We start from the raw sequence: 288,358 nt of genomic DNA on the forward strand, positions 1-288,358 counted from the left end.
CATTGCCACTATATTTAGCAAGTAGAAAGGTAAAAGTTAACAAAGAAGCACCACATTCTCTCTTAGCAGTAACAGCCCAGAATGGCAAACAGGATTTCTATGCACATCTGATTGGCTGGAATGAGTCACACTGGCATACCTAACTACAGGGAAACCAGAGGACATAGTCTAGTACTGTTGCCAGGCAGAAAAGGAAATGCATTTCTGATAAAAAGGTACTATTCTGTGGCACAAACGGCATACAAGATAGCTGCCTGGGCCAGCCTTATTACCATGCTATGAATTTTACACAAGGATTCCTTCCCAGATCCTCCAGTCTAAGTCAGCTTCCTTTATTATGTCCTCATATAAACTCGCAATTTTCTTTCAGTGTGTCCCTCTCCAATAATATATCCATTAACAGTAATCTAATTAATATCTGCCTCCTCCACTAAATTCATGAGTAAGCATACCATGTGTGTCTTAACCTAAACATTTTATTCACTACCCAGTACTCACAGAATAGCTGACCAAGTCTGAGTCTACATTTGAAACCTGGACTTGGTAGAATCTAACTTCCAATGACATTCTTTCAATAATGCATATAGTTTAAACCTCCTTCAATTTTCCTGTTTTTGTGAGCCAGCATTAGGACCCAGAGTCCCATACAGGTCTTGGTCAGCAATGAATTACTCAGGTTTGCCTTAGACCCGTATGAGAGAGAAATCTTACAATTTTACCACAAAACCAAAATTATCAGTCAGTACTATTGCTGCCATGTAAGAATCAGAAGTGACTGAAAATATAAAAAATGAAAATCCCAAACCCTTTGCAACAGTGAGGGTATAATAGAGAGGTTCTTGGTTGCAGAGATCAAGCAAAAAGTCTAACAGTCCTTTAAAATCTTTATAGCACCTACATAAGAAAATTAAGAATTCCTGATAAACCCTGGGCCAAAGATGGCAAATTATCTTCCAGTATAAAGTCTTTCCCTCAACTCTTTAGGAATAGAACTCCCTAGGCTTTCACCAAGCCCATGTCATCCACCTACAGATTATATTTCCCAGCCCCCCTCACAGATTCATTTGGTTATGTAACTAAGTTCTTAGCAATGAAATGGGAGCAAAAGCAATGTATACATTGAGTCTTGCCCACAAAGTGATTAGATGGGTAATCCCTTTTCTATTGAATTTTATTTATACCTTCACAAAGTTGCAATATAAAACTGTGCTAGTGAGATAGATTCTAATCCTCACTGACTATGCAGATGATGGAGCAGATATGTAACCTCGCAGATGGTAGACCAATCAAATTGAAGTAACCTGGGTATTTGGGTGACCATGTGAAGCATAACAGCCTAACAGTATGTCTGCATGTAGTTTCTCAATATTCCTCAACTGTTAAGCAAGAATTAACCAAGTTTTGTAATAGCTTGTTAGAGACTTATAGAGTCTTGGTATAGCAGTTTAGCCTGTACTTTTACCAATGCAGAGGTGTTATGCTTGATGAAGCACAAACACAAGGCCAGAATACCAGCTTGAACCAGAAACACTTCCAAGATTTCTTTCTTTTAAGCTGGTTGAGTAAGAAATTCCAAAACAGGTACACAAAGTATCAAGATAAAGACATATTTTTGAAAACAAGGAGACTATAACAACCATATCTGATATTTGCCCCAACTGAGACAAAATATTTATAATATCTCAACCCATACAAAGTATTCATACTATGCTTAATATCCATACTCATGGAAAGTAATAAGTCTCAGTTAAGTTTTAGGACCGTAGCAACCCCAACATGTCAGAGAGTTCTGGTCATGGAAGAGATAAAGAAGCAACAACAATAATCTTTATACTTTTTGCAGATAGATTTCACCTCACATGGAGACATCAGGAAGCAATAGAAAAGCTAAGCAAAAAGCACTTGATACAATCATTTAAACCAAAGAATTCTGAGGAGATATCATATTTGTAATAAATCAGGAGACCTATGCATGTTTGTATGTTACTTCAAGTGGCAAATGTTCTGTAATGCATCAGTAACCCAATCCTCTTTACTTCTTCCTATAGGTGAGAAAACGAAGGATAGATAACCTTTGGTCCCGGACTTTAGTCTTCCTAAATTTCTCCCCAGCACATGAGATGAAATGAGTAGCAGAGTCCAAGGAACACCTAGGTGTGATGACTTTGATATGAACTGATTTTCTGTTCTCCCAAAGATCATGTTATACTTTCTTCTCCCCTTCCTTGCAGTCTTTCCACTGTAAATTACAGACATGCCCCTCTTCCAAACCCTCTTTGCTCAGAAACATATTCTTTCTTCAACCAAACCACTTACCCTAACTTCCAACTATGATGGAATACTGTGTAAGCAGGACAATGCACAGATCAAGAACAGCAATAATATATTTTTCAATATTTATTATTTAATATTTTTAGTTTAAAGGAATCAGAGAACTCCAAAGGCCTACAGGGCTTGAAGGGCCAAGATCTTGAGAAGACGGGGATTCTTTTTCAGGGTAAACCCAATTTTCTGTGTACAACTTTTCTCTTCAGGAATTTCTGACAGCAGACTTCACTAAAATATATAAAAGTCCCTCGGGTAGGAGAATAGGCTGGGCGAGGGTCAATGTTAAGGTAACCAGGACATAAGAGATCAAGAGCTTGAAAAGGAAAGAGGTTTGATTTCTGAGAGAATGGAGGTGAACAGAAGTAAGCATGGCACATAACAGTTTTCCCCTTGAGGCTTTTGTCGAATTCTTACTAAGCAGAGCAAGAGGCTAATAAGTCAAGAAAAAGCCACTGAAACGCAGAACAGTTTTTGGCACTCTCAAGATACTGAGGAGAAAGACCGCAATTTAGGATCCACCAAGAAAGAAAGGCACTGGTGAACTTTCCAAGCTTTCAGTTGTTACGCTTGGAGACGCACACCACAGGAATTACAATTAACAAGACATAGCCTGAGCTTTCTAAAAGTGCAATGCCATCTAGTGTAAGCTTAGTCTAAGTTTGTTTGTGATTAACTTCCCCATTCTAGCTCTTTGAAGAAGGATAGGGTAAATGCTGTCTAACAGAAAATCAAATAAGTCATAGCTTCTAAGATTTGACATAGGCAAATGTGAATTTGTTGTAGGTCTTTTTCCTATGGATGTTTACATGGCATCTCAAATAGGAAAAAGCCCATTTTCTAAGTGTCTGTCACTCATTAAAAGTATCTGATATGGTTCTGATAAAATTTGGAGCATGGTGGTTAACCATTATACCTGAAATCTCAGGCATATTTTTGATATATTGCAGTAATCATACCTTAGATGTTAATAAGAATTGAATCCTGAAGGAAAAGAGTGCTGTGTGAGAGTAGTTATATCACTGGATGTATGTTCCCAAACCCTGGCAGACAGATACTTACTATTTCCAGATACCTATAGTAGGTATAGGTATAGTAGGTATAGGTATAGGTAACCAGACAGATACCTACTATTTTCATGACAGAGTCATCAGTTAAATGTTTTCTTCAGAGCTTCTGAACCAGACACATTCTGGACTTAAAAACTTTGAATACAATAGTGATCAGGGGTGAAGTGCTGAATTGAATAAAAGGTGACTACAAGATAAAGACCCATCATCCTTGCCCATCATCTCCCTTTTCTGTCTTAATCCAAAAACTGGAGCTATACTTCTGTACTCCCAGTAGAAGTGTGTAGGATTTCTCTCTGCAGAAACTGACTGGCCTAAAAGAAAGGATCTATACTTACTGGCAGTGGGATTCTCCATCAAAATATCTTTATCCGCCACTTGATCACTCTGCAGTAAAAGCCACCAATTGATTAGGCCAGCCGATGCCCGTTTGTCCCTCATTCTAAAATATAAATGGATAGTCACGGACCAGACATTTCGACAAGGCCTTCAACTTGGGAAGAAAACCAAAAAAAAAAAACAAACAAAAATTCCCTTAAATCAATCAAATAGGGGAAAAAAAGGGAAGAAGATGAAGGTCAGGTGAAAAAGACTAAGCATAAAAGCCAAGAAAATTTAAACGACCTTTAATTCATAACCTCAGAATTAAAAGATGTGGGATCTTTGAAATATAAAAGGACATGATAAAATATAACATTTCTGAAGCTATTAGAAAAAACACTATGATGGCATAAAGAAAATAACAGAAGTAAAAAGAGATAAAGTTAGAAAAATCTTTCAGAAACTAGAACCAAAATATAAAACGAGAAAGAAAAGAAAAGCAAAATTAAAACAAGAAAACTAGACCTAAAAAATTCAGTAAAAATGCATGTGAATAAAATGATTATCAAACCTGCAGTGAATATGTATTGCCTATAAAATTAAAGAAAACAATGTCATTAATATGAAAAAAAAATTTTTAATAAATTAATAATAAAAGTTCATTGAAAAAACTGCACTTTCCAAAACGAATCATTTTGAAATAGACTTAAATTTCTGAGTTTCTGAATTTTATTTCAATATTAAATATTTAAATTTATTTTTGATGCAAACAATACGTTGTATGTCTGGGAATGTTTACTGGTAGCTTCTGAAATATATATATATATATATATTCCTTTATAGATATAAATATCTTTAGAACAATGTTCCTGGCCTTTCTTTGGATTATGGACAGTCTGAGGAGGTAATGAAAACTATGGAAGAGTGGATCCTCAGAAAAACACATAAGCACCCAAACGTGCATTAATTCCAGGCCTTTTTTTCCCCCTTCAACCTCGCCACCCATCTATGCCCTCCCAACCCCATCGTCACGTCCTCTTACCAAGATTAACTGGCATTCATACCAGGTTAAACCCTCTAAAAGAGATGTTGGATAGCGTGTCTCTCTCTCTCTCTCTCTCTCTGAACTAAGTTTCCTATTGAAATCTTCAATTTCACTCTTTTTCTGATGTTTTATTTGTCCTTGCTTTTTTGCTCCTTTAGTTATGCATACATTTTCTCCCTCCTTCTGTGTCCCTTGCATTGTAGCAGTAACTTTCACTGAAATTGTCCTTGTATCAAAAAAAGCAAGGGTTTTTATAAAAAGCCTTCATCAAATCATTTTCAAGCTACATGTGTTATTAGGAAAAAAGGCCACGCTGAGTTTCCCCCTCCCTAATTCGATGGCAAAATTTTTAGTTCTTAGCATTGTTATCTGTTTGAAGTGAGACCACAAACAAGCAAACAACAAAAAAACCCTCTCCCATATAAAAATATATTGAAATAATTCTGACTTTCATGAACTTAACGCAAAAACTATTTTGTAAGTAACATTAAATGCTTGTTTTTAACTGCAGTGTGTTTTTTAACTGTTCAAAGCTTTCCAGATACTTTGTGATGACCTTAACAACATGCATTTTCCTTTCACTCTTCTTTCCCAGTAGCCTCAAATTATAGATGACAAATAAATCTATCCTATTATACTACCAAGAAACCTGGTTGCAAAACATATACAAGAGTTGTTTTATTTTTTCCTAAGAGATACTAACTTTTTACTAAATTTCTGTGGCAGGCACTTTTAAACACTGGAGGATAAATAAGCCGCTAACCCTAACCTTACAAACTGTAGTATAGGAAAAAAGTAGATAAGACATATATACAAAAAAATTACCCTTCTATCTTCTCACTAACATCAATTTCATACACTAATCTTTCTAGATGCAAGATTATAATTGAAATGTTTTTTCTTGATACTACAGTATGCGTCAAAGAATCAGCATAAAAATGTGGTGGTAAAATTATTTTAATATATCAACTTCCTACTTTCACCTGTTAATGACCAGGCATTGCCAGAAAATTCATCTCCTATTGCAGGGTTTGGCATATTTAAGCAGTGTGTTTATACAGGGAAAATCCTAGATACCAGTGATCATTAAAAAAATAGGGGATTAAGAGGTACAAACTACTATGTATAAAATAAATAAGCTTCAAGGATACATTGTACAGCATGGACATATAGCCAATATTTTATAATAACCTTAAATAGAGTATAATCTATAAAAATATTGAATTTCTATGCTGTATACCTGAAAATAATATATTATAAATTAATTATACATCAATAAAAAATAGCCATAAAAATGATTTGAGAATAATTTTTAATTAAATTTTTATTAGAATAATAACACCTGCACCTAGTTTAAACATACAAAATAGTGTTTCAGGGCTTATAATGGAAAATAGCATTCTCCTAATTCACTAGTGCCATCTCCTCAGAATAGACTCTCAATATTTTTATCATTCCAATTATTAGATTCACACTTCTAAATAATAATACTTTACTGGTATATCTTGCTTTTTATCTTTCAAATGTATCTGTTGGCTATTAAGAAAATTATTTATCTATGTGAAATATCTCCTCTTTCTCCACACATCTAAATGTCTAAAGAAGTTTCATTGCCTTCCTTCTTCCCAATACAGTTACACCAAAATATTTGAGTAAATAAGTATTTAATTTTTATAATTGTATGACAATATAAGTATTGCCTATAGATAAATGACAGGGTTAGTTGGGATTACCATATACTTTTGTGTTTTCTCTGGAATTAATAATTTTTTCAATTTTTAAAAAAATTTCTTGTTTTCTTCACTTATCATTAATTACTCTTCAAATTCTCCAACAGATTTCTTAAATGTTTATCAGTGTATTCAAATAATATGAGCCAAAATGTGTAGTTTCCCTTATAGAGATCTTACATACAATCTTTGAAAAATCTACTTAAAACAGTATTAGTTGTCAACTACCACTGGTTTCCTTGCCCCACTCCTCTCTGTTGGAATTCTCATTTCTTCTAACAACTCTTTCCCTTTGAGATTTTAATAGAATATATACTCTATTAGTCATAACTCGTTTAGTTAAGCTGTAATAAAAAAATATCAGTGGCGTTACACAACACAAGCTTTCTTATCCCTCATGTCATTTCTACTATGGGTCACCAAGGTAGAAATGACTTAGTCATTTGGGCTGCTTTATTCTTGTGGCCCTGATATCTCCAAATGAGGTCTTCTTTGTCACAGTGGAGAGAGAGAGGAAAGTAGGAAATACAATTTTTTTTCAATTCAATACACCTTTTTTTTTTTTAACATCTTCATTGGAGTATAGTTGCTTTACAAGGGTGTGTTAGTTTCTGCTGTATAACAAAGTGAATCAGCTATACGTATACATATATCCCCATATCCCCTTCCCCTTGAATCTCCCTCCCACCCTCCCTATGCTACCCCCTAGGTAGTCACAAAGCACCGAGTTGATCTCCCTGTGCTATGCAGCTGCTTCCCACTAGCTATTTTACATTTGGTAGTGTATATATGTCAGTGTTACTCTCTCACTTCGTCCCAGCTTACCCTTCCTCCTCCCTGTGTCCTCAAGTCCATTCTCTACATCTGCATCTTTATTTCTATCCTGCTTCTAGGTCCTTCAGAACCTTTTTTTTTTTTTAGATTCCATACATATATGTGTTAGCATACAGTATTTGTTTTTCTCTTTCTGACTTACTTCACTCTGTATGACAGTCTCTAGGTCCATCCACCTCACTACAAATAATTCAATTTCATTTCTTTTTATGGCTGTGTAATATTCCATTGTATATATGTGCCACATCTTCTTTATCCATTCATCTGTCAATGACACTTAGGTTGCTTCCATGTCCTGGCTATTGTAAATAGAGCTGTAATGAACATTGTGGTACATGACTCTTTCTGAATTACGGTTTTCTCAGGGTATATGCCCAGTAGTGGGACTGTTGGGTCATATGGTACTTCTATTTTTAGATTTTTAAGGAACCTCCATGCTGTTCTCCATAGTGGCTGTATCAATTTACATTCCCACCAACAGTGCAAGAGGGTTCGCTTTTCTCCACACCCTCTCCAGCATTTATTGTTTGTAGATTTTTTGATGATGGCCATTCTGACTGGTGTGAAGTGATACTATTGAGCTCCCACAGGGTGCATGAATTTAGGATCTATAATTTACATAAGTAGTTAAGTGTTACTTTAGTCTCTTAAAAATAAAAGTTAAAAAATTATAATTTCTCTATATATTTCAAGTGAATTATTTAATATGAATGAGGCTCAGTTTGATATTATCATAAGTATTAACAAAAGAAAAATGGGAAAGCATAAACATTTTCCCTTCTACCTAAAAAGGGTTTGGTGCTGAAGCTATCATTGGTCTAGCAATTGCTGATCAAAAAGGCTAGAGAATCTAAAAGTAAAAAATGTACTTGGAAGCACTGTTTTCTGAGGGCTCATTCCCCTGAGGGCAGCAAAACACTGAAAAAAATTAATTGGCTCAAAAATTATATTGAGAGATCAAGAATAGGAGTTAGTAGTCACAGCTTGGGAAAAACAACTGAGAATAGATGACACTAAATGTAGCTAGATTAATAATTCTGAATTTTCCCAGGAGTTGTAATAGCACTCTGAGAAAAGTCCAGAGAAAGAGAAAAGTGGAAATCCACAGAAAGAGAAAAGTCTAGAAATTCACCATCTGCTTTTCAATTTATAATCCAAAAGGTGGCAAATGTCATTCCCACCACTAGCTCATTGGCTAACTGCAAGGAGGTAGGAAGTATAGTCATCTGGGTGCCCTTTATAAAGAAGGGAGTCTAATATTGTTAAGTACTTTAAAATATTTACAACAGAAAGAAAATACTTTGAAGCTTTTTGTGTCTGAAAACATTTTTATTACATCACCATTTTTGATTGGTAGTTTATGTCAGTATTGAATACTATAGAATTAAAAATACATTTTCCCATTATTTTAATTCTTCCAATGAATAAATAGTTGCTTCCAGTAGTTAAATCAGTCCACATGATTCTTGGCCCTTTGAATTTTATAATTTTTCAAGAATGTGTCTTATGTTAGACATTGAAAGTTGGCATAAAATATCAATCTGTGGAATAATTTCTGTCCTTTATGAAGATTTTAAATTTTTTGATTACTAGTCCAACCTTTGAATTCTTTCTGGAAATCTTATTATTTAGATACTGAACCAAGAGAATTGAGAACCTAGGTTAATTAAAAATATTTCAAATTTTTTGAAGCCTAAACTATATACCCCTGCCCTCACACTGTGTACTTGTGTCTGAATCTAAACTTCTTCAGCCTTAGTCATCTCAGAGTTGGTAAACAACCCTATCTACCTTCCTCCACATACCAAGGCATAAACATCACGCCTGTCCAAGTCTAACATCTTAAGTCAACACTTTTGTTTCCATCTTCTGATTCTTCCAGAAGCTTGTTCCTCAATCAATGACTTTTACGTTCCACCCCAACCTCCCTAAGCACTTGCATATTTTGTTTTCACTGAAGTGAAATTCACATGCTATAAGATTAGTTAGTTGAAAGTCAACAATTCAGTAGCATTTAGTACATTTACAATATTGTGCGGTCATCGCATCTATCTAGTTCCAAGACATTTGCTTCACCTCAAAAGAAAATATGCATTAAACATTTATTCCCCATTCTTTGCTCTCCCCATCTACACCCCAGCCCCTGGAACCAACCTGCACTATGTCTCAATGTATTTATTTATTCTGGGTATTTCATATAAATGGAATTATACAATAAAGTATCTTTTGTGTCTGGCTTCTTTCACTTAGAATAATGCTTTTGAGGTTTATCTATGCTGTAGCATGTAAAAGTCCTTCCTTTTTATGGCTGAAAAACATGCTATTGTACATATATATCACATTTTCTTTATCTATCCATCAGTTGATGGACAGTTTGGTTGTTTCTACCTTTTGGTTATTGTGTATAGTACAGCTATGACATTCATGTACAAGTTTTTGATGAGTACTTGTTTTCATTTTGGGGGGGTATATACCTAGGAATAGAATCCTGGGTCATACAGTAATTCTATGTATAATTTTTTGAGGAATGGCCAAACTGTTTTCCAAAATGGCTGAAACAATTTACATTCCCACAAATATTCACCAATATTTGTTATTCTGTTTTATTATTAAAACAGAAAAACAGGAACTGACGAGACAAACAACTGAATTAAATTCCAGAGAGTGATAAGCCTCACAAAAGAAAGACATCACCCACAAACTTTTTCAGCTCTGGGAAAGCACAGCAGGGAAAGGTGGCTGCCATACAAGGCAGGAAAAAAGAAATTGGGTAAAATTTTAACAAATTCATAAAGGAGTAGCATGAGATAGCATGTCAGTTTGGACTAACTGATAACTCCAGCTGTAAATAGAGTTCACATTTGCTTATAGGCTTTTTTCCATGGCCTCTTCTGAGTACTCATGAAAATAATTCAGAGCAGAGCAGATGCCCGGAGACAGATCCATGGTTTAATGGAGACGGAGAAAATTCTCTTCCCCACTTGGACCCTCTTGTGCCCCAGATTCTTTTTCAGTACAAAGTAGAGGTCTGCTGCCATTGAGGAAGGTGAAGGAAACTGTTTTCCACCCAAGATCCACCACAGATACAGGACAGAGATTGGCTTTCATGGAGAGAAGGGAAGGAATACTGAGAAACACCTACCCCCAAGAATCAGGCACATATGCCTAACTCTTAGGCACTACAGAGAAAATGAAGCGTCAGCTAACAAACATCACCAGTCTACCACTGGGAGAGGGACAAGAGCATGGAGCCAGGCCCCATTTGTGGCACAGACTTATATGAATTACTGGAAGATGAAGAACCAAAGCACTGAGGAAAACGCTCTGGCACCATAGATACTTCTCTAAGCATAGGATAAGAGCAGCCCATTGCTGAGGAATCTGAAGTCTGTAGTGAACTGAATGTAACAGTAGCAAAAACAAAACTCAAACTCAGTTCACGTACTACTATATAGAATCAATTGCCCATGCTAGTGGCCTGACAGAATAGGCATGCCCATTTCTGGATACAAACACTAGTTATCTCAGTCTTCTTTCACATACAATGTATAATGCATAAATATTACAAAGACACAGTAACAAGGAAAAGCAAACCATTTTCAAGAGATAAAGTAAACTATACAGCCACACTGAAAGATGATCATACTACTGGTACTATCACACAGGAACTTTAAAATAACCATGATTTTTAAGTTAAACAAACCAGCAGAAACACACATTAATGTATAGGGAATTTGAAAACTATAAAAATAATTAAACAAAAATGCTAGGAGGGAAATCATGATGTAAGAGATGAAGAATTCCTTTAATGGACTCATCAGCAGAATGATCATAGCTGGGGAAGAATCAATTAACTTGAAGATAGATCAACAGAAATTATCAAAACTGAAACAAGCAGACAGAAAAAAATAAAGAAGAAAAATCAGAACAGAGTATTTAAAAACCACAGAACAATATCAAAGGCAAGACATGTATGTAGTTCAGATCTTTGAAGAAGAAAGAGAAAGAGGTAAATAAAAAACTTGAGATAATGGCAGAGATTTTGCAAAATTAATGAATGGCATCTAACACAGATCCTAAAAGCTCCTATTGTTATACTATTTCTTGGAATTTAAAATCTAAAGTCCAATGTAGTCAATCAGATATATAATTGGAATAGAATTTGAAACACAATATAATTTTATAAGAATTTAAGTGATGAGATGGATGAAAGCTTTAATTTCCATCTTATAGAATAATATCAGTGTATTAAATGGCTTTAAATAACCATCATGACTACGATAACCTCTACCATACAGTGGTTGCTAAAAAAATCAGTTTTGTTGTCATTCTTTCATCTCTCTTGATATCTTTCAGTTAGCCATTTTTTTAAAATGCATTAAATAAGACTGACAGATGTATCCACAATTCTACTTTCTTTCTGTTTGTGAAATTAAATGTACAGAATTTATAGTTCTTTCTACATTAAGAAGCAATCTATTACATGTTGCTGTGCACTATCATATAAACACATTTTCTTTATTTTTCAATAGATATTGAATTTTATCCAAGTTAGGAATTTGCCTAAACACTTTTAATTTCTGGAATGATATATCGGTACTTCTATTCTGAAGGCAATGATAATGAAATTTTATAAATCGCATATCTTAACTCATGTGACAGGATGTAAAAAAGAGTATTGTTCCAAAAATGTTTCGAAACATTTTTTACTTAGAGTAGTTTTGCAATCATCAGAATACAAAGAATGCATTATTGCTGTAAACAAGGATAATATCATACAAATTGACAGCATTACTTATTTAAAATTATGAGGCAATCATCATCATTATCATCATCATCTAACATTTCTATTATGCTCATTATGCATCACACACTGTTCAAGCCTTTCAGATTTATTTTATCAGTCCTCACAATATCCTTATAATGGTTATTTTCTTTATACAGATACAGAACTTGAAGCACAGAAAACTTAAAAAAATTGTGTAATATCACACAAGATACAAGTGTTAGAACTGGCATTTAACTCAGGGAGTCTGAAGCGTTATGCTCATAATCACTCAACTGGTTCGTATATTTTAACTTAAGTCAGTTCAGGCTGCTCTAACAGAATACCATAGACTGGGTGGCTTAATTTATTTCTCACAGTTTTGGTGGCTGAGAAGTCCACGATTAAGGCATCAGCAGATCCAGTGTCTGGTGAGAGCTTACTTCCTGGTTTGCAGATGGACATTTTCTCATAGTATCCTCACATGGAGGACAGCACAGGAGAGAGAAAGCAAGCTTTCCATGTCTTTTTGTAAGGGCATTAATCTCATTCATGAGGGCTCTATCTTCATGACCTAATCACCTCCCAAAGGCCCCATCTCCTAATACCATCGCACCATCACTGGGATTTCAACACATGAAAAAATTCTCCAAAGATTTTCTGTTATCTACAGGCAGAAGTACTTCCATACTGTTCCCTAGGCCAAAAGAAAAAGCCACATGGCTCTCTAAAAGAGAATCAGACAGATTTCAAAAACATATTTTTGAGGTGGGTTAAGTCCTTGAAACCAAAATCTAATTACAGGGACAGATAATCATTTTATCTCTGGAAATTGCCTAAATTATAGTTGGATGATGAGTCCTTACAAGAATCTTAAATGCTATCTCACAACCATTATTATGTCATAAGATTTAACAATTGATCCTACAGCAAAAGGAACAGGAGGGAACCACTCTAAACTAACTACAATTAACATTTTCCAGACAATGTACTGATCAACAGAATCTTGGCAATGGATCACAAGACTGATATACTGTGGCCTGTCTTGGACAAAATAGAGAAGAATGAGAAAGAGGAAAAAAATACAAAGAAAATAAAATGGCCCTGAAAGCAGTTATCAAATAGGCTATGGTATTCTCTACTGAACAAAAGTCAAGAAAAATTAAACAAGATCATTTTATGACTATGGTGGAACATAAACCTTCTGTAATTATGCCTGAATATAATACAAAGAGAAGGATTCTATGCTGCCACAAAAATAATCAAACAGTCCCCTCTGTCACCTAAAACAAATGACTGCTAATCCTTTACCAATGACAGCTCTCGCTCCTTACTCCCACCTCCTACATGTAAATTATTAAGAAATAAAGTCATTGAATTGCTATTACTTTCTGGCAGTACTGAATCCTTGAACACTCCCCCAAATCACCTAAAAAAATCCATTCTAATTCTTTCATACCAAGATGCTCCATGGTTCCCTTTGTTATGCATTCTCCTTGCTACGGAAAATTAATACACTCCACTGTGTTTGAATATAGTCAATGTGTTCCTGCTGCTCTTTGCACCAGGACTCCAACAATACTTCAATCTTTTCTCTCCTTTACTATCCAAACCTAATCACTCATTGGGTGTTTGAAAATTTCCTTCTTAAGAACTTTTAGATATTTCAAAATTTTACATCTCCATTGTAACTACCTAGTTTAGTCCACGTCTATTCTCTTTTCTGAATTATCAATCCCTAACAGATCTCCCTAAACTCAGGGTTAGACCTATCCACAATGCAGTAAGAGTTTCCATTCAAAATCCACCTTAAAACATACAAATTGGATTTCCACAGCCCTTTGGATCTGATTTACAAAGATGTTTACTGTGCAGTAGTCACCTCCACAACCTTCTCACCAGCCATTCTTTTGCTCCAATCTTGCTGATTATTTACAATTAGTTGTTTTCTTCATGGTGTTGTTTACCTCTGGTCTATCTCTAATCTGCCCTCTCTTCACATATCCTTGCTACATATATTTTAGAACTCAGTGTATATGTCACTGTCTTCAGGAAGATGTTCCATAGTATATTTGCATTCCTCAAAGCACTTCCTACATATCAAAATAGTATCTTACAGGTGTCTTCCTCACCTCCCTTCTCTTTCAACCCTCAAAGTTCCATGAGGTCGACAACATGCCATTCTTTATCACCTCAATGTCTACATCTGAAAGAGGTTTCCAAATCTTTTGAAAATTTTATCGTATATTTTATTAAGTTCCATATAATGTAAAAAGATGGATTAATTAACAAATTTTTGTGTGAGAATAACTGGTAAGTGTCTGGTACATCACATACATGTGCCATGAATTTTCACAAATTAAATCAATACTGTAGGATTCAGTTAACTCATCAAAGAAGATGAAAATTCCTATCTCAAAGGTATTGCTCTGAATTTTAATTTTTGTATATTGATTGATATATTGAGTATAACATATACAATTTCCAGTATATGTAAATATATGTGCACAAATATACAGATGTTAGCTAATTTAATCCTTCATTTTTTTCTTTATAGGTATTCACGTGTACTTTTTTCTTTTAGATAAATTTATTTTAGACTAATAAATTCTAAATTCCTCTTTTAAACCCCAAGATCTTTAACCTTCAACAAAACTATTCAGTTCTTAAACATTTTCTGCTAAAGATTCCTTTACTTTCATAAAAATTACTGAAAACCATAAAGAGCTTTAATTTGTATGGGCTACATCTACTAATATTTAGTATATTGAAAATGGAAAAGTTTTAAACTATTAAATCATTTAAAAATAAAATCATACACCAACCACATGTTCATTTAAATAACATTTTTATGAAAAAACTACATTGTGAAAAATAAAAAATAGGGAAAGGGCACTGTTTTACATTTTTGAAAACCTCTTTAATATCTAAATTAGTAAAAGACAACTGGATTGTTTATCTGCTCTGCATTCAATCTTTTGCAAATATGTTGAAGAAAATCCAGCATCAAACAGATTATGTAGTAGGATATAAGAGGAGTATTTCAAAAGTCTTCTCAGATTATGCAGACATTATTCTTTGACACTACTCTGAAACTCAATAAATGGCGATTTCATGAAATGTATTCCCAATGCAGAATCCAAAAGCTTATTGATGTTACATTACAATCCATTGGTCTGTGAAATAGCTAGTGGGAACCTGCTGTATTGCACAAGGAGCTCAGCTTAGTGCTCTGTGATAACCTAGATGGGTGGGATGGGGGGATGGGAGGGAGGTCCCAGAGGGAGGGGATATATGTATACATATAGCTGATTCAGTTCATTGTACAGCAGAAACTAACACAACATTGTAAACAATTATACTCCAATAGAAAAAACAAATCCATTGGTTTGTTTTGTAATTTGAGTGGATCTTTTACCCAAGCATAATTTTGTAGCATCAAGCATTAGTCATTTGGAAAATATTAGTTCACTGAATAATAAAGATCTTCCAATTGTTAATATATTTCATTACACAATATTTTTCTTTTTTTTTTTTTTTTGCGGTACACGGGCCTCTCAGTGTTGTGGCCTCTCCCGTTGTGGAGCACAGGCTCCGGACGCACAGGCTCAGCAGCCATGGCTCACAGGCCTAGCCGCTCCGCAGCATGTGGGATCTTCCCGGACCGGGGCACGAACCCGTGTCCCCTGCATCAGCAGGCGGACTCTCAACCACTGCGCCACCAGGGAAGCCCCAACACAATATTTTTAATTACATTCATTTATATCACTACTATTCTCATCATAAAAGTATACTGAAGTACTGGGAGGCTGTCAAAGTCATGGTGAAGAACAGAAGTTTTCCAAAGTTCTAATTTTAACCAAATCTTACATTTTATCACTGGCAAAATATCTTCACTGTCTTCCTTGAAGTGACATCCATTTTGAGATCTAAATAGCCATAGTTTGCCTAGTGAAAAATGCTGTTCTATGAATAAACAACTGGGTCAGCTCACAACTCAAACAATCAAATTATTTTCCTGGAGACAACCACCATATTTTTACATGAAACATCATGTTTCTTTCATATTTTCCATTTTGTCATAGAGTCTATTGAAAATCATTTCACTCAAGGGTCAAGATTTAATAAAATCTTTTTCTGCTTTATCAAGAATATTCTTAAGTAAAACTGATATCTTAAAATATTGTTATAGTGTGGTGGTTACAAATACAATAATTACTAAGAACTGGAATGTACAGTGTTTTCACCTAGCTACATTTACAGGCTGGCTAGTTGTTGAATTTACAAGCAAATTGGAGCCAGTTTGTAGCCTGAGATAAAAGTTGGCAGAATGAGTCAAGTAGAAAACCCATGGAAGAAGGTACATTGAGAATCAAATAAAATACTTGAAAAAGTATTAACACAAAGAGAAGTAGAGAGAAAAATATCAAAAAAATTGTCCAAAAATTATAGATTGCAAAGTGATTTTGGAAAAGTTTGTAAACAGAGCCTGAAAAGATTCCCTAAAATATTAGCTAGTGGTAATCCAGATATCAAGCAGAGAAGGTAGTTGCATTGCTTCCAGGCTGCTGGTGCAAAGCAGCAGAATGGAAACAAGGGATTTAGAATGTTGAGGATGCTGGCAAGAACTTGTGTACAGTGTTGCACACTGGAATTTAGGCTACATAGAGAATGAGATAAGACAATAAGAAGACTGGCTTCTAGAGGCAGAAGAGTAGGTTAGGTAAGAGTTTTTAAAAAGTATCCAGTTTGAAGGTTTATTAACTTTTATAAAGTAACCACATTATATATATTATATATATAATATTATATATATAATATATAATTACAAATAATTACAAATATATTATTATATTATTATAATATAATATATTATTATAATATATAATAATATATAACCACATTATATATATTATAACCACATTTATAAGTAACCACATTAATGGGAGTGGATGAATGAAGTAACGTGTAGACATAGTCTAATCACAGTAGTAGTGACTATTAAGCATGAACTACTGACTCATTCACAAATAGGCACACAATTAGAATACTATATGAAGAAGCAATCCACCCAAAATGAGAGAAAATTATTGTGACTGAGCCACTAGATAGGTCACTTAATTGAATGTTACACTTTTGCAGAAAAGCCACCTTACTTAAATTTAAAAGAAAAGCTATCAGTTTGTTTCCAAAGGTATTTATCAAAAGAAAGAAAAGTGTGGGTATGGGGGATAGGACGTAAGTAGATGGTATCAATAGGATCAGTAAAGAGAAAGGAAGAACCAAATACATATACACAATGAAAAGGAGATTTTATATAATAGAGGAATATAAACAGTGTAAAAATCATAGTGGCAGTCAAGGCATCTTCAGTGTCCTCAAATGGTAAAATCAAGGTGTGTACTGATGCTGGTTCTATACCTAAGGACTGCAGTATATGAGGTCAGTGAGCAAGACACCCATGAGAGATTTCTGAGAAATTACCATTCTCTTAGGGGAGCCAGGTTTGGTATGAGAATAAGAATGAAGCTTGTTTTGTGAAGTAATCCTGAAGGGGAGGTGTGGGGTTTAATTTATGTAGGACACAAGGAAGGAGATGTCAGTAATAAAATAAAGGGGCATGTAAAGAAATACAAGGTAATATGTAAAATTATGTGATAATATTGACTGGAATTGACCTAAGTGGTTTACATTTTGGAGAATGGTTGATGCTGAAGAATGAGCATAATCATGGGTTTACCTAGATCCAAGATTTTTGAACAGATGTATGCACACACCAGGAAATGTCAGAGGTCAGGTGAGATTCATGAGTATTCCAACTCTAATAATGGTGAGGGATTTTTGAAGACCCTAGAAGTGGATAGAATTGTAACATGAGGTTTCAAGAATACATCTGATCTTAAAGAGATCATTTTTCTACGGGTTTGTCAGATGAAATACACTATTTCCAAAGAAACTCACTGCCCAGAGAATTAGTCCCTTAAGACTTAAGTGGTGACAAACTCATGATAAAGAATCACTCAATTGTACCCTTAGTTCTGAGATTCCATCTCTTGGTCTCATTTATATGGCTGTTCCATGTAACTCTATCTGAGTTGGGAATGTCACTACAAAGATATCCCTAAAATGAGGTAAAGACATTAGCAGATACATATCTCAGCTAGTGATTACTTAGCATGAACTACTGACTCATTTACAAATGGGCACAAAAATAGAATACTAGATGAGGAACATAAGAAGCTAAGAGAAAAATCTTGTGTAGGGATTAAAAAAAATAACATACTATTTTTAATCACTTTAATACAATAGAAAATTCCATGGAGTTAAAGAAGTGAAATTAAATCTTTGGCCAAATTGAGAAAGTGACTCACACTAGTATTTTTTTTTTAATTATTACTCTGTTAATGAAAAACAAAATATTAACTATTTACATGCAAATCTCAGAAACTCAATATCAGTATTGAACAGTTTTAACACTAGTGCCTTCAATACTACATATATATTTTTCCCTTGCTTATAAAACTTTTATTGTATCATATAAACATTTGCAGATAAGTTGATCTGTTTGCAAAATAACTATATATATTCAAACATATGCATAGCATATGCAAGGTCTTAGAGTATTTTTCTCTGTGCTCCTAAGAAGTTTTTATCTGTGAACTTTGTCATTGACTATTGATAAATTAATAGATTATAATGAAGACTAAAATTTATTTCTGTTAAAAAACACCCATGGGGCTTCCCTGGTGGCGCAGTGGTTGAGAGTCCGCCTGCCGATGCAGGGGACACGGGTTCGTGCCCCGGTCCGGGAAGATCCCACATGCCACGGAGTGGCTGGACCCGTGAGCCATGGCCGCTGAGCTTGCACGTCTGGAGCCTGTGCTCCGCAACGGGAGAGGCCACAACAGTGAGAGGCCCGCGTAATGCAAAAAAAAAAAAAAAAAAAAAACACCCATGGAGTTTATATATTCATCGACTACAACATGACATCATTTCTATGGAGCATTAAATAACGTTATATTTGATGAAAAGCTTTTATAATTTGAAGGGGGGTGGAATTAATGTCTTGGTACAATGCCTCTTTGTATTTGAAGCCCAGATAGTCCTGTTCAAGGAGTGGAAAACACTAGGAAAATGGTTTCTATAATCACAATATATTTATTACATAATCTAACAGAATAATTCAGCACTTGATTTATGTCCATAAAGCAAAATACTATAAAAAGTAAGGATATAAATACATTTTTAAAAGTCAACATTTATTATTATACATTCCATTTACTCCACTGCTCTTATGCCAGTTCCATAACGTGACATTTGACCCCTGGGGGATGACACACTTGGTATGAATTTAGTGTGTTGTCTGAACAGTCACAGGTAATTTTAACATTTTCAGAATATATTGATTTTACTGCTTCCATAAAAGATCAAAATTATATTTCCCACAGGGATTCTTAACTGCTATATTAAGATGTATAAAAATATATTTTTTAACAAGAGAGACAGCAAAAATGAAGTTCGATTTCATTTTATGACAGATGTCATAGAGACAAAAGGAAATTCTAAATTAGTCTTTGGATATTTTCATTATAATTTCATCCATCACAATATTTGAAGTGCACATAGTACAGATATTAAAGAGAGAATGAAAATATATTCACTGCAATTATCTACATAGCTTATCTTTCTCAATATCTTTCTACTTCCTGCTGGCTTGATTGAGCTTCCTAATCAGCAAAATAAAACAGTAAAATGGGTATACATACAATTACATTTTAGAATCAACTATCAATCAACATGAACTTTTATTTATGAATCAATATGAACTTATTACATGCAATGTGAATACTTCATTGTCTGGGTTTTTAATCAAGGAGTTCTCCATGATTTGGTGCAAATCCAGAAAGGGCATCCATTTGGCTTTCACATTTTCTGAAATCTTATTCTAAAAAACTTAACACTCCCCCAACAAAGTACGCTTTAAATGTGGTTTATTGTGAAGTTTCATCTTTTTCATCAGGAGTGTCTCTAATAAAGTAAAAGAAATGTTGAGGAATTATTGAGATAGTCTATTCAACCACTTAAAATTCTCAGCATGGTTTTAAGTACTCTAGTCACCTTTGAAAACAGGGATTCCCAGGTGTTTTAGGCCTTAAGAAAATATCTGAGATAAATCTCAAGAACACCTGATTTTGAGCCCCACTGCCTCGATTACTGTTGCTGCTTTTTTCCTGGTTTTTGTGGAAGGAACTGTTCAGATACCACATCAATACTGCAGCCATAAGTAAGACAGATGGCACAAAAACTGGTTTAAACTAAAAATGCAATAATGATTCAGTTTATATGTAATATATGTTAGTTACTCTTCAAATTCTATAGTGAAAAGTTCTTGGTGGGATAAATTAAGAGTTTGGGATTAACAGATACACACTATTATATATAAAATAGATAAACAACAAGGACCTACTCTACAGCACAGGGAATTATATTCAGTATCTTGTAATAACCTATAATGGAAAAGAATCTGAAAAAGAATATAAACATGTATTATACAGATATATAACTGAATAATCTTGCTGTACACCTGAAACTAACACAACATTATAAATTGAAGTATTAGATGATGGTTTTATATCTGTATCTATCTATACATATATACATATAAAATATACATGTATTATGTGTATTCTACATATACATATATAAAGTTTATTAAATTGTAGAAATGTGAATGCTAATAAGTAGTTACAATAGGACCAAATTTTATTAGTATTTACATCTATCTCTCCTTCCCCCAAAAAGAGAGAAAAACAAATATATTCTGCTTTTAATAACATTTGATGTCTACTCAACTATTCCCTATTCCTTAGTAGTTTTTCAGCTCTGCTTACATGATTTATGTTTTTTAAGTGTGAACAGATAGGATGTATTTTACTATAACTTCTTAACATTAGTTTATATTTAAATGCACTTTTAAATTACCTGATTAAGGAAAATTGTTCAGCAGAAACAATATTTATTTTTATTGCAACCTTTCTAACAACTCAAAATGATAGAAAGTTAAAGTGTGTTTTCCTTCCTTTTTATTTTGGTTTATTTTCTCTTAAAAAAATCACAAGGGGGGCTTCCCTGGTGGTGCAGTGGTTGAGAATCTGCCTGCTAATGCAGGGAACACGGGTTCGAGCCCTGGTCTGGGAGGATCCCACATGCCGCGGAGCAACTAGGCCCGTGAGCCACAACTACTGAGCCTGCGCATCTCGAGCCCGTGCTCCACAACAAGAGAGGCCGTGACAGTGAGAGGCCCGCGCATCGCGATGAAGAGTGGCCCCCGCTTGCCACAACTAGAGAAAGTCCTCGCACAGAAACGAAGACCCAACACAGCAAAAATAAATAAATTAATTAATAAACTCCTACCCCCAACATCTTAAAAAAAAACAAAAACACAAGGGTATTATTCACATATTTGCATTTTATTTTCTGATATAAAACTCAGATATGAACTTGGAATGTTTATGTAACTCTGTTTTCCATCTGGACCATTAAAATTTACCCTGAACCTGGCATGTGTTTATAAACTTCTTTTCTCTGGTATGATGTTTTAAAAATTAATAAATTAGGGACTTCCCTGGTGACGCAGTGGTTAAGAATCTGCCTGCCAACGCAGGGGACATGGGTTCAATCCCTGGCCTGGGAAGATCCCACATGCCGTGGAGAAACTAAGCCCATGTGCCACAACTACTGAGCCTGCAGTCTAGAGCCCGCACACCACAGCTACTGAAGCCCGCACACCCTAGAGCCAGTGCACTGCAACTACTAAGTCTGCGTTCTGCAACTACTGAAGCCCTCACACTTAGAGCCCGTGTTCTGCAACAAGAGAACCCACCTCAATGAGAAACCCATGCACCGCAGTGAAGAGTAGCCCCTGCTTGCCGCCAACTAGAGAAAGCCCACATACAGCAATGAAAAACCAACACAACCAAAAACAAATAAAAATTTTAAAAAATTGATAAATTAGATGTAAACATGGAAATATACATTAGGGTTAGGAAGCAGAAGGAACTGAAACAAAGGGGAGTTTTAAAATCAGAATGGAAAATTTTAAAAAAGATGCTAAAATGGATATGAGCTGGCAAAATTGCAATGTTTGAACAGAGGGGTAAAATGGTAATAATTCTAGGGAAAGACTATATTGGTAAGTTATTACCAGCTCTCTGCGATGAATAAATTAAAAGACTGAATATGCAAAGCTCAGAAGACACAAGGTAAAATGTAACCTTGCAAAAATAGTTCCTGAAACTGTAATTGGGGCATGGCTAATAATGCCAGATTAGTAATATTGTTGTTGCAGAAGATATCTGGCCTCCTGGCTTTGAAATACTATCTATAGCTTCATTCCAGACCTCCTGTCCAAATTCTGATTTTGTATTGCCAACTGACTACTCTACATCCTCATGCTTATGTCTATTAGACAAATCAAACACAGTATTTCCAAACATAAAACTCTTCCCTCCATGTTTGCCATCAAAGTTAATGGTAATTCCATTTTTTCCAACAGCTCTGGCCAGAAACCTTAATGTCATTCTTAACTCCTTTATTTCTCTCTTACACCTTATATCCAATAATCAGGAAATCCACTGACTTTACCTGAACATATATGCAAACTCCTTCCCATTCTTTCTACCTTCACAACTATCATCTCACTCAGCCACCACCACTTCTCACTTAAAATACAAAAACAGCATCCTGAAGTTATTCCTGGTGCTACACTCTGCCCTACCACAGTCTGTTTTTAACAGAAAATCATTTAAAAATATGCCACTTCAGTCTCCATTTCACTTAAATAAAAGCCAAAATATTTGTGATGTCATATGATATCATCCGCTCCTCAGTTCCACCATATATCACCTCTTCACATTCTCTATTCCATCCACATTGCCTCTGAAGTATACCAGGTCTACTGCTACATTTGCAGCTTTACTTTAGCCCTGTCCTTTGTCTGCAACACTCCAGCCTCAGATATCTGCATAGAAGTCCCTTACTCTTTTCAAGGAGTTTCTCAACAGTCAGCTTCTCAGTAAGTTCTATTCTTAACCACCAAATTTAATGCTGTAATCTGTAATATCTCACTCCACAAACTTGTGAGCCTTCTTCCTGCTCTACTGTTTATTTTCTTCCACAACACTTATCACCTTACAACATGCTAGATTATTTATTATCTTTATTGCATGTTATCTGCCTCTCATCCCTGAACTATAAGCTTCAGACAGGCAAAAATTTTTGTTTGATTTGGTCACTGATATATCCCAAATGACTAAAAGAGTATCTGGTACTTAGTGTGTACTCAATAAATATTTGTTTTCAAAGTTTAGAAATATATAGTTTATAATGATAACAATATACATTTAGACAACAAGGATAAGCGCAGTATACTAACGACATCTCTATGGATTTGTGTACTATAAAACCTAAGATAGTAAATAAATGCTTCATTATCTGGTTGTACAATAAATACACTAGACTATCCAACAAATAGACTAAGTCTACAGTTCAGTAATGTTTACAAAAATTATCAGACAAGAAAAATTATCAAATAAAATAGTGTAGGTAACAGAATTACTACAAAATTTTATTTCCGGGAGTATTTCACACAATTATCCATAGTTGAGGTTCAAAATTGTGTTCAGTAGACTAACTGCAACAATATCACCTCAAATGCTTGTTTACAATGTAAGTTTCTTTGGCTCTACCTCAAATTTATAGCACCAGAATTTGGGGGAGTGGGGTGGATATCACCTGGGAATGTGAATTTTTCCCATTTTTTCCAGGTAATATTTTGGAAGCTAGTGTTTAATACAATTTTTTTATTTAACTGAGAATAATGACACAAAATCTAAATGCATCTGTCTTCCCTACTTACATTTTAATTAACTTCTCGATATATGATACAATTTATTTGAGATTCACTCATTAGATATACAGAAGTTGTTTCTAACTTCCCTTGTAATATGCTGCTGCACCAATTATATCCTCCTCTTGGCTCTTCTCCCATATCCTCTGATATTTTACCTTCAGAATACAAACATGATAAAATCCCACCAATTTTAAACCTCCATGGTCTCTGAACTTTTACAAAGGACTAAACTGTTAAATCACACTTTCATGTATCAGACATCTTACCCAGTGTCAAGCTTTACTATAATTTCAAGGATAGAGGAAATTAAGAGCCACAGGTGGGGCAGGAAGTAGTCGAGGATTCTTAACACATCTTCCCAGGTCCTGCTTCTCTTTGTCAGATGAGGTTTCTAAGTGATGAAGGTGGTTTACTTTATTTACACGGAAGGAACTAACTCAGTTATGAAAATCTACATTTAATATTTAGATCGTTATGTACCTTATCTGATGTCTTTCTGGGAGAGAATCTCCCATAAATCTAAAATTTCATGTTTGTTTAACACAAGCAATCAGTCCATGGGCATCATGATAAAAAACAATCCCCAACTTTAACTTTCCCAATAAGAAAAATAATTTATTTTCCAAGTAATTGTTTATGAGAATGTTTATAAGAATATTAGACTGAGTCACCTGCCCTCTACACCCTCTCCTCATCATAGGAGAAAAATTTTTTCCAGGCCAGTTGCTTTCTTCTTTCCTTTTAGTTTTATACCCTTTTTTTTTTTTTTTTTTTTTTTGCGTTACGCAGACCTCTCACTGTTGTGGCCTCTCCCGTAGCGGAGCACAGGCTCCGGACGCACAGGCTCAGCAGCCATGTCTCACAGGCCCAGCCACTCCACGGCATGTGGGATCTTCCGGACCAGAGCATGAACCCACGTCCCCTGCATCGGCAGGTGGACTCTCAACCACTGCGCCACCAGGGAAGCCCAATTTTCTTATATTATTTATTATAATATCTTGAACTCTTTCTGTTGATTTAATTCTTATATTTTAAGAAATAAATGTAACTTACTATTATATTCATTTTTGTATAATTAAGGATTTACAACTATATTTTACAAGATTCTGTCAAAGAAAACAAAGAGATTTTTTTCTTGGAATTTATACCAAAAAATGACAAAATCCAAGGAAAAACATTTGTTTTTTGCCTTAGGGACACTACTGAGCTCCTAACAGTTTGTGTTTCTATTCTTGCTAAGCTTTCCATATCTAATAAAGTATTTTGTGCAATATCCCCAGGTTGGCTTTATGTTCCCTTCTAACTTTTTCTAGATTTTCCCATATCCTAATATAATTAATTTTTGTTATTTATTTTTCTCACCCTTTCTAGGTCACCAAGAACTAAGAATAGTGCTTGCCCAAGAGCTGGCAAGGAAACAGTGACCAAAATACAGTCAAAAAGAAATGAATTCCATCAGTAACTGAACATGGAAAAGGACTTTGAATTTCAGAGGATATCACAGTCCTTGCCCACACCCTGATTTCGGCCTGTCAAGGCCCTAAGCAGAGGAACCAGCCAAACTACACTTAGATTCCTAACCCTAAATCTGTGCTCTTAAATCAAGTTTGTGGAATTTGCTACACTGAAATAAAAACTAATATAGATTTTGGTATCTGTGGGGCGGTGCTCTAACAAATACTTTAAAAATGTGGCAGTGGCTTTGGATCTGGCAAAGATGAAGGCTGGAATAATTTTGAGAAGCGTGATAGAGAAGGTTTTTTATATTGCTTCTAACAGACTGTTAAAAACGCTGCTGATAAGACTTCTGAAGGAAGTGAAGAATATGCTTTTGCAAACTGGAGAAGGGGAGATCCTTGTTACATAATGGCAGTAAGCTTAGTGAAATTGTATCCTGCAATTATGTGCAAAGCAGAACCTGTAAGTGACAAATATGATATATAGTTTCAGAACTTTTTAAGCAAAAAGTTGAGGATGCTTGTCTGATTTCCTCTTGCTGCATATAATACAATGTGAGAGAAGAAAGGTAAATTGAGAAAAGAATAGTATGACGAAAAAAAAAGAACCAGGACTAGATGATTTTGAAAATGTGCAGTGATTCCAAGTGGCAAAATATTCCAAAAGTCAGAAATGGCTACTGAAAGTGTGGCATACAGAAATGACTAAGTATGTGACTATGTAACATTTTGTTAAAACCCCAGAAAGATGAAAGGTCAGATATTCAACATACAATGGGCTCTTTCCAGGAATGAAGGATGTGTCTTACGGACCTCAACCAAACCAGAGGATCTCTAAAGCTTAAGGGTGCTGACCCTTAGCCATCTCGACAGGAAGCCATGGTAGAGAAGGAATTAACTCTAAAATATCTGTGGATCTGACGTTTACTATATGGGGTAAATACACGATAAATCCATGGAAGACCCCCAAAATTCTTGAGAAAATTGTTTCAGTAGAGACACTCCCAAATTGGACTAAAAGAGACAGAGAAAGTACAAAGTGAAGGGAGGCTGTCAGACCATCAAAATTCTACTGGCAGGAAGCAAGTTGATAAAACAACTCAGCTGCAAAGATAGAGTAACTTTTTTGATAAAATAGGATGACTCAGAAATGGGAAGCTAGAACCAAGACGACAGAGCTGAGAGCAAAGGAAAATTATTCCTAGGCCTTAATACCTAATGAAGAGAATTCTAACATTTGCCTGGCTGGACTTCAGAACTATTTTGGACCAGTGACATTTTTGTGCTTCTATTTCCCCTCTTTTTTGATCAATGCCTGTTGTATTATTCTATACTTGTCTTATCATTGTACATTGGGAATCCTGGGGGCAGATAACACATCTCTGTAGTTTCACAGTCCCACATAAGGCTAGGGATTATGTCCCAGGAGTTGATCATAATAGACTATGCTCAGGAGCCTCATCATAACCTTAGATGATTTAAATGAGATTTTGGACTTTGAGTCGATGCTATAATGGGACTAAACTCTTGGGTCCTTGGGAGGGAGTCAATGTATGCTACATGTGAGAGGAATGTGAATTTTTTATGGTCAGAAGGAAGACTATGGTAGGAGAATTTTAGGATGGCCCCCATGATTCCCCCAAGAGCTTATTAACTATGTTATACAAAAATTCATAGCTCTTATTATTTGTTTTCTTTATCTAGCAAGTTCTGAGGATGGTGTGTTAAAATCCCCAATGATACATTATATTATATTTCTCCCTGCAGTTCTGTCAATAAATATTTAAGGCTATGTTGGTAGGTGCAAATATTTTGAAAACCACAGTAATACTTTTAAATTTATGAATCATTTTATCAATATTCTTCACATTCCTTAGGATATTTAGCCTTAAATATTTTTAGACATTTATTAAAATTGCTACTCTGAAGGGTAAGCTGGGACGAAGTGAGAGAGTGGCATTGACATATATACACTACCAAATGTAAAACAGATAGCTAGTGGGAAGCAGCCACATAGCACAGGGACATCAGCTCCGTGCTTTGTGACCACCTAGAGGGGTGGGATAGGGAGAGTGGGATGAAGAAGCAAGAGGGAAGGGATACGGAGATATATGTATACATATAGCTGATTCACTTTGTTATAAAGCAGAAACTAATACAACATTGTAAAGCAATTATACTCCAATAAAGATGTTAAAAAAAATTGCTACTCTGGCTATCCTCTTGTTCAATTTTTTTTTTTTTTGCCACTCCATGCAGCATGTGGAATCTTAGTTCCCCGACCAGGGATCGAACCTGTGCCCCCTGCCTTGGAAGCATGGAGTCTTAACCACTGGACTGCCAGGGTAGTCCTGGTTCAATTTTTATGGTCTTTATTTACCATCCTTGAAATTTTCTATATAATCATGCCTTTTCATTTTCTATATATCAGTTATATAATATATATTATTAGATGTTTAAAATTGAATCTGATAATTTGCATTTTCTAATTAACATTATATTTTTAATTTTATTATCTATTTTCTCTTTACCATTACAATGCTCACCAGGGAATCTTTTCAGTATCAACCAAATGTTCAAACTGACAAGACTAAAAAGGTCACATCTGGCATCAGAGTTACTTAAAAGTATACAGGGTAAGAGAAAACTGCTTGTCATCAGGAAAGTATCAAGTTTCCTCTATGTTAAGAATTGTCTTTGCAGCATTTATATAGCTGTCCAGGAGATATTCTCTGAGCTCTCAAGTAAGTTCAGGTGTCAGGAGACCAGAATCCCACCAGTGGTAATGGATTCATTTAGTTTGGAAATTTCAAGTCACACATGAGCTGGTATCTCTTGTAACAAGTCCAGAAGAATAGCTCTTAGAAAGGCATGAGCTCCATCATCAGGAAAACGTAAAGTTCAGGTTACCTCTTGATATTTATAGTTCCTCCAAGTTCAGTTTCAATTTAATAACCAGTAGTTAATTTTACCATAAGTAATGTTGCCTAGTTGATACTCCAATTTTAGCAGGTTTACAGGCAGAAAAGCTAGAAAGTTAAGAGTCAAATTCTTATGAAGAATAGAAAAATGTTTACTTAATATCTAACCAAAATTAGATTTTTCTTTTGGTTTTCAATTATATATATCAAAAGATTCATATAATATTTTACTGGTTTGAAAACTTCCATTATTACTTTATTATTCTGATTACTCCTAAATAACCCATTTTAAGTTATTTTTACTTATTCATTTCTTAAGCTTAGCAAAGTTTACATTTCATCTGAAAACTACAGATATACCTTCTGTTACTTTACTTTGCCCATTCTCTAGCATTATTTTACTTTAAGGTTTTAGTGAGGAATGCTTTAGATATTTTCTTTCTTAATGTCATTGCTTATCATGCCATCGGTAAACTTAATTTAGAATTATTCACCCATCCTTCCCATAATTCTCTGTGATTTGTTTCTTCTTCTACCAGAATACTTTCTCCAAGAATTCGTTCAAAGGAGCCTTCATGTGATAAACATTCTGAGGCTGTATATGCCAAGGGATACTTTTATTTCTCCTGTTCATTTAATTAGCAGTTTTCCTGGATATAAACATGATTAATCATACGTTTTCTTGAACTTAAGTGTGGTAGTCAGAATTATAATGTTATCTCCAAGATTCCTGCTTCCAGGAGTACATAGTCTATATAATTCCTGAGTTCAGCAGGATCTGTGAACATTATGTGATGTCATTTCTGTGATTAGATTATGTTGTGTGGCAAAAGTGAAGGTGTGATTAGGTCCCTAACCAATTGACTTCAGGCTAATCAAATGTGAATTATCTTGAGTGGTCTTGAACTAATCAAGTGAGCGCTTTCAAAGAAAACCTATTGGTTAGAGATTTTCTGCTTGACCTAGAAGAAATTAACTACCATCTTATGAGAGGGGGCCAAATGGCAAAGACTTGAGGGTGACATCAAAAGAGCTGCAAGCAATCTCTGACCAACAGTTAGCAAGAAAATGGAGACCTCAGTCTGGCAATTGCATAGGAGTAAATTCTGTCAAAAACCTGAATGAGCTTCAAATAGAAATCTGAGCTCCAGATGAGAACATAGTCTGGATAACAGCTTGAACTTCGTGAGATCATGAACAGAAGACCCAACAACTTACCCTTGCCCAGACTCCTGACCCCTGGAAACTGTGTGATCATAAGTTTGTGTGATCTTTTAAGGTAGTAGATGTTAGAGATTGATGGTGCCCCCACAAAAGATGTGCTGAAGTCCCAATGCCTAGAATCTGATACTTGTGAATGTGAACTTCTTTGGAAATAGGATCTTTGCAGATGTAATCAAGTTAAGATAAGGTCATTATGGCTGGTGTCCTTATAAGAGAGAAATGTGTATACAGAGAGAGAAGAACACAAAGAAAATCATGTTCCCTGGAGACAGAGATTGAAGTACTATACCTGCAAGCTCAGGAACACCAAGGACTGCCAGTTAAGCACCAGAAGCTATGAAGAAGCAAGGAAAGATTCTCCTCTACAAGTTTCAGAAAGCTTGGCCCTGCCAACACCTTGAGTTCATACTTCCAGCCTTCAGGGCTATAAGACAACACATTTACATGTTTTAAGCTACCCAGTTTGTGGTACTTTGTTACAACAGTTCTCGAATATTATTACAGTAAATTTGTCGTAGTTTGTTACATCACAATAAGAAACAAATATACCAGGTTTTGTGGAGCTGTCTGATGTCAATTTAATTCTTCTTTCATTATTTTTCTGAAATTTTAGAATATCTCTTTTGATATTTTTAATTTCAAAATATTTCCCATTTTTAACTTAATTATGTTTGATAACTAAAATTATTTTTCAACCTAAAGTACTACAACTGTCTTTAATTCTTGACAATTCTTGCTCATTATTTTTGCAAAATATCCTGTATTACATTCATTTTTTCACTCTTTCTGAAACACGTATACTTTAATCTCCTAAATATTATATATTTCATATTATGTATTTTTATTTTAATTATGTGTATGTATGTATACACTTTATATCATGGCAATAATATTAATAGTAAAGCACCCATGTATCTCACATCCAGTTTACAACTTAGAACATTAACAATAGTTTTAGAATCTCCTGTGTGCCTCTCCATACCATTTCTTTGATAGAATATCCAATGCTGCTTATTCGAGAGAACAACTCTTTGCTAAGTGTGTCATCCTGTCAGAAACTGAAAGTCCCATATTTAATTTCATAGCTTAGTTTAAGCAGTCTACTTCCTCATTCAAAATTAAAATCCCTAATTAACTCTTGGCTACTTCAGATTCTAATTACCAAGGCTTCCTTCTAGGGTTGGAATGTTTTGCTGGTTGGAAGTTTTTTTAAATGCAGGTAACTTCTCTCTCTCTCTTTTTTTTTTTTCCTAATCTGCTTAGTCTCTTTTTGTGGTAGTCTGAGATTATCTCAGGTAGTTCAATTTCCCTTGTTGGCTCAAATGATAAACTCCACATTCTATTTTAATAAACCATTTTCATTTTGATTGCCAACAGTTGCAAATTTTTGGCAAGGGCTGAATCCAAGCAATTCAAGTAATAGATGGGTTTTATTTACCATGTATGGGAGGTTTAAAAATTATGTTTGAATACCTTAAGTGGACATAAAACTGTTGGAGGAGGTCATTAAGAAGATGTGACTGCCCATTTGACCTGGACCTGGGCAATCAGAGGCTCCTCACCCCCACTCCTGTCCTTGGAATGTATGTTCCACTTGCTTTTCCTGAGCTAGAAGCTGCCCAGGGACACAGCCTTGAGACGGTAATATGGTGTTGAGACCAACCTGACTGTGTATGTGACTGAACCCAGTTAAGGCCTCTATATAAACTTTTAAGATTTGGCAAGCAAGTACAGAAATCTACACATCTTGCGGCCACCCAAGACAAGCCTGATAAGTAAGTTTCCTTGCTTACTAAACCGGCCACTGGGAAGAGATCAAGATGGCAGAGTAGGACATGGCACTCACCTCCCCCCATAAACACATCAAAAATACACCTACATGTGAAGCAATTCTCACTGAAAACAACTGGAGACTGGCAGAAAGACACTAATACAACCAAAGCTGTGGGAAAGATCTACACAGAGTCAGGTAGGAAGGGAAAAGAAACAATCATGTTGGGACCTGCACCACTAGCAGGAAGCACACAAGAGGAAAGGGATTAACTGAGCTCAGATATCCTCCCTGGGGAGTGAGCTGTTCAAACCACACATTGGGCAACCCAGCCCTGGGGGTCCAACACTGGATAGACAAGTCCCCTTAGGTGGTTTGAAAACCAGTGGGACTAACAGCAGGGCTGTAAGACCTATATTCTACTCATAAAGAGTGTGCACATGCTTGCTTACTCCCAAAACAATGTGGAGGAAGAATACTGACACTGCTCAGAACTGTGGTCAGTTTCCCATGACCACACTAGTATATGTCCCAACTCACAATGGGTGCCCATTCCAGCTTCTCGTGCTACACAACACAGCTCCACACTAGAGTGAAGGCTGCCGTGTGAGGAGAGTGCACAGTTGTGGACAAAAAAGCCAGCTCAGAACTGGTGCAGCATCCTCACAGGTTGAGGGCAACCATTACTGGTGTTCATGGGGGCAGCATATCAGGAGCAGTCTGGAACACTGGTGCACTGGGACCACCCCAGCATGAGCCCCAACCCACACAAGGGAGCTGATCTGGCCCCTCTTGCTCCACAGTGCATATCCCCACTAAGGCAAAGGTGCCATTGCTGAGAAGTATGTACTTTTGTGGGGGATGGATCTGGCTCAGACTCAACATAGCATCTCAGCAAGTGAGGGTAGCCATTACTGGAATTCGTGGAGGCAGCAGATGGGGAGCAGTCTGGACCTCTAGTACCCAGACTGCATCAGCACATGCCTTGGCCTGCACCAGCGCCCACTCCAGCCCATCCCGCTACAGTCTGCTGCCCTTTGAGGAGAAGGTGCCAATGCTGAGAAGGATGATAGTGCACACTTAGAGGGAACGGAACCAGCTCAGACCTGACTCTCTGGGCTCCAGAAACTTAGGACCCAAACCTGCCCCTGAAAGGGTGGTGTTGGCCAATGAGCAGAGGAGGAGCCCTGGCTCATACCTGGCTCTGACTCCAGCCACTCCATCTCTAGCCCCAACTACTACCAAGGTGATAGCTACCAGCACACCCTAGGGGAAAACATGCTTACTTCAGATCCTGCTCTCCCACCAAAGCTCTGGGCCCATGCACATTCTACAGAAATGCTCTCACACAAGGACACCCCTTCAAGACCAGGATATGTAACTATTTCACCTAATTTCATAGAGACAGAGAAAGTTAAGCAAAATAAGACAGAGTAAGTTATTTCAAATGAAAGAACAAGAAAAAAGCCCTGAAAAAATAACTAATGGACAGAGATAAGTAATTTAATAGATAAAGAGATTCAAAGCACTAGTAATAAGAATGCTAACTGAACTAGGGAAAAGAATAGATGAACACAGTGAGAATTTTAACAAGGAACTAGAAAATATGAAAAAGAACCAGTCAGAACTGAAGAATACAATAACCGAAAAAAAACACACTAAAAGAAATTAACAGTAGACCAGCTGATAAAGAAGAACACATGAGTGATCTGAAAGATAGATAATGGAAATCACCCAATTAGAACAGCAAAAACGGAAAACAAATTTTTAAAAAAGAGAAGAGTTTAAGGGACCTCTAGGACAACATCATGCATAGTAACATTAGCATTATAGCAGTCCCAGAAAGAAAAGAGGGAGAGAAGGGGGTTAAAAATGTATTTGATGAAATTATGGCTGAAAACTTCCTGAACCTGAAAAAAGAAGTAAGAATGTATAGGAAAGGAAAAATTCCACTAATACAGGCAAATATAGAGTAAAAGCTGAGGATCAACCACTTAAATAAGCTAGTATGAAGATTTTAAAAGACAATTGAAAAATGAACCATAACTATAATAAACAGTGAAGGAATAAATATGAAGATGTAAAATATGACATCAAAACACAAAATATGGGGAGGGGACTAAAAACTATAGAACTCATGGAATGTCTTTAAACTTAAACGACTACCAGTTTAAAACAAGTAGATATAGTTATAGGTTAAAATACATGAACCCCATGGTAACCACAAATCAAAAATGTACAATAGATACACAAAGACTAGAGAGAAAGGAACACAAGCATTAATTAGAGAAAAACCACAAAGAAATTAGAAGACAAATCAGAGAAGAACTATTAAAAAAAAAAAAAACAGAAAACAAGTAACAAAATGGCAATAAGTACATACCTATCAATAACTATTTTAAATCTCAATGGACTAAATGCACCTATCAAGAGATAGAGAGTGGCTGTTTGGATAAAAAACAAGACCCATCCATACACTGCTTACAAGAAACTCACTTCAGACCAAAAGGCACACATCGACTAAAGGTGAGAGGATGGAAAAAGATATTTCATGTAAATGGACATGATAACAAAGCTGGGATAGCAATACTTTTGTTAGACAAAATAGACTTTAGAACAAAGTCTATACTAAAAGACAAATAAGGGCATTATATAGTGAAAAAGGGATCCATACAAGAAGAGAATATATTCACCTAATATAAGGGTACCTAAATATATAAATATTAACAGACATAAAAGGAAAAATTGACAATAATACAACAATAGTAGAGAACTTTAACAGAATTTAACACAATATTGTCTATTGAGATAACACACTTACCTCAATAGACAATAACCCAGTCAGAAAGTCAATAAGCAACCATAGTATTGAACGACACTTTAGACCATTTGAACTTAATACATATCTACAGGATGTTCCATCCAAAAACAGCATAATACATATTTTTTCAAGTACACATGGAATATTCTCCAGGATAGATCACATTCTAAGCCCCAAAACAAGTATCAACAAATTTAAGAGGATAGAAATAACATCAAGCATTTTTTTCTGACCACAGCAGTATGAAACTAGAAATCAGTTATGGAAAGAAAAATGGGAAAAACACAAACATGTGGAGACTAAACAACATGCTGCTAAAAAACCAATGGGTCAATGAAAAGATCAAAGAGGAAATCAGAAAACACTTCGAGACACATGAAACTAAAAACACAGCTTGTCAGTATCTATGAAATATGTCAAAAGTAGCTCTAAGAAATGCAAATCAAAACTGAAATGAGGTATCACCTCACACTGGTCAGAATGGCCTTCATCAAAAAATGTACAAACAGTAAATGCTGGAGAGGTGTAGAGAAAAGAGAACCCTCTTGCACTGTTGGTGGGAATGTAAATTGATACAGCCACTATGAAGAACAGTATGGAGGTTCCTTTAAAAATAGAGTTACCATAGGAGCCAGCAATTCCACTCCTGGGCATATATCCAGAAAAGATGAAAACACTAATTTGAAAAGATACCTGTACCCTAATGTTCACAGCAGAACTATTTCCAACAGCCAAGACACAGAAGCAACTTAAATGTCCATCGACAGATGAATGGATAAAGACAATGTGATAATATATATATGTGTGTATACACACACACAATAGAATATTACTCAATCTTAAAAAACAGAGTGAAATAATACCATTTGCAGAAACATGGATGGACTTAGAGATTATCATACTAAGTGAAGTAAGTCAGAGAAAGACAAATTATATTATATCACATATGTGGATTCTAAAAAAATGATACAAATTAACTTATTTACAAAATAAAAATAGACTCACAGATAGAAAACAAACTTATGGTTATCAAAGGGGAAAGCGGGGGAGGGATAAATTAGTAGTTTGGGATTAACAGATACACACTATTATATATAAAAATAGATAAACAGCAAGGGCCTACTATACAGCACGGGGAAATATATTCAATATCCTGTAATAACCTATAATGGTAAAGAATATGAAAAGATATATATATATCACTTTGCCAAATACCTGAAACTATCACAACACTGTAAATTAATTATACTTCAATAAAAAAAGTACATTAATGTTTAAAATAAAAATAAAATAACAATACTTCAAAAAGAATAAAATACCTAGGAATAAACTTAACTAAGGAGGTGAAAGACCTATGATCTCAAAACTATAAAAAAACACTGATGAAGAAAATTGAAGATGATACCAAAAAATGGAAAGATATCCAATATTCATAGGTTGAAAGAATTAATATAGTTAAAATGTCTATATTAGCCAAAGCAATCTACAGATTTAACACAATCCCTATTAAAATACCCATAACATTTTCACAGAACTAGAACAAATAATCCTAAAATTTATATGGAAACACAAAATACCCTGAATTGCCAAGGCAATCTTGAGAAAAAAGAACAAAGTTGGAGGTATCACTCTCTGTGACTTCAGACTATACTACAAAGTTACAGTAATCAAAACAGTATGGTGCTGTCACAAAAATAGACACATAGATCAATGAAACAGAATAAAGAGCCCAAAAATAAACCCACAGTTATGGTCAATTAATCTATGACAAAAGAGACAAGAATATAAAATAGAGAAAAGACATTCTCTTCAATAACTAGTGCTAGGAAAATGGAACAGCTACATATAAAAGAATGAAAGTAGAACATTTTCTCATACCATATACAAAAATAAACTCAAAATGGATTAAAGACCTAACTGTAAGCACAGAAACCATAAAACTCCTAGAAGGAAACATAGGCAGAACACACATTGACATAAATCATAGCAATACATTTTTTTAGAAATGTCTCCTAAGGCAAAAGAAACAAAAGCATAATAAACAAATGGGACCCAATTAAACTTAAAAGTTTTTACACAGCAAAGGAAACCATCAACAAATCAAAAAGACTACCTACTGAATGGGAGAAAATATTTGTAAATGATATGACCAATAAGGGGTTAATATCCAAAATATATAAACATCTCGTACACTTAACATCAAAAAAAGAAAAACACCCCAATTAAAAAATGTACAGAAGAATAGATTAGACATTTTTCCAAGAAGACACACAGATGGTCAACAGGCATATGAAATGATGTGCAACATCGCTAATCATCATAGAAATGCAAATTAAAACCATAATGAGATATCACCTTACATGAAAAGACCACATCAAGTTATCAACAAAAAGACCACAAATAACAAAATGTTGGTGAGGATGCAGAGATTCAGGGACCCTAGTACACTGCTGCTGGGAATGTAAATTGATTCAGCCTCTATGGAAAACAGTATGGAGGTTTCTCAAAAAATCTAAAACTAGAAATACCATATGATCCAGCAATTCCCCTCCTGGGTATATATCTGAAGAAAAGGAAACCATTAATTTAAAAAGATACATGCACCCCAATGTTCATAACAGTATTAATTACAATAGCCAAGATATGCAAGCAAGCTAAATGTCCATCAACAGATGAATGAGAGAATGTGGTGTATATATATATATATATATATATATATATATATATATATATATATATATATATATATACACACACACACAATAGAATATTGTTCAGCCACAAAAAGAATGAAATTTTGCCTCTTGCAAAAACTTGGATATAACTGGAGGGTATTATGCTAGTGAAATGAGTCAGACAGAGAAAGACAAAAACTCTACATTATCACTTACATGTGGAATGTAAAAAATAAAACAAATGCATAAATATAACAAAAAAGAAACATACTCACAGATAACAGAGAACAAGCTAGTGGTTACCAGTGCTGAGAGAGACGGGGTGAGGGATAAGATGGAGGTAGAGGATTAAGAGGTACAAACTATGCTGTATACAATAATTAACCTACAAGGATATACTGTAAAGCACAGAGGATTTGGTCATATTTTATAATAACTTTAAATGGAGTATAACCTATAAAAATATTGAATAACTATGCTGTACACCTGAAACTAATTTAAAATTGTAAATCAACTATACTTCAATTTTTAAAAATTAGAAAAAAACCTGCCACCTACCAATCTAGAGTACTCTGCCTCTTTCATTGGTCTCTCCTTGCCTTCTGTATATGCAAGCTGGTTTCAGATTACACCCAGGAAGCTCTGGAGGATGTTCAATCCAACAGAAACACAATCCTCTACAAATTTTGCCCCCTTAATATCCACTGTAATTGCTTGCATTATCTGTTTTGTCCACAAATATAATAGAATTTATACTTTATGTATTAGATAGCAAATCTTAGAGTGTCAGTTTAGAATCCACAAAGGAAGGGGGAACAACAGAATTGTCCCAAGTCTCATAGTGCATTTTAAAGCTTAATTATTTATATCATTCTCATTCTCATTAAGAATTAGGTGGACTATGGGTTAATGAGTGAACAAAGCCTATATTATTCCTTTAAAATTCAGTTTCAATGTAAACTTAAACTTTTCCTCTTCCACTCCTTTATATCTTGCATCCAGTATAGATTTAGATATCCCTAATATTATTTCCAATTTCCCTGTTTTATGTGTATATATTTTGATTCATGGAAACATATTGTGACACACACACACATATATGTCTTATATATAATTACACATTCCATATATATATATATATATATATATATATATATATACAATTCTTTTTTTATATAAACTTAAAAATATTTATCTATGTTCCTCTGTCCATCTAATCTACTGTTTCTATTTGGGGCACAAAACTCATGTTGTACTTACATGTCATTTAACTATCCTCTAATCCAGTAAAGGACACAGACATTTTCTCCATCTTGTTGACAGCACAGATAATTTAATAGACATTGTAATGCATGTCCCATTATTGAACTGTAAAAGAAGTTTGGTGGGAGAGGAGAGTAGAGAGTGGAATATATATCTAGGATCACAATTGCTAGGATACAGGGTATCAGTAAAATTAATTAGACTGAGATGTGCCAGACTGTTCACCTGAATGGCTGCCCCATTCTACGTTCTCAAAGGTGAAGGACTATTTTACATATTTCTACATCCAAGAACACTTCATTAATTTCTATATAAATGCCCTTGTCTCCTGCACTTCACTCTTCTGAATGAAATGTCTGTGTGTCGGTAGGAAATAAGTGGACAAAAGGTAAAGTTATAATTACTCTACTGGTGCATACACGTTCTGTGTGTATATAGGGAGAGCAACACATTTCCACTGGGGAGAGGACAGCTTAGACGCTGGGAGGAATGAGGAAGAGGAAGCATTAATGATCTTTTGTCACTGATGATCTTTTAGTACTGCCCCTGCAGCCTTGTTCATGAAGGGAAATACTCTGGTAGCACTCTCCCAAGCTGAATTCCCAAACTTGCAAGCATCACAAATTTAATCAACTGCTTGGTCTGCAATGCTCCTCCAGATAATTCTGGCCATGACTTGCTTGCCATTCCCTTTAACCTTACTGAAAGGGTTATCAAAAAATTCAGGAAATCTCTCCAGCTTCTGTACCTCTTGTGCAAAACACTTCCAGATCTTCCACACTTTCACTCTCCATTATTCCACACGTGTGAAAAGAAGGCCACCTAGCTGGTGGCGCGGACAAATGACACATTAGATTAACTGTTTTCAGGCAGCAAACAAAAACAAGGATTAGACTCAATTATATAAACTGAATTGGGGGACCCTAAGACTTACCAGCGTGTTGTAAGGCCACATTAGAGACACTTTCCAACTGTGCCCCCTGTCTAATATAAGTCCCATTGGAGGGGGGGAGGCCCAATAATTGTAAACACCACTTTCTAGGTGTATATATGTGCTCCCAGAATTGTACATCTTATGTGGAAGCCAGGCATAAACTCTCCTGTCTTCTGAAACACAGTGACTTTAACCTCAGGGGAGCTCATAAGCAACTTACAAGCAGATTATGTAGCTCTCAAATGACTGAAGAAATTTCTCCCAGATGAGGCTGCCCTTATTTATGTGTATGCTGCAGGCAGTTTTCCCTGCAATAGAAGTTGTTCAATTAAGAAAGTGAACACAAAATTTGTCCCTGATTTTAGCTGAAGCAATCAATGACACTCTTGGCTGTGGAAGTTATTCAGGTCAGCTTTGATTGCTTAGACAATATAGATAGAGATTATAGTATTGCTCAGATGGCCTCTTCATGGGCCAAGTTAAACCCTGTACATCTTGCTCTAACTAGATTAATGCCTTAGGCTAAATGGAAAGGCTAATACAGAAACTTAAAAAGATAATCAATCACCTTTCTCTCTGAGTTAGACCCTAATAGTGTATAGCATTTGTTCAATAAGTTGATACTGGTACTCTGCAGGGGAAGGCTGAAGTCAACATTGCAGGTTGACTCATCTTGCTGGTTCTAGTCTTGTTGATAGTGGCCTTAATTATATACTGCATGAAACAAATCTGGTCCCAATCCTTGTCAATCAGATTAATCAGAGTAATTTACATTCCCATGAAAGATTCACCAGAGGTAATGCAGTGTAGAAATGTGAGGTGGATATTGCTGAAAGACATTTCTCCAGGGGTCTCTTGCATTTCTGCAGAGACACTGACAACTTCAAAGTACCCTTTCAAGGATGTCCGTATAGCAAAGAATTTTGGAAGATGGAGATATTATCTCCCATTGGAATAAAGGAAAGACTTGTCTCCTGTTGAGTGTAATAAAGATAATGTCTTTCTCCAGGGCAAAGTTTGGGCAGGCTTGCTTGCAGAATCTGATAATGAACTTGGGTTTCCTAAGCTCAGGGTTACTCAGTTTTAACACAAACCCACTGTGTATTCAGCATCCACTTTTGTCCTCTTCCACTTCACTTGGGAGACTGGGGCCAAAGTAAACTAATACAAACATAAAATTCATATTGCCTTCTGTGCTGTGAGTAATAAATCCTTCATCTCTGACAAAGGAGTCTCAAGCTATATTCCATGAAGCCAAGTTGTTAACTTACAAGTAGGGTAGAACGTCAGCCCCATCATAGTACATGACAGTATTATATGTTTAACAGATGTCCATAAAGAAATATTGCTCTTACATCTACTCTTTCTCCCCATACTACAAGATCTAATTCATTTTTTAAAAGCATAACTTGCATTGCCAAACACAAGCATGCATTGTGCCTCATAATATCTAATGTAATATAAAGTATGCAACTCCTTGTATCAATATGGCTTTATTCTACTGAAAAGATATAATCACATGGAACATTACAAAATTTTTAACAAAGGAAAGTAAATGTTGGTATTTGTATGTTTTACAAACAGTTATATCTTGTATAATTATTCAGTTTGGTTTATTTCAAATTGAATTTTGTTAATTTAACCAAATATTTTAGGAATAAGTTGTAAATGCTATTGAAGGAATCTTGTAGGAATATTAGAAAAAAGTACAACGTGAACTCAGAATCTAAAAGTTTTACATTCTACAGCACTATCTCTAGAAATCCAACACACTCAGCATCATTTCAAAGACTTTTTTTTCTAATCAATACACAGTGATGCCTGAGAAAGAAGCATCCCTTTTCTATGCTTATTTACATATATTTATTCAATGAATATTAAATTAACACAACATGGCTAATTTAGAGCTGTGCAAACAAATGTCCTGTTCAAAGAATGATGATGGCCCACTTCTAAAAAAAGAAAACTACATCTTACTTGTCTTTTATTCCTTATGCTCCTCCTTATGTCATTTTATGAACTGTCTGAAATCATGTTGAATAATATAGTTGTCATATTACTTTGGTTGGTAGATACTGTAATAGATGCAACAGATGCAAACTAGTCTTCTTAAATAAAACACAATTTTTGTATTTTTAATTTAAAACTATTTTATAAATATAGTCACATCATGAAGTAAATATGTAAGCATCTAAACATCAGAATATGCATTTGGAATAATTTTCAATTGTCCCAAAATATGATGACGTTGAGGAAATCAGGATGGCCCTTTTCTATTACTCTAAGCTGATGATTAGCAAGCAATTTATGTATAAGCATGAAAACGCTACATATATTTATTCTGTTAATTTTCCACATCCATTTTTCTTTTCAATACGTTTTATTTTGTCAAACATAAAGTTTAAACCAACCAAAATACACACAAAAAAATAATTTTATGCTATAGATGGAGAAAATCATTTAAGAGCACTGATATACCTTCGTATCTGACAAAGAAATGCAGTAACTGCTGATTTTTTCTAAGGCAATACCTATTGAGCCCCTGAGATAATTTAATCAATCAACATATTTGAGAATATATACTCATGTTTACTAGATACCATGATTGGTAAATGATAAACTTCTGTAATCCTTTCCAAAAAAGAAAATATACATATATAAAATTATATTTTATAAATGATTCACCACTTTTTAGACAAACGTATTAATGAGGAAAAAATAAGAGAGATCAACTCTAAAAGAAAGTACATCATACATAGCTTCAGGCTTCAAATAAACTTCTTTCATATCAAATAAATTGTACAAAATATTCTAGTCTTTACATTCATGGGCAGCTTGTATTACTATAAAAAAATGGCTGTAAATAAACAATGTAATAATTTTGAACTTAGATTTGAAAATAGTTCATTGTAAACAAATGCCATGCAAAAATTAAAGAACTGTCTTTATCATTTGTTTTGTTCTACTATGTTCACCTCACATTTGAAAAAGAAGAGGGAAAATCAGCATGAGAAAAAAAGTAGTTTAAAAGTGATCCCACACTAAACTCTATGAAAAGTTATTCATCTTGGATTAAAAAGAAAAACAACTGTGTCTCATGACAAACATCAAATTGTTTTAAGAATGACGGATGAATACAAAGGTATTTCTAGTGTACAAAAAACAAATGAAAACAAAGATAAAGGGAACGTTTCCTGACTCTAAAAAAATAGACATTGGTAACTATATATTCAATTATAATTTGATTTTCCTTGTTGTTTGTGCTCATGTATAATGCAATGATAATCTGTGAGAAGTAATTTCAAATATTGAATAAGACTATTAATTAATACAAGTGTTACATTTGACATCCACGACTTCTTTCTTATATTCTGTACAATACTTGTCAGGCCTATAGTAGATACATAGCGCTAATTCCTGCTTTCATCCAATCTTAGGACTGGTTGCTCTATTTTCAGTAAAATAATTTCGGATATGTTAACCATTAGACTATATTTTTGTACATTTACTTGTTCTTGCTCCAAGGGCCCACCGTCATTCAACACTTTAACAAAATTGTTTTAATTATATGCGCGCACACACACACACACACACACACACACACACGGCACATACAACAAGCCAGATGCTGAAAATGTGGTCAGACAGGATTCCTCAGGTCACCTGAATAATCTAGATCATATGAGTCCTCATATGAAAACACTATATTTTAAATAGATAATATGTGATGTATTTTCAAAACATAAAACTATATTTTATTAAGAAGAAATAGATATAAAGGGGAAAAAAAGTGAAAATAAATAAAGTTTCCCAAATACAAAATAACATAGAAGTTGCTTTAACTGTAGATGGATATATAATGGAGACAAGTCGGAAAGAATAAATGGAGAAGGATAAGGATACACTGTAAAATTCCTATGCAACAACCAGCTCTATGAAGAATACATGTTTGAATTATAGTGAAAATTGAGCAGTTGAAACCTTTGGGAGAAAACAATATGAGGTGTATACTACCTATACCTTGATAAGAAATGAAGTATACAGCCCAGAAATGAAGTATCCAGCCCAGATCCACTGAATTGAGAAGCAATAAAATATAAACTATTCAATTATACACCTGAGATAAAAATAAAGAGAAACAACCAAGTGCCAAAAAAGAATAAATAAATTCAAAAAAATAGATGTAAGAAGATACTATAGTTTTGAATCAGCTATAGATCTTGGAGAGGGTAGATTTTTTTTATACCCATGTAGCTCCCCTTTCTGGCTCCATAAAGCAGGAATTGGAATTGCCATGACAGATTTCAAAATATGTTTTAAAGCTATTGTTTTAGAATAAATTTTCTTCCACATAAAAAGTTAAGTGAGGTTATATCTTTATGAATAAATAATGCTGATGAGAAAGGGGGAAAATGTTTCTACAGGTATACAATTGATTCATTCTAATGGGGTAACTGACTAATCTGAGTCTATGGGAATCTACATATCCAACAAGATTGCCAGGTGATTCTTGGTCACACTCGTGTTTAAGAAGCACTGACTTGGGGATATGGTCCAATAAAAATAAAAGTATTCTATTCCAGATAGGTTAGCTCAAAGTGATTTAAAGGAAAGAGAGTTTACTCCATCTGATTGACCATCAACTCTCAGTTATTTTATATTTAATGCTGAACTAAGATGATATAGAGTATACACTAAGTAGAGACAGGAAAAACATTTTTCTTTCATAAGAATACCTAATAGAGAAATTATTCCAATAAGTCTGTTATATTTCAAAAGCTTTTTACTTATATTTTAATGGCCCAAGTAGCTAACTCAGTGTCCTATTTAAAAGCATGGTAGTTTCCAGAAATTTAATACTGAAATAAAATAAACTTCATAATCCATGGCAGATTTTTTTGTTATTTCTGTAGACAATGGAAAAATTGCTTTAAATATTCTCATGGATTCTTTCCTTTCTCCTGGGGACTCTTTAATGAACCAAGGACGTCACTATTTGGGAAACCAGTTTGATTATCAAGTGCTTAAATGATGTATCAATTCAAAATGATTTTGTGGATTCTGAATGGGAGAGATTTGACAGCTTGTTATTTTATAATAAATACTCATTAAATGTCATCTACACCAAGTAACTGAAAAATACACTCTGTGCCTCGTTCAATTTACCTTCCAGCATAGAATAGTTATAACTGGTTGAAATCAAGATGTGGGGCTGAAAATTTACTCATTTATCCTCCCCCAAACTGAGAGAAAATGAATATTTAAAATTGGATTATTTTGAAGTATGTGAGTTTATCTTCTGCAGGGAATTTGAATTTTGGTCATAAATGCTTACAGTACATCTGGCACATAGGATAAGGAAAATAAGTTCATTAGACAAATTGCAAAGGGTCACAATGGAGAGTGTGCCCATGCATGAATATGGGGACTGCACCCTGGGGTAGTACTGAGGCATGTTTGGCCCGCTGCTTTAATTTGTCCTACATGATTTGTTAAGCAAACAAAAGAATATGAGAAGCTTGTTTGCTTGAGTGTGCCAAGGCTGCAATCAGGCACTTCATCCATCCATTCCAGCCACCACCCCTGTGAGAGCTGCAGATGCAGAAAGGCTGGCTGCTGCACCAAGGTAAATATGGCACAGTAGCCAGAAAGAATTATGAACTACAAAAATGTGAACTGCAGATGCTGTACCAGAAGAATACACAAAGATGAAAAAAAAGAAGAAAATTTAAAAGGCATAACGTATTCATTGAAGGCAAAAACTAAAACTCACTTTCTTAGATATCTAAAGTTTGTGTATTTAAATACACTATAAGGAATTATGCAAACATTGTCATGAATCGTATGATAATAATATAGAAACTCTAACATGATGGAAACTAAATTTGTAGAGGAGAAAAACAGTCACCTGTGAGAGAAAATCGTGTGTCAACTCATACCATAAATTTGAGGCAGGCCTGAAATTACAAGTTGAGCCTCATAATTCCTAGTCTAATCCTCTTTCCATTGAGGCATGCTGCCTATCTCTCATCATCATCACGCTCTCTATATCACCAATATCACTCACCTTGTGTTGCTGTTCAACATGCTATTTGATTATTTATCAAATATTACTGCCTATTAAATTCAAGTTATTACTTGATGTTTTGATAATATATGAAATGAACAACCTTTGTTAAATTTCTCATTTTATTGAACAAATTATAATAGTAGTTTAAAATATTTTAATGAATGTAATATATATTATAATTTTTCCTGTGACAATATTGCTATTATTTAACCTTTTTGTTTTCAGGGTTTTTTTTAGTTCCTTAAAATACTGGACATACTGTACTCTTAATCCTTTTAAGGAATATTAATTACATTTTTTTAAAATGTTTCTTCCATTCTTTACATTATCTCAGTATGTTTTGGAATCTCTGGTTCGGTTTTTATATGCTGATCTTTCTCTTTCTGCTCCTGGCTTTCATCCTTGATTAGTATTTCATATTTATGAATAAAGAAATATGTTGCTTAGTATTGGTATTGGCGTTTTATTCCTTTGCAGGGGTGAAAGGTTGCAAACAACATGCAAATAGTACAAGGTTTGCAAAATGGGCAGGTTCTAAGTAGAAGCAGCCTTCCATTTAAATTATTTATTAGGGAGATGCTTAAGACTCTCCAACTCACTATAATCACAAGGAAGCTGCTCTGGGGTTGGCATATTTAATACTTATTTCAAAACTAAGTGACACTGAGCTCCTCTACTTTTTTTTCCCCTTGTTTATTTTGGGGATTGAAATTGTCTTAACTTCTGTCTGTTCTCCAATTCCCACACTAGTTCCCTTCTGTGGAATGGTTAATTAGAAAGTATTTCTTGGGTCCAGCTAAGGCCATATGCTACAGCCTGTTGCTCCTTGTACACAGAATGTATGCATTTTTGAAGACAGTTCTTTAATTCATTACAGTGATTTCTTCTCCAAAAGCCTATCACTGCATTCAGATTTTCTACTGCATTCCCTTCTGTGCAAAATTAGAGTTACACATTCTACTCCTCAGATGTCTTAGTCAATAAATCATCTGCTCTCTCCCCTCAGGAATTTGTCAGTGTTTCTCTTCAGTTGATGGTACTATTTCTTATTTTGATACTGATATACTTTTGTGATTACTATTTTGTATATAACGTCAATCAGAGTTTATGAAAAAGAAAGGGTAAATTATGTACTCTGCCATCTTGAATTAGATATGCATTTGCTTTTTATCTTTGTTTTTCATTGTTGTTTTGACCATACATTTTAAAAATTCATATAAATCTTTGTCTATCATTTCCTTTTCTAGGTTCTGTCTTTGTAGTTTTTATTAGGAAGATTTTTCCCTCTCTAAAAATACACAGCATTTTCTTACTTAATTTTAATTATCTCAAGGTTTTATCAATTTTTTTCTCTTTCTGTATGATGATTAGAAACAAAATGGACAAAAAACCCCACAACATTATGGACATCAACATACAATTTACCTACCTCTACTTGGAGGAAGAATTAGTGTGTTCTGCACGGTATTGTGTAATGAACAAAGGATAGAATTAAGATTGTGGGGACTTGGGTTTTTAAGTAGATTATACTATAATGAGAATGCATTAGAGCATTTATGGAACATCACAACCCTATAGTTTTCCCAACTGGCATGAGTTATAATCAGTGTAAATAAACTAAATATTAAGACATCTATACGTTTACATCCTCTATCTTGCCATTGTTTTCTGGACGAAAACTTCAGAGCTAGGAAATAATGGTGACATTCTCTGGCTTCAGGTGTGATCTGGAGTGGGCTATTACTATTAAAGCATCTGTAATAAGAAAGCTAACTGAATTAATGAAAAGAGTTGATGAACACAGTGAGAATTTTAACAAGGAATTAGGAAACAGAAAAAAGAGCCCATCAGAACTGAAGAGTAAAATAACTAAAATGAAAAACACAATAGAAAATCTATTTTGAAGATTTTCTTATAATGTTAGGATCTGTGTAGAAAAAGCACGTTTTCTGGACGCTATTTTAGTCCTTAAGTTCACTTTCCTTTCTTCCAAGTAATTTTACCTAGTGGAATAGATAAATTTGAGACCTTGTCTTATTAATGAAAGTAAATATGCAAGAATCAGCTTTCTTTTTTTCCCTGAAGATTGATATTAAGTGAATCTCTATAAGAAATCTAGTTTGACCACAACAAAATTTACTCCAAATGAAGTTCTATAGGGAAAGTAATTACAAAGAAAGAGAATCCCAGAGGTCAAATGCTTTTTGACAAAGAATCAAAAGCAATTTAATTAAGAAAGTATAGTCTTTTTAACAAATGGACTGGAACACCTAGACACCCATATGCAAAAAACAAACATCTAAACAGAAACCTTTCACCTTTCACAAAATCAACTCAAAATAATCATAGACATTAATGTAAAATACAAAGCTGTAAAACTCCTAGAAGATAAAATAAGAGAAAATCTCGCTAACATTGGGTCTGGTGATGACTTCTTAGGTACCACACCAAGCGTGAGCCATCAAAGAAAAAATCTGTAAGCTGAAATTTAATAAAATTAAACACTTCTCCACTGTGAAAGACACTGGAAGAAATATTTGCAAAACACATATATGATAAAGGACTGGTAACCCAAATATGCAAAAAACTCAATAATATGCAAAATTCAAAAAACACCTCAACAATAAGAAGACAAACAACCCAATTAAAAAATGGACAAAAGATCTAAACAGACACCTCACCCAAGAAGATATGTAGGTGGTAAGCACACTAATAGATGTTCAACATCATGTATCATTAGGGAATTGCAAATTAAAACAATAAGATACCACTACACACATATTAGAATGGCTAAAATCCAAAACAGTGCCAACATCAGATCTTCGTGAGGATGTGGAGAAAAAGGAACTTTTGTTCATTGCTGTTGGAAATGCAAAATTTTACAGCCACTTTGGAAGACACTTTGGCAGTTTCTTACAAAACCAAACATACATTTAACCATATGATCCAACAGCTGAGTTGCTTAGTATTTACTTTGCCCAAAAGAATTGAAAATTTATGTCCTCACAAAAGTCTGCACACAAATGTTTATAGCAGCTCTATTCATCATTGTCAACCAGGATAAACTTCAATAAGGTGAATGGATAAACAAACTGTAGTATATTCAGAAAACGGGATATCATTCAGCATAAAAAGAAAAGAGCTATCAGGCCATGAAAATACATGAGAAAATCTTACACAGATATGGCTAAGTGAAAAAAGCCAAACTGAAAAGGCTACATGTTTCCAACTATATGACATTCCAGAAAAGGTAAAACTATGGATTCTCTAAAAAATATCAGTGGTTTCCTGGGGTTTAGTGGGGAGGAGATAGAGAAAAGGAGGGATAAACAGGTGGATCACAAGGGATTTTTAGAGCATTGAATCTATTCTGGATGAGACTGTAATGGTGACTTCATGTCATTACACGTTTGTCAAAACTGGTAGAAACTGTAACACAGAGTGAGCCTTAATGTGAATTATGTACTTTAGTTAATAATAATGTATCCATATTGGCTCACCTATTTTAACAAATGTACCACAGTAATGCAATATGTTATAAAAGAGGGATAATAGGGCAAGTGAGAACATATGTGGGAACTCACTGTACTTTCCACTCAATTTTTTTGCTCTGCATACCTAAATTTGCTCTGAAAAAAAAAAAGTATATATTTTTTGAAATGGGCAAAGGAATTGAACAGACATTTCTCCAAAGAAAATAAATCAAAGGCCAATAAGCACATGAAAAAATGCTCATCATTACTAGTCATTAAGGACCCTTTAAAACCACAATGAGATAGCACTTCACACTCAATAGGATAGCTACTATGAAAAAACAAAAACAAAAAACAAGTATTAATAAAGATATAGAGAAATTGAAGCCTTCATACAGCGCTGGTGGGAACATGAAACGGTCTGTGGAAAACACTTTGGCAATTCCTCACAGAGTTAAACATAGAACTACCATATGACCCAAAAAATTCTACTCCTAAGTATGTAACAAAGAGAGCAGAAAATATTTTCACACAATAACTTATACATCAATTATCATAGCAGCATTATTATTATTATTTTTTAATGTTGAGCCTTCTTTTATTTATTTTTATTTTTGGCTGTGTTGGGTCTTCGTTTCTGTGCAAGGGCTTTCTCTAGTTGTGGCAAGTGGGGGCCACTCTTCATTGCGGTGCACGGGTCTCTCACTGTCGTAGCCTCTCCCATTGCAGAGCACAGGCTCCAGATGTGCAGGCTCAGTAGTTGTGGCTCACGGGCCTAGTTGCTCCATGACATGTGGGATCTTCCCAGACCAGGGCCTGAACCCATGTCCCCTGCATTAGCAGGCAGATTCTCAACCACGGCGCCGTAAGGGAAGCCCAGCAGCATTATTCTTAATAGAGAATAAGTGCAAAAATCTAAAATGCTCATTAACCGATGAGTGATAAACAAATGAGCCATGCCCATACAATAGAATATTATGTCGCCATAAAAAGAATGAAGTACAGATACATACTACCATCTGGAGGAACCTTGAAAATGTTACACTAAGTGAAAGAAGACAAACATGAAATGTCTAATGTTGTATGATATGTCAGTTATAAATATCTTAAATAGGAAAATCTATAGACAGAGCAAGAGGATTAGTGGTTGAGTAGATTTGAGGAGGGTGAGAGAATAGGGATATGATACCTAAAATATATGGGCTTCTTTTTCAGGTGATGAAACAGTGTTATAATGGACTCTGTGGATGATTGCTCATATCTGTGACTATACCATAAATCATTGAATTGTTCACTTTGAACGGGTAAATTGTATGTTATGTAAATTAATATCTCAATAAAGTTGTTTAAATAATAATGTTGGGAAAATTACTACATGCAAAGAAGCGGCATAAGTAGATTCATAAATAGGAAAAAAATCAGTCAATAAAAATAGAATCAAAATGAGAGAGAAGATGGAATTAGAAGACAAACATTAAAACTGCTATTATAAATATGCTTAAAGAGGGACTTCCCTGGTGGTCCAGTGGGTAAGACTCTGCGCTCCCAATGCAGGGTGCCCAGGTTCAATCCCTGGTCGGGGAACTAGATCTCACACGCATGCCACAACTAAGAGTTCGGATGCTGCAACTAAGAGTTTGCATGCCACAACTAAAGATCCCGCATTCCACAACTAAACATGCTGCAACAAAGATCCCATGTGCCACAACTAAGACCCAGCGCAGCCAAAATAAATAAATATTTAAGAATAAATAAATAAATATGCTTTAAGAAATAAAAATATAGATATAAAGAATTAAAAGAAAATATGAAAATAGAAACAAATGATATTAGAAAACAACCAAATGTTAACTCTATAGCAGAAAAGTATAATTTATGAAATATAATTTATGAAACTTTCACTTGGTAGTCAAAAACAAACAATTCTTTTGTTATATGTAGGACAATATCATGCAGTCTATCATATGAATAATAAAAGTTAAAAAATGTCTAAAAGTCTTCTTGTGAGAAAAAAAAGAATGTCTAAAAGTCTTGTGAGAAAAAAAAGAATACCTAGAGAAAATGGAAAAAGTAAAAGATTTTTAAATAAAATTTTCAACCTAGAATTCCATATTGAGGAAAAACATCCTTCAAAAGTGAAGGCAAAATAATTTTTTACATGGAAAAAGTTGAAAGAATTCATGGCCACCAAATGTGAACTACAAGAACTATCAAAGTATGTGCCTCGGGAAGAAAGAGAATGACGTTGCATTGAAACTTGGATCTACTCAAAGTAAATACCAAAGTATTGTGGATAAGTATAATAAAAGATGTTTTTCAGTTTATGATTTCATTAAAAGGTAATTGACACTTAAAGGAAAAATAACAATCATCGTGGGTTTCATAACATATAGGAAAAAACATGACAACAGCCAAAAAAAAAAAAGCAAATGAAAATACACCCTTATAAGAATTTACATTATAAATGAAATGATTTAACGGTATTTGTAGGTAGACTGTGTAGAATAAAGAGGCAAACTGTATTCTCTAGAGCATGGCGAAAAATAAATCAAAGAGATACAGATAGGAATACACAGAGGAGATAGCATAGAACACTGAAAATATTCAAAAAGGAGAAAAAACAAATAATAGAGGGGGCAAATGGAAAATCAAAGCAAGATAGTGGGTCCAGATATGTTATGTCCCAAGCCAGTTTCTTCCTCAAGCCTTAATGTTGCTTCTTTCAAGATATGTTCAGTTATCTCAGTTTCAAGAAGTGCTGATCATTTTTTTGGTTAATATTAGTCAACATCTTCACCCCACCCTACTTCTCAAGAACTTAGGATTCAGCTCTTTTAGCTGTAAAGGAATAATTTCCTTCTCAATGAAATGGATCTTTATGTTAACACTGAATTATCTCACTCTATGTATAGCTCATCTCATCCAGTTCTTAGATATTTAAAAAAATTTTTTTAGGTTTACATTTCCCTCTCATAAGTATTTACACCATAATTCCCAAGATGCAAGAGGTAAATTTGAAAGTTATTTCTGAGTTATTATTTTAAAACTACTTTCCATTTAGACATATGTGGTATTCTTTTTGTGTTGATTCTTAGAATCATATTCCTGTTTTTCTTAGTCTCTGGAATCCAGACTTTATACTCCCCTTCTTTTTCTGAGGACTTATTTCTGGATATTTGCTCATCCTTTCTGTATCTATTTAGTAATTGGATTTAGCTACACAAAAGAAAGACCTGCCCATAGAAGCTTTAACAAATAGGGGTTTATTTTTCTCATGCAGTTATAAGTCTGGTATAGGCAGTCCAGAGCTTATTTAGCTGCCAAAAAAAGTTTCTTCTATCTTTCAGTATTTGAGCCTCTGTGACTTTTCCCCTCATGGTACAATAACGCTATTCTGCCTTCAGTCTGTTAGTATGCTATGTTCCAAGGAGAAAGAAAAGGGCAGAATGAAGCAAAACCTTTCCCAGAAATCCACTTCTACTGACTTTACATCTTTTTGTCCAAAACTGTAATACTTGGCCACACTAGCTGCAGGAGAGTCTGAGGAAGTGAGGATATTTAAATGGACACATTGCCTTTCTCAACAAAATTATGAGTAGTAAAGAACAGAGACACTGGAAATCAGGATGCAAATAGCATAGACTACCTTAGGTCAGAAGGTTTCTTCCATAACTTCTTTCTGGATTCCTCAGTACAATAATTACAGTAAAATCTATTTTTTTATCTACATCAATATTTTATTCTTTCCAAAGAAAACAAAGCAACCAATTTCACGTATACGTTGTTCTCTCGTCAAAATATTTGAAAGGGCACCAAGTGTGCCTCTCTTCCATCTGAGGACATGCATATACTCAGTAGTCCTATAGCACTTTCTTTCTTCAAGAAACCTCAAGGTGATATGAAATCAGAACCCAGATACTTCCATTTCCCAGGTCCTTTTTCCTCTAGCCAAATACATTTTGTCCATTCCAGAGCCCTCCCTCACAGATCTGAACTATAAAACCCTTTATCTACATCAAGAATGTATTAAGGGATTCCCTGGTGGTCCAGTGGTTAGGACTCCACACTCTCACTGCCAAGGGCCCGGGGTTCAGTCCCTGGTCAGGAAACTAAGATCTCAAAAGCCGCATGGTTTGGCCAAAAAAAAAAAAAAGTATTAAATTTGCCAGTATGCTACATCATGAGGATTTATAAAACTATTTTTTACCTTATACATAGATATTTCTAATATTCTAAAGTTATGCTAAGAAAAATTCATGATATATTTTAATAAATTATTCAAAATGTATAATATTTGCTTATGATTTTATTATTTATCATTCTCCAGTATCTTATCACCAACTTTTTCTCTTTTCTGGGGGTCGGGAGGGCCGGGGGGGACTGACATAGCAAACTGCATCAAACTAAAATAAACTTTTGAATCAAATATTTATAGATTTTCTTGTCCGTAATTTTTAAATCAATTGGCTATTTGCAGCTCTTTAACTAGTTTTCCCATAATTAATTTCATATTTTTGATATGTTTCAAAGTAAATGCAAACGTTATTACATTTACCCCTGAATACTGCAGTATGGACAGAGTTCAAAATTCGTTCAAATTTTTGTTCAAGTTTAGGTTTTTTTTTAATGTAATATTCAAATACAATAAAATGCACAAATCTTAAGTGTACATTGGCTGAGTTTTGATGAACGAATAGTCCTATGAAAGCCAAATCCTTATCCAAGATAAAGAACATTATCATCACCTCAGAAATTTCCTTTCTTTCCCTTCCCATTCAATTCTCACTCACACTCCAAATGTAAGTATTGCTATGATCTTCCCCATAAGCATTAGTTTTATGCATCCTACAAATCCATATAAATTGAATCATTCAATATGCATTCTTTAGAGAAAGCATATTTCACTCAACAAAGGGTTTTTACAATGTACCCGTGATGCAGTATATATCACTAGTTTGTTCCTTTTATTTCTGATTACTTTTACTTTATTTATTCATTTATTTTAATTTAAGCAATTTATTTGAGCAAAAATTCATTCAAGTCAGGCAGCAACCAATATAGCAGATAGAAAGCTCCAAAGAGTTGTACAAAATGAAAGTTTTACAGGCAGAGGGGAATGGGAACAAGGAAGTTATACTAAGCAAAAAAAGTAGGTTGGTTATTACAAAGTTACTTTCCTTTCCTTTCCTTGAGATGGCAAGAGTAACTCAGATTACCTAACTAGTGCTGATCAGGTGATTCCTGATTGACTGGTTTAAGATTCCATTTCCCAGAGAGCTGAAGCTGTAATTAAGTTTAAGTCTTGTCTAGCTACGTGTGGCTTAGCATAAGTGTCTCCATTTTGGGCCTGTTGTCTTGTTTTTAACACATTCTATTAATTTTCCTTACCTTAGAAACTCGATGATCACCCCTTACAACTGGTTACCATGAAGAATTAGGTTGATGAATATAGTAGCTGTCCTGGGTGGTTTTCCTTTGCTGCTGTAGACCTGTTTTCCTAACAGTCCATTCCTTTTAATGTAAGGACCAATAGGGTGTTTTTTGGAAGTGGGTCTTGGTGTTGGTGGAACACAGAGGGAGCTAGGCTGTGGATCCCCACAACTACCAAAGTAAAGGCTCTTCTAATCTCCAGGGAGAACATCTGCATTTTTTCCTGGGTAAAGTCGCCTTCAACACTTTTGTTACACGTGTATTTTTTTTCGGCATCTGATATAAAGTCCAGAGTTTCCTCAAGCTTTGCTCTTTTATCTTGGGCTTGACAACCCACACTGGTTTGCTACCTAGACAAACAACTTTCTTTTGAGAGTGGTTCTCAACTTTTATTCAAGAAGTTAAAGCTTTCCAATACTCTACAGAACCCGGGAATGGGGAGAGGGAGCATCCACATGGCCACCTGTCATGAATAAATGTTGTTAGTAGTTAACCTGCCTGGGGGCCCGAGGTCCACACCTGCTCCTTATATTGGTTGCTTCTCTGCTGCAGTTTGTTCAGAGCTCTTTCAGGAAGAACTACGCTTTCCTCTGCTCTCTTGGGTGAGTGTTTCCCCTGGTTTTTATTCTTTCATCAGTCTGTTTTTCAGCATGTTGGACTGTAGTTTTTCCATTTCATATTTTCCAACCTTGTTTTGGTTTTTCTGCTTCCCTTTATGTTTCTTTTTTGCTCTTTCATCAGGACCTTAAGAGATACAGAAGGTAAGCAGACAGACTGGTTGTCTTTGTTTGGTTCACAATATTTATATTGTAGCTTCTTTAGGAAAAAACCAAACTAAAACAAGAGAAAAATCTTGTTAGGCATGATGACACAGTTTTGCGAAGTGCTGATAAAGTGTTTTAGACTTTAGAGAAATATTTAGCTACTGGAAACTTGTGAAATACTAGTTTGTTCCTTTCCACTTCTGAGTAGTAGTCCACTGTAGGAATGTAACACATTTGTTCAGCAGTTCTCCTGTTGAAGGACACCTGGGATGTTTCCATGTTTTTGCCTATTATGAAATAGAGCTGCTATTAACATTCATCTACACTTATTTTTTTGTGAAAATAAGTTATTTCTTTTTAATAAATACCCAGGAGGGGACTGCTGGGTCAAAGGGGAGTTTATTTTTACTAAAAAAGAAGGGGAAAAAAAGCTTCCAGATTGTCTTTTGGAGTTGTTTTACCATTTTACATTCAACCAACTATATATTGGTTGGTTGTTCCAATCAACAACCAGAGAGGTCTGGATATTTCACATTGTTGCTGACATTTGATGTTCGCAGTCATTTTAACAGACATTCTGATGGATGTGTGTAGTGTCTCATTGCAGTTTTAATTTGCATTTCCTTAGTGGCTAATCACGTTGACTGTGGTGCTTTGAGTCTACCTCATGTATGCATGGTTTCAGAGTCAGTCAGAGATTTTATCAGAATTTGTACATAGAATTTGGAGCTCCTCACCTCTATTTTCAGATCTAATATTTCAATTGAATTTTCTTTCAAATTTGCTATTCCTCTACTGATATTGCCTATGTTTACACTCATTACAAGCATATTTTCCTTTGCTTCAATGAACATAGTCGAAAGTTATTTTAAAATCTTGGTCTGAAAATTGCACCATCTGAGTTAACTAGCAATCGCCATTTGTTGAGAGCTTTTTCTTGATACTAGGTCACATTTTCCTGTGATTAACTTGATTTTTGTCCTGAACATTGTCAATAGTATGTTTGGTACATTCTAGATTCTTTTATACTTCTCCAAGAATACAAATGTTTCGTTTTAGTTTATTAGACTTAAATTGCTGACTCATGCCTGCATGGAGTGGCAGTTTAGATTTCCACTCGATTCCTTAACCTTTGGTTGCAATCTGCTTTCAATTTGACCCTCATGTGCCTTGTTCAGGCACCATTCAGTGAACACGGACTAAGTTAATGAAGGAATCAGGTTTCTCCTGTCTCTTCCCTTACTAGGGACTCCTTCCTCACTTTATAGCAGCTGTGGTTTCCTGGAGTTCCTTCACAAGGTTTCTTTAGCTTCACAGATTTCACATTTTTCTATTAGGCTTTTGGAACCTAGTGCTGCCACTTTTGTAACTATGGTAGGAATCACTCCATGTTGATCAATTCTCCCAAGTTTTGCTGCCTCTCAAAAGAAAAAAAAAAAAAAGCCTACTCTTTTAAAGCTATAGCGCCCCCAGGGAGTGTTGTGTTATTTTTTCCTCCCAAATTATTAATAACTTATTTGTGAAAAGACCAGTGTGTTAAATGCTTAGTCCTCTGTGGCCGACAACAAATTCTGGCAGCAATTATGTATAAAGACTTTGCTATGTCAGACTAAAACCCTGTCATTTAAAGTGTCACAAATATCAGTTAGTTACTAAAGGGGCTAGCCATCCTAAAAGTATTTTTGTGGACCTTTCATCTTTCATTTGAACTATATTACTGAACCGGTGTCAAATGAATTCATGGTATTTTTGTACCTGCTACAGGCAACCATTCTATTAGTCCAACTATTTCAGTAGTCCTTTTCATTTCTACAATTCTTATAAATGCTTAGACAAGTAAGGCATTTTAATAGAGGGTATGTAGGTAAACTGGAAAAATGAATATTGTGTCTACTATGTAGTAAATATTTTGCTAGAGAAGTGAATCGTACATATCTAGTCCTGCCTAAGTTTATCCCAGCTACTGTATTTCTCCATGTGGCTCTGATAGTAAAAACCTCAGATTTTAAGGGCTCAAATATAACTTAAGCAGTATAAGTAAAAAACAGAATCCAGTTACTACGTAATTGTTAAATTTTAAAGTTTTCATGGTAAATTAGTATTTTTTAATCAAGGTAAGTTGGAAGTTTAAGATATAATTATGGAGACAATGGGAGATGAAATAAGTGCATAAAATAAGTACAATATATAAAATTCCACATGCAAAAAATAGACATAATGATTTTCTTCATTTGTACGTAATATGGCATCAAGAATAAATATGCCTTGGGCTTCCCTGGTGGCACAGTGGTTGAGAGTCCGCCTGCCGATAGAGGAGCAAGGTACACAGGTTTGTGCCCCGGTCTGGGAAGATCCCACATGCCGCGGAGTGGCTGGGCCTGTGAGCCATGTGAGCCTGCGCGTCCGGAGCCTGTGCTCTGCAACGGGAGAGGCCACAACAGTGAGAGGCCCACGTACCGAAAAAAAAAAAAAAAAGAATAAATATGCCTTAAATTTTGACACAGGTTAATATTTTATGAACCTTTCTCTAACCTACTGATTAAAATCAATTTCAAGAGTCAATTTTTCTTTATTTTCATTTTCGTGTCAAATGGGTTTTATAACTTATGAATTAATAATGGCCCATCTACTCCAGATTTTAGAAATACTGTATATTATTTCTACTTAAGTAAAATGAATCTTAGGATCCTTGTGATTATTTTATAGGTATATCATTTTTGTTATATATTTTGCAATAGATTGAATTTAAAACTGCAATTCTTTTGAGTTACTTTATTACTATATTGATACACTGAAAATCACACTAAACTTAATACAGATTGATAAAGTCCTTCTGTTTAATGAACTCCAAACATTCTTTACGGTTCAGTCTACTTTCACAAAGTCTTTCACATATCCTTACTTCTTTGATACCACGCAACATCATTCAAGTGGTATTAAGCATGTGCTATCCTGTGACCTCAACCGTAGCATGAGTTTTATTTTTCACACCATATGTCCTATTGCCCCAAATAAACAATCTCAGGGAGATTACATTGTACTTTAAATTGTTTCTATAAAGAAACTCAAAAGATATGTATACATAATCTGTTGACTATATACCAAAAAAATGAAATATACCTGTTTGAAAACATGAAATATCTATTTTTGTCTTAATAGAATAACATTTAATAGAAATGTTACATTTCTGAAGATATAAACAGTGAAAGCATTCCAGAATGTCTACAGCTGAATTTAACTAGATATATATTTTGTTTTATTATGTCATCCTATGATTTTATTATGTATACATTTTAGGTTGTTGGCTGTTTTTGATTTGATTTTTTTGATAAATTTGCCACGTTACATTTTATATATTTAAAGTGCACAGTGTATTACTTTGTTAGCGTCTTGTTCTCTTGACCCTTTATCATTCATTACATAATTACCTTTCTTATTACCATTTTTGGCTTGATCCATTTTGTCTGATGTAAGTATGGCTATACCTGCTTTCTTTCAGTTAACATTTACTTGCAGTATCATCTTCCACCCCCTCACTTTGAATCTGTTTGTCTTTGGAGTTGAAATGAGTCTCCTAAGGCAGCATATAGTTTGCTCTTCAATCCATCCAGCCACTCTGTGCCTTTCGATTGGTGACTTTAACTCATTTATATTTAGGGTGATTATTGATATATAAGGACTCATTACTGTCGTTTTATGTTTTGTTTTCTCATTGTTTTGTATCTCTATTGCTTGTTTTTACTTTGTGTTTCTGTTTGCCTTTTTGGGTTGGTAGTTTTCTATGATGATTTGCTCAGTTTCCCCTTTTGTGCTTTTCTTCTAGACTTTGGTTTTGTGGTTACCATGAGGTTTGAATAAACTGTCATAAGATGAAACAGTCCTTTTTCTATTGATAGCAGCTTATCTTCATTTGCTTATACAGGCTCCATCATTTTTCCCACCCCCTTTTATATTTTTGGTGTCACAAATTATCTTTTTATGCTGTGAGTTTGTTACTAAACTGTAGTAGCTATAGTTATTTTTAATGCTTTTTCCCTTTAAACCTCTATGCTATAATTGTTTAACATCCTACTCTAAAATAGTTACAATTTTCTGATTCTGTCTTTTATCACTGTACTCAAAGTTTTGTGTATTTTTGTCTTACTGCTTTAAGTAGAAAAGCTCCCTTCAACATTTCTTGTAAGGCAAGTTTAGTAGTGGTAAAATCCCTCAGTTTTTGTTTATCTGAGAAAGCTTTTATTTCCCTTTCATACCTGAAGGATAACTTTGCTGAATAAATTATTCTTTGCTGGAAGTCTTTATCTTTCAATACTTTCAATATGTCATTCCACTCTCTCCCAGTCTGTAGAATTTCTGCTGAGAAATTTGCTTATGGTCTAATGGGGGTTCATCTGTAGGTTTTTCCCTGACTGCCTTTAATAGTCTTTTATCATTGACTTTTGGCAGATTCATTGTAATGTGTCTTGGAGGGGGTCTTTTCTCATTAATATAGTGATCTGTTATCTTCATGGACTATATGTCTACTTATTTCCCTTGGTTTGGGAAATTCTCAGCTATTATTTCCTTGAATAACCTCTCTGCCCTCTTCTCTTCTTCTGGTATACCTGTTACTCTTAAGTTAGCTCTCCTAATGGAGTCTGATAATTCTCATAAGATTTCTTTACTTTTTTAAAGTCTTAGTTCTCTCTCCTATTCCACCAGAATCATTTCTAGATTCCTATCTTCCAGATTGCTTATTAGCTCCTCCACCTGATCTGTTTCCATGTGTTCCAATGCATTCTTCATCTCATATGTTGAGTTCTTCAGCTCCAGAATTTTTGTTCTTTATAATTTCAATATTTTTGGCAAATTACATCTGTTCACTAATTTTATTACTGAGTTAACTGAACTACCTTTCTGAATTACCTTTCTGAGTTTTCTTGTAGCTCACTGAATTTCTTCATAACAGCTATTTTGAATTCTCTATCAGTTAGATGCCAATCTTCCATGACTTTGGCTGCTGGAAAATTGCCATTCTCTTTTCTGTGATACCATATTACTGTGATTTTTCATGGTATTTGATGAGATGTGCCTCTGCTGGCACATTTGAACTAAGGACACCTTTCCTTTTTTTAAATTTATTTTTATTTATCTATTTTTGGCTGTGTTGGGTCTTCATTGCTGCATGTGGGCTTTCTCTAGTTGCGGCGAGCAGGAGGCTACTCTTCATTGTGGTGTGCAGGCTTCTCATTGCAGTGGCTTCTCTTGTTGCGGAGCACAGGCTCTAGGCACACGGCCTTCAGTAGTTGTGGCATGAGAGCTCAGTAGTTGTGGCTCACAGGCTCTAGAACACAGGCTCAGTGGTTGTGTCACAGGGCTTAATTGCTCCACGGCATGTGGGACCTTCCTGGACCAGGGCTCAAACTCGTGTCCCCTACATTGGCAGGTGGATTCTTAACTGTGCCACCAGGGAAGTCCCTAGGGACACCTTTCTATTTAGGAAAAGCTTCTTTACCTATTTAGGTAAAGCTTCTTTACCTAGGGAATTAGAGGCCTTTCTCTTGTTTTCTAGCAAGTGGCACTATACCACATATTTTCTTTTGCTTGTTTTTAAAGGCGTTGCCTCCAGCTATATTTGTGAGTGCACACTTTCCACCCTCCACTCCTTCTGCCAGAGGGGTTGTGGGTGCCATTGTCCTTGCTTGTACCACAGAGGTCACCAGTTCTGTTGCTGCTAACAAAATTGCCAGGGTCACAGGCACCACCACCATTGCTGGGGTCACCAGGATTGCAGGCACCACAACCACTTCTGGGGGAGCTAGGGTTGCAGGTGTTGCCACTGCTGCCAGGGATGCCAGGGTCATGGGTATCACTGCTATTCCTGGAACTGGGATTGTGGGAACCACCACCACTGCTCCTCCAGTTCCACCACTGCTCCTCCAGTTCCACCACTACTCCTCCAGTTCTACCACCTCCATGAGGTCCAATCCACCCACCTTCAGATGTACAGATCAACAGACATATAACATTTTACAAGTTTAAGGTGTATGTATTGATTTGATAAATTTATATATTGTAATATGATTACCATCAAAGCATTAACTAACACATCTATAATATTACTAAGTATCACTTCTTTTTTGTGGTGAGATCATTTAATATCTAGTCTCTTAGCATCTATTAAGTATATAATGCAGTATTGTTGGCTATAATTACTATGCTATGCATTAGATCTCTAGAACTTATTCACCTTCTAATTGCAATTATGTATCCTTTAATAACATCTTCTGATGTCTCCGCCCTCTCCAGCCCCTGGTAATCAACATTCTACTCTCTGTTTCTACAAGTTTGGCTTTTTTAGATTCCATATATAAGTGATATCATACAGACTTTGTCTTTCTCTGACTTATCTCATTTAGCAATATGTTTTGTTAACGCTGAATTGGTAGTAAGCTGAGGTAACAGTTTAGAAGTAAGTCAAGGTTAGATTAGACATGACATGGGCAAAGAGACAAAAATATATCATTTCTGGAGAAAAGACTCAAAGAAGGTAAGAACCATATCTAGATCCAGAGATAGATGTTAGTCCTATTCCATAGTATTGCAGCAAGCTCAATATCCAATAGATATTTCTCTGGGAGAGAAATTAGTAGGATAAAGTACAAGGTCATTTTAAGGTTTTTGTCTTTTGAATATCTTACAGACTCAATTTTATTTTCTATTTCAGCATTTGCCAGATGGGTTAATGGTAATTAATGGTAATGGTAATTCAGCAAGAGTTGCATGAATTTATATACACTATAAATGTATTACTGTTCTTGAAATATTAAGTGAATATTTTGGTTAATAAATATATAGTATGTTTAAAGAAATGAATCTATATACTTATTATTCATAATGTGTTCCTTCAATCAGCTGAATCTGAAAATTCAAATGCTAGCATGGTAAATGGCTGAAATATTTTGGTATTTAAAGGGTTCCATGCTCAAAATGTGTGGAAAACAATTATTTTAAGTGAATGTATTTCTTATGTTATTTAGTTACTTATATAAAATTAACACTGTAAAGGAATTTTAGAGATCTCATTGATGGACATTTTGTAAAATATACCTCTTTAAATAACAAAACAAAACATGATGATTTAGACATATTGGTTCTATCTGCTGCCAACCTGAGTACTGTAAAGATATGTGTTCTCTAAAAGTGTCTGATGACATTTTAAGAAAAATGGCTTACCCTTTTGATATTGAGTAATCTTTCTTCTGAAAACCCTTTTCTATCATAAAACAAGGACCCCATTTAGAGACAGTTCCCTACATCAGGTTCTACAAGAGAATGATGATGATCAATATACATGGAGAGATCTAAATATGGTTTTTCATGAGTATATTCAATCAGCAATTGTTCACAACAGCATTATATATTTTCCAGACTAAGGCATCACTGTTGTTCAGAGAACACAAAAAATTGTTTTGATCTAACTTCTTAGAAATACAAAGTTTACTTCAAAAAAATCCTTATGAAAATAACTACTAGTTTCACGTACTAGCTGGTTAAATTATAGTATCATAACAGAGAGGTATGTGTGTATTACACAAGATCTGTCCTCATATTTATCCCATTTAGAACTGTGCCATATGTACAAACATAACATAGAGAGCTGTACTCTGAAACTCACAGAAGAACCTTATTGATTCTTTGTAATATGTAAAAACAGCATATTAAATTATAAATTATAAGTGTACTGTTAAATATATACTGCTTGCGTTTAAAGTCTTGATAGTTGCTAACTGAAACTTGAATATTATAAGACAGAAGTGTCTTTATCCTATAAAACCTCTCACAGGTTTTGTTTTAACGAAAATATTATTGGAGTTATTCTTCACTGATACTCCTATCTTCTCTTCATCCCACATTTCCATTCTCAGTAATTTAAGCCACATATTTGCTTTTGATTCCTTTCTTTCCTTTATCTACTCTCATCCTAAACAATTAATTATGAAATATTCCTTGTTCTACTTTCTTAATATTTCTGGAATCTATACCTTTTCTCCTTCAAGCCAATAGTTAGCTAAGCCCATGATCTCTAGCTTAGTTTACTTCAACAGCCTATGAGCTGGGCTACCTGTCTCTTGTAAATGAACTCTTCTGATTCACTCTCTGTATTGCATTCATTCACTCATTCATTTATCTAGTATTTAATATATACTATGGGACTGGACACTGTTTTGTGTGTATGGTTAATCTTTCTAAAACTCAGTTAATCATATTATTATCTTCTTTAAAACTCTTCAATGAGCTCATCTTTTTCTATGAAATCCAATTATTTAAATTATTTATCTCCTCATTAATTTACTATTTCTCATTACTGGTCCATTGCAAATGTTTATAGACGCCTTCTGTGGCTAAGATCTCCCTTTTACCTAATGCTTTGTCAAGACTCTTATGTCCTCCCATAGTATTCATGAAGAGCCCTCATCATACTGTATTGTAAGTACTTGACTGAAATGTCTCACCTCTTGAAAATAAGCTCCTTGAAAATAGACAATGTGCATTAGTATTAAGTACATGTAAAGTGTTTAGTAAAAGCATGGGGACAATAGAATCTCAATAAAGAATAACTGAACAGTCCTGATCACCTGAGTATTACAGTATATGCTAAACTTAATTTTCCATCATTTATGTCAAACTTCTGAATCTCAAATACAATATTAAAAATACAGATCCAAAAACATATTGGGCAAAACCTAGTCACTTTTTTCTGGAGTATCTGAAACATTCAGGCAGAACTGTAAACCAAGAGGTATACAAACCTCATAAGAAAGACAAAGGGAAAGCCTTGTGAGTGACAGATTGTTCACACTTTGGATGTGACCTAGGAAGTCATATGTATTCTGGCAGCATATTATGAAAATTCATTCTTCAATATTCTTATGTTGTAATTTTTATACAGCATCCCATATTGTATACTAATAAGCAAACATCGTATCATTTAATTTTTCTGTACCATATTTATGACCATCTCTTCATTATACCACTGTGAACTCACATAGATTTGTGTCCAGTAAGATTGACACAAAGATCCCAGGTCTAAATTCATATGAGAATTGAATTCTAGAATTCAATTGATTGTTGATTCTAGAATATCAAGGTGACAGCTGGACTCATTCATATAAACTTTGAGGTGAGTAATGGAAAATAAAATGTTTTAGTGAAATGTGTCCTCTCTCCCCTGTTTTAAGGTGTTTTGGGTGACTTGTGCTGGCTTTATGATGTGTCAACTTGGCTGAACAATATTCCCCAGAATTCTCTTCCTAGTATATTTCTAATTAGAGTAGGCTACAGGGAATATTTTATTGACATAGTTAAAAGAAACGTGACAGTAGTAATTTTTTACCATATGCACACCTTCTCCTGGTTATTCAATCAAACATTACTCTATGTGCCACTGTAAAGGGATTTTATAAATATTAAAGTCCCTAATCAGTTGATTTTAAGTGAATCAAAAGACAGCATCCTGCACACAACAAACTTAATCTGTTGGTATTTATTTAGTATAATTGACCTACAACACTGTTAGTTCCAGGTGAACAACATAGAGATTTGATATTTCTACACATTACAAAATGATCACCATGATAAGTTTACTTACTACCTGTCACCATACAAAAAGATTAATATTGACTATATTCCCCTAGCCGTACATTTCATCCCTGTGACTCATTTATTTTGTAACTGGAAGTTTGTACCTCTTAATTTTTCTCAAATATTTTCCTCATCCCACCATCCTCCTCACCTCTGGCAACTACCTGTTTGTTCTCTGTATGTACAACTCTGTTTTATTATGTTGGTTCTTTTTTGTTTTGAATTCCACATAAGTGATTTCATACCATATTTATCTTTCTCTGACTTATTTCACTTAGCATTATGCCCTCTCCATCTATCCATATTGTTGAAAAAGGCAAGATTTAATTTTTTTATGGCTAACTGTATAAATATACCACATCTTCCTTATCCATTTATCTATCAAAGGTAGCATCCACATTTTGCCTATTGTAAATAATGCTGTGATGAACACTGGGGTGTGTTTATCTTTTCAAATTAGTGTGTTTGTTTTCTTCAGAAAAATACCCAGAAGTGGAATTTCTGGATCAATTTTTAAGTTTTTGAGGAACCTCTCTATTGTTTTCCATAGTGGCTGCACCAATTTTGCACAGTGCACAAAGATTCCCTTTTCTCCACAACCTCACCAACACTTATTTATCTTTTTTATAATATCCATTCTGACAGATGTGAGGTAATATTTCATTGAGGCTTTGATGTGCATTTCCCTGATAATTACTAAGGTTGAGCATCTTTTCATATGTCTGTGGGCCACCTGTATCTCTTCTTTGGAAAAAATGTCTATTCAGGTTCTCTGCCCATTTTTTATACAGGTTGTTTTTTAATACTGAGTTGTGTGAAGTTTTGTGTATATTTTCGATATTAATCTCCTATCAGATATATCATTTGAAAAATATTTTCTCCCATTCAGTAAATCAGAAGGTGTGATACTTCCAGCTTTCTTCTTCTTTCTTAAGGTTATTTTGGCTTTTTGAGGTTTTTTGTGTTTCCATACAAATTTTAGAATTATTTGTTCTAGGCTTGTGAAAAATGCCATTGGTATTTTGATAAAGATTGCATTGAATCTATAGATTGCCTTGGGTAATATGGTCATTTTTAACAATATTCTTCTAATCAATAAGCATGGTGTGGCTTCACATGTTTTTGTTGTCTGTATTTTATGAATGTCTTATAGTTCTCTGAACACAAGTCTTTTGCCACCTTGGATAGTTTTATTCCTAGGTATTTTATTTTGATGCAATTGTGACAGATTTCTGTATTTTGTATCCTTTAAATTTACTGAATGCTTCTACTAGTTCTAATAGTTTTGAGCAGAAGCATATTTGGAATTTCAATATGGCATCCTGTCATCTGCAAACAGTGGCAGTTTTAAATCTTCTTTTCCAATTTGAATTCCTTTTATTTTTATTGTCTTATTGATGTGGCCAGGAATTCCAATACTATGTTGAATAGAAGTGGTGAGAGTGGGCATCCTTGTATTGTTCTTGATCTTAGAGGAAATTCTTTCAGTTTCTCATCACTGAGTCTGATGTTAGCTGTTGGCTTGTCATATATGGCTTTTATTATGTTGAGATATGTTCCCTCTATACCTGTGTTGTTGAGTTTTTATGAAATGGATGTTAATTTTGTCAAACGCTTTGTCTGAATCTACTAGGATGATCATGTGATTTTTCTTCAATTTGTTACTGTTTTTTATCACACTGATTTTTGGATATTGAACCATCCTTGCATCCCTAGGATAAATCTCACTTGATTAGGTTTTATGGTCCTTTTAATGTATTGTAAATCCTGATCTCTTGAGGATTTCTGCATCTTTATTTATGAGTGATTATTGGCCTGTAACTTTCGTTGTGGCATCTTTTTCTTGTTTTGGTATCAGGGTGATGCTAACCTCATAGACTAAGTTCAGAAGCATTCTTTCCTCTTCCTTTTTTTGGAGTAGTTTGAGAAGGATAGGTGTTAAATCTTTTTTAAATGTTTGGTAGAGTTCACTTGTTAAGCCTTCTTGTCCTGGGCTTTTGTCTCTTTACAGTTTTTGGATTACTGATTCAATTTCATTACTAGTAATTTGTTCATATTTTCTATTTCTTTCTGATTCTGTCTTGGGAGATTGTATATTTCTAGTAATTTGTCCTTATCTTCTAGTTTGTCCATTTCATTGGTGTATAAATCAACTAATTTGTAATAATCTCTTATGATCCTTTGTATTTCTCTAGTACATATTGCAACTTCTTTTTTCTTTCTGATTTTATTTGGGCCTCTTTTTTTCTGATGAGTCTGGCTAAAGGTTTATCAATTTTATTTATTTTTTCTAAGAACCAGCTTTTAGTCTCATTCATCTCTTCTTTTGTTAAATCTCTATTTCATTTATTTCTGCCCTGACTTTAACATTCCTTTCTTTCTAACTTTGGGTTTTATTATTTTTCTAGTTCCTTTAGGTGTAAAGTTAGGTTGTTTGACATTTTACTTGTTTCCTGAGGTAGGCTTGTATTGCTATAAACTTCCCTCCTAGACAGTTTATCCTGTGTCCCATATATTTTGAATCATTGTGTTTTCACTGTCATTTGTCTCCAGGTATCTTTTAAATTTCCTGTTGATTTCTTCAGTGATCCACTGGTTGTTTAGTAGCACATTGTTTAGCCTCCATGTGTTTGTGTGTCTTACAGTTGATTTCTAGTCCCACAGTGTGTCAGAAAAGATGCTTGAGATGACTGCAATCTTCTTAAATTTATTGAGGCTAATTTTGTGGCCTACCACGTGATCTATCCTGAAGAATGCTCCAAGTGCACTTGAAAAGAATGTGTATTCTGTTTTTGGATAGAATGCTCTCTATATATCTATTAAGTCAATCTGATCTCATGTGTTGTTTAAGGCCAGAGCTTCCTGACAGATTTTCTCTCTGGATGATCTATCCATTGATGTAAGTGGGGTGTTAAAATCCCTGACTATTGCTATATGACTATCAACACCTCCTTCTGTTTATTAATATTTGCTTTATGTATCTAGGTGCTCCTATATTGGGTGCATATATGTTTACAATTATATCTTCTTGTTAGATCGATCCCTTTATCTTTATATCATGTACTTCTTTGTCTCTTGTACCATCTTTGTTTTAAAGTCTATTTTGTCTGATACACGTATTGTTACCCCACCGTTGTATCCATTTCCTTGAAATACCTTTTTCCATCTGCCAATTTTCAGTCTGTGTGTGTCTTTAGATCTGAAGTGAGTCTCTTGGAGACTCACATATACATGGATCTTGTTTTTTTATCAATTCAGGCACTGTATGCTTCTGATTGAAGTATTTATTCCATTTACATTTAAAGTAACTATTGATAGGCATGTAATTATTGCCATTTTGTTCATTGTTTTCTGGTTGTTTTGTAGATTTTTTTTCCTTTTTATTTTACTCTCTTCCTATGTTTAGTGTTATGTTTGGATTACTTTCTCTTTTTTTCTGTATGTATTATAGTTTTTTGATTTCTGGTTACCATGAGATTCATATATATAACTTCTTAAATATATGTGATTATTTAAAGTTGATGCTTTCTAAATTAAAACACATTCTAACCACCCTACATTTTACTCTCCTCTTAAGTTTAATGCTTTTGATATCATATTTTACATCTTTTTGTGTATCCCTTAACTACATATATTCATATAGATGATTCTACTACTTTTGTCTTCTAATCTTAATACTAGCTTTATAAGTGGTTGACCTACTACCTTTACTGTATGTTTGCCTTTACCAATAAGATTTTTCCTTTCATAATTTTCATATTTCTAGTCATGGTCTTTTCTGCTTAGAAAGATCCCTTTAACATTTCTTTTAAAGCCAGTTTAGTGGTGCTGAACTCTTAATTTTCCTTTTTTGTAAAACTCTACCTCTCCTTCAAACTTGAATGATAGACTTGCCAGGTAGATTATTCTTGGTCGTGGGTCTTTTCTTTTCTTCACTTTGATATATTATGCCACTCCCTTTTTGCCTGCAGAGTTTCCACTGAAAAGTCAGCTTATAGTCTTACAGAAGTTCTCTTGTATGTAACTAGTGCTTTTCCCTTGCTGCTTTTAAGAGTCTCTCTTTGTCTTGACTTTTGCCATCTTAATTACAAGTTGTGGACCTCTTTGGGTTGATATTCTTTGGGACTCTCTGTGAGTCCTGGACATGGATGTCTGTTTTCTTTCCCAGATAAGGTAAGTTTTCAGCTATTACCTCTTTAAGTAGATTTTCTGCCCCCTTTTCTGTCTCTTTTCTTTCTGGGACCCCTACAATGTGTATGTTAGTACACTTGATGTTGCTCCAGAGGTCTCCTAAACTGCCCTCATTTTTTAAAATTCTTTTTTCTGTTCAGCTTGGGTGATTTCCATGACTCTATCTTCTAGTTTGCTGATTTGTGCCTCTGTATCACCTAATGTACTGTTGATTCCTTCTAGTGTATTTTTTATTTATTATTTCATTCTTAAGCTATGTTTGGTTCTTCTTCATATTTTCTAACTCTTTTTTTAAACTTATACTGTGTTCATCCATTCTTCCCCTGAATTCATTGAGCATGATTATGATGAGCTTTTATTGGGTAGATTACTTATCTCCACTTTGCTTAGCTCTTCTGTGGCTTTATCTTGTTCCTTCATTTAGGACATATTCCTCTGTTGCCTCTTTTTGACTAATTCTGTTTTATTTCTATGTATTAGGAATGTCAGTAACATTTCTGATCTTGGAGAAGTGGCCTTATGTGGGAGACATCCTATGGAGCCCAGCAACACACTCATCTCTGGTCACCAGAGCCCTGTGCTCTAGGGGTGTTCCCTATATGGACTGTGTGTGGCCTCTTCTTTTGTGGCAGGGATGATTACTGTGGGTGTGCTTGTAGGTGGGCTAAGGTCCCAGCGTTAATAGTCTAGAAAGAGGACTCGAAAATGGTGCTTACCAGTACCAGTGTCCTCACATTGGAAGAAGCTCCTACAAACAGTCGCCACCAGTGTCTATGTCCCCAAACGGTCCCATTGGCCTCTTGCCTCTCCAAGAGGCTTCTCCAAGATCTCCAAGTAGGTCTGAACCAGGCTCCTTTCAAATTACTGCCTCTGCACTAGGTCTCAGAGTGTGTGAGACTTTGCATATGCCCTTTAAGTACAGAGTCTCTGTTTCCTACAGTCCTCTGGCCCTCATGAAAGTAAACCCTGCTAGCCTTCAAAGCCAAACACTCTGGAAGCTAATATTTCCAATGCAGACCCACTGGACTGGGGAGCCCAATGTTGAGCCAGAACCCCTCAGTCTTTGGGGAAAGCCTCTGGAATTGTAATTATCCTTCTGTTGGTGGGTCGCCTACCTGGGGGTATGGGCCTTGACTGTACTGTGTCTCCACCCCTCTTACCTGCCTTGTTGTGTTTCCTTCTTTTTATCTTTAGTTGTAGAAGATCTTTCCTGCTAGTCTTCAGGTCATTCTCATTGATACTTCCTCTGTAAATCGTTTTAAATTTCATGTGTCCATGGAAGGAGGTAAGATCAGTGTTTTCCTACTCCACCATCTTGGCCACTGCCCTCTGCTGGAAGAACATTAAAAGAGGGCTTAGCACTTCCCTGATCAAAGACTACAAACAGAAGCTGGATCTGCAATTTCTCTCCTTTTCAGTGGATCTTCCTTTCTGGTTGCCCAGCTGTGCACCATAAGCTTCAGCTCATCTCATGGCATTTCATCCTGCTCATGATCTACCTTTTCTGGCTGCCTGCCCTGTAGACTTTAGGGCTTGTTTAGCCAGCCCCCACAACTGCATACAGTAATTCCTCACGATAAACAAACAAATATATATATTCACTTTCCTACTGACTCTGTTTCTCTGGATGAGCCCTGACTAGTACACACTAGCTTAAAAATATGACAACTCAACTGTCCATATCTATAATTACTCGTTAGCTTTAATATATTTTAAGAAACATGCCAGGTATGCTTTTTGCCTCTTAGCAAGAATTTAAAGAGTAAACATATCAGGTGTCTGGCTTACAAGAAGAAGTAGTACTGCAACTGTAGATCTCAAAGTCTAATCTTGGATTTTTTTAAGGAATGGTAAGTAGCTATATGATTTATGTACCTTCTGTAATATAATGGCCAGAAGTTTCCAGGCCAAAATCTAACAGCTTCAGTGATTTATATGAAACAAGAGTAAGAAACAGAACTAAAAAGTGCTTTAACTCTCACTAGGATGACTTGCCCTGAAGAAGTGATCTGATATAGGAACTACCATATAAGAGGAATTATCCTGAAACTTTACAGAATTTGCTTATTCTAACAGTTTTTTAGTGGAATCTTTAGGGTTTTCCATGTAATAGTATGTCATCTCCAAAGAGAAACAATATTATTTCATCCTTTCTGATTTGGATATCTTCTTTTTCTTCCCTAATTGCTCTGGCTAGGATTTCCAGCACTATGTTGAATAAAGATGGGCACACTTGTCTTGTACATATCTTAGAGGAAAAGCTTTCAAACTTTCCCATTGAGTATGATGTTAGCTGTGGGTTTGTCATATGCAGCTTTTACTATGTTGAGGTATGTTCTTCCCAATATGTTCAGAGCTTTTATCATGAAAAGGTGTTGAATTTTGTCAAATACTACTTCTGTATCTATTTAGAGAATCATACAATTTTTATACTTCTTTCTATTAAGGTGGTGTATGGAGTTTATTGATTTATATAGGTTGAGCCATCCCTGCATTCCATGGATAAATCCCACTTGATCATGGTGTATGCTCATTTACATATGCTGTTGAATTTGGTTTGCTAGTATTTTGTTTGGAATTTTTCCATCTATATTCACCAGGGATATTGGCCAGTGGTCTTCTTTTCTTGTAGTCTTTATCTGACTTAGGTGTCAGAGAAATTTTGTCTTTGGGAACAGAGAACACTTTGGGAGTATTCTCACCTCCTCAGTTTTGGGGTGGAGTTTGAGAAGAATTGGCATTAATTCTTTAAATGTTTGATAGGATTCACCAGTGAAGCTACTTGGTCCTGGGCTTCTCTTTGTTGCTAGGGTTTTGATTACTGCTCAATCTCCTAAGTCATTATTGGTATGTTCAGATTTTGTATTTTCATGATTCAATCTTAGCAAATTTATCCATTTCTTCCAGCTTATACAATTTATTGTCATATAATTGTTCATAGTAGCCTCTTATGATATTTTGTATTTCTGTGGTATAAATTGTAATTTTTTCTCTTTCATTTATAATTTTGTATATTTGAGTTCTTTTTTTCTTGGTTATATTTATTTCTGCTCCAATCTTTTATTTCCTTCCTATTGCTAACTTTGGAATTAGTTTCTTTTTCAAATTCCTTGAGGTATAAAATTTGATCATTTATTTGAGGTCTGTTTCTTAACATAGGCATTTACCACTGTAAACTATCCTTTTAGAACTGATTTTGCTGCATCCCATAAGCAATTTTATTGCTTTCATTTTCATGTGTCTCAAGTTACTTTCTGATTTCCCTTTTGATTCTTTCATTTACCCACTAGTTTTTCAAGGTTGTGTTTTAATTTTCAAGTATTTGTACGTTTTTCCATTTTCCCGTTATTGACTTCTTGTTTCATATTATGATCAGAAAAAACAACTGATAGGATTACAGTCTTCTATAAATTTATTAATATTTGCTTTGTGGCCTAAAATATGATCTAGAGAATGTTCTGTGTGCCTTGAAAAGTATGTGTATTGTGGTGCTGTTGTCTAGAATGTTCTATATATGTCTTTTAGGTCTATTTGGTGTAAAGTGTTATTCAGGGCCACTGTTTACTCATTAATTTTCTGTCTGGATGATCTACCCAATATTGAAAGCAAGGTACTGAAATCCCCTATTATTATATTACTGTCTATTTCTCTCTTTAGTTCTGTTAATATTTGCTTTTTATATTTAGATGCTCATTGCATTCTTCAATTCCAGAATTAGTTGCTCTATGGTTTCTACTTCTTTATAAAACTTCTCATTCTATTAGTGCATTTTTTCCTGATTTTATTTAGTTGTCCATCTGCAACCTCTTGCCTTTCATTAAGTTTCCTTAAGACATCTGACAAAGAATTCAAAACAGTTAATTTGTAGAACTCCATTTCTTTAGGGTAAGTTACTAAAGCTTAAAAGTTTCCTTTGGCAATATCATATTTGCCTGTTTCTTCACGATCAATGCACTCTTGCATTGGTGAGCAACTCCTCCCAGGCCCTGAGTAAATAGTGCTAGTGACAGGACCATGGCTAATGGGGCTGTAGCCTACTCCTTAGGGGTACAGAGCTGTTTCTGGGTCTTTAATCGAGACCACAGTTGGCAAGTCAGCCTCTTGGGTGCAGGTATGCCTTCTCAAAATGGATTTCCTAAGTTTTGGACTCCACTGAAGTTTCACAACTCCTACCTAGATCCCAAAGCTCCTACAAAGGCACTTTTGCCCATTTATGGTTGCCAAGTTATTGTTGCTGAGGTGAGATATCAATGAGAACCTCTTTTTCCTCCATCTTGCTCACTTCATCTACTTTTCTTCCCTGTCATTTTGTCTTCTATCTTTTCTCTTCAAAAAAGAGAAAAGAAAACTGTTTCAATTTCTTTCCATTTTCTTTCCTTTTATCAAGGTGACCAAGATAGAAGAGGCAAATATGACTGAGGTAGAAGTAACTGGCAGAATTGGGGAATGGTTAAACAAAGGGGTCATGAAAAAAATAAGTAAATTTATTAAGGATAATGGATACCAGCAGGGAATTAAAACATGAGAAAGATGAAGACAAGAATGAAGCCTGTGGCATTTGATTGGACTTAGATAAATTGGTGTGAGCTGTGTGTTAACAAATGGATATGAATAAACAAAGAAATAGATATAGGTCTCTTTGTGCATGTGTGTGTATCTTAGCTCTGTCTAATGAAAATACCTGGAAGCTACAAGTACATTTAATGTCTAGGTTTTTAAAATAAACGTTTCAAAAGCAGTAATAACAAACAGGAACTAGTATTGGGAATGAATAAAGTAGGGAAAGATCATTTTTACAGTATAATCACAATTAAGAAGTTCTACATAAATAGAATGAATTGTAGAATCAGAAAAAATAAAAATTTGGTAAACATAACAGTCCTATTTTTTCAGGCGACTATCCTCAGTGGATACTAACACTCATGGATGAAAATGTGTTGAGAAACATACTATATAGTCTTAAAATATCTCCCACAATTCCAATCAAAATTATGGAACATTTTTGTTTTCGTAGAAATTTACAAACTTATTCTAAAATTTATATATAAGTGGAAAGGGTCCACAAATCTAAGATTGGTTTGAAGATGATAAAGAAAGCTGGATGTTGTACAATGACAGGCAAATCTGTAGTAATTAAGAGAATGTGGTACAGGTGCAAGGAAAGACAAATAGCTCAATGGAGCAAAGAGAGAAACATACTGACTCCTATTGTCACCTGGTTTACGTCCAAGTGACACTGCATTGAAATGAGGAAAGGTGTTCTTTTTTGAATAAATGGTACTGGATCAGTTGGAATCTGTGTGAAAAATACATCTTTTCCTCCACAACACACAAATAGCAATTCAGATAGATTATAAAACTAAATTTGGAAGTTAAAACAATAAAGCTTTTAGAAGTTAACACAGGCAAATATCTTCAAGACCCTAGGATAGACAACAATTTATGAGTAAGTATGTAAGAAACAAAATATTAAAGAAAAGATAAATTATATGTCAAAAATTAAGAGATTCTGGGACTTCCCTGGTTGCTCAGTGGTTAAGAATCCTCCTGCCAATGCAGGGGACACAGGTTTGAGCCCTGGTCCGGGAAGATCCCAAATGCCACGGAGCAATTAAGCCCATGTGCCACAACTACTGAGCTTGCACTCTGGAGTCCGGGAGACACAACTACTGAGCCCAGATGCTGCAACTACTGAAGCCCGCAGGCCTAGAGCCTGTGCTCTGAAAAAAGAGAAGCCACCGCAATGAGAAGCCTGCACACCACAATGAAGAGTAGCCCCCACTCGCTGCAACTAGAGAAAGCCCGCACGCAGCAACGAAGACCCAACGCAGCCAAAAAAATAAATAAATACAATTACTAAAAAAAGATTCTGACCATCAAAAGACATTAAAAAAGTGAAAATTAGGCCTCAAAATGACAGATATCTGCAATATGTGAAAACAACAAAGGATATATGCAAGTCCATAAAAACTGCTACAAATCAATAATAAAAAAGCAGACATGCCAGCAAAGTCAAAAACTTCACAAAAGAGGATAAACAGATGACAGACGGCACATGAGAAAATATGCATCATTAGTCACCAGAGAAATGAAAATTAGATAACCACTACCAGAGGGCTAAAACAAAATAACAACAACTGATTATACCAATTATTAGTGATGATGTGGAGAGCTAGAACTTTTCTGTCCTACTGGTGGGGCTGCAAATTAGAAATCCACTTTGGAAAATAGTTTGCAGTATTTACTAAAGCTGAAAATAATCATACCACCACTCATCAATTCTATTCCAGAAATACATATACTTGTGCATCAAAGAGCATGTACAAAAATTTTTGTAGCATCATTATTTGTAATATCTCCAAACTAGAAACAATCAAAATGCCCATCAATAATGAAATGTAAAAGTACAGTTTGCTATATCCATATAGTGGATACCATTCAATGAACTGCTCCTACAGGCAACAACATGAATGAATCTCACAGACATAATATTGAATAAAATAAACCAAGCACAAATGATACATGTCGTTAGATTCTATTTATGTAATATATAAAACATTCAAATTTCATCTATAGTGATATATGTCAGAATATTTTGCTTGGAGACATCACTGATAGACTTCTGGTATACTGATAATGTTCTAGATCTTGATCTAGGTGACAGTTATATAGGTGAGTTCATTTAGTAAAACTCATAGAGATATATGCTTAATATTTTTGCATTTTACTGGATATAGAGTATGCTTCAATAGAAAAAATTAAATAGACAAGAAATCAAGCCCCAATTCATGCAGTTTGGTCAGCTTCATTGCAATTTGTGGCTCCAAGAAGACTGACAGAACTAAGCCAGCAGAAATCTTCTATTTCTTTTAATAAGTTAAAGAAGCTGTTATAATACTTTTGAAAATAAATATCAAAAAGATAAAACACAAATTGACAGCAGTGTGCGATGCTCAACATTTATTTAAGAAAAGTTTTAAAATTTTATGTCTCAGAATTTTAAGATTAGCACATTCATACTCAAAGAGAGGCTGTAACCTGGACTGAGTTTTTATACACAAGATAGAAATCCAGGGCGAAAAGTTGGAAAGGAATCACGGAGTGTCATATTAAAGTTCTGATCACTTACTGTTTAACTGTTTATATTTCATTTTATGATAATACACGTAAAAGATCAATTGTTCTAGAAACAGGAAGATAAATGCTTATTTTATCAAATATAAAGAAAACATTATAACTGTGCTAGATTATCTCTTCTATACCTGTCTCTAACATAATCTTGCTAAGGATAAAAACTAATTTTTCTGGAATCTTCTTCCCCGTAAGCTCTAGGTCAGAATTTGCCAATGAAAGTAATTTGTGTGAGATACGGAAGGGAGAAGTGAAGCAAAAGCCATTGTTTTCAGAGAACAGTCATAGTGCCTTAATCAGAGTGAAGCTGCAGATGACTTTACAAGCTCACACTGTCCCACTGTGGCAGACTTCGCAGAATTCTTCATGAGCTCTCTCTTCATGCTCCCACCTTTTGGCTAGACACATCGCATAACTGGATTTCTATTTGAACACCAGCTTTTCCTCTTGCTCTAGTGCTTTAGGCTCTAGTTGTTACTGTCTCACTGATCATCCAGCTGTAGCATTTCAGATGTTCATACTAGCCTTTCCTGCTTTTGTATAAGCTCTAATTCATTTTATTAAACCCCTCACTCATATAAAAGTTGAATGGCTCAGTTTTGTTAACTGAGAAGCCACTTTGATATTTTACACATTGAAGTTTTCCAACTTTACTGCCACATTCACATTTTTTAAGTTAAAGAACAGGGTAACTTACTGACATGTTATTTAAGCACTTCAAAACAATTTAAAGAGATGTAATTTATAATAAGCACAATGTACCAATGTTAGCAGTGAAAGCATATTTTCTATATTCTACATGCAAAACTTAGACTTTATTAACTTTTAATTAATGTAACAATCTTCTTATTTATAAAGGTAGACTGCTTCCTTTATCACTCTAAAAGTCTTCGGAAACTTTACCAGGTAATTAACAAACTTGAGTTACCGAAACAAAGATTTTTTTTAAATTCTTGTACTTCGTGAAGGTTAAAGAAATAATTTTGGTTTTAAAATATATTTTATGAAGCATAATGGTTATAGAGACTAAGATTTTGCAATGTTAGCATTTTGCAATGGTAGAAAGATGATAATTAGCAAAGGTCAAAAACTGTTCTTATTTATGATTAGCTGCAAATAAAGTAGGAATTTAAATGTGTTATCTGAATACCTTTGGACAATCAGATATTCATTGGTAAGAGTTTCCTCCTTAGTGATAAAATAGTCTGCAAATAGAGGTGATGAAAATACTATCTTTGAAGTAATTTTTGATGAAATCTGATAAAACTCAATTATAGAAAACTGCATTATTTGAGTAAAAAATTAATGAGGAAAGTGAAAGTTGCCCAAAGACACAGAATATGCATTTGAATCTTATGATCACAGGCAGGCATTATCTATTCAAGTTCTCACAATAATTCTTGTTTCCATAAAGGGAAGAGGAGGGCTTCCCTGGTGGCGCAGTGGTTGGGAGTCCGCCTGCGGATGCAGGGGACGCGGGTTCGTGCCCCGGTCCGGGAGGATCCCGCATGCCGCGGAGTGGCTGGGCCCGTGGGCCATGGCCGCTGGGCCTGCGCGTCCGGAGCCTGTGCTCCATAATGGGAGAGGCCACAGCGGTGAGAGGCCCGCGTACCGCATTAAAAAAAAAAAAAAAAAAAAAAATTAAAGGGAAGAGGAAAACATTACATAAAGAAGAAGAAGTGTAAAATAACATCTATTTAGGGCTGTCTACAAACGATTGCACAGCTTCTTTACATATGCTATTTCACCTTGTAATAACATAATTATTTAAAATAGATATTATCATTGCCATTTTATGAATTAAGGAATTGTGGTTCATAGCTCATTCAGTTAAGAGTTGGTAAAGGTGAACTTAGGACTACCTTGTACAAGAGCCTGTTGGAAATTTTTTAAATTAGTGTGACAAAGATAAATTTTATTCCTGTGAACACACTAATATATAGTGTGTTCTGGAGTGAAGGAGGAATCACTTTCTAATTCTGTAACCTTGAACAAGTTATTAACCCTGAGATAACACAAAGGATTCCATTTCCAAATCAGACTTAATGATTTGAAGATCTTTTCCAATATAAACCTCTCCTAATAATTTCAAAATAATTTTATTAGTACTTTCTGTTTAAAGATATCAAAGAAATCTAGAAGCATTAATAGGGCAGTTAAGTAATAAAGTTAAACAAGAAAGGGAGCAAGAAAGTCACCAAAGGAATCTTAGTAAATATAGCATAAAATAATTTGACAGTAGAACATATATTTATGTTAATAAGTGAAAATGGGTTTATTAAATTTTTTAAAAATTTCAAATTGTCCCACAAAACAAAACCCAACTGTTTTCTGTATGTCACAGATAAATCTAAAAGTGATTCAGAACGATTTACAATAAAGAAATAGGTGAATGCATATGTCTGTCATGCCACCACTAATAAAACAGAAATGAGCTCCTATATCAGACAAGGTAAAATTAAGACAAAAGTCTCAAATGAAAAAGAATTGAGAGATTTTTTTTTTCTACCAATGTCCTCTAAGGTCTTTTTTATTCCCACCTTCATTACTTTTGAAACCATACTAAAGATAAAAGTTTTTTTCAGACTGTTCACTAATTAGGTGAAAATTAACCAACCAAACAAAAAGCTCTGCAACTGATAAGCTGCTTCCTGTGAAATAACCCTGTGATTCCCTGCAACATTAATATAAATGACCAACTGACAGAAGACGATAGGACATAGTAATATTTTTAACTGGTGCTTATTCTGAACACTTATATTAGGATAGTTTTGATACCAACTACATGAAAAGGTGATAATTATTCCATGTTAACAAAAATTTCTCAATTCATTATTACAAGGATAAAAAAGTTAATAAATGCCTCTAATTGTGGTTATACATTTAAATGTCTATTTTTTTTAACAAAGTTGAACAACCACATTTCTATGGTGATTGCACCTAGTATAAAACAAATATGCTTATTGAAAAAAAATTAATCTTAACTTGATTCCAGTTTCAGTCTGAGTAGAACAGATCCAAAGTTATATTCTCGAACAGCATAAAGCATTATATTCTCTTAAGTGCCACGATTTGAAAAATTGACAGAAGCCTTGAGTTACAACCTTAAATTTCCCATTAATCTATTGGTAATTTTGGAAGATTTCATTTTACTAATTTCCTGTGATTTTATTTGTAAAATAAAAGTATTCATTTAAATGTCTGATACCATTTTCTGTTCTAATATTCTGAAGGATTTTCATGTTTTAAAATCTTTTTATTGAAGTATAAATGCTCATAATCTATTATTAGATTTTATTTTGTGGCTGTCCTTCCTTAAATTCATAATACACACATTACATATATAAGGAAAATATGTCAATTATAAATCTATAACTAAAGAAAATTTGCATAAAGTAATCATGCTAATTCTGAAAAATATTTTTTTATCTTTTCTCTTTTGCTTATCTTTAAAAATATTGCCTTGATCCACCGAGTTAATTTCACAAGTAGCTAACAGTTTTTGATCCTCCATTTAACAAAATAACTATACCTTTACCCAGATCAGTAAGCCCCTGAAGTTTGTTTAATCTGCAGATACTGATAGGTTTTATACGTATCACTGTATGAAAGCCGAACAATTGCAATTAAAATATTCTGATGCAGTCGAAGTATGCAAGAAAGTTATTACTATAATTTAATGATGTATCTATTCTTTAAATAAATAATTAAATGAGAGAAAAAGAGGAATGACAAGCTATTACAGTTTTTTTTTTTTTACTACCCTATAGCTCATTTTTTAAAATATATATTGGAGCACAGTTGATTTACAGTGTTGTTTCAGGTGTACAGCACAGTGATTCAGCTATACACATATCAATCCTTTTCCAAATTCTTTTCCCATTTAGGTTATTACAGAATACTGAGTACAGTTCCCTGTGCTATACAGTAGGTCCTTGTTATATGTTTTAAATACAGTAGTGTGTATATATCAATCCCATACTCCCAATTTATCCTTTGCCACCCCTCCCACCCCCGCACCTTTCTCCTTTGGTAACCATAAGTTTATTTTCTAAGTCTGTGAGTCTGTTTCTGTTTTGTAAATAAATTCATTTGTATCATTCATTTTAGATTCTGCATGTAAGCGATATCATATGATATTTGTCTTTCTCTGTCTGACTTACTTCACTTACTATGATAATCTCCAGGTCCATAGCTCATGTTCTTAACACTGTGTAGGAAAACAATAATTTAGGGATTAAAAATGTGGGATGCTATCTAAAGAAGATAGTGTCAATTAGAAAGATCATTGCTCAGAAATGGATGCAATAAAATAAAATGAAAACAAAAGCATAAATATCCTGAAGTAAACACTGGTAATGTCCTTTTAAGCAATAACCAAGAAAAAAATTTTCTCTTTTCTTAAATTTACTCATTTACTGAAATGGTGTTTATTGATTACCTCCTACTGTCTTTTCTATTTAATAATAATTACTGAGCACTGATCTAGTTATTGAAGAGTACATTGAACAAGACAGACAAATCTTCCCTGAAGAATTTTCATTTTATCGTGATGAGACAGACCCATGTCTTCATATGATCGTCCCTCTGTGCCTGTCTATATCCTAACCTCCCATTCTGATAAGGATATCAGTCATATTAGATTAGGGCCTATTCTGATGATCTCATTTTAACTTAATCACCTATTTAAAGGCCCTCCCTCCAAATATGGCGACATTCTCAGGTACTGAGGGTTCGGATTTCTACATAGGAATTTTAGGGGAACACAATTCAGCCCATAACAGAGCCCAAGGTTTTTATGGTGGATGATTAGATAGCACCTGCTCCCTAGCACATATCAAAATCCCAGACGCCCAGATAGAAAGCATGTGTCCCAGCATAAACACTGTCTTTACAGTCTAGGAACAGTGAACCCATGTAATCAGTTTGTGAGTGGTTCAACTGCCAAGTTCCCAGATGCTAGTCATGAGAGAATCTTGCAAGCAGGCTTCTCTAAAAAGATAGCAGGCTCAGGTGTAGTGTATTAACCCTTTTGTACACAGGCTGACAAGTTCAAGCTTATTTTTAATTTGTGATATATTTTGGGCTAAATATACACATATGTTTATTATGATTACTAAATGTTGCTTTAATTTTTAAAGGAGACAAAAAATATATTTTGCCGGTTAGTCCATAATAAGCAATTTGGCCACTACTTTCCTTTTATTCATTCCCTAAGCTTATATAACTTTAAATACATTAACAGAAAATTATCCAGTGATTTTGCTTAAAGTTAGCAGAGTAAAGGTTTCAAAATACAAGAGTGAAAAAAAAAAGAGCATGAAAATTGAGGGAAAAGTATCTATATTGTCTCTGAAACAAAAAAGAATTATAAAAACTAGTTTTAGCCATTACTTGAAACCACAACCTATGAGAAATATCTACTCAGGACAGAAAGAAGACAATAACATCAGGCACGTACCTTACCAAATCTCTGTTTGTGGTAGGATGAATTAGTATAACTGCTTTGAGGGAAACATGACAATATCTGTAAGAAAAAAAAACAACATACCCTTTAATCTAGGAATCTATTTAAAAGGATGCTTATTACAGAATTTTTGTAAGAGAAGAAAATAAAAATTCATAAATATAAGACTAGTTGAATAAATTATGGTAATTACACACTATACATGTGTAGTTAAAAACTAAATTAAATCACGGTTGTTCATATGGAATGATCTTCAAGACATTGTTCAGTAAAAATGAACACTAAATGCTTCATAAGATATGTCTGCATGTACATAACAATACACAGACTATATCAGTAGTTGCTTCTGGGTTGAGAGTCTTGGGATCTGAGAATAAGGGCAAATTAATTTTAGTCTTCAGATTTTTACCCACATATGTTATTACTTTACCAATATAAAATTCTTCATCTTATGCCTTCTGAGGGACATCAAATGACTAAATCAATCAATAGGATGAAAGCTGAGAAGGGCTATCATAGAAATCAATGCATCTTGGAATTTAAGATAACATAAAGGATTAGCTTGATAATTCAGATTCAAGGGACTCATACCCAGTATCAAGCTTTACTAATAATTTCAAGGATATATGTAATCATAAGGCACAGGTAACATTTAAAAAAAGGTCCAAGACCTCTAGCGCAGTTCTCCAAGTCCTACTACACCACATCAGATGCACTCTGGCCCAAGTTAACAGATGAGGTTTTTGTGAGGAATGCATTACTTCACTTTGATAGAAGGAGCCAGTTAGATTATAAGACATTTATATTTTATATTGGGTTACGCAGATTATATAACATTCTCCAACCAACCATTATCCATAAATCTTTACATTCCAGTTTGTTTACCATAAGCAATTCTAGACAATTTAGGAAAGTCCTGCTAAAAGCATTCCATAGAAAAAGATTTTTGCTATTGCTATTGTGTGGGTAGGGCCATTATTAGTATGTAGCAACAAAAATATACTTAGGACTCACTAAATGCTTGCTAGGTACTATGCCAAGTACTGTACATATAAAATTGAATAAGCAAATACTTGCTTTCAAGGAGTTTCCATTCTATTAAAGGGAGAGTGACAGGTAAAGAGACATTTTTGATGTATTGGGAAAAGTGCTAAAACAGAGGGAAGCACAGAGGAAGATAATTTGAAAAAGCTTAGAAATGTCAGAAAGGCTTCCTAGAGGAGAGAATACTTAAGCAGTCTTAAAGGCTGATTGCAATTAGCCAAGCAATGAAGTGCAAAGGGCTGTCAGGCAGAGGAAACAGCACAGCAAAGACACAGTCAGTCTTGAATCAGCAGGCTCAGAAGGGGAAGTATCTAGAATTTCTCACCTTCTGGTTTGGGTAGATACTGACACTGTCACTGAGATGGGAAATGCAGGAAGAATAGGGTCTTTGTTTTGTTCTATGGTGGAAGGTGTCGGTTGAGATTTGAATATATTAAATTTGAGATGATTGTGAGACATCCGTTCAAATTTAGGAGTCCTAAGCAACTGCATGGCATTAAAACAAATAGAGCAGATGTAAAAGTACAGTGTACGGATTTAAGAAACTGCCTCTGGGGCCACTATTTAATAGTGATTGTTATTCTTCTTTAATCTTTGAAAAAAATGAGGTATTTCTTGACAAGGCTGTTATAAAGGTTAATGTAGAGAGTGTTTAGCACAGAATCTGGAGTTAGCAAATTCTCAATAAATGGTAGGTATTATTACTAATGACCCCAAAGTAAGAGGATAAGAGTGTGCCAAGGAATCTAAGAGACTAAGTCCAAATTCCTGACATCAGATACAGTCTCTGCCCTCAAAGTACTCACAGTCTAGTTAGCTCCTTGAAGAAAGGGACCATATTTTTTTTCTCATCACTGTATCCTTTAGTACCCAGCTCAGATGACTGGCCCAAAGGTGTCAGGCACTTTATAAATTTTGGCTGGATGGTTGAGAGGAGAAAGAGGCATATAGGAGAAGAGCAAGAGAGGTGGAGAGTTGGCGAGGAGGGATTGGGAGAGAGAGAGAAGAGAGCTATAAATGAAAGAGGAAGACTAGAGGGGGGTCGGAGGACGGTACGTCCTGTGGGACCTGGAGTGGGGTGGGGCGAGGTTATGGGAACCTGGGGATGTGGTATGGTCAAGTCTGCAAGGGGGGTGGGGGGGGCGGGGCATGTAGAAAGCCAGGCCTCTGGCCCTAGAATGGGCTGCACAGTCACTCTTTTTTGTTTGTTTTCTGCATGGAACCAAACCTTCTCGGAGGCCAGGAGAAATTAGCCAGCTGGCACGCCAGCAAAGCTTTATACATTTTGATTCTGAGTTGGTTTGACTGAGGGCTGTAGGGTTCAGAGAGAAAAGATATTTCGACCTTGGCGCGCTGGGACCAAGCCCCTAGTACCGATTTCCCCAGCTCTGAGGCGCCCAGGCCTCCGGCGCAAGGGACCGGCCCTCGCGGAGGGCACTGCTGTTGCTGCGCCCGCACATTCGGAGCCTGTGACGCCGCGAGGGTGGGCAGCCGGAACTCGGGGTACCGGCCATTCCGGCCCGGTGGGGACTGAGGGACAACGACGGGAAAGGGGTGCGAGGGGAAGCGAGAGGGGAGGGCGGCAGAGGCGCAGAGGGGCCCAGGCCGGCTATGGAGTTGTACCTCAGCGCCTGCTCCAAGGCTGCCAATGTCGCCGCTACCAAGACGGCCGCCAGCGGCGTGGCCGCGGACAGCCAGCAGTGCGGAAACGTGAGTGTCAGTGAAGACCGGTCGTCCTTGTCCTCTACCAGGCCTCAGGCCTGCTGGGCGCGGTGGTGGGGCGGTGCCGCGGACGGTCACGTGCGATCCCTGTGGACCGTAACCGTCCAGCTTCTGGCGCCCTCGTGCGGCGCGGCAGATGGCAGGGCTTAGGCGGCACTGGCCCCAACTGGCGCGGTGGGAGGGAGCTGGTAACCCGGAAGCGGAGGTCTTTCCGGCTGTCTGGCAGGGCTGGACCCTTCCGTTCCTTAGGTTGGAGTTAAACTAACATACCTAAAGGAAAGACAAAAGTCTCCAATTGTACCTGACAGGTCGCGCACAAAACCCACTTTCCGGGGATCGGAGCGGCTCAACTACTGGATCTGCCTCTTGGGGTGAAGCTGCCTGTGATCCCAGGAAGCAACCCTTTATACTATACCACGAAATTAAGTGAAAAGGTAAAGTGATGTTTAATTGGCTTACGTTGGTTTCTTTATCCTTTTCGACTGCTGTTAAATTCAGGCGCTAGCTACATCAGGCGAAGTGCATTGAGGGAATTTGCACTAATGTTGCGTACCTATCCTATCCTAAGGTATTGTTTAGGATGCGTACCAAGCAACTTCATCTAGTATGATTTGGACAGAATCATGGGCTAGAAAGTTTAGATTCTTAGTTCTGTCTTAATATGATTCCATAAATTAACTTTATAATAACACTTCACTTATACCTATTTATTGAGATTTAATTCACTTAGAAATGTTTGGTCGAAAGGTGGAAGGTTATCTATACTGGCTGGCATTTAATTATATGTTATGATTTTAACCAATAATAGCTTGGACAGAATTCTCATTACAGAACACCTCTCTTTGTTTTGAGCTGAATTCTGTTTCACACACAAAGTGTGAAAAAAAGTAGAGTTGAAATGAATTAAAGTGTTTAGTCCTTTAACCTGACTTTAGGAAAACAAGGTTCTGTCTCCCTGAGGAGACTCCATGATTTGCCCCAGCCTCCCTATCCAGTCTTTTCTCCAGTGCACAACCTCTGCTTTTTCTAGTTGAGGTCTTTTATACCTACTCACACAGACCATGTTAATACTTCTGTGACTTTGTTCACCTTGCCTCCCAAACCTGGCATACCCTTTGCTCTTCTCCCCAACTGTGAATTTGGGCCATCTTTCAAGATTCCTTCTCAACCATTACAGCCCCCCAATTAGCTTATATTTCCTTATAATTTGCATTGCCCTTGGTTTGTATAATTTTACTCAACACTATAATTTTATAATTTAAATCTTACTGGGTTATAGTGTATATTGCCCTCAAACTCTTTCATGTTTTTAGTCCTCAGTGTGACCCCCTCTCTCAAACCTCCCCATTCCTTGATTCAGTATTTAACACTAAAGGAGGTTCAATACATTCTTTTTGAGCAGTTGCTTTGATCCGTATTGCAAAAAATTCTACAAGGAAGAATTCGGAGTTACCCCCTTACTCATCTAGTATTTATGATGTCATCAGAAATGAGTAGGGGCCCTTCATATTTGATACTTGCCTAATAAACATGATTTCTTAAAGTAAATTTTGTTTATGGAAAATACATAACTTCCCTTTTTAAAAAAAAGTCTCTTCTACTAGAATACAGCAAGTTAATTAAAAATATGCCAACCTCACACAATTTGACTAAGTCATATACACACAAACCAGCTTTCCTAAAGCATGCTTGAAACCTATATCACTCCTTTTTATTATGTAAACTTAGCCCTGTCTTCTGTCTGCTTCCTCAAATATTGTTTGCTATATTACCGTTTTCTCTGTCAAATAATAATTCACTTGTCAACTACTTTTTAAAAAGATGTTCTCTGTTCTTTATTACATTCATTTTCCCCCAGACTCTTCATTTAATCATAATTAGGCCCAATTTCCCTGAAGACTGACTTTGTACTGAAAGAAAAAGAAGGATATCAATCTCCTCAATGAAGTAGTGCTTTATATTTACACTTTTAGTTGTTTCTTTCCAATTATTTTAATTGACGACAGATGGGTTACCCTGACACTAATAAATGGGTTTGTATTGGGTTGCCCAAAAAGTTCATTCAGGTTTTTCGGTAAGATGTTACTGAAAAACCCAAACGAACTTTTGGGGCAACCCAATATGAAAGGTGTTTGTTTACAGGTCACTAGTCCAGGGCTGGTTTTGAGAAACATAGGCCATCAAAGCTAAAATTCAACATCTAAAAGAAGTTGACAGCTAAACATCAACATCTAAAAGAAACAATCCACTCCTTGACTCATGATTTTTGACTATTTCCCTTACAAGAAAGATATGAACTTTTTATCTGGTCTCACTGAATTTGAGACATTGCCCTATAGAATTCCCTTTTTTTTTTCTTGCCTTCTCAGGGAAGCTTTGGTAATTAGGGAATTCTACTTTACAACTTAGACCGCTTGGAAGAGATTAAAGTCTGGTATTAAGCAAGTGGTCAGAAACTTACCAGGAAGCTTTTAAATGGATAAGGAACACTAGCATCCTATCAGGTTCCCCAGTCTCCCCTTTTGTCCACATAAGAAGAATCCTCATACTTACCTTGAGGGAGTTCTTTTTAGGGTCCCAACCCAGGCTCCTTAGTGTTCAGAATCTGACTGAGGTGGCTACCGCCAGACAGAACACAGACCGAGCACAAATTGGTACCTCCAGACAGTTCTGGATTGATGCACAATGTGTGGGGTCATATAAATTGAATTAGATGCCTGCAGACAGGGCACGTGCTCTCAGGTTTGCCACATCTCCCAACTGCCTTTCACTTGAGGCAATTCCTGCTTTGACATCACTTTAGACTAAAATTTCTGTTGTTCTGGCCAAGAAAACCTAAAGGAAAGCACAAAGATAGGATGCAAAGACAACATTCGGGTGACTTCCACACCTGCTTCCATCCTCTACTTTTTCCCTTTCAGAGGTTCTCACATTACCCATTATCACCATCCTGCTATTGAAAAATTTTTGAAAAATGGACTAAGTACTCACATCCCCCCCCCAAATTTTAAACCCCCTCACTCTGTAATGTTTTAACTTACAGATGAGATTAAATAATTCATCTGCTTCCTCTAAAGTAACAGATATAGCATTATGACTATTAGCTGATATTTTCCTTCTTTTATATGTTAATGACTACTTCATAAGGTTGTATTTGGTCTTTACACATATGGAGAAACCTCAATCCCTATCAATATCCTTTATAATTGGTTCTTCAATATGTTGAACTGTATAATATAGACCTTGAATTTTTTCCTGACTGTAGTGCTCAGAAATCATTGGGTTTCTTGTATTAGATAAGAACTGAAAATACAGTAACTCTTTAATTCATCATCTTTAACATCTGAGTTTTACTTCTATTTTTTGTCAGAGTTGTTTCAATGAATTTTTGTGAAAGATTTTCTGTTTTCCTTCATTTTCAGATTATTGAGATATAATCATGATAATTGATATTATCCCTTTATCCTTCTAATGCAGTGCCTTGATCTGGAAGAGGGAGGAAGAAAAGGGAGAATCTTAGTATCAGTTTTATACATTAAAAACAAATTTTATCCTATTCCCTTTCTTTTCCTTTCCTCCTCCGTTTTCTAGCTTTGGGTCAGGAGCTGATGGAGATTGGGGTTGGGGGGTGGATTAATTGAGTGAGGGTGGATTTTTAGAATAATTCAGGTCAGTGAAGAAAAGAGGTAGGGATAAGAAATTAACATTGCCCATTCCAAATTCTTCTATTGCTGGTGTTTCCCCACTTCACATTCTTCTTGCATACTTTATTTTCAGTGAACAATCTGGTATTTTAATAGGTTGATATTAAAAGTAAAATTCATTAATTTATGTTTAAATCCATGTTTGCAGCTTTTCCGACCTTCTTATGGTTTTAACCTGACTGATCCTTATTGTCGACTTTTGGAAAACCAATATAAAAGTCTCCATGATCCACATTTAAGAGCCTACCATAACCGTAAAGACATCTTGAGGAGATTAAAGAAAGGTGGCTACATCACCAGCAATAATAGAGTGAGTTGAAGATAATTTCTTTTAATCATTGAAAACCTCCAAGACTTGGTATAAGCTTGCTTCTGTACCTCACTGGGTGACCTGTATCACCTTTAACTTTGTCATAAGAGATACTTAATGGAAAAGTCCATAAATTATTCAGTATTTGGATCAAAGGAAGTCAGACAGCAGTTGTTTTCTAAGTGAAACTACTTCGTCATTTACGTTTTTTTCTTTGTCATATCAAAAGATGATTACCAAATAATTTGAGGATATACAAATAATTTTCCCAACTGTATCATAGTCCTCTTTCTCTGTTTCTGATGGCATGTATGCTTGTCAAGGATTATGTCCCATACACTTTTTAAAAACTTTAGACAAAATAAGAATCTAGCAAAATCAGCCCAATAGAGTCCTGATAGACTCTATTCTTATTGGGGTTGAACATTATTACGTTGGTATTTTTTAATAGCTCCAATTGTGTGTACTCAATTCCTTATCATGGCATAAGTCATATTAATAAAGTAATGTTACTTGGATAGCAGTTTCCTATTGATTAACAATTTTAGAGAGATATTACTTACAAAATTGTTAGCAGTTTATTACTCCATATCAAAATGTTATTTTTGCTCTGGAAAGTAATTGCTTTGATTTTAAAATATTTGTATTTATATATTTTTGTTGTTATTCTTGTTTTGTGTGTTTTTTTTTAGATTGTATGTACCTTGAGGGAATTGAATAAGTACAGGCAATATCTTACCAGTTTAAAATTAGACTTTGAAAGAAACTATATAAGAGAACAAGTAAGTTAAATACTTAAATTTGTTTTTTTTACATAGAGTTTGGAGGAAAGATTTGTATACAAAGTATTTTCTTATAATATTTTACTTTGAATTTTGATAACTTAATTTTTCCAAGTAAAAATTTAGAGCAGTAGTAAATAATATTTTGAGGTTCCTATTTTGTGCCAAGAGAAGGAAAGGGACCAAATCATCTATTAATATGTCAGTGGTAGCTGACAAAATTTAGTAATTAAATTGCTACTCAGATGTGTCCCTTCTACGTGAGCTGGGACCAATGGGAAGAGTCCATTGTAGTAGCAAGATTCTTAAGCTGGAAACCAAAACAGCTTAAGTAACAGGAGAAGAACAGTATGAATAGTTATAACATCCTAAAGGTGACTCAAAGAACATGTACACTGTATGTTTGTACCCACACACATGTAGCTGTGTTCATACAGTAAAAAATGTCCTTAAAGGTGAACTGGAATGATTGGTATAGAGTGAGTGGGTAAAGTTAGTGACTTCCTTTCACATTTTCACTCAAAGTTCATGTGAGAGTGTGTGCACATGTGTGCCTGCGTGAGTGAATTCAGGCGTTAGAGTCAAGAGAGTTGGGTAAAAACGAGAAAGGTGCTCATATATGTACTTTTACAAGTTTATGTTGTAAGGTCAAGAGAGTAGTATAGAAATGAGGATTACTCCCCAGTACTTTTAAGTGTTCTATATTTCCCCCCATTTCCTCCTCTGTGCCTACAGTTTCTCCTCCACTTCTTCCATTTTTTAAAATTTCTTCAGAATGGGTAGAAAAATAAGCTGAAATATTTATCTTTTATTTTCAGAGAGAGAAATCTTTACTTTGGTTCAGTTGTCCATGTCTGCAGTGGATTCAAAATAGATTTAAATGCAGTTAGGGACTTCCCTGGCAGTCCAGTGGTTAAGACTTCACCTTCCAATGCAGGGGGTGTGGGTTCAATCCCTGGTCCGGGAGCTAGGATCCCACATGCCTCAGGGCCAAAAAACTAAAAACAAAAAACAAAAACAATATTGTAACAAATTCAGTAAAGACTTTAAAAATGGTCCACATCAAAAAAATCTTTTAAAAAAAAGATTTAAATACAGTTAAACAATATTAGTTATTTACAAAGTATGGGAATTTTACTAAACGCTAAATATGAAAAGACATATCAAATGACAGTTTTCTGGGAAATGTTTAAAAAAATTTATATATATACACACATATACATATATATGATACACACTTTTTCTTAATAGAAAATACTTGCAAAACAAGTAAGTAAACTACAGGAAGACAATCAAATACGTGGACGTTCTGATGTTGCACAGTTCCAAAATTGGTTGTTACAGGAGGGCACCCCATCTATTAAGGACCAGGAACAATTAATAAGGCACAGGTGAGATTGAAGTTAATGCATATTTTATATATATAATATGGACCCAAATAAGTTGGAAAATACTACAAATAATTGAAGGTAGGAAATTTTTTAAAGTACTGGATGCTGTTTAACTCCACTCTTTCAGTATGGAGAGGAAGGGAGATCAAGAAGTACAGGAATTGGAAACTTGGGTGCCAAGGCTAAAGATGAGTTTCTACTAGAGAAGATAGAGTTTCTGGGAGTTCAAGAGGTAATCCAAGCTGATAACTGAAGAATTAATCAAATCCAAAATCCTTCCTATAGTAGGAGATGGTGGGAAAGTATCTTTAGCACATGCCTCTAATAATAGTTTTTTATGGGTCTTCTTTAAGCTCTGACAGCATTAAGTTTGAGGAAATTAATGCAAAGTCAATAAAGGAGTTTGGTATAACTTTAATACTAATATAAACATGCATTATCTCAAAAAAAAACCCTGCAAGCTCTTTAGATATTATCTACTTACATTCAATCATTACCTTTCCATGGTCAAGACCATTTCTTACTATAGTTCTTTCCTCCTCCTCCATTAAGGTGAGAAATTAAGCTGCATTACCTGATTTTATGTTCCATGGTAGTTCCATAATACAGATTGACATACCAGAGACCCAGACTATAGATGGAAGATTTGTTCAAGGCCTTATAAATTACAAGGGGGCTCAACACACATCTTTCTAAGGAAATTCAAATCTGAATTTTTCCAGATTTGAAGTTAGTGTTTCAGTTATTTCAGTCTTCTTTGCAAACTCATATTCCTAAGTCTATTGTGAATATGTACTGTACAAAATATTTTTAATCAGTCTGCTCCACATTTTATCATTGTCTTGGCCATAACAACAGATTCTTATATATATAGTAGGGAGATCTGTATAATGAATAAAATATGGTGAGTTCATGGGTCAGGCTGGGTTAAAGTCCATGAACAGAGCTGATAGAAAAACAGTAAAATTCCTGTAGCTCAAGAAATAAAAAGCAAGGAAGGAGGTAGTTTGGGAATATCAAAGCAGATGATGCCATAATAAGGAAAACTCTCAATTCACCTTCACTTACATTTGCAATTTTACTTAGATATTTGGATACGATAAGTAGGGAATTAGAACATCTTGAGCGCACAGCAGAAGAACAACGCCTAATACGGATGGATAGAGAAGAAAGACAACAGCGAGAACACACAAGAAGAAAACTTGATCTTCGTAGAAAAATTGAAGAGGTGAGAGGCAACAAATTTAAAATATTGAGAGAAAAATTGTGTACAGTTATTTCATTTGTAAATAATTTGAGCTGTCCATCATACTTCTTGAAGTCATTTCAAGTCTAAGCATTTTACCCACATTGATCTTTGTTCACAGCTATGGTATGCATGTTGTTACATAAAATGAGGATGACACCACAAACTACATATATGAGCTAATATCTGCTCTTAAAGTGATGATGGTGAAAGTTACTAGATACTGTTTAACTCTCCTATAGCCCTCAGTGTGGAGAGGCAAAAATTTTAAATTTAGCTTTAGTTAAAAATAACCATCCCTGCATTCCTAATAGGAGTGCAGTGAAGGAAGCGCATTCTAAAGCCAATGTATGACTTCAGTTACGCTTGACCTGATTTCTGTTAGGCTCTTGACTTGTTCTAACTTGCTTGTTGGTTTATTGTGAATACATCCTGAATACAGTAACATCGTGCTCTTTAGGAATGGAAGGCAAAAGAGATGTTACTTCTAACAAGGATCGGAGAAGATGCTAAAAGAGAAGCTAGGATAGAGGAACAACGGCGTAAAAACAGAGAAGAGAGTGACAGAAAGGTAGAGTGAGCTTTAACCTCTAATTGGGGCTGTTTGAGGACAAAGTTTTGATAGTTTTGATTTTTGAATGTAGTTCACTTTGTGAGACGATAGAATAGTTACCCCAAATGATTTGTATTACACAGAACTGAAAGTTATAAAAATTTTTGCTATATTTTGGTCAAATTGCAACTATAATATAAAAAGTACTTCTCTGTTTTTTGATATAACTACTTTTGACTTTATCTCACACCATAAACTACACTTGTAATTCCTATAGAAAACAATGACATAACTGATTGTTTTTCTTAGAATCAGAATTTCTTGGAGAATGTTCTCAATTTTTCCCCACCAGTTAATTTTTTTAGAGTAACTGTTTTGAACCTTAAATAATATGTAATATTTTATGATTCAGAGTATAAATCAGTATAAAGAGAAAGAAAATTCATTTGTAATCCCAGCACCACCCTATTTATTGGTATACATACACACACAACTACATACACATACATTGCATAATATGTCTATGAATATTTATATATTGCAATAAATACATGTTATTGTTCCTTATAGGCTGTTTTGTAGACTGCTTTTTCATTTAACAAAATAACATTGACAACTCTTCATGTCAATAAGTATTAACCTAAAATAATCTAATCTAAATGATTATTTTAGGTAGTATGTTGTTGAGAAACCGATATGTAAGTGTAAGATTTACATAATTTGGTCATACTGCTATCTACTGCTATATAATTTTTTAAATATTGGAAATTGAAATATGTTGGTAATCTTTTATCCTACCCTTCATACATGTACCTTTAAGTATTATCAGGGACTCATTACCCATATGGCAAGCTCAGCTTATTCTAATTTACTATAATTATTATTTTCTAGTATTTAATTTTTCACCACTTTTTTATTGGAGTATAGTTGATTTACAACATTGTTAGTTTTCAGGTGTACAGCAAAGTGATTCAGTTATACATGTACCTATATTCATTCTTTTTTAGATTCTTTTCTCATATAGGTTATCACAGAATATTGAGTAGAGTACCCTGTGCTATACAGTAGGTCCTTGTTGGTTATCTATCCTATATATAGTAGTGTGTGTGTATTCATCCCAAGCTTCTCCTTTATCCCTTCCCCCACCACGTTTCCCCTTTGGTTACCCATAAGTTTGTTTTCAATATCTGTAGGTCTGTTTCTGTTTTGTAAATAAGTTCATTTGTTTCTTATTTTTTTAAATTAGATTCCACATATGAGTTATATCTCATGATATTTGTCTTTCTCTTTCTGACTTAGTATGATAATCTCTAGGTCCATCCATGTTGCTGCAAATGGCATTATTTCATTTTTTATGGCAGAGTAATATTCTATTGTATATATGTACCACATCTTCTTTATCCATTCCTCTGTCGATGGATGTTTAGGTTGCTTCCCTGTTTTGTCTACTGTAAATAGTGCTGCAGTGCACACTGGGGTGCATGTATTCTTTTAGATTATAGTTTTCTCTGGATATGTGGCCAGGAGGGGGATTACTGGATCATATTGGATTGCTGGATCAAAAATAGAATCATAGTTCTATTTTTAGGTTTTTAAGGAACCTCCATACTGTTCTCCATAGTGGTTGTACCAGTTTACATTCCCACCAACAGTGTAGGAGGGTTCTCTTTTCTCCACACCCTCTCCAGCATTTATTGTTTGTAGACTTTTTGTTGGCCATTCTGACCAGTGTGAGGTCATATCTCATTGTAGTTTTGATTTGCATTTCTCTGATAATTAGTGATGTTGAGCATCTTTTCATGTGCTTTTTGGCCATATATATGTCTTCTTTGGAGAAATGTCTATTTAGATCTTCTGCCTATTTTTTGATTGGGTTGTTTCTTTGTTTTGACATAGAACTGAATGAACTGTTTGTATATTTTGGAGGTTAATCCCTTGTCAGTCACTTCATCTGCAAATATTTTCTCCCATTATGAGGTTTGTCTATTCATTTTATTTATGGTTTCCTTTGCTGCGCAGAAGCGTTTAATTAGGTCCCATTTGTTTATTTTTGTTTTTATTTTCATTATTCTAGGAGGTGGATCAAAAAGATATTGCTGCAATTTATGTCAAAGAGTGTTCTGCCTATGATTTCCCCTAAGAGTTTTATAATGTACGAACTTACATTTAGGTCTTTGATACATTTTGAGTTTATTTTTGTGTACCATGTTAGAGAGTGTTCTAATTTCACTCTTTTACATGTAGCAACAACGTGCCGTAGGTTTCCTCTTAATTTTTGCATGATTACATTTGCTTTTCAAGGAGTCTTGGCCAATTTTAGTGACATCTAGTGCAGTGGATCAAATTATGGCACTGGGAGTGTCCATTAAACATGACCACTGATGGTAGGTATGGTAACACCACAGGCTACCTGAGGCAACTTAATGGCAGAGCTATTTGAATTATTGATATTTCCAATGCAGCTATTCTAAATTGTCGTTTTTGAATCATGTTTTAATATGAGAGGTTTTCAATTCATTTGTATATTTTTCTTAATATATTTATTTTTTTGCTTTAAGATTTGATATCTATTTTTACTCCAATTTATGTGCTTAAGTTACAGGGTTGTAAAAAACTTTAAAGAGATCTGTCTTAGCTTCTTTGTCAAAAATCATTTGTATTAGTCTAAATTTACTCCTTTTCTGCTCTTTGCCCTATGTATTTCATGATTTATGCTATTGTATTTTTAATTTCAAATTCCAATTGAGGTTAGGATATAGAAAAACAATTTTTAATATTCATTTCGTATCTTGTATTGATAAAAACACTTTTTAGTTCTAGTTGTTTTATTCTATGTACCAGTCGATATTCTACATGATCATGTTGCTAGAAATAAAAGTAGTTTAACTTCTCACTGAACATGGATGCCTTCTTATTTTCTTTTCTTGCCTGACTGCACTGACTAGAACCTCCAGTATTATGTAGAATAGAAGCAATTATAATGGATATTATTATCAAATTTTTTTTGTCCTATCTTGCCTCTCTACAGACATAATAGCCTGCTTGACACTGTACCAGGCTTCACTGATATGCTTTTCATTTTGTAACTTTTAAATTGAAATATAGTCAGTGTACAATATTATGTTAGTTTCAGGTGTATTACATAATGATTTGCATACATTATAAAATGATCACCACAATAAGTCTAGTAATCCTCTATCCTTATACAAAGTTATTATGATATTATTGACCATATTCCCTATGCTATATATTTTGTCCTTGTGATTCATTTATTATATAACTTGAGGTTTGCACCTCTTAATCCCCTACATCTATTTCACCCACTTTCCACCCCCTCCCTTCTGGAAACCACTTGTTTCTTCTCTGTATCTGAATCTGTTTTATTTTGTTGTTGTTGTTCGTTTTATTTTTTAGATGCTACACATGATATGCAGTATTTGTCTTACTCTGACTTATTTCACTTAGCTATAATATCCTCTAGTTCATCCACATTGTCACAAATGGCAAGATTTCATTTTTAATGGCTGAGTAATATTCCATTGTGTGTGTGACCACATCTTCTTTATCCATTTGGCTATGGATGGACACTTAGGTTGCTTCCATATCTTGGCTACCGTTAATAATGCTGCAGTGAACACTGGGGTGCAGGTATCTTTTGTATTAGTGTTTGTATTTCCTTTGGTTAAATACCCAGAAGTGAAATTCCTGGGTCGTATGGTAGCTCTATTTTTAATTTTTTGAGGAGTTTCCATTCTGTTTTCCATAGTGGCTGCTACCATCTAATAATTTACAATCCTATCAACAGTGCCTTGAGGGTTGCCTTTTCTCCACATCCTCACCATTTGTTATTAGTTGTCTTTTTAATGATAGCCGTTCTGGCAGGGGTGAGGTGGTAACTCATTGTGATTTTGATTTGCATTTCCCTGAAGATTAGTCATGTTGAGCAAGTCCTCTGACCATTTTTAAGTTGGCTTGTTTTTTTTGTTTGTTTTTTTTGATGAGTCGTAAGATTCCATTGTGTATTTTGGATATTAACCCTTTATTGGGTGTATTGTTTGCAAATATCTTCTCCTATTCAGTAAGCTGCCTTTTGTTTTGCCAATAGTCTACATGTCCGAAAACGTTTTAGTTTGTTGGAATCCCATTTGTTTATTTTTGCTTTTGTTTTTCTTGCCTGAGGAGACAGATCAAAGTAATAATAATAATGCTAACATCGATGTCAAAGAGCATACTACCTGTTTTCCCCTAGGAGTTTATTGGTTTGGGGGTCTTCAAAATCCAATTCTGAATTTGTTTTTGTATATGGTATGAGAAAGTAAATCAATTTGATCCTTTCCCTGTAGCTGTCCAGTTTTCCCAGCACCATTAATTGAAGAAGCTGTCTTTTCCCTGTTTTATATTCATGCCTCCTTTATTGTAGATTAATTGACCATGTATGTGTGGGTTTATTTCTGGGCTCTCTTCTGTTCCAGTGATATATGTGTCTGCTTTGGTGCCAGCTCCATACTGCTTTGAACTGTAGCTCTGTAGTATACTTTGAAATCAGGGACCATGATTTTGGTCATCTTTCTCAAGATTGTTTTGGTTCTTCAGGGTCTTTTGTGTTTTCATACCAATTTTAGAATTATTTGTTCTAGTTCTAAAAAATGCCATTGGTTAGGGTTAGGGATTACATTGAATCTGTATATTGCCTTGGGTAATATGGTCATTTTAACAATATTAATTCTTCCAATTCATGAGCACAGTATATCTTCCCGTTTGTCTTCAGTTTATTTCATTAATGTCTTATAGTTTTCAAGTATTAAGTCTCTTACCTCCTTTGTTAGAGTTATTGTTAGGTATTGTATTCTTTTTGATGCAACTGTAAATGTGATTCTTAACTTCTCTTTCTGATAGCTCATTGTTAGTGTGTAGAAACAGGACAGATTTCTGTATATTAATTTTTTATCCTGCAACTTTACTGAATTCATTTACTAGTTCTAATAACTTTGGGGGGCATCTCTAGGATTTTCTATATATAGTATCATGCCATCTGCAAACAGACAGTTTTACATCTTCCTTTCCAATTTGGATGCATTTTATTACTTTTCTTGTCTGATTGCCATGGCTAGGACTTCCAATACTATATTCAAGGAAAGTGGTGAGATGGGGCATCCTTGTCTTATTCCTGATCTTAGAGGAAATGCTTTCAGTTTTTCACCATTGAGTATGATGTTGACTGTAGGTTTGTCACAAAGGGTCTTTGTTATGTTGAGGTCTGCTTCCTCTGTACCCGCTTTGTGGAGGGTTTTTGTTTTTATCATAACTGGATGTTGAATTTTGTCAAAACTTTATTCTGCATCTATGGAGAAAGTCATATGACTTTTCTTCAGACTGTTAATGTGGTGTATCACATAGATTGATTTGCAGATATTGAACCATTCTTATATCCCTGTGATAAATCCCACTTGATTGTGGTGTGTGATCCTTATAATGTATTCTCAATTTCTGACTTCTAATATTTTGTTGAGGATTTTTACATCTTAGGTTCACCAGTGATAATGCCTGTAATTTCCCTTTTTTGTTGTGTCTTTGTCTTGTTTCAGTATCAGGGTGATGCTGGTCTCCTAGAATGAGTTTAGAAGACCCTTCCTTTCTCTTTGATATTTTGGAATAGTTTGAGAAGAATAGGTGTTAACTCATCTTTAAATATTGGTAGAATTCACCAGTGAAGCCCTTAGGTCCTGCTGGTTAAACTTCATTACTGGTAATTGGTTTGTTCATATTTTCCTCCCAATTCAGTCTTGGGAGATTGTACATTTCTGGGAATGTATATTTCTTCTAGACTGTATATTTTATTGGCATATAATTGTTCATAATAATCTCTTATCCTTTGTATTTCTGTGATGTTGGTTGTAACTTCTTCTTTTTCATTTCTGATTTATTTATTTGGGCCCTCTCTTTCTTGATGAGTCTGGCTAAAGGTTTATCAATTCTGTTTATCTTTTCAAAGAACCAGCTCTTAGTTTCATTGATATTTTCCACCTTTTTATTTTTAGTCTTTATTCCATTTTTTCTGCTCTGATCGTTATGACTTCTTTCCTTCTACTAACTCTGAGTTTTGTATGTTCTTCTCTTTCTAATTCTGTTAGGTGTGGGTTAGGTTCTTTATTTGAGAATTTTCTTGTTTCCTGAGGTAAGCTTGTATTGTTATAAACTTCCTTCTTAGAACTGCTTTTGCTGTGTCCCATAGATTTTGGATCATTGTGTTTCTATTTTCTTTTGTTTCCAGGTATGTTTAGTTTGATTTCTTCAGTGACCCATTGGTTGGTTAGTAGCATGTTGTCTAGCCTCTACATATTTGTGTTTTTTGCACGTTTTTTCTTGTGGTGATTTCATTGTGGTCAGAAAAGATGCTTGATATGATTTCAATCTTCTTAAACTTATTTAGATTTGTTTTGTGGCCTAACATGTGATTGATCTATGCTGGAGAATGTCCCACATGTACTTGAAAAGAATGTGTATTCTGCTGCTTTTTGATGGAATGTTATATGTATATATAAAATCCATTGGGTCTAATGTGTTATTTAATGCTAGTGTTTCCTTATTGATTTTCTGTCTGGATGATCTATCTATTTATGTAAGTGGAGTGTTATTGTCCCCTACTATTATTGTGTTACTGTCAATTTCTCCCTTTATGTTTGTTAGCATTTACTTTGTGTATTTAGGTGCTTCTATGTTGGATACATAGATACTTAAAATTGTTATATCTTCCTGGATCAATCCTTTTATCATTATGTAATATCCTTCCTTGTTTCTTGTCGCAGTCTTTGTTTTAAAGTCTATTTTGTCTGATAAAAGTACTGCTACCCCAGATTTTGTATGGAGTACTTTTTCATCCCCTTAACTTTCAGTTTGTGTGTCTTTAGATCTGAAGTGAGTCACTTGTAAGCAGCATATATATGGGTCTTGTTTTTGTATTCATTCAGCCACTCTGTCATTTGATTGGAACATTTAGTCCATTTACATTTAAAGCAATTATTGATATGTATGTACTTAATGCCATTTTGTTCATTGATTTGTGGTTGTTTTGTAGTTCTTTTACATTCCTTTAATCTTTTGCTCTCTTCCATTGTGACTTGATGAGTATCTTTAACATTATGCTTGGATTTGTTTCTCTTTTTTGTGTGTTTTATTATATATTTTTGGTTTGTGGTTACTGGGAGGTTCTTGTGTAAAAACCCATATATATATATGATTATTTTAGTTGATTATCTCTTAGATTCAAATGCATTCTAGCAACCCTACATTTTTACTCTCCCCTCCACTTTTTTTTTTTTTTAACATCTTTATTGGGGTATAATTGCTTTACAATGGTGTGTTAGTTTCTGCTTTATAACAAAGTGAATCAGTCATACATAAACATATGTTCCCATATGTCTTCCCTCTTGCGTCTCCCTCCCTCCCACCCTCCCTATCCCACCCCTCCAGGCGGTCACAAAGCTCCGAGCCGATATCCCTGTGCCATGCGGCTGCTTCCCACTAGCTATCTACCTTACTACGTTTGTTAGTGTGTATATGTCCATGACTCTCTCTCGCCCTGTCACAGCTCACCCTTCCCCCGCCCCATAACCTCAAGTCCGTTCTCTAGTAGGTCTGTGTCTTTATTCCTGCCTTACCCCTAGGTTCTTCATGACATTTTTTTTCTTAAATTCCATATATATGTGTTAGCATACGGTATTTGTCTTTTTCTTTCTGACTTACTTCATTCTGTATGACAGACTCTAGGTCTATCCACCTCATTACAAATAGCTCAATTTCGTTTCTTTTTATGGCTGAGTAATATTCCATTGTATATATGTGCCACATCTTCTTTATCCATTCATCAGATGATGGGCACTTAGGTTGTTTCCATCTCCGGGCTATTGTAAATAGAGCTGCAATGAACATTTTGGTACATGACTCTTTTTGAATTTTGGTTTTCTCAGGGTATATGCCCAGTAGTGGGATTGCTGGGTCATATGGTAGTTCTATTTGTAGTTTTTTAAGGAACCTCCATACTGTTCTCCATAGTGGCTGAACCATTCACATTCCCACCAGCGGTGCAAGAGGGTTCCCTTTTCTCCACACCATCTCCAGCATTTATTGTTTCTAGATTTTTTGATAATGGCCATTCTGACTGGTGTGAGATGATATCTCACTGTAGTTTTGATTTGCATTTCTCTAATGATTAATGATGTTGAGCATTCTTTCATGTGTTTGTTGGCAGTCTGTATGTCTTCTTTGGAGAAATGTCTATTTAGGTCTTCTGCCCATTATTGGATTGGGTTGTCTGTTTTTTTGTTATTGAGCTGCATGAGCTGCTTGTAAATTTTGGAGATTAATCCTTTGTCGGTTGCTTCATTTGCAAATATTTTCTCCCATTCTGAGTGTTGTCTTTTGGTCTTGTTTATGGTTTCCTTTGCTGTGCAAAAGCTTTGAAGTTTCATTAGGTCCCATTTGTTTATTTTTGTTTTTATTTCCATTACTCTAGGAGGTGGGTGAGAAAGGATCTTGCTGTGATTTATGTCATAGAGTGTTCTGCCTATGTTTTCCTCTAAGAGTTTCATAGTTTCTGGCCTTACATTTAGGTCTTTAATCCATTTTGAGCTTATTTTTGTGTATGGTGTTAGGGAGTGATCTAATCTCATACTTTTACATGTACCTGTCCAGTTTTCCCAGCACCACTTATTGAAGAGGCTGTCCTTTCTCCACTGTACATTCCAGCCACCTTTATCAAAGATAAGGTGTCCATATGTGTGTGGGTTTATCTCTGGGCTTTCTATCCTGTTCCATTGATCTATCTTTCTGTTTTTGTGCCAGTAACATACTGTCTTGATTACTGTAGCTTTGTAGTATAGTCTGAAGTCAGGGAGCCTGATTCCTCCAGCTCCTCTTTTCGTTCTCAAGATTGCTTTGGCTATTCGGGGTCTTTTGTGTTTCCATACAAATTGCGAATTTTTTTCTTCTAATTCTGTGAAAAATGCCAGTTGGAGTTTGATAGGGATTGCATTGAATCTATAGATTGCATTGGGTAGTAGAGTCATTTTCACAATGTTGATTCTTCCAATCCAAGAACATGGTATATCTCTCCATCTATTAGTATCATCTTTAATTTCTTTCATCAGTGTCTTATAATTTTCTGCATACAGGTCTTTTGTCTCCTTAGGTAGGTTTATTCCTAGATATTTTATTCTTTTTGTTGCAATGGTAAATGGGAGTATTTTCTTGATTTCACTTTCAGATTTTTCATCATTAGTATATAGGAATGCCAGAGATTTCTGTGCATTAATTTTGTATCCTGCCACTTTACCAAATTCATTGATTTGCTCTAGTAGTTTTCTGGTAGCATCTTTAGGATTCTCTATGTATAGTATCATGTCATCTGCAAACAGTGACAGATTAACTTCTTCTTTTCCGATTTGGATTCCTTTTATTTCCTTTTCTTCTGTGATTGCTGTGGCTAAAACTTCCAAAACTATGTTGAATAAGAGTGGTGAGAGTGGGCAACCTTGTCTTGTTCCTGATCTTAGTGGAAATGCTTTCAGTTTTTCACCATTGAGGATGATGTTTGCTGTGGGCTTGTCATATATGGCCTTTATTATGTTGAGGAAAGTTCCCTCTATGCCTACTTTCTGCAGGGTTTTTATCATAAATGGGTGTTGAATTTTGTCAAAAGCTTTCTCTGCATCTATTGAGATGATCATATGGTTTTTCTCCTTCAATTTGTTAATATGGTGTATCACGTTGATTGATTTGCGTATATTGAAGAATCCTTGCATTCCTGGAATAAACCCCACTTGATCATGGTGTATTATCCTTTTAATGTGCTGTTGGATTCTGTTTGCTAGTATTTTGTTGAGGATTTTTGCATCTATGTTCATCAGTGATATTGGCCTGTAGTTTTCTTTCTTTGTGACATCCTTGTCTGGTTTTGGTATCAAGATGATGGTGGCCTCGTAGAAGGAATTTGGGAGTGTTCCTCCCTCTGCTATATTTTGGAAGAGTTTGAGGATAGGTGTTAGCTCTTCTCTAAATGTTTGATAGAATTCGCCTGTGAAGCCATCTGGTCCTGGGCTTTTGTTTGTTGGAAGATTTTTAATCACAGTTTCAATTTCAGTGCTTGTGATTGGTCTGTTCATATTTTCTATTTCTTCCTGATTCAGTCTTGGCAGGTTGTGCCTTTCTAAGAATTTGTCCATTTCATCCAGATTGTCCATTTTATTGGCATAGAGTTGCTTGTAGTAATCTCTCATGATCTTTTTTATTTCTGCAGTGTCAGTTGTTACCTCTCCTTTTTCATTTCTAATTCTATTGATTTTAGTCTTCTCCCTTTTCTTCTTGATGAGTCTGGCTAGTGGTTTATCTATTTTGTTTATCTTCTCAAAGAACCAGCTTTTAGTTTTACTGATCTTTGCTATTGTTTCCTTCATTTCTTTTTCATTTATTTCTGATCTGATATTTATGATTTCTTTCCTTCTGCTAGCATTGAGGTTTTTTTTTTCTTCTTTCTCTAATTGCTTGAGGTGCAAGGTTAGGTTGTTTATTCGAGATGTTTCCTGCTTCTTAAGGTGGGCTTGTATTGCTATAAACTTCCCCCTTAGAACTGCTTTTGCTGCATCCCATAGGTTTTGGGTCGTTGTGTCTCCATTGTCATTTGTTTCTAGGTATTTTTTGATTTCCTCTTTGATTTCTTCAGTGATCACTTCATTATTAAGTAGTGTTGTTTAGCCTCCATGTGTTTGTATTTTTTACAGATCTTTTCCTGTAATTGATATCTAGTCTCATGGCGTTGTGGTCAGAAAAGATACTTGATACAATTTCAATTTTCTTAAATTTACCAAGGCTTGATTTGTGACCCAAGATATGATCTATCCTGGAGAATGTTCCATGAGCACTTGAGAAAAATGTGTATTCTGTTGTTTTTGGATGGAGTGTCCTATAAATATCAACTAAGTCCATCTTGTTTAATGTATCATTTAAAGCTTGTATTTCCTTATTTATTTTCATTTTGGATGATCTGTCCATGGGTGAAAGTGGGGTGTTTAAGTCCCCTACTATGAATGTGTTACTGTCGATTTCCCCTTTTATGACTGTTAGTATTTGCCTTATGTATTGAGGTGCTCCTATGTTGGGTGCATAAATATTTACAATTGTTATATCTTCTTCTTGGATCGATCCCTTGATCATTATGTAGTGTCCTTCTTTGTCTCTTTTAATAGTCCTTATTTTAAAGTCTATTTTGTGTGATATGAGAATTGCTACTCCAGCTTTCTTTTGGTTTCCATTTGCATGGAATATCTTTTTCCATCCCCTTACTTTCAGTCTGTATGTGTCTCTAGGTCTGAAGTGGGTCTCTTGTAGACAGCATATATAAGGGTCTTGTTTTTGTATCCATTCAGCCAATCTGTGTCTTTTGGTGGGAGCATTTAGTCCATTTACATTTAAGGTAATTATCGAGATGTATGTTCCTATTCCCATTTTCTAAATTGTTTTGGGTTCGTTATTGTAGGTCTTTTCCTTCTCTTGTGTTTCTTGTCTAGAGAAGTTCCTTTAGCATTTGTTGTAAAGCTGGTTTGGTGGTGCTGAACTCTCTCAGCTTTTGCTTGTCTGTAAAGGTTTTAATTTCTCCATCAAATCTGAATGAGATCCTTGCTGGGTAGAGTAGTCTTGGTTGCAGGTTTTTCTCCTTCATCACTTTCAGTATGTCCTGCCACTCCCTTCTGGCTTGTAGGGTTTCTGCTGAGAGATCAGCTGTTAACCTTATGGGGATTCCCTTGTGTGTTATTTGTTGTTTTTCCCTTGCTGCTTTTAATATGCTTTCTTTGTATTTAATTTTTGACAGTTTGATTAATATGTGTCTTGGCGTATTTCTCCTTGGATTTATCCTGTATGGGACTCTCTGTGCTTCCTGGACTTGATTAACTATTTCCTTTCCCATATTAGGGAAGTTTTCAACTATAATCTCTTCAAATATTTTCTCAGTCCCTTTCTTTTTCTCTTCTTCTTCTGGAACCCCTATAATTCGAATGTTGGTGCGTTTAATGTTGTCCCAGAGGTCTCTGAGACTGTCCTCAGTTCTTTTCATTCTTTTTTCTTTATTCTGCTCTGCAGTAGTTATTTCCACTATTTTATCTTCCAGGTCACTTATCCGTTCTTCTGCCTCAGTTATTCTGCTATTGATCCCATCTAGAGTACTTTTAATTTCATTTACTGTGTTGTTCATCGTTGCTTCTTTCATCTTTATTTCTTCTAGGTCCTTGTTAACTGTTTCTTGCATTTTGTCCATTCTATTTCCAAGATTTCGGATCATCCTTACTATCATTATTCTGAATTCTTTTTCAGGTAGACTGCCTATTTCCTCTTCATTTGTTAGGTCTGGTGCATTTTTATCTTGCTCCTTTATCTGCTGTGTGTTTTTCTGTCTTCTCATTTTGCTTATCTTACTGTGTTTGGGGTCTCCTTTTTGCAGGCTGCAGGTTCGTAGTTCCCGCTGTTTTTGATGTCTGTCTCCAGTGGCTAAGGTTGGTTCAGTGGGTTGTGTAGGCTTCCTGGTGGAGGGGACTAGTGCCTGTGTTGTGGTGGATGAGGCTGGATCTTGTCTCTCTAGTGGGCAGGTTCATGTCTGGTGATGTGTTTTGGGGTGTCTGTGGCCTTATTATGATTTTAGGCAGCCTCTCTGCTAATGGGTGGGGTTGTGTTCCTGTTTTGCTAGTTGTTTGGCATAGGTTGTCCAGCACTGTGGCTTGCTGGTCGTTGAGTGAAGCTGGGTGCTGGTGTTAAGATGGAGGTCTCTGGGAGATTTTCGCCGTTTGATATTATGTGGAGCTGGGAGGTCTCTTGTGGACCAGTGTCCTGAAGTTGGCTCTCCTACCTCAGAGGCAGAGCCCTGACTCCTGGCTGGAGCACCAAGAGCCTTTCTTCCACAGGGCTCAGAATAAAAGGGAGAAAAAGTAGAGAGAATTAGTAGAAGTATGAGGAAAGAAAGAAGGAAAGGAGGGAAGGAAGGAAGAAAGAAAGAAGCAAAGAAGGAAAGAAGGAAAGAAAGGAGGGAGGGAGGAAGGAAGGAAGGAGGGAAAGAAGGAAAAAAGACAGAAAGAAAGAAGATACAGTAAAAATAAAATAAAGTATAATAAAGTTGTTGAATTAAAAAATTCTTATTTAGAAAAAAAAAAGGGACGGATAGAACCTTAGGACAAATGTTGGAAGCAAAGCTATACAGACAAAATCTTACACAGAAGCATACACATACACCCTCACTAAAAGAGGTAAATGGGGAAAAATCATAAATCTTGCTGTCAGAGACCACCTCCTCAATTTGGGATGATTCGTTGTCTAAAGGAGGGAAGGAAGGAAGGAAAGAAAGAAAGAACGAAGGTAAAGTATAATAACGTTATTAAAATTAAAATTGATTATTAAGAAAAAAATTTTAAGAAAAAACCATGGACGGATAGAACCCTAGGACAAATGGTGGAAGCAAGACTATACAGACAAGATCTCACACAGAAGCATACACATATACATTCACAAAAAGAGGAAAAGGGGAAAAAATCATAGATCTTGCTCTCGAAGCCCGCCTCCTCAATTTGGGATGACTCGTCTATTCATGTATTCCACAGAGGCAGGTACATCAAGTTGATTGTGGAGCTTTAATCCGCTGCTTCTGAGGCTGCTGGGAGAGATTTCCCTTTCTCTTCTTTGTGCTCACAGCTCACAGGGGCTCAGCTTTGGATTTGGCCCTGCCTCTGTGTGTAGGTCGTCTGTTTTTTGCTCAGACAGGACGGGGTTAAAGGAGCCGCTGATTTGGGGGCTCTGGCGCACTCAGGCCGGCAGGGAGGGAGGGGCATGGAGTGCGGGGCGGACCTGCGGCGGCAAAGGCCGACGTGACTTTGCACCAGCCTGAGGCCCGCCGTGCATTCTCCCGGGGAAGTTGTCCCGGGAACCTGGCAGTGGCGGGCTGCACAGGCTCCACGGAAAAAGGGGTGTGGAGAGTGACCTGTGCTCGCACACAGGCCCCTTGGTGGCGGCAGCAGCAGCCTTAGCGTCCCCCGCCCGTCTCTGGGGTCCACGCTTTTAGCCGCGGCTCGCGCCCGTCTCTGGGGTCCGTGCTTTTAGCCGCGGCTCGCGCCAGTCTTTGGGGTTCGCGCTTTTAGCCACGGCTCGCACCCGTCTCTGGGGCTCCTTTAAGCAGCTCTCTTAAACCCATCTTCTCGCGCACCAGGAAACAAAGAGAGAAGAAAAAGTCTCTTGCCTCTTCGGCAGGTGCAGACTTTTCCCCGGACTCCCTCCCGGCTAGCCGTGGTGCACTAACCCCTTCAGGCTATGTTCAAGCCGCCAAACCCCTCTCCTCTCCCTGCGCTCCGTGCGAAACCGAAACCCGAGCCTCAGAGCCTCAGTTCGCAGCCCCGCCCGCCCCGGCGGGTGAGCAGACAAGCCTCTAGGGCTGGTGAGTGCCGGTCGGCACCGATTCTCTGTGCGGGAATCTCTCCGCTTTGCCCTCCGCACCCGTTGCTGTGCACTCCTCCGCGGCTTCGAAACTCCCCCCTCCGCCTCCCACAGTCTCTGCCCGCGAAGGGGCTTCCTAGTTTGTGGAAACTTTTCCTCCTTCACAGCTCCCTCCCACTGGTGCAGGTGCCGTCCCTATACTTTTGTCTCTGTTTTTTCTTTTTTTTTCTTTTGCCCTACCCAGGTACGTGGGGAGTTTCTTGCCTTTTGAGAGGTCTGAGGTCTTCTGCCAGCCTTCAGTAGGTGTTCTGTAGGAGTTGTTCCACGTGTAGATGTATTTCTGGTGTATCTGTGGGGAGGAAGGTGATCTCCGCGTCTTACTCTTCCGCCATCTTCCCACTTCCACCTGATTCTTCTTTATGTTTTCTAACTCTTGTTGAACTTCTCACTGTTCATCTTCTTCTGTGTTCCTTGAGTGTGTTTATGACCATTACCTTGAACTCAATTTTATCAGATAGATTGTTTATCTCCACTTTATTTAGTTCTTTTTCTGAAGTTTTGTTTTTGTTTGGAACATATTGCTCTCTCTCCTCATTTTGCCTAATTCTTTGTGTTTATTTTTTATTTCTGTGTATTAGGTAGATTAGTTACATTTCCCAATCTTGAAGAAGTGTCCTTATATAGGTACCATCCTATGACGCCCAGCAGCACACTCCCCTCTGGTCGTGAGAGCTCTATGCTCTAGGAGTGTCCCCTATGGGGGCTGCATGGGCTCTTCTCTTCTGCAGTTGCAGGGCTGACTACTTTGGTGCGCCGGTAGGCAGGGCTGGCCCCTGGTCTGGTTGGCTACCAGGCCGTGCCTCATGTGATGGCTGCCTGCCCACTGGTGGACATAGCTGGGTCCTGGTGCAGCTGGTTACAAGGCCCAGGGAGTCCCATGTCTCATGCCAGCCAACTGGTGGGCAAAGCATGTCCTGGTGAGGCTGGCTATGGGGCCTCTGGTGGCTGGGTTAGGAACTAGTCACCTGTTGGGAGATGGTGGGTCACAGTGAGGCTGGTTGTATGGCCCAGGTGGATCCCAGGACTGGTGCCAGCTCCCTGGTGAGAAGATCATCCCCCAGTGCTAATAAGCTAGAGGGAGGATTCCAAAATGGCACTTGCCAGCACTGGTGTCTTCATAGTAGAACAAGTCTCCCAAAATGGCTACCACCAGCATCTCCATCCCCAAAGGGAATGCCAGCTGCCTCCTATCTCTCCAGGAGTCTCTCCAAGATGAACAAGTTGGTCTGACCCAGGCTTCTTTCAACTTACTGCCTCTGTACTGGGACTTAGAACATGTGAGATTTACATGTGCCCTTTAAGAACAGAGTCACTATTTCCTACAGCCCTCTGGTTCTCCCATACACAAGCCCTGCTGACCTTCAAAGCCAGATGTTCTTGAGGTTCGTCTTCTTGGTGCAGGACCCCCTGGCTGGGGAGCCTGATGTTGAGCTTGGACCTCTTTCTCCTTGGGAAGAACCTCTGCAATTGTGATTATCCTCTTGTGGATACCCCAAGGATACCCCAAGGATACCCCAAGGTGTGGCTCTTGACTATACCTCACCTCTTCCTCTCCTACCCATCTCATGGTGGTTACTTCTTTATAGCTTTAGTTGTGGAAAATCTTTTCTGCTAGTCTTCATGTCATTCTCACAGTTGCCCTGCAGATAGTTTTAATTTCAGTGTGCCCATGGAAGGAGGTGAGCTCAGGGTCTTGCTACTCTGCCATCTTGGCCACAGCCTCTCATTTTGTAATTTTCTTTTTCTCTCAGTGTTTCTTTTTAGATGGTTTCTTTTTCTGAACATGTATTAATTAATCTCTTTCCCTGCAATATCTACTCTGCCATTAATGCGTCCATTGCATTACTCATCTCACACATTAAAAAAAAAATTGATTTGGGCCCTTTTTATATCTTCCGTGTCTCTTGTTTACCTTGTAAATATATGGAATGTAGTTATGTTATCTGGTTTTTTTTTAATTCAAGTATAGTTAATTTACAAGTCGTGTTAGGTTCAAGTGTGCAACAGTGATTCAGTTGTACATATATAAGTATATCTAGATAGATGCTTTTTCTGATTCTTTTCCATTATAGGTTATTACAAGATACTGCATATAGTTCCCTGTGCTATAGATCAAGTCCTTGTTGTTTACCTATTTTATATATAATAGTGTGTGTATATGTTAATCCCAAACTCCTAATTTATCTCTCCATCCACTCTCTGCTATCCCCTTTGGTAACCATAAGTTTGTTTTCTATGTCTGTTGAGTCTATTGCTGCTTTGTAAATAAGTTCATTTGTATCATTTTTTTAGATTCCACATATAAGTGATATGATATTTGTCTTTCTCTGACTTACTTCACGTATGTGATGATCTCTAGGTCCATCCATGTTGCTGCAAATGGCATTATGTAATTCTTTTTTATGGCTGAGTAATATTCCATTGTATTTATTTTTATATATATATATGTATATATATATGTGTGTGTATATATATATATATATATATATACCACATCTTCTTTATCCATTTCTATGTTGATGGACATTTAGGTTGCTTCCATGTCCTGACTGTTGTAAATAGTGCTGCAGTGAGCATTGGGGTGCATGGATCTTTCCAAATTAGAGTTTTCTCCAGATATATGCCCAGAAGTAGGATTGTGGCATCATATGATAACTCTATTTTTAGTTTATCTATTTTAATGTTATCTTTAATTCTAACAGCTGTATCATTTCTGGATCATTTTTGATTGATTACTCACTTTATGGGTCTGTGCTTCTTTATATGCTTGGTATTCTTTGATTAGATGCCAGATATCGTGAATTTTATATTGTGTGTGCTGAATAGTTTCAGCTTTTTATAAATATTCCTTAGCTTTTTTTCTTGAATGTAGATAGGTAGTTTATTTGGAAATGGTTTGATTTTTATAGGTCTTGCTTTTTAATAGTTGTTAGATGGGGCCAGAACCATGTTTAATCTGGGACTAGTTATTCCCCACTACTGAGGCAACATTTTAGTACTCTACCCAGTGCCCTACAACTTACAGAATTTTTCTGGGGTGGCTGGTGAGAATAGGCATCATAGGTAGGTGCCAAGTACTGTTTTATTGAATCTTTTGGGGTGATCCTGTCTTTGGTCTTGGATTGTCTCCTCACATACACATAGTGATCCATTCCATTGCTGACTACTTTAGGAAATTCTCTGAGGATTTCTGGGTGATTTCCTCTGTGCAGCTATCTCTTTTCTGGCACATCCAGTATCAATATTAGTCCAGAGATTTACAGAGAGAAGTCAAATTTCATGTATGATATTACATTTACCTATAATATAATATATACAATTATGTATTATTATAATATAATATATTATATATATTATATTATATTATTATTATATATTATTATGTATATAACAATATATTATTATAATATATAATTATATATAATATATAATATAATAGGCCTGAGTGACTCTTGGTTAAGGAATCCTCCAACTGAAGATGATTTGAAATTGCCTAAACTCACCAGGAGAGCAATGCATTGAGATGCTATCTGATCTGAAACTAGACACCCTGAAGGTGTGCAGTGAGATAAGTTGCATCTAAGGGTTAAATATATTCTTCATGTTTGACCATGTGTGGAAATTTACCCCTTACTACCCTCCCAAATTTGTACTCAGAATAACCTTACAAGTCATAAGGCTTGCTCATTTCCAACATACTCTCACATCTTAAATATTTATTTGTATTTCTAAACAGCAAGTTGATGTTAACCAATATACTTCTTTAATATTTTAGAAACAAGCCCTTCTAGAGAAAAAAATGGCTTATCATTTACAAAAAATGCAAGAAAGTGGCATTAAAAGAGAAGATATGAAGAAAAATACAATTGATTACAGAGAACAAGATGGACCACATGAATGTGAGAACATTAAGGGCTGATGTAGCTATGTAGAAAGTGCTTGTCTGTGTATTTATGTAAAAGATCCTTTTACAAAACTCTGTTTGCTCACGTTTGCTACCTGCTTTGTGCCAGCGAAGGGTTCTAGGCATTTCCCTATAATAGTTCAAGTTGAAAAGTAGACATACATGTAAAAATTAAAATAACCTTATCAAGTGGTTCAGCAGACAGGCTTGCCTATATTGCAGTTCTAACCAACTTCCCTATACTTAATGTATTTTTTGCTACTGAAACCTTAAAAATTTGTAAGATAATTGCTATCACATATCAACATGGTGTTCTACTATTTTGCCAGCCATAAAGAATAGACAGTACCAGAAAAGAACACAGGGAAGAAGGAAAGGAGGAGGTAGAGAAAGATAGAAAGGAACAAAGAAAGGAAAAAAAGGGAAGAAATGAAAGTTTAAAGGAAGAACATCAAGTCATTACTTTGTTATGCCCAGTATCTACCAGCTTCCTTTTATTTTTAACATTTTAAGACTATAGTAGGATTTATTAAATTAATTAATGATATTAAAATTTCATGGCCAGAATACAAAAATGTAGACTTGTTTTAATTATCTGTGACTAAATGTATCAGGAAAGAAGATAATAATCTTCCATGAGTTATCATCATAGCATCCGATCAATCCTATCTCTGTCCCATCAATCCTGTTGCTATGTGAGAGCCTCCCTTTGTCACTTAAGTATATTACTAACTAGTCTCCATTGGCTCTTATTTTTACCTACCTCAGATCCATTTTTTACACTGCTACATAATTACATGTAAAACTCTGTTCTAGTTTTTTTCTCCTGGCCTCAAAACTTAAAGATCCCCATTACCTCTTAAATGAAGCTCAGACTTCTTAGACAACCATTCATCACCATCTAGGGTCAAACCCAAACCTAACTATTTCACATTACCTCCTTGAATAAGGCAGATATGATCTAGGGGTGATATGCTTAGGCTCTAGAGCCAAACTGCTGAAGTCAAAGTCCTGCTTTACCATTGTCTAGCCATGTAAATAGCTTGAACAAAATTATTTAACGTCTTTGAATCACAGTTGCATCATCTGAGAAGAAAATACTCCTAAATCCCATAAAGAGCCCAAGAGTTCTAGCCCATAGTAAGCATTCAATTAATTTCATTGTCTAATCAAACGAGACTGCTGACCGTTCCTAAAACACAAGTGAACTTTTATACTTCTGCGCCTCTCTTTATCCAAGTTTCTAGCCTGGAATGACATGCTCACTGTCCATCTCTGTAACTCCTACAATTCTTTAAGCTCCACTGTAAGTGACACTACAAAAAGTCTTTCTTGATAACTGTAATTGGAAGATACCTGTCCTTCGAATCACTTATAGTACTTTGTATTATTCTTAATACATGTATTCCATACTTCCCACTGTCTTAATTACCTATTATATTGTAACTCCCACCTTTCTGTTTCACAGAGCACCTAGTATTGTATGTATATATGTATATCTTTGTGTGTGTTTATATACATGCATGCTTACTGAATGGACTAATTCAGTCTATTCAGCTCATTGAGATAATGATAGCAATTTCATCCTTCAAAAAAGAAATCACTTTAGAAACTATATACATCCCTGCATCAACAACCATTAATTTTCTCATTTAATAGGAAAAGAGTTTCAAGAAGACATTTTTAAACACTTGTTGCCTCAAATCCCTTTTTTTGAAGAAGTGGGATATAAATTAATTTATTTTATCAAGGTGACAAATGAAATTGAATTATTCCTCTGTAGTAATATTGTCATCTTCCACCAAGTAGATAGCTTCCAGAGGGACAGAGAGAATAAGAGAGGACAGGAACATTGGGTGAACCTGCTCCAATGAGAAGACAGATCACTCTCACATTTGACAGCCTTAATGAAAACCCATTGAGCACACATGCTGTGAGGATCCTTTGCCCTCCTAAATGGTTAGAAACGGGAACTATAATTTCCTTTATCACAAAGGAGGAATATGTATATGGTTGTTTATGCTAGGCTGTGAGGTACATTCAAGAGTTGCAATTGTCACTGTGGGCTGGTGGGTCTCCAGCCAGTAGGTATATTGGTATCCATCTCTACAAAGACGAAATGGCGTGTTACAGTTGAGCCAGGTATAGCTTTTCTCTCTGTCAGAGGAAAATTCTGTCCTTCTATCTTTTAACTTGAAAGGATAATATTTGAAGAGTAATCGTTTTTCACATTCCTCCATCTTCTCCAATACCTCCCCACAATCCTAAATAGAAATTAGCATATAGGCTCACTTCCTATTGGGCATGAAAAGAGAGCCTGTCTTGGGTAATTCTGTCATCATCATTATTAAAAATAAATGTTTTGTTGCATTTTTTTAAGCTTATTCTCCAAAGAAGAAAAAGAAGAGTAATGATGACATAAAGATAATTTATCCTCTTGATGACCAGAAAGCAAATAAAGGAGCATATGGTAATTTAATATTGTGATAAGAAATATTAAATAGTATTTTTGGGAAAGACTGAATTTGGATGGCCTTTTTTGCTTAAGTTCAGATAATTCCTCTGTTCTTTGGTGTCAAATGACAGATTTAGAGTGATGCTTACAAACAATGATATAACCTCTATTGCTTTCAGAATTTCATCTCAAGTTACAGATTTAGTGTTCTAAACTTATCATTTTAGACAAATTAAATGGTCTATTGCTGCTGAATGAAAAATACATGAACGTAACAAATTGCAAGATAATTTTTATATTGCTCGAAATGATTTTTAAAAACTCTGAAACGCAAGAGGGAGGGGATATGGGGATATAGGTATACGTATAGCTGACTCACTTCGTTATACAGCAGCAACTAACCCAACAATATAAAGCAATTATACTCCAATAAAGATGTTAAAAAAAAGAAAAAAAACTCTGAAGTGAGTCAGAAATTAAGTTTATGTACATTCACTCAACCCACTAGGGACCCCAGTGAAATATCACTTTCTTTATTTATATCATTCTATGTTACTTCATGTTGTCCATTAGAGCTCATTGGATTAGACCAGAACCCAAACAACAGCATAAATATCCTCCAAATAATATACTATCAAAAGTATAAGACTGGGCTTCCTGGTGGCGCGGTGGTTGAGAGTCCGCCTGCCGATGCAGGGGACGCGGGTTCGTGCCCCGCTCCGGGAGGATCCCGCGTGCCGCAGAGCGGCTGGTCCCGTGGGCCGTGGCCGCTGGGCCTGCGCATCCGGAGCCTGTGCTCCGCGGCGGGAGAGGCCACAACAGTGAGAGGCCTGCATACCGCAAAAAAAAAAAAAAAAAAAAAAGTATAAGACTGTTAGAAATTGAGCAATATGAATTCTTCTCCCATATTAAATTTCCAGGGAAAAATTAAAGTATAAAAATTAAATCCCTTTGTCTTTATCAGTTAAATTCTAAAGAAAAAGTTTAAAATCTTTTCTTCCCTGACTGTGTAATTTGATTAGTCTCATAAAGTCTCTGGGATAAGATAGGGTTAGCTGAGGCTGTCTTCCACTCAGGACTACTGAGGTTTACTTAATTCAGCTCTAAGCTTTAAAGACCAAAGATTTTTGAAGTCCAAAGATTTTTTGGTCCCATTTTTAAAGTCCGAAGATTTTTTTAATAAAATATCAAAGAGTTACTTACAACACATACAATTATGACAACACAAGCCACATATCTACTAAATGTAGACAATAAAACTAAATTCTCAGTCTCTAAAGCAGTTATCTCATGCAGATGGTCTTCTAAAAGTCTAGTGTTGAATGCAGGCCAGACTGGTCTTACTGATGTCAAAAAAATCTCAGTGTTATTGGAGGAAAGGATGATAGATGGAAAATATGATTTTCAGCCTCACTAAGGTACCACTCTATCTGTGACAGTTGTCCAGGTATCAAAACTATAAATTTAATTAAGCATAGTTGGGAGACAAAGATGAATTCTAAAACTATATTAATACATATCTGGAGGGGAGAGGATCTATTTCTACCCTCTAAGAGATTGGCAAGTGAATCATTCTTGTTTTGTGTGAATTTTAGAAATGTACAGTAGTGATATCACAATTCATTATATATTAAAAGTGCCCCTCTTTCCCATTCCCCATAATCAAACCTCCTTAGTTTCCATCTCATCACTGAACTGAGTATGAACTCCATACAGTGTCACAACCTTTACACTCTTATGGGCAGTCTGCCCCCACGTTTTATAATTGGCAACTATCCAGAGTTCAGAGGCCAGAATTCTCTATAGTTCCTGCTTCTGATCTTGTCTCTGTATTTTTTCATTCTCATAAAAAGATCCTGAGGTAATTTATTTTGGATTTTAAATTACCCTAAAGCAAAATGGAATTTTTTAATATAATTGCATGAATTTTAACACACGTATGAATTAGTATGACCTTTACCACAATCATGTGAGAACATTTACAACATTCCAAAAATGTCCTTTTGCAGTCACACCGCCTTCTCTCCCACTAATAAGCCCAGGCAACCACTGATATGTTCTCCATCACTATAGTTCTTTTTCCTTTGGAAAATGCCTTGTAAATGGAATCATATCGTATTTGATCTTTTGATAATTGCTCCTTTCAGCATGCCTTTGAAATTCTTTCAAATTATTTCATTTGTCAATAGTTGACTCTTTTTTATTGCTGAGTAGTAGTCCATTGTGTGTATGTACCAGGTTTATTCATGCATACATCAGTTGAAGGAAATTTGGTTGTTTCCAGATTTTGGTGATTATGAATAGAAAGATCAGAAGTATACATTAAGCTTTTTGTGTGAACAAGGAATTGTTGTATATGTTTAAGTTTATAAAGAATTGCCCAACTGTTTTCCAGAGTGGCTTTAGCATTTTGCATTCCCTGTTTGCTGTGCATCCTTGTAACTGTTGGTATTATCAGTACTTTTTATTTTAATCATTCTAATAGATGTAATGGTATCTCATTGTGGTTTTCATTTGTATTTGCCTGATGGCTAATGATGATGAATATCTTTTCATATGCTGTTTGCCTTTTGTAAATCCTGCCTGGTGAAGTATCTGTTGAAGCTTTTTGCTCTGTTGAGTTTTGGGAGTTATTTGTATATTCTGAATATAAGTATTTTTCAGGTGTGACTTGCAAATGTTTTCTCTCAGTCTGTAACTTGCCTTTTAATTTTCTGTTTCTGTTTCTGATTGATCAATGTGTCTCCCCCTTTGCCCATATTGCTCTGTCTTTGATTACTGTAGCTTGTTATTAAAATGTAGCATAATTCCAGCAACTTTACTTTTCTTCAAAATTTTTATGGATATTTTAATTCATTTGCCTGAGTATAAACTTTATACTCAGCTTTACTGCAAAAATTATGCCAGGATTTTTGAATGAAGTATATTAAATCAATCTATAGATCGATTTAAGGGGGAAAGAAATCTTTACAGGGTCCTTCCAATCAAGGACTTTTAGGTAGTCCTTGATTTCTTTCATAAGTGTTTTGTAGTTTTCAGTATAGAAATCTTGTATATGTTGTTATGTGTATACATAAGTGCTTCATTTTTGTACTGTTGTACATGGTATTTTTAAAGTTTGATTTCCAATTGTTCATGGCTATTGTTTTTACTATGTCTCTTTGTACAGATTTTTTAGTGGTTGTTCTAAGTAACAGTGTACTTACTTAGCTTATCACAGTCAACCCTAACTAGATATTCTACCTCTTTATGTAGAATGTGGAAACCTTACCACTATATATGCCTCCTTACTCCTCTCCCCTTTGTTATAATGATCTTATGTATTACATCTACATATACCAAACAGCCACTCAGAGTAATCATCATTTAAATGACTAAATAGGGGAAGAACAGCCTATCATATTTACTCAAATTTGGTCGCCCATTAATTCCTGATGTTTCTGGTCCCATGTTTCTTTCTGGTATCATTTTCCTTCAGTCTGTAGAACTTCCCTTAGCATCTCTTTTAGAACAAATTATCTGGCACTGAATTATCTTAGTTTTCCTTCACCTGAGAGTATTTTCATTTTACCTTCATTCCTGAATTATACTATTTACCCTTGATATCGAATTATAAGTTGTCAGGCTTTTTTTTTTCCCAAAAAAACTTTAAAACTGTTGTTCTCCATGGTTCTGATGGACATAGATAACATTATTAAGGTATTTTAATATAATTGATATGATATTGTATACAGTGTTTTGTGACTTGCTTTTTATACTCAGCATTATATTTCAAAAGTTTTACCTATGTATTGTCTGACATTTTACTTCCTTTCAGTACTAATCCTATCCCATTGTGTGAATATCCCAATGTGTAAATATACCACAATTTAATATGTTTTTCTTTTGGTGGAAGTATCGGTTATTTGAACAATATTTCACCATTCTATACATATATATCTCCTGGTATTCATGGACAGGTGATTCTCTAGGGGTTATATGCCTCGATATGGGATTTCTGGGTCATGTTGCCTCTTCTGAGAAATTATTTTTTCAAATCTCTTGTCCATTTTCCTATTGGGTTATTTTTCTTTCTTTTACAGATTTGAAAGATTTTTTTGGTCACACATTCTATTATATACATATATACGGTATAGCAATATCTTCTTCCAATTTGTAATTTGTTTCTATTCTTTTTTTATCTTTTGATGTACAGAAGTTCTTAGTTCAGTATAATAAAATGTTACATTTTTCCTTATAGTTTGTATATTTTGTTACTTTTTATTTGAGGTTCATTTCTATGAGTTCTCTTTGATATGGCAAAGACATTAATCTTTTGTCTTATTTGTGGCACATATTTCCATAATTTTGTTAATGACTTTTTTTAGCCTTATTAAGCATTTCAAACATAAGCAAAAACCAACAGAATCTTTATGTGCCTATCTTTCAGCTTCAGCAACTCCTGGACAGTTTTGTTTTGTCTATGCCCTCAACTTCTCCCTGCTGCCATATTGTTTTAAAGCACATCCCACACATATTATTTCATCCATCAACATATCAGTATGTACCTAAAAGATAAGGATTATTTTTTTAATGCGTAAGCACAATACCATGATCACATTGCACAAATAATAATTCCTTAATGTAATCAAATATCTAATTACAATTCAGCTTTCCAGTAATCTCATAAATGTCACAAAAGTATTTTGACGTTACTTTGAATCTACATTGACACATACTGCGATAGTTTGTATGTCTTTTGAGTCTTTTAATCTATAGGTTCTCCTTCCATATATTCCTCTCTTTCCCTCCCTCCCTTCCTCCTCTTCTTTAAAATTAGTTTATTTGTTGAAGAAATTGAGTTGCTTGTCTTGTTGAGCTCCTCAGTTACTGAATTTTTGCTGATTGCATCTATATGGTATATGTTATTTCTTCTGTATTTCCTGTAAAGTATGAGTTAAATCTATGCACTTTCAGGTTCAGTTTCTTTAGCAAGACTGATGCATACATGATGGTGTATCTTTCCATCAAGAGACACATAATATTGCATTGTCTTTCTCTTTGTGATATTAGCAGCCATTTATGTTCAAGGCCTTGATCCACACATTAATTATGCATTACAAAATTGGGATATTTTTCCTTCTTCGTAAACTAGCTAGAAAATTTCTAATAAAAAGAAACTTTCCCCCAACTACTATTTGGTTACTTTGTGATACAGGATACTTGAGAAAAGCAGACTGATGCTTAATATTTTACCATCATTTATTAGTTTTCAAAATAATGTATTGTTTCAGTAGCATCTTCTAACAGTGAGCAATTAGTTTTGTTTCATTATGAATTCACAGATTTATATAAATTTTATGTGCTTAAAATTTTCTATTACTGTGCTTACTAATGTTGAAATTGTGACAGCTCTGGCCAGTGAGGGCCCCTTCAAGATAACTTTCGAGTCCTTTTTGACACAACCCTAGTGATTTTTGTTAGCTTCCTTGCTATCTGAGAAGACTGGACTATCCAGTCTTACCTTGAACACATTCAGTTGTTTCAACACCAGTGAGTTTCATTGGTATCTTTGAGAAGATGAAGTAATCATATTGTTGGAACTATTTCTGGACATGCTCTTTTCTTTTATTGGTCTATTTGTCCTTATGTGAGTATATTCAATAGCATTCTCATAATTACTGTAGCTTTATAATAAGTCTTGAAATTTGGCAGTTTGAGTTCTCCAACATTTGTTGTTCTTCTAAGTTGACTTGGTTGTTCTAGGGCCTTTGCATTTCCATAGAAATTTTATTTTTTTTATTTAAGTATAGTAGATTTACAATATTGCAATAGTTTCAGGTGTACAGCATAATGATTCAGGGGTTTTTTTGGCAGATTATATTCCATTATAGGTTATTACAAGATATTGAGTATAATTCCCTGTGCTATACAGTAAATCCTTGTTGCTTATCTCTTTTATGAATATAGTGTGTATCCATTAATCCAATACTAATTTGTCCCTTCCTTATTCCCTCTCCCCTTTGGTAATCATTAAGTTTGTTTTCTAAGTCTGTGAGTCCATTTCTCTTTTGTATAGATTCATTTGTATTATTTTTTAGATTCCACATATAAGTGATATATAGTATTTGTCTTTCTGTGTCTGACTTAATGCACTAAGCGTAATATTCTCTAGGTCCATCCATGTTACTGCAAACAGCAATATTTCATTATTTTTTATGGTCGCCTAATATTCCGTGTGTGTGTATACACATACATGATACACCACATCTTCTTAAGCCAATCATTTTTTGATGGGCACTTGGGTTATTTCCATGTCTTGACTACTGTAAATAGCAGTGCTGTGAACATTGGCATGTATGTATCTTTTCAGCTCTCCAGTTTCTACAACATAGTCAGCTGGGATTTTATTTGGGTTCACCTTTCATTTCTTTTTCTTGCTGGCCAGGACCTCCAGAACAGTGCTGAACAAAATGGTGATTGTGTACATCCTGATCTTGTTCTTAAATATAAGGCCAAGTGATCAATATAAATTAGAATATAGTTGTGGAGATTTGAAGATAGCTTTTATCAAAGGAAGGACATACCCTCATACTCCTCATTCACTAAGAAGTTTCATCATGAATGGGTGTTGAATTTTATCAAGTTTTTCCTTTCATCTTTGAGATAATTGTCTACATTTCCTCCTCTTTTCTCTTACTGTAGTAAGTTACTTCGGCTTATTTTTGAATGATAAACTAACCCTGCATTCTTGGAATAAGCCTCACTTATTCATTATGTATTATCTTTTATTGTATATTATTAGATTCAATTTATTTATAGATTTTGCATCTTTATTCATAGGAGAATATTGACTGAGTTTTTCTTTTCTTGTAATGTCTTGTAATGATTTTTATATCTGAGTGATTCTGGTATCAAAGTATGAGTTGGGAGAGGAGTTTACTCCTCTTCAATTTTCTGGATGAATTTGTGTAGAATTAGTGTAAATTCTTCCTTTGGTATTTTGTGTAATTCAGAAGTAAAGTCTTTTGAGCCTGGAGTTTTCTTTGTAGAAATGTTTTTAACTATATATTCCATTTCTTTAATAGATATGAGGTTCTTCATATTTTCTATTTATTCATGAATGAGATTTGATTGTTTTTGAGGAAAATCTGTCCCTTTCATATAAGTTTATTGCTATAAATTTTCATAATCTGTTATTTTTAGTATTATCTATAGACTGTTATGCTGTTATCTCTAATTTCCCTGATGATGGAAATTTGTGTCTTCTCTTTTTCCTGGTCAATCTGGCTTTATCAGTTTTATTGAACTTCTCAAGGAGTCAACTGTTAGTTTTTCTCTCTTGTTTTTCTATTTCTTTTTCACTTTGATCTTATTTCCTTTCTTCTGCCTACTAAGTGTTGACAAGGATGTGGGAGAATTAAAACTCTGACACACTGCTGAATGGTATGAAATGGTACAGCCACTTGGGAAAACAGTTTGGCATTTCTTAAAAGTTAGACATATACTTACCATATGACCCAGCCATTCTACTACTAGGTGTATTTACCCAATAGAAATGAAAAAGTATGCCCACACAAAAACTTGTGCAGGTAAGTTCATAAATATTTGTAAGTTGCCAAAACTGGAAACAACCCAAACAACAGGTGAATAGATAAAGAATGGTAGCATATCCATACAATGGAATACTTCTCAGAAATTTTTAAAAAAAAGGAATGAATTATTAAAACATACAATACTGAGTGAAAGAAGCCAGGAAAAAATACTATATATCACATACTATATGATCCCATTCATATAAAATTCTAGAAAATTCAGATTAATCTTGTGTAAGAGGTAGAGAGCACTGTTGTCTGAGGATGGGAAGAAAGAGATAAATGGATTACAAAGGTGGATGAGAAAACTTTCAGGGGTATTAGAAATTTTATTTTGGTTGCAGTGATGACTTCACAGTTATAGATGTATTTTTAAATTGAGGAAACTGTTCAATTTAAATAATTAAGTTATAATTAAACCAAACAATTATAATTAAACCATTAAATTATACTTCAGTGAGTTCTTTTAAAAACTATACTGTTTCTTTCATTTACTTTTAGAACCCTTTGTAAACACCATTCATCGGTCTCTAAGTAGTTCAAAGAATATTGCCAAAACATCAGTACCTTCTCTTGTTTCTCAACCAGATGTACAAGATAATGATACTGAACAAAAGGTATGAAATTATGTCTCAAGCTTCTGTATGGTGATTATTAATTTATCTAGTTAACTTTTACTTCTGTGAACCATCTCCCTCTCTACCGTGTTATGGATTGGTTAGGGATATTAGGATCTATTTATGAGCACTGATCCCTTTCCCTAGAAGTGTTGAGTTACCTTTGTGCTAAACTCACTCACTCTCATTAGTAGAAACTAATCCAAACAAACATTTAGCAATTGCAATATCTAATATTTATTGAGCATCTACTGTTGGCCAAAGCCCTGTGACTTTTTCCTGAAGGAAGGGAAAATGAATAAATTGGTCACATAGGATACAAAGAAGAATCAGATATAATCTTTCCCCTTGAGGACTCATTGTCTAATGGGGCAGACAGATGCAAAAATGTTATTACAGTAAGTTGAGAGTCTGGAATGATAAATTTTATTTTGATTCTTAGCAATGTGTTTTTAAAGCATTAGATTGGATTAGAATAGGTTGGATTGTATTTCCCTGAAACAAACTGAATGACTAAACGTTTTAGAACCAACCACTAAATAGATTACCATGTCTTTAAAAAAAATGTGGAGTACTAGAAGAGGGTAAAGTTTGTACGTGGCTGCATATTAAACTCAATTTTGAACTAGTGAAATTTGAGATCCCTGTGGAAGGTGTCCTAGGAGGTTGGTAATAAGTATTGTCCCTGAGACAATTTTCATGAGAGAGTTAGAAGATAAAAGGGAAGAAAATCTGTATTAATTTGGTTGATTGGTAGAAGGCAAAATCTTTCAGAAGTGAAGTTACTAACGAATGTTTTTATCTTTAATGTTGTACCATATAGAAAGATGGAGAGACAAATAAAAAATCAAGTGTTTCTGATAATAGAGGTAAGAAAATAAAAAACATTCATAATTGTTCTGTTGTTTGTTAAGTACCTAATTATGGTTTCACCATATGGTTTCTCAAGTTACTTGTTATACCATGGATTTTAAAAACCATGGTTATTTTGGAAAATAAAGCATGGTATAAAACTGTTTACGAATTTTGATGTTATAATTAGCCTATATGTTTGAATGATTGCTTGATAAGTATGACTTTTGAAATTTGCAAAGTGTGGAAAAGTTAGAGTCTCTGCTGTAGCTGTTTATAGTGATAGGTAGAGTAAGGTACTGACATACTATGGTTCAGTAGGTTATAATACAGAGAAATATGCCCAGGAAGGTCCTCATACTGCACTGCCATCTATTCCCCACAGACAATACATCCTATTTCCCATCTCCCCTTGAGTGGAATATACAATAACTAAGTTTTTCTGCACCTTGTTAGATTTTTGGAAGTCACTAAAAACACTCTCATGCAAAACCTATATACACACAGAAAATACTAGACACCTCCATCCAGTGGCCAATGACCACCTCAAATTCAATACAAAAATCAAAATTTTAACTTCTTGATCCTTCTGTTTTTACCCAGGCACAAAACTTGACTTATCTTTGACTCTTCCTCTTTCTTGAATTTTGTATCCCCAAGTTGCCACTCTCTGTCTAATCTACCTCCTTCATTCCTCCTTCCCTCTCTTTTGTATTCCCACAACTGCTGCCTTTCTTTCCTCCATCCTTGACTATTTCAGTAACCTTCCTCCAACCTCTCTTCGTCTTTTTAATCCACCCTACATTTTGGTGTAAAGCAATCTTTCTAAAACACAGATCTGTTTGTTAATGTGGTGTATTACAGTTAACCACTTGCATATGTTGAACCATTCTTGCATCACAGGGATAAATCCCACTCGATCCTGGCATATGATTCTTTTAATGTAATAATGAATTGGTTTGCTAATTTTTTTTTTTAGCTTTTACATTTCCTGTTTATTTTTTTTATTTTTTTTTAACATCTTTATTGGGGTATAATTACTTTACAATGGTGTGATAGTTTCTGCTTTATAACAAAGTGAATCAGTTATACATATACAAATGTTCCCATGTCTCTTCCGTCTTGCGTCTCCCTCCCTCCTACCTTCCCTATCCCACCCCTCCAGGCGGTCACAAAGCACCGAGCCGATATCCCTGTGCCATGCGGCTGCTTCCCACTAGCTATCTACCTTACGTTTGTTAGTGTGTATATGTCCATGACTCTCTCTCGCCCTGTCACAGCTCACCCTTCCCCCTCCCCATAACCTCAAGTCCGTTCTCCAGTAGGTCTGTGTCTTTATTCCTGTCTTACCCCTAGGTTCTTCATGACATTCATTTTTTCTTAAATTCCATATATATGTGTTAGCATACGGTATTTGTCTTTTTTTTCTGACTTACTTCACTCTGTATGACAGACTCTAGGTCTATCCACCTCATTACAAATAGCTCAATTTCATTTCTTTTTATGGCTGAGTAATATTCCATTGTATATATGTGCCACATCTTCTTTATCCATTCATCCGTTGACGGCCACTTAGGTTGCTTCCATGTCCTGGCTATTGTAAATAGAGGTACAAAGAGATTTTGGTCCATGACTCTTTTTGAATTTTGCTTTTCTCCGGGTATATGCCCAGTAGAGGGATTGCGCTGGGTCATATGGTACTTCTATTTGTAGTTTTTCAAGGAACCTCCATACCGTTCTCCATAGTGGCTGAACCAATTCACATTCCCACCAGCAGTGCAAGAGTGTTCCCTTTTCTCCACACCCTCTCCAGCATTTATTGTTTCTAGATTTTTTGATGATGGCCATTCTGACTGGTGTGAGATGATACCTCAGTGTAGTTTTGATTTGCATTTCTCTAATGATTAATGATGTTGAGCATTCTTTCATGTGTCTGTTGGCAGTCTGTATATCTCCTTTGGAGAAATATCTATTTAGGTCTTCTGCCCACTTTTGGATTGGGTTGTTTGTTTTTTTGTTATTGAGCTGCATGAACTGCCTGTAAATTTTGGAAATTAATCCTTTGTCAGTTGCTTCATTTGCAAATATTTTCTCCCCTTCTGAGGGTTGTCTTTTGGTCTTGTTTATGGTTTCCTTTGCTGTGCAAAAGCTTTGAAGTTTCATTAGGTCCCATTTGTTTATTTTTGTTTTTATTTCCGTTACTCTAGGAGGTGGGTCAGAAAGGACCTTGCTGTGATTTATGTCATAGAGTGTTCTGCCTATGTTTTCCTCTAAGAGTTTGATAGTTTCTGGCCTTACATTTAGGTCTTTAATCCATTTTGAGCTTATTTTTGTATATGGTGTTAGGGAGTGATCTAATCTCATACTTTTACATGTATCTGTCCAGTTTTCCCAGCACCACTTACTGAAGAGGCTGTCCTTTCTCCACTGTACATTCCTGCCACCTTTATCAAAGATAAGGTGTCCGTATGTGCGTGGGTTTATCTCTGGGCTTTCTATCCTGTTCCATTGATCTATCTTTCTGTTTTTGTGCCAGTACCATACTATCTTGGTTACTGTAGCTTTGTAGTATAGTCTGAAGTCAGGGAGCCTAATTCCTACAACTCCTTTTTTTGTTCTCAAGATTGCTTTGGCTATTCGGGGTCTTTTGTGTTTCCATACAAATTGTGCAATTTTTTGTTCTAGTTCTGTGAAAAATGCAAGTGGTAGTTTGATAGGGATTGCATTGAATCTATAGATTGCTTTGGGTAGTAGAGTCATTTTCACAATGTTGATTCTTCCAATCCAAGAACATGGTATATCTCTCCATCTATTTGTATCATCTTTAATTTCTTTCATCAGTGTCTTATAATTTTCTGCATACAGGTCTTTTGTCTCCTTAGGTAGGTTTATTCTTAGATATTTTATTCTATTTGTTGCAATGGTAAATGGGAGTGTTTTCTTGATTTCACTTTCAGATTTCTCATCATTAGTATATAGGAATGCCAGAGATTTCTGTGCATTAATTTGTATCCTGCTACTTTACCAAATTCATTGATTAGCTCTAGTAGTTTTCTGGTAGCATCTTTAGGATTCTCCATGTATAGTATCATGTCATCTGCAAACAGTGACAGCTTAACTTCTTCTTTTCCAATTTGGATTCCTTTTATTTCCTTTTCTTCTGTGATTGCTGTGGCTAAAACTTCCAAAACTATGTTGAATAAGAGTGGTGAGAGTGGGCAACCTTGTCTTGTTCCTGATCTTAGTGGAAATGCCTTCAGTTTTTCACCATTGAGGTTGATGTTTGCTGTGGGTTTGTCATATATGGCCTTTATTATGTTGAGGAAAGTTCCCTCTATGCCTACTTTCTGCAGGGTTTTTATCATAAATGGGTGTTGAATTTTGTCAAAAGCTTTCTCTGCATCTATTGAGATGATCATATGGTTTTTCTCCTTCAATTTGTTAATATGGTTTATCACATTGATAGATTTGCGTATATTGAAGAATCCTTGCTTTCCTGGAATAAACCCCACTTGATCATGGTGTATGATCCGTTTAATGTGCTGTTGGATTCTGTTTGCTAGTATTTTGTTGAGGATTTTTGCATCTATGTTCATCAGTGATATTGGCCTGTAGTTTTCTTTCTTTGTGACATCCTTGTCTGGTTTTGGTATCAGGGTGATGGTGGCCTCGTAGAATGAGTTTGGGAGTGTTCCTCCCTCTGCTGTATTTTGGAAGAGTTTGAGAAGGATAGGTGTTAGCTCTTCTCTAAATGTTTGATAGAATTCGCCTGTGAAGCCATCTGGTCCTGGGCTTTTGTTTGTTGGAAGATTTTTAATCACAGTTTCAATTTCAGTGCTTGAGATTGGTCTGTTCATATTTTCTATTTCTTCCTGATTCAGTCTTGGCAGGTTGTGCCTTTCTAAGAATTTGTCCATTTCTTCCAGATTGTCCATTTTATTGGCATAGAGTTGCTTGTAGTAATCTCTCATGATCTTTTTTATTTCTGCAGTGTCAGTTGTTACTTCTCCTTTTTCATTTTTAATTCTATTGAGTTGCGTCTTCTCCCTTTTCTTCTTGATGAGGCTGGCTAGTGGTTTATCTATTTTATCTTCTCAAAGAACCAGCTTTTAGTTTTATTGATCTTTGCTATTGTTTCCTTCATTTCTTTTTCATTTATTTCTGATCTTATTTTTATGATTTCTTTCCTTCTGCTAGCTTTGGGGTTTTTTTGTTCTTCTTTCTCTAATTGCTTGAGGTGCAAGGTTAGGTTGTTTATTCGAGATGTTTCCTGCTTCTTAAGGTGGGCTTGTATTGCTATAAACTTCCCCCTTAGAACTGCTTTTGCTGCATCCCATAGGTTTTGGGTCGTTGTGTCTCCATTGTCATTTGTTTCTAGGTATTTTTTTTATTTCCTCTTTGATTTCTTCAGTGATCACTTCATTATTAAGTAGTGTATTGTTTAGCCTCCATGTGTTTGTATTTTTTACAGATCTTTTCCTGTAATTGATATCTAGTCTCATGGCGTTGTGGTCAGAAAAGATACTTGATACAATTTCAATTTTCTTAAATTTACCAAGGCTTGATTTGTGACCCAAGATATGATCTATCCTGGAGAATGTTCCATGAGCACTTGAGAAAAATGTGTATTCTGTTGTTTTTGGATGGAGTGTCCTATAAATATCAGTTAAGTCCATCTTGTTTAATGTATCATTTAAAGCTTGTGTTTCCTTATTTATTTTCATTTTGGATGATCTGTCCATGGGTGAAAGTGGGGTGTTAAAATCCCCTACTATGAATGTGTTACTGTCGATTTCCCCTTTTATGACTGTTAGTATTTGCCTTATGTATTGAGGTGCTCCTATGTTGGGTGCATAAATATTTACAATTGTTATATCTTCTTCTTGGATCGATCCCTTGATCATTATGTAGTGTCCTTCTTTGTCTCTTCTAATCGTCCTTATTTTAAAGTCTATTTTGTGTGATATGAGAATTGCTACTCCAGCTTTCTTTTGGTTTCCATTTGCATGGAATATCTTTTTCCATCCCCTTACTTTCAGTCTGTATGTGTCTCTAGGTCTGAAGTGGGTCTCTTGTAGACAGCATATATAAGGGTCTTGTTTTTGTATCCATTCAGCCAATCTGTGTCTTTTGGTGGGAGCATTTAGTCCATTTACATTTAAGGTAATTATCGAGATGTATGTTCCTATTCCCATTTTCTAAATTGTTTTGGGTTTGTTATTATAGGTCTTTTCCTTCTCTTGTGTTTCTTGTCTAGAGAAGTTCCTTTAGCATTTGTTGTAAAGCTGGTTTGGTGGTGCTGAACTCTCTCAGCTTTTGCTTGTCTGTAAAGGTTTTAATTTCTCCATCAAATCTGAATGAGATCCTTGCTGGGTAGAGTAGTCTTGGTTGCAGGTTTTTCTCCTTCATCACTTTCAGTATGTCCTGCCACTCCCTTCTGGCTTGTAGGGTTTCTGCTGAGAGATCAGCTGTTAACCTTATGGGGATTCCCTTGTGTGTTATTTGTTGTTTTTCCCTTGCTGCTTTTAATATGCTTTCTTTGTATTTAATTTTTGACAGTTTGATTAATATGTGTCCTGGCGTATTTCTCCTTGGATTTATCCTGTATGGGACTCTCTGTGCTTCCTGGACTTGATTAACTATTTCCTTTCCCATATTAGGGAAGTTTTCAACTATAATCTCTTCAAATATTTTCTCAGTCCCTTTCTTTTTCTCTTCTTCTTCTGGAACCCCTATAATTCGAATGTTGGTGCGTTTAATGTTGTCCCAGAGGTCTCTGAGACTGTCCTCAGTTCTTTTCATTCTTTTTTCTTTATTCTGCTCTGCAGTAGTTATTTCCACTATTTTATCTTCCAGGTCACTTATCCGTTCTTCTGCCTCAGTTATTCTGCTATTGATCCCATCTAGAGTACTTTTAATTTCATTTACTGTGTTGTTCATCGTTGCTTCTTTCATCTTTATTTCTTCTAGGTCCTTGTTAACTGTTTCTTGCATTTTGTCCATTCTATTTCCAAGATTTCGGATCGTCCTTACTATCATTATTCTGAATTCTTTTTCAGGTAGACTGCCTATTTCCTCTTCATTTGTTAGGTCTGGTGCATTTTTATCTTGCTCCTTTATCTGCTGTGTGTTTTTCTGTCTTCTCATTTTGCTTATCTTACTGTGTTTGGGGTCTCCTTTTTGCAGGCTGCAGGTTCGTAGTTCCCACTGTTTTTGATGTCTGTCTCCAGTGGCTAAGGTTGGTTCAGTGGGTTGTGTAGGCTTCCTGGTGGAGGGGACTAGTGCCTGTGTTGTGGTGGATGAGGCTGGATCTTGTCTCTCTAGTGGGCAGGTTCATGTCTGGTGATGTGTTTTGGGGTGTCTGTGGCCTTATTATGATTTTAGGCAGCCTCTCTGCTAATGGGTGGGGTTGTGTTCCTGTTTTGCTAGTTGTTTGGCATAGGTTGTCCAGCACTGTGGCTTGCTGGTCGTTGAGTGAAGCTGGGTGCTGGTGTTAAGATGGAGGTCTCTGGGAGATTTTCGCCGTTTGATATTATGTGGAGCTGGGAGGTCTCTTGTGGACCAGTGTCCTGAAGTTGGCTCTCCTACCTCAGAGGCAGAGCCCTGACTCCTGGCTGGAGCACCAAGAGCCTTTCTTCCACAGGGCTCAGAATAAAAGGGAGAAAAAGTAGAGAGAATTAGTAGAAGTATGAGGAAAGAAAGAAGGAAAGGAGGGAAGGAAGGAAGAAAGAAAGAAGCAAAGAAGGAAAGAAGGAAAGAAAGGAGGGAGGGAGGAAGGAAGGAAGGAGGGAAAGAAGGAAAAAAGACAGAAAGAAAGAAGATACAGTAAAAATAAAATAAAGTATAATAAAGTTGTTGAATTAAAAAATTCTTATTTAGAAAAAAAAAAGGGACGGATAGAACCTTAGGACAAATGTTGGAAGCAAAGCTATACAGACAAAATCTTACACAGAAGCATACACATACACCCTCACTAAAAGAGGTAAATGGGGAAAAATCATAAATCTTGCTGTCAGAGACCACCTCCTCAATTTGGGATGATTCGTTGTCTAAAGGAGGGAAGGAAGGAAGGAAAGAAAGAAAGAACGAAGGTAAAGTATAATAACGTTATTAAAATTAAAATTGATTATTAAGAAAAAAATTTTAAGAAAAAACCATGGACGGATAGAACCCTAGGACAAATGGTGGAAGCAAGACTATACAGACAAGATCTCACACAGAAGCATACACATATACATTCACAAAAAGAGGAAAAGGGGAAAAAATCATAGATCTTGCTCTCGAAGCCCACCTCCTCAATTTGGGATGACTCGTCTATTCATGTATTCCACAGAGGCAGGTACATCAAGTTGATTGTGGAGCTTTAATCCGCTGCTTCTGAGGCTGCTGGGAGAGATTTCCCTTTCTCTTCTTTGTTCTCACAGCTCACAGGGGCTCAGCTTTGGATTTGGCCCTGCCTCTGCGTGTAGGTCGCCGGAGGGCGTCTGTTTTTTGCTCAGACAGGACGGGGTTAAAGGAGCCGCTGATTCAGGGGCTCTGGCGCACTCAGGCTTGGGGGGAGGGAGGGGCACTGCGTGTGGGGCGGGCCTGCGGCAGCAGAGGCCAGCATGACGTTGCACCAGCCTGAGGCCCACTGTGCGTTCTTCCCAGGGAAGTTGTCCCTGGATCCCGGGAACCTGGCGGTGGCGGGCTACACAGGCTCCGCGGAAGAGGGGTGTGATAGAGACCTGTGCTCGCACATAGGCCCCTTGGTGGCGGCAGCAGCAGCCTTAGCGTCTCCCGCCCGTCCCTGGGGTCTGTGCTTATAGCCGCGGCTCGCGCCCGTCTCTGGGGTTCGCGCTTTTAGCCACGGCTCGCGCCCGTCTCTGGAGTTCCTTTAAGCAGCGCTCTTAAACCCATCTCCTCGCGCACCAGGAAACAAAGAGGGAAGAAAAAGTCTCTTGCCTCTTCGGCAGGTGCAGACTTTTCCCCGGACTCCCTCCCGGCTAGCCGTGGTGCACTAACCCCTTCAGGCTACGTTCAAGCCACCAACCCCAGTCCTCTCCCTGCGCTTCGTCCGAAACCGAACCCGAGCCTCAGAGCCTCAGCTCGCAGCCCTGCCCGCCCCGGCGGTGAGCAGACAAGCCTCTCGGGCTTGTGAGTGCCGGTCCGCACCGATCCTCTGTGCTGGAATCTCCTCGCTTTGCCCTCCGCACCGCTGTTGCTGTGCACTCCTCCGCCGCCCCGAAGCTCCCCCCTCTGCCTCCCGCAGTCTCCACCCGCGAAGGGGCTTCCTAGTGTGTAGAAACCTTTCCTCCTTCACAGCTCCCTCCCACTGGTGCAGGTCCTATTCCTACTCTTTTGTCTCTGTTTTTTCTTTTTTTCTTTTGCCCTACCCGGGTACGTGGGGAGTTTCTTACCTTTTGGGAGGTCTGAGGTCTTCTGCCAGCCTTCAGTAGGTGTTCTGGAGGAGTTGTTCCACGTGTAGATGTATTTCTGGTGTATCTGTGGGGAGGAAGGTGATCTCCGTGTCTTACTCTTCCGCCATCTTCAAGGTCCCCCCTCTGGTTTGCTAATATTTTGTTTTGAATTTTTGCATCTATGTTCATCAGGGATATTGGCCTCTAGCTTTTTTTTGTTTTTTTTTCCTTGTAGTGTTCTTGTCTGGCTTTGATATCTCAGTAATGCTGGCCTTGTATAATGAATTTTGAACTGATCCCTCATCTTCTGGGTTTGGGGTTCTTTTGGTTTTTTGGGTTTTTTTGGAAGAGTTTGATAAGGATTTGTATTAATTCATCATCTTTGAATGTTTGGTCAATTCACCAGTGAAACCATCTGGTCCTGGACTTTTCTTTGCTGGAAGGTTTTAATTTTTTTCATTGAACTATACTTGATTTACAGTGTTGTGCCACTCTCTTCCGTACAGCAGAGTGACTCAGTTATATACATATATACGTTCTTTTTTTATATTATTTTCCATTACGGTTTATCATAGGATATTGAATATAGTTCCTTGTGTGGAAGGTTTTTGATTACTGATTCAATCTCCTTATTAGTAATTGGTCTGTCAGATATTCAACTTCTTTATAATTCCGTCTTGGTAGGTTGGACGTTTATAAGAATTTATCCAGTTCTTCTAGGTTATCTAATTTGTTGGGATATAATTATTCATGGTAGTTTTTTATTATCCTTTGACTTTATGTGGTATCAACTGTAATGTCTTTTTCATTTCTAATTTTGAGTCTTTCCGCCTTTTTTTTCCTGTTAAGTCAAGCTAAAGGTTTGTCTATTTTGTTAATCTTTTTTAAAAAGTACTTATTTTTATTAATCTTTCCCATTTTCTTTTTAGGCTCTATTTCATTTATTTCCACTCTGATCTTCGTTATTACCTTCCATCTATTATCTTTGTGCTTAGTTTGTCCTTCTTTAATTAGTTCCTTGAGCTGTTAAAGCTAAGGTGTTTATTTCAGATATTTATCTTCTCAAAAAATCAGTAATGCAATGGAGGTCCTAATGACACAGTAGACAAGTTTGACTTAATTGACATCTACAGGATACTACATCCAAAAAAAAAAAAAAAAGACTACACATTCTTCTCAAGCATGCATGGAAAGCTCTAGAATAGACCACATACTAAGGTAACCAAACAAGCTCCAACAAATTTGAGAGGGTGGATATTATTTCAAGCATCTTTTCTCACCACAATAGTATGAAACCAGAAATCAACCACAGAAAGAAAAATGGGAAAAGAATGAACACTAATGGAGACTAAACAACATGATACTAAAAAACCACTAGGTCAATGATGAAATCAAAGAAGACATCAGAAAATACCTCAAGATAAACAAAAATGAACTCACAACCATACAAAATCTATGGGATACAGCAGAATCACTTCTATATACAAAACTACAACAGTCACACAGAGATAGATAACAAATATATGGTTTCCAAAGGGGAGAAGGGAGGGAAGGAGAGACAAATGAGAGGAGTATGGGATTAACAGATACAAACTACTATACATATGCAACAAGGATTTACTGTATAGCATGAAGAATTAAATTCAGTATTTTGTAATCTATAATGGAATATAATCTGGAAATATATATATAACTGAATTACTATACACCTGAGACTAAGGAAATATTGTAAATCAATTGTCATTTAAAAAATAAATAAGCAAAAAGTAAATTTAATAAAGTCAAAGTCAAACATCCATTTTTCCATAGAGATAAGGACAGAGCATTCCCAGCCAAGCTATTAACTCTGTCTTCCAAAACTGTGGAATTTTGTTTTGTTTTTTATTCTAATAATAATACCCTCTATGCTAAACATTTTCATGTGAGTGTAGCTCACAACTGTAGATTTTGATATAAATTGCTCTGTTTTTTATTGGTTTACACATAGATTTTACTTCCCCTCTTAAATTCTCTTTCAAAACAGATATCTGTGTATATATTTAAATTTCTAATAAATAATTTTGGTAACATTCTTAGTTTTAATTTCTTTGAATTAGTATCAGAAAATATAGCCTTTAAATCTCTCTTCATTGAAGTTAAGTTTTCTTCGTGGCCAAATATGTATTGATATTTTTTAATGTTCCACAGATATACCAAAAAAATGTCTATTCTTTATTTGAGAGACCTAAGGTTTTAATTCATGTGTTAGCCAGCCATGAAGTCTCTATTGCAACTATTCACCTCTGCTGCTGTAGCTGTAAATCAGCCATAGGCAATATGCAGTGAATAGGCATAGCTTGAGTCTTTCATCAGTTTTGCTTTTGACAATGTCACATGTAGTTCTTAGCCCTATGATTTCTGGGTTCCTCTTAAGTGAGTTTTTAATTTTCTCTACTTGGTCATACTTTTTTTTAATGACCTTAGCTGTTAGGCCTAGGTATTAGCAGGAAATCAGCAAGTAGAGGAAACCACAATTATTTCTGCATAAGGGGAACGGGATGAATAGAATCATAAATAACCCTCTGTAAAGAGAAAGTTCCTGTACCTCCCCTCAGGTATAATTTGTAGCCCTTTCTTACCTTAAGGACCTACAGCAAAACCAGTCTACCAGTAGAGCTCCCCTTCAGGTCCTCTCAGTGTAAAACTGTTATCTCCCTTGCCTTCCTCCCCACGTGAATAACTGTTTGCCTGAGAACTTTTTTTTCCATTTTAAATTTTTACTAGAGTATAGTTGATTTAAAATACGGTGTTAGTTTCAGGTGTACAGCAGAGTGAGTCAGTTGTACATATACATATATCCACTCTTTTTTAGATTCTTTTCCTATATAGGCCATTATACATTACAGAGTACTGAGTAGAGTTCCCTGTCATATACAGTATGTCCTTATTAGTTATCTATTATATATATATAGTTATCCGTATATGTATACACACACACTGTGTATATATAGTGTGTGTATATATCAATCCAAGTCTCTCAGTTTATCCCTTCCCCCCCCTTTACCCCAAAGTAATCACAAGTTTGTTTTCTACACCTGTGACTATTTCTGTTTTGTAAATAGGTTCATTTGTACCTTTTTTTTTAGATCTCACATGTAAGTGATATCATATGATATTTGTCTTCCTCTGTCTGACTTCACTCAGTATGACAATCTCTAGGTCCATACCTGTTGCTGCAAATGACATTAGTTCTTTTTTATGGCTGAGAATATTCCATTGTATATACGTACCACATCTTCTTTATCCATTCCTCTGTTGATGGACATTTATGTTGCTTCCATGTCCTGACTATTGTAAATAGTGCTGCAGTGCACACTGGGGTACATGTATCTTTTTGAACTATGGTTTTCTTCAAATATATGCCCAGGAGTGGGATTGCTGGATCATATGGTAAATCTATTTTTAGTTTTTTAAGGAACATCCATACTGTTCTCCATAGTGGCTGTACCAGTTTACATTCCCATCAACAGTGCAAGAGGGTTCCCTTTTCTCCACCTCCTCTCCAGCATTTATTGTTTGCAGATTTTTTGATGATGGGCACTCAGACCAGTGTGAGGTGATATCTCCTTGTAGTTTTGATTTGCTTTCCTCTAATAATTAGTGAGGTTGAGCATATTTCCATGTGCTATTTGGCCATTGACATGTTTTCTTTGGAGAAATGTCTATTTAGATCTTACGCCCATTTTTTGATTGGGTTGTTCGTGTTTTTGATACTGAGCTGCAAGAGCTGTCTGTATATTTTGGATATTAACCCCTTGTTGGTCGCATCATTTGCAGATATTTTCTCCCATTCTGTAGGTTGTCATTTCATTTTGTTTACGGTTTCACAGCACCACTTATTGAAAAGACTGTCTTTTCTCCATTGTATATTCTTGCCTCCTTTGCCATAGGTTAGGTGACCACAGGTGCATGGGTTTATTTCTGGGCTTTCTATCCTGTTCGACTGAGCTATATTTCTTTTTTTGTGCCAGTACCATACTGTTTTGATTACTGTGGCTTTGCAGTATAGCCTGACATCAGGGAGTGTGATTACTCCAGCTCCATCTTTCTTTCTCAAGATTGCTTTGGCTATTCGGGGTCTTTCTTGTTTCCATACAAATTGTAAAAATTTTTGTTCTAATTTTGTCAAAAATGTCATTGGTAATTTGATAGGGATTGCATTGAATCTGTAGATTGCTTTGGGTAGTATAGTTATTTTCACAATATTGATTCTTCCAATCCAGGAACATGGTATATCTCTCCATCTGTTTGTGTCATCTTTGGTTTCTTTTGTCAGTACCTTATACTCAGTACTTATTCTGAGTACAAGCATTTGCCTCCTTAGGTAAGTTTATTCCTAGGTATTTTATTTTATTTGTCTTGATGTGATGGTAAATGGAATTGTTTCCTTAATTTATTTTTCTGATCTTTCATTATTAGTGTATAGAAATGCAAGAGGTTTCTGTGTATTATGTATTGTGCAACTTTACAGAATTCATTGATAAGCTCTAGTACTTTTCTGGTAGCATCTTTAGGGTTTTCTATGTATAATATCATGTTATCTGCAAACAGTGACAGTTTTACTTCTTCTTTTCCAATCTGGATTCCTTTTATTTCGTTTTCTTCACTGATTGTGTGGCTAGGACTTCCAAAACTATGTTGAATAGTAGTGGCAAGAGTGGACATCCTTGTCTTGTTCCTGACCTTAGAGGAAATGGTTTCAGTTTTTGCCATTGAGAATGATGTTTGCTGTGAGTTTGTTGTCTATGACCTTTATTATGTTGAAGTAGGTTCCCTCTATGCCCACTTTATGGAGAGTTTTTATCATAAATGGGTGTTGAAATTTGTCAGAAGCTTTTTCTTCATCTATTGAGATGATCATATGGTTTTTATTCTTCAATTTGTTAATACAGTGTATCAAATTGATTGGTTTGCATATATTGAGAATCCTTGCATCCCTGAGATAAATCCCACTTGATCATGGTGTATGATGCTTTTAATGTGTTGTTGGATTTGGTTGGCTAGTATTTTGTTGAGGATTTTTGCATCTATGTTCATAGGTGATATTGGCCTGTAATTTTTTTTGTGTGTGACATCTTTGTCTGGTTTTGGTATCAGAGTGATGGTGGCCTCATACAATGAGCTTGGGAAGTATTCCTTCCCTTCCTCTGCAATTTTTTGAAGAGTTCCAGAAGGTAGGTGTTAACTCTTCTCTAAATGTTTTACAGAATTCCCCTGTGAAGCTATCTGTTCCTGGACTTGTGTTCGCTCCAAGTTTTTTAATCATAGTTTCAATTTCAGTACTTGTGATTGGTCTGTTCATATATTCTATTTCTTCCTGGTTCAGTATTGGAAGGTTGTACCTTTCTAAGAATTTGTTTCTTCTAGGTTGTCCATTTTATTTGTGTATGGTTGCTTGTAATGGTCTCTTATGATACTTTGTATTCCTGTGGTGTCAGTTGTAACTTCCTTTTTTCATTTCTAATTTTATTGATTGGAGCCCTCTCCCTTTTTTTTCTTGATGAGTATAGCTAAAGATTTATCAGTTTTGTTGTTCCAAAAGAACTAGCTTTTAGTTTCATTGATCTTTACTGCTGTTTTCTTTATCTCCATTTCATTTATTTCTGCTCTGATTTTTATGATTTCTTTTCCTTCTACTAACTTTGGGCTTTGTTTGTTCTTGTTTCTCTAGTTGCTTTAGGTGTAAGGTTAGGTTGTTTGAGATTTGTTTTCTGAGGTTAAGATTGTATTGCTATAAACTTCCATCATAGAACTCCCTTTGCTGTATCCCATAGGTTTTGGATTCTCTTTCTTTTGTTGTCATTTGTCTCTAGGTATTATTTGATTTCCTCTTTGATTTCTTCAGTGATCCATTGGTTGTTTAGTAACATATTGTTTAGCCTCCATGTGTTTGTGTTTTTTATAGGTTTTTTTTCCTGTAATTGATTTCTAAACTCATAGCATTGTGGTCAGAAAAGATGCTTGATATGATTTCAGTTTTCTTAAATTTTCAAGGCTTGATTTGTGACCCAAGGTGTGATTTATCCTGGAGAATGTTCCATGTGCACTTGAGAAGAAAGTGTATTCTGCTGGTTTGGGATGGAATGTTCTATAAATATCAAGTCTATCTTGTCTAATGTGTCATTTAAGGCTTGTGTTTCCTTATTAATTTTCTGTCTGAATGATCTGCTATTAGTGTAAGTGGGGTCTTAAAGTCCCCCACTATTATTGTGTTACTTTTGATTTCCCTTTTTATGGCCATTAGCATTTGCTTTATATATTGGTACTCCTATGTTGGGTGCATATATATTTATAATTGTTATATCTTCTTCTTGGAATGATCCCTTGATCATTATGTAGTGTCCTTCCTTGTCTCTTATTTTAAAGTCTATTTTGTCTGATATGAGTATTGCTACTGCAGCTTTCTTTGGTTTCCATTTGCATGGAATATCTTTTTCCATCCCCTCACTTTCAGTCTGTGTGTGTCCCAGGTCTGAAGTTGGTCTCTTATAGACAGCATATACACAGGTCTTGTTTTGTATCTATTCAGCCATTCTGTGTCTATTGGTTGGAGCATTTAATCCATTTACATTTTAGGTAATTATTGATATGTATGTTCCTATTACCATTTTCTTAATTGTTTTGAATTTGTTTTTGTAGGTCTTTTTCCATCCCTTCCTCTTTTGTTCTCTTCTCTTGTGGTTTGATGACCATCTGTAGTGTTGTGTTTGGGTTGCTTTTTCTTTTTTGTGTGTGTATCTATTTTTTGGTTTGCACTTCCCATGAGGTTTTGATATAGCAGTCTATATATATACAAGTTTGTTTTAAGTTGCTGGTCTCTCAATTTCAAATGTAATTCCCATTTCCTGTATTTGTACTCTCCTCATGTTTGCTGGTTTTGCTATCATATTTGTGTATGGATGATTTCCTACTTTTACTGTAGGTTTGCTTTTACCAGTGTACTTTCCAATTTGTGAGTTTCTTGTTCCTAGTTGTGGCCTTTTTTTTTTTTTTTTTTTTTAAACCTCACCTGCCTAGAGAAGTTCCTTTAGCATTTGTTGTAAAGCTGGTTTGGTGGTGCTGAATTCTCTTAGCCATTGCTTGTCTGTAAAGCTTTTGATTTCTCCATCGAATCTGAATGAGCGCCTTGCTGGGTAGAGTATTCTTGGCTGTAGCTTTTTCCCTTTCATCACTTTAAACATATCCTGCCACTCCATTCTGGCCTGCAGAGTTTCCGCTGAAAAATCAGCTCATAACTATTGGGGATTCCCTTTTATGTTGTTTGTTGATTTTCCCTTGTTGCTTTCAATATTTTTTCTTTGTATTAATTTTTGTTCATTCGATTAATATGTGTCTGAGCATGTTCCTTCTTGGGTTTATACTGTATGGGACTCTCTGTGCTTCCTGGACTTGGGTGACTATTTCCTTTCCCATGTTAGGGAAGTTTTCTACTCTAACCTCTTCAAATATTTTCTCAGTCTCTTTCTCTTCTTCTGGCACCACTATAATTCAAATGTTGGTGTGTTTAATGTTGTCCCAGAGGTCTCTGAGACTGTCCTCATTTCTTTTCATTCTTTTTTCTTTATTCTATTCTACAGCAGTGATTTCCACCATTCTATCTTCTAGCTCACTTATCCATTCTTCTTCCTCATTTATTCTCCTATCAGTTCCTTCTAGTGTATTTTTCATTTGTTATTGTATTCATTTCTGATTGTTCTTTAGTTTTTCTAGGTCTTTGTTAAATATTTCTTGTATCATCTCGATCTGATCCTCCATTCTTTTTCTGAGATTTTAGATCATCTTTACTATCATTACTCTGAATTCTTTTTCAGGTAGATTTCCTATCTCCTCTTCATTTATTTGGTCTTGTAGGTTTTTATCTTGCTCCTTCTGCAACATATTTCTGTCATCTAATTCTGTATAAGTTACTGTGTTTGTGGTCTCCTTTCCATGGGCTGCAGGATCATAGTTCCTCTTGCTTCTGGTATCTGCCCCTTGGTGGGTGAGGTTGGTCCAGGCTTCCTGGTGGGGGGGGACGGGTGCCTGCCCTCAGGTGGGTGGAGCTGAGTGTTGTCCCTCTGATGGGCAGGGCCATGTCCAGGGTGTGTTTTGGGGTGTCTGTGAGCTTAGTACAACTTTAGGCAGCCTGTCTGCTGATGGGTAGGGCTGTGTTCCTGTCTTGCTGGTTGTTTGGCCTGAGGCATTCCAGCACTGGAGCCTGCAGGCTGTTGGGTGGGGTTGGTTCTTGGTGCCAAAATGGGGACCTCCAAGAGAGCTCACGCCAATTAATATTCTCTGGGGCCTCTGCTACCAGTCCCCTTACCCACACAGTGAGGTACAGCCAACCAACCCCCATCTCCCCAGGAGACCCTCCAAGACCCCTAGGTAGATCTAGCCCAGGTTCCTATGGAGGTACTGCTTTATGCTGAGTCCCAGTGCACATGAAACCTTGTGTGCACCCTCCAAGAGTGGAGCACCTGCACTCAAGCCCTGCTGGGCTTCAAGGCTAAATTCTCTGGAGGTTCTTCCTCCCGATGCCAGACCCTCAGAGTTTGGAGGGCTATTTTTATGTGGGAACATCCCTATGTAGCCTGCTTGGGTTTAATGGGGTTTTTTGTTTTGTTTTGTTTTTCATGCAAGGGCTGCTTTTAGTATGGATGACTGCCACCTCTTTTCTCAGTGTATGCCCTATCCCTTTGATAGAGGGTTTGACTGGTGTTGTGCTGACTATAGCCTGCCCTGGATATTGAGTGGGGCCTCCCCTTCACTCTGTGGTTGTCACTGCCCTGTCAGGGGCAGGGTCTGCTCCCTAGTTGTTCACATAGAGGCCTCCAGATCTGTTTCTTAGCTGTGTTTCTGGTCTATGATATGAGGTAGGTGGGACTGGAGCACTCCCATGGGGAGAGAAGCCGCTGAGTATTCCACCTCTGGAGCTGTTCACCTGTGAGTGTGCTCTGTTGTGTCCCCTTTTGCCTATTGTGCGGGCTCACAAAGTACACTGTTGTTGTTACTGCTCTCAGTCCCAGCTTAACCGTGGGTATACCAGCAATTGCTGTTGACTCTCTGCCTGATAACTATTCTTTTGAAAGATCTGTCCTCACCCACTTATCTGGAATGCCAGCTTGCTAATATGCAGACACCATATATGTGTGGATCTGTTTCTGATTTCTCTATTCTGTTCCAAAAGATCAGTTTGTCATTGCACTAGTATCACACTGTTGATGATTCACAATGTCTTGACATCAGTAAGGAGAAGACACCTTATCCACCAGCTCCCATCTGCTACCACTTTTACCACTTTGTTCTACTTTTCTGGGAGTGCCTTGGCTAAATCTATCTTCCTCCATATAAATTTTAAGTTGACCTGCCAGTCTCAGAAACACATGCAAACACACCCAGCTGAGGTGTTGACTGAAACTGCATTGAAACTATAAATTAATAAGGGGAGAACAGATATCTTTACAATACTGATTCTCCCTATCAGCGTAAATGGTCTATCATTCCATTTTATGGAAATTTCATTTCTTTAAGTTTAGTGTTTTCGCCAGAAACATCTTACACATCTTTTTGTTAGATTTGTTCCTAGGTACTATTTCTATTGCTATTAAAAATTGTATATTCTCTAACTACTTGTTACTAATGTATACTAATGTGATTGATTTTTATATGATTATGTGTCCAGCAACCTTTTCAAATCTCTAATTCTTATTCCTTATTTGTTGATTCTTTTGTTTTTTAATATAAACATATTACCGGTAAATAATGACAGATTAGTTACTTTATTTGCAATCTTAATATTTTTAAATTATTTCTTGTACTCTTCCCATTTCTAGGGCCTTCAGAGAAATGGTGAATAAAATGATGAAAGTGGGCTTTTTGTCTTCTTTCTGATTTAAAATATTTTAAAATTATTCATTAAATATGATGCCCACCACAATATTTTGGTAGATGCCAGGTTAAGAAAATGCACTTCTGTTTCTAACTTGCTAAGGTTTATCAGTGAATGTTGACCTTTTAGTGCATCTCTTGTTGAGATGATCACTTTTTATTCTCAGAACAATCGTTCATTCCTTGATTAAATCAAATTTATTCATCATGTAGTATACATTTCTAGATTATATTTTCTAGTAATTATTGTAGGATTTTAGCATCCAGGTTCTTGAGAGAAGTTCAGCTGTAATTTTCCTTTTTCATAGTTTTCTGGTGTGGTTTTTCTACAAGTTTACACTAGCTTTATGAGTTATATTACCTCTTTATTATTTTCCGGAAGTTTCTAAAGTTAGAATCATATATTTCATAAATGCTTGGTAGAAATTACTGGCAAAATAACCTGGGCCTGGCTCACTATGTGACAAAAACTTTACAGATTCAATGACTTTAGTGATTCAGAACTATTCCTATTTTTCATTTCTTTTCAGATTTTTGGGGCATGTTAAACTTTTCTTGAAAATGTATTCAATTCATATGAATTTTCAAATTTATTGACATAAATTTATCATATATCCTTTCCACACATATTGAAAGGATAGGATTATTGAAAAGTAGTATGGCATAGTGGGAAAGAACACATACTCTGACCCCAGACTAGTTAAGTTGAATCCACACTCCCACACTTAAAATTTATGTTTGGCCAAGTTGTTTAACTTCTCTGCTCTTTAGTTTTTCCAACTATAAAATGAGACTAATAATAGTATGTTGTTCATATGATTGCTATGGCAATTCAATAACTTAATATTTGTCAAGTGTTTAGAACTGTGTATGACACTAAATTGGTGGTATGTACAAAAGAGATTTTGAAATGTACTGCAAAATTTGATGTGCAGTATTTTTATTCCCTAAGTCATATCTAAATTCCAATTTTGTGTGTTATTTTGTATTCATGAGTTTTAAAATTTCAAGTATATTGGATTTGTTTTTCTTTTTGTTATTGATTTCTAATTGCTTTGTAGACTGAGAACATGACATTTATGTTACCAGCCTTTTGAAGTATCTGAAGAATTGCTTTATTGGCTTAGCGTACATGATTAAGTTGTTTAATGTCCTGTTTGAAAACAATGAATATTGTCAACTTTGAAGTACAATATTCTAAATATTTCCATTCAACTGAGATGTTTAGTTGTATAGTTCAAGTAGTCTATAGTCTTACTTTTTAAATTCTTCAAAAAATTATTGGGAATGATAGGATAGTTTAACTCCTCTGTGTAGTTGTATACATTTTTGCTTTTTTATTTCTTTTTTTTTTTTTTTTTTTTTGCGGTATGTGGGCCTCTCACTGCTGTGGCCCCTCCCGCTGCAGAGCACAGGCCCCAGACGCACAGGCTCAGCAGCCACAGCCCACGGGACCAGCCGCTCTGCAGCACGTGGGATCCCCCCAGACTGGGGCACGAACCCGCATCCCCTGCATCAGCAGGCAGACTCCCAACCACTGTGCCACTAGGGAAGCCCTGCTTTTTTATTTCTTGATCAAGGTTATTAGTCATACCTAGGGTTATCTTGGTAACTTATTACCAAGTTAATAACTTAATCTTATTATTATGTAGTGACCTTTATCCTGAGCCATGCTTTCTGTCTTAAATTCAATTTGCCTGATGTTACTATAGTTGTATCAGCTTTCAATCTTAGAGTCTTTAAGAGCTACAATGTTTAATTGTAGCTCTTACAAATACTTGACTTTGGATTTTGCTTTATTTTATTCAGTATTAGAAGTACTGATTTTTAACTGAGTTTAAACCATTTACATTTATGTTAATTACAGATCTTTGGAAGATTTTTACTGCCTTATTTTTGCTTTCAGTTTGTTCTCCTTTTAAATATATATATATATATATATATATATATATACATATATACACACACCTATATTTAATTTTTCCTTTCTTCTTCTCTTTTAGAATATTAAGTGTATTTTTTAATTCAGCTTTCCTTCTGCTGTTTTGGACATTTTTTACTATGTGTATATTTCTTTTGACAATTACCCTTAAATTTTAACATGTATACTTAAAGTAAAAGTCAAAGTTAGAATAATTTACTTCTACTCACTATCTCGTATCATATTTAATAATTTATCTGGTAAAAAATTCAAAATTAAATTACTTTTCTATGTTATAGAAATTATGTTTCTATTTTTCTATTAAATTACTATTCTATTTTTCAAGTTTTATTTATATTTTCTCACATGTTAACCATTTTATTGTTGTTCATCATTCCTTTTTGCATTTCATACTTTATAGAATCACCTTCATTTTTCCTAAAATACATCCATTCTTTAGAAATGTCACTAATGAATGTATTTTGGGAGTAAAGTCTCAGATTCTATTTAATAAAACTGTATTTTATCCATGTTATGGGATATAATTATGGCTGGATATACCAGTTCTCAGGGACAGTTCTTTTTTTCTTAGCACTTTAAAAATATTGTTTTACTTAAATGATCTACTTTCTGTTCTACTTAATTCCTATGTAAGTGGTCCTTCCTCCCACATCCCCCTCCCTACCTTCTCACCCCTGCCACACACACACCAAAGGCTGCTTTTAAGATCTTTCATCTGCTTTACTTTAGTATCACTATGATGAGCAGTTCTGGCCAAGTCTCAGCTGTTTTTCTCTCCTATGTTGCTTCTCCTCATTTTCTTTATTCTTTTCTTCTGAAACTCCAGTTATATACGTGTGTGTGTGTGTGTGTGTGTGTGTGTGTGTGTGTCTACTTCTACATCGTCTAAAAACCACATTTTCCATTTCTCTCTATTGTATTCTGGTTAATTTCTTTGAGGTTGTCTTCCATTTCACCAATTCTCTCTTCAGTTGTATCTATTTTACTATTATATAAATTTAATGCACTTTTAAATTTGTTTGATTAAACATATATATATAATATATATTATAAAATGTCTCATTATTATTCAGATTTGATTGGACTTTTTTGATAGGTTCCATTCCTGTGATTTCCAATTACTACTTTATTTATTTAAACATATAAAATGCACATATTTTATATTCTATATTTGATAATTCCAATATCTGAAATATTTGTGGTCTAATTTTAATGCTTTTTTTTTTCCTGATAACTGGCATGTTGGTTTGTTTCTTCATATTTGTGTATGTGTGAGTGGCAGGGATGTGTTGTTATATGTTAGCTTGTTTTTGACAGAAATGCATCATTTTTGACAGAATTCCATACTTTGATAGGATGTATTACTATGTAGAAACTCAAACTGAACACATTAAATATGTACAGTTTTGCAAATATCAATTATACTTCAATAAAGCTGTTAAGTTTTCTTCATATGCTACTGCTAGGCATCTGGGAGAGCGATAAAAACAGGTTCATTTTAAATTTCTCATTTGGAGTTTTATGGACCATACAGTGAATTTGAACCTCAAAGTCATGTAAGAGATAATATATGGTTATGAATTCTTCAGAGATATTTTTCTTTTCTGCTGTTCTTCCTCTATCCACAGCTGATGCCAAGGCATAATTTGTTTGTGCTGCTACCTCTGTGGCATGATTTTTTTAAGACAGCTCTTTCACCAAGGGTGTAGTTTTGTGGGATAAAGTATATTTTCACAAGCTCTAAGATTTTATTTCCCATCTGGTTTGAGCCTGATATATGGTTTTAAGTCCCCTGGTTATCCATTAAGTTTGCAGTTATGGCCAGTGGGTACAGGGCAGGCATCAGCTTCATCATTTGCTTACAATTCCATATGTGTGTTCCCCCCAATTTTTTACTCTCAAAGATTTCTCTTACCTCCTTGAAAGCTTAGCTGTTTTTAAGAGGATGGTTTTAATATTTTATATAGAATTCTAGGAAAATATTTTTAGAATATTTACTCCAGAATATTAATGAAACCACAGAAGAGTTTGTTTTTTATTTTGCTTTTAAAATTATATTATCTTCACACTTAATTTCTCAGGTCTATGAATTCTTAATTTCAGGTACTGCTTCTCCAAATCTGAACACACACAAAAAAACATATCTACACAAAGTCAAAAAGGTTCATAAGGATTTAAGTAAGACTTTTTTACGCATCACTGGTACCTATTGGTTACTCATTTATTGAGAGAAACGAGTTACCACTTAAACTTGACTGAACAGGCTCTAATTACTAACACTACTTTCTGTAACCAGGACATTCTTTTTGTCTACAATTTTTATTCATTTGTGTATTTGCATAATTAACAAACACCAAATCCAGTGTGAAGGTGTTGTGCATAAAAGCTTTCTATGTCATCTGTATCCAGAATCTTTACTAAAATCCAGTAATGAAATCTAGCTAGATTACATACAAAGCGAGTGAGATGATGTTTGAGTGGGAAGAGATTAATGGCCAACAAATCAATGAATAAATGTTGAGGAAACATATTAATTACGTAGTATTCTCCAAAAATAAATGCTGGAGATATAGTGAGAAATTTACATCATAATCAGGGAGACAGAAGAGTAAACCTTTAATTACAGTATAGCATAATGAGTTTTATAATAGAAATGGGTAGAATGCTTTAGGACCACTAGAGAAGAAGATTTACTTAGTTTCAAGGAAGGCTTTCTAGAAGAGTTAACACAAGCTGACTGAGACCTAAAAGATAAGTTAAAAGAGGGCATGGGGGCTTCCCTGGTGGTGCAATGGTTGAGAGTCCGCCTGCCGATGCAGGGGACACGGGTTTGTGCCCCGGTCCAGGAAGATCCCACATGCCGCAGAGCGGCTAGGCCCGTGAGCCGTGGCTGCTGAGCCTGCGCATCCGGAGCCTGTGCTCCGCAACCGGAGAGGCCACAACAGTGAGAGGCCCACATACCGCCAAAAAAAAAAAAGAGAGGGCATAGGGTGCTCCAGACAGAGGAAATGACAAAAACAAGGGCCCAGAGGCATGGAAAAGATGATATATTTAGAAAATAAGTTATTTTGCACCTCTGATCCATAGAATACACATGGAAGACTAGCCAGAGAAGACACTAGAGAGGTAGATAAGAACATCAGATTGTATGGTATATTTTATGCTTTGCAAAGAAATTTAGACTTCATTGTCGAGAATCTCTGGAGGCTTTTAAACAAGACTGTGACAACAGAGAATAAAGAACTATTAGAGGATATTATCATTTTACAAGTTGTTGGGGAAGGATGCAAACTAATTATTTTCTTTTTCTGGTAAATAGGACCTCGGGCTCCTGCCACAGTCCAGGGTACTTTCTCTTCTTCTGTTTTCTCAAATACGTAAGTATCTAAGAAAATTAATGTATAATGATAAATTAATATTCTAATAAGTACGTGGGTCATATTAAAAAGCAAATAATTATGTGGAATCCTCCATTCTTGTACTTCTACTTAGATTTAGTGAAACGTTTGTCTTTTGCAAATTCTCCTCACTAAGCTTAAATTGTAAAGTAGACAAAGTTAATGTTCTTCCTTTTCCTTATTTCCTTACCCCACTGTGGTTCTACACTTGCCCTATATTCAGAGTCTTCATGCCACTTTCAAGTGTATCCAACCATGTCTTCTCCTCTTCAGGTAGCTTTCCAGGATCTGGACTTGTCTCTTTGCCTTTCTCCCCTTTGAAACATTTACCATTCCTTAAACCTTTTGAGATTACTGGTTTCCTAAGGACAGGTTAGTTTAGATTAGTTTTACTTTTAAAATTTTTAATTAGTCATTCCTAACCTAAAGTGTATTTGCCATATAATCCAAAATAATAATCTCTAATGATGGAACTTGCAAGTCTCTGGAGAAGAAATTTGGGGAGCCTGAGGGATTTTTATTCCTCAAACTGGTGGCAGCCTATTTCTGTTGGTGTCTATATATGGCTTTCTCAACTTTAGAGACTATCATTTTAGACCCAACACTGTTGCCTTTTTTAAAAAAATCAATAACTCAACTGAGGTCCAGGAAAGACTTTACAAACCCCAAATTTCTATGAAAATGGTTGGATAGAGTTAAGTGGTATATGATGGTAAATGATGTTGACATATTCAGACCAAGCTTTCTTGGAGGAAGGATCTTGACTTTAGGACTGATGAACATCAGTTTAACTGACTTACTGAGAGTTCATAGGATACACAGCACTATAATAGATGCAGAAAGAAGGAAACTAGACTAGTCCGGTTTAAAGAAATAGAACAAGGTGGAAGAATGGTGATCGTTTGTACAAAATGGCCATTTTTATTTTAGTTATTTAATAAATGTTTATTAAATATAAATACCTGCCTCTATATAGAAGTGGTTAGAGGAAGATCATAATAAAGTCTTGAGTGCTGCCTCTTTATTCTCCACCCAACATTATAGAACTACAGAGTCATTTGGATCTTTCATAGCAAATACTTTGGATACTTTTTCATTAAAAATCTTAGCTCAGTAAGATGAGTAACTCTGTATTACCTGGAGATTCTTCACCACGCCCTCCCAAATTGACAGGGAAAAATACTTTTAGTTGCAGCCAGCCAGCCCAACATCCTGTCAGAATACAAACAAAACACAGCTAACAATACTTTCTGGTCTGACTCTGCCCATCATACACATTCACATTCTTCTCATTCTGATTTAATTCCAGATTTCGTAAGACTTTACTGTGGAATCATTGCATGTATTTTATCATCCACCCTATCTCTCCCTCCCTTTCGTCTATTGATTAGTTCTATTTTTTCTAATGTTAATACAAAAGACAGAAACATTTGTAAAATAGACATGGAAATTCAAGACCAAGAGAATGAAGACAAAGCAAGTATGATAGCAGTGGGTATAAACAGTTTCAACAATTACGCATTACACTTAGATAATGAATATATTTATATTATTGGGATGGAAGATGTAGGAAGTAACAGAGTGATGAAGACAGTAAGTCTGCCTGCTACTTGCATACTGTGGTCAGAAATTTATAGTTTACTTATTGGGCAATACTCTGATGTGTTGGAAGGGGAATGATATGGTCAAATTAGCATACATGATGGATAACTCCAACAGAAATATATAAGAAAAATTGATGGCAAGAAACTAGGAACCAGTTGTAGAAGTCCATTAGTGGCCTGCACAAAGGCTTCATTTTGTGTTAGAGTGAGTAGGCCCAAATCCAAACGATTTTAAATGGGAATTTATTTATGTTCAAAGCATAATGCTAGATATTGGGCATACACCACAAGGAAGAAACCTATGCCACTGTGATTGTGAGCTGTTCTTTTTCAAAGATACCCTGTTGGTGAGAAAGAGAATGGAAATAGGACAAGTTAAAACACCACAAAGCTCACTCTTCTTACCTAGATGATCTATTTTTCTTGAGTAAACACTCTCTGGAATGCTGAAAGCCTTTGGTTAATTTTCAGAGTTCTGAAAACTGAAAAAAATTGACTATGAAAACCATTTACTATAAAATAATGAAAAAATTTGTTAGTTTACCTATTGCTTTTAAGGAGTAAATTTTCAGAGCTCTTTACTCTGCCATTTTCACTGATGTCAACCTTTATCTGGTTATCACAGTTGTTTTTTAGTGGTCTTCTTTGAAGTTTTCTCAGTTATTTGATTATTTTTATTCTTAGTTCTTTTCTCTTTGTTTGGATATTTCTGCATGCCTTTGAGGAAGAAAGTCTGTTGGAGTCAGGTACAGGTATCAGTTAATACAGTGGACTCCTTGAGTTCCATTTGGTGCCTACAATATAATGTGAAGAGAATGGAAAAATGAATCTGGGAGAGTTAGGTTGCAGAATATCAAAAAGAAAAAAAAAAAAACCTGTGCTTAGGTTGACCTAAGAAAACAGATCCTGACAAAATAAAGGACGCCAAAAGATAAAAACATGTCACTGACATTACCTTTCAGGCTCCAGGTTCCATATTGCAAAAAGTACTAGTCTGAGAATGGACTGTTGCTACAAAGCCCATGTCTGAGCTGAAACCAGGGAGTTTTCATTTTCTGCCAAGATATAGGATATAATTCTCTGTCTTGCTGTTTCTCGTAACTGAATTTTAGACTTTAGGAAATTTCTAATTTTATTTATTTTATTTCTTTATTAAAATTTTTTTTATATTGGAGTATAGTGGATTTACAGTGTTAGTTTCAGGTATACAGCAAAGTGATTCAGTTATACATATACATATATCTATTCTTTTTCAGATTTTTTTCCCATATAGGTTATTATAGAATATTGAGTTGAGTTCCCTGTCCTGTACAGTAGGTCCTGTTAAGTATCTATTTTATATATAGTAGTGTGTATATGTTAATCCCAAACTCTGAATTTATCCCTCCCACCCCATTTCCCCTTTGGTAACCAGAAGTTTGTTTTCAAAGTCTGTGAGTCTGTTTCTGTTCTGTAAATAAGTTCATTTCTATCATTTTTTAGACTCCACATATAAGTGATATCATATGATATTTGTCTGACTTACTTCACTTGGTATGATAATCTCTAGGTTGATCCATGTTGTGGCATCATTTCATTCTTTTTAGTGGCCGAGTAATATCCCATTGTATATATGTACCACATCTTCTTTATCCATTCCTCTGTCAATGGACATTTAGGTTGCTTCTATGTCTTGGATACTGTAAATAGTGCTGCAATGAACATTGGGGTGCATGTATCTTTTTGAAGTATGGTTTTCTCTGGATACATGTCCAGGAGTGGGATTGCTAGATCATATGGTAGTTGTATTCTTAGTTTTTTAAGGAACCTCCATTGTTCTCCATAGTGGTTATACCAGTTTATATTCCCACCAACAGTGTAGGAGGGTTCCCTTTTTTCCACACCCTCTCCAGCATTTATTGTTTGTAGACATTTTTCTTTGGCTGCGCTGCATAGCTTGTGGGATTCTAGTTCCCCAAACAGGGATCAAACCCAGGTGCCCTGCAGTGGAACCGCAAATTCCTAACCACTGGAAAGCCAGGGAATTCCCTGTTTGTAGACTTTTTGATGATGGCCATTCTGACCAGTATAGGTGATACTGGATTGTAGTTTTGATTTGCATTTCTCTAGTAATTAGCAAAAATGTTGAACATCTTTTCATGTGCCTCTTGGCCATCTGTATGTCTTCTTTGGAGAAATGTCTGTTTAGATCTTCTGCCCATTTTTTCATCAGGTTATTTGTTTTTTTAATATTGACCTGCATGAGCTGTTTATATATTTTGGAGATTAATCCTTTGTCTGTTGATTCATTTGCAAATAATTTCTCCCATTCTGAGGGCTGTCTTTTCATGTTGTTTATAGTTTCCTTTGCTTTGCAAAAGCTTTTAAGATGCATTAGGTCCCATTTGTTTATTTTTGTTTTTATTTCCATTACTCTAGGAGGTGAGTCAAAAAAGATCTTGCTGTGATTTATCAAAGAGTATTCTTTCTATGTTTTACTCTAAGAGTTTTATAATGTTCCATCTTACATTTAGGTCTTTAATCCATTTTGAGTTTATTTTTGTGAATGTTGTTAGGGAGTTTTCTAATTTTATTGTTTTACATGTAGCTGTCCAGTTTTACCAGCACCACTTATTGAAGAGACTTTCTTTTCCATGTAGATCCTTGCCTCCTTTGTCATAGATTAGGTGACCATAGATACATGGGTTTATCTGTGGGCTTTCTATCCTGTTCCATTGATCTATATTTCTGTTTTTGTGCCAGTACCATTCTGTCTTGATTACTGTAGCTTTGTAGTATTGTCTGAAGTCAGGAAGTCTGATTCCTTCAGCTCCATTTTTTTCCCTCAAGACCGCTTTGGCTATTCGGTGTCTTTTATGTCTCCACACAAATTTTAAGGTTTTTTGTTCTAGTTCTGTAAAAAATGCCATTGGTACTTTGACAGGGATTGCATTGAATCTGTAGATTGCTTTTTGTAGTATAGTCATTTTCACAATATTCTTCTAATCCAAGAACATGGTATATCTCTCACCATCTGTGTCATCTTTGATTTCTTTCCTCAGTGTCTTATAGTTTTCTGAGTACAGGTCTTTTACCTCCTTAGGTAGGTTTATTCCTAGGTATTTTATTATTTTTGTTGCAGTGGTGAATGGAATTGCTTCCTTAATTTATTTTTCTGATCTTTTGTTGTTAGTGTATAGGAATGCAAGAGATTTCTGTGCATTAATTTTGTATCCTGAAACTTTACCAAATTCATTGATTAGCTCTAGTAGTTTTTTGGTGGCATCTTTAGGATTATCTATGTATAGTATCATGTCATCTGCAAAGAGTGACAGTTTTACTACTTCTTTTCCAATTTGTATTTCTTTTTCTTCTCTGATTGCCATGGCTAGGACTTCCAAAACTATGTTGAATAATAGTGGCGAGAGTGGACATCCTTGTCTTGTTCCTGACCTTAGAGGGAATGCTGTTAGCTTTTCACCATTGAGAATGATGTTTGCTGTGGGTTTGTCATATATGGCCTTTATTATGTTGAGGTAGGTTCCCTCTATGCCCACTATATGGAGAGTTTTTATCATAAATGGGTGTAGAGTTTTTCAGAAGCTTTTTCTGCATCTATTGAGATGATCATATGGTTTTTATTCTTCAATTTTTAATATGGCGTATTACATTGTTTTGCATGTATTGAAGAATCCTTGCATCCCTGGGATAAATCCAACTTGATCATGGTGTATGATCCTTTTAATGTGTTGTTGGATTCTGTTTGCTAGTATTTTGTTGAATATTTTTGCATCTATATTCATCAGTGATATTGGTCTGTAATTTTCTTTTTTTGTGATATCTTTGTCTGCTTTTCATATCAGGGTGATGGTGGCCTTGTAGAATGAGTTTGGGAATTTTCTTTCCTCTGCAGTTTTCTGGAAGAGTTTGAGAAGGATAGGTGTTAGCTCTTCTCTAAATGTTTTATAGAATTGGCCTGTGAAGCCATCTGGTCCTGGGCTTTTGTTTGTTGGAAGATTTTTAATCACAGTTTCAATTTTATGACTTGTGATTGGTCTGTTCATATTTTCTATTTCTTCCTGGTTCAGTCTTGGAAGGTTATACCTTTCTAAGAGTTTGTCCATTTCTTCCAGGTCGTCCATTTTATTGGCATAGAGTTGCTTGTAGTAGTCTCTTATGATGCTTTCTATTTCTGCAATATCTGTTGTAACTTGTCCTTTTTCATTTCTAATTTTATTGATTTGAGTTCTTTCCCTCTTTTACTTGATGTGTTTGGCTAAAGGTTCACCAATTTTGTTTATCTTCTCAAAGGACCAACTTTTAGTTTTATTGATCTTGCTACTGTTTTCTTTTTCTCTATTTCATTTATTTCTGTTCTGATCTTTATGAATTCTTTCCTTCTATGAACTTTGGGTTTTCTTTGTTCTTTTTTCTCTACTTTCAATAGGTGTAAGGTTAGATTGTTTATTTGAGACTTTTGTTTCTTGAGATTGGATTGTATTGCTATAAACTTCCTTCTCAGAACTGCTTTTGCTGCATTCCATAGGTTTTGGATCATCATGTTTTCATTGTTATTTTCTCTAGGTATTTTTTGATTTCTTCAGTGATCTCTTGGTTATTTAGTAATGTATTGTTTATCCTCCATGTGTTTGTGTTTTTTACATTTTTTTCCCTGTAAAAGATTTCTAATCTCATAGTGTTGTGGTTGGAAAAGGTGCTTGATATGGTTTCAATTTTCTTAAATTTACCGAGGCTTGATTTGTGACCCAAAATGTGATCTATCCTGGAGAATGTTCCGTGTGCACTTGAGCAGAAAGTGTTATCTGCTGGTTTTGGATGGAATGTCCTATAAATATCAATTCAATCTATCTGGTCTAGTGTGTCATTTAAAGCTTGTGTATCCTTATTAATTCTCTGTCTGGATGATCTGTCCATTGGTGTAAGTGAGGTGTCAAAGTCCCTCACTATTATTGTGTTACTGCCAATTTCCTCTTTTATAGCTGTTAGCATTTGCTTCATGTATTGAGGTGATCCTATGTTGGGTGCATATATATTTATAATTGTTATATTTTCTTGGATTGATCCCTTAATCATTATGTAGTGTCCTTCCTTGTATCTTGTAACATTCTTTATTTTAAAGTCTATTTTACCTGCTTTCTTTTGATTTACATTTGCATGGAATATCTTTTTCCATCCCCTTATTTTCAGTTTGTATGTGTCCCTAGGTCTGAAGTGGGTCTCTTGTAAACAGCATATATATGGGTCTTGTTTTTGTATCCATTCAGTGAGCCTGTGTCTTTTGTTTGGAGCATTTAATCCATTCACTTTTAAGGTAATTATTGATATGTATGTTCCTATTACCATTTTCTTAATTGTTTTGGGTTTGTTTTATTAGGTCCTTTCCTTCTCTTATGTTTCCCACTTAGAGAAGTAACTTTAGCATTTGTTGTGGAGCTGGTTTGGTGCTGCTGAATTTTCTTAGCTTTTGCTTGTCTGCAAAGCCTTTGATTTCTCTTTTGAATCTGAATGAGATCCTTGCCGGGTAGAGTAATCTTGATTTAGGTTCTTCCCTTTCATCACTTTAAATACTTTAAATATATCATGCCATGCCCTTCTGGCTTGTAGAGTTTCTGCTGAGAAATCAGCTGTTAACCTTATGGGAGTTCCCTTTTATTTTATTTGTCATTTTTCCTTTGTTGCTTTTAATAGTTTTTGTCTTTAATTTTTGTCAGTTTGATCAATATGTTTCTTGATGTGTTTCTCCTTGGGTTTATCCTGCCTGATACTCTCTGCACTTCCTGGACTTGGGTGGCTATTTTCTTTCCGATGTTAGGGAAATTTTCAACTTTAATCTCTTCAAATGTCTTCTCTGGTCCTTTCTCTCTCTCTTCTCCTTCTGGGACCCCTATAATGTGCATTTAATGTTGTCCCAGAGGTCTCTTAGGCTATCTTCATTTCTTTTCATTCTTTTTCCTTTATTCTGTTCTGTGGCAGTGAATTACACCATTCTGTCTTCCAGGTAACTTATCCGTTCTTCTGCCTCAGTTATTCTGCTATTCATTCCTTCTAGTGTATTTTTCAATTATTGTATTGTTCATCTCTGTTTGTTCTTTAATTCTTCTAGGTGTTTGTTCTTTCATTCTTCTAGGTCTTCATTAAACATTTCTTGCATCTTCTGGATCTTTGCCTCCATTCTTTTTCTGAGGTCCTGGATCATCTTCACTATTGTTATTCTGAATTCTTTTTCTGAAAGGTTGCCTATCTCCACTTCATTTAGTTGTTTTTCTGGGGTTTTATCTTTTTTCTTCATCTAGTACATAGTCCTCTGCCTTTTCATTTTGTCTGTCTTTCTGTGAATGTGGTTTTCGTTCCACAGGCTGCAGGATTGTAGTTCTTCTTGCTTCTGCTGTCTGCCCTCTAGTGGATAAGAGGCTTGTGCAAGCTTCCTGACAGGAGGGACTGGTGGTGGGTAGAGCTGGGTGTTGCTCTGTTGGGAAGAGCTCAGTAGAACTTTAATCGGCTTGTCTGCTGATGGGTGGGGCTGGCTTCCCTCCCTGTTGGTTGTTTGGCCTAAGGTGACCCAGCTCTGGAGTCTACCTGGCTCTTTGGTGGGGCTCATGGTGGACTCTGGGAGGGCTCACACTAAGGAGTACTTCCCAGAACTTCTGCTGCCAGTGTCCTTGTCCCTGTGGTGAGCCACAGCTACTCCCGCCCCCACCTGTACAGGAGACCCTCCAACACTAGCAGGTTGGTCTGGTTCAGTCTCCTATGGGGTCACTGCTCCTTTACCTGGGTCCTGATATACACACTACTTTGTGTATGCCCTCCAAGAGTGGAGTCTCTGTTTTCCCAAATCCTGTCGAAGTCCTGCAATCAAATCCCACTAGCTTTCAAAGTCTGATTCTCTGGGAATTCCTCCTCCTGTTGCCAGACCCCCAGGTTGGGAAGCCTGCTATGGGGCTCAGAACCTTCACTCCAGTTGGTGGACTTCTGTGGTTTAAGTGTTCTCCAGTTTGTGAGTCACCCACCCAGCGGCTATGGGATTTGATTTTATTGTGATTGTGCAACTCCTACCATCTCATTGCAGCTTCTCCTTTGTTTTTCGATGTGGGGTATCTTTTTTGGTGAGTTCTAGTGTCTTCTTATTGATGATTGTTCAGCAGTTAGTTGTGATTCCGGTGCTCTCGCAAGAGGGAGTTGAGAGCACATCCTTCCACCCCACCATCTTGAACCAATCTCCAATATCTGTCTCTAGGTATTTTTTGATTTCCTCTTTGATTTCTTCAGTGATCCCTTGGTCCTTTAGTAACATATTTTTTAGCCTCTACTTGCTTGTGGTTTTTATAATTTTTTTTTCTTGTAGTCAGTTTCTAATCTCATAGAGTTATAGTTGGAAAAGATGCTTGATATGGTTTCAATTTTCTTAAATTTAGCAAGGCTCACTTTGTGGCCCCACATATTGCCTATCCTGCAGAATGTTCCATATGCACTTAAGAAGAATGTGTATTCTGCTGCTTTTGGATGGAATGTCCTATAAATATCAATTAAGTCTGTCTGGTTTAATGTGTCATTTAAAGCCTGTGTTTCCTTATTGATTTTCTCTCTGGATGAACTGTCCATTGATGAAAGTGAAGTGTGAAAGTCCCCCACTGTTATTGTGTTACTTATGATTTCTGTTTTCTGAAGTTGGCTATTGCTTTAATTCTGATTTTAAACATCTGAATACTGCCCAGCTAAGAAATTCTACTTCTAAGAATTTATTATAAAAAAATGAGAGATGTGCAGAAATGCATATATAAAGGTGTTCATCAAAACATTTGTGTTAATAAAGATTAGGCAAAAGCATAAATGCCCAATAATAAAGAATTGGTTAAATACTTTGATATAGTCATTTTATGGAAAGTGCTTTGGTTATTAAATATGGCTGTATTTTTATCTCTCTATATACCTGTATTTTCTCATTTTTATCTACCACAAATATTTTGTAGTTATATAACTTAATTGAAAAGTTTTAAAATCTGCCCAGCTCAATGCTCTGTCCAAAATTATGTTCCTTACTTGTTTTTATTATGCTTTTTTTCCAATTTGACTTTATAACTGAATAGCCAAAGTTCAGTATATGTAGACTCTAAGTTTTAATTTTTCAACTTTAGCCTTTACATCTTCTGGTTTTATGTAGTTTAGCTTAACTTCAACCCCTGACACTGAGCTGCTATAGAACAGCACACAAGCCAATGGAAAGCTGTCATTTTCATTTTGAACACTGTCTGTCTCCTGCAAGCTCATATCTGAGGCCTGTACATTCTAATTAAGTATCAAGAAGGACAAGCACAACCATAAACTCAAATAACTAGGAAATATTTGAAGATGTAATCAGTTGAAACATTCCTTTTTTCATCTAGACCTGACTGCATCCTAACTCAGAGTAGGAATTTTGGCATGATTTTGCCAGGGTTGCAGCCTGTTGGCCTAAAAGCCAGAATGAATAGTATCTTTAGTATTTATAGCTCAAAAATTGTCTCTTTGAAAGGAAGACAAAGAGGTGCCTGATTACATCATAGCTATGTGTGCCTGTGTATGCACCTGTGTGCCCACAAGTGTGTGTGCATGTGTGTCTGAGAGAGGAGGGATGGGGGAGGGGACGGAATGGAGGAGAGGGAGAGGAGAGAGTGAGAAAGTGAGTGGGATTGTGTAAAGGGTTTCTGTTATCTTTCGCACTCGGTTAATTTGCCCTTTTAAAGTTCTTATAGACTCCAATCGTTCTTCCTAGTAGATGTTCTACTTTTAATTAATTGATTAGTTGTTCAATGTCTGACTCTCTTTCTAGCAGGTAAGAGACATGAGGGCAGGAACCATGTCTCCACCCACTCCCCTCTCTCTTTCCCTAGTTCCTACCATGGTGCTTTTTGCATATGTAGTGAGGATTTAATAAATATTAGTTGAATAAATGCATGTATGGGTCTTAAAAACCATATATAAATATATATATATATATATATATATATATTTTTTACCTTGTCTAACAGCTTCTGTGGCTGGTGTAGCTCCCCCACCCCCAACTGCTCCTTAAAGCCATCTTTATAGCAGGAGAGGACCATTTCCTCAAACTGAAGGAGGTGCTTGTTGGCTACTTCTGCAGCGGGAGGGTTGGCCCACCCTCCATCCGATGTGAGCTTCAAAGGTGGGACCCACTCTTCAGCCCTGTTTTACGGCAGTTAGGATCGGTGTTTGCACCTCCCTTCCTAGCTGCCCCTATGCTCTAGATAGTTCTGTGACAAAAACCAAGCATGCGTTTCACAGTCTGCAGTAACACAGGGCTGTAGCCTTTTTAGGATGTCTCATTTGGATGCCAGTGTGACTGTGGGAACTCCAGCTCTCTCATAGACAAAGTACACATCCATCTTTAATTTGTGCTACATGCTAGGCTTTGCCTCATGAAAGCTTGGCGAAGGCAGGCATTTTTGTCTGTGTTGTTCACTGCTCTGTCTTCATCCTTAAGGACAGGGCTTGAATGCCCACTCTGGGCACTCAGTAACTGTTTGTGGAATGAGCGAATGAATGATGAAATATCCTTATAGCTGGTGAATGTCATCTTGTGTTTGATATGGCATTTTGGCTATAGTTCACTCAGTTAAGAACTTGAAATGTGTACTATTTATGAAGAGGGCAATCTTTTTCTCACCCCCCTATCCCCATTACATTTCTGATACTCTGCTGCATGATCCTTCTAAACTGGATGCCATTTCTCCCATTTTCCTTTACAGAACAGACCAAACCATTAATGTTGGCAATCATGTGCTATTGAGTATGTTGTTACCAAATTTCCAAATCTTTTTCTGATCAACCCACAGAATTTACAAATATAACAAATTCACTTTTTTTATTGGTAAAATGCTATACTTTCAAATCAATGTTTTCTGTAAGAATACTGATTTTTGCTGTGTGATTCAGAAATCAGAGGACAAATGGTGATAATATATGCTAAAATTAAAATTAGTCCACCTCCTTTTATATACAAGAACCTTGTCACTTCCCAGTTTGCTTTGTCTCTCAGGAAGCTCAGAGCTAAGAGTTATGCCCACCTATTCTTACCCTCAATTTTCTGACACAGGGATTTCATCTCTATTTCTGTTCATTACTTTATTCTTTTAAACATAAAAAAATATATATGATATCATGCTTTGTCAAAAGTAACCTCAAATTCTTTTTGGTATTTAAAAAATTATAGTTAATGAGAAGAAAAATATTTAACTATTCACAGGTGCTTTTCAAAGCCTGCCTTCCTTGATGCCATCAATGCCTGCCTCTCACTCACTAGATATCAATGCTTTTCATGAGCTGGATTTCTCTATCGTCACTGGCACTGGGAAATAAGCATGTTATGCTGGAACATTAGTGTGCAGCAGAAAGAGCCCTTGGTTTAGAGTCAGAACTGGGTTCTTGTTACAACTCCACGTACTACTGGAGTGATCTTGGACAAGTCACTTAACCTCAGTTTCTCTTCTAAACATTGAGTATAAAGTCACGTGTTATACCAGCTACCTTGGGTTCTCATGATGTAAATGAGATAAGACGTGCCCATGTGTTTTGTAAATATCACAGTTGCCTACACATCTGTGTCCCCACAAGTCTGTACACTCCTTAAGATCAGGGACTACATCTTGTTCATATTTGTGTCCCTGGGGCTTGGCTTGTTGAACTGAAGACACAGAGGGTGCTGAATGTGGATGATACTAATTTACTCATTGTTTTCTTTCAGAAAAGTTCCACTGGAGTCTGTTCATTAATAAGCCTTCATTGGTCAGCAGATCTTAATTGAGTACCTTCTACATGCTTTCTACTACCCCTAGGTTATTTATTTATTTAATCTTTTTTTTAATTGGAGTATAATTGCTTGACAGTGTGCTAGTTCCTGCTGTACAATGAAGTGAATCAGCTGTATGTATACATATATCCACTCCCTCTTGGACCTCCCTCCCACCCACCACCCCTCCCACCTATCTAGGTCATCACAGAGCATTGAGCTGAGCTCCCTGTGCTCTACAGCAGGTTCCCACTAGCTATCTATTTTACACATGGTAGTATATTTATGTCAATCCTAATCTCCCAGTTCATCCCATCCTCCCCTTCCCGCCATGTCCACACCTGCTTTCTCTATGTCTTCATCTCTGTCCCTGCGCTGCAAATAGGTTTCAGCTGTACCATTTTTCTCAATTCCACATAATGCATTAATATGCAATATTTGTTCTTCTCTTTCTGACTTCACTCTGTATGACACATTCTAGGTTCATCCAAATTTCTACAAATGACCCAATTTTGTTCCTTTCTATTGTTGAGTAATATACCATTGTATATATGTACTACATTTTCTTTATCCATTCATCTATCAATAGACATTTAGGTTGTTTCCATGTCCTGGCTATTGTAAATCATGCTGCTATGAACATTGGGGTACATGTCTCATTTTGAATTATGGTTTTCTCAGGGTTTATGCCCAGTAGTGGGATTGCTGGGTCATATGGTAGTTCTATTTGTAGTTTTTTAAGGAACCTCCATACTGTTCTCCATAGTGGCTGTATCAGTTTACATTCCCACCAACAGTGCAAGAGGGTACCCTTTTCTTCACACCCTCTCCAGCATTTGTTGTAGATTTTTTGATGATGTCCATTCTGGCTGGTGTGAGGTAATACCTCATTATAGTTTTGATTTGCATTTCTCTAATAATTGTGTTGTTGATCAGCTTTCCATGTACCTCCAGGCCATCTGTATGTCTTCTTTGGAGAAATGTCTATTTAGATCTTCTGCCCATTTTTGGATTTGGTTGTTTGGTTTTTTTTTGATATTGAGCTGCTTGAGCTGTTTGTATATTTTGGAGATTAATCCTTTGTTAGTTGTTTCATTTGTAAATATTTGGTCAGAATATTTCCCATTCTGAGGGTTGTCTTTTCATCCTGTTTATGGTTTCCTTTGCTGTGAAAAAGCTTTTAGGTTTAATTGGTCCCATTTGTTTTTATTTCCATTACTCTAGGAAGTGGGTCAAAAAAGATCTTGCTGTGACTTATGTCAGTGTTTTTCCTATGTTTTCATCTAAGAGTTTTATAGTGTCCGGCCTTACATTTAGTTCTTTAATCCATTTTCAGTTTATTTTTGTGTATGGTGTTAGGTAGAGTTTGAATTTGATTCTTTTACATGTAGCTGTCCAGTTTTCCCAGCATCACTTATGGAAGATACTGTCTGTCTTCCATTGTATGTTCCTGCCTCCTTTGTCATAGATTAGGTGACCACAGGTGCATGGGTTTATCTCTGGGCTGTCTATCCTGTTCCATTGATCTATATTTCTATTATTGTGCCTGTACCATACTGTTTTGATTACTGTACTTTGTAGTATAGTCTGAAATCAGGCATCCTGATTCCTCCAGCTCTGCATTTCCTTCTCAAGATTGCTTTGCCTATTACGGGTCTTTTGTGTTTCCATACAAATTGTAAAAGTTTTTGTTCTAGTTCTGTGAAAGATGCCACGGGCAATTTGATAGGTCTTGCACTGACTCTGTAGATTGCCCTGGGTATGATAGTCATTTCCACAATATTGATTCTTCCAATCCAGGAACATGGTATATCTCTCCATCTGTTTGTGTCGTCTTTGATTCCTTTCATCAGTGTTTTATAGTTTTCTGAGTACAGGTTTTTTGCCTCCTTACTTAGGTTTATTTCCTTAGCTTCTCTTTCTGATCTTTCATTGTTAGTGTATAGGAGGTACAAGAGATTTCTGTGCATTAATTTTGTATCATGCAACTTTACCAAATTCATTGATTAGCTCTAGTAGTAGCATCTTTTCTGGTAGCATCTTTAGGATTCTCTATATATAATATGTCACCTATAAAGAGTGACACTTTTACATTGTCTTTTCCAATTTGAATTCCTATTATTTTTCTTCTCTGAGTGCCACAGGTAGGACTTCCAAAACTATGTTGAATAATAGTGGCGAGAGTGGACATCCTTGTCTTGTTCCTGATCTTAGATGAAATGCCTTCAGTTTTTCACCATTGGGAATGATGTTTTCTGTGGCTTTGTCATATATGACCTTTATTATTTTGAGGTAGTTTCCCTCTATGCCCACTTTATGGAGAGTTTTTATCATAAATGGGTGTTGAATTTTGTCAAAACCTTTTTCTGCATCTATTGAGATGATCATATGTTTTTTATTCTTCAATTTGTTAAAATGGTGTATCACATTGATTGTTTTGCGTATTTTGAAGAATCCTTGCATCCCTGGGATAAATCCAACTTGATCATGGTGTAGGATCCTTTTAATGTGCTGTTGGATTCTGTTTGCTAGTACTCTGTTGAGGAGTTTTTCATTCTATGTTCATCAGTAATATTGGTCTGTAATTTTCTTTGTGATATTTTTGTCGGGTTTTGGGTGACAGTGGCCTCATAGAATGAGTTTGGGAGTGTTCCTCCCTCTGCAATTTTTTGGGAGAGTTTGAGAAGAATTGGTGTTAGCTCTACTCTAAATGTTTGATAGAATTGGCCTGTGAAGCCATCTGGTCCTGGATTTTGTTTGTTGGAAGATTTTAAATCACAGTTTCAATTTCGTTAATTGTGATTGGTCTGTTTATATTTTCTAATTCTTCCTGGTTCAGTCTTGGAAAGTTGTACCTTTCCAAGAATTTGTCCATTTCTTGCAGGTTGTCCATTTTATTGGCATATAGTTGCCTGTAGCAGTCTCTTATGATCCTTTGTATTTCTGCAGTGGAAGTTGTAATTTCTCCTTTTTCATTCCTAATTTTATTGAGTCCTCCCTTTTTTTCTTGATGAGTCTGGCTATAGGTTTATCAATTTTATCTTCTCAAAGAACCAACTTCTAGTTTTGATCTTTGCTATTGTTATCTTAATTTCTATTTCATTTATTTCTGCTCTGATTTTTATGATCTCTTTCCTTTTACTGACTTTCAGTTGTCTTTGTTCTTCATTCTCTAGTTGCTTTAGGTGTAAGGTTTAGGTGTAAGGTTAGATTGCTTATTTGAGATTGTTCTTGTTTCTCAAGGTGAGATTGAATTGCTGTCAACTTCCTTCTTAGAACTGCTTTTGCTGCATCCCATAGGTTTTGGGTTGTTGTGTTTTCATTGTCATTTGTTTCTATGTATTTTTTCTTTCCTCTTTGATTTCTTCAGTGATCTCTTGGTTGTTTAGTAGTGTACTATTTAGCCTCCATGTGTTTGTATTTTTTACAGTTTTTTTCCTTTAATTGATTTCTAATCTCATAGTATTGTGTTCAGAAAAGACACTTGATACAATATCAATTTTCCGAAGCTTCATTTGTGACCCAAGATGTGATCTGTCCTGGAGAATGTTCCATGTGCACTTGAGAAGAAAGTGTATTCTGTCCCTTTTGTGTGGAATGTCCTATAAATAGCAAGTCTATCTGGTCTGTTGTGTCATTTAAAGCTTGTGTTTCCTTATTTTCTGTCTGGCTGATCTGCCCATTGGTTTCAGTGGGAAACCAAAGTCCCCCACTATTATTGTGTTACTGTCAATTTCCCCTATTACAGCTCTTAGCATTTGCCTTGTGTATTGAGGTGCTCCTATGTTGGGTGCATAAATATTTGATTGTTACATCTTCTTCTTGGATTGAACCACTTGATCATTATGTAGTGTCCTTCCTTATCTCTTGTAACAGTCTTTAAAGTCTATTTTTTCTGATATGAGTATTGCTCCTCCAGCTTTCTTTGATTTCCAATTGCATGGAATGGCTTTTTCCATCCCCTCACTTTCAGTCTGTATGTGTCCCTAGGTCTGAAGTGGGTCTCTTGTAGACAGCATAGATATGGGTCTTGTTTTTTTATCATTTCAGCCAGGCTGTGTCTTTTGGTTGGAGCATTTAATCCATTTACATTCAAGGTAATTATCAATACATATGTTCCTATTCCCATTTTCTTAAGTGTTTTGGGTTTGTTTCTGTAGGTCTTTTTCTTCTCTTGTGTTTCCCGCCTAGAGAAGTTCCTTTAGCATTTGTTGTAAAGCTGTTTTGGTGGTGCTGAATTTTCTTGTCTTTTGCTTGTCTGTAAAGTTTTTGATTTCTCTGTTGAATCTGAATGAGGTCCTTGTTGAGTAGAGTAATCTTGGTTGTAGGTTTTTCCCTTTCATCACTTTAAGTATTTCCTGCCGCTCCCTTCTGGCTGGCAGAGTTTCTGCTGAAAAATCAGCTGATAACTTTATGGGGATTCCCTTGTATGTTATTTGTTGCTTTTCCCTTGCTGCTTTTAATGTTTTTTCTTTGAATTTAATTTTTGTTAGTTTGATTAATATGTGTCTTGGTGTGTATCTCCTTGTATTTATTCTGTATGGGACTCTCTGTGCTTCCTGGACTTGGGTGCCTATTTCCCATGTTAGGGAAGTTTTTGACTATAATCTCTTCAAATATTTTCTCAGACCCTTTCTCTTTCTCTTCTTCTTCTGGAACCCCTATAATTCAAATGTTGGTGCATTTAATGTTGTCCTAGAGGTTTCTGAGACTGTCCTCATTTCTTCTCATTCTTTTTTCTTTATTCTGCTCCTCAGCAGTGATTTCCACCATTCTATTTTCTAGCTAACTTATTTGTTCTTCTGTTACTGATTCCTTCTAGTGTATTTTTTACTTCAGTTATTATGTTGTTCATCATTGTTTGTTTTTTCTTTAGTTCTTCTACATCCTTGTTAAACATTTTTTGTATTTTCTCGATCCATACCTCCATTCTATTTCTGAGATTTTGGATCATCTTTACTGTCATTACTCTGAAATATTTTTCAGGTAGCTTGCCTATTTCCTCTTCATTTATTTGGTCTTGTAGTTTTTTACCTTGCTCCTTCATCAGTAACATATTTTTTTGTCATCTCATTTTTTTTTGATGGGTGGGGTTATGTTCTTCTCTTACTGGTTGTTTGGCCTGAGGCATCCAGCACTGGAGTTTGCAGGCAGTTGGGTAGAGCTGGGTCTTGGTGCCAAGATGAGGACCTCCCAGAGATCTCACAGCAATTAATATTCCTTGGGGTCTGAGGTTCTCTGTTAGTCCAGTGGTTTGGACTCAGTGCTCCCACCACAGGAGCTAAGGTCTGACCCCTGGCCTGGGAAACCAAGATCCTGCAAGCTGCGTGGCACAGCCAAAAAAAAAAAAAAAAAAAAAAAAAAAAATTGGCAACAAACAAAAAGGAGAACAACAACAGAGAATAAAAAATAAAATTAGAATAAAAAATACATTAGAAAAAATAAAAATATAAATGAAACAACAACAAGGCAAAACCAAACCACAACAGCAACCAAAAATAAAAAAGGGCCAGAAAAGACCTCGATGGGGGGTCGGGGACTAGGTGAGGGGAACAGGGCATAGGCTCAGGACTGGCATGCCGGAAAAGGCCTTGGGGGATTGAGGGACAGGGCCTAGGCTCAGCACAGCCAGGGGGCGAAGGTTTAGGCTTGGGACCCCAGGGTCCGGAGCCAATGGGGAAAATGCTGGCCGTGTTCCCTTCTGATCCCCCAAAAGTCTCTCCCCATCCCTGCTGATCCCCTCTCCATGTGTGGGCCCCTCTGAGCGTGGGAACTGCCCCCATACCCCAGCCTCTCAGGGGCACGTGTCCTGTCTTGCCTCTACTTGCTATTTTCTTAATTTTGGGGGGTTTGTTTATGTAGGGTTTTTTTCTTCTCTTCCTCTTCTCTTCTCTTGTGATTTGATGACTATCTTTAGTGTTGGATTCCTTTTTCTTTTTTGTGTATGTATCTATTATAGATACAGTTACCATGAGGTTTTGATAAAGAAGTCTATATATATGCAAGGTTGTTTTAAGTTGCTGGTCTCAATTTCAAATGCATTTCCAATATATCATGCATTTATACTCTCCTCTTCTCACGATTGATGGTTTTGATATCATATTTGTGTGTGGATGATTTCCTACCTTTATTGTTATGTTTGCCTTTACTGGTGAGCTTTTCCATTCATACTTTTCTTGTTTTTAGCTGTGGCCTTTTCTTTTCCTCCTAGAGAAGCTCCTTCAGCATTTGGCATAAAGCTGGTTTGGTGGTGCTGAATTCTTTTAACTTTTGCTTGTCTGTAAAGCTTTTGATTTCTCTGTCAAATCTGAATGAAAGCCTTGCTGGTTTGAGTATTCTTGGTTGTACATTTTTCCCTTTCTTCACTTTACATATATCATACCACTCCCTTCTGGCCTGAATGTCTATGTTTGTAGTCTCCATTCCGCATGCTGCAGGATTGTAGTTCTTGCTTCTGGTGTCTGCCCCCTGGTGGGTTAGGTCGGTTCAGGGGCTTATGCAGGCTTCTTGGCAGGAGGGACTGGTACCTGCCCACTTTGGGTGGAACTGGGTCATGTCCCTCTGGTGGACAGGCCTGTGTCAAGGGGCTCAGGAGGACTTTAGCCAGCCTGTCTGTTGATGGGTGGGGCTGTGTTCCCATCCTGTTGGTTTTCTGGCCTGAGGCATCCCAGCACTTGAACCTGCAGGCTAATGGGTGGGGCCAGGTCTCAGTGCCAAAACGGTGACCTTTGGGAGAGCTCATGCTGAGGAATTTTCCCAGGGGCCTCTGCCACCAGTGTTCTTGCCCCCCAGTGGGCCTCAGCTGACCCCCAGTAGACACTCCAAGACCCACAGATAGGTCTGGCCCAGGTTCCTACAGAGTCACTGCTTTGCCCTGGGTCCCTGTGCACATGAAACCTTGTGTGCACCCTCCAAGAGTGGAGTCTCTGTTTCCCCCAGTCCGATGGAGCTCCTGCACTCAAGACCTGCTAGCCTTCAAACCAAATGCTCTGGGGGCTCCTCCTCTTGGTGCCAAACCCCCAGGCTGGGGAACCTGATGTGTGACTCAGAACTCTCAGTCCTGTGGGAGAACCTCTGTGATATAATTAAGTTGCCAGTTTGTGGGTTGCCAACCTGGTGGGTATAGGATTTGATTATATTATGAAAGCACCCCTTCTACCATCTTTTTGTGGCTTCTTCTTTGTCTTTGGATGTAGAATATCTTTTTTGATAGGTTCCAGTCTTTTCTGTCGATGGTTCTTCAGCCATTAGTTGTGTTTTTGGTGTTTTCATGAGAGAAGGTGAGCTCAAATCCTTCTACTCGGCCATCTTGCCACCCTTCTGAGGGAACCCATTTAACTGTATACATGTTCTTCTGAGATCTTGGGAGAACACAGTTGATGAGTAAGCTATCACTGATTTCAGTCCAAGTTTGTTTCCTCTGCATGTGGTCTTCTTCACAGGTCAGTGATGCTCACTGCTATTGGAGCAGTATCCCAGCTCTCATCACTGCACAACACAAACTCAGTGTCTAATTTTATAATGTAAAGTACAGGCCTAGAAAAAGTAAAAAAGGTATATCAATTATCTCTTAAGAAAGCAGGAAGAAGGTAAGCAAAGGACCTATGTTGAAATTTTTGAAAATAAATATCTGAAATATACAAAAATAAATCAGAACTAAAGTCTTAGATCTTGTTTCATTAACTGTATGTTATTCTATATTTTTCATTTAGTTCTTTAATTTTTACAATTCAGAAAACTATGTTGTTTATTTCATTAGTATCATGATAAAAAATCTAATTAGAACACATGATAGAATATTGTCATACATAGAAAAGGGCTACATCTAAATTAGTATTTAATATGGCTAGAAATTTATGATTTTAACCCATAGTTATTAAATAGTCACCACTTAATTCCTTACTACTGTTTGATGAGAGTGTGGGTAGGACTATGGGATTTGAAAGGGTAAGTAAGAATTATCCGGAAGCTCTTGTCAGATTCTCTTGCTACCTCATGTGTCTTTTAGCAAACAGAAAGGACTAGCTCACTGTCTCCCTCCAAGTCTGTGGCCTTCCCCAGAGAACCTCAAAGCAGGAATGGTTAACATGGGTCAGAATTGGAATTTTCAAATAGACATATTTTTTATGCAGCAGCCACAATTCTACTCCTCTGAGTAATAAATCATGTGGGCCAAAATCAAAGAAGGAAGAGAAATAGGTGGTGGGGGTGGACAATAAAAAAGTTTATTCTTTTGAATTTCTTTTAAAAATCTCTTAAAGAGAAAAAACTGATTCACTGATTAGAAGTTTTGGAAAAAGCTACATAAATTCGTGACCCTAAATAATAACTAAATCATCAACCTTTCTTGACTTTACAGACAACAGAATCTCCTACAAAACTGCTTGCAAGAAAAAGTATGTATCATAAAACTCATTGATAAAGCAGCATATTAACGATACTCTTGTATGTGTCATAATAGGAAAAAAATTCTATGAATCAAACAATGAGTAATCATTTATTGATATTAGTGTCCCTCTTTGCCCTTTTTTCTTCTTTAATAAGTTTACTTTAAGTTAATTCTTAGATTTCACAGTAGTCTAAAGTTCTCATCAAAATATAATTTTGCCTCTTCAGGAAGATGTCTCATGGGGATGAGCAAGAAGTCAGGGAAGGGTCATTAAGGGACCTAGCCATCAAATAATCATAAACCCAGTCTGTCATGGGAAGCCATTAACAAAATCACTTCACAGACTTGGCTGATGAGTTGGGATGCCTGGGTTTGTCTCTAGCCAGTTTGGTGGGAAGCACCCAGTCACATAGAAAGGACCTGGTCACCTATGAGCTGAGACTTGGATAAGAGGGTATTTTTATAAGGCCTAATTCTGGATCCAGTCAGACCAGTTAGGAAAGAGAGAGGTTTGAAAACAACATATATTCTGACATACTTTTTCACATGGACTCAATTCATAGAACATGTAGCAAAATGAAAACTTTGATTCAGGAGAATGTTTCTCAGTTTAATATAGTGGAAAGCAACTGCAAACTAGGTTCTATTTATTGTATTTTACTACATAGAAAATTTTAGGAATATCTTTCATATATCAAGGTTGGAAACTTTTTCTCATACCTAGCCTAAGAGTAATAATGTAGGGCTACTGTTTATTATCTCTGGTACTAAGAAAAATAATATATGTTGAATGTCTTAGTTTATATGTCATAGTAGATTAGAACAGTTGCTTTGTTCTTAAAATATTAGATTTTGGATGTGATTATATAAGTATATGACATATATGCTATCGCCCAAAATATGTTTTTCAGACCACTAGCCATTGTCTGTATAATAAATGCAAAAATGTATTAGGAGATTCAGGGATTAGAGCAGAATAAAATAGCTTTCCTTGGGGTGCCCGTAAACAGTCTTTAATGTGTCAGGAGAGAGTATGCTACATAGGTGTTAACTTATTTTTCAATGTTGGTCTGAAATGGGAATAATTCTAACTAACTTAAGGCAATATTTTGGGTGTGAACAGCTCCATTACAGGAATCCTATTCTTTATCCTCCTGCCTACAAGCCAGCCTTCCAGGCTTTGCTGCCAATTACTTGTACTTATTGCTTTTTGTTTTAAGAGTAATAACAATTTAAAACATACTATTAGTTTATTATAGGCAAGAGGATGTTTTGTGAGTCCAAAATATATTTTCAGGGGCTTCCCTGGTGGCCCAGTGGTTGAGAATCTGCCTGCCAATGCAGGGGACGCAGGTTTGAGCCCTGGCCAGGGAAGATCCCCCATGCCATGGAGCAACTAAACTACTAAGCCTGCGCTCTAGAGCCTGTGAGCCACAACTACTGAGCCCACACGCCACAACTACTGAAGCCCATGCACCTAGAGCCCATGCTCTGCAACAAGAGAAGCCACTGCAATGAGAAGCCTGTGTACCCCAACGAAGAGTAGCCCCCGCTTGCTGCAGCTAGAGAAAGCCCGCACACAGCAATGCAGCCAATGCAGCCCAAAATAAATGAATAAAAAAAATATTTTTTTCAGTACATAATTTGAGGTATATAGAAACAGATAGATTTTGTTTCTACTGTTGGTCCAGTTTAAATGTAGGACAGCACCACTGACCACTAAGGAAACTGTCATTCAAATCTGGTCCCTGAGTTGTTATTTCCAGCTCAAAATGAGGGATTCTCCAACACCTATTCTTGCTCAGCCCTCCTGACTGACTCTTTGAGACTCAGTTCTAGATTGCCCTTGTTTTCAATCTAAATTCATTTGTTCCCTCAGTGCATCACCTTTTCTCAGCCTTCTTAACAGTTTCCATTGATACTTTTTTGTTGGATACAAAGCCACTCAATCTCTGTAAAGCATGAACTTTTTTGTTGCCTATCAAATGATTCTTAGCAATTAGCTGTAGTCATTTCCATATATACACATCACAGGCTCACCCCTGCAGCAGGGAAGGGGAGGAGAGATGGCTTCTTGTCCATCCTTACATCTTAGCTAGACAGATGCCTCTGAAGGCACCCAAATGTTTTGACTGCATCTGTTTGAGAAATGCTTTGTTAGAAACAATCTGGTTCATTTTAAAGTAATTTTGCTGGGTTGTAGACACCATATTTCTTCTTGCCGAAATACTTGCCAGTAATGTGCCTGGATAGCTAGTTAGTGATCTTTTTTTTTTTTTTTTTACCAGAAATTCATTTATCCTAGCAATAAAGGTTGGGGGGGAGAAAAAGCTTCTGAGGGAATGGGAGTCAATTGGAAACTTATACAAAAAGTATTTTACTGTAGCACAGAATAAACCAACTTGAAATTAATTTGAAATTCCAAATAGGTTTTCTTTCACTGTGTTCTTTTTATAACGATGGTGGTATCAAGCTATGCATTGTTTGACATAAAAAATTAAATGTTATCCTCTGTCCCAGAATAGAGTAAGTTGTTAACATGATTTTCTTTTCATTCCTGCTTGCCTCTTTTCCAGGTAACTTCTGGGGAACTGAATAGCACAATTCAGAACATAATGACCTGGGTTGTGGCTACAGTGACCAGTATATTATACCCAGCCATCACAAAGTATGAAGAAAGGTTGAAAAATAATGCATACCCAGTATCTGATGACTCCATCCTCTCTTCAGATAGTTCGAGTTTTTGTAGCACATGCAGTGAAGAGTTGACATATGGAAGCTACACATCTGCAACAACTAAAACATTTCAGGGAGAGCCCTGTGCATTTGCAGTTGACATATCAGTAAGGCGACCAACCACACCTTTAAAACCACCATCTGCCCATGTGGAAAGAACAGTTGTGGGAAAAACACATCACATTAAAGGACAATCTATAACATCTGAACTCAAATATAATAAAACAAGCATGATATATACATACCCTAAGCTCAGAAGTTGTAAATCTGATAGTCACCTTCTAGCATCATTTGAAATGGGCACAAAAAAATCAAAGGATGCTACCACTGAAACAGACGGCTTAGAGAGTCCATTGTTTTCTGATCAAAAAACAAAAGCTATGAATGAAATGAAGAATTTAAAGAATGTTTTTGTTAACTTTAAATGTCACTTAAAAGGGGAAACTGAATTGATTTTGGAAAGCATTTTTCAAGAAATAATGTCTGATTTAACACAGGCCATTCCTTCTATTTCTTCTGTTACTGCTGAAGTTTTTGTTGACCAAAGTGAGCCTGAAAAAGGAGACTTGGTTTCTAATGCTGATATCTGCTCAGTAGCTTCAGAGATCGTGGAAAACATGCTTGAGAAGCTACAGTCTGCAGTTGAGAAAAAATGTATCCAGATATTTTCACAAGAAGATTTGTCAGTCAACATTAAACCAAGCTTAACACCCAGTGGAGAATCTCTCACTCCATCATATGGAAAACCTTTAATAGATTCACTGCCTCATACTGTGGAACCCATGTGTGATATTGCAGAGGATATGGTGCATGCCATTTTAGAAAAGTTGATGACTCTTGCATCTTGCAAGCAATATGAACTTCCTCATCTTGAAGATGCAGCTAAACTTTCTTATCAGCAACATATGGCAGACCCAACATATATGTGCTTTATAAAAGCCAACAAAAAGAAATGTCCTGAACTTGATGCAGCTAATTTAATTGTTAAAGAGGAAATACAAAATTTAATGTCAAATATTTTTTCCCAGTCCTCTTTGGTTGGCTTTATAGAGGAAGCAATCAGCACTATACTAAGACATGTACAAACCGAACTTAACAATGAGAGACTTATTGCATCTGATGAAACAGTAGTACTCCTTAAGCTGCTCGATGAGATCTTTACTCAGTTACGTCAGGAACCAGTAAAAGCAGAAAATCAAAAATGTAGACATTCTAGACTGAGAAGTCCTTCTGACACTGAAGTAAAGTACAGACTCACTGGCACTAGATTATCTAATGGTTCTGGGTCTGGAAGACCATTTCCACCCATTAATGTTCCTGGCATGGTCCTTTATTCTGAAGATGATAATGAAGAAATAGACAAAATTGTGGAAAATGTGCTTGATTCATCTTTTAAAGATGAAAAAGCAAAATCACAAGAACAGATTCCTGAGCATTGGTTTACAAAAGGAAACACTTGTCTTGAATACAAAAGAAATAGCAAACAACCTACAAAGCCTGCTTCTCCAAGAAGCAAAACTGCATTTCATGATCGGAGGTTAAAGACTGAGCTACCATTTTTTAAGAATAAAATTTTAAAGGAAAATCCCTGTTTAAATAAAGACATTTTGTTTTTCAGCCAAGATCAAAAGCATCAAATACAAAAGGCTTCAGAAAACATAGTTAAAAGTGTTTTAACGGAAATGCTCAAGGACGTATCTTCTATTCCTCTTGGTCATTTAGACAGTAAAACTGGCAAAGAAGCTTCAGTTGTTGTTTCAGAAAAACCTCAAGGACTGTCACATCAAGAATGGATGGACCAGATGTTTTCTGTGTCAGAAATTAGTGCAGTGGCTCAAGAAATAACAGATGCTGTATTAAATATACTTTATAAGGCAAGCTGCATTCCCAATACCACCAAAAGTTCCATTTCATCATCAGTTCTTCAAACTTCTCTAGAGAGTCCTGACACTCTCCACATGGTCAAAAAAGCACCAAATCAAAAGCCATTAAAAATATGGTTCAAGAGTGAAAAGAAAATGAAATATTTATCTTCACTCAATGTAGATCCTGCAAAGCCTTCCCTGTTAAAATCTGAAGAAAGTGATCCTAAGCCTATAGATGACATTACTGATAAGATCATTAATGCAGTTTTTAAAAGGCTGAAGTTATTTGTTTGTCCAAAATTGCAAATGGGCTTCAAACCTTCACTTGCAGAGCAATCTTCATTACAATCTCAACTTAGTACTTATACAACTAAAGTGGTAAACATTGTTTTGCATGCTATCCAGAATGAACTGGAACTCAATAAGAAAAACCTAAATCTTAGGGAAACAGACCATACCAAATCCCTTACAGGTAAAGGATTTTTTACTGACACTGATAAATCAGAATCTCTTGTCTCAAATCTCAGTGATGACATTATGGCATCTGCATTATTAACTTGCATTTGTGAAATATTATCAAGTGGACATTCAGATCAAAGCAATATTTCACTCCCTTCAGAAAATCCAAAGCCTATGACATCATGCGGATCTGATAATGTTGATAAAGGGAACATTTTGCCAAGTGGACAGGATAAAAACACTTTTTACAAATTTTTAGCTACGCCATGTGCTCTCCACAGTGTCATTAATGAAAAAGATCTCAAAGAGAATTCCAGATTGCAAGTGTTAGATGATATTGGGGAAACACTCTATGAAATGTTATGCAAGCTCATAGGAGCCCACCCTCACTGTCAGCCATCTTGTAGTAAGCTAAGCAGAGAGAAGACAAATGAGAATCAGCAAACAGCCAATGAAATGCAGTCTAATATTCAGCTCATTTCCACAACAATTTTGGAATATATCCTTGCAAAATTATGTAGTGTTGACATGGATAGTAGTTCTGTAAGTTCAGGATTTAGAGCTGTCTCAGAGTCTCTTGATATTGACAGCCTATTGTTTACTTCAATTATTGAGGAAATGGCCAAGTGCACTGACATAATCTCCAGCATAGTTTCCAGGATGGTTCAGCAGGGTAATAAAGAGAAGACTAAAAGCAAGGAAAAATCTATTGCTCCTAAGTCTTCCAAAACAGGGAGCAAAAAAGAAATTCATTCTAATAAACTGAAAGCTGTGGCTTCAGATATTCTTAATATGGTTTTTGCTAAACTAGAAGAGTTTGCCAATGGAAATTTAGAAACTCTGGAGGCGTCTATCAATGATGGAAATAAAAAAATCAGTAAGATGGACTTGGAATGTGAAAGTCCCAGTGTTTTCACGGACACACATGAAGAACTATTGCAATCTGCTTTATACACGCATGCAAAGAAGGTATCAAGTGCTATTTTGAAAGCTATTCAAACAGAATTAAAGATGAACTCATTAGATTTGAGGACAAGTATGGAAACACCATCACCTGACAAACAAATGCTTGAGAATATAGTCAGTTTAATTTTAGATGCAGTATCCTCAGATATGCTTAATGAAACTGAATCTGAAGAGAGAGGCATTCAAACTTACAGATACAGGCCAACCTATGGAAATTTTCTTCCTGGTGGAGTTGAATCAGATTCATTTCTAGAAGATGCTGCAAATACAGAGAAAGAATTCATTGGAGAGAGAAGATCACTTAGAGAAGAAACTAAATCAGATTCTCTTCAACAATGTGTTCTAGAAAGAACCTTAAACAAAACTGAAGTGAAACTCAAAGAACCACAGAAATCTCCAGTTGTTCCCATTATAAGAAATATTTTGAATGAAATTTTTCAAAGTGCTTTGGTCAGTCAATTAAATGTGCTTTCTCTCTCCCACTCCTATTTAAGTGGCATCCCTCACAATATTGAAGAGACAGTTGCTCAAACATCTGTTCAGTTTATAGATAAAATGATGGTGTCTGAAGCAGATGTAACCATAGTGGTAGATGATGTTGTTAGGACTGTGTTTGATAAACTTTATTCAGCTGCTATGACAGGGAGAAATGCAAGTGAAAACAGGTATAAGACCATCACCTTTTCAACAAATGTTTCTTTTCATGAACACACCAGTGGAGGAGAAAAGCCCTCCATCACTGTGCCGAACAAGAATCCGTATACTCTTCAGTCCAGATTCAATGTTGACAAACAGGCTAAAGTAAACATAGTTGAAGATATTATACAGGCAATATTAATAAGTTTAGAAATTTTTGCTACTTCCAAAGTACAATCTCTCTTTTGTCCCCAGATCAACTTCACAGTTCCAATGGCTTTACCTATTCAGCAGGATAAGAGTACATTAAGCAAAGCATTATCAGCCAAAGATTTGTATTCTGATGATCAATTTTCCTGTTGCTCAGTGGATCATATTATGTCAGAAAAGACCAACTCATTATGTCAAGTCTCTTTGAATAAATTAAATACATATGCAACAGAAGTGGCCAGAAAAATTTTACAAGGAATCAAACATGAATTAGATAAAGAAAGGGAAAATTCTTTCTTAACTCATAACATTGTGGTTTCTGAGAGTATTGCAAGTCAAATTGTTAACACAGTGTTAGATATTGTATCATCTAAAGGAAAATGTGACAAAAACAATCCTGACAAAGACATTAATTCAGATCAGCAAGAAGGTATTATTGAAAAGCTGTTTATTAAGACTGAGTATCAAAAAGTACTTCAGTTTCAAATACAAGATACCATTGAAAGTATCTTATGTGATATTTATGAAAAAATACTGTATCAGAATAATCTCTCATTTGCCACACCCACTTTGAAATGTAGCATAGCTGGCAAACATTCCAGAGCAAATTCTGAAATGTTCATTGAGGGTGCAAATAAGATTCTTCCAAACTTTTCAGTTCCTAACTCAGATGTCATATTGATATCCACTGATATAGTAGATATCGTTCTTCATAATCTCAGTTCTGCTGTCATACTTAGCATAAATTCAAAGGATCCTACTTCTACAAGATTGCCCCTGACCTTTTGTGATATGTTTCCAAAAGCAGAGTGTCAACAGCCTCTTCTTATGGAGTCAAAAAGTGAAAGAAAAACAGGGCATTTTCCATCTTCAAAAAATCTGAAATCAGCTTATGCTAATGATACTCCTATAACTATAGTAGAGAAAGAAGACCCCAAGAAATCTGTTCCTGACCCATGTGAGGAAAGTGCTGACTTCATTACTAAAACTATTTTCAATCGGTTAGAATCATTTGCCACAGAAAGAATGGATTTGTTAATTACTCTTGCTTTCCAGCCTAAAGAAAAGTCATTTCTGAGCCCAGAACTGGAAAACTGTAGACGAGATGACAGCATCTTTCATGAATCAAGCCAGGTGGAATCAAATGTGAATATTCTGAAAATATCAAATGAAACTGTTCTCAGTGAAGAGCTCACAGATTTCACTTTTGCCAGTTACAGAGAAAAACTTGGATCTACAATTCATCTATCACAAGCTAGTCTTAAAGAATATGCTGACATCATTGCCAGTGCCATTTTGAAGCTGATTAAAAATGACTTAGACCTCAAAATCCAAAAGATGCATCCATACCCAAACAACATTTCATTCCAAGAAATCACCACTGTGAGTGAAATTGTCAACAGTATCTTAAAGATTTTATATAATAAAAGATCTGTAAAGGAAATCAGTTTTTACTCAAAGGACAATCCTAACTTATTTTCACAACGAACTGCATCAAATGAAATATCACTGGGACAAAGAGCTCAGGAAACACACACCAAACTGTCTCTGTTTTCAAAGTATCCATTAGAACAAAACCAAATGGCATTGGAAAGGGAAAGCCAGAGAATTGTTCTAGAGGAAATATTTACAAAAAATGAAGAATCAAAACAAAAAGCAAGAACTGCATTATTCAGTGCAGTGGAAGAAGTTTTAAGTAAAGTGTATCAAAGAATAATGGAAATCATAGGCCATTTGCCTTCATTTAATGAAATCCCCCACTTTATGTCTAGCTCTAAAATTAAAACATTAGACATAACACAAAAAAACTTCTTTCAATCCCATATTAACAGTGTAGCAAGTGACATAATTGAAAGCGTTTTGGGGGAAATGTACTCTGTAGTTGTGACGTTGTTATATGAAAGTAATAAAGTACAAGCAACTGACAAAAATATTTTACCAAAGAAATCATCATGCATCAGAGAAACTACACAAGCAGGAATAGGAAGTAATCTCACTAGCTATATGCTACCACAGGTTTATCCTTATGCAGGCAGTCAAAATGTCTCTCTATTGGAAAAAACTTTTTTACAATATTCACCATTAAAAGTGGGGAAGGATTTAGTCCAAATGGTTCTCAATAAGATCACAAATTTTGCCTCACTTTATCTAGAAGAGGCCCTGTCCCATAAAGGTGGTTCTGTTGAGTTGCAACCTCTAAGGCTACACAGTTCTAAACTAAGCCCTAAGGGCAACCCTAAGCCAGGTTTTAAAACAAGTTTAAAAGCAAGATCAAAAGTTACTCCTTTGCCTAAATTTAGAGCAAAACCACACCTAGGACCTAGTCGTACTAAGGCCAAAAGCAAGACTAAATTAGGTCCTGGAGAGAAGACTCCAAAATACATCTGGTCCAAGACTGCCATTGGGCTGCCACACATCCTATCAACGGGAGATGCCAAAAACTTACTGAAAGTAAAGTTGCCTACTTCAGAACTAAAAATGTATGCCAAGGATATAATAAGTAATATCCTGAAAACAACTGTTAAAGAATTTGAAAAGGTGATGCAAATTAGAGCAATGGTAGGTGATAAAGCTTTACCATCCGATCAAATCATGGCAGCAAATAAAATAGTTAGTACGGTTTTGCAAGGATTATATGCTACAAATAACCAAAATTTGGCTAATCCTATCGTATTCTGTCATCTGGATGATCCCAAACTTTCACAGGGGAATATAGGTGCAGAGTCTCTTGCCAAACCACAAGCATGTTTTTACTTGGAAAATGTTTCTTCACAGTTAGAACAGATTTTTCCTAAAGAAGGTGTATTTAAAAAAATGTTTGACAAATGGCAAGCAGAATCAAATGACATGGAAAATGAAAAATGTAAGCTCTTGATGATAGCTGAAAATGGTTTGACAGAAATTTCAATAAAAGCAAAAGAATTAGAATATTCTCTTTCACTTTTAAATTTGCCACATCTTGAAGATTGTGAAAACAGGTTTCATAGTTGTTTTAAGGGAGCTTCTACAAGAGCTGAAGACACCAAAGCACAAATTAATATGTTTGGAAGGGAAATTGTTGAAATGCTATTTGAAAAATTACAGCTGTGCTTTTTATCCCAAATGCCCACCCCACGTGGTAAAGAAACTCCAGCAAGCAGGAAAGAACACATTACTACTAAAAGTAAATGTGGTTTTCCAACCAAGGACATCCTCAGCAATGAACCAATATATAACACTAAAACCGAAGACCAAAGTCCTTTGGGCTCTAGCAACCAAATTGTTCGAGAAATTGTAGACAGGGTTTTAAACCTGTTAGAGTCTTTTGTAGACTTACAGTTTAAACATATCTCTAAATATGAGTTTTCTGAAGTAGCGAAGATGCCTGTAGAAAACCTTTTTCCTGTCCAACAGAGACTAAGCAAAAAGATGTTGCCAAAATTACAACCACTAAAAAAGTTTTCTGATGAATCCAAGTCAAGTACTGTTATTTCCAAGGAAAATGTACAGAATACCCTTCTACAGGTTCATTCGTTCCATTCAGAGTTACTTACATATGCCATTAATATTGTCAGCGACATGCTTGGTATAATTAAGAGCAAGCTGGACAAAGAAATAAGCCAAGCAGAACCATCTTCAATTAGCATATTGAAAGAAAATATTGCAGCAAGTGAGATCATTGGTACACTGATGGACCAGTATACTCATTTCAATGAGTCTCTGATCAAAAACCTTCCAAAGGAAAGTTTGTTCCAAGGAGTAGAAAATACCTACATTGTTAATCAGGTTGAATTAGCAACTGATACGAAAATGCCCATGTCAAAGTTAAAGGAAGTAGGATTCGGGAATCATCCTCCACAAAGCAGCATACCAGGTTTAGGGTTTTATTCAGAGGAAGATAAGAAAAAAAGGTATAAGTCTTCATCAAATTTACCCTTATATTCCAGAGCCTCCGTAGAAGACACAATTAGAAGCTCAGAGCCAATGGAAAGGCCTGATTCAGAAAACATACCATCATGCTCTAGAAACAAAGTACAAGACTTTAGCCGAAAGGAATCTGACTTGGGCTATTTTGATCAAGCTATGAAAGGAAATAGCTCCCTCCCTGAAGGGAGTGTCTTACAAAAACTGTTAAAGAAAGCAAATGAATCCACAGAAACAGCATCACAGCAAGTCACGTCATTCACAGAAATGAGAAAAGGTGAAAATCCAAGAGTGTTTCATTATGAGATCTCCAAACCAGTTGTTGAGCCAAACCAAATTCAGACAACTGTCTCTCCACTCAAAATTTGTTTAGCCGCAGAAAATATTGTCAGTACTGTGCTGTCAAGCTACGGCTTTCCAAGTCAACCACACATTAATGAAAGCACAGAAACAATGAAACCATTTTTCATATCAAAGCAAAACCCTTTGTCTGTAATATATGGTCAAAAGAATGAGGAAAAAAGTTTGCTTAGAATGTGGGATAAAAGAATCAGTTGTATACCTGAAGAAGAAAACAAAAAACCTGAAGCCAGCAGGGGAGATTTTTCTTTAATGCAAATATTGGAAAATAAGAGTTACCTTAAGATAAAGACTCTGAAGGAAGTTGAAGTCATTGCTTTTGCTGATCATGAACTGGGTCCAAATGAAATTCATTTGGTAGCAAGACATGTCACCACATCTGTGGTCACATATTTCAAGAACTTTGAAACTAGAGGTAAGTAAGAGTGGGCATAATTTAGAAAAAAATAGATATATTTAAAAGATCTCCTGTCCAAGAAGCTTCATTTACTGTTTTTCTGAAAACAGCCTTAGAAGGAGGGTATTTAATTACTTCTTAATATATCAGGATACTAAAAAAAAAAAAAAAAATTAAACATTCATATGGTTTGAATCTGAAAAGGTCTGTCTCTCAATTTTCCGTATCTGCAGATGAGGGAAAATGTGACTTTTTTAAAGCAGGGGATTTTGGTTGAACATGAGGTCTGAGTTCCAAAGATTATTAAAGTTCTCATGCATGATTTCTTTATAATCATACCAAATGTACAGGTAACTGAAGGTTGTGATTCAACTTTAATGTGTACAGTTGAAGTCGTTGTTATTATTAGTCACAGTGTATAAGAACAGTTGTGTTAAACATCTTATTTTGCTTATATTCCAGTGTTATTAAATTCCTTTTAGGTATAATACTCTAAACATATATTTAAAAATATATTTTCATTCCCTTTTTAAAAAGGCTTATCTGTATATGCTAGAGGTTGAACCATATGTGATAGCTACTTTCATATGTGAAAATTTATTATTGGAAAGTTCATAACATTCAATCTAATAATCTATTATAGCTTTGAACTGGATCAGTAATTCTAGTTGCCAATAATTAGTTGCTACGTTACCAGTCCAGATACATCACTTGCCCATCATTCAAATTGCAGAACACATACTATCAGTCCTACCTACCTGCACCATGAGGCCATTTCCTATACTTAAAACTGGTATGATTTCAAGGTGGACAGTTGTGTGTCTGCAACTGCAAGCTTATAAGTAGAATTTCTTTAAGCATAGCCTAATTGAACTTAGAGAATAAGAAAAAGAAAGCAAACAAGAGAAGATCCATGATTCCCTCCCACTGGTATTTGGCTCTTTCTATCATATATCTTCTCTATTCCCAGACATGTCCAGGGCCTTCCAGCGATTTCACTCATGTTCCTTCCACGTGGAGCACTCTTTCCTCCCTCCCTTCATCTCAACATGGCCAAAACCTGTCTAGCTGTCAAAGTTCAGCTTAAAGCCTCCCCTCTCCACTGAGTCTTGCCTGATTCCACATGCAGAGGTATAATAGGTTATTACATTCTGAGGTAGTTTTGTGAAAAAAAATAGTATGTAGCTCTGGCTGCCACTCCAAGAAATTGGCCATACCAAGTAGGTATATGATTTGCAGTACTCTGTTGAATAGCAGAATACAGTCCTGTGCCTGGTTGGGTTGGCCCATCATCTTTGTAACAAACTAATCTAGGGGTTAAAGTACTGCTGATGTTACAGTCCATCCCTAACCTTTCTGAAGTGAGCACTCTTTTATTTCAGTTAAGTTGTTATTGCAACACAACTCTTTAGTTTCCTAAAAGTAATACATATTATATGTTTGACTAAAAATATTTTTAAAATAATTATATGAAGTCTCTAGAGATCACTGCGACATGTTAAGATGTAACATCACACTTGGAAATCATTTCTCTGCCCCAGGATTTCCAGCTTCTTTGAGCACCTTCACCCATCTAAGCAAGACAGGTATCAGCACTAGACTTAGAGATTTGAATTCTTTAGGGTTATTTTCTCAACTTTATGGCTAAAACTAAGATTCCACAGGTGGGAAAATAAGTATCTGAAGAAAACCCAATATCTTTCTTGACTAGATTTTTCTTTTTCTTTGGTGAGGTGTTCCAAAGGTGAAATTCATATGTAAATAACTACCAATATATAGAATTTTCCGTATGTCCCTTAATGCGTGCTAAAATGGTAATGTTTTCTTTTTTAAGTTTCCAGTGAGGAGGTGTCTATTGTTTCCACACCGTCAAGAAAAAAATATGAATCAAAACAGCCTCTAAGAAGCATATACAATGATTATTCTCTTTATCAATTTTGTGAACATCTCACTGAGTCCGTCATTTGCCATTTAATTTCAAGCATTTCTGATAGCACCACAGATAGCAGAGAAAAGGAGAAAGCTTCCCATGCAGCATTTAACACAATTATTTCAATTGATTCTCAAGTGTTTGAGAGTAGGTCAATTTCTGTTGGAGAACTTGCTTTAAGTATTTCTGAAATCATTGCTGAAATCCTTTTAAATAGTAACATCATAGAGATTGACATTGCACAGCAAATGTCTTCGTTAAAAAGAAAGTACATTTGCTGCCCAGGAGTAGCTGCTGCTGACTTTGATGATCTCTTTCAGGATCTCTTAATAGGTGTGATACATGTACTGTCCAAAGAAATAGGGTTAAATCATCACCTGGAAAACAGTGGAAGAAATAGACCATTTTCCATGCTTAGAAGCAACAGTGTGCCCATTTGCAACAAAAAAAATACCATGCAAAGACAGAAAGCTTCCAGAGACTGGGAATTATCTACTCACAAAACTGATCATATCATTCAAAAAAATAAATTAAGTTATCTGGCCCATAAGTTAGATAGTCTGGCTGGTAGCCTAAAACCTCATGAATCCAAAGAAGTAGTCAACAAAGTTTTCAGTATTGTTTTGGATTTATTTTTACCAGATGAACAGCCAGATGAGGCTATGGATGCTGATAAAAAAGCAATATTTTTTTCATCATCAAATGATCGGCAATGTAATAACATACTTGGAAATAACTTAGGGCTCACCCCCAAATCAGTTTTCCTTCTCAATGTTGTGTGTGAGAAACTTATTAGAACACTTTTAGAAAAATGCACAAACTCTGTCTTTCTTGATAATAGCCCTCTTTCTGAAGAGATATCAGCAGAAGAATGTCAACTTTTAAAAATACTTCAAAGTGTACAAGGTGAAGAATTTGGTTGTTGTAAGAGAACGATGGACTGTGAACAATTTCAAGGGGATTATATGTCAAACGTTTTGGAAAATCTGGCAGAAATGGATCAAGATTTACTGTCATCAGACTCTATTCTTACTGTTCTTTCCCACAGCTTGGTTAAATCATTGATGGATAAATTATGTCACAGTATACAACTGCCCCAAAGTCCACCTTTTGCAAACAAGCATTTGAAGTATAGAACGAGAGAAATACAGTCTAGTTTCATAAAAACAAAAAGGCCAGAGTTAACAGAATTAGGACAAGGTAAAGGTTCTTTAGGACTCACGAGTTATGATGGCAATGCTTTGACAGGACCCCTGAATAATCTCAGTGTAGTTAACTCCAAAATACAAGCACCATTTGGCAAGAAGTATTCAGCAAATTTTGCTAATGTGTCACCTCTTAAAAGACAGGGAACAAAGGATATGGATACAATAGCCATCCATAATAAGCTATATCCAGGAGATATGAATACGGGTGTTTATTCAGCCACATTTTTAGAGGACATAATTTCAGAACTGTTTTTTAACCTCTCTATTTCACTGTGGGGCAAAAATGAAAACATCACTGAAGCCCAGCTCAATGAGATGAATGCATTATTTATCAACAGTGTAGTGAATGAGTTTAATAAGGCAAGGGTCACTGTTTTACGGAATTCTGAAGAAAGACTGTGTTTTCCACCAATCCATAAAGAAACTTTTAGTAGGATTGTTGACTCCGTTTATTATGATGTTTTACAGCAATATAAGTTGAAAATGACCTGTGGTGGTAATCTGGCATGTGACAGTACTTCAATAGCAGAACAAATAACGAATAGCATATTGTTAGAGATTTTGGACTACCAACTCCCATCTTGCTTCAGGGGAAAGCTCTTACATAATTCATACTACCCTCTCAATGCTGAAATTATATTACAGAAACTTCAAAACAACCTGAGAGAATTTACTTCCCAAGCTAGGTCTTCAGCGGGCTATAGCACCATGTTATCACACTCATTTTTAGAAGATATCATCAGAAGACTTTTATCTCAACTCATTCCTCCACCCAGTAAGGCGTCCTCTTTGGGAAAAAAATATTTCATGAGTTCAGATTTTAATGAAATATCAACCTGTATAATAAATAAGGTTATATCAGCCATTTCAAAACATAAAATTTGGTTCACTATATATGATAATCAATATCTATGTACAGGAAAAAACCTCCAGAAGATGGTGGATTCTGTTTATAGAAATATTATGCAAACATCTGACTCTCTTCTTTCAATACAGAAAAGTATAGTCAGCAGAAGCCCAATTATGGTTGACCAAATAGCCAGTTTTATTATCCAAGAGATTATTGAAAATCATCTTCAACCATTTTTGTGTGGAGAAGGTTTACCTCGTCCAAAGACTCCATCGGATACAATATCGAATACGGTTAAACAGGTTCTCAGTGAAGTCATAGAGTCACACAGACCCCAGACACCATCACCCTCAGGTATTTACCCTAAGACGTTTGTAGGGGAAATTGTTGCCAGACTTTTATCAAAAATTTTCAGTCCAAAGCATAACACTGAAATTGAGCTGGAAAACATGACCCAAAAAATAGTAAACTCAGTAAATAACCATTTTGACAAAGCTAAAGTTCACATTCTATATAATGACAAAGAACAGTCTTACCCCTCTGTAGATACAGATATTGTGGATGAACTCGTCACCTCAGTTTATAGAAATGTTTTAAAACAGCATGGATTAGACCCTGAGGTTGATAAAGAGTCTGAAGACAGAGATATTTTTGTGGAAAAAATTACCAACTTAGTTGTAGCAGCTATTTCAGATTACCTTCTTCATCCACTGTTTTCTGGGGATTTGCCATCTTCATATTTTATTTCAACAACTGAGAATATCATTCAAGATGTTCTTAGTAACATCAGTAGGTCTACCAAGCCAAGTCAGAGTTTATCTCCATATAACACCTTGCTGCCATATACATTTTTAGAAGACATGATCAGAATACTATTATCTAGAATTTTCCCTTCTGCATCTAGCATTGTTGCAAACAGAGAAACTCCAAAAGATAGATCAAAAGTTAATTTCAATGAAATTGCTTCAAATATAATCAGTGATATTAGGATGAAAATTTCCCAACATGACATTCGATGTTCAAGAGATGAAGAAACCAAGTTTGTTTATTCAGAAGACAGTGTTCAGCATCTTGTGGACTCAGTATTCAAAAATATTTCAAACTCTGAGTCTCAAGAATCAGTTGAGCAAAATATCACAAGCAGTAATGATGTTTTTATTGACAGAATAGCAGGTTTTATCATTAAACATATCTGTCAACAATATCTTCAGCCATTTGTGAACAGAAAGTCATTACCTTCTTCATCATATACATATTTTGGTGATGAGAAAAGGCAGTGGTTTTATGCCAGTGTTTATTCCTCAACTTTTTTGGAAGATGTGATTTCTGGGGTTTTAGGCAAGATATTCCACAGGGTGTTAGGCATTGTACAAACAAAATCAGTAACAGATTCAGAAGATGAACTGTTTGATAAAGCTGAAAAACTCATACAGTTCATAACAGAGGAATTCTCAAAAGCCCAAGTTAGCATTTTAGAGAATGCTGAGGAAAATTTATGTTTGCCTCCAGTGGAGAGAGTTGTAGTCAAAAACATTATTGACATGGTGTACAGCAAAGTTGTGCAAGAATATGAAATGGATATGATGCCTGATAAAGATTTTCTAAATGACACAAAGACACTGGCTGCAAGGATAACTAAAACCATCCTAGCCGAAACCTTTGATTTCCAAATTCATACAAATCTTATAGAAAAGTTTCCATTTGGATCACAATCCAAACTTAGTACTGATATTTTGATAAAGAAAGTTCAATGTGACATTACTAAATCAAGATTCCAAAGACAGGCTTCAACAATATATACTACTATGTTATCACATACTCATTTGGAAAAAATTGTGTCTCAGCTTATATCTCAGATGAGTCCATTGGCCTCCAGTACAGAACACCCAAATACTTCTCAATCAGACTTAAGTAATACAGTAATAAAACTGATAAATGAAATCATGTCAATAATTTCAAAACATTCAATATGTATTATTAAACATGGGAATGAAAAACATAGTATGATTTCAGAAAAAGATATCCAATCCATGGTTGATTCCATTTATGCTGATCTTTCCCATTCAAATATATACCAGTCTCTTACAAAAGATAAAAAAAATATAAGTAATATACCTGTTTCAAAAATAGCAAGTTTTATAATAAAAGAAATCTTTAACCATCATCTTCAGTTATTTTTATCTGGAGATAAAACTCTCCTTTCAGCCGCAGTTGATCAAACTTACAAACAGAAAGTAGTAGATCCTAAACAAAAAGAGTTGTCTTTAATTGTGAATTCAGCTGTCTTTTTGGAGGAAGTAATTTCTGAACTTTTATGTAAACTTCTTTATGCATTCTCACATAATGTCTTGGCTGCTGAAAATCCAGATATAGTTAAAGACAAAATTACTGGCATTGTTACAACATTAGTAAAATCAATTGTTCTGGAGTTCACCACATCGGAGATTTTAGTTTCAGATAACTTTGATGATGATATGTGTTTTTCAGAAGGATATAAAGAAATGGTTAAAAAAACAGTCAACCTAATTTATGAAAAACTATTAGGTGAATATAAATCTCTGATTCAAATATATAGGGCTATACAAAGTGACACAGCTTGTTTTGGAAGAAAAATATTTAATTTGCTTTTGGAAGAAATTTATGATTATCAGGTGCAGTCATTAGTTTCAGGAGAATTAGTATCTTCTTCCTACTCTTCCCCTCAAGCTGATAAAATCATCAGAAATGTGCTCAATGTCATCATGAGAGATAGCCATGCCTTGCCATTACGTATTACTGTGCTGTCACATTCTCTTTTAGAAGACATGATTTACAAGCTTCTAGTGCATATCTTCCCTTCAACTGACACTGAAAGTGAACTACAAGAGGAAGAGGTTTCACCAGATTATGAGTTTGTGGATGCAGCATCAAAATTAACTGATGAAATTATCAAAGAAATTTCTGAACATGAGATCCGTCTTGCTAGGGCAGAGGAGAACACAGAGAGTATGCAATTAGAAGTGACTGAGAATTTGGTTGACTCTATATGTAATAATATTTTGAAAAAATCTGAATTTCAAGCTGAAGTCCAGAAAGATGCAGACAAAAAAGGAGGCTCATTCCTCAGTAAAATAGCTGGTTTCATTATGAAGGAAATCATGGATCATCATCTGAGGCCATTTTTACATGGTGAAGAATCATCTTCCAATAACTTATCTAATTATGACCATGTCTCTGTACATACTAAACCTGGTAAAGAAAAGAGACAGCCTTCTCTATATTCAGCTACATTTTTGGAAGATGTAATTGTTGACCTTGTTCACAAGTTTTGCTCTCTTCCAAGTATTACTGAAGATTCTAAGAAAAAAGAAACACCAGAGCCAGACATTGTGAGCTTGGCTATAAAATTTGCAAACTCTCTGATAGGAGAATTAAGGAAAAGTGAAATTAAAGTTCTACCAAATGCTGAAGAAATTTTTTCTTTTCCACCAATTGATAAAGAGACAGTTGATAAGATATCCAATTTTGTGTATGATCAGTTCATAGGAAAGTATGGATCTAATGCTATTCAGAAGGATGATAAAAACAACATTGTTACAGAAATGATTTCTGCTTCAGCCCAGAAGGCCATCTCTGCTTTCAAGATTCAACCACTTTTTTCAGGAGACTGGTCTTCCACCTTCTATTCATTTCTAAATCCAGATAACATCACCCAAAGGGTTAAACACCTTCTACAGAAAACCTCTACACAGATAAACAGATGCTTAAAAGGGAACCAACTTACTTTACCAGAACAATCATATAAACACACATCTCTAACCTCAGACCAGAAAAATGTGTTGGATACTTTGGAAATAGATAGAGGTGCAATAAGTAAAAAGAAAAGTTTCAAAACTAAGGAGACATCAATGAAAAAAGGTGACATCCAAGATCCAATAGTTACCTCTGTAACTAGAATTATGAAAAGCAACATGGTTAACCTGTTATCAGAGTCAGCTGCAGATGTGGCAAATAAAAAGAAAGAGAATGAAAATAAAATGGGAATTCCAATTCAAAAATATAATGTATCAGAAGTTACTTCTCCAACTACTAGTGTGAAAAATAAAGATAAACAGGAGCTGTATTTGAAGGGAACACTTAAAAATAATGAAATTGAGAAGAAAAGCATATCACTTTCAAATAAGGAGGGGCAAGGTAAGGAGGTACACACACAATTTCTAGTAGCTACTGATGGTACAGAATGTGAAAAGGAAATACTTGGACCAGATTTTGCAATAGACATTGAGAAGAAGATTGACAAAACAAGAGAAAATTCATTAAAAAAAGAAGACAAGCCCTTTCAGTTATCTTCTTTGACAACCAAAGCAAGAAATACAAAGACCACAATAGAGAAAACAGTTGCCCAAAAGCCAAACGATGAGGAAAGGAAAGACTCTCCAGCTCAAATAGATATAAAGGAAGGACAGTGCTCAGATTATGAATGTGTTCAAAATGTCATTGAAAATATTTATGATAATATCTTAGGAATATATCATTCTCAAGAATTAGCAGATTATTCAAAACGACAAAGTCTGCCAAGTTATATATCATTGCCTCTAGTTCAAGAGGTTGGCAAGGATTTTGCACAGTCCATTTCAACAAAGGATTTATACCTGTCAATTAACAAAAATCTCCCTGCCAAAGAGAAAAAAGAAGAAAAAGAGAAAGCAAGAGAAATAGAAAAAGAGAGGGAGAAAGAGAAAGAGAGAGGGGAAAAAAGAGAAAAAGAGAAAGTAAAAGTTAAGGATATTAAAAAGGAACCTAGTAAATCAGACAGTCCTCAGTACCCACCAAAAAGTGAACCTGGAATTTTTCCTGCTAAATTTTTAGAAGATGTTATCACCGAAATGGTTAACAAATTGGTCTTTTCTTCCTCACCAGAAACACAAACATATGATAGATGCCAAAATGTAAGTGATGATGAAAATCAAGCTGAACTCTATGACACAGCTATGAGACTTATTGATTCACTGTTGAAGGAGTTTTCAGATGCTCAAATTAAGGTATTTAGGCCAGATAAGGAAAATCAGTTTTTTCTACCTGTAGATAAAGTGTCATCAGTTCCTAAAGAACCTCCCAGGCATAAAGAATCAAATATAGATAAAGCACCATCCAATGTCAAGAAAATAACTGTGGATAATATGCATAAAATGACTGAAAAACCCTCTTCAAATAAGATACTTTTCCTAGATAAAATACCAATTGATAAAACATTGGTCAACAAAGTTGTTCACTCCTCTGTGTGCAATATTTTGAAGGAATATAAATCTCAAGACTCCATTTGTAAGACTATAAAGAGTAATGGGGGAAATTTAGCAAGACGACTAACTAGTGCAGTGATAAGTGAAATTTTTCAATATAAGCTAAATTTGATATCGTGTGATGAGTTTCCACCTTCATGTTTGCCTCTGGAAACTAAGGATGTTGTTAAAAAGGTCCAAAAGCTGGCTCGAACAGCCAGCAAAGAATGTCAAACATCATCGCCATATACCATCATGCTGCCTCATGAATTCTTAGAGAATGTGATTTACGCTCTTTCATCTAAAATTTTCTCAACAGTATCCAACACTGAAGCAGAAACATCTGAGGGCAACTGGTTCACAGAACTAGATTTCTTTCAAATGAAGTTATTAAGTACAGTTACAACAGAGATCTCCAAAAATGAAGATATGATTATACAGTATGTGGAATCCTTACATCCCAATGATGATGAAATTATTCAATTAGTGGTTCAATCGCTCTATAATAATCTCTTGTCACAGTTTGGATCACAAGAGATTATACAAAATTGTGCAACCAGTGGATGTAGAATTCTTTCAGAAACCATGGTTGACTTAATTCTACAAGAAGTGACTGGTAATCAGTTGCAGAACTACTTTTCTGGAGAGCTAACTCCATATCAGTGTGCAGAAGTTGACAATGTTGTTGAAAATATTCTTAAAGATGTTATCCAAACTGCTGATGTTCCCCAGCCTCAACCATCACATGCTCGTATACTGCCTTATAACATAATAGAAGAAATTGCTGTGAAATTTTTATCGAAGCTTTTATCTATGTTTCCAAAAGTAGATAATGAAAGACCCAAATCCCTAGAAACTGAAATTCAAAAAATTATCTCAAAAATATTAAATTCAATACAAGAATTTATCTCCAAAAGTAAGATTAAAGTTGTATCACCAGCGAAGGAATTGCCTACTGTACCTTTAGCTGACAATGAAACCATTGAAAAAGTAGTTAATTCTGTTTATACCAGTATTTTAAAGCACTCTGGCTCACACATTTCTATATTTAAAGATTTAATGGGTAAGAGTAATGTCCTCTCTGATTTAATAGGTTTTTTATTGGTGAAAGAAATTTCCAATTCTAAATTTCAACCTCAAGTAGAGGAAGAATTACCAAGTTCAGAATTAGCTCTGGAAGCTATCAAAATTATGGAAAGAGTGGCCAAAATGGTTAATGAATTTAAGTCCCAGGAAAAGTCTTCATCCAAAAAAGGTTCTGTGTTAGATGCCACGTTTTTAGAGGAAGCATTGGCTTTGTTCTTGGCTAAAATAGTAAGGTTGCCAAGTGCCTCAAGCAAACATGCAAAAAACTTATCAAAGCCTGAGTTAAATAAAATTGCATCTCAACTGACAAAATCTGTGACGGCTGAAATTTCTAAGAGTAATATTAATCTTGTTGCTGCTGATTCTGAAGAACACTTTTTAAATCCAGAAAGTATAGAAATGATTTCTCAGGTTATTGATTCTATTTATAGTAATGTACTACAACAACCGAGAACCCATAAAGATCTTTATTATGATATAAAAAGTACAAATGGAGTTTTCCCTAAAAAAGTGGCCAGTTTAATTATTAATGAAGTTTCAAATTTTCCCTTAGATATCGTTAGTCCAAAGAATTCAAATGCTGGTCTCTTAGGAGATCTAGACATTAACAGAATTGTTCAAAAGGCACAAGAGCATGCTAAAGTGATCCCTGACTTAGATAAAGAAGAGTCAAATAAAGATTCAATTGTAGAGGACTCTACAATTAAAATAGTTCCACATGTTGGGAATAAACCACTCAAAATAGATCCAAACATTATCTCAGAACATTTAGCAGTAATTTCTGTAAAAACTCAACCTCTTGAGAAACTTAAGGTGGAATGTTTTAAAAACACTGGACATAACATAGCAGAACTGAGAAGAGCATCAATAAGTAGAAGAAGTTATTCCTCAGACACATCTACTGTAGGACAGTTAAAAAGAGAAAGACGTACCTCATTGAATAAGATGGGACGACTCGATGTAAAACCCTTTGAGGTAAGTGAAAAAGAAATAGAAAAAAAAAAGTGAGCCATGGTTGTTCTGTGATTCCCTTCCTCAAATAGGTATATGGGAATGTATTTTTTTGTTGTTGTTGTTATTGCCTAGCCCAATAGGAAAATTGGTTGCACAAGTTCATTCGTATAGTTATATGACTTACTGGGACTTGCCATATCAGCTCTGTGGCTCACTCTAAAGGTCTCAGGCTAGTTTTCCTAAGACAATAAGTTTAAACTGGCTTTAAAAAAATAATGGGAATATAGGGAAATACCCTTAACAGTAAAATCAGGCTGACTGAAATTATAATGATAAAAACTATCTAAAATACATTTCTCAAACCTAAGGCTCTACAGGAGTAATACTACTCTTTTTACTTTTAACAACATTCATCAACACATATCAGACTACTCTGATTACTACTGCTCTATAAACTCTTAGGTTATACTTGTTTCTTATTATTTCACTTTAATTATATTAGCCTTCCTCAAGTTCTTCTATACTCTCAAGAAGTGGCAAGTTTCTTTCTTCTTCTATCCTTGTTCTAGATTTAGCTGCTTTAATGCTGCCATATTTATGAACCTGTTTCCTCATGCTTTAGTCCCTAGCTCTGCCCTGCAGCTCCATACTTAGGCCCCAAATATATTAAACTAATTGAGACTTTAAAATGACAAAATGATGTCCTTGTTACAAGGAAACTATACCACTGAGGTCAAAGGGTGGTCTAGCCAATAGTTACACTGATCTACTACACATTTTGATTTTTATCAGAGCCTCTTCTACTCATGGTATTCACTCATAAGAGGACTGAGTGTGCTTAGGGGTACAGTCTGTGGCCTGGACAATGAGCAAAGTTTTATAGAACCATTCTCGCTGGAGCATAAACTTGAAGTAAATTTTCTCCAGCACTATCCTGCAACCCATTGAACTAGGTCTCAGGGCTGTTAAATATGTTAATTGGCACTTTGTGTTTTCATACTCAAATACTGAGATTATTATGGGCTAACATACTAATTTAATCTTCTTTTCCCTAAATTTTTTGAACCAGATGACAGTCCTTTCAAACTCTAAAATTTATCCTTCCATATGGATTCTCATTGTTTGCATTAGCATATTATTTGGTAGTCTTCATTCATACATAAGTAACCCCTTAGGAGTAAAATCTGTTGAACAGACTATAGAATAACATTAGTCAAAAGCAGTTTTTAATTATCTGTAGAATTTCTGTCACAAATCTTACTCGTATTTACCAGTTCTCTTTCATTAAGTCATTTATAGACCACAGGAAAGCAGGATGGGAATATTTAAACCAAAATAATTACTGCTGTCCTCTTAAGGGGAAGAAAATCCATCCTCAAAATAAAACACAAAGAAGCAGACCTAGACAACTCTGATACGACATACGATTTGTACCAATCTGAGTATCAATCTCCTGCATAGGGACCAGAGAAGAAACCAAAGAACAGTAGATTAGATCAGCGAATCTAGACACTTGTTGGCCTCACCCAAGGGCTTTATTTTCTGTTTTGAGATACCATAAGTTCCCAACACACTAGGCATGTACATATGAAAACCATATATAGTCACAAATTCCAAAGCCATATAGAAAGATTTTGGATTTTGTAAACCACTGGTCCCCTCCACTAACACAGAAAATCAAAACTGATTGGTTTTAAATTCTTAAGGAAGCTGTTTCTATATTTTTTTTCCACAGAAGATATTCTTTTAGGACACCAATATCTGAAAAAGCTGGCTTAAAGTGTTACACAGGGATGTTGAAGTCTAGAATTATTAACTCAAAAACAATTTGGAGGTTCTGTGGCATCATCAAAGGCTACTGAAATGCAGAAGTTCTATTATTTAATTGTAACTGTCTTTTATCTGTCTTAAGACATTGAAAATGGAAAGTGAGATTTGACTAGGGAGGTGAAAAAAAAATGAAGATTTATATTTTCAAGATTCTTTTGGAAAATATATCCAAAGGATCAGGGGTGGAATGATAGGGATTAAAGAGTCAAAGACCTTCACAATCTTGGTTATTCATCATTTTTAAAAGTCAAGATCAGATAATACCTTGCTTTCTTGTTGAAAATATGTACATTTCAATTTCTCTGTGATAACCCATCTACAATTTTAGAAAAATATATTATCATGTCTACTTCTGTCACAAACTTTCAAAGTAACCAAAAAACAAAGAAGTAAATATGATGCAACAAAATATAAAGTTTAACCAAAAAAAGAAGAAAAAGTCCTTCCTTTAGTCCTTCCTTTAAACTCTGAAGTAAATTATGGTAGATTAATAAAATAACCTCTGAAGGTAAAAGAAATGATACCAACAAATATTTCTTACAATTTTCATGTTTCTTTTTTAAAATATTGCTAATGTAAGCATGGCATCTTAAGATAATACTACTTTAACAATGAAACTAGAAATCATACTAAAATAGCTGTATTATAATAGAATCATAGGAAAAGTGATTGAGGCATTTGTTTTTGATATTCATTATACCTTCAATTCCAGGCTGTTTGCAGAAATTCATTTCAGAATATAAGGAAGCCTGATATCACCAAGGTGGAGCTTTTAAAAGATGTTCAGAACAAAAAAGAACTTATCCTTCGGTTAGTAGCTCATGATATTGATCAAGAAGTTTCAGAAAGTACCATAGAAGAGGAACTAATGTCTGATGAAAATGAAGTTGTTTTAAGAGAGATTGTACAAGAAGAACACTTAGGAGAAAAAGTTGAAGATCAAGTGAAAGAAGCCACAAAGCCAATAGAAACCAAAGTTGTTTCTCCCAAGCCAACACGAAGCACAAGTAGCCTGAAAAAGAATTTTTCATTAAGCAAATGTTGTCAGCCCACATCCAATGCAAATGTTGAAAATACTGAAGCAACCTCAAATCATGTAATAGAACCGAAGGAGGGACAAGTTAAAAGAACTCTTGCTAAACTTGACATGGCCACCTGCTCAAGAACCTTGACTGAAACAGATTCTATTTGGGAGGAAAAGCCACAGAGGAAGGTGAGTGAGAAATATGACTCTCAATAACCAGATATCTATGGAAAGAGTAGAGATCTTCAGAAATTCTGTCCAAGAATGTACCTTAATTGGGCAGAAAAAAATACTAAAATGGTTCCAGATAGTCTCTTCCTTAGTCTGGCAACATTTACAGTATGAGAGAAATAACTAACAGATGAAGCCATGAAACAGAATTGAGGGAAAGCAGGTAATGGAAAGAGACATATATTAGCTAGAAGTCCAGGGATAACAGAAAATGGAAGCTATTTAAGAGAAATGCAAGCTAATTATTTACATCCATCTTTTAATAGATTCCAGCCCTTTTGTATTTTGGCTGACAAATACCTTTTGAGCAGGTAGGGTGGGACCAGAAAATAGGCCAAGGTAGGAAGAGGTAAAAAAGAATCCATACGAATTCAGATTGTCTGAGTTTGAATCTTGACTCTCACTTTAATAGATATATATCTTTTGGGCAGTTACATAGCCAACTTTTTCCTTACAAGTTAGCCAACTTTCCCAAAGTTAAGTTAATCAAAATATTTTAAATATCACCCTTGCAATCAGCCCATAAACTCCACTCTCGTCATGGGGAACAGCTCTTGTCCCTAATACCATACCCCTCACATAACATAATGGTCTAGACTTCAGTGACCCTTTGGGTGGTTCCTGTCCAAAAATCCATACCAAAACATGTCTTGGAAAAGTGTATATGGTACAGGATTTCCTGGTGAGACAATTCTATTGATTATCCATTTGACATTATTCCTAGGTTAACACAAAAGCTGAGATGAGCCAGAGAAAAAGAACAGAGATACAACTCTTCAGTTCAGAAGTTTCCCAGGTAAATCATTTTAACACATACTCTGACCTATTTGTTGGGAATCTATGTGTGATTACATGACCAAATGCAGTCTGCAGAATAGTTTTCCTGAGCCTCATAGTCAGAAATCCTGGCTTCATAGATAACTAAAGAATTGTTATAACAATACCAAAAGTCAAAATGGATTTCATATAATGGATTATTGTTCATATACAATAATCCCAATAATAGTAGTCTGTTTTTTCAAGATTCTAATAGACATAACAATTAAGGTATTCTTACAAAAGTTATAGCCATAAAATCACACATGACTTCCCAACAAACAGATCAGAGTACGGTTAAGATGACTGACTTGACAAGCTTCTGAACTGACCAGAATTATATATATATATCTGTTTTTTTTCTTTTTGAACTAAGTTTTCATTAAAATATTTGTAAAGTACAGAAATGGAAAACTATATTCTTCAAAGTTTGTGCTAGGTTAATCTTTAATGTTTATTCAGACTTCAATATTATAATATAGATCATCTTTACTAGCCATTTCCAAAGAATTATTGGAAAGAGACATTTTAATTAGAATTACAGTGTTCATCCATTTTTAATGTAATCTCTGAAACTTTTTCTAATAATAGTGTAGATTAGAGGGCAGAATATGCCAAGTATATGAGAAAGTGCATATCAAATGCTACTTTATATAACATATGGTTTGCACTTTTCCAGAAAGAAGAAAGAAACCATATTTCTGAGCCGACACATTACTTCATACACAGAATTATGAGTTCATCTTCATACAACCAAGAAGACCTGATTTCATCTGCTGGGTACATGAGATTAAAGCAATATAAAAATAGAAATATGAGATGAAAGTAATGCTTATGGGAAGAATGAGGTCTCTGGTAAAACTACGATTGGGCAAGTATTCAGCCCTAGACCTTCCCTCACTCCTTATCCTTTTCTCCCTTGGCTCCCTACTGTGGACATTCCCTAAACCCTCTCCTTTCTATCTGATTCCCCATTTCTAGTTACTTGGCCTCTATGTTCTTCCTAGTATAGCAGTGTCTTGGATGAAGAATTTGCTAGTGTGTTTTGGTTTTCTTTTTTGTTTTTCTTACCTGGAAGATAGAGCAGATTCTATTGTGACCCAGTGCCTTTCAGCCCAAAGGGTTCCTGCTCAACTCTCTTTAAGTAACAAAATGCTCCAGTGTGTATAACTGCCTCTAAGAAGAATCCAAATAAGAGAGGGAGCAGTGTAAGCCGAAGCATTCAGGGATGAATTCTAGAAAGCAATTGAGTTTGATGTGGGCCTGTAAAGATGGACAGCATTTACATGAGGAGAAGGCAACCCAAGTTCGGATGACTATAGGAGGAAAGTCTGAACTATATGGCATTTATAGAGGACAGAGAGAAAAAGTACACAGTAGACTTGAAATCTAATTAATAACTATATCTAAAACAATAACTATCGAAAACAGTTAGAACTTGTCTAAAATTATTCTTAAGTTTATAAGAATATTCATAACCTAGAAGAGGTAGCATTTCTATTGTGGGAGAAGCAATAGGTATAAATAGGAGAAAAATCTACCTGGTTATAATTTTTTCCCACTCAACATGATGGAATTGTTTCTTTTTGACACTGACACTATTTTGGGACATATTTTCCTGACCAATCATTGCCTCTTTTTTCCTGTGTAATGATTATATTAACATACAAAATTAGTAATGCAGGTACCTCTCTATTGTTTATATCAGTGGAGACAGAGGACACAGATAATACCAAATAAAAGATAATTTAGAGCAAGATAGCAGACCAAGAAACTGCACACCCTTATTTTCTTGTAGGAAGAAAAAATAGACAACTACACACTGCTAAAACAACTTTATAGGAGCTCTGGAAACCAGTCAAATAACTGCAGCAACCAAGGGAATGCCCAATCAAAGAAAAGCCACATTCAAAGTGGCAGGAAATTCCACACACTTTTACTTGTTTTTGCCCAACCCCCTTCTGCAACATAATGTGGCACAGTTGGGAAGAAATGGCCCAATTCTCAGTTTTCTCTCTTGAGGTGGAAAGAGTAGATTGGAACTTGTTTGTAATGTTTGGGCCTATCTGTGGGCTGCCTGAGGGAATGTTTTCTGTCTCACCTGAATAGGAGCTCAAATTGGGAATGCTGGCATTGTTTGGGTCTAAGCCTAGAAGCCACTGAAGTCAGTAGATGGATGCCATGGTGCATGAAAATCACAAGGGACTGCAGATGCACAAACAGGTACCTGAGGGAAAGAGATTACAGGCAGGGGGAAACAATAAGATAGCTAAGGCCCTTAGAAGAAACATGATGAGACCCTTAGGAAATAAAACATTGAAAAGCAGGTCAGGAAAATGGAAGAAGGAAAAAAAAAAAGTACATACATGGGCCCAGAAGGACATATACCCAGAAGAAAAGTAAGATTTGAAGGCTTTACCTCAGACTGTTCCCAAGGTTCAGAGTCCTACTAATTATAATGTGAAGGGCTTCTACAACAATCTCCAAAAACTGGAAGAGGTAGCTATTTCTTTAAATGCTCAAATTTCGACATAAGATCACAATGCATATTAATGAAAATAGGGCACATTTTAAGAAACCAAATAAATTCCCAGAAAATGTCCATGGAGAAGCACACGAATTAGACATACATGAAAAAGATTTTAAAATAACTGTCTTAAATATGTTCAAAAGCTACAGAAAAACACAGACAAAGAACTAAAGGAAATCAGGGGGAAAGTATATGAATAAAATACATATAAATAAAAACAAAGAGATAGAAACTAAAGAGGAACCAGACAGAAATAACAGAAATTCTGGAGCTCAAAAATTCACTAGATGATTCAAGAGCAGACTCAATCAAATTGAAGAAAGAATCAGTGAACTTGAACACAAGTCATTTGAAATTATTGAGTCTGAGCAGCAAAAAGAAAAGACTGAACAAAGAGTGAACAGATTCTGTGGCACTTAATGGATACCTTCAAGCAGTGATATATACATATGTAAGTATATATATATATATGTGTGTGTGTATATATATATATATATATATATATATATATATATACACACACACACACACCATGGTGAGTTCCAGAGAAGAGAGAGAGAAAGGGGCAGGGAGATTATTTGAGGAAATAATGGCTAAAACCTCCTCATATTTGAAAAAGCATGAATATACAAATACAATAAGTTCAGTGAATTCTAAGTAGCATAAGCACTCAGAGACTACCTGAGACATCTTATAATCACAGTCATCAAAAGCCAAAGACAAAAAGAGAGTCTTGAAAGTGACAAGACAGAAATGACTTGTACAAGAGATCTCCATAAAGTTATCAGTAAAATTTTCAGAAGCAATCTTGCAGGATGGAAGGCAGTAGATTATATATTTAAAGGGCTAAAAGAAAGAAAACTATCAAGTGAGAACACTATAACCAGCAAAAAATACCCTTCAAAAATGAGAAAGAAATCAGAATATTCTAAGACAAAAACTAAAACAAAAAGCTGAGAAAGTTCATTACCATTAGACATGACTGCAAGAAACACTAAAAGAAGTTCTTCAAATTGAAAGTAAAAGATGCTAGACAGTAACTCAAAACCATATGAAAATATAAAACTCTCTAGTAAAGGTAAACACAGGGACAAATATAAAAACCAGTATTATAATAATTTCAGTTCATAATTCCACTTTTATTTTCTACAAGATTTAGAAAACACATAATTATAAATTTATGCTGATGGGCATGGAATATATAAAGCCATAATTTGGGACAGTAATAACAAAGGGATGGGTGTTGATCTATAAAGGAGTAGAGTCTTTGTATGAAGTTGAGGTTAAATTGGTATCAATTTAAGATAGACTGTCATAACTTTAGAACATTATATGGAATCTGTGTGGTAACAAAGAAAATATAGAATATAAATGAAAGGAAATAAAAAGGTAATCAAAATGCATCTCTGCAAAACCTCAACTGACACAAAGGAAGGCAGTAGTGGAGGAAATGAGGGATTACATACCTCAATATAATAAAGGCCATATACGACAAACCTACAGCTAACATCATACTCAGTGAAAAGCTGAAAACATTTCCTCTAAGATCAGGAGCAAGACAAGGATGCCCAGTCTTGCACTTTTATTCAACATAGTTTTGGAAGTCCTAGCTCTGACAATCAGAAAAAAAAAAAAGAAATAAAAGGAATTCAAATTGGAAAAGAAGAAGTTAAACTATCACTGTTTGCAGATGACATGATATTATACATAGAAAATCCTAAAGACACTACCAGAAAACTACTAGAGCTCGTCAATGAATTTAGTAAAGCTGCAGGTTACAAAATTAATACACAGAAATATCTTGCATTTCTATACACTAATAATGAAAGATCAGAATAAGAAGTTAAGGAAACAATTCCGTTTACCATTGCAGCAAAAAGAATAAAATACCTAGGCATAAACCTACCTAAGGAGACAAAAGACCTGTACTCCAAAAACTATACAACACTGATGAAAGAAATCAAAGATGACACAAACAGAAGATATACCAGGTTCTTGGATTGGAAGAATCAATATTCTCAAAATGACTATACTACCTAAGGCAATCTACAGATTCAATGCAATCCCTATCAAATTACCAATGGATGGGCTTCCCTGGTGGCGCAGTGGTTGAGAATCCGCCTGCCGATGCAGGGGACATGGGTTCGTGCCCCAGTCCGGGAGGATCCCACATGCCGCGGATCGGCTGGGCCCGTGAGCCATGGCTGCTGAGCCTGCATGTCCAAAGCCTGTGCTCTGCAATGGGAGAGGCTACAACAGTGAGAGGCCCGCGTATCACAAAAAAAAAAAAAAAAAAAATTACCAATGGCATTTTTCACAAACTAGAACAAAAAAATCTGTGTGGAGACACAAAAGACCCCAGATAACCAAAGCAACTTGAGAGAGTAAAAGAGAGCTGGAGGAATCATGATTCCTCACTTCAGACTATATTACAAAGCTACAGTAATCAAGACAGTATGATACTGGCACAAAAAAAGAAATATAGATGAATGGAACAGGATAGAAAGCCCAGAGATAAACCGACACACCTGTGGTCACCTATTCTATGACAAAAGAAACAAGAATATACCATGGCGAAAAGACAGCCCCTTCAATAAGTCGTGCTGTGTAAACTGGACAGCTACATGTAAAAAAAAAAAAAAAGAAAAAAGAAATTAGAACACTCTTTTACACCATACACAAAAATAAACTGAAAATGGATTAAAGACCTAAATGTGAGACTGGACACTATAAAACTCTTAGAGGAAAACATAGTCAGAACACTCTCTGACATAAATTGCAGCAATATCTTTTTCAATCCATCTCCCAGAGTAATGGAAATAAAAACAAAAGTAGGGCTTCCCTGGTGGTGCAGTGGTTGAGAGTCCGCCTGCCGATGCAGGGGACACGGGTTCATGCCCTGGTCCGGGAAGATCCCACATGCCGCAGAGTGGCTGGGCCCGTGAGCCATGGCCACTGAGCCTGCGTGTCCGGAGCCTGTGCTCCACAACAGGAGAGGCACAACAGTGAGAGACCCGCATATCACCAAAAAAAAACAAAAAACAAAAAACAAAACTAAACAAATGGGACCTAATTAAAAGCTTTTGCACAGCAAAGGAAATCATAAACAAAATGAAAAGGAAACGCACAGAATGGGAGAAAATATTTCCAAATGATGTGACAGACAAGTGATTAGTCTCCAAAATTTACAAACAGCTCATGTGACTTACTATCATAAAAATAAACAACCCAATCAAAAAATAGGCAGATGACCTAAATAGACATTTCTCCAAAGAAGACATACAGATGGGCAAGAGGCACATGAAAAGATATTCAACATTGCTAATTAGAGATGTGCAAATCAAAACTACAAGGAGATATCACCTCACACCAGTCAAAATATCTATCATCAAAAAAATCCACAAACAATAAATGCTGGAGAGAGTGTGAAGAGAAGGGAACCCTCCTGCACTGTTGGTGGAAATGTAAATTGGTACAGCCACTGTGGAGAACAGTATGGAGGATCCTTAAGAAAATAAAGCTACCATATTATCCTGCAATCTCACTCCTGGGCATATATCTGGAGAAAAACATGGTCCGAAAGGATACATGCACCCCAATATTCACTGCATCACTGTTTACAATAGCCAAGACATGGAAGCAACTTAAAAGTCCATCGACAGAGGAATGGATAAAGAAGATGTGGTACATATATACAATGGAATATTAGCCATAAAAAGGAACAAAATAGTGCCATTTGCAGAGACATGGAAAGACCTAGAGATGGTCATACAGATTGAAGTAAGTCAGAAAGAGAAAAACAAATATCATATAATATCACTTATATGTGGAATCTAGAAAAATGTACAGATGAACTTACTGGCAAAGCAGAAATAGTCACATAAGTAGAGAACAAACTTATGGTTACCAAGGGGAAAAGGGTAGGGTGGGACTAATTGGGAGATTGGGATTGACATATATACACTACTATGTATAAAATAGGTAACTATTGAGAACATACTGTTTAGCACAGGGAACTCTACTCAATGATCTGTGGTGACCTAAATGGGAAGGAAATCTAAAAAGAGTGGTTATATGTATACGTATAACTGACTCACTTTGCTGTACAGCAGAAGCTAACAAAACATTGTAAAGCAACTATACTTCAATAAAAAAGAAAAAAGATCTTATAATAACAACCTAACATTACATCTTAAATACCTACCTAGAAAAAGAAAAATAAGCTAAACTCAAAACTATTAGATGGAAGGAAATAATAAAGATTAAAGTAGAGATAGATAAAATAAGAGAATACAAAAATAAGATCAGTGAAACCAAGAGTTGGTTCTTCAAAACATTGATAAAATTGACAAATTTTAGCTACATTGCCTAAGGAAAAAAAAAGAGAAGACTCAAATAGCTAAAATCATAAGTGAAAGAAGAGACATTATAACTGATTTTACAGAAATAAAAAGAATTATAAGAGTACTATGATTTTACAGAAGTAAAAAGAAGTATAAGAGTACTATTAACAATTGTATGCCAACAAATTGGATAATCTAAATGAAATAGACAAATTCCTAAAAACATGACCTACCAAGATTGATTCATGAAAAAATGGAAAAATCTGAAGAAACCTATAACTAGTAAAGAAATTGAATCAGTAATTAAGAAGCTCCTAACAAAGAAAAACTCAGGACCAGATGATTTCACTGGTGGATTGTAGCAAACATTTAAAGGAGAATTAAAACCAATCATCCTTTACATCAATCATCCTATTGATGTAAAGTAAACTTCCTCCAAAGAAAACAAGAAAAAACCTCTTCAAACTATTGATACAAAAATCTTCAACAAAATACTAGTAAACAGAATTCAATAGCAGATTAAAATGATTATACACTATGACTAAGGTTGATTTATCCCAGGAATACAAGGGAAGTTCAACATATGAGAATCAGTCAGTGTAACACAAGACATTAACAGGATGAAGGAAAAAGAAACACATTCTTATCTAAACTAATGCAGGAAAAACCATTTAACAAAATTCAACACCTTTTCATGATAATGACACTTAACAGACTAGAAATAAGAGCAAATTACATTGAAATAATAAAAGCCATATATGGAAAAACTACAACTAACATTATTGTACTCAGGGTGAAATTCTGAAAGATTTTCCTCTAAGCTCAGGAAAAAGACAAGGGTGCCCATTCTTATCACTTCTGTTGAGTATATTACCAGAAGTCCTAGCCAGAGTAATTAGGCAAGAAATAAAAGGCATCTAAATTGGATGAGAAGTAAAGTGAGCTCTGTTCACAGATGGCATTATCTTATATGTAGAAAACCCTAAAGATTCTATACAAAAAAGAAAGAAAACTCTTAGAACAAATAAATGAATTCATCAAAGTTGCTGGATATAGAATCAACACAGAAGAAGAAAATTGCATTTCTAAACACTTAACAATGAACAATCCAAAAACGAAGAAAAATTCAATCCACACTAGTATCAAACAGAATATTTAGGAATGGACTTACCAAGCGGCAAAAGATTTGTACACTGAAAACTACAAAACATACCTAAAGGAAATTAAAGGAGACACAGATTAATGGAAATAGGCCGTTAAGATTTCAGTATTACGCAAAGGATTCTACAGATTAAATGAATCCTTATAAAAATACTTAATGACCTTTTCCTGCAGGAGAAGAAAAAATTCATCCTAGAATTTATGTAGTATCTCAAAGGACTCCAAACAGCCAAAACAATCTTGAAAAGGAAGAACATACTTGGACTTCCTGATTTCAAAACTTACCACAGAGCTATGGTAATCAAAACAGTGTGGTGCTGACATGAAGACAGATATGTAGACCAATGGAATAGAATAAAGAGCCCAGAAACAAATCCTTAATATATGGTCAAATAAATTTTGATAAGCATGCCAAGACCATCCAATGGAGAAAAAAAAAGTCTTTTCAACAAACAGTGTTGGGAAAACTAGATAACCACACACAAACAAAAATGAAGTTAGACCCTTACCTTATATTGTGTATAAAAACTAATTCAAAATGGATCAAAAACCTACATAAAACTATAGAACTCTTATAAGCAAACATAGGGGGAAAGCCCCATGACACTGGATTTGACAATAGTTTCTTGGATATGATACTAAAAGCACAAGCAGTAAAAGAAAAATTAGATAAGTTTGACTTAACCAAATTTAAAAACTTTTGTGCTTCAAAGGACAGAGTGAAAAGTTAGCACATAGAATGGGAGAAAATATTTGCAAGTCATATGTCTGATAAGGGATTACTATCCAGAATACATAAAGAACTCCTATAACTCAACAACAGCAAAAAACCAAACAACCTGATTAAAAATTGGGCAAGGGACTTGGATACTTCTACAAAGAGGATGTACAAATGGGCAATAAGCACATGAAAAGATCCTCAACATCACTAATCATCAGGGAAATGCAAGTCAAAACCATGAGATGCTATTGCACACCCATTAGGATAGCTATTATCAAAAAAATTTTCAGAAAATAACACGTTGGCAAGAATGTGAAGAAACTGGAACCCTTGTACAGTGCTGCTGGGAATTTAAAATGGTGCAGTCACTATGGAAAACAGTGTGAGAGTTTCTCTAAAAAGTTAAATATATAGAGTAACCATATGATCCAGCAATTCTACTTCCGGGTATATACCCCAAAGAATTGAAAACGGGGACTCAAGCAGATATTTTTACACTCATATTCATAGCATCATTATTCACAATAGCCAAATCATGGAAGCAGCACTAAGAGTACATTGATGGATGAATGGAAAAACAAAATATGGTACATACATTCAGTAGAATATTATTCAGTTTTAGAAAGGAAGAACATCCTGACACATGCTATATGTCACCTTGAAGACATTATGCTAAGTGAATAAGTCAGTCTCAAAATGACAAATATTATATGATTCCACTTATATGAGATACCTAAGTAGTCAAATCACAGAGGCAAAAGGTGAAGGTTGGTTCCAGGAGATGGAGAGAGAGGAATATGTGGTGTTAGTATTTAGGAGTACAGAGTTGCAATTGGGGAAAATGAAAAAGTTCTATAGACGAATGGTGGTGATGGTTGCACAATAATGTGAATGTACTCAAGCAAAGAACTGTACACTGAAAAATGGTTAAGATGGTAAATTTTGTGTTATGTGTATTTAACCAAAATTTTTTAAGTTGGGAAAAAAGAGTCAATTTATAAATAATTTGCATTCAATTTGGAAACTCAGTGATACACTCTTCCAGGTTTATTTCCATATGAAGAATGACTGAGAGATTGTTCTTTTACTTAACCAGTAATTTCTTGATTCATTAAATACACAAAAAAATTAAATATTTTTTCTTTTGTTTTAGTGAGACTGAAGATTGTATGGCAGATAAAAGTACAAAAATTACGGAAGGTTGGAGTTTTGTATTTCTTGATTTAAAGTAGAAAGTATTCAAAAGGACACTCTACTGCTTTGATCAGTGTTTTTAGTTATCAAACCTGAAATTGATACTTTTTTTTTTCCTATGAGTTTATCTACTTTTAGAAATGATCCAGTACGACATCACACATGTGTTAAAATAAGTCAGCTAGTTTGTCTTATTAATGATTTTGGTCAAGAATATAGTATAATATGAATTTATATTTACCATGCTCCTGTGAGAAATATTCATAAAATCAGGGTATATCATGATAGTTTCTAGCTGAACCAGAACCCATGATACTAGGATTTAACAATTTCTTTGAGAAGTTATCCTTCATTTGTGCTTAACCCTATCAAAATGTACCCCAAAAAAGACTTTTAAAGCTAAATTTATTTGCTTAAATTTAAATATGGCTAGTATGGACCTCACTTTGTTGTTGTTTTTTTAATCTATAATTGTACTGACTGCTTAGAACATTTGTATGATGACTGTTTGGCACTCTGTTGAAACCTCAGATGATTAATGTGGTTCTAACGATGGTAGCATGTCCAAGAGGTTGAGTGTCATGTTTACTATAAAGTGGCCTTGAAATTTGAACCACAGGTTTACCCTGGCTATTTCAAACATACAACTCACTTAGGTTGTTACTACAGAAACATATTCTCTCAACTTGGAAGTGGAAGTCATTTTTATTAAGATGGGATTCATAGAGTAACAGTAAGCATGCCAAAATTCTATAAATGTACCATAACCAGGGGTCAAAATAATCACTGTATGATTCCTGTATTATGGAATCCTAGGCTGCTAGAGTTAGACAGAAATCACTTACTATAACGCCCCTCATTGTTTACATGAGGAAACTCAAGCTCAAGATGAGAAAATGTCCAAGATTACTTTGAGTCAGAGGCGGAACACAGTCTAGATCCCAAGGCTCCTGACCCTAAATTCAGTGTTTTGTTTTTTCCAACTTTGTTGCAATTATCCAGCTTAATTCTTATATCCTTCAGTAATATTGCAGCTGTCCAATTCAATCGTTTATTCATTCATTCATTCAAAGATTTTACTGAGCACCTCCTTTGTGTTCTAAAATCCCATGTGTGAACAAAACTGAAAAAGTCCTTGATCTCAAAGAATTTACATTGTAACTTGAGGCAGGGCATCAAAGATAATTCCAAGTATAAGTATTTCCCATCTCATCTGGGACAGAAGCCAAAGAACTTACAGTGGCTTGCAAAACCATACATCATCTGGACATCACTCCAAACCCCTATTACCTCTCTAACCTCCTCCTCTGTTTCTTTCTGGCTCACCCTGCTCAGGCCTCACTGACCTTCTTGCTGTTCCTCAAATATTCCAGGAATTCAGGGTCTTTGCACTTGCTGATCCTCATGTAGTGCTCTTTCCTCTGTATCTACATTGCTCATTCCTCACCTTCAGAACTTTGCTCCAATGTCACCTTCTCAGTGACATCTTCTTTGACCACTTTTTGAAATTGTAACCTCATTCTCAAGATGGCACTGCATATTCCACTTCTTTGCTATTTTTCTCCCTAGCATTTATTACTATATGCCAGACTGTATGTTTTAATTAATTGTTTTTTCACTACCTCCCTCTAGAATGTAAGCTCCATGAAGATCACAGCTATATTCCCAAGAGCCTAAAACAGGCATATAGTAGGAGGAGTTAGTAAAATAGGAGAGACTATGGGAATCTAAGGAGGTTACACAAGAATTCTGTTTTCGTTATGTTAAGGTATTAGATATTAGATATTTAAGTTGAGGTGTCACATAAGCAATAGGATATTTCAGTCTGGAGTTCAGTGACAAGCTTAGGGTTGAACACATACATTCCTAATTTTAGTTTATAGTTTTATATAGAATATGGGAGAAAATCTCAAATAAATCTGAGTATGTTAGATCCTGAATTAGCAGGAATTTTTCTGTGACTCTTCATCAAAACAAATTCCTAGTATAATCCTGGAAAGTTGATAGCCATCTAACCTGGAAACATAAAAACTAGTGTTTGGAATAATAGTCCTGGTAGTAAACCCAAATGTCCTCAGTCATTTAAAAGCAAAAGTCAGTTCAGCTATATGTGATATAGAGTCAGACACTTCAGAAATATTATCAACCAACAATGAAATTTTACCAATTTTCTCAGATAAGTCAGATTATCAGCTCTTATCATATCTGAGTTAATTGAGGTTTTACTATTTTTTTCCAGAACCTACACTGACCCAAAGGGTAATTCAGAGAGTAATCACATGTGTGGACTCTTGATGATCGCATGTCTATAAAATGCATACTTTTTACGTATGAGATATCTCATTGAGTCCTCTTGAGTGACAGGAAGATAGTCTTATTCACATTCTACATAGGAGGAAACTGGGAGAGAAGTTAGATTAAATTTGCCAATATTCACACAGCTCTAAGTAGTGAAGCCAAGACTCAAACTCGGGTTTTCTGACTCCCTAACACGTTAGCTGGGGTCGTTATGAAACTTATCTCACAGTACCATTTCTACCTCCTTGGGTTGAATTCTTCTACTGGTGTCTTGACCTCACCTGAAATTTAGGTAACTTTTAGTTCTGTACAACTCCACAAGGTTTCTTCTTGGTATTGCCTCAAAATTCTCCTGATTTTCACTCAGAGTATTTCATAAGACCAGCACCTTCCTCTTTGTTCCAATTATCTGCTTTTAATTAGCTATGTAGAATCAAAGAGTGTTAAAGCTAGAAAGGCCCTTAGGAATCACCTACAGGGTAACTTCTCATTTTACATGTACAATAAATAGGCCTGTAGGGATTGAGTGGCCATGCATAGATGTATGCCTACTAAGTTACAGAATCTGCCTTACCTACTACATCACACTTCATCTTTCATAATTTCTAAAAGAAGGGCTAAGATATGCCACAGAATTCTAGCAATCTCACCTATTTCAGTTTTGTTCACATTGTCTGTACACTAAAAATAATAATAATTTCCTCTATCAGCCTAAATTATATGACTTTTTGGTGAAAAACAATAAGATCAGATTTGTGTCAACACTATTTATGCCTCAGAAAAAAATACTATTTTTCCCCCCTCTACAGCAAGTTCTCGGGAACGAAGGCCAGAAAGTTCAAACAGTGTTAAGGTAAATATTTTTCAATATCCTCTAATTAGAATACATGGAGTCCAGGTGAACATAGCCCAATTTTCAAGGTCAAACCAGGGACTACGTGGTGCTATTTGAGAGGCATCAGGAAGCATTCCCCTATTTGCAATTTCTTCATGCTCAGATCTCTCCTCCTGGCTGAGACTTGTTGGTGGTACCCAAGAAATCCATTAGTTCTCACCTTAGGGTTAAGTTATCATTCCTTGCTTAAGTGCACTGGATAAGCCACCGTTCCTCCCTAGCACCTAATTGCAATTCCATCCCTTAACCCTGTTACTGCAGTCTCTGGAGGAAATCCTAGAGGGAGTGAGTCACTTGGCCCTGCCTAGGGCAGGTAGACCCAAGTGAGGGACTTGGTGGTGGCAGGGAGGAAATACAAGCAAAAATGGAAGAGAGCAGTTTATAAGAAATAATTGCTGATTCCATCTATTTCTCTGTATTCCTAAGGACTGACTGTCTAAAGGCAGTTTTCCAAAAGGCCCAGCTGTTCTCCAGTGTAAACTCAGAAAGTGTCCTCTTTGCTAATCCTTTTCAGAAAGCTTCCAATGAGTGCTCAAGCTACAAATCCTCTTCTGTTTTGTTTGTTTCTTCACTCAATTTAATCCCATTTTTAAGCAAATCTCCCCAACCCCATGACATTATAGTCCATCGATTATCCAGTCACTTCTCATTATCAGAGTAATTTTCAGAACTACAACTCATACTTAAGATAACTTTTGCCACATATCTAAAGATGCTGGGTTAGTTCCTCACTCAACCTAATCTTCATTTTTGAACATAAACATCTATTTGACAACCTCAGGCTGCACTTAGGCCATATTTTCCAAGTAAAATCATATGGCACTAAAGGGGAGACAATGATTCTCTAGTCTGATGACAGGCCATTCCTTGTGCCAAAGTGAATTGCAGGCTAATCTGGACCCTTTTGGTTCTTGCTCTTTTCCTTGCTTACTGCTTTTTCCATGGTAAAACTATAACTAAAGTTGTTATTCAGTCCAGTTCTGAGTAAGGTGGAGTAATAAGCACATTCCACCTGTATCTCTCACTGATTAAAACTAAAAACTTTGGACAACTACTGAGGGTTCTGAAAAGTAAATAATAGAAGGAGTTTGAGGAGGGAAATCAAAACTCAGAAAATAATACCATTATGAGTTTCCTGCGTGTTTTCCTCTCACATCTCCTAGCAATGACCCAGGGCAGTTCAAATCCTGTAATTATATAGAGGGAATGGATAAAATAAGAAAGTTCCAAGAGAATCCACTGCTCTCTTACCAGAATTAGGAAGAAGTTCCTATGAAATGGAAAATAGGGAAGCCCACTTTTTCCCCGTCTTCTGCCCCTGCCACAAGGTAAGTTTCATCCATGAAGCTACACAACAATGGCAGCAAAGGCTGTGAGGCACTTAGGACTGAAAGAAAATCCTTCTGACCAGAGGAATTAGGAAAAAGGCTCCAGTAACCTGAAGAACATTAGGGGGAAACGTGCTACTTTTTTCTCTGCTTTCTCTTGTTAATTTACCCCAGACGTGGATACAGTCATGGGATGTGAGAGACAGCACACAGGAAGGCTAGAAGCACACAGCATTCCAGGCATAGAACCAGAAAAGGGGACTGTTGAGCGTCAGAGACACTAAAAGAAATCAAAGAGAGGAGGGATATCAAAAAAGGAATCCCTCCAAATCTGTTTATAAATTGTCTCCTGAGATGTGCATGCCAGGAACTGACCTGAAGTTCTATAGACAAAAGACTATGAGAACTTGAACTACAGTCTTAATAGTGGTATAGACTAAAAAATAACACCAAGACTTTGAAAACTGAACTTACATTGGAACCACAGCCATAGAAGGCAGAGTAGGATGTGTGGTCTGAAACTTAATGGGTTAATTACGTACTTTAAAAAAATCAACCTTCTACAAAGAATTTTAACAGTTCTTAGAATCACATACATTGTTTAAAATGCTCAGGATACAATCCAATATTACTTAACATACAAAGAACTAAGACAATGTCTACCACTTTCAAGGGAAAGGACAAGAGATGCCAACTCCAACATAGCCAAGATTTTGAAATTTTCAGACAAAAACCTTAAGTGATTTTAACAATGTTCCACGAAGTAATAGCAAATACTCCTGAATCTAATGCAACGCTAGAAGTTCTTAGCAGAACTTAAGTATATTACTCATCTCATAAGTAGGGAGCATCTGCTCCCTACTTATAGATTAGGGCTTATCAACTCTAATTCTCACAAATTAGAGCCATGATTTTTTTTAATATCAATATCTGCCCCACCCTCAAGGATTTCAATTCCAGTGGTGGTATAGGACACAGGTATTCATATTTTTTAAAAATTTTCCACAGATAACTCTGTGAAGCCAATGCCGAGAATAAATTCTTTAGGTAGTCTCTGCTCCATTTTATTCTTCAGGCATCCTGTTCAAAATATTTCAATACATAAACTACCTCAAGTCCTTTTGGAGGAATTGTGGTAAAACTCATTAATATCTGGTAGTCTTTACATAATCTATATACAATACATTTTATGTTACATGTATTTAGCCTCACTTCATTGACTTTTTTACTTTTTAAATTTCTAGCATTATAGAATAGTTACAGTGAAGCCCAGGTACCTGTCCCAGGCTATTTTATGCCTTTCTGGGAAAATTGCTCCCTTTGCATTCAAAGATATGATAAAGACGTACAGAGTAAAACCAGTACCTGAGCCATGTTCCTGGCCCTAGCTCCACACACCTACTTTACTTCTCTAGATTCCAAAATTGCTAAAATTTCCATAAAAGGAAATTGGGCTTATATAGTAAACATCCATTTTCCTTCTCTTATCTCTATTATCAGAAAAGAATTTATAACTTACTTCTCACTCCAATTCATCCAAAAGGGGAGGGGGGAGAGACAGAGCTGACATTTTTTGTCACTTTTAACATGCCTGAACCTTTAATCATCATTTGGTAGCCAAGGCCCATATCTATGAAAAGGGTCAATCCTAGCCATCATAATTGGCAAAACGTATGAGTCTAAGTCTCAGAGAATAATTATTTGTGACTGCAGAACACAGAAATTATATAAAATGCTGTAATGATTGTGCTACATCTCTTGAGGATTTCTAGGTATCTCTAGTGTGTAGTATCCAACAAAAGATCGAGTCAATACTTTGTTTTGTCTTGGCAGTTTACCACCATATTTGAAGGAAACAAGAATATTCTTGGTAGTGTGAATTCCTCAAAAGAAGTCATTTCAGGTACAAAATATACTATCTTTTTAACATTACTCCTAGAATGGGTAGTTTCTCCCTTGCAGTATTGACATGTATTATCAATATGAGATTGCTATATATAAAAATATAAATAGTAAGATATTATTTCCATTTGTAGTTTTCTATGCAATTCTTAAACCAAAGGAGTAATAGATAACAGAACTAATGTTGAACAGGTATCAGCTATCTTCATTTTACTAAAGAGAAAGTGAGAGTAGGTTACTCAAGGTCACCCCAAGCTAGTAAGCTGCAGAGCTGGGATTCAAATAACAGATCTGCCCGACTTCAAAGCCTAAGCTCATTCAACATGACCACAGTTCACATAATCAAATGTTCACAGGAGCTAGGTAGGTAAAAAACAAGAGCAGTATTTTGAGCAGGGGTCTGTGGTCCACTGGAGATGTCATGCCCCATTTAAAGAAGGGAGTTGTTACTCAGGTCCAGTCATTGGCATGCTGGATTGTTGCCAGGACTTCTAATTCAGGTTCTAGCATTTTTCAAAGAAAGTGGAAATGGAAGTTCTATGTGAAAATTCCTGACTTTCAGGTTTTATCAAGTAATGCAAAACACTTTATGGACCAAACCAAACTTGTTCATATCTCCTACACCGTATTATATTCCCTCTGCAAGTCTTACAGCCCTAATTTACAAATGAGAAAATGTAGGTAAATAACTGGCTGAGGTTATACAGCCAACAAATGGAGAGCTTTTAGGGCTCAAAAACATATCTTCTGACTCTGACCCAACATTCTTTCTTCCCTCTACATTGTGGTTCCATAGAGTTGCCATTGCATCCCAGAATTATGTCCTCAATGACAAAGATAGCTTAAAGTTTTACTGCGAAAAGAGCTATTAACTGATAAGCACAAGCATTCACTATTCTCTCTGGGGATGATGCTATTAACCTAGGACACCAGCAACCCACCAGTCTTCTAATAGTGAATATGGATTTGGGCAGTGTCTTCATTGTGTTTCTAGGAACTGCTTTATACTGGAACCACCCAGAATACTTTTTAACAATGGACCATCTCTAGCTGGCTAAGTTAGCATCTTAGAGTAATGATGCCCAGGAATCTGCATTTTTAACAAGGCCACCAAGTTTTCAGAACATTAACTCTTACCTCTCCAACAAGAATTTCAGAAGCCTTGTATCAGTGCCTTGGTCGTGTTAGTGAAAGTTTTATCTTGCCTTTTCAGAATATACATCTTTCTCTTTCATTCATGCTTTTGTCTTATCTGCTGCAGATTTTGGCTTTTTCCTTTTTATAGCACAGTAAAAACCTAAACATACATTTTTATTCTTTATTCTGTTGGCTTTCTTAGTTTTAAATCTGCTGTTGGCTATCTTAGCTTTAACAATAGAAGATTACCTTGCTAGAAAAGACAAATCTAGGTAACTGCAAGAGGTATAGTCATGAACTTTGGCATGTACTGAAATTAAGAAAAGATGGGCTTTTACTATCATGTGTGTTTTCATGTCCTATCACATCCTATCATAAAGTTTCAGAGAAGTACATATTTACTTGTCTTTACATGTAAAATATTCATTTTGTTAAATTATAATATATTCTGAGAGTCCATGCCCTGAAGAGTGGTATAGAAAAATGAATCCAAATGGAAATTTTTATTATCTATACAGTCTTCTGTTACATGACAAAAAATAAAAAATACTTGAAGTTATCAACTAAAAGTTTACCCAAAGTGGTGAGAAATTATAGCAGTTTTAATGCACTTCTGTTTTCAAGTGAACACTCTGAAATAGACACCCTCACTGTATAGCGCTGAAAGTTACTTTCCCTTGTGAGTTTAGCTCATCAGACTTTTTCAGAGGTTTTTCTGCTAGAAAAAGAAAGGTATTCTTTGTACACCTGATTAACAAAATATCAGAGTGCAGCATATAATAATGCCATGAGAGAAAGCTGTTCCCTGTCCAAGCTTGGCCACTCCTCATGTGACCTTAGGCAAGGTTTCTGACCTCGCCAAGATTCATATACAAAAATGGAGATATTTTCCCTGTTTCCTTCACAGGAATGTTGGAAGAATCCAATCAAAAGAATCTTTCGTTTTTAATCCCATAAATTATTCTATAAATGTCAGTTTTTGAATTCTAAATCATTAATTGTATAGTATGGCTGCCTCAACTAGAATGTCTAATAATTATCTATACTACTTTTGTTGCTTTGTCCACAGAAACTCCGAAGGCTAGTATTCCTAAACAAGGATCTAAAATGCTGGCAAAGATATCTTCAGCTCTGTCAAAGGTGTTTTCTCGAACTAACACCAATATTTCCAAATCTTCCTCACCACCTCACCAGGACAAGCACTGAAGTTTCTACACCTGATATAACTATGCTTACTTCCCTTAGAAAATAAAATATTTTTTAAAACATAACATAGTGTCCTGTAAGATGATTCTTGTAATGCTGAGCAAAATATTAAAAGCAAGAGAAGTATATTAGAGACCTGGGTGAGAGAAAGTTTTGATAATGCTTTTGATAAGCATTTTGGTATAAGAAGATGCTGAGTGCTAGTATTATTCAATACAAACATGCCATGAAGATAAAGAGACAAAAAGTGTACCTAGTAAACCAGTTAGTCCTCATTACCCATCAGAAAATGAACTTGAATTTTTCCTGTTAAATTTTTAGAGGGTATGTTCACCAAAATAGTTAGCAAACTGAGATGAAACTCAAGCTTAATTCTATGACACAGCTATGAAACTGATTGGTTCACTATAAAAGATGTATTTGGATGTTCAAATAAAAGTATCTATACCACCTGCAGATAAAATTTCATCAGTTTATAAAACACCTCCCAAAAAGATCCAACTATGGATAAAGCACCATCAAGAAGTAAAGAATTATTGTGCATAAAATATTATATATACATAAAAAGACCCCGTGACTAAAAAACCCTTTTCTGACAAGGTACATTTTGTGGATAAAATACCATCAATACATAAATTGTTGGTCAATAGTTATTAAATCCTTTATATAGATACCTTATATGAATATAGATATAAAGATTCTATTTGTGAGAACATAAAAAGCACTGAGGAAAACTTAACAAGATGGAGAGCTAGTGCTATCTATTTTTTTTTTTTTTTCAGTTAACTTGCTACTTTGTGACATGGATCCAACTTCGTTCAGCATGTTTGCCTCTAGATTCTAAAAGTCTTGTTTAAAAGATAAAAAAGGTGGACCAAACAGTAAAGAATTTCAGTCATCATCACTATCTACCCTAATGCTGACTCACACATTTTTAGAGAATGTGGTACCTTTTATCTATAATCTTCTTGACAGTAGCCAGCGCTAAAGCAGAAACATCTGAGAAAATTTTGTTTCACAAAATTGGATTTCCTTTAATAAAGTTAGTCAGTGAGGTTATAACAGATAGCTCCAGAGGGAAAAAATGTAATTATAAAGAATTCTTACATTCCAGTGATGATGAAGATACTCAATTAGTAATGTAGTCTATAATAATCTCTGATAAATTATTTGATTTCAAAGATCATACAAAATGATGTACCCTACAGATGTAGACCTTTTCAAAAATGATAGTTGATGAGAAATGACTGGCAGTCCAGATCAAAACAATTTTCAGGAGAACTAATTCTTCCAGTGTGCATAAATTGACAGTGGTATTGAAAGTATCCTTACAGATGTCGTCCAAACAAACCACTGATGCTCCCCAGCTTCAGAAATCACATACTTTTAGGTTGCCTTTTAACATAACAGAAGATTTTAGTGTAAAATTTTTTTATCAAAGTTCTCGTCCATGTTTTCAAAAGTTGATAAGGAAATAATCAAATCTTTAGCGCTGAAATGCACTCTGATTTTAAGGCATTCTGGTTCACATACGTCTCTAATTAAAGATTTAACATATAAGAGTAATGTACTCTCTGATAGAAGGTTTTTAATGATAAAGGAGATTTCCAATTTTCTCCAACTCGAGAAAGAAGCATAAAGTTCAGAATCCTTGAAGCTGTCAAAATTATGGAAAAAGTGGTTTAAATTATTGATAAATTTAAGTTCTAGGAAAAACCTTAATCCCAAAAAGCTTCTGTTATATGTCATGTGTTAAATGAAACTTTGTGGGGCTTCCCTGGTGGCGCAGTGGTTGAGAGTCCGCCTGCCGATGCAGGGAACACGGGTTCGTGCCCCAGTCCGGGAAGATCCCACATGCCGCAGAGCGGCTAGGCCCGTGAGCCATGGCTGCTGAGCCTGCGCGTCCGGAGCTTGTGCTCCGCAACGGAAGAGGCCACAACAGTGAGAGGCCCGCATACCGCCAAAAAAAAAAAAAAAAAAAAAAAAACTTTGTGACTGTTTAGATAACTTAGTGGGAAAAAATGCATATTACCTGATAAAGTCTGTAGTAGCTTAAATTTCTATAAGTAACGAGCTTTTGATTCTGAAGAATACCTCTTAATCCATAAGGCATGGGAATGAGTTCTCAGGTTGTTGACTCTGTTTCTGTTGTACAGAGGCTGGCAAACCTTTTATGTGAAGGGATAGATAGTAAACATCATACTTTTGCAGGGCATAATGGTCTCTGTCAAAATTATTTCATTATGCCTTGCTAGCACAAAAGCAACCATAGACAATATATAAACAACTGAATGTGGCGGGAATTCAATGAATATTTATGAAAAGTAAAATTTGAGGGTTTTTTATAGTTTTACACCCCCAAACATCATTTTTTTCCAGTGATTAAAAACTTATAAAACCATTCTTACTTTGCAGGCTTGTCAAAAATAGATGGCAGGCCAGGTTTACCCCATGGGTGGTAGTTTCCTGACTCATGTACTATGAAAATTTGGGACCCATAAACTAACTGAGTTTGATATTAAGGGCACATATATTTCTAAAAACAATGAACTTTGGGAGTTCCCTGGCAGTCCAGTGGTTAGGACTTGGAGCTTCCATTGCTGAGGGCCTGGGTTCAGTCCCTGGTCAGGGAACTAAAATCCCACAATCCGTGCAGTGAGGCCAAACAAACAAAAGCAATGAATTTTACTAGGGAAGTTTCAAATTTTATTACAAAAAATTAATACATAAGGTTTAAATATTTTTAGTAATTTGGATATTGAATACATTGCTGAGAAGGCACATGAGCATTCTGCTAAAATATACCTTGAGTTAGAAAAAGAAAGTTGGAAAAAAAAGTTAGATCAAGACTTAATGTGAGGTTGAATTTCCAGTAAAAATTGTTTATTACCTTAGAAATAGCCAATCAAAATGGATCCAGACATATTTTCAGAACACGTGGTAATCACATTTGTGAAAACCTCACCATTAGTCTAGATTGCAGCAAAATGGAGTATACACCTTTAAGTTCCCATACCCCTACAGAAACACTGACAAGCAAAAACTGTCAAACCCAACTTTTCAGAACTCTGGAAAACAGTTAAAGGTTTACAGTAACTAATCAAACATTGAATCAAGAAAAAGGTAACTTTCAAATGGTAGCAAAGATTTATGATGTTTTTACTTGTCCTTGCCCCACCCCCTCCCCAGCACAGTAGCAGTCTTAAAGAAAGAAACTTGCATTCCTTGTGTAAGTCCTTGGTCCCTGCTTTTGAAGGAAGCAGAGCAGACTTCATTGGAAAATTGTTGTGTTTGTCTGTTACAAACTGGGAGCTGCCTGAAATGTAGAAAAGCACTTGTCCCCGTTCAGCTTAACTGGGAACTCAGACCAGAAAAGCAGTAGGCATAGCTCAAAAAAGCTGCAAGCCAAATTAACAACTCACAGATGCTTAGGGGAAAAAAATGTGATGGAAACATAAAACAGATGCCAAAAGCCCTGGAACAAAAGTTAGGGAGTTTCATTAAGAAATTAAGGCATTCAAAAGCATCCATGAGAGGAATTTAGAAAGCCATGGACAAGCCCAGAACAAAACTCATGCTCAGAAAAGATATGAAACACCCTAAATTTTCACCTCAAACCAATCCTTAGGCTCAGTGTAAGCCTACCTAAGTATTTGAAGTAGTTCCCTTCATAGATCCAATCTGCACAGACTAGGGTGTGTATGTTTTTTAGCTCCTGGTCTTCAAGGGAATCTCTATGAAAACTCTAGCTTAACACAAAGAACAGAGACTTCAGTGACCACAGAAGATAAGGAACACATCCTCTGAAAATATAGTTTGGGGAAGTCACTAAACAAATGGGCTACTATAGCCTTCAAAAATCAAAAACATAAAAACACCAAAAAACACGGAAAAGAGGCAGATCTGATTTCCAAGTTACCACATTATAATATGCAAATGTCCAGTTTTCAACAATAAAAACAACCCAAAAAACCCCACAAGGAATACAAAGAAACAGGAAACATATAGCCCCTTTAGAGGAACAAAATAAACATTAAGAAACCCTCCCTGAGGGAGTCCAGACCTTGGAGTAGTTATACAAAGACCATAGAACAATTATATTAAATATCCTCAAAAAGCCAAAGGAAAACATAGACATAGACTGAAGGAAATCAGGAAAATAATATGTGAACTAAATGAGAATATCAGTACAGAAGTAGAAATTATAAAAGGGAACCAAACAGCCACCATGGAAAATTTTGACAGTCCCTCAAGAAGTATAGAATTGCTACATATTTCATTAATTCCACTTCTAGGTATATAACCAAAAGAACTGAAAGCAGGGATTCAGATACTTGTACACCAATGTTCATAGCACCACTATTCACAATAGCCAAAGGTGGAAACAACCCAAATGTTCAACGATAGGTGAATGGATAAACAAGATATAGTATAAATGTACAAAATATTATTCAGCCTTAAAAAGGAATAAAATTCTGATATACACTATAACATGGATGAACCTTGAAAACATTACGCTAAGTGAAATAAGCCAGACACAAAAAATGGTTAATGTATGATTTCACTTATCTGAGTTACACAGAACCAAAAAATTCACAGAGAAAAGTCAAATAGATGTCAACAGGAACTGGAGAGAGTGTGGATTGGGAAGTTATTGATTAATGGGTACAGAGTTTCTTTGGGGGATGATGAAAAAGTTCTGGAAATGGATAGAGGTAATGTTTGCAGATCATTGTAAATGTACTTAATGGTGCTGAATTACACACTTAAATATGGTTAAAAGGGTAAATTTTGTTACGTATTTTTATCATCATCATCATAATAAATAACTTGTAAAAAATGGAACCACACAGATACTGGAGATGAAAGTACAATAACTGAAATAGAAAATTCACTAGAGGGGTTCAACAGAAGATTTAAACACACAGAAGAAATAATTAGTGAACTTGAAGATAGAAAAATTGAAATTATTTAGTCTGAGAAGCAGAAAAAAAAATGAAGAAAAATAAACAGAACCTAAAAAATATATATGGACCTATGTTAAGAGATAAGGACCTATGTGATACCGTCCAGTAGACCAAAATATGCATTATGTGAATACCAGAAGGAAAAGAGAAAAAGGACAGAAAGAATATGTGAAGAAATAATGGCCCAAACATCCCAAATTTATCGAAATTCATGAATCTAAAAACTTTAGTTTCAAAATTGGATAGACTCACACCAAGAAACATTATAATCAACCTGTCAAAAGACAAGCTATCATGAAAACAGTGAGAGAAGTGACACCTCACATTCATGTACAAGGAACCTCAATAAGATTAACAGGTAATTTCTCATCAAACTATGTGTGGCAGAAGACAGTATGATGACCCGTTTAAAGTGCTGAAAGAAAAAAACTATCAACTAAGAATTCTGTGTCAAACAAAACTGTCCTTAAAATAGGGGGAAATTAAGACATTCCCAGGTAAAAGCTGAGGGAGTGTGTTATCACTAGACCTGCCCTACAAGGATTTATAAAAAGAATTCTTCAGATTGAAATGAAAAGATGCTAGACAGTAACTCAAAGCTTTGTGAAAAAGTAAAGTTCTCTGGTAAAGGTAAATACATAGGCAAATATAAAAGATAATGTTATTAATTTTTGGTTTGTAATTCCAAATTTTCCTATAGGATTTAGAAGACAAATACATTAAAATTATAATTCAGTGGTATTGGCCATATCATGTATATATTTTTTACAATACTTATTGTATTCTACATACAATAAGTACAGGGGAGAAGAGGAGATAAAGCTGTATAAGAAAAGTGATTTTCCATGCCATTAAAGTTATGTTGACATCAATTCAAATTATGTTATAAATTTGTAAATGTATTCTCTCCATGGTATGGTAATAAAATAATGTTATTTTATTAACATTTTAGATATTAATAAAACATCTAAAAATATACAGAAAATAAAAAGATAGTCAAATGGTTCATCACAAAAAAAGCAACAACACACAAAAGAAGGCAGTGATGAAGAAAGTGAAGGATAAAAATAGCTGTAAGCACACAGAAAATAGTTAAATGGAAAAATCCTTCCCTATCTGTAATTACTTTACATGTAAATGGAATAAATTCTCTAATCAAAAGGCAGAGGCATATAGAATAAATAATAATAATACAACTATATACTGCCTACAGGAGACACATTTTAGATCCAAAGAAACAAATAGATTTAAAGGATGGAAAAAGATACTCCATGCCAATAGTAACCAAAAGAGGCCTAGGTTGCTATATTAATATCAGGCAAAATAGATTAGGTCAATGTTACGAGACAAAAAATGGCATTATATGTTGATGAAAGGGTCTATTCATTAATAAAACAATTATAAACATATCTGCACCAAACAACAGAGCCCCCAAAATAAATAAAGCAAATAATGACAGAATTCAAAGGAGAAACAGTTTTTCAATATACCACTTCCAATAATGAATAGAACTTCTATATAGAATATCAATAAGTATTATAGAAGACTAAGGTAAAACTATGAATTGATTAGACCTAACAGACATATAGAGCACTCCACCCAGGAAGAGAATCCACAAGGGCACACAGAATATTCTTCAGAATAGACCATGTTAGGCGACAAAACAAATCACAATAAATTCTAAAAGACTGAGTCAAACAAAGTATCTTTTTTGACCACAATGGAGTAATGTTAGATATCAATAAGGAACATTGGAAAATTCACAAATATGTGGAAATTAGACAACATACTCTTAACCAATGGGTCAAAGAAGAAATCTCAAGAGTTTAGAAAATACTTTTAAATAAATTAAAATAATGATGCAACATAACAAAACTTATGGGATGCAGCAAAGGCAGTGCTCAGAGGGAAATTTATGGCTGTAAATGTCTACATTAAAAAAAGAAGAAAGATCTCAGGTCAATAACCTTAACTTCACACCTTGAGGAACTAGAAAGAGGAGCAAAATAAACCCAAAGCTAGCAGAGAAAATGAAATAATAAAGATTAGAATGAAGAAAAATAAAATATGAAGTAGAAAAACAATAGAATCTATGAAGCCATATGTTTGTGTTTTTGAAAAAATGAAAATTTACAAACTTTTAGCTAGATTGACCAAAAAATAGGAAACTTTCCACTTTTCACCATTGAGTATGATGTTATTAGCTGTGGATTTTTAATAAATCTCCTTTATCATGTTGAGGAAGTTCCCTTCTATTCCTAGTTTTATGAATGTTTTTATCATGAAGGAATGGTGGACCTTGTCAAATGCCTTTATCTCTGTTCATTGAGATGATCATGTCACTTTTCTTCTTCAATCTATTAACGTAGTCCCAATTAGTTACTTAGGGCTACTGTTACAAAGCACCACAAACTGGTGCATTTCTTAAACAACAGAAATGTCTCAGTTCTAGAAGCTAGAATTCTGAGATCAGAGTTTGCAGGGCCATCCTTCCTCTGAAAGCACTAGAACAGGATCTGTTCTAAGCCTGTCTTCTAGCTTTTGGTAGTTCCTTGGCTTTGGGCAGTATAACTCCAGTCTTCACATTGGATTTTCCCTGTGTATATCTGGGTTTTTACATGATGCTCCTTCTACAATAACATTAGTCATATTGAATTAGGGTCCCACCATACTCCACTACAACTTCATCTCAACAAATAATTACATCCTCAATGACCCTATTTCCAAATAAAGTGACTTTATTTGGTAGAGAGGTTAGAAAATCAATATATGAATTTGGAGGGGGCACAATTCAAACCATAACACAGTGTATCATATTGGTTAGTTTTCTCATGTTGAACCTTCCTTGCATTCTGGGATAAATCCCATTGAGTCATGATGTCTAATCCTTTTAATATGCTATTAAATTCAGTGTGCTAGTTTTCTGTTGAGAATTTTTGAATTTATATTCATAAAAAATACTGGTATTTAATTTTCTTTTCTTGTGATGTCCTTACATGGCTTTGGTGTCAGGGTAATGCTGGCCTCATAGTACAGGTTAGGAAATGTTCCTTCCTCTTCCATTTTTGGAAAAGTTTGAGAAATACTGGTGTTATGTGTCATTTAAGTGTTCAGTATAATTCACTACTGAAGCCATCTGGTCCTGGATTTTTCTCTGTTGGGAGATTTTTAGTGCCCTGTTTCATCACTACTATTCAACATCATAATAGAACATTTTTTTAACCAGAGCAATTAGACAATAAAAAGACATAAAAGGCATCCAAGTGGGATAGAAAGAAGTAAAACTATCTCTATTTGCAGATGTGAATAGACATCCCCAAATATGCAAATCCACAAGAAGGCTACTAGAACTAATAAGTGAACTCAGCAAGGTTACAGGACAGAATATAAACACAAAAAGTCAATTGTATTTCTATACACCTAAAATAAATAATCCCCCCCAAAATTAAGAGCAATTCCTACTACAATAGCATACCTAAATAAAATAATAATCAATCAAGGATGTGAAAGACTTATACAGTAAAAAGTTCATAACGTTTCTGAAAGAAATTTTAAAAGGACTAAATAAATGGAAAAGACCTTCATGTTCTTATATTTTTGGCAATGCATTATTAGATATGACACCAAAAGTGTGAGCAACATATCTGGACTCCATCAAAATTAAAAACTTTTGTGCATCAAAGGATATTATCATGAAAGTGAAGAGACAACTTGTAGAATGGAGGAAAATATTTAAATATTTTCAAATTATATATCTGATAAAGGTGCAACATCCAGAATATATAAAAAACTCATGCAACTCGAAATAAAAAACAATTAAAATATGGGCAAAGACTTGAATAGACATTTCTCCAAACAAGATATAAAAATGGCCAATAAGCTTTTGTAAACATGCAGTATCATTGACCATTAGGAAATTGAAATCAAAACCAGAATGAGTTACTGTTTCATACATACTAGGATGACTTTTTTTTTTTTTTAAGGAAAATGACAGGGTTGGCCAGGACATAGAGAAATTAGAATTCTCTTAAATTGCTGTTGGGAATTGCAGCTGCTGTGGAAAAGTTTGGTGGTTCCTCAAAAAGCTAAACATAGAATTACCATATGACTTAGCAATTCCACTCTGAAAACAGGAATTCAAATACTTATACAATAACATTCATTGCAGTGTAATTTGTCACAAGGTGGAAACAACTATTGTCAACAGATGAATGGACAAAAACAATGTGGTATACACATATAGTGGAATACTATTCAGCCATCAAAGAATGAAGCCCTTACACATGCTATAACAGAAATGAACCTCTAAAACATTATACTAAATAAGTGAAATAATCCAGACACAGGACAAATATTTATTCTACTTAAATTATATATTGTATACAATAGGCAAATGCATAGACCTAAAAAGTAGATAAAAAGTTACCAGGAACAGGGGTTGAAGGTAGGAATGGAGATTACTGCTTACAATTACTACTTAATTGTTGCAGTTTCTACTTGGAGTACTGAGAAATTTTTGGAAATAGTGGTGATGATTCCTCACCACTATACATCAAATAGTGGTGATGTAATCCTCACAGTGATTACACTGTGAATGTAATGCCACTGAATTTTACACTTAAAAATGTTTAAACTGAAAAATATTGTATGTTCTATCACAATAAAAGAAATTTAAAACTCTCACCCTTCTAGAGAAACTGAAGATGTTATATCTAACTAGAACTGGACATAGAATAACTGAACAGAGAAAAGCATCAATAAATGAAAAGAGTTACTTACTAGGCACATCTAATGCAGAAAACAGGAAGACCTATTTTAATAGATAAACCTAGACAACTGGATGCAACATTTTTAAAGGTAAGTGAAAAAGGCAATGATGAGAAGAAATGAGTGGGCAGTGAGACAGTTCTTCTGTTACCCTCTTAAACTGGACTCTGGAAGTGGAAATGCAGTAAAACTGACTGGCTGAAATTGTAATCCTCATTGACCATTCAGAAGAAATGCAATCTTTTACAGTTTCTGCAATTCTTTATTATGGATATTCTTTATCATACACTGTAGTGATGCAAAAGGGCTAATAAATAGAACAATGGAAAACTAACCTCTACTATAGTTTTAAATCCTCAAACTAGTGTTCCACAGTAACACTGTTCTTATTTTAACAATATTAATTAGACTTTAAATACTAGGTTTCCCACACTTTTTCTTATTATATTTGCATTATATAAACCTTTCTCATATATTTTCACATCTTCATAATAAAACTAACTTCTTCCCTCTTTTACCTTGTCCTAAAGCTAGCTGTCCCAATGTTGCTAATCTTATGCATCAGTTTCAATAAGGAGCTTATCAGGTCAATAGTTTTATCTCATACTCTATTCCTTTGGAAAACATAGATATCATGACCAAATGCAATGTGCAGTTTCCCACTGCAGCATGGTCAGAAATGCTGGCCTACAGCATTTCTAAGGAAATTTTGTGGGTTTTTTCCTTAATTTATACCAAACTCTAATACTGGACTTGCATTTTTTCCTAAAGAAGAAAGGAGACCAATTACTGAACTAACACATTACTTCATACATAGAATTATGAGTTCACCCTCATATATCCAAGAGAATCTAATTTCATTTGCTGCTTACACTCAATTAAAGGGAATTAAAAACTATGAATCTGAGATGTAAATTAAGCATATGGCAAGATGGAGCCCTTGATAAAACTTTGAGGAAAACAGTGATTAGCCCTCAATCTTTGTTGACTTCTTGACCATTCCTCCATCAAGTCAGTTCTTAGACCTCCCTTTTCCATCTGCTTCCCTGTTTCCCTGATTTCTATTTCTTTTTCTTGAGACCATCTTGGTTGTAGAGTGATGCAAGGGATCAAATGTTTGGAATGTGTTAGATTATTTAATTGGGACACAGGCACTGAGTTAACAATAATACAGTGCCTGTACTATAGGCCCCAAAATTCACTGATTCAAAGCTTGCATTTTTGTTTTTAGTATTCAATTATTCAATCTGTAAATCTCAGTCTCCTTAAACTTGTAACACAACCTGTCACTTATAATAGTCACTTGTAAATATAGTAAATTTGTGTTAAAATTAAAGGCACTCACTTTTACTTGTGTCCTTTGTTCAAATAATACTTAGTTTATCATTTTGACAGTGGAGAATTACCGTAAGTATTTACCAGTTTACAAATTTCATTAGGTAAATTCCTTAAGATGGTTCAAGCTATACGAAAAAATTAGTTTATTTTTCTCAAGCATTCAAAATATCTACATCTCAATCTAGACAACAAAGGCTTCCTACCACTTATAAAACTCTTTTAAATTTAATAGATCAGACTTTTAAATTTAAAAAATCAAACACTCAAGTATTTCAAAGCATGAAGAAAAGCATAGCGATTATAAAATTTGTCACTACGATTCTTAAATATATCAAATAAATTAGCAATGCTATGGATTTTTTATAAACATGCACCCATTCAAGTACACCCACACACATATATGAATATTTAAACATTATTATAATCGCAAGGCAGCTTTAAGCTTTGTGACCAAAAATAAAGTTTGGGGTGATGAATTTCATTGATGGGTGTCATTAGAGGGCCTGAAATGACTGAAGATTACCAGGATCACCTCACCACTCTAAGGCTAAGAGCAATGATCAGAGAGGAAACCCAACTGTCAATACTTGCTCAATTGAAGCAGTCATCCCCAAGAGACTATTTGTCCTCTGATACTGCTTAAATTAACTGAACATGTAACCAAAAGAGATTTAAACAAGAGTAACAGGATGTTGTCAAGTAAGGAGTTTATTTTCCATTAGCAGAGTGAGATCCCATGGAAGGCAAAGGGAAGGAATATTAGAACACTTACAGAAAGATGAAGAAACTGTTTTCTCTGAATACCAAAGTATTGTCTGGGTTAATGTGCAGAACTTGTGGCTGGGACTTCTGGCCATGGCTTTGAGGAATTTAATGAATCCTCCTCCTCAAAAATACGTATAAAATTAGACAGAATTATCAAAACAAACCATATTAGGAATCTGGAAATAGAACAATGGCAAAAAAATTTGGGAAGGTATTATTCATAATTTCAGGTAAGAACAGAGTCTGTTTTTTGCATGGGCGGTGCGGGGAGCAGTGTGGGGCTGCTCCCTTCCTTCTCTCTTCCCATCTTGATCAGCTAGGACAGTTTTCACAGAGCATGGTTGACCACTATAACCAGAAGCTTTGCTTCCAGAAAGGGACACTTGATTTGGGGTGAAAGCTAAAAACTTGTGATTTTTTTTTTCATTAATAGTAGGGAACTGAGTGGGAAATAAAGGGCAAAACCTGTAACTCTGCTAGGAATAGTTTGTAGTCCTAGTTGGTACACAGTGCCCTAGCCAGAGAGGCTGGATACTGGAGAACTATGTAAGGGCGAGATAAGCTGTCCTGGCTGACACATTCCTGGCTGACAAAGAAACTATGTACATGCATAAGGGATACTTGAGAGATCCTGAGATCTCTCATCCCTGAGATATTTCAGATATCTGAGAAGTGGAAGCCTAGAAAGACTGGAAGACTGGCTGTATTTTGAATGCATTTCAACATACATGCAGGTAATTAGGCTAAGGTTTAAATTCTTAAGGACTTGAGTTGTAGGAGCACATGTTTTTCCCCTATCACTGGCTGACAGCTTTGCAGTCTTAGCCTCTTAGACACTAGGCTAAAAAATAATTAGAATAAAAAATATGAGAAGAGATATAACCAGATATATTCTTTGAGATGCAGGAAAGTTACAAAAAATAAAGCAGGATTCAGACTTGCTACAACATATTACCTAAAATGCACAATTTTGTCAATAAAATTAGGAAATATGAAAGAACAAGAAAGCCATGATCCATACTCTGGAAGAAAAGCAGGCACTAAAAATAGACTTTCAGAGGGCCTAGATGTTGGATTTAGTAGATAAATGCTTCAACTATTTTACATATATATATATATGTTTAAAGAATTAAAATAGGATAAAAATGACTCAATAGAGGGAATTTTCTAGTTATTTTTCTGTTATTTCTAGTTCAATTCCATTGTGTTCTAAGAGCAGTCACTATATGATTTCCATTCTTTTAAATTCATTAAGGTGTGTTTTATGGCTCAGAATGTAGTCAGCCTTGATGAATATATTATGTGTGCTTGAAAAGAATGTATATGCTGCTGTTGTTGGAGAAAGTGGTTATAGATGTCAGTTATATCCAGTTGATTGTCCTTATTGATTTTCTGCCTACTGAATCTGCCCATTTATAATATGGGGATGTTGAAGTCTCCAGTGATGATAATTGGTTTATCTATTTCTCTTTGCAACTTTATTAATTTTTGCCTCATGTAGTTTGTCATTCTCTTATTGGGTGTATACATGTTAAGGATTGTTATACTTCTTGGATAATTTATCTTATTATTATGTAATGCCCTTATTTATCTCTGATATCTTTCCTTGCTTTGAAGTCCTCGCTGTCTAAAATTAATATAACTACTCCTGTCTTCTTTTGATTAGTATTAGCATATTATATTTTTCTCCATCCATTTACTTTTAACCTATATATGTCTTCATATTAATGCAATTTCTTGTAGACAACATATACTTAGTCTATTTTTTTACCCATCTGACAACTTGTCTTTTAATTGGTAAATTTAGACAATTGATGTTCAAAGTAATTACTAACTTAAAAGGATATTAGAGGACAAAACTACTAATCTTCCCAAATTTCATAGATCATTTGTTATCACTTTAATGTCAGTGCTTTTACTGGCAAAAAAAAAAAAAAAAAAAAACTGGAACAAATATAGCTATATTACAAATTAATCATGTTATTACAAATTGATCATGTTTTCAAAAGTAACACTAAATTATAAAATTTCCAGTATCATGAAGAAAAAATGTGCTCTCAAACGTTTCTATGCTATAGCACTTATAAGAATGCCGTTTAATTTAATAATGCTATTTAAAGCATTTCAAAAGTTGAAAAGCATAGTGAAATATACTTTTGTGAAGGAGATTATTTTTGATAGTACATATAACTTAAGTCTTTATTTTGATGGAATAAAATCACCTTTGGAATTTCTAAGAAAAATCTTATTTCAAAAATTCTTATTGAAATTCCAAGAAAGTTGTACTAGAGAGGTGATATGATGAAAATTGAAGAGTTATGAGAATTAAATGATTTGTAATGTGTAAAGCACTTAGAACAGCCTGACACAAAGTAAATTTAAGAGTGCTCAAATGAAATAATTAACATATATTCCCAACTAACCTCTCATTCCTAATTTCTTCCCTGGAGAATTAAAACAATCCAGGAAATCATATTGAAAGGCACCTAGTTTACTTTAGACCAAAAGCAGAGTTAACAGTTATACAATTTTTTCAAAGGCAGTTGGTGACGGCCGAGGGACCTATGGCAAGGAAGTCTTGTGGTACTTTCACGTGAGGTAAAATCATAGATTTGGAAATGTGCTAAGAGTTCTAGGGATAAAAAAGAATAATAAATATACTTAGGAAGTGCTCATATCAGTTAAATTTGGTTCTTGTAAGAGTTAACTAGCTCTTTTTACCCCAATAAATATGCGAAGATGTTATGTTGGTCAGATAAATTGCTCCCAGTGGGCACAGTGGCATCCTTAGAGAATATTGCCACTTGCATCCAGAAAGATCTGAGTTAAGAGAGACAAGAGGTAGTTTTCACCTCAATATATGCAAACTACAAATGCTATGTTGATGATCTCAAAAGCTAAATTAAATTGCACACAGGATTTTAGATATATATCCTGATGCTCTTGAATGCCACGAAGAGGGATGGCTTCAAATATTTACTGAGCTTTTACTACATCTCAGGCACTGCTCACATTGGGTAATACAGAAATAAGTAAAACAGTTTGCAGCCTCTGGCTCAGTATAGAATACAAGGAATATATATTAACTGATAATCACAATAATGTAAAATAGGTAGTATGGCTAATATAAACAAAACATGAAAGATAAATGAAAAACATATCTAAATGTACCAAATAGCATAATTTTTAAATCACTGAACTTTCAGTTCCATAGTAATTATATAAATAAATTTGTAGAAAATGAAAATACAAATATGTCTTCTGTAACAAAAAAAAATAACTGTACAACTGATGGAAATATAAGCAATATAAAGAACTGTATTATATCACCATCATAGAAAAGAATCTGGAAGTCAGATATAAAAACATGTAAAGAAATATTTATAAATATGCATGTATATAAGTAGAAGTCTGGAAAGTGATATGGGAAATTGAAACAGTTGTTTTAGCTCTGAGGAGCATGTACTTTTTTCTTTTATAAAATATTCTTGGGGTTAAAATTAATAAGTGAATAGCTATATTGATCTTCCTTTCTGCTATTACGTTAATTATCTACTACTTCTGTTATTACATTATCTATCATGGAGTACATGTCAAAACACATGGGTTTTGGTTAATCCATATTTAAATATTATAATGTGGTGAATAATGACAGAGAGTTGAGAAACAAACACACCTGGGTGCATATTTTCTCTCCGTCACCCACTACCTGGGACAGGTTACTTATTCTTGCTGTACAATGGGATACTAAGAATTCCCATTTCACAGAGATGTTGTGGAAGAATTATTGAAGCATGTAGATGATGCTCAATAACTGTTATTACTCTCAATTATTATCAACTACTGACTTTGTTTAGCAATTTCACTTTACAGATGAGAAAACTGAGATCGAAAGAAGTTAATAGACTTACCCAAGGTCATAGATCATAAAATTTAAAGCCAGATTTACAACTATTTATTCTAAATAACAGCTACTTTGCTGTATGTTGATGAATTTTAGTTAAATTTACCATTACTTCAATTTTTTCTAAAATTAATGAATTGTATAATTCATAGATAATTTTCATTCAGATCAAATATCCTCAATGCCCTAATATTCCTTCACAGGCCAGAAATATTCACTCCACTATTGAGTCTTGTGCACATGTTCCATACTCTATAAAAACACGAGGAAAAGGTAAAAATCTCACCTAGCCCCACTCCACACCTGGAAGCCCTTTCTGCCTTGCAGTGAGAAAACTATTTCCAGCTAATAATTTGGAAAAAATCACAGGATCATGTTGTTTGCTTTTCTCTTCTCAAAGGATCACAGACTTACACTGCATTTTGTCCAATGTCCAAAAACAATTATTTCATATTTTTCGTCTGCCTTCAGATTTTGTTTTTGCCGAAGGAGAAAGGGTAAATCCAGTTCATTACTCTGTCATAGATGGAAAGGGAAGTTATTATTTTATTTTTACTCTTATTTTAAAATTTTATTAGAAAACTATTAGGTAGTTTTAGTTGGAAACTTCCTAGCAGATCAACTAAAATATTTTATACACTAGAGTTTAATCAGTTCAGTTCATGATCAAGACAGTTTTATATACATTCCTTGTGGAGCACATGAATTTCCTCTGAGCTTAGAACACCAAGTCTAAATATCCCTGACCTTAGAGAACTCTTAGTTAGAGTGTATGAGTTTAGTTTTTTATTGACTTGAGAAGTGTGGTTTAGATAAATCACTTTTTGATGTTCTAAACAGTTTCATCACATCATTCAGAACAATTATATTTTGTGTTTAAGACTCCCGTTGCTAATATGTGCCAGGCTCTGATATTATATATTTATAAAAATTTTACATCTGATCATCTTTTATCGATGATTACACAAAAGATTCCAAAATTCACACGCTTCAATTTCTTTAAAAGTTTGAAATAGGGTATTGTCTTAACTAAGAAATAAGAGTTTCAAAATAATACTATAACACAATCAGATAATTGATCATTATCAATATGTTTTGCTATAAATTATATACTCATTTTCTGAAAATTATATAATTCTAACTTGCTGACAGCCTATTTTAAACACTGAATAAACTATTTTACTCTCTAATGTATTTCACTTATGATTTATTTTTTATTGCAGTATAAGGAAAAAGAAAGCAGCTGCATTCTCCAGCTGTGACAAAGTGTTTCAATATATGAGGCAAGCAACATCAGTAATAAATAAAGCAATTTACTTCTTTACAAAAATGACTATCTCTATTTAATATCAAAGCTGTGGTAATATCAAAGCTAGTGGTAGAGACTAGCAGCTGGTATGGCTAAAGTGAATACTCACAGGGAAATTAGGTTGCCACTATATCAGCTATATTATGCTCACAAAGGCATACTAAGATTCCTGTGGAAAACATTTAAGTGCTTTCCTTTTGAATTCACTACCAAGAAACTATCTTATTTCACTTAGGTCACTGATAACAATTGAGTGACAGAATGCAGTCCATTGCTGCTACCACAAAGCAGTTAACTTCCACTTCCCATTGTAGGCAAAGAGTCCAGAGTGTCCTTTAATGTAAATAAGTAATATACTAAATTCATAAAATTGATGCAAAAAAATAAAATTATATTGAATCTCCCAGCAGTTGCCATGTTTCTAGAACAGCTAGGGGCTGTGGAAATAGAGTATGTTCCAATATGAAGCTTTCAGGTAATTCATCATTTTACACACACACACACTTCCCCAGTTATCAACTATCACAAGTTAGACTACTATGATAAAATTAAAACTTCCCAAAGGGACTTCAGAACTAGTTGTATTTTTGAGCAACCACTAATCTATAAGGATCTATAATTAGACTGAATTTTCTAATGTCATTTTCACTAGAGAAACCAGGCAACTACCCAACAGGTATTTTTCAACCATCGACCTGGAATCATATTTTCACACTAATATTTGGATATTAGAGATCAAGGCATCATCTATTCCTGGATCCAGGTATGTGTCTTGAATTTACATATGTCAACGACTAAGATGCACTGTGTTCATATTTCATTGAAATAACTATAGCTTATATTTGGATATCACCTGATAGTTTACATTATATTTTTTGTATATTAATATATTTAATAACTATGTAAGATGGATATGAGAGTGTAACAGAGAAAAACAAACCTGACTTCATATTGGATCTATTCCTTTAGCTCTAACCCTTGTGCTCTGTTGCCTGTGCTTAGTCATGCTGGCTGTGCACCTTTGTAAAAGAATGTTACCTATAGCCTGAAATATACATGATAGGCTCTGACCTTTAAAGGTATAACACTTTTCCATTTATATAGAGATAAAAAGTTGCAAAACAGAAAATAACATTTGCCTTCTTGGAGGCTCACAAGAACATTGTGAAGGACAGCTGCAAGAACAAAGGATTTCTTCACCAAGAAGTCTGCAACCTTTTAGTATAAAAGAAGCCTGAATTCTAACTCGGGTAAGATGGCTCTTTGGACACTAGTCCACCATCTTTTTGGTTCAGTCTGCTGGATTTCCAAATAAAGACACTAGTCCTTGCCCCAACAACTTGTCTCTCATTTATTGGCCTGTCATGAAGCGAGCAGTATGATCTTGGACTCAGTAAAAAAGGAATTATTGCCCCACTTGATATGAGACCATGAATTTCATAAGGGTAAATAATAGCCTAATGCTACATAGCAGTCATTTGCAATCTGTTTCCTAGACTGTGAAAAGGGAAAATTCCACAGAATAACTGTCAAAGTCATTATCATTACACTAATACACCAACTTTTGGAAATAAGTTAATGGTAGGGAAAAAAAGCTTATAATAGATAATGGAGAAAGGAAATGATTACAAAGGAATTTCTGTTAACTTGCATGTTTTCATCAGTATTTTATCCTATATCTTTTTACTGTATCAACTGAAATAAGTTTCTGCATATAAAACCACATTATATATTATTTGTGGAGAAATTCTGTATTCTGAGAGTGCTAACAATCTTGTCAACTTGCTTGAGCTACTAAATGCCCAGCAGGTACATACTGATAAGAATTTTTATACCCCAAAGGTCTGACACTGAGGACAAATTGGAGAATTTTTCCATAGCTGTCGAATAGTACAACATGATTATAGAAAACTAATAGGTAACTTAAAAGGCCACTTCTTGGTTTTCTATATCTCATAAAATGGTCAGTGAAGTAAAAATTATTTTCTCAATAATAATAACAGTAATATGAAGCAGCAGAAGAGAAGGAAGAAGAAGAAGAGGAAGAAGAGAAGGGGGAGGGGAAGAAGAACAAGTTTGCCTTTTTCATGCTACTTTCTTAAGTATTCCAGACCACGTGATGTATATTACAACTGAATGAATAAGCTCTGTTCTATTGAACCAAACATGAGATTTCTAAAATGATAAGATGCCACTCTTCTTGCTATTTTTGTTTTAAAGTTATTTTTATAGTTATATAAATATATAGAATCTTTTATAAATATTTCATAATATATTCATTTTAATTATATTGTTTTATATTATATACAATACCTATTTTAAATGAATATTCTAAAAGTTCTCCATTTAAATTTCTAATATGAAAAATATAGATAGAATTTACCCACTTTAAGGGTCTCCACAATTTTTAAGAATTTTATAAGTTTCTGCGAGAAAATTTTGAGAGCCACTCCCTTAAATTATGTTTTAGAGTATGTTACACCAGGTACATAACTAATATATTCATCTTTTCAAATGGGCAAAGAGTTCTGCTTGTGCTACATATAATATAATGAGTTCTTTTTGTCTGGTCTACTAAGTTAAAATTTTAGAATAAATATTTTCTATGGAATATTTTAAAAATACTCAAATTATCATTAAGCATAGGTAAATGAAATAAAAATTCATATTAAGGATGTGGGTCAAAATTTGTTATTTAATTTGATAGTTTATCATTATAGGTAAAGAATTTTCCTTTTCATAGTCATGACAATTTATTATTATATTGGTGAGTGACTATAAAACTTATCTGTATAAGGAGTAGTATATTTTGAAGTAGAGAGAAAACATGTAAACAGTATTCTGGCAATGGTCAAAGTGGATTATATTAAATGACTTCAGTAATAGCACTCTCTTCTTTGGTGTTCAAAACAATAGATCTAAAAGGTTCCTGACTGCAAATTTTGAGAATCACTCAAAGTCACATGCGTATTAGAAAATTTTTTTTCAATGAATGTAATTGTCCTCCCTTATAACACAAAATATTTAAAATAATCAGAAGTTAGAAACAACCTATAAAATAAGAATGCTAAAGTTAAAACTAAAGTAATTTGAAAGTATACTATGGGATGTAGATTGGCATATTTTAGATTACCTGAATAATCCCATAATTCTGTCTTTTACAATTTCTAGAGTATGGATATATGATGTTACATTTTCACTTAGAAAACTGATTTAACACATATTATGTGTCACAAATTGTGAGTAAAACTGGAACACGAAGTTAAGATTGATGTCTCAGGCCTAGATGTTACAAAATTTCCAGTCTCTTAGTATGAAAAGTATATATGTATATTATTTGTTAAGTTTTGATATATATATATATATATATATATATATACACACACATATATAAATATACATACACATAAATATAGATATATATATAGGTATAAAAGGGTGTGAAGACCAATTCTTAATCTATGTAGAAGCTGGGAAGACCTGAAATAGACTAAGGGGTTCTATCAGTCTACTGCGGGTCATGAAGTTCTGATACAATACTATGATGGTTGGTCATTTTGCATGAACTTTGGGAGGTTCATTTCATTATTAAATTTAACTGAATATTTAGTTTGTTTTGTTATTCTTCCATGGAAATCTAAAAAATCTAGCTTGATCTGAGTTATGCTAGTTCTGCCTGTCTTAGTATAAAAGTTAACCTTTATTCTATCTTGGTTTACTTTGTTTCAGCACCAACTTTTGGTCCATATTCAAATGTTTTATTCTTATTGGAAGAAAATTATATATTATATAATTTTTTATCATGGATCATAAGAGTAAAACTAAATTTATCACCACTGCCTAAATTAAAGATTTTTGGTTACACTACTTTATTAACCTAACCACCTGCTTATGCTTCAATAGTTAAATAAACATCTTAATTTATGAAACTAATTGTATATACAACTGCAATTGTACTAGTTAGGAATTATTACTAGAGCTCATACATTGAAAATCTAGCAATCTAGTTAAACTAGCTAATCCCAGTTGTCTTGCATTGGGAAAGAGTTTAAGTAAACCATGCTAATAATAAAGGATACTTCTCTAACAATAATCAGTGCTCTTCTACTCATTTAGCTGTAAGGATAGATAGGGCTCCTTAGCAAAGAAAATAAAATAATGCATTGAAACATTTTCTTCACTATGTAAAGCAATCTATTAAAATATCAACACTGTGATTCCCTTGCAGGTATGAAGAAGCAACTGCCTCAAATCAATCATCTGAGCTCCTGATGTGGTTAGTTTTATGTCAACTTGACTGGTGCCCACGGGGTGGCCAGATATTTGGTCAAACATATTTATGGGTCTGTGAGGGTGTTTCTAGATGAGATTAACATTTGAATTCATAAAAGCAAGTAAAGCAGACTGTCCTCCCCAATGTGAATGGGGCTCAACCAACCCACTGAAGGAATGAATAGACTAAAAGACTGAATAAGAAAACTTATTTCTAACTGCTTGACTGTCTTCAAGCTGGGACATCAGTATTCTCCTGCATTCAAGCTCAGTCTGGAACTTACACCACTAGCTGGCTCTCCTGCATCTCCAGTTTGCTAACTACAGATCTCAGATCTTATGTCAAAAAAACTCGCCTCGCATCACTTCGCTTCACCTCACCTCGCCTCGCGTCTTCGCCTTGCTGTGCCTCAGCCGAGTCATGCCACGCCTGCCGGTTCTCTGCCTACTTCCCAGCTGCCACGTGACCCTGCTGGTCCTGCAGCCTGGTCAGCGCCTGGCCCACTCGGAGCCTCCCCGCCAGCACCCCGTGTCGACCGTAGAGGTGGCTATTGCCCTCGTGGTGTTTTTTACCACCTTCTTAACCCCTAGTGGTTATGTGCTAAGCAATATGAACCAGTTCTGAAGACGGTAGTGGGAGAAGATGTAGAGCAGCTGTTAACGTCCAACAAACTTTCAAAAAACGCTGTGGCTTCTTTAAATGAGTAAAAGTGCTTAGTTCGGTTGATGGTGCAACCGCTGTGGGTATTCACTTTCATAACCACATGCTTATGGTAAATATTTTGCACTTTTTTTGTATTGTGTATTATAGAAAGTTGTATAGTCATTTAAAAATGTTAAATAAGATTGAGACAGTTGTTCATGCTTGGTAAAAAAAAAAAAAAAGAGAGAGAGGTGTCTTATATTGATACGACACACACACACAGAGTCAAATTCTCAAAAGCAAAGAATACAACAGTGTTTGCCAGGGGCTGGGGGGATGGAGAAAATGGGGAATTGTTATTTAATGGGCATAAAATTTCAGTTACACTGGATGAATAAATTCTAGAATATATGCTGCGCAACATAGTACATATAGTTTACAATACAGTATTGCGCTCTTAAAAATTTAAGAGGGTAGATCGCATGTTAATATCTCACCACAATAAATAAATAAACAAGAAAACTCTGGAAGGTACTGCTATGTATATTACCTTGATTGTGGTGATGGTATCAAAGGTGTATCAAAGGTGTTTGCATATGTCCCAATTCATCAAACTGTACACATTAAATACATGCAGCATACATATAAATGATAACTCAACAAGGCTGTTAAAAAATAGGAAACTTCCTCAATCTGATCAAATGAATCTAAAAAAAAATCTACAGCCTAGATTTTCAATAATGAAGGAAACCTGAATATTTACCCTGTGTAATCAGGAAAAGGGTAATGATTCCCACTTTCAACATTCCTGTTCCACATTGTTCTGAAGGCCCTAGCCACTGCAATAAGGCAAAAAAAAATCGATAAAAGATAAAGCCAGGAAAGTAAGAAGTAAACCTTTTGCAGATAGTATGATTGTTTAAATAGAAAATTCCATGGAATCCACAAAAAAACTACTAATATTTATGAATTAATACGGCAAAATTCAAGGATAAAAGATTAAAATACCAAAATCAGTTGTACTTTTGTTAACGAGTGGCAACAATTAAAAAAATAAAATATTTAAATTTCCATTCACTATACACAAAATAAAATATTCATGAAAAGTCTAACAAAAGATGCACTATTTCTCAACAATGTAAATTACATCTCGTTAATGATAGAAAATAAAAGACTACTAGGTGGAGAAATATTCAATACTCACGGACTGAAACACTTAGTATTTTTAAGATAGTAACGCCTCCCATTTCAACTATGCATTAAATACAATTCCAATCATACAAGTCGACAAGCTGATTCAAAAATGATTTTGAATAGAAAGAAAAATCTGGAAGACTTATTCCACCTAATTTTGAGACTAAAGCTACAAAATCAAAACTGTTTGGTATTAGTGAAAAGATAATATACATCAATGTAACAAAATGGAACATCCAGAAATAGGCCACATATATAGGGGCAATTTGTTTCTGACAAAGATGCCAAAGCAATCAAATTTAATCTGTATGCATAAAGATTGAGCATTCTCCCTTTTCTCACGCCATGAAGAAAAAATGAACTCAAAATGAAAAGCCTACCTAAATATTCAACTAAAAATGATAAAATTTCTTAAAGAAAACAGTTTATTTGTAATCTAATAAAGATTTTTTAGATAAATTAACAAAACATGGAACATAAAAGAAAAAATTGTAAACTGCGACTTCATTAAAAAAAGTGTTCTTGGGCTTCCCTGGTGACGCAGTGGTTGAGAGTCTGACTGCTGATGCAAGGGACACGGGTTTGTGCCCCGGTCTGGGAAGATCCCACATGCCGCGGAGCGGCTGGGCCCGTGAGCCATGGCCGCTGAGCCTGCGCGTCCGGAGCCTGTGCTCCGCAACGGGAGTGGCCACAACAGTGAGAGGCCCGCGTACCGGAAAAAAAAAAAAAAAAAAGTTTTCTTCAAGGACTTCCCCGGTTGTCCAGTAGTTAAGACTCCACACTCCCAATGCAGGCGACCCAGTTCCATCCCTGGTCAGGGAAGTGGATCCCACATGCCTCAATTAAAAGATCCCACATGCCTCAACTAAGACCCGGCGCAGCCAAATAAATTTTTTTTTTAAAGTATTCCTCAAAAAACATTATACAATGAAGAGAAAAACTGTTGAGCTGCCAGGTGTCAAGGTGGTAATTACCGACAATGAGCCAAACCAAAAGTAACCATCAAGGCTTTGTTCACTTACTGTGTGTGTTTGTTAGGACTGCCATAACTGCCTAAACCATACCACAGACTGGGTGGTTTAAACTTACAGTTCTAGAGGCTAGAGATCAAGATGTCAGCAGGGTTGTTTCTTCCGAGGCCTCTCTCCTGGGCTTGTAGATAACCATCTTCTCCCTATGTCTTCACGTGATCTTCCCTCTGTGTGTCTTTGTCCTAAAATTCTCTTCTTATAAGGACACCAGTCATACTGGATTAGAGTCCATGCCAATGACCTCATTTAAACTTATTACCTCTTTAAGTCCATATTTCCAAATACAGTCACATTCTGAGGTACTGGAAGTTAGGACTTCAGCATATGAATTGTTCGGGGACACAATTTTCCCCATGATACTGCGATAGTGCAGGCAAGAAGCAAAGAAAAAGAAAAGTATAGGCTAGCCAATGTTCCATTTTTCCCCATGGAAGGGTACCGGCAGAGGGTCAGTCAGATGATATGCAGCACAGTGGGGGAAATCATCTCAAGGCTGAGGATCCTGAAAAAGAAAGAAAGAAAAAGAAACCCTCCTGCCTTTTATAGACCCAGGTGGCCAGGAGCAGGGGGAGGGAGATGTGGTAGGAGTGAAAAAGTGCTGAGTCAGAGTGGAGCAAATATTTTAGCAAGAAGGTTTCAGCTGAGGCGCCTAAAATGTGCCTCAGCTGTGGGCTCTGAATGGCAGCACCTACTTTAGGAATGCTGATATGCATGTGAACATGGCTCGCCCAGAAGTGGGGGGCTTTGTCCTTGTCTGCCACTCTCTCCATAGTTACAGTCTCAAGAATGGTTTTTCATGAATACAGTGTATAAATACGTGAAAGTCTACATTTTAAATATAAAATTAGGAACACATATTCTAGAAGCAATTAAAATAAATTTGTCAGGGTACTGATAAAGGAACTGTGGAAATAAACTAAGACAACCCAAATGAGAATGAGCAAATGAGATTTATTCAGAGCCTGCTATAGCAAGGGAGTCAGCCATCAACCCTTTTGTTGGCAGAGACTCAAAGGCAGACAGATGAATGGGAAAGCTTTATATGGAAAGAAAAAAAAAGGAAGGCTTCAGTATCCTCTGATTGGAGGCTGTTGCCCTGGAGAAGCCGTAAGCAGACTAACTAGAAGTGGAGCAACCTATACAATTGGTTAGGGGAGCACACTTGGCTTTCTCTGGTTGATCCTAAGTTGGAAGCAGGGGCAAAAATTAGAGAAGCCTCCGTTACTGATCAAGTCCTGGCTGTTTTGGGTCAATGGCTACTGAGACTGTTGTTTAGCTTCCTGGACTGGTTGCTGCAGGTTGAGGGTCAGAATTCTACTTTTATATATGGTTTTGAGATAGGCTGCGACCGGGACCCTTTACTGGAGTGCTTGCCCCTGGACAGACGTCTCCTTCTTGAGCAACAGAATACAAAGAAACTATAAGGGATTAAAAATAACTGCATGCATGCACAGTTGGGGCAAATTATGAACAGTAAGATAGAAAAAGGCCGAAAACCAACTGACACGTCTGAGGTTCCAGGAGCAAAAGCAGGGTACTGCACATGATCCCTGCACACAGCACCACCAAGGGGGTACGCAGACCACCTAAGCCACCCTTCCAGCTCACCCACCCATCTGCCCCTACTCTCACCACATTTAAGGAACCAGCTTGCCCCACCCTGGGGGAGCAAGCAAGGGCACCTGTTACTTGTTTTCACTCCCTCTTGCTGAAGCAGGAGTCCCAGTAAAGCCTTGCTTAAGTTTCTCATCTGACCTCTATCAATTTCTATTTGATTAAGGAGTCCAAGGACCTAGGTTGGTAACACTTTGGCTATTGTCCATTTATATATTCAATCTCTCAGTGAGAAAGCAGTAAAAAATTAGTGCAGAATTTTATGACCAACTTGTACTGTCAACTGCTGAATAAAGCCCAAGTAACATATATTCTTTTGCATTTTTTTCTGGAGTTTATATGTGGAATCGAAAGTAACATTAAATATGTAATTAGAATTAAAATTACATTGTAAAGTAGGAAAAGTGTGCACAAAATTAAGTGAAATACCATGAATGTACTATAAGATACTGAGGAGGAAAAATCAAAGCCTGGAGTTTCCCAGAAGACAGTGAATGCAATGCAAGTCACAAATAAGGCATAACACAAGATCAGCAGATTAGAGATCCTAAAGGCAAATTATAATTTTTTAATTTACCACATTTTTTTCCAGAAAAAAACAACAACTTGGAGTAGTATTTAGAACAGGCACATATTCCAAGGCATTGAAAAAATTAATGACTGGAGAACAAACCAAATTTTAAACTGTCTCTCAGCCAGGGTAAAAATAAATGTTAATTGCATTTGCTCTCTTTAATTGAAAGAATGAACAATACCGAAACCTCAAAGAAGGGAATCATGTTTTAAACACTAAAAGAAATTTCTCATAGTCTGGTAGTTTGATATGATGATAAATAGTGTAGTCTCTAAAATCAGACTGCCTCAGATCAAGTCCTATCTCTGCCACTTATAAGCTGGTTGTTTCTCTCTGTAACATGAAATTCTTGTCATGGTTATGTAGCATATATTTAAACCACTTAAACATAACACCTAGCACCTCATTTAATATCTCTTCAAAGTTAGCTATAAATATATTATTCACATAAGAAATAAGTATTGAGTGCTGAAAACTGTCTAGTCACTATTTTAAACACTGGGGATACAACAGTAAGCCAAATAGACATGGTCCCTGGTTTTATAGTTGCATTATGGAGCCATATAAATGCTATAAAGAAGATTAGGGCAAAGTAAGAGTTAGCCATACTGCAGAGAGAAGTGTTCTATATATAGAATAGTCCAAGAAGAACTTCTACACAGTAACTTTTGAACATAGACCTGAAAATAGGGGAAAAGTCACAGGGAAAGGTAGAAGAGTGTGTTTGATAGAAGGAACTTTCTGAAGTGTCACACACATGTCAATGCATTCTTAGCATGTTCCAAAAACAACAGGGCCATATTGGTGAAATGGAAACCATGACATGCTTTGAGCAGAGCAATGATTTGATTTTATTTTGAAAGTATTATACTGGCTACTCTTAGCAGCATGAACTATAGGGAGGCAAGACAGAAGAAAGATCATTATCTTTGTCAATGTCTCCCCCACCTTTCCCCCATATATATCATCCATCCATTCATTTATCTATCTATCTAGAGTATATTATATAATACACATATGTTATATGTATAAAAGAAGACCAGCTATTATATTTGCCTTGTTCATCTAAGGTGATATAACGAGAACTCTTTTGGAGAGAATTTTTAAAACAGAAGTAAATAGAGGGTATTGTTTTGCTTTGGTTTTTGTATTCTGTTTGTCTTGCTATAATTTCAATAAAAGATGACGGCCTGGGAAAGTGAAATTCAATGAAAGCAAGGTTGTAAGCATCTAAGATAAGTATGCCTCAGTTTGGATCTTGGTTCTGTGACCTTGGACAAATTACTTAACCTCCCTGTGATTCAGTTTCTTCATCTTTAAATTGGAATAATGCTAGGACCTACAGCAAAGTTGATATTTTTGTTGTTGAGAATAAAGTCAATATATATAAAATACTTAGGAAAATGCCCAATTTAACAAGCATTTAATAAATATGAGTTCTTATTATTCTTATTATTGAAGAAAGAGAAAAATGATTTGATTGACCAAACATCATGTGGCTCTAAAAGAAAATTTTAAATTCTAACTTAACTAGTAGAATTGTGTCAGTGTAGGTGATTTTGCTTAGCAGCACAGTGGTGAGCCTCTGGGTCAGACACTCTGAAGGACAGCAGCCATCTGAGGTCTTTTATAGACTGAGGTTTATCATACAGATGGCTAGCAGGTGTTGAGTGCAGTTTTGCAGGGTATGCAAAGCAAACAGTCTCTAAATGGCGTAATCTAAAAAATCTGAGTTTGGTGCCTGTGGGCTTTGGAGCTAATGGGCCCCAGCCTGCTATGAAGAAATAATCACCATAGGCCCAATAGACAGAGGCCATCTTTGCCTTGTTTATATAACAGAGCCTCCCATGAGTCCCATGTGATGTGGACATGACTGGTTCAGAGTCAAGTCTGTAGTCAGGGACCCTGAAATAGCAGGGTCCCAAAAAGCAGGTGCCCGAAGAAAAATATGACAGAGAAGTAAAGAGGGCTCCTCTTCCACTCAGGATGAAAGGAAGCCTGAGAGGGACAAGCGCTGTCAGTGGGCACTTTTTAAGACACGGAGATCAGGTTCTTTGTTACTCTGGCATGGACTTTTGTTGCAAAGGCTATCTGGGCAGTGACCAGAGGATACGAATGACAGAAGTGTTCTGTGCCTCACCTTAATAAGAGATCCCATAAACCATATTTCCACACACCTCTTGTCATTTGTAGACAAAGTCTGAGAAGCCTGAGAGACCAAGCATTTTACCTAGAGAGACTGAATGTTTCCTTAGAAGATTCTTGAATCACTTATCTATACTAAGTCTAGCTCTTTTGTTGATTTTCCTTTGCCTGCTATCCAAGATAGGGGTTGGGGATGGCCTGTGAGGAAAAAGAAACCATTTATAGACAAAGAAATCACCTTTCATCTGATCACAGCTGTGGTTGTTTGAGGATTTTTCCCAGGCTTTCTACCTACTCATTATTTGAGATTATGGTATTGCGGGGGATGGGGGGGGCGGGGGCGGGGGAGGGAGGTGTGGTATCTGCGTTTGGTAAAAAACTTTTATGGTTGCTTGTACTTTCTTTAGTTCTCAATTTATTCAGTTTACAAATTTAAAAAACTATTTTCCTTTTAAACTCGTAAACATGGTTTATAATCTGGCGTATTCAATTATAAATATAGTAATGTGGGTTATCATTAAATACCTTTATTTGGAAAATTTGTTTTTTAACAACTTTATTGAGGTATACAAAAAACTACACATATTTAAATATGCCATTTGATGGGTTTAGACACAAGTAAACATCTGTGATGCCATCAGTATAATCAAGGTAGTAGACATATCCAACACCTCCCAAAGTTTTCTTGTGTTCCTTTATTGTTGTTTAATTTTTCAGTAAGAACACTTAACATGAGGTATACCTTCTTAACAAATTTTGGAGTGCACCATGCCTTATTGTTAGCCATAGGCACTATTATACAGCAGATTTCTAGAATTTACTCACCTAGCATAAGGGAAACTTTGCATCCATTGAACAACAGCTCTCCATTTCCCTCAACCCCCCAGCCCCTGGCAACCACTATTCTACTCTCTGTTTCTATGAGTTTGACTATTTTAGAAACCTTAGATAAGTGGAATCAAATTTAATGCCCAATTAATTTTCATTTTCATTTCCATGAGTAAATTTCCCTAAATATCTAGTAATGTTTACAAACTTAATTTTATCAATTCTGTAAGACATTTCAAACTACATCTGAAAATGTAATCTATTTCTCTCAACCATTTGCAATACCTACTTCCAAATGTTTGAAAAACTCTTTTACATCTAATAAATCAGACTTTTTTCAATCTCCTTCAATGCTTCAAATAAACATACAGACAAGCACAATGATTTTAAAACTTGTCACTACATTTGTTAAATACAATTTAAACCAATTAATGTTATATTTAAATCTACTATAATTCTATAAATACAAACATTAATTTAAATCTATGAATGTTATAGAATTTGATTTAAAAATCACACAAACACTCCCATGCAGACATGCATAAATATGGATAATTATAGACATAGGGGAAAATAACTACATCAACTTCATAAACACTGAGCCACTTACAGACACCTCCCATCTTCTCTCATTCCCACATACATCATATTCAAACCATCCATACATGTCCATATCCAAAAGCATAAGACCCATTGTTCTAAAAGCATACATAAACTCATATTTACATATACATATTTAAATATAACTGGAATGGACTTATAAATATTGTTGGAAAAATATCAACCCTAAAATAATCTTGCCATATTAATATATTCTAATGATTTAAATACACATGTGGTATAATAAATAATACCAAAATTCTTATAAAAATTGAATTGCTTCATTTGGTATTGCAATATAAAAAATATAAAATATTCACATAAAGAAATCTTGTAGAATTGGCAACAATATAGCATATCTGTTTCTTTGTGTTTAAAGCACATCATTTCTTAGGTGAAGATTAGCTCCAGATCTCTAAGGAGTTTTAGTCCTCAAAGTGAACACTGTGAAGAATGGGACATTCTTATATAATAGGTTTCCTTAGATTTGTCACCTATTTCAGCCAGGTTTAAGATTATTTTAGACTTTGCATCTTTTAATCTGAACATCAGAGTTTTCACAGCAACTTTTGAATAAGCTTATTACTAAGTCATGGAGTTGGAGATGACTAGTTGAGAATGGCCCTTGCAAAATAGCACCTGAGCTGTATACCCAGCGGTAATAGGATTTGCAAAGTGAAGCAAACAAAAAGTCTAATTCATTCTCTTTAGATTTTAAAATAAAAGGGATCATTTTACATAGTAAATAATTAATTCATTTCTCAAAATGATAACCCCCTGCTAGTTACCTTCTGAATAAAAAACTATTTTTATGGTTTTGGATATATGTAAACAGAAAGTTTTAATGCTTAAAAATATATGTAGATTCCAAAATGAATCTGAGGATACAGTATATTTAAATATACTTCAATATTAATGTTGAAATATGTTATAATTCATCAATGAGTTTATTTTTGGTTTCAGTATGAATTCATAATTAGACCAAACATGGTTTGAACAGTATATATTTGCAATGAAGAAACTGAATATTTGGGGTAATTGAATCATAAATTTTACCCATTATACCTGGACTTTATGTCTATATCCTTCAAAAGAGCTCTAACATCCTTAATTGCATCCTGTATTATTTTTGTAAAATAGCTTTGCACAATTTATTGCACAATTATTACAGAACAATATGAGGACACAGAGATATCACATTCATTTTATTTTCTTTCCATTGTGTTTTATGGTTGTGTGAGGAACTGTGGTTCCATAATTTGTATTTTGTTTGAATATTGGACACTACATTAATTTAATTGAAATTTTTAAAAACTTAACAATCGTCCACAGTGAAGAAATACTATTTCAACATTTTTGGTAAATATAGAGATGTACCACCAGATCTCCCACAAGGAAGGCTGACTGCATAACAGTGGAGAGGAAAGTCGGCAGACAGCTTCCAGCTCGTAAGTTCTTCAGAGCCTGCCGCAGCTGCAAACACCTAACCTCACCCAACTTCATGCCCTTCCCAGGAAACCTGTATCCAGACTGAAAGAGATAAGGAGACAAGGGCCTTGCCCTTTTGACCCAACTGGGTATCATCTGATGGGCAACACTCCTGAGAGCCCCTTGCCAGGTTGACCAAGGCTTTTCTTTTATTCTTTTTTTCTTTTTTCCTTTAACATCTTTATTGGAGTATAATTGCTTTACAACGTTCTGTTAGTTTCTGCTGTATAACAGAGTGAATCAGCTATATGTATACATATATCCCCATAATGCCTCCTTCTTGCATCTCCCTCCCACCCTCCTTATCCCACCCCTCTGGGTGGTCACAAAGCACCGAGCTGATCTCCCTGTGCTATACAGCTGCTTCCCACTAGCTATCTGTTATACATTTGGTAGTGTATATATGTCAATGTTACTCTCTCACTTCATCCCAGCTTACCCTTCTCCCTCCCCGTGTCCTCAAGTCCATTTTCTACGTCTGTGTCTTTATTCCTGTCCTGTCCCTAGGTTCTTTAGAACTTTTTCTTTTTAGATTCCATATATATGTGTTAGCATATGTGTTAGCATACGGTATTTGTCTTTCTCTTTCTGACTTACTTCACTCTGTATGACAGACTCAAGGTCCATCCAACTCATTACAAATAACTCAATTTTGTTTCTTTTTATGGCTGAGTAATATTCCATTGTATATATGTGCCACATCTTCTTTATCCATTCATCTCTCAACTTAGGTGGCTGCCATGTCCTGGCTATTGTAAACAGAGCTGCAATGAACATTGTGGTACATGACTCTTTTTGAATTATGGTTTTCTCAGGGTATATGCCCAGTAGTGGGATTGCTGGGTCATATGGTAGTTCTATTTTCAGTTTTTTAAGGAACCTCCATACTGTTCTCCATAGTGGCTGTATCAATTTACATTCCCACCAACAGTGCAAGAGGTTTCCCTTTTCTCCACACCCCCTCTAGCATTTATAGTTTGTAGATTTTTTGATGATTGCCATTCTGACAGGTGTGAGGTGATACTTCATTGTAGTTTTGATTTGCAGTTCTCTAATAACAGTGATGTTGAGCATCCTTTCATGTGTTTGTTGGCAATCTGTGTATCTTCTTTGGAGAAATGTCTGTTTAGGTTTTCTGCCCATTTTTGGATTGAGTTGTTTGTTCTTTTGATATGGAGCTGCATGAGCTGCTTGTATATTTTGGAGATTAATCCTTTGTCAGTGGCTTCCTTTGAAAATATTTTCTCTCATTCTGAGGGTTGTCTTTTCATCTTGTTTATGGATTCCTTTGCTGTGCAAAAGCTCCGGATGCGCAGGCTCAGCGGCCATGGCTCACGGGCCCAGCCGGTCCGCAGCATGTGGGATCTTCCCGGACCGGGGCACGAACCTGTGTCCCCTGCATCGGCAGGTGGACTCCCAACAACTGCGCCACCAGGGAAGCCCTGTGCAAAAGCTTTTAAGTTTCATTCGGTCCCATTTGTTTACTTTTGTTTTTATTTCCATTTCTCTAGGAGGTGGGTCAAAAAGGATCTTGCTGTGATTTATGTCATAGAGTGTTCTGCCTATGTTTTCCTCTAAGAGTTTGATAGTTTCTGGCCTTACATTTAGGTCTTTAATCCATTTTTAGTTTATTTTTGTGTATGGTGTTCGGAAGTGTTCTAATTTCATTCTTTTACATGTAGCTGTCCAGTTTTCCCAGCACCACTTATTGAAGAGGCAGTTTTTCCTCCATTGTATACTCTTGCCTCCTTTATCAAACATAAGGTGACCATAGGTGTATGGGTTTATCTCTGGGCTTTCTATCCTGTTCCATTGATCTATATTTCTGTTTTTGTGCCAGTACCATACTGTCTTGATTACTGTAGCTTTGTAGTATAGTCCGAAGTCCAGGAGCCTGATTCCTCCAGCTCCGTTTTTCTTTCTCAAGATTGCTTTGGCTATTCGAGGTCTTTTGTATTTCCATACAAATTGTGAAATTTTTTGTTCTAGTTCTGTGAAAAATGTCATTGGTAGTTTGATAGGGATTGCACTGAATCTGTAGATTGCTTTGGGTAGTATAGTCATTTTCACAATGTTGATTCTTCCAATCCAAGAACATGGTATATCTCTCCATCTGTTTGTATCACCTTTAATTTCTTTCATCAGTGTCTTATAGTTTTCTGCATACAGGTCTTTTGTCTCCTTAGGTAGGGTTATTCCTAGATATTTTATTCTTTTGTTGCAGTGGTAAATGGGAGTGTTTCCTTAATTTCTCTTTCAGATTTTTCATCATTAGTGTATAGTAATGCAAGAGATTTTTGCGCATTAATTTTGTATCCTGCTACTTTACCAAATTCATTGATTAGCTCTAGTAATTTTCTAATAGCATCTTTAGGATTCTCTACATATAGTATCATGTCACCTGCAAACATTGACAGTTTTACTTCTTCTTTTCCAATTTGGATTCCTTTTATTTCTTTTTCTTCTCTGATTGCTGTGGCTAAAACTTCCAAAACTATGTGAATAATAATGGTGAGTGTGGGCAACCTTGTCTTGGTCCTGATCTGAGAGGAAATGGTTTCAGTTTTTCACCATTGAGAACAATCTTGGCTGTGGGTTTGTCATATATGGTTTTTATTATGTTGAGGTAGGTTCCCTCTACGCCTATTTTCTGGAGAGTTTTTATCATAAATAGGTGTTGAATTTTGTAAAAAGCTTTTTCTGCATCTACTGAGATTATCATATGGTTTTTATCCTTCATTTTGTTGATATTGTATATCACATTGATTGATTTGTATTTATTGAAGATTCCTTGCTTTTCTGTGATAAACCCCACTTGATCATCATGTATGATCCTTTTAATGTGCTGTTGGATTCTGTTTGCTAGTATTTTGTTGAGGATTTTTGCATCTATGTTCATCAGTGATATTGGCCTGTAGTTTACTCTCTTTGTGACATCTTTGTCTGGTTTTGGTATCAGGGTGATGGTGGCCGTGTAGAATGAGTTTGGGAGTGTTCCTCCCTCTGCAATTTTTGGGAAGAGTTTGAGAAGGATAGGTGTTAGCTCTTCTCTAAATGTTTGATGGAATTTGCCATCAGTGAAGCCATCTGTTCCTGGGCTTTTGTTTGTTGGAAGATTTTTAATCACAGTTTCAATTTCAGTGCTTGTGATTGGTCTCTTCATATTTTTTATTTCTTCCTGGTTCAGTCTCAGAAGGTTGTGCTTTTCTAAGAATTTGTCTATTTCTTCCAGGTTGTCCATTTTATTGACATATAGTTCCTTGTAGTAACCATTTTATTCCAGCTCACTTATCTGTTCTTCTGCCTCAGTTATTCTGCTATTGATTCTTTCTAGAGTATTTTAATTTCAGTAATTGTGCTGTTCATCACTGCTGTTTGCTCTTTAGTTCTTGTAGATCCTCGTTAAATATTTCCTGTATTTTCTCCATTCTGTTTCTGAGATTTTGGATCAATTGCAGACAATTTTGTTATACCACTACTTAAATGAACCAAGGCTCTTAATATCAACCTGAAAATAAACATTATGACATTTTAAGAGCTCACAGAACTTTATCTGTGGTCAGGTCATTATTAACCTCAAAGCACTACACTTTCTGTTAGGGAGCACTTCTTGACCTTTAGTTTCTTGGTGTCAAGACTACCCTTCTATCCTCTGCTCAGTGATGCTGGGGTAGGAAACCTGCAAACTATATTTAGCTAATTCCTTTACCAGCTGAGAGTTACTCTCTCCTAGTAGTAATCACTGGTGGAAGATTAGAAAGCTGGAATGAGGAGAAGAGCTTCCAGCTCATTGGTCTGGTTGACCTCTCTCTGGTTAGGAAGGTTAAGTCCAGATTCCAGCATTTTTGACACACCCAGCAGTCATGTGTCACTCCTTCTGGAGTATGTATAACAGCCCAGAAACATGAACTGAGGCGTTAGAGCTTCAGAAGCACCAATTTGTACCCACCCCTCCTCTGCTCTCTATACTCCATCAATCACAGCCCTTCATCACAGGTGTGAGCATCAGAGTCAGGATTCCTAGACTCAGGTGATATAACTTCTTCCCTTTGGTTTCCCTGCTCAAATAACGGTGGGGCCTTTATGCAGTTTTGATTCTCTGGGTTCCCTTAGGATCCTTTTATCCTCTGTTGGGCTCCACCTATGAAAACAGATGCCTGTATTAAATCTCTGTGTTTTGTTTTTTTTTTTACTGGACCCTGACTGATACAGGATGTTTTCTCAGAACTGGGGTGGAGTGGAATATAAATTCTTATACATCAAGAAAATTTAGTTTATAAACATGAACACAACATGAAAAGATGTGACAGCATGAGAGCACAAGCCAAGTATTATTGAAATTCTTACATTGGAAAATCAATACAAAATACATGTTTAATAAAATCATAACGTTTTAAGTAGTGATCTTTTTTCACAGTGCATACATATACAAAACAAGACCTAAAATGAAGTTACCTAGAAAAGATAACTTCACCAACATCTAATTAGAGTCTGCTAAATTATAACTTACAAGATACATTGAGAAAATCGTCCATTCATTCAAGATTTGTAATTTTTTTCTTTAAGACATAAAGTATATAACATCTTTGGTAAAAACCTTGCAATTGGGGGTAATATTTAACTCAATATTACAGACAAAACTATTGCAGCATGCAGCCTTGAAGATGTTCCCTACCTCATCCCTCCATTGCCCCTGCCTATGGGTATTCAAGTCCTTGTGTAATACCCTACCCTTGAATATGGCCTGGACTTACTTGCTCATTTCTAGTGAATATGATATAGCGGACATGAAGAGCTGCAGTCTTTCTTGCTCTGTCTTAGACTGCCCACTCAGTGGGAAACCAGCTGGCAGCCCTGTGGAAAGGCCACATCACTATGCCTACAAACAGACTTTCTGAGGCCTGTCAATAATCGTGAAAGTAAGCTTGGAAGTGAATCCTACCCTAGTTGAAATATGAGACAACTGCAGTCCTAGCTGACACTTTGATTGCAGTCTCTTGAGAGGCCATTGAGCAGTAATACGCAGCAAATCTGTGCCTGACTTCCTGACTGACAGAAACCGTGAAATAATAAAAGTTTGCTGTTTTCAACCACTAAGTTTTGGAGTAATTTATTAGGCAGAAATAGATTACTAACACAGATTTTGGTGCCTGAATGTGAGGACTGCCATTACAAAAACCTAAAACGTGGGAACAACTTTGAAACCAAGCAGTGGACTTTAAGGACAGTGTTAGTGAAAACTTAAAATGCCTTCAACATTCTGTCTGTGGAATTTAGGACTTTATGCTACGGGTGAGGGCTTACAAGAAAGAGAGGAAAATCTTTCTGAAAAATGGAATAAGGAGAATCCTTGTTACTTAGTGGCAGAAAGATTAACAACACTAAACTGGATTGTGTAGAAAGTAGAACATATGCCTAATGAGCTGGGTGATCTCCCTAAAGAGATGTATAAGAAAAGAGATACATAAGAAAAAAGATGTATAAGAAAAGTTTTGAAGGTGCAGCCTAGCTTCTTCATGTTGCTAATAGTGAACTGAAAGAAAAAAGAGATAAATTGAAAGACAGACTTAAAAAAGAGCCAAAACTTGACGGTTTAAAAAATCTTCAGCCTCTCCAGACAGCACATGATGCTAAAATTAAGAATGTACCAAAAGAGAAGAGGCCTTTGGACCTCCAGATTCTACTTGCAGGAAGCAGGCTACTACATCTGTTTAGCTACAAAAAAAGTGCTACCTTTCATGCAATAGGTAAAATGACTCAGAGGGTGAAAACATGAGCCCAGAGATCAGATGTGAGTGCCAAGGAAAATTATTTCCAGGCCTTAAGGCATAATCAAGGAGCTCCTAACATTTCCATATATTTTAGAATTCTTATAAACAAGTGACTACTTGTCTCACTTCCCCCCTTTCTAAACTGAATGTCTATAGCAGTTATCCTATACCTTTCTCACCATTAATGTTAGGTATTTTGAGGGCGAACAACATGTCTTTTTGGTTTCCAGGGTCTACAGATTCAGAACTATAATTGAGGAGCTGTACTTAGAAAACAAACTTAAAGGGCTTTATCCATGTATGGACCTGAATTAGATGATGAGATTCTGGACTTTGAGCTGATTAAGTAATGGTATAAAGAGCTCTCTAAGGAGAAATACAGGATATATGTCAGAAAATAAAACTGTTTTGAAATGGAAAAGAGTTTTCAAAAACTATCCAAACTTTACTAATTTCTTAAAAGCATAAGAAGGAAAAAATAATCAAGAACATAATCTTTTCCTCATTTTTATTAGATTATGTTCTTATTATTGAGTTCTAAGTGTTCATTTTATATGTGTGTGTGTGTGTGTGTGTGTGTGTGTGTACAAGTCCTTTATCAGATATGTGTTTTGAAAATATTTCCTTCCATTCTATGGCTTGCCTTTTTATTTTCTTACAATGACTATTGAAGAGCATCATAATTTTAACTTTGATGAAGTCCCATTTATCATTTTTTTGGATTTTATAATTCATGATTTTTTTGTCCAGTCTAAGAAGTATTTGCCTAACCTATGGTCACAAAATTTTTTTCTTTGTACTCTACTAGAAGCTTTAAAGTTTTACTTTTTACATTTAGGTCAATGATCAGCTCTGAATTAGGTATTGTAAATGTGTAAATTAAGTTTTTAGGTTAAATTTTTTTCCCATGTGGATATTTAACTTTCCCATCATCACTTTTTTCCCATCATCACAAAACTGAATTGACCATATCTGTGCAGGTGTATTTCTGAACTCTCTATTTTATGCCACCAATATATACGTATAATACTTAAGTAATAGTACACTATCTTAATTACTGTAGCTTTATGGTAAATCTTGAAATCAGGCAGCTTAAATCCTTTAACTTTGCTCTCCTTTTTCTAAAATGTTTTGGATTTTCTATGTCCTTCATATTTTCTTATGAATTTGAGAATCAGCCTGTCAATTTCTGAGAACTCCCAGTGAGGTTTTGATGGAATTAATGTTTGCCATGTTTTACATATGGTTGCTTCCTAAAAATTAGTAGTATACAGAAGAAAATAGCTTAGCTTTCAAAAGTGCTTACTCAAGGAAAATGCAAATGATTAGTTACAGAGGAAAACATTTGGCCAATAGGCTTTTAATCAATTAATAATTTTCTTCATTAAAATACATAAATCCAGCAATAACTCTTAAATAAAAGAAATACAATATTGTCTAACTCCTTTTTTGTATCTAGCTTTACATCATTAAGATGTCTTTCTCACTAGATTACAGGTGAAAGTCAAAATGTTAGTGCAAATTAACAATGCTTGCTATAATAAGCATAGCGTAAACACTTTTTTTAACATCTTTATTGGAGTATAATTGCTTTACAATGGTGTGTTAGCTTCTGCTGTATCACAAAGTGAATCAGCTATACATATACATATATCCTTCCTCTTGCATCTCCCTCCCACCCTCCCTATCCCACCCCTCTAGATGGTCACAAAGCACTGAGCTGATCTCCCTGTACTATGCAGCTGCTTCCCACTAGCTACTTTACATTTGGTAGTATATATAAGTCCATGCCACTCTCTCACTTCATCCCAGCTTACCCTTCCCCCTCCCCGTGTCCTCAAGTCCATTCTCTACGTCTGTATCTTTATTCCTGTCCTGCCCCTAGGTTCTTCAGAGCCATTTTTTTTTTTTTTAGATTCCATATATATGTGTTAGCATATGGTATTTGTTTTTCTCCTTCTGACTTACTTGACTCTGTATGACAGACTCTAGGTCCATCCACCTCACTATAAATTACTCAATTTCGTTTCTTTTTATGGCTGAGTAATATTCCATTGTATATATGTACCACCATATGACCCAGCAATCCCACTACTGGGCATATACCCTGAGAAAACCATAATTCAAAAAGAGTCATGTACCACAATGTTCACTGCAACTCTATTTACAATAGCCAGGACATGGAAGAAACCTAAGTGTCCATCGACAGATGAATGGATAAAGATGTGGCGTAAACTCTTCTTAATTTTCTTATTGTTCATTAATGAGACAGCAACACATTTTATTTATATATTATTATATTTATTATAAACATATAGCACTCTTATTCTTCTCAGATGCCCCACTGAATGAGTTTGATGATGCAATTCTCAAGAGAGAGAAATATATAGTGCTGTGTGGCTAAAAGCAAATTTTCTTTAAGTAGATTATCTCTTTCATAGACTGAAAAGTACATGCAGTTCTTATAAACATTTAAATTCTGTTTAAGTAGTAGAATAACAATTTGACAATATACTTCAAACATTTTTTAGGTTTAAGTAGATACATTTATAAACAGTCAAAAAATATCTGTCAGCTCTTTTGGTCTACAATTATAATATATAGACTTAATAGAACAGCATCTCTGAACACTTGTACCTTTACTGGCTGGAATGACAACAGGAAATCATGTTGAGTGGAACCTAGAGAAATATGCTTAAGTATTCTGCTGTCTAGGGAGCAAAGGCTCTGAAATACCTCAGTCTGGCACTGTTCCCACTGAGTGAGCTGAAAAGGTCAGGCAAGGGTCTTTAGGGAGCTGGAAGGGGTCAGTGTTTATAGGTATGTTGGGTTATCTGTCACTCAGTTTCTCTGGATGATCAGTATGAGATTTCCCACTGGCTAATCATCTTTCATAGTTAGCATATCTAGACTGACACATATTATCTGAAACCCTGACCATTTCTTACTATATCCACTGTGAGTAACCACCACCATTTCTCAGCTGGGTCATTATTATAGATTCTTAACTGGTCTTTCCTCACATTTCTATGTCTATTCTCTACTCAAAAGCCAGAGTGAGGCTTAGAATCATTATCCAGATCATCTCATTCTATTTTTCAAAACCATTCAGTGCCTCTCCATCTCACTCAAAGCAAAAGCCAAAGTTCTCACATGGTCTAAATGACCCTCCAAGGTCTGTGCTTCTCAGTAAAGTTTTGTCCCTGCTTCTTTCAAGACAGTATTAAAGGCCACAAGAATGAGTCAACATAATTCTACAGTCTGACATTTTTCTGCTTAGTTCTCTAAACATCCAAACTCTGTAGGCATATGATATACGTCTTTCCACAACACACACACACACACACACACACACACACAAAGAGATAATTTAACCAGGTGCTTAATTACCAAATAAGGATTGCCAAATGCCCACTTGTTAGTGAATGTATTGGGTTGGTCAAAAAGTTTGTTCATTATGTTATATAAACGTAACATCTTATGGAAAAATCTGAATGAACTTTTTGACTAACCCAACATATTCCCATCCTTCTGACAACTCCAAAAATTTCATACTTTAGAGCTTGTCAGAGGTAACGACCTACTTGCAAGTATCAGATTAAGTATTAGGAAACTTTTGACTGCAAATGATGCCAGTACATCTCAGACTAGCTCTAAGAAAAGAAAATATAGTGCCTAAATTGAGACTTTGAAAGGGGAAAATGAATTCAGGTCTCTCTTCTCCTATTGACTTGGCTTTGCTTCCAACTGTGCAGGGCTCCTTTTGTGAGCTCTACAGATGGGCTTCCAGCATTCAAATAGGTGAGATGATCATCAGAGTCCTCAACATCACATCTCATAGTTTAGCAGGTTTAGAGGGGGTTTTCTTCCCTCTTTCCTTGTTTCTTAAAATTAATATTTGAGAGTATATCTCACTGGCACTGTTTAGATTACATGCATAATTCTTTGACAAACACTGTTAAGAAAGAGAAATCATAATTGGCCTGATCTTGATCACTGTTCCCGTAAAACCTGGAAGTGCCTTACCAGGATGACATACAGGTAAGACAGTAATTCCCCAAAGGGAAGGATGCTACACAATGGGAAGAGGAAAATTCTCTGATATCTTGCTATGATATTGTATATTTGCACTTTCGATGATAAGATATGGAAGCTAGTAGCATTTGCCAAATTCTGCATCTTTCACTATAACAAGAATTTCTACTCTGAACAAAAATGCAATGTCTTCCATCCCAAACCTGAAGAAGGAAACAGATATCCAGGTACGGGAAGCATAAAGAATCCATCAACAGAAGAATGGATAAAGAAGGTGTGGTATATATATGCAATGGAATATTACTCAGCCGTAAAAATGAATGAAATATTGCCCTTTGCAGCAATGAGGATGGACCTAGAGAATCTTATGCTTAGTGAAATAAGGCAGACAGAAACAAATACTGTATGTTATCACTTATATGTAAAATGTTGAAAATAAACTAATGAATATAACAAAACATAAGAAAAGTGCAATATTTTTATAGAAAAAAATAGCAACAGGCTAAGTACTGAAGTTTTGCTCTTAAGAAACTTTATGGGTGACCCATACCAATGAGAAGTTGGGGACTACTGTGCTATTTATGAAAATATTATATGGCTTAAAGCTATACATGGATAAGGTCTCAAAATGTTTAAATTCTATGATACAAATGGAAACAAACTGCTATAACTATTAATAGAGGAAAGGTTGTTGGATCCAAGAAGAGTTTATAAATTTTTCAATATAAAAAACAATTATAGGGGTTTCCCTGGTGGCGCAGTGGTTGAGGGTCCGCCTGCCGATGCAGGGGACGCGGGTACGTGCTCCGGTCCGGGGGGATCCCACATGCCGCGGAGCGGCTGTGCCCGTGAGCCATGGCCGCTGAGCCTGCGCGTCCGGAGCCTGTTGCTCCACAACGGGAGAGGCCACAACAGTGAGAGGCCCGCGTATCACAAAAAACAAACAAACAAACAAACAAACAAAAAACAATTATAACACAGTGGCATAAATTAATTAATTAATTAATCAATTCACCTAACAAAAAATACATAACACCTTTATACATATTTTTAAAATTCAATTAAAGAACATAAAAAAATACCTATATAAATGCAGACATATACCATTTTCATAGTGATGAAAAATATCAATACTGTAAAGATGCCATTCTCTCCAAAATAATTTAAGTATATATTTAAATAAGTAAATTTAATTTATAAATGTAAAGAAATATGAACAAAATATGCAATTTCATAAAGGGGTCCTAAAATTTACATGAGAAAATAAATGCCCACAGTGAGCAAAAGCAATTGAAAAGAAAACACATAAGAGAAGTCAAGGAAAATGCAGCCTAACAGCTATTAAGCCAGCTGAATCCACTGCAATTAAGACAATAAGGAACTGATATAGACAAACAGACCAAATAGAATCCAGAAATAAGTATGATTTATGTAGAGGTATCATCACAAATAAATGTGAAAATAATAGAATGTTCAATAAATTATTTGGGGAAATTTAACTCACTTTAAGAAAAAAAATATGATGCTATTATCATTAACTCACATCATAAATAAAAATAAGCCCCAAGTGGATTAAATGCCAGATATGACAAGCAAAATTATAAAGCCTGGAAGATAAAGCTAAGATGATTTATGGAGTGGGAAGGATTTCTTATACAGGGCCTAAAACGCAAGATCTAAGATAATTTTTAATGAATTTTACTACAAAATATAAATACATTTTATTGTTACTATAGCTTTGATCAAAACAATCTCCATACCCCATATAAATTTATCAATAATAATTAAGTAATTAATAAGTTAAAATATAGAAAATACTATTGGGAATATAAAAAGTAAATAAGACAAAAATCTCTATTTTCAAGTAGTTGACATGTGCATGGATAATAACTAAAATTCCAAGTAGAATCTGATAGATTTTTTAAAGATAACTCAAATTGCTGATCATTTTTCCCACCTTGTATGTTTTAAAACATAATTTGTATGTGTTATCTTCTCCCTATTTCAGAGAATTCATTATAAATGATACATTCAATAATTTTTATGTTTTCATTTATGATAGTACCAGTCAAACTTACTAATATGTTTGTAAAACTGCTTCAAAGAACCTATTTCCACTTAACTTTAACCTAACCTAAATAGGTTAGGTTACAATAGCTTTTTGGCTAACAAATCTTTGTGTTTTAATTACTGTTGTTAAAAGTGTAAAGGCTTTTCTCCCTCATGATTTTATTATGAAAATATCTACCTAAGCCATATACCATATGGACCACACTAGAGAAAATTTATTTAATGTGTTATAAAAGGCTGTACTCCTCTCTTTAATTAGGACTTTAATGCCAACAACAACCACTGCATCTTAAGTTAGCCACAAAATTATCAAATGCAATGCTTAGATTTAATTAAACATTTTATAATCCCTTTTAACCTGGCAAAGATGTTCACCCTTTTCCCAAGTCCAGTTATAAGAATAGAATGGTATATAACTAATAAATTAGGATTAGGTTTATAATTTTATTTCCAGAAAAATTACATGTTTTTAATATGCATTTCAGCTTATCTGTAAATAACCTAAAAGTGATGTCAAAATCTTACCAGGTAATATCCCTTCTGTCATATTCAAGTATAAGCTGGTGGGTGCTGTGTGTCAAATGACCACAATTTTCCGAAAACATACAACATAATGAATCACATATTTTAAATGTTCATTAAATACCCATTTATTGTCATTTCTCTTAAGACAAAGATAACATGTACTCATTTGTGGAATATTGTAATAACCTTCTGTTATTTTTAAGGTAAAATGAAGCAAGCTCAAAATTATCAAAAAAGATGAGTTTATTTGGAATACAGAGGCATTACAATTCCAGACACACAAACAGGTGAATCTGCTGAGGGTTTAGGGTAGGCTCTATATATGGTTAGGGAACATAACGAAGGGAGAGTGAAGTTGGAATCTGTTAAAATCAAAAACAAATGGAGACCAGATGTGAAAATTCCCTGAGCAGACAAAACCAGTCCAGACATATAAACAAAGCTCAATTCAGCTTATTTTTCAAGACCAACGAGACCTGGCTCATATCTTGTTGCCTCTGGAAATCATAAGCAAACTTTCCCAAGGTTGATATGAGGCAACCCCTAACCAACTCCATATCATTTAAGAAAATTCCAATATTATCAGTCATCTGTAAATCAGGCATTTATAGGAAATCAGTCTCTCAGTCCTTAAGTTTTGTTTTCTTAGGGCACATGCATGACATTTTCCATTTTATACTCTCTGGTTCCATTTCAGATTGACATTCTTTCTAACTATACTCTCCACCACCAGCTTCTCTCCTTTGAATTGTCCCAGCATAGCGCTGCTTGCTTATTCTTTCAAAAGCACCCTCAAATGATTTCTCTGTTCAAGAGTCATCAGTTCTCCACTGCCTATAGAAAAATGTCTACACTCATTATCTTACTTAATGTCTTTTATAACCTTGCCCAAATAGTTTTTCAATCGAATTTCCCAATACTATCATACAGGAAATTTGCATTTAAAGACCAAGAGTCTACTTACCATCACATAACTCACTTGTAATTTAACTCAAATCACTGAGTACCTACTATGTGCCAGGTACCACCTTAGCACCCTTGTTCATCTCTTGTATAATATGACATCGTTTGGTGATTTTAATTATTAAAAGTCTATGGGTCTTTCATGTCCCAGAACAGACACCATCTGTACCATGATACCTGTCCTAATTGCTTAAACTCAGTCATCTCTACTTGAGCCAAGAACCCATATTCTGTACAGTCGGAAATACTGACAAAGCGTACTTCCTTGTGTAGTGTTGTATATTTTCTCATAGTGTTATTTTATGTTTTGATATTTATTGGTTTATTTTACTATAATTCACATGTATATGTCTTGCAGAAAAAGATAATTGGTCCCTACAGTGCAGAGACAAACTATGGAATATGAATAAAATACTGTTCCTGCTTTCAAGTGCTTATCAACCCCAAATAGATATCAGATGACCTCACAAATACTTTCCTCTGCTATAAACATCAATAGGCATCCAGCATATCAATACACACACACACACACACACACACACACACACACACACACGGAACAGTCACATTAACTTCAAGAAAATACTTCTCTATAATTTATTTACATTTCCCTCTTTCACTTTTAAGATGTATGAGAATTGAAACCATTTACCAGTACATGCACAGAGCTTACCATCTATATTAAAATGACTTCTAGTTTTTCACCGGCTTCATCAGCACAACCAAGTGGTCATACAGCAGTTACGGCTTTTGAGATTTTTTTGGTTGTGTTTTCCAGGAAACTCTTGCCCAGGAAGAAAAAAGTTACAAATAATTTTATTATTCATTTCAGGAACAGTTCCTGAGAGATCTATTTCATTGAACATCAGATTACTGAGCATTTTAATCAATAATCTCAAATGACTGTTTCTTTCCCAGACTTTTGTTTTTTTATTGAAGTATAATTGACATACAATATTATATTAGTTTCAGGTATATAACATAGTGATTTGACATTTATATATATTACAAATTAATCACCACAATAAGTCTAGTTACCATCTGTCACCATACAAAAGTAATAGAGTATAACTGACTGTATCTCATATGTTGTACATTACTTCCCCATGACTTATTTATTTTATAACTGGAACTTTGTACCTCTTGATTTCCTTCACCCATTTTGCCCACCACCCAGCTGACCTCTTCTCTGGCAACCACCAATTTGTCTTCTGTATCTATGAGTCTGATTTTGTTTTTTGTTGTTGTTGTTCAGTTGTTTTGATTTTTAGATTCCACATATGAGTGAAATCGTATGGTATTTGTCTTTCTCTATCTGACTTATTTCACTTAGCATAATACCACATTTTCTTTATCCATTCACCTATCAATGGACACTTAGGTTGCCTCCACATCTTGGCTATTATAAATAATAGTGCAATGAAATAGGGGTGCATATGTCTTTTCAAATTAGTTCTTTTGTTTTCTTTGGATAAATACCCAGAAGTGGAATAATTAGAACTACCATTTGATCTTCTAAACTCTTTCAATCCCTTTCCTCAAAACCCTCACTTTGTTGTATCCATGAGGCCTCAAAACCCTCACTTTGCTGTATCCATGAGGCCTAAACTATCATATCATAATCTTTACCCAATCCTAATCAGACTATACTATCAAAAAGTTCATAAATTTCACAACTCTGTGTCTCCCCTTGGAGATGCTAAGACTCTATCTAGGTAGTGCTCACTGTTATCACAGAAAGTAATGGACTCACCTTTGTCTTATTAACAAATTATTCCAGTGGTATTTTGGGGAGGCTAGTATTTAACATTTGTTATCATTATATATTATGTATTCATTTACAGTCTGTGTTCTTAGCTAGAAATTAGAAATTAAAACTAAAATCCCTAAGAGTAATTTGAGAGACTAAAGATTCTTCGTGCATAAGGTATGATGCAGAAAGGAATAGACCATAAGCTTAGGAAAAAATTATATTTGATGTTTGAAACTTATTTTCTTTTAACACCTGAAGAGAAATTTTATATCTTGGGATTTACTCTCTCTGCATTCTGACATATCTTGATTATAAAAGTTATTTAAAAACAAAGTGAAAGGGCTTCCCTGGTGGCGCAGTGGTTGAGAGTCCGCCTGCTGATGCAGGGGACACAGGTTCGTGCCCCAGTCCGGGAAGATCCCACATGCCGCGGAGCGGCTAGGACCGTGAGCCATGACTGCTGAGCCTGCGCGTCCGGAGCCTGTGCTCCGCAATGGGAGAGGCCACAACAGTGAGAGGCCCGTGTACCGCAAAAAAAACAAAAAACAAAAAAAAAAAAAAACAAAGTGAAACAAAAACTCAAAAGGCATAAGCACTTTGTGTCCACTTAAAGGTAAATAAGGATAGTTACGAACCAAAATTCTATCTCAATCTCTAATTGAGCCACATGGAGAAAGAAAGCTAACAGGAAATAAATTATTTGGGGGAATCATCATAACTAATCTTGGAAAAAAATGTGAGGATTATTCAAGTGAAAGACCAGGCTCAGAAACTGCCTTTTTGCTCACACACTGTCTATAGCACTCAAATATGTCTCAAATATGCCACATGGACTGCATTCTTTCGCCTGGTAACACTTGGGGTTAATGTGAGACGACCACATGCCAACTCTTTACTTTCCATAATTAAGGGTTCAGAAACATTGAAGAAGAGTTAGAGAAACAGGATAGGATTGATGGGACTTCTCCTGGCCTTAGTTCCCTAACAGATGTAAAGTTGCTGGTAATCCTGCCCAAGCATGATAGAGTCCAACCAGATTTGAGGAAAGTCAGTAATTACTGGCATTAGGTCTTTAGTAATTCAAGTGTCCAGCCCAGCAGAGGGTGGAGGTTGGGGAGAATATACAAGCTTATTTCGTTCACTTAAGGGAATATGAAACTCATTATTAGGGAGGCCATACCTTCACCAATGGGCAATATATAGAGTTCACAGGTATCCTGAGAGCCATGACTGCTTCTTCCCATCCAATGTCTCAAAAAGCACAACCCTCATGAACATATACTGGCACATATCATCTCTAAAATAAAATGGACTTAGGTTAAACTGCATTGCAGTTAATGACTTAGGTTATCATGCAATGAGGACAGGAGAGAAAGCTGTATGGGAGTGAGAGCTTGAAGTCAGGAAAACTGCAGTTTTAGACAAATAACAGATGAAAACTCAGCACTCTAGGGAAACAATGTTGGGCTTCTGGAAAGCTACTAAATAAGCCTTAAAAATTGTTAGTTTTTACCAAAAAAAGAGAAGAATTATATCTATGGGAGCCTGGGAGAAAAGAAGAAAATTTTAAAGGCATTTGTCTGAATCATTTACTGTCATTTCTAAAGGATGTAAACATTTCTAAAAAAAGTACATATTCATAATTTTAGAATTTGTGGATTAATCCCTGTGTATTACAGATGAGGAGCAGACAGCCAGAGTTTAAGTGACATATCCAAGGTTATATAGATAGAAACAAAGCTATTCAGGAATAGAACCTCAATACTCTTACCCTTGAGAGAGGTTTTTTCCCCTTCTACAATATCACACTCTCTATTTCAATCAATTAAATTGTGTTCTGAATATTCATTATACAATCAAAAAACATTTTAAAGAATCTACCAGCCACTGGGCTAAGTACGAACAATGGTGATCAAAATGGGTATGCCTCCTCCCCTCATGACCCTTATAGTTTGATATTATGAGAAGGAAATAATGGTAGAGTACACGTATCAGGTCCCATAGTGCTTCAAATAAAGTTGGGGAAGTGGGACTTCATGACTAAATGCAGACTAAAGGAATACACAGGGAGAGACATAGTTCTTTAAGTCAGAAACACAGATAGTGTTTACATTTTACACTTAAAGAGAATGGAGAAGGCATTGCTAGCTAGAATGGTAACATAAGCGAAGAAAAGGACAACTGGGTGAAAGAAAGCAATCTTGCATTGCTTTATACTTAAAATTCTTTTTACATATCTACATAATTTAATTTTTAGAAATATCTGTAATTTAGTTTTAATTTTTTTGTATTTTGTATTTAAAATAGCTTAGATTTAGAAAGGCAATTAATGTGTTCAAGTCAGCTAAGCTAAAAAATGCCTAAACTTGGACTAGACCATAGGTCTTCTGATTTCAAGTCCAGTGCTTTTCTACTATAGTGTTGCATAAATCACAGCTCAGATACAATTTCCTGAAGCAAACAATCACAGTTGATGTTGTGCCTGATTTGTGTAACAAAAATTGGATCTGGTAATAGAAACGCCAACTCACAATCTTAATAACCTAATCATTCAGATCTGAAATTTGTTTTTCAAAATGTGTGACAAATTAGTTTGAAGTAATAATTTATTTGCTTTTTTCCCAAATTTTCCAATATGTGTTGTAATTCTATCACTGTTAATTGGACATTTGATGTTAATAACCATTTTGAAAACTTCAGTACATTTGAATTATATAGCTAAAAGATAAATCAATTTTTTGCTACATTTCCCTATTAAATAAATACTTATTACTAGGATAATCTAAGAAGGAATACATTTGAAGACCAGAAATGAGTTATAGAATAGAGAAAAAATTATCTAATCTTTATTGCATACATTATCCTATACTATTAATTTTAATCCCTGTATTTATATTATAGACAAAGAAACGTATAGAATTAATAAAAAATAAATTTATAAATAGTCAATAATGACTCACAAAGGCTGCTGCTATGAGACAAATGATAGAATTGACCTATTTTCCCTTTTTCATATTTTTAAGTATTTTATACTTTAGTCATATTCCTATGTACAGAACTATCAATATACACCAGTTCTTAAAAGTAAAATAAGGTTTGCAATAGGGAAGGATGACTCTGACTCTATATGGGTCTGTTTCTTTAACTTTCTATTGTTTTTGCTACAAGTTAATTACTAAAGAGATGTTGCCTATAGTTTAAAGTATACATAATGGCCTATCCCTGGGAACCCTGCCTCCCATACAATGAGGTTAAATTAAAATACCTTTGTTTAGCTCACAGGAAACATCTTGACCAGGCTTACCTGTGAATAGCTGCAGGAAAGAAGAAATTAACACATCCCCTCTGGAGTCTGGTGGGAACCAGGAAATATCTGCAACAACTTATCACCTTTTTTTTACTCACCTCCCCGCCTTTGTTCTATAAAAGAAACTAGCATCCAAACTCAGGCAAGATGGTTCTTTGGGACACTTGTCCACTATCTTCTTCATCAGCCAGCTTTCAGAATAAAGTCATTTCTTGCCCCAACAACCCATCCCTCCACTTATTGGCCAGCCGTGTGGCAAGCAGTATGAGCTTGGACTTGGTAACAAGTTCACTCCCTTCCTCTACTGAAAAATGTGTAATATTTCATACCAATGACCATTGAATAGAGTATAGAAAGTAAGACAGAAAGGGTAAGAAAGGAAGAAAGCAAGCAAGCAAGAAAGAAACAAGAAAAAGAAAGAAAGGGAAAGAGAGAAAGAAAGTTAGACATCACAAACTCTTGGATTATGAATTTGGTTTTATGACCTTTATGTTTTTAATAATTTGATACCAGGTTATAAATGCTCAGAATGTGAAATGATGAAAGCAGAAAAAATATTAGAGGGATGTTTATTACATACTTAACATCTGAGAAGCCTATATTTTTAAAAATCCTTACATAAAGAGTATATATACATATATAACTAGTTAATGTAGAAAGAAAGAAATAGTTGCTAATTTGTGGCCATTTCTATTATTAAGCTAATGGAGTACTTAGCTCAAGCATAAACTAAACTTTTTTACTGCTTTATATTTCTAATATAACTTTAGAGCTTGTAGTTTACAATGTTTATAGTCTACTTTTTATCATATGAATGGCCCAGTTAGTACATAAGCATTTACATTCTTAGTTATAGATGATGAACTGCAGGCTTCAGTGGTTAAGTGATTTTCTTAAGGCTACTTAACTAGTAAATAGTAAAGTCTAGATCCAACCATATCTTCTGAATTTAAAGGCAAGGCACATTCTATTATAAATAATTCCTCTGAAAATGAGTTTTCATTACTTAGTAGTCATAATCAAGGCACATATGCTCACTAATTATTAATTCTAAGGATAGAATTCAAAACAGTCTAATGATTACTGAATTAGTCGCTATGAAAAGCAACTTGAGCATGCTTGAAAATTTTCAAATGCCTGGTTCTGCTCCAGATATCAAGCATGTTACCTACCAGAGAAATAGCTCTCTCTTAGCTATAAAATTTTGCTTCTCATCTCTTAGAATTCACCTAAGACTGGTGAGGAACAGAAGAACTCATCATTTCTTTTTCTCATTTCCAAAGCTCTATTTTCTGCAAAGAGGAAAAATCCAAAGTGGACTATCCCCCTGAGGTGAACCCCATATTACAATATTGCCATGAAATGATGGTGTAAAAAAAGATGAGCACATAAAACAGGAGAACCTCTAGGAGATGTTTCCTTAAGGATGTGATATTGAGTTGAGGTTTGAAGGATAAGATCAACAGAATAGTGAAAATGTTTTAGGCAGAGAAAACAATGTGGACAAAGACCCTCTGACAACAACATATGACACATTCAAAGAAATATTAAAAAGTCTACATGACTGGCTCAGACAGAAAAAACATGATGGATGTTGTGATAAACTTTTGACAGAATTTCTCACTGCAGTTTCTCTATTGTCTATTGCATCTGCCTTTTGTGGCTTTTCTTTCTTTCTTTTTCTTTTTTGTCCTGCTATCCTAGTCCTTTCAGTCTTTTATTTTCAAAAAAATGGAAAATGAAACCCATTATCAGATAGTAAGTAAATTTATTAAGCTTCCAAGAACTGTACTAATAAGTAAAATATATATAGAATAAAGCACTCTTTCACATATTTTCTTTTGTTTTGTATTAAGTAGTTCAACATTTTAACTGTCATGCTTATTTAAGTTAACACAATCATTCAAAAATCATGATTCTGAAAATATAACAAGAATCTTTTTGTAATAATTTTATAGTCCATAAATAATGTATATTCACTTAGTAAAGATTAAATGAATTCAAAGTGAAAAATATCTAATCATGTTACTCACTGAAGTCCATTAGAGAGAAAGTGAGAAACAGAGAGTTAATAAATGAATAACTGCCAAATAGAGAATATTTTGAAACCAACTAGTAGAAAATATCAGAACTGGATATATAAATATATTTACAATTCCCATGGAGTGTATTGAATTTTCTAAGAGAATTTGGCACATCTCTTAGGTATCCAAATAACAAAATCTTGAAGTAAATGTAAGTTTCAGAACAGGCCTGTTGCAGGTGAGATGTGAATCATCCCTAGGTTTCTCATTATAGACTGTATAGTAGTCAGGAAGGAAGAAATAAAGTAGGATATCTGCTTCTTATTCTTCTGAGACCTAGTTGTATAAACCAGGACTCTGGACTGAAGATGTTGCAGAATGGAGAAAAAAGCTTGAGAAAGAAGCACCTTTGTAACTACTGATCCAAGTCACTTGAAACCAGATAAATAAATTTCCACTTGGGAGAACTATGAAAGCAATAAAAACTCCTGCAGATTAAAAAAAGGGGTCACCAAACATGAGGGCAGACATGTTACCCCAGGGAGAGGACCCAGTAGATGTGGTGAAAAAGTATCCTTATAGAGTACAACCTAACTAAAACTTTCAGATGATTCTTATCATTCTCCCCAAATTTCCCCCACAAATTCTTGACGTAAATATAGGCAAAGTTTAAAAAATTGTCCCTGATATGAACAAAGTAGCAGTTTTGTTTTGAAATCTCCCATTCAAAATATTGATGTTCTTTCTTAGTGTATAGGACAACACACTTAACAACAAACACACAAGCACACACAAACAAAAAACACTTTCTCAGGGGAGAAGAGCCAAAGAAAGAATGAAAACACTCACACTTGAAACTAGAACACGCTAAGAGGAAATCCTCAAATTCTAAATGCTAACAGAAACAACAGAGAACTTTGGAACATCAGGAAGCAGCAATGGGAGTGACAGTAGAATGGGGAAAGAGAGAAAGGCATTGAATGGCAGATACCCAAAATCAGAAGCAAAAGTGAGCTTTCACCTCATGTTGCATTTGCACAGGATGTGAGCATATGTGAAGGGATAGAGAGAAAGTGTAGAAATAACCCAGTGACACAAAGTTGGCAGACCTCATAAGGTATGAGGAATAAACATCTTCTAAAACAGAGGAATAGGGCTTCCCTGGTGGCGCAGTTGTTGATAGTCCGCCTGCCGATGCAGGGGACACGGGTTCGTGCCCCGTTCCAGGAAGATCCCACATGCCGCGGAGCAGCTAGGCCCGTGAGCCATGACCGCTGAGCCTGCGCGTCTGGAGCCTGTGCTCCGCAATGGGAGAGGTCACAACAGTGAGAGGCCCGCGTACCGCAAAAAAAAAAAAATTGAAACAGAGGAACATAGCTTATAAGGAGGGGTAGGAATTTTGGAGATAACAGCCAGGGAAGGAACTAGAGAACACAGGAAGCTCCCCAGAACATGACTGAGTTCATAAAAGTCAGAAGCAGGTTACCTACCAATTGGCACAGCACTTAAAGAGAATAACTGCCCCCACAAAGTTCCCTGGGGGTAACTTCCTTGCCTTCTCCCCTTATGCAAAAAGCTGGTATAGAAAAATTAAACTTGGAAGCAGATTCTAGGACTAAGTTAACTGTTAAGAAACAGGCAAAACTCAGTTTCTTAGAAACATAAAACATTTACAGAAACAAGGTCAAAATTTTAAGTCACACGGGAGATGACAGACCTGGTTAGTAGTTAAGTAGAGAACATAAAGGACAGAAATAAAATAGTGAGCAAACTGAAACAAAAATAAACATTAAAAATTACTAGTAAGAAATTGATCACTGAATAGGGAAAGGATAGCTACTGTATGTATACTTGGAGTTTCCAAAGAAAAATATTAAAACAACTGGAGAGAACAATTGTTTAGTAATACAATTCAATAAATTCCTATAATAATAGACTAGAATCTGATGTTGAAAGGGCACTTTTTGTGACGGAGAAAGTTAACCAAGAGTGTCGAACACCAAGTCAAATGTTAGAGAAATATTTAGATTTTTTAAACAAAAAAATAATTTTTGGTTACTAGGCCAAAAGATCAACTCATATATTTTAGAGAAAAGGACTATGACTAGTATAAAATTTCTCTGCATTAACATTCAACATACACTAAGACAGGAGTGTGCATACTTTGGGATGAATATGACCACGTTTGCATTTGGGAGGGTAGCCATAGGACTGACTACATAGAAAAATTCTAGAATTAAGAAAATAGTAAAGTTAAGAAAACAGTTTATAGTTTAACAGTAAAAGAGACATAGCTAAAGAGAGAATTAGTGAACAAGCAGAGAGTTCACAAACAAATATACCAACTAAAACACAGAGCAGGAAAAGAGAATTACAGAAAAAAAAAGTTAAGAAATACACAGGCTATGGTGGAAAAGTACAACATAAAGTATAGATAAAACACTAAAAGGAGAGGAGATAGATAATGGGGCAGAAGAAATATTTGAAGGTTTTTGGGTAAGAATTTGTAATACCAATAAAAGACATTAACCTATATATTCTATAAGAACTAGGAACACCAAAGAGGAAAAACATGATAAAAACCATACTTAGGGTATCACAATAAAATTTCTGGAAAAAAAAAAAAGGAAAAGATTTTAAATGCAGCAAGGAAAAAAAGATAGTTCTGCTATAATGAGACATATGTGTTCCTATAAATCATTGTATTATGCAAAATGACATAATAAAATCCACAGGGATTATGAGTCAACAGGGCTGCAGGCACAATATTCAAAAACTGTCAGTGACACATTAAAAACAACAACAACATGGGACTCTAATAAAACAGTAGTACAATTTTATACACATTAAATGATTAAGAAACACATAAATACTATAATAAATATGGCACTTTGCCTTGAAAAATGCCCAAAGTTTGTGAAAGAAACTGTGGGAAGAGTTGCAGCTAATACACAATCTTATGAAAATTAAAAAAAACCAAAGTAGCTCTCTCTGATTATCAGTCCTTTCAATACCTACTTTCTAGAATTGAGTATAAAATATAAGCAAATTGCTTAGAAGAATGCCTGGCACTTTATGTGTTCACTAATTGTCATTAGTCATCAAGGAAATACAAATAAAAACCACAGTATGATAGCACTTCATACCCAATAAAATGGCTGAAATAAAAAGGATTGACTATGCCTAGTGGCGACAAGGATATGGAGCAACTATAATTCTTATATATTTTAGATGAGAGTGTAAAATGTTACAACTACTTTAGAAAACCTTATACAATTAAACATATATTCATTCCATGTACCAGAGATAGCAATTCATGGATATATACACAAGAGTACATAATGTATATACTAATAAAAGATTTGTAAACTAATATTCATAGCATTTTTATTCATAATAGCTAAAAACTGGAAACAACACAAAAGTCCATTGACAAGAGAATAAATATGAAAGTTTTGGCATATTCTTACATTGTGATAGTACTCAGTAATAAATGATATAAACTACTGCTTTGTGAAACACCACAGAAAATTCAAAAAAATATATCATGGATGAATTTTTAAAAATAACATAACATTGCTGAGTGAAAGAAGCCAGATGAAAAAATTTTACAACACAATTTATATGTAGTTCCAGAACTGAAAAATCAAAGCTGCAGTGATAAAAATCAGATCAACAGTTACCCAGAGGCCAGGGCATTGAAAGCAAAAGATCAGGAGGACCTTTCAATGATTATAGAAGTAATTTTTATCTTGAGATTGTGGTTCCACAAGTGTATAAATTTGTCAAAACTCATCAAATTGTAGTCTTAAAATCTGCTCATTTTAATTTATGTAAACTTTACCTTGGTAAAATTGATTTAAAAGATCTGAAAACAACCCCAATATCCATCAACAAAAGAATGGATAAAACATTTGGCGTATACTCATATAATGGAATACTCCTAGGATATAAAAATGAATGAAGTACTGATTCATGCAACAATTGGATAAATCTGAAAAACATTGTGTTAAGTATAAGAATCCAGAAACAGAGCATCTGATGTATAATTGCATTAACATGAATTTCTAAAACCAGCAAACGAAGCTAAGGTGCTAAAAGTCTGAATGGTGATTGCTTTGGGGTGGTTTTGGGAGATTAGATAGAAAAGGGAAAAGCATAAATTTCTGAGATGATGGAAATGTCCTATATCTTGATTTGACAAAGCTTGTTAAACATACAATCAAAATTTTAAAATTTTCTTGCATGCTAATTATACTTCAATGATAAACAAGAACATACATATCTATGGATGTATGTCTTTGAAAAGAAATACAATAAAAATAAAAGTTCAAACTATGTTTTTAGTAGTCTTAAACTAGTATGTAAACTAACTGATGTTTCTAGTAAACATAGAAGCTGATGTTTACATAGAAACTCATGTTTCTATGTAAACTAACTGATGCATAAAATTCAAGTTATCTGACAATAAATTCAAAACTGAAGAGAATAGGGAGAAAAAATTCCATTAGTCAAAGAAAACATGAATGATTTGAATTTGGGGATGGAAATATGTAAGTAATACAAAGACAGAAAACCTCTTATAACTGAACATATTGGTTTACTGTCTCTCGTAGAAATTAAAAGAAAACAAAATATCAATGTACAATATTTGCTTGACGTTTTCAGAGTCAGCTTCAAAAGGCAAACTATTGTCTTATATATCAAGATCTAATCATGCAGCTCAGTGGCCTGCATCTATGCCTTTGCTGCTTGAGAGTGAATTTTGCCCATAACTATAACTAACGGCTAAATTGGAGCTCCAATCTATCATCTGTTTAAATTTCTTTTACTCATGATGACATAAAAATTACTAGGCAGATAATGTCTATCTCTTCTGTAAGATTCCTGTGCTGCGCTTTTCCATTTTATTTAGTAGTTTTGAAAACATGTTTACAAACCAATAATTCCCCTCCAACCTAATGTAACATTTTTCTTTTTCTCTAAATTTAAGATTATATTCGTATTTTAAGGTGAAAGAAATCAGTTCAAATATAAGTTGGAAGACCCTAGCTTGACCCCAGAAGATTGTGCATCAGACCAAATGTTTGTGGGTCTTGTCTCTCCTTCACGTTATTTATCGCCTGTGTTCTACAATTTCAAACTCCCTGTAATATTCTAATTTGCAATATTCTAATTTGCAATATTCTAATTTGTTGCCACCACTCATTTATAATTCAGTCTTCATGTCATCTAATTAGTATCCAGAAATTTACACTGCCTATTTGTAGTTGTAACATAAGCTCAACCCAGACAGAATTCTCTAAATCAGTGGTTTTTAATAATTTTTGGGCTCATGGATGCTTTTGAAAGTGTGATAAAAGTATGAACTGACTCTCCCAAGGAAATATATGTGTGCACAGAGACACATACATGTACACATTTACACGTATATGTCCACATATTTATTACATATATGTATATATGTGGATTATCAAATTATATATTCTATTGTCAAAAAAATTTTTTTAAGTGAAGGACCCTCCATGGATCTTGTAGGTTTTTCTGGACACCCAATTGAAGTAGGTCTCCATATTTGGTTTTACTTATTCTGGGCTCTAGCCTTTGGGCAGATACAGATTTCTCTGTATACCATTATCTGATGTAGACTTTTACTCAAAGTTTTATGAAATTGGCAGAATTTATTAATAATAACTAAACTGAAGAACAAATATCCAGAATAATAAGTGATATAGATTGTGATTCTAAAACCTGTTTCTAGAACACTAACAACAACAAAAAAAGCTATCATATACATACTGACTAGGGGAAGTTTTGATAATATTAAGACCATGGAAGGACAAATGTTTTCCTCTCTTCCTGCTGCATTAAATATAATGAAGTCCATTGTTCAGTTTGGTAAAGGCTCCAGCCACTTCTCTACATAAGCAGAAAAAGATGATCATATTGGAACAGATCTTTAATCTTTAGAGACCTTTGAGAAGCTCTTAGTTTACACAAATTTAAATAAAATAAACACTTTGTGCAAAAAAGAAAAATTCTCAATACAGCATGACTGCACTATGCCTTGTTATTAATATTCAGGAATCTGAAGAGGATGGGCCTATGTATACAGGGTATAAGAAAACTAGAAATCTTGGTAGCAAGATTAAGCAAGGAAGGAAATCACTCAGTCTCCTTCTCCCTAGGCTTCAGAGTTCTGCAAATCTGTCAGATGGATCTCAGTATCTTTGATCAAGGGATAATTTACTGCTATTTACTATCATAAATGACATTAATTGACTGACCATGAGAGAAGAGAGAGTCAGAATTTTGTGACCTTAACAAAAGGACACAGAGGTCCTCTTACAGATGATTTGATTTGGAAAAGATGATGTATACTCTTTGAAGCTTGTGGTTGGGGAATGTTAGTGGTCCAAGGAGGCTCCTCTGTTACCTACTGCTGGTTCCACTGTTCTGACTGAACCTTGACAGACACATACATTGAGAGTGGTTCCAGAGGATCAGACTCTTAAGGATAAGTTCTATGAATTTGTTCTAAGATTTATGGAATGAGATCTCTGATCTGATTAGATATAAAAGCATTAAGGACTCTGCTTCCAATGGTAAAGGAGGCATGATATTCTATGACATGCATAGGAAAACAGTTACTCAAATTATCATGCTAAGATGCTTGTAATCAAGTGTCAAAAGGCAAGGCTCTGTGTGATTATGTATTCACTCCCATAGAATATTTTAGTGAACATAAACAGAATAGGGCAGATGGTTAGTTGCTTGCTTCTCTGTGATTGCTTGCTCCAACTGTGCTGGAGGGTTTGAGAAAAGAAAATTATGCACTCAGGCCTTTAAATTCCTAGTTCAAGGCCTTAAGTAAGGGATGTGAAAGCCTCTATGACTTTGCTGAAGAAAGTCTTACTTCTGTAGCTACAGGGCCAAGACTTCTGAAAACCAAAACAAGCAAATTGAACTCCTAAACTTGTGGGGTCTCTTTTATTAAAGTTAGGTCATTAATTGGGAAGGAATGAGATTCTGACAATTATAATGGGGTTAGAGGACAGATTCCAATATGGGAAACTTGGAATTAGGCTGAGAGAACCACTCAGTTGTGAACATGTGCTACATTTTCTGAGAAAGAAACTTCACTCAAAAGAGCCCAAAAGGTGGAGCTCAAAGCCATGGAGAATTATTCCAAAGCCTTAAGACAATTCAAACTTGCAGCATTATTCAGTATGGACTTTAGAAATTCTATGGACCAGTGATCAACTTTAGCCTCCCATTTCCCACATTTTGAACAGGAATGTCTGTAGTGGCTATCCTATATCTGCTCCACCATTGTATGTTAGGTGTACGGGGAGCAGATAACTCATCTGTTTAGTTTAGGTCAAAAGGAGTGTGTTCAAGAAGCTGTAAAGAAATTACACTTGAGGAGCCTCATCCATGCCTGGACCTGATTTAAAGGACAAGGCTATGGATTTTGAACTGATGCTATGAGATGAGACTTCGGGCACTCTTGGGAGGAAGAGAGTGTATTTCATATGTGGGAGGGCTGTGAACTATTGGGGCCCAAAGGGTAGATTATGGAAGCCAGCATCCAAGATAGCACAAATCATCTTACCTCCTGGAATTCAGTCTTTGCATGATCCCTTGCCCTTGCGTGTGGACTAGATTTAGACTTACATCTAATACATAAGGTTAAGTGATAATTTACTTCTGAGATTAGGTTATAAATATCTGAGGTGCATTCTTACTTCCTCCAAGATCATTTATTCTGGGTGAAGCCAGTAGCCATGTGAGATTCCTATAAAAGGTCCACATACAGAGGCCAACATCCAGGGATGAATTGATGCCCTCAATCCAAAAGCCCACAAGGAACTGAGGTCTGCCAAAAATCTCTGAGTGACTTTGGAAACAAATTCTACTCTAGTCAAGCCTTCAGATGAGAATGCAGGCCCAGCTCAGAGTGTGACTGAAATAATGAGAAATCTTGAGCCAGAGTTACCCACTTAGGCTGCTCCTGAACTCATGATCCACAAGAATTATAATATTTGCAGTTTTAAACTGCTAAATTTTGGAGTAATTTGTGGTACAATATATAACTAATATAGTACTGCTAAAATGAATAAACAGAATTGTAAGAGATATAGACTGTGGTTCTGATAGCAGTATCTTAGGTCTTCTACAAAGCAAGTGAAAAGTAAACCTACCAGCCTTTTTAAGGGAAGGATATCTTTTCTGGTCCGGTTTGCATTATATATGTTGTTCACTTTTGATGATTCTCTTTAGTGGATCTAATATTCTTTTATTTCTTCATATCATCACTATTAGAATTCCACTTATTTGTTACAGTGCCCTTACTATTAAGTTCTTAGCCTTTGTATGCTCAATGCTGCAAGTACCACTTAAGAACTGAACCTTTATCAGTTGATATTCAATGCAGAGTCTATTTCTAATGTGTTTTACAAAATGCCAGCTTTCTGCTTTACTTGTTAACCTTGGGAATGACTATTATCTGTTTGGCCCTGCAGTTCCTAGTTCCCTCTGTAACTAATCAGTCTGTCTTTTTTTTTTTTTTATCTTGAACTCATACTAAAAGTCAGCCATGTCATCTCTGCATGCTGGGGCAAATGTGAGTTTTTATTCTTAATTTTTACCAGTAGTAGGAAAAGGGAGGGAAAATATGCCTGCAATCTTATATAGTTACACAGTAGCTCTTTTACTGAAAATTTATTTGAGGGGAATAGTCTCAATTTATGCCTGTTGTCCTAGCATAATTTTTAGCATATCCTTTTACTCTAGAAAGTGTCTAGATATAAATGATAATTCTTGACAACTGCATTTTTAATCCAAAGTGTTCAATCTAAAGAGGCAGTGTTAAATTGTGATAAGGAGTGCCATTTTTGTCACCAGAAAACTGTAATGAAATTCTAATGCTATCTTTTTTCAGCTTTTTTGCTCTGAGGCAAATTATTTACCTGCTCCTCGTTTCCAAAATAGAAAAAAAAAAAGTAATATGAACTCATAGATTTGTTATGAGTATTTAATAAATTAATACAAGTAAAATCCTAAGAAAAGTAACTGTCATACAGTAATCAGTAAATATGAATATTGCTATGGTTAATTTTCTGTGTTAACTTGACTGGGTCATGAAGTACTCAGATATTTGGCCAAACATTATTCTGGATGTTTCTAAAAGGGGGTACCTGAATTAGATTAACACTGAAATTGGTAGACTGAGTAAGGCAGATTGCCCTGCCTAATGTGGGTGGGCTTCATCCAATCAGTTGAAGGCCTGAATAGGATAAAAAGGCTGACCCTTCCCTGAGTAACAGAGAATTCTTTCTGAATGACTACCTTCAAACTGGAACATTGGCTTTTTCCTGCCTTTGGACTTGAACTGAAAGATCAGTGCTTCCTGAGCCTTGAGGCTGCGGTCTTCAGACAGGAACTACACAATTGGCTCTCCTAGGACTCCAGCGTGCCGACTCACCCTGTAGATCTTGGGAGTTGCTAGCCTCTACGACTGCATGAGCAATTCCTTTAAATAAATAACCAATCAAACTAACAAACATCTTATTGATTACATTTCTCTGGAAAACCCTGACTACTACACGTATTACATAGTCTATGAGAAAATTGCTTAATAACCAGTTGTGTATGCTAGAGAAGGAAAAGGATATATTCTTCAACTTTTCCACCTGTAGCTTTTTAAAAGGGGAGAATTTAACACTGATCCTGAGCAAATCCGTTTACAAAATGGTCTGTAGAGAATTTGATTAAATTAGCATACAATTTAAAAATATGTAGTATACTATAATTCAGGAATTGGGTTCTCAGAATTTTGATATCATGGTGAACATGATGACAATGATGACTATGGTTATGGAAATCAAAACAACTATTACAGTCATCATTTACCTTAATACAAAGTGACTAAGACTTGAACCCAGTAGCGAGGCAGACAATATTTTAAATTGTCAAAGAAAAAAAGGTGTTTCTTATCATTAAAATAAAAATTATTCCAATTAAAATAATGAAGCACAATTAACCTATTAGAATAGCAAAATATTTTCTTTACTTTTCAAGTAACAATAATTGATTTTGAACAGTATCCTGTGAAATGGGTAGTTTCTTAAGAAAATAATCAGACAGTCACACTCAAAAAACCAAATAAATAAAAATGCCATTTCATTGAACTTTAATATTCTTTGTTGTTTTCCTTGAATATAAATTAATAGAAGAACAAATTCCAACTATTCCAACCTACTATATTGTTCTTAGTGAAGGTCTCCATTAAAATCATCCACAAAGGATAACCATTATTAATAGTTCATGTTTTTTTCCTGTAAATGTTTTTCTAGATCTCTTTCTCTCCCTTCATTAGTTTATATCATTGGATCTTGCTATAGAAACTATAAAATGACTTTTTCATTAAAAAATATATAATATCGTGGGAGCTGAAGCTCGGGCTTCGGTCTGAGCGCAGGGAGAGGACTGGCAGCATGAACACAGCCTGAAGGGGTTAGTGCACCACGGCTAGCCGGGAGGGAGTCCGGGAAAAAGTCTGGACTTGCCGAAGAGGCAAGAGACTTTTACTTCCCTCTTTGTTTCCTGGTGCGCGACGAGAAGGGATTAAGAGCTGCTTAAAAGAGCTCCAGAGACGGGTGCGAGCCACGGCTAACAGCGCAGACCCCAGAAAAAGGCATGAGATGCTAAGGCTGCTGCTGCCTCCACCAAGAAGCCTGTGTGCGAGCACAGGGCACTCTCCACACCTCCCTTCCGGGGAGCCTATGCAGCCCGCCACTGCCAGGGTCCCGGGATCCAGGGACAACTTCCACGGGAGAACGCATGGCGCGCCTGTTCAACGTCACGCTGGCCTCTGCCGCCGCAGGTTCGCCCCGCACTCCGTGCCCCTCCCTCCCCCCGGCCTGAGTGAGCCAGAGCCCCCAAGTCAGCTGCTCCTTTAACCCCCTCCTGTCTGAGCGAAGAACAGACGCCCTCCGGAGACCTACATGCAGAGGCAGGGCCAAATCCAAAGCTGAACCCCGGGAGCTGTGCGAACAAAGAAGAGAAAGGGAAATCTCTCCAGCAGCCTCAGGAGAAGCGGATTAAAGCTCCACAATCAACTTGATGTACCCTGCATCTGTGGAATACATGACTAGACAACGAATCTTCCCAAATTGAGGAGGTGGACTTTGAGAGCAAGATTTATTATTTTTTCCCTTTTTCCTCTTTTTGTGAGTGTGTATGTGTATGCTTCTGTGTGAGATTTTGTCTGTATAGCTTTGCTGTCACCATTTGTCCCAGGGTTTTATCCGTCCATTTTTTTATTGTTGTTGTTTTGTTTTTACTTTTTAAACAGCCTTTTTCCGTAATAATTATTTTAATAACTTTATTTTATTTTACCTTATTTTATTTTCTTTCATCTTCTTTCTTTCCTTTCTTCCTTCCTTCCTCTCTCTCTCTCTTTCTCTCTTTCTTTCTTTCTTTCTTTCTACTTTTTCTCCCTTTTATTCTGAGCCATGTGGATGAAAGGCTCTTGGTGCTGCAGCTAGGAGTCAGTGCTGTGCCTCTGAGGTGGGAGAGCCAACTTCAGGACAATGGTCCACAAGAGACCTCCCAGCTCCACATAATATCAAATGGCGAAAATCTCCCAGAGATCTCCATCTCAACACCAGCACCCAGCTTCACTCAACGACCAGCAAGCTACAGTGCTGGACATCCTATGCCAAACAACTAGCAAGACAGGAACACAACCCCACCCATTAGAAGAGAGGCTGCCTAAAATCATAATAAGTCCACAGACACCCCAAAACACACCAGCAGACGTGGACCTGCCCACGAGAAAGACAAGATCCAGCCTTATCCACCAGAACACAGGCACTAGTCCCCTCCACCAGGAAGCCTACACAACCCACGGAACCAACTTTAGCCACTGGGGACAGACACCAAAAACAACGGGAACTACAAACCTGCAGCCTGCAGAAAGGAGACCCCAAACACAGTAAGATAAGCAAAATGAGAAGACAGAAAAACACACAGCAGATAAAGGAGCAAGATAAAAACCCACCAGACCTCACAAATGAAGAGGAAATAGGCAGTCTACCTGAAAAAGAATTCAGAATAATGATAGTAAAGATGATCCAAAATCTTGGAAATAGAATAGACAAAATGCAAGAAACATTTAACAAGGACCTAGAAGAACTAAAGAGGAAACAAGCAACGATGAACAACACAATAAATGAAATTAAAAATACTCCAGAAGGAATCAATAGCAGAATAACTGAGGCAGAAGAACGGATAAGTGACCTGGAAGATAAAGTAGTGGAAGTAACTATTGCAGAGCAGAATAAAGAAAAAAGAAAGAAAAGAACTGAGGACAGTCTCAGAGACCTCTGGGAAAACATTAAATGCACCAATATTCGATTTATAGGGGTTCCAGAAGAAGAAGAGAAAAAGAAAGGGACTGAGAAAATATTTGAAGAGATTATAGTTGAAAACTTCCCTAATATGGGAAAGGAGATAGTTAATCAAGTCCAGGAAGCACAGAGAGTCCCATACAGGATAAATCCAAGGAGAAACATGCCAAGACACATATTAATCAAACTATCAAAAATTAAATGCAAAGAAAATATATTAAAAGCAGCAATGAAAAACAACAAATAACACACAAGGGAAACCTCATAAGGTTAACAGCTGATCTTTCAGCAGAAACTCTGCAACCCAGAAGGGACTGGCAGGTCATATTTAAAGTGATGAAGGAGAAAAACCTACAACCAAGATTACTCTACCCAGCAAGGATCTCATTCAGATTTGATGGAGAAATTCAAACCTTTACAGACAAGCAAAAGCTGAGAGAGATCAGCACCACCAAACCAGCTTTACAACAAATGCTAAAGGATGTTCTCTAGGCAAGAAACACAAGAGAAGGAAAAGAAAGACCTACAATAACAAACACAAAACAGTTAAAAAAATGGGAATAGGAACATACATATCAATAATTACCTTAAATGTAAATGGATTAAATGCACCCACCAAAAGACACAGACTGGCTGAATGGATACAAAAACAAGACCCACATATATGCTGTCTACAAGAGACCCACTTCAGACATAGAGACACATACAGACAGAAAGTGAGGGGATGGAAAAAGATATTCCATGCAAATGAAAACCAAAAGAAAGCTGGAGTAGCAATTCTCATATCAGACAAAATAGACTTTAAAATAAACACTATTACAAGAGACATAGAAGGACATCACATAATGATCAAGGGATCAATCCAAGAAGAAGATATAACAATTGTAAATATTTATACACCCAACATAGGAGCACCTCAATACATAAGGCAAATACTAACAGACATAAAAGGGGAAATCGACAGTAACACATTCATAGTAGGGGACTTTAACACTCCACTTTCACCAATGGACAAATCATTCAAAATGAAAATTAATAAGGAAACACAAGCTTTCAATGATACATTAAATAAGATGGACTTAATTGATATTTATAGAACATTCCATCCAAAAACAGCAGATTACACATTTTTCTCAAGTGCTCATGGTACATTATCCAGGACAGATCATATCTTGGGTCACAAATCAAGCCTTGGTAAATTTAAGAAAATTGAAATTATATCAAGTATCTTTCCCGGCCACAAGGCTATGAGACTAGATATGAATTACAGGAAATGATCTGTAAAAAATACAAACACATGGAGGCTAAACAATACACTACTTAATAACGAAGTGATCACTGAAGAAATCAAAGAGGAAATAAAAAAATACCTACAAACAAATGACAATGGAGACATGACGACCTAAAACCTATGGGATGCCGCAAAAGCAGTTCAAAGAGGGAAGTTTATAGCAATACAATACTACCTTAAAAAACAGGAAACATCTCGAATAAACAACCTAACCTTGCACCTAAAGCAATTAGAGGAAAGAAGAACAAAAAAAACCCAAAGTTAGCAGAAGGAAAGAAATCATAAAAATCAGATCAGAAATAAATGAAAAAGAAATGAAGGAAACAATAGCAAAGATCAATAAAACTAAAAGCTGGATCTTTCAGAAGATAAACAAAATTGATAAACCATTAGCCAGACTCATCAAGAAAAAAAGGGAGAAGACGCAAATCAATAGAATTAGAAATGAAAAAGGAGAAGTAACAACTGACACTGCAGAAATACAAAAGATCATGAGATATTACAAAAAGCAACTCTATGCCAATAAAATGGACAACCTGGAAGAAATGGACAAATTCTTATAAATGCACTACCTGCCAAGACTTAATCAGGAAGAAATAAAAAATATGAACAGACCAATCACAAGCACTGAAATTGAGACTGTGATTTAAAATCTTCCAACAAACAAAAGCCCAGGACCAGATGGCTTCACAGGCGAATTCTATCAAACATTTAGAGAAGAGCTAACACCTATCCTTCTCAAACTCTTCCAAAATATAGCAGAGGGAGGAACACTCCCAAACTCATTCAACGAGGCCACCATCACCCTGATACCAAAACCAGACAAGGATGTCACTAAGAAAGAAAACTACAGGCCAATATCACTGATGAACATAGATGCAAAAATCGTCAACAAAATACTAGCAAACCGAATCCAACAGCACATTGAAAGGATCATACACCATAATCGAGTGGGGTTTATTCCAGGAATGCAAGGATTCTTCAATATACGCAAATCAATCAATGTGACACACCATATTAAAAAACTGAAGGAGAAAAACCATATGGTCATCTCAATAGATGCAGAGAAAGCTTTCGACAAAATTCAACACCCATTTATGATAAAAACTCTGCAGAAAGTAGGCATAGAGGGAACGTTCCTCAACATAATAAAGGCCATATATGACAAACCCACAGCCAACATTGTCCTCAATGGTGAAAAACTGAAACCATTTCCACTAAGATCAGGAACAAGACAAGGCTGCCCACTCTCATCACTCTTATTCAACATAGCTTTGGAAGTTTTAGCCACAGCAATCAGAGAAGAAAAGGAAATAAAAGGAATCCAAGTCGGAAAAGAAGAAGTAAAGCAGTCACTTTGCAGATGACATGATACTGTACATAGAGAATCCTAAAGATGCTACCAGAAAACTATTAGAGTTAATCAATGAATTTGGTAAAGTAGCAGGATACAAAATTAATGCACAGAAATCTCTGGCATTCCTATACACTAATGATGAAAAATCTGAAAGTGAAATCAAGAAAACACTCCCATTTACCATTGCAACAAAAAGAATAAAATATCTAGGAATAACCTACCTAAGGAGACAAAAGATCTGTATGCAGAAAATTATAAGACACTGATGAAAGAAATTAAAGATGATACAAATAGATGGAGAGATATACCATGTTCTTGGATTGGAAGAATCAACATTGTGAAAATGACTCTACTACCCAAAGTAATCTACAGATTCAGTGCAATCCCTATCAAACTACCACTGGCATTTTCCACAGAACCAGAACAAAAAACTTCACAATTTGTATGGAAACACAAAAGACCCCGAAAATGGGCTTCCCTGGTGGCGCAGTGGTTGAGAGTCTGCCTGCCAAATGCAGGGGACACGGGTTTGTGTCCTGGTCCGGGAAGATCTCACATGCTGTGGAGCGGCTGGGCCTGTGAGCCATGGCCACTGAGCCTGCGCGTCCGGAGCCTCTGTTCCGCAATGGGAGAGGCCACAACAGTGAGAGGCCTGCCTACCGCAAAAAAAAAAAAAAAAAAGACCCGAAATAGCAAAAGCAAACTTGAGAACGAAAAACGGAGCTGGAGGAATCAGGCTCCCTGACTTCAGATTATACTACAAAGCTACAGTAATCAAGACAGTATGGTACCGGCACAAAAACAGAAATATAGATCAGTGGAACAAGATAGAAAGCCCAGAGATAAACCCACGCACATATGGTCATCTTATCTTTGATAAAGGAGGCAGGAATGTATAGTGGAGAAAGGACAGCCTCTTCAATAAGTGGTGCTGGGAAAACTGGACAGGTACATGTAAAAGTATGAGATTAGATCACTCCCTAACACCATACACAAAAATAAGCTCAAAATGGATTAAAGACCTAAACGTAAGGCCAGAAACTATCAAACTCTTAGAGGAAAACATAGGCAGAACACTCTATGACATAAATCACAGCAAGATCCTTTTTGACCCACCTCCTAGGGAAATGGAAATAAAAACAAAAATAAAGAAATGGGACCTAATGAAACTTCAAAGCTTTTGCACAGCAAAGGAAACCATAAGCAAGACCAAAAGACAATCCTCAGAGTGGGAGAAAATATTTGCAAATGAAGCAACTGACAAGGATTAATCTCCAAAATTTATAAGCAGCACATGCAGCTCACTAACAAAAAAACAAAAAACACAATCCAAAAATGGACAGAAGACCTAAATAGACATTTCTCCAAAGAAGATATACAGACTGCCAACAAACACATGAAAGAATGTTCAACATCATTAATCATTAGAGAAATGCAAATCAATACTACAATGAGATATCATCTCACACCAGTCAGAATGGCCATCATCAAAAAATCTAGAAACAATAAATGCTGGAGAGCATGTGGAAAAAAAGAAACCGTCTTGCACTATTGGTAGGAATGTGAATTGGTACAGCCACTATGGAGAACAGTATGGAGGTTCCTTAAAAAACTACAAATAGAATTACCATATGACCCAGCAATCCCACTACTGTGCATATACCCTGAGAAAACCATAATTCAAAGAGTCATGTACCACAATGTTCATTGCAGCTCTGTTTACAATAGCCAGGACATGGAAGCAACCTAAGTTGAGAGATGAATGGATAAAGAAGATGTGACACATATATACAATGGAATATTACTCAGCCATAAAAAGAAACGAAATTGAGTTATTTGTAGTAAGATGGATAGACCTTGAGTGTGTCATACAGAGTGAAGTAAGTCAGAAAGAGAAAGACAAATACTGTATGCTAACACATATATATGGAATCTAAAAAGAAAAAGTTCTGAAGAACCTAGGGGCAGGACAGGAATAAAGACACAGACGTAGAAAATGGACTTGAGGACACGGGGAGGGAGAAGGGTAAGCTGGGATGAAGTGAGAGAGTAGCATTGACATATATACACTACGAAATGTAAAACAGATAGCTAGTGGGAAGCAGCTGTATAGCACAGGGAGATCAGCTCGGTGCTTTGTGACCACTCAGAGGGGTGGGATAAGGAGGGTGGGAGGGAGATGCAAGAGGGAGGCGTTATGGGGATATATGTATACATATAGCTGATTCACTCTGTTATACAGCAGAAACTAACACAATGTTGTAAAGCAATTATACTCCAATAAAGATGTAAAAAAAGGAGAGAAAATGGGTAGGTGCACATTCAATGATCTGTGATTCCATTTCTGGATATAAATCTGAGAAAAATCCCACTCAGGCTCAACACAATATTGCTTGTGATAGCAACACAGTGGTGGGCTAGAATGGGGTTTGGTTACAAATGACAGAAATCCTCCAATAGCAGTGATTTTTGTTTTTTTTTTGGCCACACAGCTTGCAGGATCTTAGTTCCCTGGCTAGGTTTTGAACCCGGGTCCCAGCAGTGAAAGTGCCAAGTCCTAACCACTGGACCACCAGGGAATTACCACCCAATAGAAGTGATTTAAACAAGACAGGAAGTTCCCACCCCGAAAAAAAAAATAATATCTATATACCTAAATCTATCTAAAATTCTATTATCATAGCCAATAGCATGGATTTTGTAATTATAAACACTGCATTCAAATTCTACCACATACTGGCTGTGTCACCTAGAAAAATTATGTAAATCTCTCAAAAGCCCAATTTCCTAGTATATAAAATGCTGATAATATTTTCTGACTCATAGGATTCTAATAAAAATTCAGTGAGCCAATACATGTAAAGCTCTTAGCACAATGTTAAATATGTTCAGCTGTTTTTTAGTTGTTGGTATTGTTTATTATTATTATTTTATATTTTACAACAAAATAGTATTTTTACATGCATGAAACATTTTTTTCCATCTGTTTCTATTGCAAATTTTTTGTTCTTACAAAATTTATTGTTACAAATATATATTGGATAAAACATACCCATGCAAATATTGCTTTAGGATCAATTTTTATAAGTGAAATTATGGATCTAAATCTTTTCATCTTAAAAAGTTTTAGCCAATTTAAACTCCTTATAAAAACATATGAGAGGGCTTCCCTGGTGGCGCAGTGGTTGAGAGTCCGCCTGCCAATGCAGGGGACACGGGTTCGTGCCCCGGTCCAGGAAGATCCCACATGCCATGGAGCGGCTGGGCCCGTGAGCCATGGCTGCTGAGCCTTCGCGTCCGGAGCCTGTGCTCTGCAACGGGAGAGGGCCACAACAGTGAGAGGCCTGTGTACCACACACACACACACAATATATATATATATATCAATGGTCTAAATACACCATTTAGAAGATAGTTTGGCCAACTGGACAAAACAAATTGATCAATCATATGCTAGCTAAAATAAACTTACTTCAAATATAATGATTTCAAACAAAATGATTTCAAACAAAATGATTTCAACAAAAATACTTAGGTTGAAAATAAAAGGATGGAAAAAGTTACAGCATGCACCACATCAAGTGAAAGAAATCAGGAATGGCTATATTAGTTAAGTAGGCTTCAGAGCAAAGAGAATTATTAATGACAGAGGGTGACATATTGAAATGCTAAAAGGGCCAATCTACTAAGAAGATATGGAAATCCTAAATGTGTGTGTACCAAACAACAGAGCTGCAAAATATGTAAAGCAAAACTGATAGATCTGAAAGGAGAAATAGGCAAATGCACAATTATAAATGGAGACTTCACTTCAATATCCTTTTATCAACAATTGATAGAGCATATTTGTCTATTGACAGAACATCAACAAAGATTTAGAAAAACTCAACAATACTGTCAACCAACAGGATCTAATCAACCTTTGTAGAACAGTCCACTCCAAAACAATAGAATAGACATTTTTTTCCCAGCATGGAATATATACCAAGATAGACTATATTCTGTGCTATGAAACAAAACAAACAAATTTAAAATGATATGCTCTCTGACCACAGTGGAATCAAACAAGAAATGAATAACAGAAAGAAAACAGAAAAATCTCCAAATACATGAAAACTAAACAGTGAATTTCTTAATAATCCATAGGTTAAAGAATAACTCTCAAGGGAAATAAAACAATGCCTTGAATTAAATGAAAAAGAAAATAAAATATATCAAAATTTATGAGAAGCAGCTAAAGCAGTGTTGGAGGGAAATTTGTAGCACTAAAATGCTTGCCTTAGAAAAAGAGAAATTCCTGAGTCAGCTAATATAAACTCTCACCTTGAGAAACTAAAAAAAAGAACAGGAAGATTAACCCAAAGCAAGTAAAATAAAGGAAATAATAAAAGCAGATATCAACAAAGTATGAAACAGAGAAACAATACAGGAAATCAATAAAAAATAGACCTGGGTCTTTGAAAAGATCAATGAAATTGATAAACCTTTATAAAAACTGACAAAATAGAAATAAGACACACATTACTAAAATAAGGAATAAAACAAGGGATATCACCTCAGACTTTGCAGACAACAAAAGGACAATAAGGGAATACAATCAATAATAATACATGTACAAACTTGACAAATTAGATGAATTAGGCCAATTCTTCCAAAAATATTAATGACCACAACACAACCAATATGAAACAGAAAATTTTAATAGCCCTATAACTATTAAGTATATTTAAATTATTCTTTTAAATTTCTCAATAAAGAAATCCCTAGCCCAGATGGTTTAACTGAAGAATTCTACCAAATATTTAAAGAGGAATTAATATTAATTCTACACAATTTCATCCAGAAAATAGAAAAGGAGGAAACACTTCCCAATTCAACCTATGTAGCATTACCCAGATACTAAAACCAGACAAAGACAGTACAAAAAAGAAAACTAGACTAATATTCCTCATGAATATAGACGCAAAAATTCTTTACTTTTACCAAGTAGAATTCAGCAATATATAGAAAGAGAATTATATACTATGAACAGAGTATTCCAGGAATTCAAGGCTGGTTTAATAATCAAAAATCAATCAGGGCTTCTCTGGTGGCACAGTGGTTGGGAGTCCACCTGCCGATGCAGGGGACACGGATTTGTGCCCCGGTCCGGGAGGATCCCGCATGCCACAGAGCGGCTGGGCCCGTGGGCCGTTGCCGCTGGGCCTGCACGTCGGGAGCCTGTGCTCCGCGAAGGGAGAGGCCGCGGCGGTGAGAGGCCCGCGTACCGCAAGAAAAAAAAAAAAAAATCAGTCAATGTAACTATCATACTAACAAGCTAAAATAGAAAAATCACATGATCATATCAGTTGATGAGGAAAAACCTTTTTACATGATTCAAAACCCATTCATAATAAAAACTTTCAGAAATTAAAAATACAAGAAAATTTCTTCAACTTGATAGTATCTACAAAAAAACATATATCTGACAAATGACTCATATGAGAATATATAAATAATTATTAAAATCAACTGTAAAAAAATCTATTTCCAAAAGGGGCAAAAGATATGGAGTGACATTTCACAGAGGATATGTGGATGGCAAACAAGCACATGAAAAGATGTGCAATATCACTACTCATTAAGATCAAAATGATATCACTACACACTTACTAGAATAGCTAAAATAAAAAGTGATAATTTTTACATTTTAAGAATAGCAACCTATATAAAAATATTTAAATGATTTAGTTAAATAATATTAAATATAAAAATAATATAACCAAATGATGACAAGGATGCAGAGAATCTGATCTCTCATACATTGGTGGAGAAAATGTAAAATGGTACAACCATCCTGGAAAACTAGTTCAGCAGTTTCTAAAACAAAACAAAACAAAACAAAAAGCCTAAACATATATTTACCATACAACCCAGCAACTGTTATTTGGAGCATTTATGCCAAAGAAATGAAAATTTATGCCCTCACAAAAACCTGCCCATGATTGTTCATAGTGGCTATTTTAAAAAATTGTGGCCAAAAATTGGAAACAACCAAAACACCTCTTGATTAGTGAATGGTTAAACACACTGCAGTACCCCCATACCATATACTCAGCAATATTAAGGGATAAGCTACTGATACACACAACACCTTAGATGGATCTCAAGGATATTATGCTGAGTGAAAAAAATCCAATTTCAAAAGTCACATACATTATGATTTCATTTATATAACAGTCTTGAAATGCCAATATTAAAGAGTTGGAAAACAGGAATGTTTCCCAGGGGTTAGCAGGGAATACAGATTAGTGGTTTCCAGGTTTGGAGGGTGGAGGGTGGAAATGACTAAAAATGTACAGCATGAGGGAGAACTTTGGAGTGATGGAACAGTCTGTATCTCTACTGCAGTGGTTGTTATATAAATCTACCCATGTGATAAAAGGACAAGAACTACACGCACCAACGTCATTGTACCAATGCTAAATTCCTGGTTTTGATATTATTGTACTCTAATTATGTGAGATATAACCATTGGGGGAACTGGGTAAAGGATACAAGGGGTCTTTCTGTCCTATCTTTACAACTTCCTTTGAATCTACAATTATGTCAAAATAAAAGGACTTTAAAAAAACTAGCAGCATAATGTACATATTTCTTTGAGTCTGGAGAAAAAACTTGTCTTATAGATTATACCATGCTACCTATTTCTTTATCATGGCTGTTTACTATATCAATTTTTAAAATTCTGGTATTGTTTGATATTTTGTTTTTTTCTGACTTTTTGGTATGATAAACATTGTTGAAATAAATATAAATAGTATGTGATATCAGCAAGTGCTTATCACAGCACATTCATAATAGTTGGTTACAGTAGTAATCTATTCTAAAAGACTGGGCATATAATTTGATGAATCAGTTCCATTAAAATACTGGCTCTAAAAGTTTTATATGTTGTATTAATCTATATGACAAATTTCCAAGAATGAAATTACTGGATAAATCTATTTTTATTAAGCAAAGTTTAAATTAGTTTTAATACTTAGTAGAGATAGTATCTCCTCACTACTTTTTATTTTTACACAATTTCCTGGGAATATTTGTCTATCTATTTTAATGTGAATTTAGAATAAGTTTTGCTAACTAAAAATTCACACTGATATATTATTGGAAATATGTTAAAATTATAGATTAAAATAGGGAGAGATAGTGCCTTTGTGATAGTAAGTCATCTCAAGATCACACTGTGACTGTAATTAATCAGTTCTTCCTAACTATCCCTTAATTTTTCATATAGATCTAAAACCTTTCTTATTAAATTATTTCCATTTTGAGGCTTTTGTACACTGTATGTTTTTTCTAGTACATTTTCTAGCTCTACTGAAATTTTTTAATGAGAAAATCATTGATTTGTGTTTTAATGTTAAAAGTTCCCTCTACAGAATATAGTTCACTGTATTTAACACTTGTTTTGCTTTCCTCCTGAACACACAGTTAACACCTCCCAGCCACAGTACACCTACACACACACACACACACACACACACATAAACACACACACTACCTTGGAGTTAGGTATAACCATATGATTAAGTTCTGACAAACAAATGTGGAAGAAGGGATGTAACGCACTTACATGAAAAGTACTTGCATCATCTACCCATTCTCTCTTTTGTAACCAGATGTGAAGGGTCTAACAGAAGACTCTAAATTCAAAGGGGTAGCTTGGTCTTTAAATCATCATGCAGAAGGCCAAAGGGATGATCAACTGCTAAACACCAGCACTAAACTTGGAAGAGAAATAAGAAGCCATCAAGGCATTTCTTCAGTGACATACTTAAGATCATTTAAAAATCAAATTGGAGTAACTATGGTTCAGGTATCCAAAAGGGAGCTGGGTGGCCATTGTGGATGTGGTTTTAGACACATTCCTATATCACTGAGAACTTGAGTTTTCTCTGAACCGTATCAAACTCTAGGACACCACTAACCATTTTCAAAACACTACCTGCTAGCAGCTACCAGCTGCAAACTTGTACTTTGACAGTTCCTCCCTTTGAAACTATGTAATAATTTCAGACCCCAACCAATCCTTGCTTAGCAAGCCCCCATACTTCTTACCAGCTCCAGTTCTAATTATTGACAAACAACTTATGTAACTGGACAGTTTTTTGCCTTTATAAACCTCCCCCATTTTGTAGTCAGGCAGCACATAAATCATGTGCTTCTTGAATCTGTCTCTCCCAAACAGCAGGCCTAACAAACAGCAAACAAATGCCTGTTTATTTCAATCAGGTACCCAGTTTTGAAATTTTTGGTTAACATCTTAAAGCATTATGCATGCAATTGTTTCAGGTTTCATTATCCTTCAACTGCTATGGATTTGGATCAAGGGATTTTTAAATTTACTATAGAAGTTTTTTTTCTTTTTGAAGTCAGAAGAAATTATTAAGAGTTTAAATAAAATTATAGCTTCAGAGATGTTCAAAATTAGTTATTTTTTAAATCCACAGAAGAAAAACACATTATGCTGAAAAATATTAATTATCCACTAAAAGTTTTATCTTTTAAAAATAATTTTGCCTGTTATTGAACTATAAGAAATAAAAATGCACTTTTAATTTACTGACATTATGATTAAAATTTTTAAATAGATGTTTCTGTACATTGCAGATTTCATTTAAATAATGTACGTATTCCATTTAGTCTCATAGAGGGGATAGATACAGATACAGAGGCATGGAGATGGGTAGATAGATGGTGATGTAGATAGATAGATAGATAAATAATATAAAAATATATGGATAGAAAAAAATATATGTGTAGATAGAAATATATAAATATATATTATATATATATAAAATTTTAACCTCTCCAAGATGTTATAAAATTAAGCATTTTGAAATTTTGAAATCTGAGTTTATCCAGAAATAAATGTTCTAGTCCAGATAAAGTGGCTTATTGAAGGGCTCTTAATTTTTGTGGTATAAGGATAAAATAATAGAAATTTTAAGCACTTTGTTATCTAGTATTCTACTGGATATTAAAAGAATTAATGTAATAGTCCTTCATTTATAGAAATAAAATTTACTTCAATTCCAAGCTAAATCATAGTTTCATAAGTAGAAATATATTTTCTTCTCATAATTCACATTCCTACTATTCTCATTTTTATGGCATTTATTCTTACTTTATAATGTCTGAGATTATCTTCATTATATTTCTTTTTCAATGTCTTTTGGTAAACAGGCACCTAAGGGTACATCATATTGCTTTTCTTTGTGTAATGGATCAGCTTGAATTGGCCTGGAGGTTGTTGCATAATGATGTTTAAGATACTCTGTAAAAATCATTAACTCATATCTCAATACTGTCAGGAATTCTTGAAACATTTATTTCTCATTCCCACTGGTTTTCTAGTTCCGGTCTCCTCTAATATTTTGTATTACTTTTAATTAATATCTCTATCTAGCCCACTGAGAAAAAATTACACCCTTCTATATTACTTCTAAATGTTTTTCTGAGTGGGTTTCTTAAATCTAGTTATTTACTATTTATTTTCTTTCCCTAATGGTAGAATGTTTTGTTCAACTTCCAAAAATATTATTCAGATGAATTTATCACTACAGAATAGTTGCCTGTAGATTATATCTTTGTTTGGTTAGCCTTTCTTTTGAAT

General features: G+C 35.5%; 1 protein-coding gene across 1 annotated transcript; it reads left to right on the forward strand.

The window, feature by feature from the left end:
* Positions 1 to 83,872: 83,872 nt before the first annotated feature.
* On the forward strand, positions 83,873 to 211,749 carry FSIP2 (fibrous sheath interacting protein 2; the record flags this gene model as incomplete). The annotated part of the gene is made up of 18 exons (XM_082841580.1): positions 83,873 to 83,971; positions 84,292 to 84,417; positions 87,836 to 87,997; positions 88,690 to 88,779; positions 90,031 to 90,170; positions 91,257 to 91,398; positions 91,877 to 91,987; positions 110,268 to 110,391; positions 156,195 to 156,303; positions 166,286 to 166,322; positions 168,892 to 177,865; positions 179,682 to 189,154; positions 191,676 to 192,176; positions 193,714 to 193,814; positions 202,943 to 202,989; positions 206,091 to 206,134; positions 209,338 to 209,407; positions 211,613 to 211,749. 18 exons carry the CDS (start codon positions 83,873 to 83,875, stop codon positions 211,747 to 211,749), a joined length of 20,487 nt encoding a protein of 6,828 aa, XP_082697706.1.
* Between the last annotated feature and the right edge of the window lie 76,609 nt (positions 211,750 to 288,358).

The sequence above is a fragment of the Leucopleurus acutus genome (assembly GCF_964270905.1).
Source record: "Leucopleurus acutus genome assembly, chromosome: 6".
In the NCBI taxonomy this organism is placed as follows: Eukaryota; Metazoa; Chordata; class Mammalia; order Artiodactyla; family Delphinidae; genus Leucopleurus; species Leucopleurus acutus.